Source organism: Rhinolophus sinicus, linkage group LG17 (assembly GCF_036562045.2).
Source record: "Rhinolophus sinicus isolate RSC01 linkage group LG17, ASM3656204v1, whole genome shotgun sequence".
Taxonomy (NCBI): domain Eukaryota; kingdom Metazoa; phylum Chordata; class Mammalia; order Chiroptera; family Rhinolophidae; genus Rhinolophus; species Rhinolophus sinicus.
This window is the reverse complement of record NC_133766.1, coordinates 7,356,841-7,645,198: the sequence shown is the minus strand read 5'-3', so window position 1 is coordinate 7,645,198 and position 288,358 is coordinate 7,356,841. Positions and strand designations below refer to the sequence as shown.

The following is a 288,358-nucleotide window of genomic DNA, read 5'->3' as shown; positions in this document are numbered from 1 at the left end:
GTGCAGACAAAGAGGCAGGGAGCTATTGTTGTTGCACTTTCCCCCCAGTGTGGCAAGTCCCTCCCCTTCAGCTGAAGTGACTTCCAGGGAACTTAAAGGGCTGGTGTTCTCTTTTTGCCCCTCTTCATTTTTCTCTTGTTCCCCCTTTCGGAAGACAGACACTAAAGACTAGGATATTAAAAGGCAGCTGCATATAGAGAGAAAATTAGAGAGTAACCATGCACATGGAAAGGTACAGGCTCAGAAAAGACCTGAGAAGACCTTAAGTTTACACTTCAGGATTACCCTTGGCACAGAGACAGTGAAAGGAAACAAACAAACAAAAAAAAAACTTAGGGAAGGAGCAGAATCTGATCTCCAGAGTTACCATATTATTAGATTCAAATGTCCAGTTTTCAATGACAACAACAACAAAAAATCACATGGCATACAAAGAAATAGGAAAGTATGGTCCATTCAAAGGAAAAAAAGAGAAATCAACAGACACTATCCCTGAAAAAGACCTAATGGCAAATCTACCAGACAAAGACTTTAAAACAACTGTCTTAAGAAGCTCAAAGAATTTAAGAATGATGTGGAGCAAGAAACAGTGTGTAAACAAAATAGAAATATCAATAAAGAGATAGAAAACCTAAAAAGAAACAAGAAGTAAATCTGGAGCTAAAAAGTACACTAACTAAAGTGAAAAATTCACTGAAAGGATTCAAAGGCAGATTTGAGCATGCGGAACAAGGAATCAGTGAACTTGACAGGACAATCAAAATTATTGAGTCTGAGAAACAGAAAAAAAAATTGAAGAAAAATGAGCAGAGGAACCTGTGGAACACCGTCAAGTGGATTAACACATGCATTGAGGGAGGCCCAGCAGGAGAAGAGAGAGAAAAAAGGGCAGAGAGGGTAGCTGAAGAAATAATGGCTGAAAACATACCAAACTGATGAAAGACATGACTATTAACGTGCAAGAAGCTCAACAACTTTCAAGGAAGATGAACTCAAAGAGGCCCTCATGAAGGCACTTCATGATACAATTTTCAAAAGAGAAAGATAAAGACAGAATCTTTATCTTTAGATTTAAGACAGAATCTTAAAATCGGTGATATTTCAATGCTCATTCAACAACTGTACCACTCTGGTAGGGGATGTTGATGGTGGGAAAGGCTGTGCACAAGGTTAGTAAGAAATCTCTGTACCTTCTGCTCAACTTTGCTGTGAACCTAAAACTGCTCTAGAAATCAAGTCTATTAAAAAAGAAATTCACACATTAAAAAAAAAAAAAGAGGCAAATGCAAAGAGCAAACAAAAAAATATAATTCTTAGTAATCACGTTGGTGGTAGTAGTACCAATATTTTTGTTCTGAGCCTGGTGGGTTTGTTAAAAACCTATAGCACCAAATTTAAATTGGAAGTATCAAAACGAACTCATGAGGTATTTTATCTTGAAATATATATGGATATTTCCTAGCTCTGTCCACTGAAAAGGCCAAGAAACAATGACTACTGTAGTAATGAACATACTTTGTGCCTAGATTGTGGTTTTGAAATATCACTTCCTGCTAAAAGAAACCAGGGAACACCTGAAACTAATATAAAATATTATTGAATGTCAACTATAATTTTAAAAAAAAACAGTCATGGGGATATAAAGAATACCACCAGGAATATAGTCAATAATATTGTAATAACTATGTACAGTGTCAGATGGGTAATAGATTTATTGGGGTTGTCACTCTGTGAGGTATATAAATGTCTAATCACTACGTTGTTTTGTACACTTGAAACTAATTAAAAAAGGAAAAAATAAATGCAAATTTAAAACATAAAAAAGAAAAAAACAACATTACCATAGGCTAATTTATATAAACAAGAGTTAAGTTCCTGAAGCATTCTGTCAACATTATAACGAGATTCCATTATGACTAAACGATGTTGAATGAAATGACATTATTTGAGAAGTAAAAAGAAAGAAGAAGGAAGTGATTTCTATAGATGTCGGTACAGTGGTTATTTTCAGGGGCAGTGACGCAGCTATGATAGTGACAGAACACGTGGCGGGCTTCCGACATGGCTGACAACGTTCTCTTTCTTAATCAGGGTGGTTAAATGGGTGTTTGCCTTATAATAATCCATTAAGCCCTGCATTGGTTTTGTCTGGTTTTCTGAATTTGTATTTTATTCTATAGTTTTACAAAGGCTTCACACACACACACACACACACACGAGCTGAGTATCTGGGAAAGGCTTTCCGAGATAGGATATTTTGAACTTGGTCTTAAAAGGCGGAGCAAACGAAAGTTGGGAATGAAAATCGAATTGGCTTAGAGGGAACCCTGTTTAAACTGCTTATCTACTTGAGAGCGGCACCTCAAATTCCTCAGGCCCGAATCAAGAAGCTCAGGACCACCCATAATCCTCCTGTCCTCAGCTTTGCTCATTTTGCATTGCCCCCCATGGGCTTTTATTGTGCCAAGGGAACACTTCCCTTCCCATGTTCTTCTTGGCATAGGCATGAAACCCACCTCAACAGGCACATTCGCCAGCTATCGCCAACTATCTGTAAAAGTTGGAGAAGACAAACCCCGGATCCTAGGGTCAATAGCTCCCTCACATTCTGAGAGTGAGTGTGCTATTTGACTCAAGAAGCCACTGGGGACTTAGAGCAAAATCATGGGGCCAGCCCAAAACTAAACAAACAAACAAAAAAAAACACTGACCCAAAGCAGTGGTCTCCAGATTAGAAATTAGATCCAGCCACGATTAGAAGAGACGCCACTTAAGGAAGACTGGCACAAAACTGATTATCGCAAAGTATTCTTGGAATTGTGTTGTTTTAAAAATGGCTGTGTTTTTATTTCACATTTTTGTTGCTTCTGGTCCCTTTTCATTGGGGGTTGAATATTGCTCCGGATTTTCTGTTTTGTTGCCTTTGGGGACATGAAGTCTTCCTTCAGGAAAGAAAGGGCTGCTCAGTGCAGCCCTATTTTCGTTCTCCCAGAGTGTGCCATGTAGCCTAGAGCCAGCCTGACTTCTCGGGACTGGTATCTCCGGGCCTGATCCTTCTCCTCTCCCCGGGATCTAGAACGTGTCCCTCCAGGTTGCTTTCCCAGCTTTTGGGTCTAGAAAGGGCAGGTGAAAAGTGTGAATGGATGTTGAGACATCGTCATTAGAAAACCACAGAAAGGAGACTGTGTTGTCCAGCTGTGCACTGAAGTTAGGGCAGAAGTGAGAATTCTTACCCCTTACTCACTGGAGCCTGGGGTAAGAGGAAATAGAAACAGACGCCCATGCGGGCAAGATGAGAAACCAATGAGCACACGTCAAATTCTCAGTGCCCCGGGTCTCCCCCTTCACACTGGGGTGGTGTGAGTGAACCCCACCCAAGCATCTTTCCTCACCTCCAATTTCAAAATCCAGGACCTCCCTTCTTGGTGCTGGAGTGGGGTGCTTCTCATTTCCCTGTTAGTGTGAATTCCAGTTAGCATTTGCATTGGGGAATTTCACAAAACTGACAGTTCTGCTTCCTGTTAGAGAAACTCCATCATGCTTTCTGGGCAGTGCTGGGAAAGTCAAGTCCCTTCCTCGAGCCCACAAAAGACTCCACCAGGGAGCTGGCGGCTTCCCCTGCAGAGGTATGTAAAGAGTATGCCTGCGACCAGGACTCACTTCAGAGAGCCGCGGGGGCCCTGGAGCCGAGCTCCTGTTTTCAGTGCTGGAATGTATACTGCGGGCTGTGGCGAAGCCTCTGACGCCACCTGGATGACAGGCGCTCCCTCCAGGCCATCTGGGGGATCCGTGAAGTGTCTCCAGGCTGCCACCCGCCCGTGCCTGCGAGGTGAGAGCAGATTTTCCCGGTAAAACAACCCAGGATCTTTGGCCCAGTGGATGTTCTCACAAGCAGTCAACACTCGGGCCAGTTCCCAAGAAATACTGTAGTCACCTTTTTTTCCTTTTGTAGCGGGAGTTCCCCCAGGCTGGGGGAAAGTGCGCAACTGCTCATGAGATCCTGACAGACAGCAGTTCCCAACGTGCACCTGTAGGAAGAGCCCGATCCAAGAGCTGCCATTCCCCCTCTCTCCCCAGGATGCAGTCAGTCCTCCACTGGTCATCACAAATGTGCTCATGAGAGTGTTTGAGGGATGTGTGAGTTCAAGTGTGTGACTGGATATCACTCAGAAGAGAAACGGAGAGGGAGGGAGATGAGCAAGGGGCGGGGGGGGGGGGGCTAGTGAATTTGATGGACACCAGAGAGGGATCGCAAAACACTTCTTCTCTGATAGAAAAGTACTTTTTCAACAGTGAGGCTTTTTAAAGGCCACAGGGAATTGAGGAAAAAGAAGTGTTTTCTGGGCAAAAAAAAAAAAAAAGACCTGGGCTTATCAAGGAAACCAAAGCACACACACTTGCCGTTCAGACCAATACTGTTCCATACTGTGCCACCCAGCAAGCGGCTAAGTGTACATAACGTTTGGAAGTACTTGGAGGTGGGACAGTACCGTGGTCAGAGACAGCGTGTGAAGTTAGAAACCTGAACTGGAACCCTGACTGTTCCACGCAGCAGCCTCGACAAAGTAACAACTGCTCTGGACTTCACTTTACTCATCCCTGATATGGGATGACTGCTCCCATCAGATAGGACTGGTGTGAGCGTTTAGGAAGATAACGTATTTAAATTGCCAAGCAAAGTCCCTAACAGATACGACGTGTTCCATAGCTATAGTACAGTTATTATTATTTATTAAGGTAACGCTTTGTAAAGGCTCTGTGTCCCCACGTACTCAGGAGGGAGAAGGAGAAGCACTAACGGGACCAGCAGGCTTCACATGCCCTCCCCCGGCACCAGGGAAACATTTCCTTTGGAGAAGTCGTACCTGCAAGCAGGAGAGGAGGAGGAAGCAGGCACTGAGCGAGTGGCCGCTCAACGCTAGTGATCAATGGACTAACAGATTTTAAAATCCGTTTGCCCCTTCCTGTGACAGATGGAGGACGGGAAGGAACACGAGAACACAGGAAGGGCTCCATGAGGCAAGTCTCCTCGGGCGCTCCTAATGCTCTCCCAGCCCATTTCACCCACAAGAGGGCTGGCGCTGGACCAGGGGAGTGAACGCCCCAGTGCTTAGCTAGGAGGATGGAAGAGGAAATGGGTCAATACACCTGGAAGGGTGTCCACAGCCAGTTGGCAAGGAGAATTTGCTCGGCTGGCTGAAGTGGTTCCCTTCCAAGCTGACACCCCTCCCAAACTGTGGGTCTACTTAAAAGCCACGGGGACTAAGTAGCAGACTTGCTCTTCCTGGGGCTGGTGAAACACCCAAATTTTCTCCCCAAATGAACAAAGCCCCTGAGTACAATGGAAACACTCAGTTCGAAGATCCCCATAAAGGGTATTTTGAGGGAGGAAGGTGATGGCCCAGAGACATCCAGGATGGGAGAATCTCAGAGGCTTGAAATAAACATTAGCACCTTCCTTCCTGCTGCTTCCTCAGATAGTCTAGAAGTGAACCCAGTAAAACTAATTTGGAAACGACCTGAATTCACAATCCTTGAAGGAAATGGAGCCTTTGGATAGTGCGACCTTTGTGATCGTCCCCATTTACTGCCTTTTGTCCACTTTACAATGGTCAGCCTTGATCTCATGTCCCTTGCTGCCACTTACCCTCCCCAGCCAGCCGGCCCCTCTTCGGTGTCTATGTATAACGCTGTCACTGGACAGAGAGCGCCTCAGTTCAATTTGCATTTGCAACACCTGGAGCAGTTCCTGGTACATTGTAGTGGCTCCACAGATACTCATGAAACGGATTCATACAGCACCAACCAGGTGTGTAGCAGCCCAGCGCGAGGCACGATGGAGAAAGTGGTTTGTGCTGAAGCACCTCTCCCCGCCAAAACCAGTGACTCTGTAAACTGACAGATCTGATTAGGGAGCGTAACTTAGGACCATCTGCGGAACGGAGGAAGAAGTTAACTGCATCACCTGAGAGCTGCACCCAGCACATTAGCCTTCCTACCACCTTGCTACACTAAGTAAAGAAGGTGCAGGCTGTCCGAGTTGCCAGACAGCCCCAGGGGGCCAAGGCTCCATCCCTGGCAACGGAAGCCCTCTTTTTGAAAAAGAAGGAGTTTCCCGACTGTGAATGCACCTTCTCAAAGTTCACAAGGAGAAGTTGAAGTTCATGGCCTGCAAGGCAACTGCAGCTCTCTGCAGCTAAGCAGACCTGCCAACACTTAGCAATGAGAATCAAAGCTCAGGACTGAACAACTGAGAAAGGAAAGGAAGACGTGACCCCTCAGTTCTTGTGCATTTAGTCAAGAATGACTGGGCCTCCAGCAAGGTCTCAGAGCTTGTGCTCAAACTTCTCAATTGTGCCTATAGCAAAACTATACTCAACGAGGTTGGACATGATGGGAGAGTATGAGGTCGTAGATGGAGAGCACATTCTTCCAGAACTTTCCCAGCCAGTCCATTTTGAACGACACTGCCCTGTTGTCGTCATAAACATACCTGTGGGATCATACAGTCCACAGTCACATTTTTTTTTAAATTTATTGGGGTGACAATTGTTAGTAAAATTACATAGATTTCAGGTGTACAATTCTGTATTACATCATCTATAAATCCCATTGTGTGTTCACCACCCAGAGTCAGTTCTCCTTCCATCACCATATATTTGATCCCCCTTACCCTCTGGTAACCACTAAACTATTGTCTGTGTCTATGAGTTTTTGTTTCCCATTTGTTTGTCTTGTTCTTTTGTTGTTTTTGGTTTATATACCACATATCAGTGAAATCATATGATTCTCTGCTTTTTCTGTCTGCACAGTCACAATTTTTGACCCAGACGACATGATCAGTCTGTAGAAGAAATAAATATCATCTCTTCTGTCTGTTCAAATAAGATATTTGGCTCTGGCTGTTGCATCCTCCCTCTGTGCTTTCCCCCTCAGCCCACTTTTCCTCTTATAACCCTTTAAACTTGGCAAGAGAACGCTCCCTACCCACCCTTTCCTTCCTTCACCCCCTACACACCCATCCTTGGCGCTCCCTCTGCCTTTAATGCCAGCCAAGCAGACACAGCATGAGAAGGTGTCTGCAGAGGATGTGAATAGCCCTCGCCCTAAGCTCCTCCGCGGTCCTCCTGTGCAGGCCTGGCCGAAGCCCAGGACCACTGGGGCTGCCAGCTCATGGGAGCGATTCAGCCTAAAAGGAGACAAGGCAGCCAGGGTTCGTCACTTATCAAGGAAAAATGAGATGTGTTACGATTTATTCGACGGGGGAAATGGAGCCTTTTAGTGGGAACCTGACCCTTGAAAGGGGAGAATGCTGAAGAAGGATGCTTGCCCTCAGCTGCCAGAACCATGTCCCAGCCCTCGGATGCTAAAGAAGTAGGAAGCGTCTAACAACCTCTTGCGCACATCGGAAACCAGGCCAAGTTAGGAAATGTCTCGCATCTTCCCCAGTTAGCAGGCATGCTGTAGTAATATTATAATAGCAAGGACGTCCCCTAACAGGGACTGAGTTTTTTGCTCCTTCTTAATCTCTGCCACGTGTTGTAGCCCGTTCTGATTCTCAAAAGGACTCATGGTATAAGGTAGAGCAGGTATTACCCTCCCATTGATAGCTTGGGAAACGGCCACACCGAGAGATGACATGAACCACCTAAGGTCAGAATGTCACCTCATGGTGGGCCCAGGACACAAATCCTGATTTCCTGAGTATATTCTCATGGCTCCTTCTACACGGCGATGGTTAAGGTTGGGTGGAAGTACTTTGTAATCAAGACCAGGGGAGGTGGACAGGAGGGACGAGTGTTGATGCAGCCGGATCTCGTGGGAATTTCTGGACATTTTCCATTAATAACTAAGATATAAATAATCTGCCCTTTATCTTGCAACTTAGCAGCTACTCAGCTTTTAATTAATCACTTAAAAGCAGGAAGCCTGACCAAAAGTGGAACAACCAATTTCTATTTCAGTTTGGAATAAGAGGTTTTATGTTTTGCTTCACATGCATATAGATCTCTGACGGCCTGTGGGTCTCTTTTCAAGCCAGATAATGAAGCCAGGCCATGAAGCGCTGGCTTAATTCAATCCAACAAGTGTTACTAAGCACAAGCTCTGCACGCTGCTGCCAGGGAGAGCTTTCAACTCGTCTGGGCCCAGCTCTGTCTCCTGCTTTTCTGGCTTCCTCAGGTCGGGGCACCACCATCCAAGGCCCCACTCTGCAAGCACAGGCTCCAGGATAGCAGTCACCAGATTCGAAGGTGTTTCTGTGGCTCTTTTCCCAGCCCACCATGAGCCTGGGAAGGCAAGGCCCATTCCCTTGTCATCCTCACATCTCAAAAGCTTCACATCTCATCCTGAGATGATCTGGAACCTAGTAGGCCCGCCATAAATCTAGACAACAGATAGATGTGCAAACGAATGCATAAACCAGTTCACTTGGAACAGGTCGCTTCCTCTCTTCCAAGGTGCAGGCCCCCCATTTGTGAAACGGGTCTAGGCACACCGATCCCACCTGAGGCCCAGAGTTGCAAAAAGCTTCAATGCTTGTGTATTGCCAGGCCCTCCTACACACGCATCCCACACACACGTCGAAACATAGAAAATGACCACAAAAGCCCCATCGCTCTTGTGTATGGTTGCGCCCCCACTATCCACACTGGTACCCGAATAAGTGCTCGATGAATGTTGGTGGGAGGGAGCGAGGGAGGACAGAAAGGCACAGAATACTTCATCAACATGCGGCCTCTATTTCACAAGTTTTCATTCCCTCCAGTCCCCAGAGTGTAAAGGTTTCTGATCCTCAGAAAGCATCTGGTGCTGTCGAGAGACTGTCTTGTTTCCGGGTCTCCCCCATCATCAGCCAGACTCCCCTGTCACCCACTACACACGGGCCACCCTCGCCCTCCTCTTTCTCAGAAGAGGACACTTCTCTTTTGCAGACTTTCTGTGATGTGGGAGTACGGTAAGGCCAGGACTGAGCCATATCAACAAAGCCAGTATCTAAGAAGAGTGTCTGCAATCTACCCCCAAACTCATCTAGAACCCACAACGCCATCGGAGGGTTCAGGAAGCCAGGCTCAGAGGGCCACCATGGTGCCGACAAAGAGCTCTCGTGGGAGCTGAGAGCCAGCCAGACGGGGCTCTGTCGCCACCTTGGAGCTGGAGTGGGCACGTGGGTGTCTCTGTGGCCTCCCAAGCCAAATAACCACCTCAGCACGGGCTCTTCCTGGGGATTAATGAGGCACAGAAAGGAATAACACCTCAGACCATTAACCCTGGCCAGCCATAAATCCTCAGGAATTGCACGGCAGAGTGCCTGCTTCTGCTATACTAAGGTTAAAATGCATTTCTAAAAAGCCTATGGATTTTTGTTAATGGACAACAATATTATTGCTACCCATTGGGCCTTTCCACAGATTGAATTCCTCAGCCTGGGGGCCTGGCTCTTTACTCACGTTCTAATGTTCCTGCTCGCTCTTCCTGCTACCTGCCTGCCTTTTGCCCTTTGCCCCTGGAATACTGAGAAAAAACAACAACAAAATAAAAACACTTAAACTGAAAACACTGGGATGAAAGAAATACAAGCCCAACCAGCCTCCAGGAGTCACAACCTGAGAGCAGGTACCAGGTCTGCAGGCAGACTCAGCAGGCAGCCACGTGGGAGGAAATCAAGAGTGTAGACTGCTAACCGTGCAAGAATCTTCACTGACTGCTCTGACACTGAGATCCCCCGATGAAAATGTAAGTGCCACCTGGTGGAAGATGCCATTTTCAGGCCATTAACAACTTCGCTAAAAAAAAAAAAAAAGAAAAGAAAAAAAAAGTTTAAAACAGCCAACCACCTATCAGAGCCCTGGGCAATGGAACTCAGCGCAGGGGGAAGAAAGGAAAGGCAGCAGTGATGGGGGCAGGGGGTGAAGATATGCAGAAGGATGGGAACACATGGCGGGGGGCATGTGGGAGGCACCAGGCCCTTGACCAATGGATGGCAAGGGTGGTGGGTGGAAAGACATCAATGACCTTACCAGATTAGTAATTTCTTCTCTAGAACAGGCACACCTAGGGGATGGCGAACGATAAACAGAAGCCAGGAGAGAGGGCAAAGCAGAGAGAGATGAAATGAAGGCTAAGGTGCTTAGCAAGAGAACAGAAGCATGACTTTTGGCAGTCATGAGGTGCTGAAGGGCCCGGGGGCCCCACCAAGGACCAGGTTACCCGTGGGTAACATGCCTACTCCATGACGCAGTTTCCCTGTAAAAAACATCTCTTTCAAGTAACTTCCGTCAGAAAGTCACTCTGGGGGATAAAGGGTTAATATTGGAACACCTCAAGGAGACTCCGGAGAACAAGGTTCTAGTCTAAGTGTGAGGGATTCCTACTCGAAGAAATTCTGTAGGTTGATCAAACTAAATGGCCTCTGCATCACATAACCATAATCCTCCTCGGTGCATAAAAGTCCAAAAATAAAGAACAGATGTCTTCCAGCTGCTGACGCTGGCGTTGCTGGTTCCACTTGCTCACAGGGATTGCTAAAGCAAGCCTTCCCTGGACACAAAGCTGAGGCTTCCCATTATTGCATGATTGGTTTTTCTGCCCCAATTTTCCCGTTCACATATATGCACGTCCTTTTGGCCTCCTTAGGCCTGGAATGGAGTTTTCCACTCCGTAGAGGATGCACATTGCAGAAGCTCGGTTGAAACCCATTAAGTACTGCTGCCTCTCTCGGCAGCCCCTTCTGCCATCAAAGGGTCAGCTTCTCATTAGCAGTTGGTTAGAACAGCGAGGGTTCCACCAGCAATTTGTTCAAATTCTGTTTCCCCAAGAAACCCAAAACCTTGTGAAGATTCTGCCCCAGGCTGGCTCGCCCAACAACCCCTCCACCCTCCAAAGCCCCAAACTGTGTTGGGAGGCCCATGCTTTGGGTAGGCCAGCTGGGGGGTAGTTTCCCGATTTCCTATTCAGCCTCTCGCTCTCTTTCTCTACGTTTCTGAACAGTATTAGGCAGTGCTAAAATGCTTCCTGGTTCTGATTTTCTTGCCTTTCGCCTATGTATTTCGCCTGTTAGATCATAAGCTTCTCAACCATGGAATTATATTTAATTCCTTTTTATTCTTCCCCTCAACTCTCACAGATGTCAGTACATCAACAGGTTTTAGTGAAGAGTTTGTTGACTGGATTTTTAAAAGGGAGAAACAAAAGAATAAATGAATTGTGACAACGGGTTGCCAATCAAAGATAAATAGCTGTGTACTTGTGTGTGTGTTATGTGAGTATATCCACTCACCCTATAAATACTCACTGAGCATCTACTATGTTCCAGGTATGATGACAGGCATAGACCTACAGCAAAGAATGAGAATAATGAAAGTCCTTTTGCTCCCAGAACACCACCTCCTTAGGATTTCGTGTTGAATAATTTGCTAGGTCCTTGAGCTTCGTGTTGCTTGTGTGTTTGAAGAGTTTATTTTTGGGCTGAAAAGGGATCGTGTGTTTGGATATGTCTCTTGCAAAGAAAAGGTATATGTGTCCCAGAAGAATGTTTAATTTAGGTTCAGAATACAAAACCTAGAAAGGAGTGTTAGATGCAATTTAGAACCAACTAGATTTCTTTGTGATACGTGACTCTTTACCTCAAACCTGGAGGAAAAGGCAGTACAATTTACGTAGACCACAAATAACCAGTAAGAGGGACCTGAGATCTGGATGGAATGCCATCCAAATTCACTATAAGTAATGTAAGAAACAAGCTTCTGGCTCCTTCAAATCCAGCCATGAGTCTAATTTAGGCCAAGATGGAACTGTCATCTAATCACATTTCATCCTTACCAAAAAACCTCTGAGGAAGTTACAATTATTATTCCTATCTTAACCAAAGCTTCAAGAAACGAAGGGACTTGCCCCAAATCACATAGCTATTAAGTGTCTGAGCCAGAATTTAAACTCTGGCTTATCCGTCTCAGAGTCTATGCTTCTGGTTGCTATGTTTTGATGCAAATGTATTTATTCTTCTAGGTTCACTAACATGATGGAGAAGATACATGGCTAAACAGGGATCCATTGACGGAAAGGGCTGTGCTTACCCCCTCAGTACCTCTAGCACTGTAGATACTCAGTAAACACCCATTTAATAAACGAAGAAGTAATTTTGAGATAGAGACCTGTTCCATACAGCAGTCCTCACATATTTATAGGTCGGGCACACACAAATCTAAATCCCATCCCAAGAGGTTGCAAAGGTAGGAATGACATGGACTTTATGTCCACTCTGAAGCGGTCCGATGTTTTCCATATTGGATGACCTTATTGTTCAGGATAGGTATGGATACACCCAAAACCATACAAGCTTTCTGTCTCTCTCCTTTCAGGAAAGCTCAATTTATAGTGGCAGTTCCAGGGAAAGCACTTTGGGTTTCAAGAGAGGCTGAGAATTTGGTTTTACCAGGGGCTGGTGACAGAGGTAATACATGGAGATCACCAAATTCAGCCAAAAAGTCTCTTGCAAAGAAAGCACAGACGTCCCCATTTGTTTCAAGGATGCACCTGTGCTGTCGTGTTGAGCAAATACCTGCCCTTTGCACATGGTCTTTCCTGTTGGGTCACTGGGTCACCAGGGCACAGTGGAACCCTCTGATTACACATACACAAAAGTTCTAGCAACCAGCTGGGGGGATCAGAAGGTGATGTCGAGCTATGAGGGTTTTAAAACCTTGAGTTGTAGTTTTTGGTTTCTTTGTTTGTTTGCGTTGTGCTGATAGGTCTGCAGTGAGCCAGCTGCCCAATTCCATTCTTTCTTGCAACCAACCGCAACACCTTTCCCAGGTGACTTTTAAGGCTTAAGTTTAACTGAGTGATCACATAACAGAATGAAACTAACCAGTGCCATGATTTCTGTTGCCTTTCAGCAAATTCTAATACATATACAGAAAAGTACACATATCAATGTACAGATCAACGGACGTCACAAATTGAACATGTTAAAACTGAACATGTTTCATCATCACTCTAAGAGCCCTTCTTCTGTTCTCGTCTGGTCACTGCACAACCCCCAAGAGTAAAAACTCTCCTGACTTCTAACACCATAGATTAGTTTAGCTTGTTTCTGTCCTTTATATAACTGAATTCACGGTGTTCTTGTGCTTGGTTTCTTTCCTTCAGCATTATCTGCTGACATTCATCCATGTTGTTGCATTTACTTGTAGATCATTGATCCTAATTGCTGAATTATTATTTTATCGGGTAAAAATGTGTCACAACTGACCGATCCTTTCTACTGTCCGTGGGTATTCGTGTAGTTTCCAGGATTTGGCTATCATAAACAATGATGCTATGAACATTCTTGCACAAGTCTCGGTGGGTGTCTGTTGCGTGCACCAACTGCTGGGTCATAGGTGTAGGCAGGTATTTAGCTTCAGATACCACCACACTTCCGCAAGATGACATTTCACCTGTGATTTCCTCCTGTGATTTTTCACCCTCATTAACTGGGAACTAGAACAGGACAACTGCAGTCCTCCTCCTCCAGAGGCGGCACATCCCTGAAGGGCATGAATTCCCCGCCATTGTCAAAAGTACCTTAATTCCTGGAGATGCTCTGAAAACACGATCTTACCCCAGTGAGGGGAAAATGGGAATTTGGGGGACAATTCCATGCTGTTGGCAACACAGATTCCCATGACAGCAGAGTTAAAGCACTTGAAACAGTTGTTTGCTTTTGGTGGCGGGAGAGTTTCATAAAGTCTATAGCAATTACAAAGAAGCCTTTGCAAAAGAGATGAGGGTGGATCAGAGCGCTTCCGCTTTCCACACACACACCACAGCAAAAGTCCCAGGAGGTCCATTGGAATAGAGACTGGTTGGAACCTTTTACAATCCCAGTGAGAAGCCATCTCAGCAGGCTCCAAAGTGGAACGTAAATCACAGCTGTGTGGAGTTTGAAAGTCTATCTTTTGTTGCTAATCTCTCTGTTCTGAAAGGGGTGGGGAGGGTACATGAAAGCATGAAACACTACAAATCGGCAAACAAGTTCCAGACCACGGTTCCTGCCCTTGCCAAAGTTGTGGCTGAGGTTTTTAATAAGCTCATTGGGATTTATTCTTGTTACTGTACTAGCTCCTTGAAGTTGGGTACCTCAGGGTGGAGGCCCCAAACCTCAGTATTTTTCTAAAGGGCTCGCAGGAGGGAGCAATGGGGGTGGAGATGGCACTTGCTCATGGCCTCAGCAAGGTGCCCCCCGCCTGGATCTCCTTCCCAGGGAGGAGACGGGAGCCATCCTTCACACACCGGACCTAACAAGGGAGACTTCCTCAGGAGTCTAGACAAGAGTGCTTCAACACGTGGCATTTTGGCGCTGCAGGAAGTCCTGGGCTTTCGCTCAATCCCCTCCCAAACATCCCCTGTTCTGGTTTTGGTTGGTTTTCCCATCGATGTGGATGCAAAAGCACTGGGAAAACACCCTTGGGCTGATCAAAGCTGCACAGTAACAAGGGTAGCACTATTTGCTTGGCTACTAACCTGGTAAAAAGCTCACCTACTACAAAACTTACAACCGAGTTCCACGTGCCCAGTTTTTCCAAGTTCCATCACGGTGGTATATTTGTGAGGCATGTTCTTCAAGAGAGAGGCATGTTTATTCAAAGAGAGAGGGAAGAAGGGGAATAATAAGTTCTTTATAAAACAATGACACCACATGGAAGCTTCATAATACGCTGCACTTCACACTGACTGCTCCCCACCCTTCACCATAAGGACATGCTCTTATGCTGATTATACTATTACTATATTCCACTCATTGAATTAGCCCCTTCCCGGACTCCTCAGCGCCTTCCAAAAACAAGTTAAACTACTTGCCCTCCCTGTCAGGTCTCTCTGACTCTCAGCTTCCAGCTGCCTTTCCTCTCTTGTCCCAACCTCCTCTCCTGTGTAATTCCTGCCCTTGAACGGAGTCTAGTTTTGTTCTGCCTCTTCTGCTTTATTCCTTGTATTCTACCCTCCTGGCCTGTAGGCACAACAAACTGCCGGTTCCCTAAATGCCACCTTCCTAGATCCATGTACTGTCCTGTCCATCCCTCCTTCCGCCTTCCGCCTTCCGGAATATCTATGCCATTTCCGTTTCTGATTGCCTAAAAGAAAAGGGACTAGGCTCATGGCCCCTCATCATGGAACGAGGACGGACAGGTTTCCTTCAAACTCTGCTGTTGCAGAAATACCTGGTATGTACGTCCGAAAGAATCTGGAAAAACTGGTCACAACTCCCTAGCAGCACTGCCCTTCTCAAAGCCGTTTCAAGAACACTGCCTGTCATTCTATCTACCCTCACTCTCTGTGCTCTGGCTTCACTGGAATTTTTAGTTCCCAAAAGCACCATTCTCATCCTTGCCTCAAATCATCTGTACCCACTAAACCTGCAGCCTAAAAACCTCTCTCAAGGACCACTCCCCTGTACTACCCCCCCACACACACACACACATGCATGCACTGTCCTCAAACCTTGGCCAAGCCTTACTCACCCTTCAGACTTCAGTTTAAATAAAAATTTCACAAAGAGGTCACCAACACTTTTTATACTAGAGTCACCTGTTCAGTATTTTCCTTCAGCTCTGTAAGGGCATAGAGTTCACCACGACCACCACCCCCAGCACCCAGCACAGTGCCCACAGGGTAGACAGTTACATATTTTTTGCATGATGAAATGAAACTCAACTACCCATTACATTAAGGTGAATTTTAAATATATGCCTGCTCGCTCTTCTGAGTTGATCTCAAGTTTTCTTCCTGATTCAGAGTTCATTCCTTCACACTATAATCTCCTGAGAGCACTGCTTTTTCTTTCTCCTAGTGTGATTTTACTGCCACGTATGTCCATGGCACCATATAAATATTAAAAGCACAATCAGATGCTCTGCAGTTGGAATATGGTGAGTGAATGACACAGTGCAACATGACCCTCTCTTGTGTGATTAAACAAGACACAGAATATTACACGTTGTCAGAACAGGACAAAGTCAACATAATCTAGATTAATGTGGATGCTACTAGCTTGTCTGTGTCCAAAATGGATGGGAATCTGGCATTGTCTGTGGCGGATGGAAAAAAAAAAAGAGACAAGTTGTGAAGCTAATGTTATTTTTTTAATCTTTGCGAGCAGTATTTCTTCACTACTGTGGACCGGGGAGAAGGTAGGCTTATTCCAAACACATGGAGGAAGCACTTAAGAAAGAAAACACAAAACACGAAAGACTCAACTCTGATCAACATAAAACTTGTGTCCTGCCAATGTCAAATGCAGTTTTTCCAAGATACAAATTGCACGGATAAGTTCAGGGAACCAAAGGGACATTTGGTCGGTTGGCCACGGAGCTAACGCTGATTCTGGATCCAAATTCGTTCCTCCAATCTGCACATCCAACCCCTCCCCCACCCACTACCACGTGGGTAGCGCATGGTGTCAAATTCAGTCCTCAGATTCTTTCACACAGGCTGTCTTCGCAGGCCTTACTAAGGAGGAAAAAAATAACAGAAACCAAAGCAACACGGGAGCTCTCCTTTCACCGCTCCGCCACCCGACTGGATCCAGTGTCCTTCCTTTTAATACAATTCTGCCCCGAGGTGGGGCTGCGCCATCCACGTGCAAAAGGGGGCGTGGGGGGAGGGGGCAGGGAAGGTGACGGTGGGTGGTTCAGATCGTGGAGACAGTGGCTTCTCTTGGAAAAAAAGAGTCAGAAACCCATTTTATAAAGCCAGCTCTGAGAGTCTATAAAATGACATTCAACTGTAGTGTCTTTTTTAAACTTAAACTTTGTATAATGTCCACCAACGCTCCAACAGTATAATGCCCAAGCGCCTCACGGCGCGATGTAGCTGGCTAGCCAGGGGGAAATCATGATTTACAAAACGGTATTGTCTAAGGAGCTACAGTTAAGATAACCAAACTCTTTCTTTCCTTCGACTCACACCCACTGAATGCCTGCTCTGTGCCCAGAGAGTGTGCTAAGCGCCAGGCTGCTCACAGAGGTAAGAGGCGTGGGCCCTGGAGGAGCTTATATTTTAGTGGAGGAAACAAGAACACAAAGAACTGTAATAACACTGTGAGCAAATACAGGAGGAAGAAAAGAAGAGACAGAAAGATAAGTGACGAGATGAGAGTGTGGAAAAGAAAGTACCTCGAGCTACCTGAGGAATTCTAGAAAGACTTGAGTGGATGACACTAATATGGAAAATTAATAGCAGCATTAGCCATAACCATTATTGTCATTTTTACGGATGGACCCCAGGGAAGCCGGGGTGACACATAATGGGATAACTGGTATGGGTTAGGTACATGAACATCATCTTTTTTTTTTAGGTTAGAAAGTTCTTTGCATTGTGTGAAACACCTAACACAGACAGTGAAGAATTGTGGAAGGTGCTTTTCAGTGGTGACCAGGAAGGTCACTGGACAACAGAATCCCTGACAAAAATTACAAGCAAGTCAAATTATGTTAATAATTGGTAATAATTAACTCTTCTAGGAAGTGTGTGGAATTTTATCAGCGATGTTTAAGATAAGTAAGCATTGGAATTAGAAGGGAGCTAGAGAGACATCTAGCTGAATACTAGCATTCCTTTAGTTCATGTCTTTGTCTATCCTTTGTCTGCTCTATTAATCTGTAAGCTCTCGGAGCACAGGGCCTGTGTCTGATTTATTTTGTATCACTGTACTAAGTAAGAAGCAGGAGTTCCATCATGGTTGCTGGAGGAAGAAAACCCAAGAGGCTATTTATTCAACCCTTTTATTTTAAAGTAATAGAAACTGAGCCCCCGAGGTCAGAAAAGACCAAACAAAGACCAAACAAAACTTGTTAATCGTAAAGACGGAGCGGGAACCAGGTCTCTGGATTCCAGACCAGGTTATTACCCATCATTCCACAACACCCACCTACAGTCAATCCCTGATCAATAGACCGTGTCGAGAAGGATGTTTTGACGACAGAGTTTCTAAAGATCTGTCCTCTTCATAGCTCCCCCCGTGTACCTTCACCTCCTCCATGTAATGTCAAAAAGACAGACAGTAGAAATTTGGATCCCCATTTTCAAAACGTTGCTGGTCACTGAAACCCTAAGTCTCACCTCTGCCATTGTCCCCAGATCCCATAGATCCCCAAGACGTGGAAAGCCCCTGCAGGTATATGAAACTAGCCCAGGGTTCCCTGTGTGTTTGTCTGTTTTCATTTTCACTTCCTACTGTTGGTCATTAGCAGGATTCTATTTTAGGACAGATGCTTCCCACTATCCCTCGAATCGCACCAAAGTGGTTTTCTACTGAATCGATTCTGCAAAGCAAAAAGCACCACTGGTGTATCTGTTCTTTCCAGCAGTAGATAGCCTTCCCTTGGCCTTCATGTTGTTTTGATCCCTGTATACTTTGTGCTATAACGTTGATGGTGGTGGTGGTGGTGATTTTCTTTTTCTATTTGTCTTTGGTTACCACTGATTACATTTAACTTAAGGATTGCACGTAAAAAGTTAAGACAGTAGCTAAGTCTCCAAGAGTTTGCATTTAGAAAGAAGTAAAACAAACATTAGGCAATGACAACAGTGCTTTCAAAACATCTTCACATACAGTCCTTCATCTAGTTCCCCCAGGGCACAGGTTTTTATTCTTCTTTTATAAGAAAAGTAAGCCTCCAATGGTTACCCACGCTCACATAGCTAATGAATCGTGGAACTGAGACTCCAATCCGAGACTTTGGGCTCCCAATCCATTTGGAACTTTTCCTAAACACAAGACAGGGCAAAGGGTAATCAGCAAAACCCTGCAGGTGAAAATTAAATTTCCTTTATGAGAAAACTAAAGAACTAAATCACGTAGATTAAATTAAGCCGTTTCTGTGTCAAACTCCCAGAGCTGAAACTGAATCCTTAACCCCAAACTCACTTTGTAGACAGGGCCACCATATTGACCCTAGAAAACTGTAGACTTAGATCATTTTCATTCCTTAGCCAGGAGAAAAAAAAAAATAACCAAAAATAACTAGGAAGGCAAAGCAAGCAGAAAGATATTTTGACTCCAGTTGGTGTAAAAATAGAATTAAAAACTCAGAAGATGTGTGCCACCCCTAGTGAGGCTCCAGTATTCATTTGTCAGGATTAAATTTGATATTGAATCATGAGTGCACATTACATAAGGTTCTGAAAACTCAGCATTTCCGATATGGCTGCATCTTTTAGAGTTTCCTTCTGGCTGCAGAGGTGCACAGTCCTGGAGAAGGATGCTTTATCGAAAAAGCAGAAATGGATTCATCATATTGAATGTCTGAGTTTTTAGAAAGTTTTCGACACTGTTATAATTGAATTCATTATATACCACTGAGCATCAGACATCTACGAAGCACTGCCCTAAGTGTAACAGAGTCTGAGGATAGAAAACCGTGGGCCCTGCTCTCGAGGAGTTCACTGCATAACGGGACACATTAGATATGCTTCTAAGAGACTAGAATACAAGTTCGAGTACCATAAGAAATGTTGTAGCCCTCCAGTAGTCCATTTCAGCTCCTATCTGCTACCCTCAGACTTCCTCCAGCCAAGTACAAATCCCGTCCCTCAGGTCTAGGCGGAACTAGCGTGGACGTCAGTATCTCCTGTAACAAGCAGCGCCAAGAATCTTCTGACTGGGTCAGATTCTACCTCAACATCCAGGTTCTCTTCTTGGAATCTGTTCTCCCTTCTGCTTTGGCCAGCCCTCTTCTCCCAGAGCCTTCCCTCGTGCCGCCTGTCTCTCCACCAGCTAAGCCTTTAGGCATCAGTCTTGCCTTGCCTTCCCCGGGGGGAATCTGTGCTCTCTTGATTTTTGATCCTCTGCCCAGGTTTATCCCACTGCCAGAGTGTGACATAGGACATACATGTCCATGACACTGTCAGACTGCTCATCTGACTCCTGACCCTGGACCCTGAGATCTGGTTTACTCTTGGAGCTAGCTCTGCCTAAGTCTTTTCAACGCACACCTAACCCCTGTTCCATAGTGAATACTTTGACACTCCACAGTGTCTATTGATAGGATCATAGAAATGCAGAATAAAATCACCGAGTAATAAATCGGATCCGGTTGTTTGAGCAGAGATAATGAAACTGAATCATTTCTGTCAGTAAAATGACTGGATTAGAAGAACCCTCTGCACATAGAATTCATGCTCTGAAGTGAACCATGAATAAGATCAAAATCACCAAATTTAATAACCAAATGAGAAAAAGGTGTGTTATTATGTAGGAGCAGCTACTTTCTGAGAATTTTATCTCAAGGTCCTAATATACCTAAAGTAGTGTATCTAAGAGCTAGGGAGGACTTTAGAGGTTGTCTAGTTAAACCCTGAACGGAGTAAGAAAGTTTCCTGCAGATCACCTTTGTTAGGTAGGGAGATCTTCGACCTCATTTACCCAACCCACACCCATCGATTGTCTTCTGTGGGCCGGTTTTAGTGCTAGAGCAGGAGCTATACAATGAAACAAAGATCTAGGCCTCAAGAAGCTTCCAGCCAGGTGGGAAGGCAGACATGAAACAGGTAACACGAATACAGTGTGGTGAATATTGTGATAGAAACAAGCTCAGGACTCTATGGGAACTCACGGGAGTGGAGAATGGAACCTCACTGAGTTTAGGATAATTAAGAGCAAGAAGGGGGATCAGAAATGGCTTTCCAGTACAGAAGGCTCTTAGGATGAGCTGGAACAAGCCAAGTCACATGAAGTGAACAGGTCTTTAAGGCTGAGGTGACAGCATGCAGCAGGGCAAGAAGGCATAATGCAAGAAGCACAGGCAAGGCTAGCAAGCATTGGACAATAAAAGACCAGTCTATTCCAACAAGATTGGATGGTAGGTACACGGAGGGCAGTGGGGAGCCATGGAAGGATACTGAGTGATGGAGTAAAGAACTGTGAGACTGAAGTAGTACAAAAATGAAGCTAATGCCTCTGGTGTGGAAGAGATGACAGGCCCGTGGGACTCAACCCGAGGGCCAAGGTCGAACTGAGAACTAGAATAAGAAAGCAGCATCATCTGGCTAGTGTAGGAGCAGGCGGATGGGCCACAGCCTCTGATCAGACCCCATTCACTTCACACCTTCCTTTCAAGTCTCTACAAGTTCCCCAAAATACCGAAACTATATTATTCATGGTACCAACGTATCTTTCTTCAAGTGTTTGGTACAGTCATATACAACACTGCATGAATTTTTCCCTCCCTCCCCACTTCTGGGCATGACTGCCAGACCGCTGCTAGTCCATCTTGCTTCCCATGCCTGCAAGAGAATGAGAAATTCTGTAGTGTTCTGGAGGACCTGGAGATACCAGATCTTGCCCTGGGTCCCAGTTTTCTACTTGCACCATTGCAATGAAGTTTACTGAAGGAAGAGACAACCAGAGGAAACCAGATTAGACATGACAAGGGCCTAAATCAAGGCAAGGTGTGACAAAGACAGGGAACAGCTTAGAGTGGCAGTCTAAAGAAAGAATTGACAAGGCCCATAGATACCATGTTTCCCTGAAAATAAGGCCTAGCGGACAATCAGCTCTAATGCGTCCTTTGGAGCAAAAATTAATATAAGACCCAGTATTATATTGTATTACATCATATTATATTATATTATATTATATTATATTATATTATATTATATTATATTATATTATATTATATTTTATAAGACCCAATCTTATTTTACAATAAGACCGGGTCTTATATTAATTTTTGCTCCAAAAGACACATTAGAGCTGATTGTTTGGCTAGGTCTTATTTTCGGGGAAACACGGTAATAGAGACGGAGAAAGAAAGCTGACTTTTATGTCTCTGTATTAGTGTCTCTCTATTAGTTCTCAGCCTACTACCTCCCCCAAATGAAGATAATGGTGACAGGAAGGGTTTCCAGACAGTGAATTAGTATAAGGAAGATTCCCGGTTGGTTTTTAAATAGGTAACACAGTGCATCTTCCATTTGAGGCGGCTTGAGGTAGACTCGTTTACCCATAAGAAAAGGAAACCTAGGTATCTTCACACAGTTCTTTGTAGCTTTGTGATTCTGTCTTTGAGCTTTCCATCCTGTGTTAAAACACTCATACTCACTGACAGCATTCAATCCTGTAGAACCAGTTTATGGGCGTTGTAACCACTGAATTTCTTGTTACATGAGTGTATAATCCACCCATTATTATTCTTTGTTCTTTGTTGCATGCTGAATTCAGGGGTTTACTATTAGGGTAGTGAATGCACTTAAAAAATACTTCCAAGCACCAGATTTCCTTCCAGGCTTCAATATTCTCTGGGCACAAGGTGAGCCTAATGATTTCTACCCAAGAATCTGTTCCACATGAGCTATCCTGGATGGGCCGCTCCTGGAGCACTTGATTAATCCCAGGCAGTCTGTGATGGAAAATTCTGTGTTGGGTTCCAGAGGTCACACAAAGAAATGCACATGTGTCAACCCTGGAAAAGTATCATCTGCATTCCAGCAGCAAACTGTTTTGGAAATGTCGTCCCTCTGAGGAGTTCATGCCAGACCCAATTAAAGTCATGGTAATAAAAAGTGGAAAGATGACACAAATGGCTAGAAAGAACCATAAAGTGTGAGGACTGAAAGAGATATTAGACACGATCTAGTCTAACTCCCTCATTTATGATTGAGGAAACTGAGGCTCTAAGAGCTGAAGCAATGGGTGAGTGGCATGAGCAGGGCTGTCTCCAGATCGCCGACGCCAGGTTCCGTTCTCGTCCCATCATGCATTATCACTCCGTGGAATCCCAAAGCTGTACAGGGTGATGCATTCTGGCTGAGATTCAGATATGCTAGCATGTGGAACTGGGCGTCCTCCTGTCCAGAGGTCATCTATGAGCACCCGGCTATTAAAGGCAAGTGTCATGGAATGTTTGTGAATACTTAGATAAGAATCTAGCTGCATCCTTTTACTGGTAATGGGGCCCAGGACCCCCATGGGAAAGATCTTGAACTGTGTCCATAATTGAGGTCTAGACAAACACAGACATTTCTGATAGACTGGGGAGGCCCCAAGGGAAGCCATGCTCCAAAGAGCGACAACCAGGCCACTGAAGGAAAAGTTACCATAAGTGGGGAGGAGTCTCGGGAGGGACAGACTTAGTAGTAGGGCCTGAGTGGAGGAAAGGGAGCAGCTATTCTGGGTACAATATGAGGTTGTCCTTAAAACACTCTCCATCTAGCCCCAACCAGCCTCCTGGGATGTCTATATGTCCAAGGCCGAAGAGAACGACATAAACACAAACATACAAAAGAAGTCACTCCAAGGCCTCTGCATTTCTGATGAGATAACGGCCGCCACAGAGGGCCGGATGGTGAAAATGAAAGATTCTCCCACTAGGGAGCCAAGAAACTGTGTCAGGGACCCCGATAAAGGAGCTAGACACAAGAAGGGGAACAGGTGTCCTCACCAGCAAGACTCGGAGGACAAAGGTGGGCAAAGATGGACAGAAGCTTCAGCCAGCCAGGAGCAGAAAGACCGCACGTCACAAGGGAAGTGAGGGTTGACAACAGGTCATCTGCTGGGCCGAGGCATCCAGAGTCTGACACAACCAGCATGGCAGAGCAGTGCCTGTGGCCTTGAGGTGACAAGTGGCACGGCCACAGGCAGTGAGGAGGCCCACTGTGTTCAGAGGAGAGCAGCAGCTCTCTGTGAACGTCAGCAGGAAGGCCGACCTGTGAAGGCAGCACCATGTTTGAACTGAGTCATTCCCTAGATAGGGCAGGACAGCAGCCGGAACAAACAAACGGCAGAACTACAGGCTCCTGTCTCACTGCTGTATTCCACACACTTTGCACTCGCGGATACCTAAAGTAAGACAGCAAAGATGTATGCTGCAGGTTGGGTTCCCTAGGAGGAAGATTTCTAAGACAGCCAGTCATAGGCAAGACCTTTGTGGTGGAGTCCTCTTGGGATCATACCTATGGAACAGACAAAAACAACACTGACCAGAGAAACACTGGCCGGAGAAAAACAGTCACAACCAAATCCCCAGTCGATCCATGGGGAGCTGTGGAACTAGGATGGCCCTACAGAATTGTCCCAAATTAGGGAAGGGGGTGAGCCTTTATACCCCAATATCAATCGTGTGGCTCGCCTCCAGGAAGGAAGTGTCACCTAGGGTAAGGTGACATTTAGCAGAGGACAATCTCCGGTCAGGGACTCCACTACAAGACATCGATTGTCAACTCCTGACAACTTGGGGAATGAGTTTTGGCCCTCAAGGAAGGATGTGGACAGCACACCACAATTTGTTACATGAATGAAAGGCACAGCCTAAATTATATGTGAGATCCCACCATCTTTTTGAGGATTCCTACAGCTATAGGAAATAAGGCATGATTGAGGTCCAACCATTTGTCAGATGGGTATTTCTGATCAGCAGAGTTAAGGACAAATTGTCCAAGTACTATCAGCCAGTCTATAAACAACTGGAGACTTGGAGCATCCAGGCTCCATTAAGACTCTAAAAAGTTAACAGAGTCATTTAGTCCGAGCTTCTACCCTAGAGACCAGCTGTCTGGGTGCCAGGAGAGCCCAACCACTAGTTTGCTCACATCACTCAATGAAGAAAAATGCCTTCTGGGTTTCTGGGCCTATGACTCACCTGTCCTCCCCCTCAGAACGCTGTCCAATAATGAAACTTCTAACCAAATACAGATCCTAAGATCAGTGTCTGAGTGGGGTGGAAAGCATTCAATGATCCTCAAAGCAGTGGTCCTCATGCCTATGCTGGAGAATACAACTTATACCTGATGCAAGCTGAGGTCCCTATTATCCATCTCCAATATATACTTTGGAGGCTACATACTCAGCTGTGTCATGGGGTCCTACAGAGCAGACCCTGGGGACCCACACCCACCTGGATGAAGAGTCTGTACGTCTATCTCACACCAGCCTGACAAAGGAAGAACTCTCTATGATGGCCTACCCGAGGAAAACATGGCCTGAAAAATGCCCAAGACAAACACAGCAGACTGGTCTCTCCCATAAGGAAGAGGAAGTAGGCAGATTGAGAGAAGGGGGGTAGAAGTATTGGTAGCAATGTCACTCTTTGTGCCAACATGGGTCACAGATGGCAGACGTGAACATTCGTCCCCAAACCACAAGACAGTTGCTCGTCGAGCCTTTTCTTATGGATCAACTCCAGGATGAGAGGTGCACGGTTCACCAGGAAACCTACTGCATTTTTGAAACTCCTCATTGTTAAAAAGTTCCTGGTGTATTCCGAGCTGAAAACGGGTGCCATTTAAGTTCCATTCACTGGTTCTAAATCTGCCCTCCAGGACCCCTGGGAATATCTGTGCTCCTATACCGTCTCAAACAGACCTTGACCCCCTTCCATAGGTGCTAAGCACCTGGGCAAACCTCCACGACACTATTTACCCAATTATGCTGCTAATATGTGAGGTCCTAAGCATGCAGCTTTCCAGACCGCCTCCCGTGGGCTGACTCAGTAGCCTGGCCGTGGAGACTAGGACTCGACACTGTTTAACAGATCCCCAGATTGTCCCAAACTCCTGCTTTTAGAAACACAGCATCGGAGCCTGAGGTTCCTCAGAGCAGAGGTCTTATCTACCTCTGCATCCCTGGCACTTAGAGGATTCTGAAAACAACTTTATTGAATGAATAAAAGATTCAACATGAAGGAATGAAGAGTTTGAACGATAGTTATCGTGGAGAAATTATTAGTCTGTTCAGAAAAGATACATCTAGTTTTCTGCACAACAGACCCTCTGGAATCCTGCCACGCTCCTCTAAAGCGCTACCAGTCAATACTCCTGGTAAAATGTGGTATCTAAAGTCCAATTCATCCTCCACATCCGGTCAGTGCAAGAGACAACTACCTCCTCAACTGAAACTCACGAACGCTTCTAAGCCAGGGTGAGACAGCAACAAATGCTTCTGGCGGCCAAACGACACGATTGGCCTACATCGCACTTACATTCAACTAAAACTTCCCCAACTACCCCATCTTGAATAGAAGCTGTTGATTTTTTTAAATTAATTGTAGTACTTTTCTCCTACCCCTATTAAATTTTATCTGAGTACTTGCAGCTCATTGTTCCATCCTGTCCAAAAAAGCCTTTTGCGTCTTGATTCTATCATCCAATGCATCAGCTATTCCTCCCAGCTTTGTGTCACTGAAAAATTTACTAAGAGGTTTTCTGTGGCTTCATCTCCAATTCAGTAATTAAAATATTAAAAATGCCAGTGAGAGGGCCAAAGACCTGAAGTATACCATTATAGATTTCTCTTCAAATGACACAAGCCTCTTAAATATTTTTGGAGTGTAGCTATTGCACCAATTATAAATCTACCTACCGTGTTTCCCCGAAAATAAGACCTAGCCGGACAATCAGCTCTAATGTGTCTTTTGGAGCAAAAATTAATATAAGACCCAGTATTATATTATATTAATTATATTATATTATATTATATTATACTATACCCAGTCTTATACTAAAATAAGACCGGGTCTTAGGTCTTATATTAATTTTTGCTCCAAAAGACACATTAGAGCTGATTGTCCGGCGAGGTCTTATTTTTGGGGAAACACGGTAACTGTGCTTCGTCCAGTCCTTCCGCTTGTCAACAGAGATATCATGAGAAGAACCTGATGGTCTAGGAAGAGCTCAGACGAGGAGACTTGAGTGTATTCCAAGCCCTACCTGCTATAACCTTACTGTGTGACACTAGGCACTGTAGTCGATCTTTCTCTTCTTCTTTCTTCACTTACACATGAGGAATTGGAACTAGGTGACCTCTAAGATCCCTAGCAGCTCTATACTTCCACAATTCCTGGTATCTTGGTGACATACGAGACTTGTGACACTAGTAAACCCCTGAGAGAGCGAGAGAAGTTCCTTTGGCATGACTCAGTACTGGTGAACGTCTACTGGTACCCAGTAAAAACAGCCTACTTTTCTAAGTCCCTGAAGCGAATTATTTCATAATCCATTCTAAAATGTTTCAGTCCTATCTCCCCTCACAGGCAAATGGAAGTCAAGAGACTCTGACACTGGACGAAGGTACAGAATTGGGAGTGTGCGTGGGGTTAGGGCACCATTTTCCTGCCAAACCTTGAACACGCGCACAGACAGATCCAGCCTGGACAAATGGTCACACCATTTCCCAGCTGTCATTTCTGAAATCTATTATTTTCCATTATAAAAGGGAAGATGTTTGCCTCCCTCAGGTTTTTAGCAACACTCTGCTTAGCCAATTTTTTTTGTTCCCTCAAAGATCGTTAGTAGCAGTTATATGCACACATCTCCAAGTTCTTGATATATTTTCTCTTGGTCTAAAGACTTGAATATATGTAACGTGGTTGGACGCCCCCTTGTTTTTACTCACTCATCTCAGTCTTTAGTTTTTCACTTTACTTTTCAGTTTTTTAATTCCTTTTTCTTTAACTGAGGAGAATGAGGAACATAGGAGTTAGCGAGGTCTATATTCAACAACTCTTATCAATGCCTCGTCTACCTTCAAATAATGAAATGCTCTTTTAATATTTTTCTTTCTCTGAAATTGCGTTTTTTTCAATCTTCATTTTATCCTTTTTTTAAGGCCTTTGTGATATGATACTCTTGTGTTTGGTGACTTTAAAATGTGTATAAGAAAAGAGATTAGACCTCTGCAGAAGTCAGGTTGAAAAGCAGAGGAGCTATTATGCAGAAAGGAGGAACTCGGGGTAGTGAATCAGAATCAAGCAACTGTATAAGGCCATTTCCAAGTCCTCAGAGAAGCAAGCACCCGGGAGATGAAATAACAGTCTGAGCCTCAGAGGGCAGACCAATAAAGAAATGTGGCTACATGAAATTAAATTCATTTAGTGCTCACAGAACAATAGCCATGTAAAAAGCAATGAAGGACTTTCTTCTGAAAAACAACCAGTTTAACGTTTTATTTTAGCTTTAAGATACTTTTATGTATGAAAACAAAAAATGAATCATATTATGTGTTGTTTTTTCCAATAGATATATTAATATAATAAAATTTTTAATTAAAAAAGATAATTTAATATACAATAAAAACCACAGGATGATACAATCTAGTGTTATATGCCTGACTCTCTATTACTTCTGCGTAAAGTAGGCCTACACAGAGTTTAGTCTATTTTCAACAAGCTCCACTAATGATCTATTATAACTGTGCAAAAACAGGCATCATTTCCAGAAGTTTATTTTCTAAGGAGTTAGTCCAGCCCCTTTTTGAGTTATTTTAGTAATGAACTGTCACAAAGAAGTTAAGTATGTATAATATTGGACTCAAATTTGATAACCAAAAGATTAGATAGTAATGAAACTAAAAGAAAACACCAAAACTTAGAAAAATTTTGGTTGTTTTTTCTTGCTTTCTTCTTCCACTTGAAGCACCGTGATTGCAGGCATCTACGGAAAAATTCTAGGTGATGTGTTTTCCCATTCCAATTCCCGATGCCAGAAATCAAAGAGGTACAGCCTAATACCAGATTTTTTTTAACTTTTAAAGTGACCCCAAATTATTTTCTGGTGCATGTAGCTTTGCGGAAAATGGAGAGCTATAATATTTTATTATAAACCCTCCAGAATTCAAATCTTTTCTTCCCCAACACAAGGCAACAGACAAGAGAAAGACACAGAGAAGGCCAGATGAAGACGGGGGCAGAGATTGGGGTGATGCAGCCATAGGCCAAGGAACACCTTGGAACCATGAGAAGCTGAAAGAGTGAAGGAAGGATTCTTCCCTGGAACCTTCAGAAGAGGCACAACCACTCAACCCCTGGATTCTTGACTTCTGGCCTCCAGAACTATAAGAAAATTAATTTATATTGTTTTAAACCACCAAGTTTGTGTTTTTTTTTTTTTTTCCCAATAGCCACATGACATTGATACACACCACTACAATAGAATAATATAGATTAGGCAAGTTTCAAAGACTCAAGTTTCCCTTTTCTTTCTACTCAATGCAATCCCGTTCCTCCATCCTCAGAGTCAACAGCTCCCAGTCAAGTCTTTCTTGCATTTCATCACTCTAACTCTGCTTCCATCATCACATTTTCTTCTCTGGGTCTTCTACCTTCCTCCTTCACTTGCAGGTACTCTTAGGATTACATTGGGCCCAACCAGACAATCCGCTATCCCCTCCCTATCTCAGGATCCTTAACTTCATTACATCTGCAAAGCAATGTCTTCACAGGTTCCAAGAATTAGGGTGGGGACATTTTGGGGGCGGGGGGGCAGGGGGCATTATTCTACCTACTGCACACAGCTAAAAATGCGCCCATGGATAAATCTACCACAAAACTAGATGACAAGAATTGCCACAAACCACAAAATAAAAAACAAGAGACGGGCTGCGGAGTGGGAGGGAGAGAGAACCAACAACTACAAACCCTGCATCACATTAGCATCTACACAGAGGAAGCAGAGGAAGATGGCAGGGTGTCTGATGCACCTGAAAACATGAGAACTCCAAAATCCCTAGTACTCACTGAAAAGAGCAATGGGCCACTTTGAGATCTGTAGCTGAGCTGAGAGAGCTTGAGGTTCAGGGTGACTACAAGGCATATGCAGTGAAGTATGAAGCGGCAGGGTCGGTCTAGGCTACATGAAATCTTGAAATTAACAAACTGAAATACTCATCCAGGATAAAGCCCAATAGGAAGGAGAAATCCCTAAGAGCCTATTCACGTAGAGCAGGACAGAGAACAGGAGCAAAAGGGGAGGGGGGTGTAGGGGAAGATAACTTCAGAAAGTAGGAGTCCATTTATCAATCACTTTGTGGAAATAATAGAAGAGAAAGCTCATTAGATTCGCAAAGCTATTGGGGCCCATCCCACCATGCTGAAAACACAGAAAACTCATTTCACTTAAAATGAGGCACAAATAAGGATCATGATCAAATCCCATAAAAAGTCATAATTTTTTAAAAAGGAAATAAAGAGCAGAATAACATGCTTTTAGACAACAAAAGCACTCTAAAAGGTCATGTCTATAAAACAGATGAAAACTATAACCTAATATTTCAAAGAGAGCTAAAAATCAATTTAGAAAATGATGGAAATGTTGAAAGAACAACATACATCATAATGAGAATCTTTAGAAAAGAAAATATATAACTCAAAAAGAATTATAAATGAAAGAATATATAATTTCAGTAATTACAACTAAATGAGAAGGAACAAATGAATGGATAAACAGATAATACATTAAGATACATAGGGGAAAAGAATAAAATTTTTTAAGTAAAAAATAAACAGGTTAGAAACTTCAATGCCACCCTAGGTGGAGTAACAGGGGCCAAATTTACCATCTCATGTGAACAAGTCAAAAAAAAAATGGAGTCCCACTATTGCCCCAGTGTATTGCCTAAGGACAGTTTCCAGGCCAGAATGCAGGTTGAGAAGACCCAGGAAGATCTCAGAGTTCTCATGGATCTGGGTAGATAGAGCTGGAAATCTCGGGAGGCCAAGTCAAGACAGCCAGGAGTTTACGGGACAGAGTGCTAGAGAGCACTAGTAGACAGAGAGATTGATTTGGAGATCTACAGAGGGTCCCTCCTTGAGTTTCCATCTGAATACTGATCAGACCATTCATGTAAGAAAACGACCCAAGCGAGAAAGAGCCATGGAAAAGGATTAGAGGAAACAGTTTCTGAGGCTCTTGGAGAATAGTTCCTATTCCTACCAGCCAGAATGCAAAAGTTAGCACAAGTATGACCCCCAGTGAGGAGAAAAATACAACAAATTGATCCAGCAATGTCACAGATAGGATTAATAAACAGATTAAAAATTATTGTCCAATGGTGTATTGGAATCAGATCATACTGCCTCAGGAGAGCAAATTTTTCAATTATTCTCAGTTGTTGGGAATTTTAAAAGATAGCTACTAAACATAGCCATCATTTAAAATTAAATTATATAGACTTACAATTAAATAATTTATGTTGAAAGCAAAGGTAACAAATACTAAAACAGTTGCTAATTACTTTACTATATGTTAGCATTATCTATGCTTCCAAGGTTATTTAAGGTTATTGTATTTGTATGGTGAAGATACTATAAAATAGTGTGCTACTGTTGTGCATCTCTTCCCAACTCTACATTCAGTGATGACATCTTGATAGCTTGAAGTCAGCCATAGTGGGATAATTTAAAGCACAGAAATTTGCAAATGTGACAAATCAGGGCTGTGCCATTTTTCTTTTCCCAAAGAGGCAATTGCTAAACATTTGCTAGCAAACCATACATTATAACTACATTCCCTGTGTTCAAGAAGCTAGAGAAAATATGGAACATGTTAAACAGAGACATAAAAGATGTTTTTTTAAACCCAAATATAACTTCTAGAGATGAAATATGTGAGATGAGCAGTATACTGGATGGAAAAAATACAAGACTAGACTTTGAAGAAGAAACAGTTAGTGATCTGGAAAACAAAGCAATAGAAACTATCCAAAATAAAATGCACAGAGATTTATATATATATATATATATATATATATATATATATATATCATCAAGCACAATTTCCAATGCCCTAATATATGTGTAATTCAAGTCTCAAAAAGACGTAAAGGGAAGAAACAAAAAAAAATTTTGAAGATACAATGGCTAAAATATTGTACACATGATAAAAAGTGAAACTCACAGGTCATAGAACCTCAAAGAACCCCAAGTATATGAAACATTAAGAAAACTACAGCAAAGGACATCATGATCAATTGCTTAAATCCAGTGATAAAGATAAAATCTTAAAAGTATTCAAAAGAAGTGGCACATTATATACAGAAGAACAGAGTCTCATCAGAAATAATGAAAGTCAGGTGACAATGGAGAAATATCCCTAAAGAACTGATAGGAAAAAAGAAAAAACCTTTCAACCTAGAATTTTATACTCAATAAAAATATCTTTCAAAAGAAGAGGTGAGAGACTTTGGGAATGACATCAGTAAAGTGGCAGCACAGGAATTTCTAGTGCCCCCAACCTCCTCCCCCAAAAAAACCCCAGCAATCTGAACAATTATCTGCATGTGAAAATAACTTTAAAAGAGCAAAGAATTTCAGGTGAGGAATTATAGCACCTAGGTGAAGCACAGAAGTAAGACACATTGAGAAGGGTACAAAAGATCGATTCACATTACCCCTATCAACCCTCTCCAAAGCCCAGACAGCCCAGGGCAGAGAAAGACACTCTCCCCAGGGGAGAAAGAGAATGAAGTGAGCACCAGACTCCACCACAGACACCAGAACCAGCCCGCCCCAGCACCAGGACCACTCCTGCAGCCCTAGGTGGCTCTCAGCAGATTCCCATGAACACAGGCCCCTGGCCTACTGCAGTGCCAGGCCAGTTCCCACACAGCTAGACTCCAGACAGGGTTTCACAGACCCTGGTTCCCAGCCCCCCTCAGCACCAAGCCAGCCCCCATAGACCCATGCTATGGACCTACCCTGTGCCAGAGCCAGCTCCACAGACCTATTCTCCAGGCTGATACTTCCCACCCCGATGCCCCAGGTTACAGGGTGACACTAACAGCCCCAGGCTTGCCCTAGCACCAGCCTGCCCCATGGCCCAGCTCCAGGCCAGCTCCAATAAAACCAGACTCCTAGCCAACTCCTGCAGACCAAGACACCAGGCCCACCCCAGTGGCCCCTACTGACTCAGGATCTAAATGTACCTATGCAGACCAAGGTCCTAGGTCCATCAACCCAGACTCAAGGTCCAGGCCCACTCCAGTGAATGGTACCAGGCGCGATGCTGGTACCCATTGACCCAAGTACCAGGCCTGCTTACCTGCTGACCCAAGCACCACACCTACCTGCCCAAGAACTTCAGCAGCCCACAGATACAACTAGACTGCCCACCCAGAATCTCTGGAGGGGCTGACTGATAAAGGACTTTGCCTGCTAAAGCCAGCATGTAAAGAATGGAAGCTGCACCTACTTCCTCAAAAGCAGAGACATCAACGCAAGGTCATAACAATCATTAAAAATCAAGGAAACATGACACCATCAAAGGAAACTAATAAAACTCCAGTAACTAACCCTAAAGAAATGGAGATCTATGAATTGTTGTAAGGTTCTTATAGTATACTTAAAATGTATAAAATCACTTGAAGGTAAACAGTTATCATTTAAAGATGTGTACTATAAACTCTAAATCAATCTCAACAATGAGAAAAAATAAAAAGAATTAAAGAAACCAATAAAGAAGAATAAATAGAATTATTAAAAATGATCAATCCAAAAGATGGCAGAAAAAGGAGCAAAAACCAAACTGGACAAATAGAAAACAGCTAGCTGATAGTTTAAATACAGTCACCTTAATTATCACAATAATTGTAAATGGTATAAACATCCCAATGTAAAGGCAGATTATTATCAAATTGGATAAAAAAGCAAAACCCAAATATTTGCTACCTACAAGAAATCCATTTTAAAAATAAAGACATCAACAAGTTAGAAAAAAATATGAGAGCAAAAAAAAATATATATATATATATGTGTGTATGTATATATATATATATATATATATATATATATATAATGTGAATACTAATCAAAAGAAAGCTGGGTTGGTTACTATATTAATATCAGACAATGCTAATTTCAGAACAATGACTATTATCAGGGATAAAGAAGATCAGTTCATAATGGTAAAGATATCAATTTATCAAGAGAACACAACAATACTAAAAGTTTATGTGCCTAGTATCAGAGTTGCAAAATAAATATAGTGAAACCAATAGAACTGTAAGAAGTCAAATCCATAATTATACTCAGAGATTTAAACACCCCTCTCTTAATAATTAGTTGAACAAATAGACAGAAAATCAAGTATATACCACTGTGTTTCCCCGAAAATAAGACCTAGCCAGACAATCAGCTCTAATGCGTCTCTTGGAGCAAAAATTAATATAAAACACGGTCTTATTTTACTAAAATATAAGACCCGGTCTTATATTATATTATAATTATTACATTAATGTTTACATTAATTTTCCTTATATTAATTTTTGTTCCAAAAGATGCATTAGAGCTGACTGTCCGGCTAGGTCTTATTTTTGAGGAAACACAGTAGGAAACTTAACTGACATTTAAATCAAGCTGACCTAACTGACATTTAGAAAATAACCCAACAGAATACATTCTGTTGTGCATAGGGAACATTTACCTATATAAATCATATTTTGAGCTTTTAAACTAGTGTCAATAAATTTAAAATGTTTCAAAGTATCTTTTCAAACAATGGAATTAAATTAGAAATAAAACACAGAAACTCTACAACAGAAACTATCTAAATAACCTATAGACAGAAGAAGAAATCAGAAGGGAAGTTAATAAGTATTTCAAACTGTACAACAATGAAAAAAATCTCAACATTTGTGAGTTGCAGCAAAACTGGGCTTATAGGGAAATAATAATAAATGCCTTTATTAGAAAGTAATAAAAGTTTCAAATCAATGACAGCTTCCATCTTAAGGAATTGAGAGAAGGAGAGTAAATTAAACCCATTGCATGCAAAAAGAAATAGATTGAAAACCAATGAAATAGAAAAACAATAAAGAAAATCAATTAAGTGAAAAGTAATTTCTTTGAGAAAGTAAATAAAATTTATAAACTTCTAGCCAGACTGATGAGAGATAGAATGTCAATATCAGAAATGAGAGAGGTGACATCACTACAAAATCTACAGATATTAAAAGGATAATAAGGAAATATTATGAACAACTTTATGCCAATAAATTTGACAAGTTAGATAAAATAGACTAATTTCTTGAAAGACACACTCAAACCTCACTCAAGAAGTATATAAAAATGAATAGCCCTATAACTATTTTAAAAATTGAATTTATGGTTTAAAACCTTTCCACAAGAAGAATGCCAGCCCACCTGGTTTCACTGGTGTATTCTATCAAACATTTTATTAATAGAAAGAAATAATACCAATTTTATACAAACTCTTCCAGAAAATTGAAAAGGAGAGAAGAGTTACTAACTTATTCTGTAAGGCCCAGATTACCGATTCTAAAGATAGACAGAGACAATACAAGAAAATTATAGACAAATATATATTATGAACATAGTTGCACAGATTCTAAACAAAATTTTAGGAAACTGAATTTTCCAATATACAAAAAGGATATCACAGCATGACCCAGAATGTAAAGTTGATTTAACATTTTAAAATCAATCAATATAACTTATTAACACTCCAAAATAGAAGAAACACATGTTATCTCAATAGAATCAAAGTATTTAACAAACACCAAAAGCCATTCCATTGATAAAAATTCTCAACAAACTTGGAATAAAAGATATTTTCCTCAACCAGATAAAGGGCATCTAAGAAAAACCTAAAGCTAACATAATACTTAATAGTGAAAAACTAAATGGATTCTCCTTAAGATTAGGAACAAGACAAGGATATACATTCTCACTTCTATTTAACATTGTACTGAAAGTTCTGGCCACTACAATTAGACAAGAAAAATAAAACATATCCATATCAGAAAGGAAAAAGTCAAATGCATTTATTCACAGACAATTAAAATGCAACCCCTTCTATATATATTACACAAATATTGCAAAACTGACTATATATATATATATATGAGATTTTTAAAAATAGACTATATAGTGAAAGGTTATTTATATAAAAGACTTATATAAAAACAATTACCTACAAGTGAAGAATATTGTGGAGAAATTCAGTTCTCTGAGTAGCTTGTTTTATAGATTTACTTTGGACTCATGTACATATTTTACATGGCTGTAAAAATTTAAATTTAAAAAATCATTCTCCAAAAAGTTAAAATAAAATGAAACTAAAGAACCTAAATGTGTATCCAGCTGGCCACATAACCACATAGAGAGGAACTTCAAAAATAGACTCCAAATCATATTGTTGGTGGAAAGGCTGGTATTATTCTCAAACTGTTGCGTGTGTGTTGTGGGATTAAAAAAAAAGAAAGAAAAGTGAATATGTAATGTTCTATCATTCCTGTTGCAAACCAAGACTCTCAGAATACTTAGAGAGAAAACTGGACTTCCTACAGCCACACAACAATGTCAAAGAAATTAAAAGATTAGAGAGTCCAGAAAATCTGGGAACGTTAAGTGACATTTGGCTTCAAGGTAAATGTGATTTTACCATCTTTGGAAGTTTTCTAGGAATATCAGTAAGAAACCTGATCAAGTTAAAAATAGCAGCATAAAAGGGAAAGAGTCAAGAACCCTGGATTCAAGCTCTGAATCAATTAAAGCTGACCCTAAACTGGGGCGTTGTGAACTGGGTGATATCTGTGATCTCTTGATGTTTTCGGACTCTGTCATGGTCCCCACAAGCATATGCCAGCAGCCTATTCTTTCAGTTCAGTAGTTTCATTAGTAAATAGGCTGACTCATCAGCAAATGTCCAATCTCACTTGAAAGTTGCACAGTTTGTGTGTGTGTGTGTGTGTGTGTGTGTGTGTGTGTGTGTGTGTGAAATTAATGATATCTCAAAACCTCCCACAACCGGAGCACAGTAGAACACCGGCACCAATGTGTTGATCTGCAAGGAAAAGTAACCGAGAATGTATCATTCGAGAGGTTAACGACAATAAGAATCCCAGGACTGGAAAGCCTGAACAATCCCAATTCACCACAAGGGTCCACAAATTGAAGGCCACACTTGCCAGGCATGGAATTCCTAAAAGGATTATCTCTGACAATGAGCCACAGTCGTCCTCAAAGGAATGTCCACATTTTGCCAAGACGTGGGATTTTGAACACTCCACGGTCCGTCCACATTACCACAGAGCCAAGCCCTGTGCAAGGGGTTAGTGGTGAAAAGCCTGAAAGAATGAAACTCTAAAACACATTGGACCATGCTGAGACTAATGATAAAGGGCCCTGCCTCAGACTGTTTGGAGCAAAGAATGCATTGTGGGCAACTTTCAATTCCCTTCCCTAGTTATTAAGGTCTCAACATCTCCCCTCAGCACTACTGTCTATGCATGGAATGTGAGGGCCTATGGCAGTGAGTCTGCTCTTCACATAAATATTGTAAAACTGAATAAAAACAGATACAATAAACAACTCACACCACCAGGCTCTGGTCTAACTCCTTAGTCTGTGAAATCCTATCCCTTGGACATAGGGTTGACACCGAGCACTGAAATGGGAGGTATTCTTGCTGGTGATGGTTTAAGATGACACCATAGTCACATAGGAACATTCTAGAAAGGAGCAATATTTTGTTTAATTAGCACAGCAAGTATGGCTTGAGAATCTAATATGGGCCTAGTCAAGGCTTTTTCAGTGACAAGCAACAGAAGTCACCCGAGCTATCTTTAAAAAAGGAGAATGTATTGTGTAGATTATAGGGGTGTATCATGGAAGCCAAGAGTAAGTAATACAGTTGGTCTTCACGAGGGCTATAATTGGGAACTGGAAAGATATTACATCAAGGCACAATGTGGACTTTACCTTTCTTGTATGTCTTGTTTCTTCTCTCTCCCTACCTATAGCATAAGATGGCTGCCTATGGTATGAGCCTCCAAAATGACTTCAATGATCCCTATATCTTTGTATTTATGCCCTTGTTTAATCCCCTACATCACAGTGTGGGCTGGACCCTCACTTCTAATACAGAATACAACAAAAATAATGGTATGTCATGTCCAAGAGTCCGTGAAAGAGAATGTGGTTTCCCTCTTGCACATTTTCATTCTTGTTCATTATGACTGACACCAGAAGCTTAGATGCACTGTAGCCTCGTCCATTTCATCAGAGGCTCAATGTGAAGAAAGGCTTTTCCCAAAGAGATTTATGAGTGTGGACTTTATCTAATAACGTGTACTCCAATGATATTCATAGAAAGCCCACAATGTTTTTGAGAAAAATATACCAGTAGAAACACTGCCAGCTTGGACTAAAAGAGACAGAGGCAGTACAAAATGAAAAAAAAAAAAAGAAGTTTGACCCCCAAAATTTAACTGGTATGAAACAGGCTGTGAAAACAACACAGAAGAAACACATTATCTTTCACACAAAAGGAAGGATGTCACCAGGAGCCCAGAAAGCAGAGCCAAAAGCCATGGAGACTTATCCTCAGTCCTTGAGACGTAGTCAGGAATGTCCAACATTTGCTTGTTCAGATTCCAGAACTGCTATAAACTAGGGACTCCTTTGTGGCATCCATTTCCCCATTCCCTTTTGAACAGGGATGTCTATACCAGTTAATCTATGCCTGTCCCGATATTGTGTATTGTGTGTACTGGGGACAGATAATTTGTCTCTTTAGTCTTACGTGTCTACAGATTGAGAGGAACTGTACACTCAAGACCTTACACCCCAGGAATTATTCCCAAGGTGCCACATCCAAACCTGGATCTGATTTAGATAAAGAGGTTCTAGACTTTGAACCAATGCTGTTATGTCATACTCCTGGGTAGGGGTGAGTGTATTTTGCATGTAAGAGGGACATAAACCATTGAAGTTCAGAGGGTAGACTGTGGCTGGCAGTCTTTAGATGGTCTGCAATATCTGTCCCCGGTAATTATACCCTTGTGTAATCATCTATTCTTGAGTGTAGAATGGACCTAGTCACGTCCATTGGATAGAATATGGCAAAAGTGATGAGCTATCACTTCTAAGATTTGGTTACAAGAAGGTTTCCATTTTGTGCCCTCTCTCTTGCGCTCCCCCCCCCCCCCATATTCTCTAAATATTCTCTAATGGAAACCAGCTTCCCTGTGATGAAGCTCATGAAGCAAAGAACTTAGGGAAGCCTCTGATCAACAACCAGGAAAGAATTGACACTCTCTGTTCAACAGCCCGTAACAAAATGAACCCTATCAATAACCACGTGAGTGAGTATGAAAGCAGATCCTAGGTCAGTCAAGCCGTCAGATGAGACCACAGCCCTGGCCAATCAAGGTGTGCAGCACTTTGCAGCCTTGTGAGAGCTCATGAGGTAGAGGTATACAGCTAAGCCATTCCTAGATTTCTGACCCACAGAAACTATGAGATAATCAATGTTTCTCATTTAAAACTATTCACTTCTAGGTGATTTGTTACACAGCCCTAAATAACTAATACACTGACCCAACTCTGCAGCCCTGTACCTATCTGGTGCCACCAACTGATAGGTTTCCTAGTATCTGATTTCCAAATTCCCAAGAAAATGATTCCAAGATTCTGATTGGCTCATATTGGCTTGGGTGTCCACCGTGGGTAAGGCCATGGAGGGAACAAAGTTGTTTAGTATAATTATAGCCACAGAGTGTAATTATGGTCCTGTGACTAGAGCTCAGTTCTAGAGAAGACGAAGTAAGTTAGAGAAAGTCTCTTTTCAAAGGACAGCCACATCTAGTTGGGAAGATGGAACATTTGGAATAAACGAAGACCACCCAGGGCAACAAAGAATTAGCTATGGGCTGCATGTCCCTATTACCTCAAACACAAAGTATAGGGCTGCGCCTAGTATGACTCGAATACAACCAGGGAGTTCTATTACTAAACTTACTGTTTGCTAGTTTAAAAAAGAATCCATTAAGCTAATGGTTGAGCAGAGTGCTGAGAAAACAATCCATTGAATCCTTTTGTTGACACAACAAGAAAAGGATACTCTCAAAGAAATGGAAGGAAAAGAAAATCTCCAACGTGTTAACCTTCTACAGGGCAAGACTGCTCCAATAAATCCTCTTTAAAACAGGTGTCTTGTTCTTATCGAACAAACAAAAGAATGTAGGAAGGAGAAGAGTTGTTCAGGGCTAAAGATGTCTCTGAAACCAGAAACATCTTGGTTGGATGGTGTTAGGAAAAGAGCTGCTCATTTCTCTCCGTGGTAGTAAAGTTTTCTGACTGCTAGAGAGTATATATTACCAGCATACTGGTCCCAGCGAGTAAAACAGGAGGGAAATAGCACAGGTGAGAACTGACAGTACAAAGAAGTGACAGAAGAAAACCTAGAAATGGATCAGAAATGGGCTTTTAAGTCGAGACGCAATAGAGAATATAACTTGATGATTTACAGCACTCATTTCTACCTAGGATTTTGAAAACGAAATTTAGAAATTAGACGTAGAAATTCAGAGAGTAGTGATTCGAATCTGTCAACAAGTTAAATTGGAAATCTACTGATTCTTCCTTGGCTTTGTAGCACCAGTACTTAACAAAGTTTGATAGAGAAAAGCTATAACCAGTAGCTACATAATCCCATCCCATCCCCCCTAGCAATACCAAAAGATTTTCACCTCCACCTCTTTGCTGCAACCCTATTCTGTCACATCACTGTGATACCACAGTGCTGATACCACCATTACTGGTAATATCAGCAACGGTTACTATTTATCGAGTCCTGGCCGAGTCTTAAGCGCTGAATAAGCATCTTTGGTACATGACGTCACTTAAGTCTCACAGCAATCCTATAATGTGGGCACTGTTCTCCATCCAGTAGATGAGGAAACTCATTGAAGGCGAGGAGAGATTTACAAACATTGCCCAAGGATGCACAGCTGGAAAATGAAAAAGCTGGAATTGTGAACTACCTTCCAAGTCCACAGCCACTATGGCAGATAGCTTCCCATGGCATTTCGTTTGCTGAGCACTTGCATGAGAAATGCCACGGGAGGCATTCCTGAGCAGAGAGCTCTGCTTACATCATCTCACTGGATTGTCACAACAGCCTAGAAGGTAGGCTTGATTAGTCCATTTTACAACACAGGAATCTAAGTAAATGCATTGATCGCGAGGCTACTGTCCACTGACCCTCCAGCTAAAGTCAACTGTTGTCACGCAGCTGCCTGCCCATCTGTCCCGTCGTACCTACCCCTAAAAAGAAAGAAGAGTCTGTGAGACTAATCCTTTCAGGGACTTTGCTTCATGTTTGTGCTCACACCTTATGTCTCCTTGTTTGGCCCCAAAAGATGGCTGGTTAATCAATGACGGGTAAGATTCCTCAAGAGAGGAACGACCTAAGACAGGCACAGTCTCGTGGGGACCACCAGACGAACCAACGGGGTTGATAAAGGTGAGTATAGACCCTCACCTTCCCCTGGCTAAGGAGAGCTTCTGTCTCTGTGGCTGTATTCCTTCCCACAACCTGCTTGGGAAGTGATTCAATGATGTGATAACATCAGTTCTCCATCTCAGTGAGTTTTCAACATAAAGGTTTTGTCCCCTGGGGAGGTACAAACAATAATTATTTATACATCATGGGACTTTCGACAGGCAAGGGTGATTGGTTTGAACCAGTTTTCTGGTATCATGTATGAGACTCACAGACCATAAAAAAAAAACCACAATGCTATTTCCTTGTATGTACATCAATAAAAGCCACAAGGTGGCCCGATTCAGGGTGCTCAGTCCTTCGAGGCTGAGACCCTTGGCCCCTGTTTCAAAACTTTCTTGATTTCTGTTTCTTCCTTAACCCTTCGCCACCCCTTCTCGTTCTCTCACTGCCCGTGTTGCGCTGGACGCCAACAGTCAACCACTCTTTACTCATAAGTTACGAGCATGCGCAAAGTGAATACCTAAGAAAAACAAGCATTGTAAACAATGTGTTTTGTGATGACCGTAACTGGTGCACAATGTACAAATATATAGAGAACCCCATGGAAGATGAAACTCCCGGCAAACCATTTCTCTTTTTCTCATTTGAGAGGTCACAGAGAGCTCCTTGCTGCTGTGTACCCACTTACACAGGCCGTGCACAGAAGTCAATGAGTGTTTCAGGCATGAGCAAGACAGATGTGGCTGCTGGGTGGGGTGGAAGACGACAGATAACCAGCATACAGTCAGTGGTGCTTATGTGGTTCTGTGTTGACATCTGACATGGCTATTCTTGTCTGTGTTTACATGTCCCAGGCATCTGCTTCAACCAGACAAGATTTTACTAATATTATTGATGGTCACCATAACAACAAGCATGTGAATATACTTTAGCTATGAAACTGTCACAAGTATTTGGTTGATCACAGTCCGTAAATTGCATTAGAGGGATGATCTCCAGGGGTGAAGGGAGATGGAATAGGACATCACCGGATGGTCACTTGCTTTGATCTCATTGGGGAAACTTACATAGTAATTTCTCCTGAAAAAGTTTCTTTCCAGGGGCTTCCTCTGGAAATTTGGAGCTGTTTGACCTTTGGAGAAAAGCCAGTAACTCAACAAAAGACTATTCCTAGACCATAAATAGCATTCTGAGTTCGCGTCCACTACTTCCACTACTCTCCCTCTCCTGACCTGCTCAGTCCCTTCAATATTCAGGATATTAATAGAACAAAGTCAAATACTAGAAATTGGGTGATTTTCCTCTGCTGCTTATAGCTCTGACTTCTTAGGAGACATTCCTTTGGACTGGAGATGATACTTGCTAAAATGTATCCCGGATATTGTGATGGGGGAGAAAAAGGGCCAAGATTGGGGACATGTGAAACAATCTCTGACACTGAAGAATCTGTGGTCTTGTTTAAGGGGTGGAGTGACTAAAGGGGTCCTTGAGGTGTGGTACTTCTAGTTTTCTAACCAGGAAAGTCCAGGGCAAACCAGGATATGTTGGCCCCTCTATGAAGACACTCTGAGAAATCCACATACATAGACCTCATTTCTCCAAATCTAAAAATGAATTAAAAATTTTAACTCCTTTGCCTTAATTCACAGAAACTCTTATTCAATAGAAGAAAAAAAATGCATAAACATCTTTAAAAAGTAGCACAGAGATGCCAGCCATGTCTGATCCTGAAGCAGTGGCTCTGGAGACACAGGGCACTGGGTCCCTTTCAGGAAACATCTCAATGTCCATGACCTCAAAAGCTTAGATTCTCCCCATGGAACACCTGGTGCCTTTGAGGCAATAGAGCACGATTCAACAGACTGGCTCCCGGAAGGTATCCAAGGGAGTCCCAGCATGTAGCCGGCACACTGTGAGAATCTGGTTCAACCAACATTGAACAGCCAATCTTCAAACTCCCAACACACAGCTGCGTGTTTAGGATGAATGAGACATGATCAGTAAAATATTTTGATTGCAAGGGTTACAACTTAAACATAGTAGGGAGGAGATACCAGACTGAGGCATTCCATTTAATGTATTTGTTGAGAAGGGGCTGAAAGAGGGTAAGGGGAACAGAGAGTAAAGCCATCTTATGGTGATTTCATACCACCGTCCCTCTTCCAGTGGGAAAAGAACACTCATTGGCCTTGGGATAACCCATTGTTCATTTTTCTAAAGTAATAGGAGTGCTATGAGAATTACAGGTTGGTGCACGGGAGAGGTGTACTCAAGCCTCCTCCCTCCCAATGTAGAACACAGCTGGGAGAAGAAGGAGCAGGCAGTCTTCTCCTTCTGGATAATAGCAAGGGCAACACTACCCACCCACTTTGGCTCAGCTCAGCCAATACAGAAAAAGACACTCCGCCCAAAGCACTGTCAGAGCTTATGGGCCTTGTGTGAACGAGGCCGAGGAGACAGCTGTAATACCATGAGGCCACACAGGTGATCCACCATTTTCCTTTCTGTGCCGAGGAAGGCCTGGGGCATGTTATGGGTTGAACTGTGTTCCCTCAAAAGACATGTTGAAGTCCAAAGCCCTCGTACCTGTGAATGTGACCTTATTTGGAAATAAGGTCTTTTCAGATGTAATCAAGTTAAGATGAGGTCATACTGAATTAGGGTGGGCCCTAATCTCATGACTGGTATCCTTATAAGAAGAGGAAATTTGGACACAGAGACACACAAGAACAACATGTGATGACAAACATAGAGATTAGAGGGAGGCATCTGCAAGCCAAGGAATGCCAAGAATTACTGGCAGCCACTAGAAGTTAACAGAAAGGCATGGAACAGACTCTCCCTCAAACAGAACCTCTCTGAAACCTTGATTGTGGAATTTTGGCCTCTGAAACTGTGAGAGAATAAATTTCTGTTGTATGAAGCCACCCAGTTTGTAGCAGTTTGTTATGGCAACCCTAGGACACCAATACAAAGGTCAAGGTCTGTCTTTGGCAAAAGAGTCAAGTAGGTACCGCTGGACACTGGAATTCTTGCTTGATTTATCCGAGCTGCTTTGAGCTAAGTTTTCTGTCACTTGCAACCAAAAGAATCTTGACAATAGACCATCCCTCCAAAGCCCAGCGGTGGCTTTCATGTCCACCATCACACTCTTTGTAATTGTCGGTTTGTTTGCCTAGCTCAGAAGAACAGTGACTGTGTATGTGCTATTTGTCTTTAATGTCTGCAATGTCAACCTCAATGCCTTAGAATAGTAGTGCCCAATCCTATTTTGTGAATGAATTTTGGGTAACAAAGCACTTCGTTTACAAGTTTTCGTTTCCTCCCTCCTGGCAGCCCTTTCTCCCTCTCACCTTCACCCCCCAGCATAGTCTCATTCACAAGGTAACGGGGAAAAGGCACCAGCCAGAAATCACAAGAATTGTTCTTTTTTCCAGATGTGTATGCATGATTCCCTGATCCCTCTCTAGCCTCAGTTTCCTCATTTGTGAAGTGAACAATATCTGAAGCTCTTCTAAGGGAAAACCTTCCATGAATCTAACATCGGCTAAATTATTCATTAGAAACTAAGCCAGTACCTTTTTAGGGCTAAGCTATGAGTTTTCCCTAGAATGGCTGCATTTTAATAGACTCCTTAAATGAAAACTGAAGACTGAAAAACCTTAAATGATTAAAGGCCTTCATAACTTTACAAACACGTTGTCCTAGTAAGGCAAACTCAAAATTCTGAAATGTGACCCTTTGAGGGTCTTTACAGCTCCTGGAAATAAATCCTGCATGAGGAGAGCAGGGAGGACTCCCGTCTTCAGACATCCCGGAATAACTGCATTTCTGAACTGTCTGAGCCTCCCTTCCACACAGGCATAAGATGGGAATATGTCAGAGAGTATTAAGCATCTCCCTAGAAATCTTGCCTCTCTGATACAAGCTTTGGAAAGCTACGGGTCATCGCTCCACACTTTTCAGTTCTTGAGCTACTTCCATCAGGTCTTTCATACTGCAGTTTCTAAAGAGAGAACCTCAGAAAAGAAACCCTAGCAGAGTCCTTACCACTGTGAGGACTGCCAAGTTTCTCTTGGGGAAGAGCGCCCTCTGGTGGTGAATGTCTGTTTCGTGGCCCAACAGTTCCATCTCTCGAGGTGCCCTGTCTCCTAATTGGGCTCAACCCTAAATCCTTCCGGATGGAAACGTCTTTCAGGATCTTTCTTGGTAGCACCACCGTCCATCAAAACCAAAGTTCTAAGATCTTGGTTCAGGGCCTTGCTCTGTTATGCCTAGTGTGTGCCTTAGGCCTAGTCACCTCTCTGTCTCACTTCCTCCGTGAAAAGTAGGAAAACAATGCCACCATAGGATCAAATGAAATGCCTGATACTCAGTAAAGTATTATCTACATTAGAATAAGAGATACTATTATGATTTACCAGACACATACAGCTCTCGGCATCAAACAGGAAGTTCTTCATACGATATCCTTATCCTGGTGGCCCCTTCAGACTTCGTGTCATTACCCTTACAAATCTCTTCCACCCATGTTTTCCTTCTGGATGCCTGCCTGGGACCTGCATCTAGCCCCTCGTTGTGCCATGCCCAGGTTGTTACTACAGCCTGGTACTCCTGCCTCCAGGGTCTCTCCCAAACCACCTGGCCAACTGCTGCCTCATGAATCCTGACAGCTACGTTCACTGAGTCCCTCCCCAGCTTTGGCACCAAGGAGACCTTTCCGCGGCCGTGAGCATGGCTCTGCAGGAAACGCAGACCTTGCACAGACTGCATGGCTACAGTCAGCCTGCGGTTCCTCCACGTTCCTTGACTGGGACATCCCTGCCGTGACTGGCTTTGTGTCCTCTCCTCCTGTTCTGGAGGCCGTCAGGTACTCCTCGGTAAGGGACACAGGACTTTCATCCTTCGGTCCAAGGCCACCTCTCCTACCTCCTTCTACTTCGCTCCCTCCTGTACACACTACGGTTCACCCGATCGACGTGTAGTTCTCCAAACACAGCACTCCATCACACCTCCCTACTTTGCATGTGGACTTCCTCTGCCTAAAGCAAATTCGCCACACTTCTGGTTAATCCCTGCTCAAACTTCAACAATCAACACCAGCAGGAACGCCTCCCAGAGACCTCCATTCCCTCCTGGCCTCCGAGGGAGGTCAGGTGTATCTCCCCCGCGGGTCCCACTGGCTGCCACTGTCATCGCACTCATCACACTGCATTCTTACTGTCTTTAACTTGCCTGTCTTCTCCTATTGCCTAACGGGATACTTGGCTTCACTAGGCACCCAGTTGAGTATGGTACATAGATGATGGCTTCCGTGTTACCAAATTCAAAGGCCGCATTTTTGTTCTCATCTTACTTGATCTCTCAACAGCATTGGCTGACTATTCTCTACTTTCTTCCCTTGGCATTCATGACACCAAACCCCCCTGGTTTTCTCCCAGCTCAGGCTCCTGTGCTGGAATTCCATGTGTTGGGTAGAAGGCCATAACAGAAATGGCATTAATTCTGATCACTTAATTAAGATGGTGCCTTCCAGGCTCCTCTATGACGAAGTTACTTCTTATCTTTGAAATGTAAAGAGCTAAATTGAGACTACCCTGTTTCCCCAAAAGTAAGACCTAGCCATCAGCTCTAATTCATCTTTTGGAGCAAAAATTAATATAAGACCGGGTCTTATATTATATTACATAAATTAATATAAGACCCGGTCTTATATTATAGTAAAATATGACCGGGTCTTATATTAATTTTTGTTCCAAACGACACATTAGAGCTGATGGTCCAGCTAGGGCTTATTTTTGGGGAAATACGGTATGTAAAAGCCCATTTCTCACCCCACTTTTACCTCCTGGCTTTAGCATTCATTAATGTATCTTATATAAGGAAGGGCTTTCTCTTCTCCCTATTTGTTTATTCATTCATGTATATCAATGTGGACGCATGAGTCCCTGTTTCACTCAACAGGTTATAATCTGCATCTATCATAGTTTATTTTGATGCCTAATTTGTTCTAGATTTGGGCTGTGGGAGCCTTTCAAACTGTTTTCGTATCCTTGCCGTGCCCCATCATTCTTGGAGCATGTTTTTCTTTCTAACACAATAATATTCTAAGCTCATCTTGTAGTTCTCCCCAGCGCTAGAATCCACCATGTCTTCAAGAAGAGAGTGGTATATAGATGCCACGATCTAGGCTCTGTGTGTCCTCAATACTACTGGGGTATCGCTGTTCCCAGTCCCTTTCAGTGGACAGAACTAGAAAAACACACACACACACACAGAAACACATACTTGTATGTGTGTATGTATACACATACATGTGTACGTGCACACACACATACCTATACGCATACAAGGTGTGATCAAACAATAAGTGAATGTTTAGAAATTTATTACAGTAAAAGACACATTGCCATTAATCCCCCTCAAAACATTCCCCCTCGCTTTGAATACACTTATCCCATCATTGTTGCCACGTTCTGAAGCAGTTCTGAAGTCCTCTTTTGTGAGTGTCTTTAGTTGTGCTGACGTGGCTGCCTCAATGTCCTGAATCATTTTGACTTTGTGAAGAGCCAGAAGTCACACAATGCCAGATCCAATGAATAAGGCACTGTAATGTTTTTATTTGACAGAAATTGCCACACCAGAAGCAATGTGTGACATGGAGCATTGTCATGATGGAGAATGATTTATAGCTCACTTGAAAACACATCTTTTCTCAACCAAAGCTCACACCCGACTGACTGCACTAAACAAGTTGAAGCTTGTCACACACTGTTACTAAGGTTTAACGTGCCACTTCCCACATTGAAGATCCCTGCCTTCCCATTGGATGGCACTCGGCAGCAGCATTCACCGTATTTTGTGATCACAATGGAAAAGCTCTATGTCACCCATCGTTTCTGGTACAGCAATTTCTGTCAAATAAAAACATCACAATGTGTCATCATCCACCTTATTCACCAGATCCGGCACCGTGCAACTTCTGGCTCTTCCCCAAAGTCTAAATGAAAATGAAAGGTAAACATTTTGAATTGATTCAGGACATCCAAGCAGCCATGACAGCACAACTAAAGACACTCATGAAACAGGACTTCCAGAACTGCTTCAGAAAGTGGCAAGAATGATGGGATAAGTGTGTTTGAAGCAAGGGGGAGTCTTTTGAGGGGGATTAACAGCAATGTGCCTTTTACTGTAATATATTTTTTTAATTTAAACATGTATATTCTTTTATCACACTTCATATATATGCATGTATATGCATATATACACACATATATGTGTATGTGTATATATATATATATACACACACACACATACATATACATATACATATATATATATATTTACACCAATACCTTCAACTCTAATCCAACACCACATGGTCCATTTCATTCTAGCTTTGCCCCATTATATATTTATTTCTTCCTTCTCTGACAATGAAAAACACATTTTATCCAGCTTTCATTTTGTAGCCCATTACCTGACACTGCCAGGCTGCTGCCCCACTCTGACCAAGGCTCTCTCCCTCACCGTGCCTGCCAGCCCTATTTTGTGCTACCAAAACACATCACTACATTTTAATTCTTTGAAAACCAGCTTATTTTCAGTCTTCCCTTACTGGAGTATACGGGTCTCCCCAGCACCTAATACAATGTTTGGTGTATGGTGTGTTTGCAACAAATTATTTGTTGAATAAGTGAATGAACTCATGCGTGCATGCTTCATACGCAGGACCCTAAAGTATTAATTGGGGAACCATGGGTGATGGGAGAAGGAGGAGGTGGCAAATCACTGATAAATAGCATTGAGTAGGTCCTGAAGTCTAAATTCCAAAAAAGTGATCACCCGCTATGCTTTCATGGGTCCTTCTTATGGAAAGATTATTACAGATGAAAACAAGTGAAAATCTTTATATGTGAGTAGTTGAAATAAAAAAGACAAATGTGTCCCAGAAAGCAGCGTTTTCAAAAACATGAACACCAATCTTCAGAGAGAGAATTTCTCAAGTCAATTAAGAATGATATGTAGAGGGGATGAAGAGGGGCTTCTCCATGAAAGAAGACATCTGGTCTGAAAAGAAGTTAGAAAAAAAGACTAACAATGCAAAAGAACAAACAGAAAGCCCCGGAAAACGGAGTTGGTAGCCAAACCAGTAAGACCTCTCAGCCACCTCAGGAGACAAGCACCCAAGCAGACCCCATCCCTGAAAGCAAAGAAACATTCATGAACAGAGGTGGAGCAAAAATTTCCTAAATAACCAAAACCATGACTTATTGATGACAGGAACTTGGTGACCAGACAAAGCTGCTTTTTCCCTCTGACCAAAAGGAATGTGGAGTCATTCTTGAGGATTATGTAAATTACTAGAGATCTCAATCCAATATAGACACTAAGGAGTATGTTGTTAGAGAAATGATGACACATGTAAATGCATACTCAATGGGACACTGGCCACTTAGCCAGTCCACAACTCCGAGACCACGATATTCTAGAATCCTTGCAGATCTCTCTGACACACCCATGTTCCCTGTTAGGGAACACCACATCTACTGAGATTAGTTGTATGCATCCAAGCAGTATCATCCTATGCAATTCTGGATGTAACCTCTGGATGAGGAGACCTTTGCTTGAATATTAACCTACCTGCACAATTTCTAAACGTACCTGGCAGAGATGGCGGCAACTTTGTATAGCGCCAGCAGTTATACGGTTCCATCAGAAAGCTGTGATCCATCGACACACACGTTTGGATCTCAATGGTGTGCTGGAAAATGTTTCACAACCCGCTCTTTTTGGCGGGAGGGGGGAGCGGGGGTGAGCAAGGAAAGAGCGCTGATGTGTTTGTAGCATTTGCCAATTTCTGAGGTGTAAATGCTCCCACCATGATCAATGTCAAGATGGAACCTCAATGTCACTGAAAGAGGAGTTGGGAGAAGATGCCTACAACCGGCTCTCATGAGTTGACGCAAGCCACCTGCAGTCACCTCCAGCCTCGCATTGTCTATAAGCAGAGTTTTGTTCTTGGTCTTTCTTTTGGACAAATAGCACACTTCAAAATTGTTAGTTTATAACAGGAGAGATGTTTAAGCTTATTTTCTGTTTGGTTTTAAACAGCAAGTAGAAAGGATACTGTTCTTTTCTCATCTCATAATTGCTGCCCAGGCATAAAATGACAAAGAGGGCTTTACTGTCTATTCAACAGAGCTGCTCTTGCAATGCTGGGGATTACATAGGATGCATTTATACAGGATGCATTTTATAACATGTGTTAATGCTACATGACCAAATATTCTGATTCCTAGGGCCTAAGGTTTGATTCAATGTATAAAGCTGAAAACACATTCATTTGTGCTCATGTTTAATGGTCCTTAAATAGCCCTTCCTTTGTAAGTCATGTAGGTTGCTAAGATTAGTGACTAATAATAGCTTGCTTTGTGGTTTTTGATGCAATGTAGTAATATGTAATTACAGTTCTCTGGAAAAGTTGCTTTTTAGCAACTTTTCTTCAGATAGTCGGTATTTTTCCATAAATTATACATATAGGTATAGGAGTACAGGTGTGTGTGTGTGTGTGTGTGTGTTGGGCTTTCTCATGCTTTTTTTATGGAATCAGGAAAGAAGCCAGACCTCAATGTACAATGAAACCATTTTCATGTTGGCACGCTGGAGTGCTATTGCCCAATTCCTGAGGAAAATAAGCTTTTGAACTAAAGTAAAAAACATCTCTTATGCAGCTTCCAGAATAATGAACCTTCTAATTATAACAGTAGCCCTCACTTTTACATGTTTTATAGTTTTCAAAGGGCTTTTAAAAGCATTATGTCTTCTGGTGGACTTTTGCCAAAATATGTTCTTGAGCCTAAGGTGTGACATCCTTTCCTTGCATGATCCAGAATCTTGGCAGAAAAGCTAAAATAAATGTCTAGAATTCAAGATTGGAGGAAAGGATGAAACAAGTAATTGTTCGCTTCAGTCTTGGCTTTAATGCAGTGGGTACTATTATATTTGGGGAGAAAAGCTCCAAATAATCATCATTTAAATTAATCTAAAGCACAATACCCTCCATGATATCACAAATGACTAAGAGAAATAAGTCAGAGAAAGACAAATTCTACATGATTTCACTTACCGTGTTTCCACGAAAATAAGACCTAGCTGGACAATCAGCTGTAATGCGTCTTTTGGAGCAAAATATAAGACCCAGTCTTATTTTACTATAATATAAGACCTGGTCTAATATAATACAATATAATATAATACCAGTCTTATATTAATTTTTGCTTCAAAAGATGCATTAGAGCTGATTGGCTAGATCTTATTTTAGCGGAAAAACGGTATATGTGGAATTTTTTAAAAAATCAAAACAAATGAACAAACAAAACAAAAACAGACTCACAGAAACAAAGATTGCCAGAGGGAAGAGGGTAGAAGAATGGGTGAAAAAGGTGAAGGGAAATATAGTCAATAACCGTGTGATAACTGCATGGTGACAGATGGTTATTAGACTTTGCGTGGTGTTCACATCATACGAAAGGTAAATAAATGTCAGATCACTACGTTGTACACCTAAAACTAATATAATATTGTATGCCAATTACATTTTAATATGTTTTTAAATAAATTAATCTCAAGCAGAAGGAATCGTAGCCTCATCGCACACAAGAAGGGTAACCTCACTGGATAAGGTATAGAGTTGATCTGCATAACAAAAAAGAGACAAGCCATGAACTCCTAGAATATGACCAGATTATGGTATAAATAATGAGATTTTGTGTTTATCTTAGATTTCCATGCCAATCTCCAAGGCAAAGTTGTGGCAAAAGTCGAAGATGAAATAATAGAAAAAGAGATTATGTGACCTTGACCTCAAATTGCGAAGGCAGTAAGAACTGGTACCCAGAATTCCCTGTGGTGGAGCTATGGCTTGTAAAGAATGCTATATATTTTTTTTTTTTTTTTTGCAGCTAGGTTCACTTCATGGCATGAAAACCAACCACTGGCAATTGTTCCCCTGCCCTTGAGAGAACGGCCAAATTTGAACGGTACTCTGAACCCATACTCATAGAGAATCTGTATGTGCAAGAGGACTCAGAGACTACCAAGATTGTCTTTGACTTCAATGAAAATATGGTCCTTGTGGAGGAGATAAAGCAACTGCACATTCAAAATACTACATTAAAGGTTCAGGGAAGGGGAGTCGGTACAGACAGTGTTCAAGAAAAGCTCCACGGAGAACATGGGACTTGATCTGGGTCTGGAAGGGCCGCTGGACTTAGATGGATAAAGAATAAGTGAGAAAGGGCCTTGACGCAAAGTGGAATGAAATTGTAGATGCAACTTGCAACAGTAGTGGGGGATATTAAGTAAACCAGAGTGGACCCTGAGGCTTATTTTTCAACTAAAGAACAGATATCTTTTAAGTAGGGCCTATTCCTCGGCCTGCGACAGCATGAAAATCTGAAGCCTGGGTGTCTACAAAGGCCCGATCGCTCAAAGCATCCGGGTTTCTTCACGGGACTGTGAGCAATGGCTAGCAAAATTGAAACAAAGACACCACAGAAAATGTCAAAAAAAGTTCTGAGTTCTTTCTAACAAACAATACAGAAGGGAAGCTATGTTGTAACTGTGTCCCATTCTGTAGTTGACTTCAGAGGCGACAGCCCTAAGAAGAAAAACACATGGTGGGGACAAAGAAATGATGTGAAGCTGATGATGACAGCTAGCATTTGAGTGTTTAAAACACCCCAAGAATTGTGCTTTAGTTCTACAGTATTTCATTTGATCCTCACAGAAACTGCACGGCGTTTATTATTAACAGGACTTTTGGTAACAAACCATGTAAAACTGACTCAAAATAGCTTCGCCTCCATTGAAGGGAATTAATTGTCTGGCATAACTCAAAAGTCCTAGATGCTCCCGGCGTCAGAAATGGGTGGATCCAGGGGACAAATGATGTTATCAGGATTCTGTCATTGTCCTCATTTCTCAGCTCTAATTTACTCTGACTGTTGGCTTCATTTGCAGCCAGTCACTCTTGGCATACCTGGGGAAACTGCTGGAAGCGCCAAGCCTACAGGCTCATAGTGGGAGGTCAAAAGGAAAAGAAACCTCTCTCTTGCTCACTCCCTCTTTCTTGCTTTCCCTGCACACACCCTCTCCTTCTCCCCATCCTCAGAGGCTTTGGATGGCCCTGCTGAGAGCGCCAACACTGACACCAACTGCTGCCAGGGCCAGGCTTGAGTCCTGTGGTCATGAGAGTGGCAGACCCCCTGAGACAGGAAGGCAGTTCCCAGTGGAACGGAAGCTGCCATGTAAATGTCCACTACACGTAAATACTAACATTACCCCTCTTTGGCGGTGAGAAAATTGAGGCCTTAGGTGGTTCAATTTGAAACCAGGCTTGGGAATAAGACTGCCCGCTGTTAAACTGATGGCTGTTAAGCTGAGGAGAAGTGTTGAAAAGGACTGGTCCTGAGTCCCATCCAGATAATTAACCCAGAATCTAGGAGGGAAGAACTTGGAAACACAGTTTTTTAAAGCTCCTCAGGTGATTCTAATATGCAGGCAGTCTTGAGAACCCTTGCCCTAAGCAGCAGGCCGCCCCCTGTTAATAATAAATTCCAGGCCGCAGACAGTGCTGGCTTCAGCCACTGCAATCGTCCAGCTCAAAGGATGGAAGTGGCCCCTCACTTGTCTTTGTATCAGCCCATCTTTACAGCTGCAGCCCCTGGTACCTCACTCGACACAGCAGACATCAATAAATGTTTGTTAAACTGAGTTGAGGTAGCTCCCTGGATTTTCACACCAACACGCCTGCTGGAATAAAAGGTTCAAAGGGGGGAAACAATAAAACTATCTTTGGGATGTAGTAGTGACGATAATGAGAGGAGGGAGGAAAAAGGGAAAGAGATAGTAATCCCTTGACCATATTTTCTGAGTCAAAAAGGAAACAGAAAAAAAAAATAAGGAGCTCAGTAGGTAAGCCTATTGAGTAATATAAATTATTATGTTTAAATTAACACTTCAAGTTAGCTCCTCAGCTCTCATTCTGCCTGGTTCCTTAATTATGACATCTTTATTCCCCAATTAAAGTCTAATTAAGCTTATCAGCACCTTTCTAGAATATTAACTATTTTATTCTTTAAAACGCTGAGGTTTATTACACCGAAATCCTTTGTGGGAAAGCAGTATATTCTAATGACGTCCTGATCTTTTGTTTCATGTGACTACACCATACTACACAATACCTTTAATCTAATTAAAAATTTAAGATTAATTTTACAGCAGCCAAGCAACTTCACTTAAAAAAAACAAAACAGAGAAAACAAACAAACAAAAATCTTACTACACCAACATAGTAGCTATGGTTCTGTGTTCCTTTTGGCAATTTCTGTTTCTTTCCCACAAAACAACCTGATGCCGTCAGACTGTCATTTCCCCCTGTAGTACTCCTAAACCCACATGTTTCATCTCTGTCTGGATGGGAAGATGGGTGGGGGGTAACTTTAATTTTCCCCTCCTGTCTCTTTCTAGGATCTCTCCATTTTCAGCAGCCCTGGGATTTCCCTTTCCGCTTCGCCTGCTCTCACTGGGCTCTACGCCAGTGTGGGCCTGTCTTTGTGGGGCTGTCTGCAGACCACTGGCACCAACTAAACACACCTGCCAGGTTCGGACTATCCTTCCATCCAGAGGGTTTCTGGGGTCTGCTTATCTACCTAATTCTCTAGTCATCAGTCCCCTGCTGTGGGGACAGAGCCCCAGAAAGCAGTTTCCAGGCTCTCGGCCTCACATAAAAAGGTGCTGGCTCAGGTAGTAAACGGCCATCAACTGGTATTGGATGACCATCAACTGTGGCTAGTTGGCAGTCAGCTGTAGCCAGTGAGCCATTGGCCACTAATATAACTGCTGTGGCTACGCCAGCAGCAAATGGGGGCGAGCAAGAAGATGGTGGCTGAGCCTGCAAGCGGCACAGTGAGGGTTGAGAATTGTGTGGCTCCTGCTTCCTGTGTCTCCAACCCAGCCTCCAGCGAGAGTATAGTGGTGTGACTCCCCTATCTATGACCCTGTGGGTGTTCCTTTTTGGCCTCACCTTGTCTGTGTTCTTGTGTGGGAAGTGGGAGCAGAGACCCCGCCTGCCGCCCTGCATGACAAATGGCGCAGCGAGCAGGGTCTCCTGCATGGCACCCTGCACGACACCTGGTGAGTTTATTTCTAGAAAAAAGATTGTACACTAAAGTGTGTTTCAGGCAACTGGGTTGGACCCTTAGGGTAAAATATTTGCCTACAAAGGCCCTTGCACAGTGCGCTGGGTTGGTCCCCCAGATCTGTCTCCTGCTTCAACAGTTTAGATGGAATAGACTCGAGAACCCCCTTCTTCCAACCTCTGACCACCCTCTAACCCCCTTTCCAGTCGCAACCTTCAGAACCATGTTCCCAGCCATGCTCGGCCTCCGGGCCCAACCAACACCTTTTTGAGCTTAACTCCTGGTTGTCGACCAACCATGCTCTCCCACGCTCGTCCGAATTATTCCACCCAGGTGGAGGCCAAAGTCAACCGCCTGGTCGCCCCGCATCCGCCCGCTTCCCACACCTACCTCTCTCTGGGCTTCTATTCCCGGCCCTGCAGGGCCTGGGCCCCGAGTGGAAGATGCAAAACCCGGGCAGCGGTGGCCTCTTCTTGCAGGAAGCGGACTAGCCGTCCCCGAATGAGCGGGGTAAACCCCTAGATGCTGTGGGAGCCGCCAGGACCCTGGAGAAGACCCTGAGCGAAGCCGTCCTGCGCCGGGGGCCCCCGGCTTCTGCCCGCGCAGACTCCGTGACTTCCGCGTCAGCCACGTCCTGGATGAGCAGGTGAAACTCATCAAGAAGAAAATGACCACGGACTGACCTCCTCGGGCCCGCTGGCCCCCAGGCTGGCTCAGGCTCACTAGGGGCCTCCTGTGCCCAGTCGCCTTGGAGGGGCCCCTCTGCACCCCCTGGTGTCAGGACTTCTGCCTGAACCTCAACCTACAGAAGCTGCTGGGCAGCTTTGAACCACCTGGTGCCCTCTCCCAAGCTGTGGCCAAAAGGAAAAAATATAGCATTTAGCAGGTTAAAAACAAACAAACAAAAAAAGGCCCTTTCTGTGAAAACCAAAGGCATGTTGGCAGTCTTACCGGTCATATTTTTTCCAACGTTCTTCTTCTTCCATTTTTATTGTCAGTAACCACTAAAGAAAAAGCAGGGCCTACTTGGAGTCCAGGGGAGGACACATGTTTCTTCAGAGGAAGAATGTAGAATTTCCTTTAGGAATTTGATGCCCATGGACTCACTGCTCCCATCCCCATAACTGCCACTGCCACCACCCTAGGGCTTTAGACTTGGCAATTTAGGAATCTCTTGATCTTTTCGCTTAATTCTTTCTGGACTCAAGTCTTTCTCATCAGATAGTTTTAAGTGTTAGTATCACTTGAGTTCAATAGGCTTCGAAGGGCCGGCAGGGGAACCTAATCCCTGTTTGCACTAATGCTCCTATAGGAAAATGTGTTACACATACATATACAGAAATAAATATGCAGTAGTAGCAACGTGTGTCCTTACCTCATCCCCACACCAGGCCCTGACCCCAACCCGACGAAGGCACTGGACACCTGGCTGCCGTGAGACAGGGTGGGATGAGGATTGGTTCTGTCACCAGGGTCTTTCTGTCTCTCCATTCTTCCCTCTTCGTTATGTCACCTTTGTTCTTTGGTTTTCTTCTTTCACATTTGCTTGATGTCTTCAAGTGCCTCATGTACCACAGCCTCACACCAGAATACCCAGAGGCAGGGAAAGTGCAAAGTGGCTTTTGAAGAACGAGGATAAGCTATCCAGAAACTGCAAGATTAATTTCGTCTTATGTCTCATTGGCCAAAGTTGTGTTTCATTCTCACCATGATTGAAATAGACCCACTGAAAATCACCCCTGGGGTTTGAAGAGGGACTCTGCCTCACATTGGTGAGAATTATTGGCGTTCTCTTTGTGAAATAAAAGGAGGAAATATCCGTTTAGTGGGTGACCAATAGTATCTTCCCATCTACCTTTTAGCTGTGTTATCTTGAAGAGGTCACCAAACATCTCTCAACCTCAGTTTCTTTATATATTAAATGCAAATAATAATAGTACCTACTATCTAGGGTTTTATGAAAATTAAATGGGATTGTTCACGATTAGCACTTAGCACGGTACCTGGAACATAATAAATACCCAATAAATGTTAGTTATTAATCTGGCATCTAATTATCAATGAAGCTTGTAATTAGATACTCTTTCTGATATCTTATCTGACCTCCCCTCTTCTAGCAGCTAATAACATCGTCTGTAATAGTGTATCACGTGATTAAAAGGTTTTCTTCTTTACGTTTTAATCACTGAGCTTCTTTTCTACAGTCCCTTTGCCACGTAACCAATTTACTTGAACAGAAGTAGAAAAGTAGACTCAATGCTAAATTAAAGGACTAACACACACTGACAATAATAGGAAAATTACTATAATTCTGGCTATAATCCAGCTTACTCGTTTTGAAATGTCCAGGTATAATATTTCCTTTTACACTGAACTACTGTCGTCTCATATCTGGCTAATAGCCCACCATTACCTTTAGGTCTTGCTATGTCTAAGCATCCCATTCCCCTTCCCACTGCTTTCTCCCCGCTGCGTATTTCCTTCAGGTTGATCTGGGCTAAGTATTTATATTCTGCCCCACAGAAAATAAAAGACTTCTTTCAGACAACTGCCTCAGATACCTATGAAACAGGACATCAAAAAGAGAAATCGTTCAAATATAAAGTTTTATCAGCTTGAAATGGCAATATTATCTTTGCAATTACATATAACTTTCAGAAATGATGCAGGAGATGCTACTGAATTATGTATGCATGTTATATGTTGGTTTATAAAAAGGTACTACTAAAATATCCACGTGTCTTATATGAGTGAAATGCATATAAATCATTTGAGTATTTCAGAGGTTTTGTGTTCCTTAGTATTTTGCGATTTCTTTGAGCAATTCCTCAGGATAATTTTAACAAAGTCAGCTTTGTAAAGAAGGTCTGCTTGGAGCAAGACAAACAGCCCTGGCCCGGGAATTAGGTGAGCTGGGTTCCAGCCCCAGTTACTGCTGCTCCTCTGTGCAGCCTCGGGCAATTCATGTGTACTTTCTGAACCTCCGTCTCCTAATTCTCCACACCAACCTCAGTAGCTCTGATATTCTCAGCAGGGCTGATACTGCTAACCTTGGTCATATCCTGGGACCTGAAAATCCCTTCACAACACTTTTCTCATGCATCGTCCACTCCAGTGAGGTGCTTGGGGGGTTCTCCAAACACGTCCGCAAGCCCCTCCCTTTGACAGATAACACGTGAGCTGTGTCCATGGGCCACCCTTTTGATCCGTGGTTGTGCCGTCTGTTTTTGCATGTCGAAAGAGCAGTTTCTGGTGTCTTTTGAAGCTGTGCTTCGTCTATGTGAAAATGCGACAGTAGCAACAGCTGTTAATAAATACATGAAGAAAATATCTCAGCATTTTTGATGATCCAGTGGCACAGGGTCCCAGGGATCATTTAGACACGCTCCCTCCTCACACATCCCTCATCTTTCATGTAAGCTGCAGCAGGCTAGAGGTGGAGTGACATTGGAACCCAGATCCGTGACCTGAAAAACACCGTAATATTCACTGAAGCGCACTACTTCTTTCAAATCTCTCCCAGTGTCAATATCAGGGGCTAGACAATAAGATAAATATAAAATATAAAAATTATGTCCACAAGGCTTTACAGTCTACAAGCAACTTACACCTCTTGTATTTCATTTGAGCCTCACCACAAAGAAAGCTGACACTGGGAAGGATGAAGTGACTTGCCCAATGTCACTTAGCCAGGTGGTAACAGAGCCAGCCCTGGAGGCCAACTCTTCTGATTCCTTGTCTTGTATGTTTCCTGGACTTAGCCCTGCCTTCCATCAAACAGGCTGATTACCAAGAAATGAAGTCGATCTTTCCACTGTGTCTGGCTGCTAAGTGATCAACCTGAAAAGGGTCGGTCCGTTTGGCAACGTACTCCAAGCTACTCGCATGTTCTAATCGACTAATACCAACACTGTAATTAAGTTTGCTTTTAGGAAACTCCTGAGCAGGAAACCACCAGAAGCCAGATGTTCCAGCTCTTTTTTTCTTTTTCTTTTTTTTTTTCCTCCTTTGGTGCTCTGAAATGGCTCATTACTACTTTTAATTATGCTAATATGCCATTACACGAATGTATAGTTCACACAGACAAAAAGCATTAGATAAGCTATTTTTTAATCTGAAGTTTTTTTCATTATATGTCATATTGAAAATTTCTTACATTTACAACAAAGAGCTGCCGCACAGTGGTCAAGCAGGGGGGCTCGAGCGGTCACATCAGTGTTTACATCCTGCCTCTTTTTTTAGCTACATAACGTGCTCCCGTCCTCGTTCCTATCCTGGAGATAAAATTGCAACACAGACATCATAAAGTTGTTCAGAGAATTAAATGTGGTAATGCCTATAAAGGGCTTAGAGTTGTACCAAGCGCACAGGAAGCACACATTATCCAAAGCAGGAAGGAAACAATGAGGGCAAAGGAACTAAATGTGAGGTATTATTGTCATTATTTATACAATGGGGTGTCACATTATCCTCATTTTACAAACAAGGAAACCGCGACTCAGAGAGGTGAGTGATTTTCCTAAAGCCACAAAGTCTTAAGTGTCCGTATGGGAATTTATTTGCTAAAATCTTATTAAAGGGGCAGCCAGATGGCTCAGTTGGTTAGAGAGTGAGCTCTGAACAACAGGGTTGCCGGTTCGATTCCCACATGGGCCAGTGAGCTGCTCCTTCCACAACTAGATTGAAGGACAACGACTGAGGGGTCCTGGAAAAACACACTGTTCCCCAATATTCCCCAGTAAAATAAATTAAATAAAAACAACAAACCTTATTAAAGATTAATTGCTATCAGAGGAAAAGCACACACAAGACTAGGAAGAGAGGAGAGGAGGAATAACAGAGAGGAAGAACACGAGCCTCACTGGGCGAGAGGGTTTGTGAAGGGCCACAGGAAGGAGCACGGAGCTGGACGCTGCTGACCTCGCACTTTTGCTGTATTTTAATAAGTGACTAGTTTGTGCCAGCCTGCTTACCTCAAGTGGTTTGGCTTTCTGTCAAAGTGTGACAGCCACAGGAGAAGCAGATCACACAGAAAGACACATTCTAGGTTGCTTATTCAGGCAGCCTCCAAGAGGAATGCCTGTTGTGTATAGGTCTCTACCATGTGACATAATAAATCTGTTTAGATTTGAAAGCGTGTCAGTCATGTGGGCACAACCTTTTCTTAAGAGGGTTGTAAGTTAGGAACACTCTTAGCTGAGTGTAAGGAAAAAAATTAACTATCAATTAAATTATCTATGGCATTGTTGTTGTTGTTTGAATTTCCCATCCATCTTGGACGGGTTGATACCTGTTCAATGAGACAAGTCTGCTGTCCCTGGTTTAACAACAGTAGAAGTTTCCGTTCTTGATTCTCAATTTCTGTGTTTATCTCTTCACAGAGCAGTAACAGTTCGTGGACTGGTATGTACTTCTCACCTTTTGAGTAGTATTGGCATTAACATAAGGATCTTTATTGTTAACTTTATGAGAAATTCAGAAGTGGTCCCAGAGTTAATACGGGGACTCCATGTCATTAAAAAAGATTCAAGCCTTTTATTATTATTATTATTATTATTATTATTATTATTATCCCATTTTATCATCCACAGGATATTGGTTTCTGTCCTCAAATTCGTAATCTCCTGGCCAAAAGCTTCCAGATATCACCTCCTCACTCAACATTGTCCAAAGCAGGAAGGAAATCATGAGGGCAAAGAGAGTGTTCCTCATGTGGTTCTAGCTTCACTCAGAGAGGAAGGTCTTATCTAGAAACTCCCCAAAGATCTCCCAACTCATCCAAAACTGCGCCTGTACCAAACACGCAAAGGAGGATGGGATCGCTATGGTTGAATGAGGCCGGTGAGGATCCTTTCTCCTGGCGCTTAACAGCCCATTGCCACCCGAACAAAATCAGGGGCATTGGCAGGAAGAACAAGGAATCGCTATTGGGTAAGACAGGCAGTGTCTGCCACAGCAGTCTTGGCTCTGCCTGAACCCCAGAAGGCTTAAAAAAGTCTGCCCTCGGGGGATATGTGGCATTCTGCAGGAAGGATGAAGCTTGTACTCAAATTTTCAAAAGTCTGAGATACAGACTTCTTATCCACTGGAAACTTCTGAAATTCAGAAACAAACAGAGGGCAGATCTCCTATCCTGAGCAGGTAAACAACACTTCCTAAGCCTCCTTTTCCTTGTCTGCAAAAGGGGCTTTTCACAGGCTTTTCTTCAGGGCTGTGTTAGGAGGATTTTAAAAGTGAACGGGAAGCACTTAGAATGGTTCTTGGTTTGTGGGAAGCCCTAGATAAATCCTAACCTTGCTATTATTACTAAGTGGCTTGGGGGACTAATTTTGAGTTGCTACATAACCCAGGGTCACTTCAGAATTTGGAGATACCTGGAGCAGTTTCTGGGACTCGATTCACATAAATGCACAAGAAGGATGAGCGTGTAGAGAGTAACTGTATGGGCTACACATGGGACTTCTGAGAGACGAATGTCAAGCCACTCACTCTGAACCAACGGAGATTCAGTGGACCCAAATCTGTCAAGTCCAGCAAAACCCAAAGAAGCCAGCAGTGTGAAGTTACGGGCCCTTTACAGAGTCTCACTTCCCCTGAGACACTTTGGGGGCCAATTTGAAGAAGTTCCAGGACGAGCTGTGGCGCACCAGCGCTGTGATCTGCCCGTAGAGGGGACGCGAAGGTTTTGATTCTGTGCTGTCTGCTTGCCAAGGAGCTACTCCAGGAAGCAGGAGACTCGGGGGTGACCCAGAGGACCTTTCAAGAGCTGTTGACAGGAGCAACTGGGATGACCAGAGCCAGCAGAAGATGTAGCTGACTCACAACACACAACACTCTAGGGAGGAATGGTCAGCAGGAGCTGGGGCCACTGGCACCCCCATCACCGAGGGCTATGATCCACAAAAGCTGCACCATCCAGAGCAATGTCTCAAAGGCGGTGCTAGAACCTGCCAGTGGAACCGACCCTCATTCTCCAAGATGGCAGCCCCCAGGTCAGAGCCGCGAGATCGTACTGCTCCGAAGTCTCTGGCCCTCCTGTCAGTTTATGAGATCAAAGTGCTCATCGCTGAATAGCAAACTTTAGAGGGAACAGCATGTGCTTGGAAGGAAAAGACCTGGACCTGAGTTCTGGATTTTCCATTCTGTGACCTTGGGTAAGTCCCTCAATCCTCTGAGCTTCAGAGGATTTAATGAGCTAATCTATATCAAAATGCTTTTTCTTCTTTTTAATACCATATAAAGTACCAGGAAAATTAAAAGTATTGTTATAATTATTTTCTCAGTCTATTCCTCAATAAGGAGCAAAATGAACAATTTTGCATGAAAGAACCTGAAGGGAATATCGCCCCAGAAAATCTGAGTGGGGACCCAAGCCAGTTTTAGAAACCTTTAATAGAAGCAGAGCTCAAAGGATGAGGTTTGGAGAATAAGAGTTTCACTAATGAATAGGATCAGATTCAAATTTGTGATCTCAAGTCCTTGGGCCTTTGCATAAATGTGGTACAAGTTTTCAGCTGCTTAATGTTCTTGAAATCCCATTTTGTTTCAAACGAAAAACCACCTGAACGTTTCCTGAAGAGGGTTGTTTTTTTTTGTTTTTTTTTTTAAGGAAAATTGAAGCTGAACATATCTGTGGTTGATCTTCTGTCAGTACAATCCCTTCCCAAGTTCCTTACAAAAACCAGAAGGCAGCAGTATTTCAGCAGCTGGGGCAGAGGGACACATTACAAGATGCAATCTCGGCTGCTGTGTGGAGTCAGGACATCCAGTGCTGTGAGGGGGGGCGTGCGCTCTGCCCTTCACCACCAGTCAGATGCATTCCTGCTCCCATCAGGGGTGGCACTACCTCCATGCCTCCCCGCCTGGGGCACCACTTTCTCTTTTGGCAACTAGTGGTGCCTCTGACAGACTCCATCTGCCTATCCACTTTGAGTTTCCACTGCCCTGACATCTGGGATTCAAAGTTATTGAATCTACTGTCCACAGAATCTTAAGGAGAAGGAGAAGAAAGAGAAAGAGAGAGAGAGAGAGAGAGAGAGAGAGAGAGAGAGAGAGAGAGAGAGAGAGAGAAACAGTTAAGAAGTGAAAGAACCCAAACACTATCTAAAATGAAAGAGACACCATTACGTTTGTCTTTTTTTTTAATACAACTTTCCAACCCCCACGTGTTTATTCTACAATTAGAAAGGGTGTCATGATCACCCTCTAAAAATCTTGTTTTTGTAATACTGAATTTACCATATGATATTAATTTGGGGAAAGAAAAAAACAGGAAAGTAGCTACAGCACAAAGAGTTCCGCAGTGCAGTACTATGGAGTTTCAGAGGCAAGAGGAATAACTGAAACAAATGGTGTATTAGTGTTTTCAGGCATGAAAGTGATGAAATTGTTTAACTTGAGTACACATTGACTCTTGCCTACACTATTGCAGTAGACTGCATTGATTATCCTACTTCCCAATTTTTCCCTCCTCTGATTGAATCTCCAGAAATTACTGCCCTGAATCCTGACTCCCATCATGCTCTTGATCTGGTCACAAGCATTTACCACCTACAGACACTAAGGACCAGCCCTCAAAAATTTGGTATCTAAGGCTCCCTCAGTCATATTCTACAGAGGTGACACTGCCTCCTCCCCTAAGGGGTGTTTGAAAAAGTTCTGGGCATTCTTCTCAGTGGTCAAACTAACATGGAGGACTCCTGGATTTTAGAAGGTGGGGACCAGGGATACACGTCCCCCGAGATGACAAAGAACCATCCACCCCAAAATACCAATAGCATATCCATGGAGAAACTCTGAGCCTAACTTTTCAACTTTCCCTAACTTTATTTTGTTTCTTTCTTTGTCATAGCCAACACTCCAGCCACCCTGACTAGTCCCATTTCTAATGTCAAACGCGGTGCTTACTAGTCTCTAGTCTGAGATGGCCTTCCCAACCCACTGGTCTTTGTCATCCTCAGTCCTTCAAAACCCAGAGTAAACTATTCCTAGCCTCCGATCAACGTTAATGTCTCCTAATTCTGTGGTCCCACATCACGTTGCTTAAACCTCTGCTCTAACACTTACTGTATTCTGCCTTCTTGCCATTTTCATCACTCTTACCTCCACTACCAAGGAATACATTCCTTGAGGATAGGAACTGCTTTACACAGCTATATATACCTCAAATACTGAGCATTCAGTTAGTGCCTGGCACTTAGATTTGTTGAATTCATTTGAATTAAACTCATTATTTTTAATTTTTCCCTATCAAATATACATGGGGACATTTCAAATTGTTTTAAAACCACTAGTTGATTTAATATGTAAAGTCTTATTTTATTTGTTCTTCATTGGAAAATATCTGTTTAAACTGGGGGGAAAAAAAAAAGGTTGGTTTCTTGCCCCTGTAACTCAGACTGGGTTAAGTCCTTTCAAAAGAAACAGCTAAAAGGAGTTAGTCTTCCAAAAGTCACAAGGAAAATGTAATTTTTTGGTGTTACCCAGTCAGATCTTTGTGTACACATAGCTCCCCAAATGACTAAACTTTACAAATTTCAGTTGACTTTAATTCAACTTTCCAAAAAAAAAAAAAAAATTTAAGTCACCTTTGGAGTGGGATGAAACGTGGAAATTTTCAACTCAAAGTAAGACTTTTCTTTTTTTCCTAGCAAGCTGTGAGCAAATGAAAACAAGATTTGGCGGGAGAATTCTACCACCTCTACCATAGGATGGGTCACTGCCAGCACCATGCTTGTTGATGAGACATTTGGCAAAAGGCCTGCTGTAGAAATATAGTCTGTGACTTTATTTTGCTGAAGATTTCATCCGTGAAGATTTTCTTTTCCAGTTAGAGTTCTCCCAAGAGAGACATAGCTGCTTTTTGGAAACCTGTGAAGTGTTGGCAAGTCCTGCCCTGTTTACCATGGAAACTTGTACTTGGATAGAATTACAGTGTATGACCTGGTACAAGCATAGATGGATGTCTGATGCCTGCTATTTTCTCTTCATGTTGATTTGGAAATTATAAATCACAGAACCAGATCAACTAGCTTTGATCTTTCCAGCTCGTTCGTTCATTGTGGCATACGGTCATACCTACACGGACTTTAAAATAGATTGGCAGATGACAGAACATGCTATGATTAAAAGTTACCGGTTAGGTTTCGATTCATCTGTATAGAGTTGCCTGAGAAAGGAGTAGACTATTTGTAAGCACGGGTGATTGAATGTCTGCTTATCTGTGTTTTCTTAGGGAGTTCTAAAATATATAGCTTCGCAATTGCATTGACGGATTATGATTTTTTTTTTTAATGAGAACGGAAGAAATTAACTAGCTCTGCCTGCAAGCAGATATTATCTGTCTTCCTCTAAGTAACTGTTTGAAGCATCTGGCCCAGGATTGTGTAAGAGATTTGTTTTTATGTCTTTGGGAAATAGTTAACTGTCTACTTCAGGACTTCATCACTTCTCGCCTAGATTACTGCATTAGTTTTTAACCTGATCCCAGACCATGATTCTCGCACCCCACCCTCAATTCATTTGCCACACTCCTTCCTACTGGCACTACCATTCAAAAAACAGATCTGATCACCCCAATCCAATGGTTCAAAGGTTTTAAGGGAGGTTTTAGGAGAAAGTGCCTAATTAGCATGGCGTGCAACGTTCTGTCTTAGCCTTCCCTCTTGCCTGACAGAACTTTTTACTCTCTATTCCACTGTGCCATGTGTCACTCTTTAAGATACCACTCAGTTGTGCCTCTCTGCCTTTGAACCGGTGGTTCTCATGGATACAGTGACACCTCTGTATCCATGACACCTCTGGAATGCCCTACCCTTTCTATGGCTCACTTCTATTCATCGATTTCGGCTCATTTGCCACTTGCTCCAGAAACTAACTCAAAATTTCTCATCTAAGGAAAGTAACTTCCAAAGTGTTCCAGTAACTAAGAAAGGTGTTTCCCAATTTGTTCTAGTAACCTCGTGCATATCTGGGGGATGGCAGCTGTCCCACAATACTGCATTTTAATAGAATGGAAGTTCCAAGAGACCACATTTCATCCAGAGCCTAACAAATACCCTGGTATGTAGAAGGTACAGCCTAAAAATTCACCAAATTATAAATGAACAAAAGGATGAATGAAAGAATCAACTTTTTGCATTTACATTATGCTTATTGTTCTGGTTACACTTTCAGACACTGATATTCCTGAGTTTGGAGAGGCTCTCAATGACGAGGAATTCTTTTTTTCCCTTTCTACCATTTTGAGAAAACAAAGTAGATTTAAGAACCAAGTTTAGACAAGCTAACAAGAAGTGAAGAATGTTCTTTGTGTGGCTAGCACGGCCATGGCTCGTGGTCCCAAGAAGAATCTGAAGTGTGTTGCAGCTCCAAAGCCCCGGATGCTGATAAACAGACCAGTGTGGTGGCTCCTCGTCCATCGGGTGGTCCCCACAAGCTGAGAGAATGTCCCCCCTTCATCGTTCTAAGGAACAGACTTAAGTACAGCAGGAGAGGAGGTAAAGAGCTGTATGCAGCAGCTCATTAAGGTTGACGGCAGGCTCCGATCTGATGTAACCCACTCTGATAGTTTATTTCATGGACGTCATCAGCATTGACAATTCTGAAGAAAACTGCTGTCTCATCTGTGACACCAAGGGTCGCTTCGCTATTTGTCATCTTATACCCAAGGAAGCCAAGGACAAGTGGTGCAAAGTGAGAAGGATCTTTCTGGGCACAAAAGGAGTCCCTCATCTGGCGATCCATGATGCTTGCGCCAACGGGTACCCTGGTCCCCCCATTAGGGTGAATGACATATTCAGATTGATTTGGAAACGGGCAAGATCACCAATTTCATCACGTGTGACACTGGTAAGCTGTATATGGTGACCAGAGGTGCTGACCTGGCAAGACTTGGTGTGATCACCATCTGAGAGAGATATCCTGGTTCTTTTGATGTGGTTCATGTGAAAGATGCCAAAGTCAACGGCTTTACCACCCAGCTGTCCAAAATCTTAGTTATTAGCAAAAGCAACAAACCATGGATTTCTCTTTCCCAGGGAAAATGGATCCACCTCACCATTGCTGGAGAGAGAGACAAGAGACTGGCTGCCAAACAGAGCAGTGAGTGAAATGATCTCTACGTGATATATTCGGTAGGGTCTTCATACTTAACTAAAGACAATATAGCATAATTTAAAAATATATAAAAAGTATTGAAGAGTGGCACAAATGATGTAAGAACTAAATATTAATTATTTATGCACGTGTCATTCAAAACGATTTTCTGACTGTTTGCACTGTATACATTATATTGTCCAACTCAGAGCAACTAGAATAAAAATACCAACCATAGTTTGTAACCAATAAGCCACCTCCAGTTATCCCATGTATATTACAAATTTTCAGGATAAAATTATTTTCAATTTACTTGAATACAAAAGAATTAACATAAGTGATCTTCTTTAGCACTTTCAGTAAAAACAAAACAACATAAACGTTATTAACTTGAACAATTACAAGGGTTTACAAATCCTCCTCAGATATGAAACAATCTGCTTGCAGGATTTGTGACTTTTCCTCTTTTTAAATAAAAATTCCTGCACATGCACTGACAGTTTAAAGAGCCCAATCTTTCATTCTAGGGGCAAAAAACCCAGTGTAAGTCCAGAATTTGTACTTACTGGCATCTTCCACCCAGATTCTAAGAGATAAAAGCAGGGTTTGAAATCACCTTTCCACGTAGAAAAAAAATACCTACAGAGTGTGATGTGAAGTACAACAGACTTTCTAGACCCCAAACTTTCTAGACCCCAAAATGCATCCCTCCCTGCTTTCTTGCCTTTACTGACCAATGTCTGAAAGTACTTTAATAAAACAGAAACACACATTAAGAGAAAATAAGCCTTTAGATGTCAAAGAGATTACCCACTGACTTAAATTATGTTTCCCTTTTTGCCTTCTCTGCCAGGAAGCTCAGAGCCCAATTGACTGTTCGGTTGTAGTAACACTTTCCTAATTCCTGCTTCAGTTAGAAACCTCATTCCCTTTTCTATATTTTATGGACTAATTATTTGTGCTCCCCACAATTCACATATTGAAGCCCTAACCCCCAGTGTGGCTATAGTTGGAGATGGGTAATTAAGGTTAAATGAGGTCATAAGGGTAGGTTCCTGATCCAACAGAATTAGTGTTCTTACCAGAAGAGACACCAGAGGGCTGGCACACTCTGTTTTTCTCTCCCTCCTTTCTTCCCTCCCTCTCTGCACATGCACCAAGGAAAGGCCACGTGAGGACATAACGAGGAGGCAGCCAGGAAGAGAGCTCTCACCAGAAATCAAATCAGCTTGAACCTTGATCTTGGACTTCAAGCATCCAGAACTATGAGAAAATAAATTTCTGTTGTTTAAACCATCCCGTCTGCAGTATTGAGCTCATGGCAGCCCATGCTCACTATTATGTACGTATGATTCCTGCCTTCCCTTTTTATCTCTTTACTGCTTACCTGGCAACAAGTCCCTAAGCTCTAGTCGCCATAAACTCTGCTTTGAAAAAATAGCCCACACACTGAAAGAAATGAAGAAGGATAATGCAGCACAATAATTTGGGGGCTGTACTTAACCTACACGTGCAACCTTAAAAATTAACCCTGTCTGTTGCTTTTTAAAGAGTGTCCTCTATAACGCTATAAAAAGCAATGATCACTTTTTTCCTTCTTATACTTTATGGTTCAGTTATATAAGTGATGTTTCTGTAAAACTGGCAAAATTAACACGCTGCTCCCGTGACTTGATTTCATGGGATGGTGTGTCCTTAGTGAATACTTGGCACAATCCCCCTCTCACCCTATTTCCATTTTTGTTCATGTTTTTCTCTTTTTTCTGACACTTAATATGATCCACAACCCAGCCCCACTCCTCCATTCTCGGGCGTGCCCTTCCTAACACACTGTTCACAAATGATCTCAATATTGTCTGCTTCTTTGCTGTCCTTCAGCTTAATTTGTGAAAACTGTGCTCTGCTCATAAAACATAGTCCAGCTAGCGGTCCTGTAAGCCTTATGAACTGTGAGGTATTCTTAGAGAAGTATAGGTGTTCGAGCTATAACAAGGCTAATAGTATTCAATTAATAACTTTGTTCCCCCACCAAAAAAATCATTGATTCAGATAACAAGCATTTCCACTACAGCTCACCTGCTTAAAACTTTCTTTATAGATTCTTCTGGTGAGCTGAAATAGTTGGCATTTGCATTGGATGAAAAATTATGTCACTGGAATATTTGAGATAAGTCTATTTTGACTTTTTCTTTCTTAGGTACAGAAGTAAAGAAATAACACATTTATTTATTTATTTAAAATTGCACTTGGTCATTTTTACAAAAACAACTAAAAAGTGGCTGGACCTTTGTAGAGTTCTGTGTGGATAGACTTCAGTGAGATGTAATTTTAGTAAGACCCAGGAAAAATAATAAAGGAAAATATGATCTGAAGACACGTCATGAGCGACTAAGAAAAATTCTTAAAAATTTCCTACCGTGTTTCCCTGAAAATAAGACCTAGCCGGACCATCAGCTCTAATGCGTCTTTTGGAGCAAAAACTAATATAAGATCCGGTCTTATTTTACTATAATATAAGACTGGGTATAATATAATATAATATAATATAATATAATATAATATAATATAACATAATACTGGGTCTTATATTAATTTTTGCTCCAAAAGATGCATTAGAGCTGATTGTCTGGCTAGGTCTTATTTTTGGGGAAACAGGGTAGATGAGCTTGTCAAGATTAGCCTCTTGAGCATTTAGAAACTGAGTAGAGTGAAATGACTCAAGATGTAACAGTGCCCACATATAGAATGACCACACCCACTTAACTGTCAAGCACCGATACGCATGTACCCCTATAAATGACCACTGGTCAGGAAAGTGAGCACCAGATCTCACTAATTTGAGAATTAAAGTACTTAGTGTTTCTAGAAATGCCCAAAAAGAGCTCACCAGGCCTAACATTCAAGATGTTTCAGGGACTCTCAGATACAGACCCTTCTAGTTTTCTCTTCCACAATCCTAACATAGACCCTATTCTCCAAACTAAACTCTTCACTGACCACTCGTGTTCTACGTTACTCTACTTTCTTTTCTTCACAGGACTTACCACTCTCTGACATTATCTAATTGATTTGTTTACTATCTGTCCCTTACCTCTCAGAATGTACGTCTCATGAAAGCAAAGAGGTTTCCTTGCTTTAATGCTGGATCTCCAGGCTCTAGGACCGTGTTTGTTGCAGAGTAGGTACATGTGGAATGAATGAATGAATGAATGAATGAATGAATGGCATATTTCCCATAAACATCTGAACTTTACTGCCTTGGCATATAAAGCATCTCCCATCTAGAATGCCTGCACTCTCCTCCCTGTATATGAGTACATCTTCAGTGTCCAATTGAAATTTTACAGTATCTGGGCCTGTGTTAGAATTACTAATGTACATAGTGGGAGATATTTAAGGGATCAGCTTTTGATGGTTTCTGTTCACAGACACACAGCGCATGCGTGCACACACACACACACACACAGTTTCACTCAGTAAGTATTTATTACATTAATGAATGAAGCTAATGTACCATTCAAGTTCTAAATGACTTCACCTTAGCTAGAAATTTAACAAGAAAAGTGGACTTATTGTTTAGTTAGTGTTGTGGAATGGCAGGAGAAATACATCAATTACATGTGTTCAACACACACAGAAACAACAGTGGCAAACTTCTGGTGTAAATTCAGATAATTAATTAATAAACCTGGACTTCATTTTTTCATATTAAGGTCAGCTGTTCCCTGCCTGGCTCCTGGGACATACCTAGGACTCCCTAGGGCATTCCAATGGGAGTTTGGAAAAAGAAAAGGAAAGAAGAGAAAAACAGAATCTTCCCAAACCTACATAAATCTGCAGAGGCCTCCCTCCTGTCCATGGGTTTATGTCAGGCTGACCTCTGCTCTGCTCTAGTTGGAGACTCTGGCTTGAACAGGTCAGTAGTGATTTATGAAAGCAGAAAGAGAAATGCTTTTCTTCATCCCTTGAACCGAAGGGTCTCAGTACCAGGTCAGCAGTTCTAGTCCCACTGATTTTTTCAACCATCAAATCTTCCCTCTCCCTCCACATACTCAGTCCCTAACAGCCTATGCAGTAATGAGTTCTTTCAACTACACTCTAAATAAGAATTCTCCTGACTTGTAATGACAGTGAGTCCTCTGACTATAAAATGTATCCATGTTCAATCTCATGTTTTTTCTCTGCGTTACTTCTATGCTCAGCCTTTGCCTTACAACACAGATGTATGTCCTTTTCATTTCAAATTGCTGTGTAATATCCGTGACTGGGTCTAGAGGTGAATGAAACCTGTGGATGACAGCGCAGTTGTTGAATTTATTTTGGTTTTGTGACAAGTGTGAATGGGGAGTTACAAACTGGCCAGTGAGTCCCAAAGTTCATTTTGTGATACCTAGGTTGTGATACTCCAAAAGGTATTATAAGTCTTTAAAACTAAATTAATTTGGACTTACCTTCAAATTTCTGAAATAAATATGGGGCAGAATTGCTTGACACAAAACATAACAAAAGTTGTTGCATCTCCAGATTAGGAACTATTGTTCCCAGAGGCAGACTTAGTCCATTGCATGAATATTATTCCATTACTTACCACAAAGTTTACATGTTTTGTGATGGTCATAAATGAATTTGTGTTTCCTGTATTTAAAGTTTTTGTATTTTAAGCTCTTCACCCTTGTTTAAACCCTTAGAATTAGAAACCTGAAGTATGTGGGAGGGTGACAGAGACAACTATTAGGTGTTGCACAAAGGAGCTACTTCAGGGCTTTAGCTTGGCTTGCTAACCTTAGAAGACAGGGCAAGAGTTACCCTGTGGTCAAGACAGGAGACGTGCATATTCACTGACCCTATTCCATGCCACTGATGCTGGTGAGAGTCAGACATGAGTATGGCTTACTCAGAAGACTGCCTTTACATGTAATTTTTAAAACTCTATACAAATTGGGATGTGAATTAGGAACAAGAGGAGGAGATAAGGCAAGGTTAACAGCACAGCCTCAATCCCCACTACAGGTCAGAGCTGGCAAGTGTTTTGCTTGGTATCCATCCATGCACTCAACACAAACATTGATACTTATTTACTTAATAGTATTTAGAACTTATTACTTAGGATTTACTTAGTGCATGCTTTGTGCCAGGAATTGTTCAGTCCTTTAACACATTAGTCATTTTAACCTCATGGCAGGTAGTAAGTGGTAGTCTACTATTAGTGCTTTAAACATTTTACCAATGAAGAAACAGACACAAAGAGACAGGCAACTTGCTCCAATTATACAGCCATTAAATGGCGGGACTACTACGTTTCAAAGCTGGGGATTTATGCCTCCACAATGCATACTATCAACCAGCATGCTTAAGGGGTACAAGCCATGTCTATAAAAGTCTAGTGAAAGACATCTTGAAGTTACAGAGTATTCAAGAAGCATTGCACAAAAACAAGAAAAATGATGCCAATCCAAGGGGTTGCATTGCTGCAAACAACCTCAAAGAGGCAGCAGACTAACCTAGATCAGTACAGGCCGCTGTTACTAAGACGGGTATGCTACCCGCGCCGTCACTAGAGGAAGACATTCCATAACGGCAAAATAGGTGATCATGAAAAACCATCCAAGAGAAAACCATGCATTTGTTGTGGACAACTTACTAAGAAATATGGCAAATATTATAATGAAGGATTTTCCTGTTTTATTTAAGGGGGAGTTAGCATGTCAGCTGCAAAGAGGTATGCAAGAAAAGAAATACCAAGTATGACAAGTATCACAATGAACTAATGTCACAATGATCATGGAGGCACTGGAGGTGACATCATTACTCCGTCAAAGTCATTTATCTCTTAAGAATAACAGACTATATCCATGGGCAGCACATCGTCCTTTAGACGCTGTGAGGAGCTGTGATCCGTGAAGCTCAAACTAGAGCTCCATTATTAGGTAATCGTTTTCTTTGTTTTTTACTCACATTACCATTTTCTATTTATTCATTCCTCCTTCTTTCTCTCCGTGGCATCGACATGTGATAGTGATACAGTTTTACAAGGCAGGCACCCCCTCTAAACCAGGTTTGCCCAAGGGGGCTCCTAGACGTGCCTGGGTTGGTGAATCCTCCCACATGTTATCAACCTGGTAGAAGCGACAAAGATGAAGGACATTAAGGAGCCAGCTCTAGGGAATCATGACTTAAAAACCAATGCTTTGAACCGAATAGAGACTCAAAATTGTGGGTATTATTGAATAAGTTAAATTCAACTATATCAGCAATAGGAACATCACAGCTCTCCTAACAATTCTCACTGAGAATAGTAATACCCAAATACCCATGTTAGCCACCCAGACAACAAATGAAAGGAACTGCTCATGTTATGAGATACAGATTTAATATTACAATCGATGAGAAGATCACATAATATGCACCATTTCTAACTTATTCAATTACTTACTAGATCGCTTGGACAATTATATAGCCTTAACTAAAAATCCTGTTTTGCACATAGTAACTGCAAGTATTTCATTAATATTAATTTATTTTTATGAAAGAAAAACTAAAAATTGAATTAAACCTGCAAATGGAAAATAAGTGATATAAATATATTTAATCATCTACACCCTGAGATAATCAGAACATTTAACCATATCTTCAAATAACAGCTTTGCCAATGGCAAATGAGTTGCTAATAAAAATTACACGTAAGCCTGCCTTATTTTTAATAAATTCATAGACTTATAGCTTCAGTAACATAGCATTTTAGTATTTACTCTCTTGCTCATGTCAGTAATTACATAAACTAATAAAATGATAAAAACAAATATTTTATTATCATTAAAGTCAACTAAGACAATACACTATCATTCTCACATAGATTCTTTATAAAAATAATTAAAAAGCAATAATACTTAATTATGTGCTATTATAATTAGGGCACCAGGGACATTGAATCCAGGTTACACTACCCGAACTTAAAACGTTATGGTAAAAAAATCTTCCTGAGGAAATAAATGTATTTCCTTGGTTCATTCATTCATTTGTTCAACAAATATTTATTGAGTACCTATAAAATGGCATAACATATGTTGTACTACCAACTTTTGATAAGTATTAACTTATTCATTTATTGTATTTTTTATTCATATAGTCTATTATAAGTTGTTCATCTTAGATATATTTAATAAATTCAATGATGAAACTCTTCAGAAAATCCCATAAAATTTTCTCAAAATGTTGTCCCTGGGGCCAATTTTTATTGTAGAAAAGGCACATTAAAAAACGGAGGGCAACGTACCACAGCAACAACTTACTTTCTCCCAAGTGTTTCAAAAGAACAAATTACTGTGCTGCATTTGAATCCTTTCTGTGTGAGATTTCTTTTTCAAAACAGATATTTTTAATATTGAAAAAGAATAAAAAGACAGGCTAGAAATTGCATCCTTTGAGACTTTTGAATAGTTCTATTGCAGAATTAAGCCTTAAGGCGCTAAGCCGTCTCGCTTTGCCTTCCACTCAATCAATCCGTTTCCACTTCAGGACCTTTGCACTTGGGTTCCCTCTGCCAGCAATGCCTTGCCCTCAACATGTCCATGGCTTCGACCCTCTCTGCATTCAGGTCTTTGCTCAAATATCATCTCCTCTGGTAGTCCACTCCTCTGTCACTCTCCATTCTCTTCCCTGCTGCAATAGACTATTATGTGAGTCGGCTTTGAACCATTGTGCTTGAAATAACAAAGAGAAATTCATGTGTAATAGACTCAGCATTAAGATGGCTCCATAATGTGAATCCTGAAGCACATTTTAACATTATTCGTCCTTATATCTCAATAAAGATTCTATTGCCAGACCTAATGACATCTGCTGGTTTGGAAACGATTTTCATCTCAATATTAAAAGATACTACTTTTTGGGCCGGCCCGGTGGCTCAGGTGGTTGGAGGCCATGCTCCTAACGCTGAGGTCGCTGGTTCAATTCCCACATGGGCCAGTGAGTTGCACCCTGTACAGCTAAGACTGAACAACAGCTCTCCCTGGAGCTGGGCTGCTGGAGGTTGGCATGGGCTGCCATGGCTGCTGTCTGTGAGGGGCTGACTGACAACCAACTGCCTCAGCCGGGGGGAGCACAAGGCTCATAATACCAGCACGGGCCAGGGAGCTGTGTCCTACACAACTAGACTGAGAAACAACGGCTTGAACTGGGGGGTGGAGGGGGAGGCAGAAGAAGGGGGGAAAAATACTACTTTTATTAAACATCTCTTGGAGGTCCAATGACATTTGCTGATTGAAATTGAAAGGAGATGTTCTCTCTCAGGCACTAAAAATGTGGCTTTTAAAGTTAGACAGACCTGGCCTCAAATTTCAGGTCAGCAGCTAATAGCTAAGGGAGCCTACCCCTGAAACTACTCTCATTAAAAGCACTAAAAACCTTCTTTTGGTTTAATCTAATAGACACTTTCTAGTTCTTACGCTAGTGGACCATTCTGAATCATTTGATGCAGATGACCACTTTTTTCTTTTTCCAGAAATTTGGTTTTATTTCTACATTTTTGGCTGCTGCTTATCAGTCACCTCCGCAGACTTTTCCTTTCTTTGTCTTTCAAATATTGATGGCTCTCAGAATTCTGAACGAGGCACTCTTTTCTCCTCACGCTGCGTTCTTTCTTGATGCTGTCATCCTCTCTCATGCAGACTTCCAATGCGGCTTACAGCTACCTCTTCAGGTCCAGATTCCCGTGAACAACTCTCTAGTCAATATCACCAAATAAATTTCCCAGAGACACTTCAAATGCATCATGTCTCAACAGGAACTTGGCACTTCCTTCATACCCAGCCTACATTCCCTTGATCCCTGGGCCAATAAAGACATCGTGATCCATTTCGTCACCCGTTTCATAAACCAGTATCATCCTTTCCTCTGCTCTGCCTTCCCTTCTTTGATCAATCACCACATCTGCCGTCGCTACCTCCGACGCATCTCTTAAATCTGTCCATGTCACTTCATCCCCACTGTCCTTACCGTAGTTCAAGGAAAAAAGTCATCTCTGTTCTGGATCACTTCTAGAGAAAAGAGGCTTAAACCTGCTGTACTGATGGGAAATAGCTAATGAGCAATTTCAAGTGTTTAGAATAAATTAACATTTTACTCTAGTGGTTTCTGACTATCAGGGAAGGTGAAACTCAAACCCCCTAAGGCCTTTCTTAGGAGTCAGAAACTACAGGCCTTGATAAGGTTGCTTAATTAATTAATGCTAAAGCAGAAAACAAAGGCATTTAACATTTGAGGGCACTGGCTGTGATAACCAAGTGACCCTATACAAGCCCGGAAGAAAATCTAGTCAATCTGATTCGATTTGGTCCAAAGCTGGTTAAACCAAGAATGTTAGTAGTTGCTATTTAGTAAGAGATTTAGGATTACATATATTTATAATAAAATGTTAATACTAGTTAATTATTGTACCTTCATATTAATAAAAATATAATGCCTGTGCCTCTTGTGACTGACCCGAAAGCATCAAAATGACAATTGTATAAATATCCTCCTTTGTTTAAAGTATATTATGTTTTTAGAAATCGTTGCTGATGAAGTAGCTACTCTTACAATTCAATAATAATAATAAAAAGACAATCTAATTAAAAAATAGGCAAAAGATCTGAATAGACATTTTTCTCCAAATAAGATATACGAATGGCCAATAAGTCAATGTAAATATGCTCAATGTCATTAGTTATTCGAGAAATGCAGATCAAAATCACAATGAGATAACACTTCACATCCACTAGGATGGCTATCATCCATAAAACTGGACAATAACAAGCGTTGGTGAGGATGTGGGGAAATTGGAGCCTTCATACATTGCTGGTGGGAATGTTAAATGGTACAGCTGCTTTGGAAAACAGTTTGGCAGTTACTCTAAAATATTACCATTGACCCAACAACTCTACTTCTTGGCATGTACATGGGAGAAATAAAAACATATGTCTACACGAAAAACTTGTACACAAACGTTCATAGCAGCATTTTTCATAATAGCCAGAAATTGGAAACAAGCCAAATGTCCAAACAACCCAAATGATGACTGGAGAAATAAAATATGGTAAATCCATACAACAGAATATTATTCAGGCATAAAACAGAATAGATTATTAATACATGCTACAACATGCATGAACCCTGAAAACATTATGCATTATGCAAGAAGCCGCACACAAAAGGCCACGTATTGCATGATTCCATTCATGTGAAATGTACAGAATGTGCAAATCAATACAAACAGAAAGTAGCTCATTGGTTGCCTAGGGCTCAAGAGTGCTTGGAAGAGGAAGTAGATAGGGAATGATTGTGGATGGATAAGGGTTTTTTTGGGGGGGAGGAAACAAAAAGGGCCTAAATTTAGATTGTGGTGTATCCACCATACTCCTGCTAGGCAAAAAGAAAAAATTTAAAATGAAATTGTGGGGATGATTGCACGACCCTGTAAATATAATTTAAAAACACATTGAATTGTACACTTTGAATGGATGAATTGCATGGTATGTTAATTACATCTCAATAAATCTCAAATTTCTTTCAGCAAACAAACAAAAAGAAATAGTCACTACCCAAACCTGTTTGTCAATAGTGTTGGTTAGAAATGCATTTGACTGACTGCAAGTGTCAAAACGCAGCTGATTGCAATTTAAGCCAAAGGAGTGTACTTTTCTCACAAAACAAGAGGTCCAGAGGTAGGTGATTACTCTGGCTCTGCTGCCCCATACCTTCACAGAGCCACGCAATCTTCTCATTTGACACCTGATGATTGCAAGATGGACACTGCAGCTCCAAGCATCGTGATCAAAGCTGGAACAACAGGAAAAGGATACCAGTCACTTCTGTCCCGTTACCAAGAAAGCAAAGCTTTCGAAGACACAACCAGCTGACTCCCACTTTCATCTCATTGGTCAGAGAAATGTCACGTGACCACCCTAACTGTATGGGAGGCTTAAAAAGTCAGTAATTTCACGTGTCATCCCCCAAAGTAAGAGTTCTGTAGGCAATGGACAGGGAGGGAAGGGATGTTGGGGAGAGAAATGGTATCTCCCACAGCGTCTCTCTCTATGCACATACCTTGAAAACCCTACTAACACAGAATTGTATTAACAATCTTAATTTTTAAAAAACACAAAATTTTGGTTGGAACGTGATGTAAGCAAATCAACCCCTCCTTTCACCTTTACTCATCCCTTTCCTGGCCATTGGGATGACTTTCTTGCCACGGAGACCACCTTCTGGATGCTTCATTTTCTAACCAGCCAGTTTGAGTGTATGTTGACTAAAGAAAAAACACAAACAAAAAAATATCCTGACCACACACAAAATGTTCTCTGATTTTATAAGGAGGGAAGAAACTTCTCTTTCCATAATCTGCTTGCCTCACACCCTTCAACACCCCGACTCAACACACAGACACAAACATACAGAAATCCCTTTTGTTTTTCTCTCCAAAGAGTCAACTTCAGTCTCTCTTAGGGCTGCTCTCTACAACCGCTCCCCTGGTGGTTTTCTCACAGGTACATTCCGATATTTTAGCCATGTGAAAATAGCTCTCACCTTACAAAAAAAGCAAGATGTGATGAGATTGTGGGCTATTATCAGTTACACCGGTAGCAAGGTCTTTCAGAAACTCTTCTGTTTCAGATCTTCCTGTGGACCTGATGGTTTCCACCATCCTGTTTGGTAGTTTACCTTTTATTCAGGAAATACCATGTGTCAAACCCCGTGATAAATGCTTAGGATAACTTGCTGCTATTGCTCACATTACCCTTGGAGGTTAGGCTGCTACACCCAAAGTAGTTGAGTAACATTCCCAAACTCACACAACTAGTTAGTTGCAGACCTGGATTTGAAGCCAGGTTTACCTAACTTTAAAAGCCACAATTATAGTGCCTGAAACACCTCATTATACTTTACTTTCAAATTCAATCAGACCTTCACAGACTTTTAATAGAAGTAATATTCTTTAATGTTAAGATGAACATAGTTTTGAAACCAGTAGGTGTCACTATGTCTGGAAACAGAATCTTTATTGATATATAAGGAGGAGTAATGTTATTATCATTTGTTTCAGGGTCCATGTTATGGGGGCATCTTAATGTCTATTGCACATGAATTTTATTTAAACACCAGGGTCCAAAGAAGATTCACATAAAGCCTTTCATAAAATAAAGAGGAGGAAAAACTTACCAGTTTGTTTTATGAGGACAGCAAAACTCAGATACCAAAACCTGAAAGCACATTTTTAGAAAGAAAAGAAAATGACAGACCAATGTTTTTCATGAACACAGATTCAAAAATCTCCACAAAGTATTAGCCAATGGAATCCAACAACACAGAGTAAGGATAATTATACCATGACCAAGTAGAGTTTGTCTTAGGAACACAAAGTTGGGTCGACACGAGAAAACCAATCAAGGGAATTTACATTCAATAAGAGATGACAAAAACATGATCATGTCAATAGAATGCAGAAAAAGCATTTGACGAAATTCAACACTCATTCCTGTTAAAAATCACAAAAACTAGAAATAAAAAATAATTGTCTCAATCATTTAGCATAATGGCTAACGTCCAATAGGAATATATTAAATGCTTTCCTCATAAGATCAGGAATATGACAACGCTATCTGCTCTTATCACTTCTACTGAACATTGCATTGGCATTCTAGAGAGGGCAATCAAAATATCATTACATTTTTTTTAAAGGAGTTGTAACTTTTGCGTTGATGTGCTATTTGCCTTATTATTTTGATGTTATGGAGTATTGAATCTGTCAGCTTACCCATCAGATCCACAAAGTTATGGATTAAAGAAGCTTTTTCTGTCTGACTTGTTTCGCTCAGCATTACTCTCTCAAGATCCATCCATGTTGTCACAAATGTTCCTATATCATCTTTTCTCACTGCCGAATAGTATTCCATTGTGTTGATATGTGGTATATAAACCAAAAACAACAAAAGAACAAGACAAACAAATGAGAAACAGAAACTCATAGACACGGACAATAGTTTAGTGGTTGCCAGAGGGTAAGGGGGGTGGGGGTGGAGGTGAGGGTAAGGGGGATCGAATATATGGTGATGGAAGAAGTGACTCTGGGTGATGAACACACAATGGGATTTATAGATGATGTAATACAGAATTGTACACCTGAAATCTATGTAATTTTACTAACAATTGTCACCCCAATAAATTTAATTAAAAAAAAAAAAAAGAAGCTGCTCCACTAAAACAATTTTCAATGAGATCAGATGGGATTTTTTTTTATAATTAAAGTTGATTGGGGTGACAACAGTTAGTAAAGTTATATAGGTTTCAGGTGTACAATTCTGCAATCCATCATCTATGTATCACGTTGTGTGTTCATCACCCAGAGTCAGTTCTCCTTCCATCATATATTTGAGATGGGATTATTTTGAAAGCACATATGTTCTTGTATGTTTGTGCAGCAGGAGGTGTGAAAAAAAAATAATGCCTCCAACAATAGACTGACTTTACTGCATCAGTGTAATTTGTTTCAAAACACCATTACAAACATTTTTTGATAACACTGACAAGTGTCTACTCGAACTATTCAACTGCTGCTCACCGTAGCTTCTTCAGCTGTAGATGCGTCCTTTTTCGGGCACGTGGTTCTTCTCCTCCTTTATCCTTATTGTACTTCAGTGCAAGCCCCACGCTGGTTCATTTCTAAGCCATTCCTTCTAGGCTTGTTATTTGCTGAAGAAAAAGCCAGGGAAGCGAGTTGGTACAACAGGTAAATTCAATGAGCACATGTTTCTCTCAGATACCGCCCCACCATGCTGGGTACTTCACCGTACAGCTCCACGCTCTCAATGCATCTCGTTCCACGCACATGGGATGGTTGTTATATGATAACATCATTTACTAATTCAGCTCAGTGATCAGCAGGCACAGAGTTGGCTGTCACTGACCCTCATTCATAGCAACACGCTTCTCCATGAAAACGATGGCTTTGCTTTCGAGTTCCTTAACTCTGCCTGCCCAGCCCTCTATGGGAGGAGAATGAAGTTCAGCGTTTCTTCCTAAGCACTGTCTACACCCATGACGTGGCCATGGCAATGAAAAGGTTGTTGTCTGCACTCTTCAAGACTGAGCTGTCTATTTGGAGGAACCCTGAACACTGCTCAAAAATATAACGCTATATATCCTTGCCCCATTTTCCCTCTCGTCTGATGTTACTAATTTGTCAGTTATTCTTTAACATTAGGATTGGGAGTGATTCCTATTTCCATTACAGATGATTTCTACTCTTCATTTTTAACCTTTGCACTGCTATTCATTATTTCGAAGATGGGAATGGGATACAATTACGTTTCCTCTATCACCTTTTAACCACAATTCCTTCACGATGGGCAACCTGAACTCGCACTGACACTACAGATGTTCTAGCCACAGTTGATTGAGCCACAGTTGACGGTTCTAGCCACCGTCACCACCCCCCCGCCCCCACCTCCTTGGTACAGGTGCCATATGATGCCTCTGGCCACACAGCACTGGGACTGATTTACTCTCAAAACCCTTCTCAGCCCAGTTTTCCAGGTACCACTACTGATTGATGAAAGTGGCCACATGACAAGAAAATCATTTTTCATCCTGTGACTACAGTGGTGAATCTTGCATAAATAAATCATTGCCTTGTGAAATCCCTCCTTCGCAACTTCAAACGGCACCATTTGTCCAGTTAATCTTAGGGATATTTTTCCGATGACATCACGGGTGGATTATCTTTGCTGATGTTTGGACTCCCAGAATTCCAACTTGATTCATAGTCTTGACTTCCAACATGATCCACAGTTAGAGCAAGTTTTAAAACTTCTGCTTAAAGGCACAGACATATTATTAGAGAAATTTGAGAGAGGAGCATTACCAGACGCTAACCCTAAGTGTCTCTTCGTCTATGAGCCAGAGTCTAGTAAGTTCCACTTTCGCCCTCTTCACAGACTCTCAAGATTTTCACTAGAATTTACAATCTGCAAATGGATGGAACAAATTACTAAAATAAACCGAATTTCCTATTTATTCTGGACTGCCTAAGATTAGTTAAACTTTTAGCTTTGGATTTATAGCTTATGCTCTCTGAAAAACACATGTAATTTTGGACATCATCGTTGAATGACAGTCCAAAAATTTTGCATGTACTCTCTTTGTAAAGATAATTTTAAAATAAGGTAAGTTTAACAGGATATTAAATTTGACACTTCTTGTTTTTGAGTTTCTCTTTTTTTATATACAACAGACGCCATATAAATACGTCACAAACAAGGTGCTTGACTACTTTTTTATTTATCATTTCTTCATTTTGTTCAACACGGATCTACTGAGTGCCTACTATGTATCAGGTACTCTTCTAAAATCTAATAATACACCAATAAATAAAACAGACAAAAATGCCTATTTTATTGCTGCTTACATTCAAGGGTCATCAAATCACCTCTGTGAGCCAGCTCTTCAATCATCTCTTGATTGTCTAAGAGATGGCTCAGGGGCCACTGGGAGAGCGAAGAGGCTGGTGATGATGATGTGGTGTGTTTGTTTTTTTTTAAGACAAGTGAGAATGTTGTAAGTTTCCTCCCTCCTCATGGGAGGAAAAGGAAGCTTCCTCCTCACCTTAAGCCAATTGAAGGGTCAACTGAACCATCTGAAAAGCATATACATTCTCTGGAATTTGAGAGACATGGAGGCAAGTTACCCGATCCATTACTGAACAAATAAGCAAAGGTCAGTGTAGCTAGAGCTGCATGTAGAAGAGAAAGTTTGTATTGAGACTAAGCTACACATCCCAGAGCGGCCTGTCTCCCAGGGATCAGATACAGACCCGGTATGGAGCTGACTGATAGTCAGACCTATCAGCTGGCTACGACTTCCACCAAAATCTCCTGACAAGCGTGCGCAGCATCAATGACAGGAGGATGGAGGTGTCCCGTGGATGCAGGGGATGAAATCGGCCCCTTGGAAGCAGTGTCTCTCATGCCAGGAACTGCAGGCGAAGATGTCCAGGAGAAGAAGCAACCCGGGAAAAAAGGTAACCCTTCATCCCGTCATGCTCGGTTGGTATGAGCACCACATTGTAACTGTACCCGTCCAGGAGGACTTTTTCTGTCCCTTACTCCCTCCTCCTCTATTCTAATATTAAAGGGCACTGAAGCCGCAGCTAGTAAGTGGAGAATGCAGTGAAACGAGAAGAGGAAACAGTCAGATCAGGACTCCTCCCGAACCATCCCTTCAGTCCTCTAAGCCTGAGGCAGACCTAAGCTGGGGAATAAGAGATTTTACAGTGGGTGAGATTTTTGGACTTTTGATATTCCTCTATACTATGCTTTTAATTATTTAGTGAGGCACAAAAGCCTTGGGACCTGAGATTTTGAACCAAGGGCTGGAGATAACTAATCCAAGGAACAAGAGAACAAGAATAAAGGTGCTTTCTGCTTCACTCTACTGAGTGCAGCTCATTCAATAACCAATTAAATAAGTTCAGTCATCACGAGTAGGAAGAAATCCACAGTAAGGAAAATTTCCTTACTGTGAGTTAGGCATCCTGGGAAAACAGGGTGGTGACATAGCTGTGGACTCTTTTGATATGAAAAGTGAAGGTAAAAAAGCCTCCTTGATCAATTTCTAAATACCCTACGCCAATAGATTAGAGATTCACAGACAAATAATAATATACACTCTACTGTTGGGCATCTTTATTGCATTTTTCCGAATACCTCTAATAACTTCTATCACCTAGTCTCAGGATAGGGAGATGGTGACCTATGCACTGCAGAGCTCCCAGGGGACTGTTTTTCTTTTTTTCTAAAGCTGAATTTGAGTATGAAGCTTGTAAAAAGGTTCAACTGTGGTCAAATAAACAAAGTGTCTACCACCTTTGCAATAGGCTACAAAGTCCAACCAGAATAGGAGATAAAATGAGTCAGAGACGAAATACAGTGGCTGTTTTTACATCAGCATACCGTGGTATCATAGATCCAGTACTATTTCAGTCATGTCCTACACTTATTATAGATACAATCTTTTTGAACACATAGCGGACAGCTATGAAGCCTACAGAGAAATGACACAGATAGGGCCTACCTTTAAAAAAGAAAATAAAGGAACAACCCTAAAAATTATAGCCTGGTCACCTTAGCTTTAATACCTGAACAGATCAAACTCATCAATTATTTCACTTAGAAACTACTAAGCGATCACAGGGTGCCAGTGAACAGTAAATGGGATTTCAAGAAGGATAAATCAGTCAGACCTATGTAATATCATTCCACGACAGACTGCCAGGCATTGTTGATGGAAAGGGAAGAAAAAAGACTTTAATCCCAGTCTTAAAGGACACACTCATAAATAAAACTGGGGAAATATTTTCAAAGTGCATCACCATACGAATTCTCAACTTACTAGACGGCAAAGCAGACGGAGTTTTCTTCTCCCCTTTTCTTTCCTGGAAAGAGAACAAGAGGGATAGTTAAACTTTAATTAAATATATGGGGGGTGAGGAGGGGAACTTCCACCAAATTTTTGTGAATTGGGATGGTATCATTCATTTTGCAACTAGAGAAAACGTACTTTCTGCAATATCCATCTATAAATGGCTTGGCAGATGGATTTATTTTATGCTACATTAATCCGAAAAGAAGCAAAGGCTAGGGGATGTTGCTCCCAAGAAAAAAATGAGATTCAAGGGATTCAGAACTAGTGAGCTAGCTGGGGAAAACCAGGACAGGTAGAATAAAAACAGAGGAATTAATGGGATCTGAGTGAGTTTTTTCATACTGAGGAATGGAAAGAAATTTGATCCGTGTAGGTAGAATCACAACCAGACAGGAATTGGGTATGGTATTCCATTGACTTTACAAAAGTTTTGACCTGAAGCTAAAAGGGAACGCTCCCCGAGGGACCAAAGAGGCCTCACAGGATTACTCAGATTGTGAGATATTCTATAAAGTCTCAGGATTTTCTACAAATGTTCCCTTGATTGAAACATGGCTGTGCTGTGATAATACAGCTGTCTCACCAATGGGAGTCGTTCTTTTCCCCAGTCTCTTTCATTAATTGGGCAAGAGGGGGTACAGTTCTGAATGGTCCTTGCTCCAAACTGCTCCATCAGCAACTCGTAACAGCTTTTGACCACTCTTATTACCATGACTTACAGGTCACACCACCATTGCCGATGACTTGAATCAATGAACTAGTCTTTCCCTTCATCTGATCCCCTACCCAATCCTATTCCCACTCTGCTTGACTTAACACCTAGAACCCTGGCAACAGAATTCCTCAGTTCTAATGACATCTACTGACACCTCACTTCAGTTACAAGATGGCACAGCCACACTTTGGATTTTATTATATAACATTGCTTCAACCTCCGAATTCATAAAATCTGGGTTTCCTCTAGGCAACACTTTCATTCCCTCACTTGTATTAAACTCATTCTTAAACTTCATTGAGATCCCTGAACCTTGGACACTAAACAAAACTAAATACAGATTTAAATACAAACTTTCATGTTTACAGGCCATATGACTTTATAAAAGTTACTCCACAAATCTCAGGCTATTTCTTGGTACAGCAACAGACCAGCATTGCCTGATACGACCCAACTCATCATTAAAAACCCATAATAATACACAAAATGACGAACACTGGCTACAACATGGTAAGCTGGAAATGAGAAGACTGCATGACATGTCTGAGTGGAACTTCCACGAGTGGCATTGTCAATCGAAACGGATTAAGAAACATTCTTGGACTATAAATCACATTTTCTACAGCCTAAATAAAGTATCATAGAAAACACTGAAAAAGGCAAGAAAAAGGCTTTGCCTCTCTCTCACTATGTGTCTCTAGCTGTGAGATGCACGGAATATAATAACCAGCAAAACAAATGACTGTTCCTCAACTCCATCAACCCAAGCCAGAAAAGCCCATGTTCTTTGATCCTTCTATGTTATTATATTCATGGGTTTATACTGGTATAAAAAAATGATTGATTGAACAAATAAGTAACTGGCGAAGAGACAAATCTCCAAAATGAAAGATTACAAATAATTTATGTAGATACTTGGTCCTCAGGGAGGTAGAACATAACTCCCATACGTATGAATTGTGTCCAGTGACTTCTTTCCAGAGACTACAGTAGAGAAAGAGAGGGACGCAGGGAAGAAACCTTGCAACAGAGAAACCTGACAAAAACAGTAGGTGATTATGTGGTGAGCAGTGACAAGTCATGCTGCTAGAAAATATTTTTGACATAACATAATGAAAATGGTAATTTACTTCTGTGGTCTTGCTCCCCAAAACCCATAAGCTCAGTCTAATCACGAGAAAAACATCAGACAAATCCCAGTGGAAGAACACTGTTTTCTACAACACAACTAGCTTAAAAGTCCTCACTTCGTCTTAGCAGCAAAAATAAAGACATGTTTTCAAGGGAAGCAATCACGCTGGGAAAAAGCGTAATTACTTCTCAATGAACCCAGTTTCTTTGAGAATAAGTATTTAAGTTTTCTTTCCCCTCTTCCTTTTGAGCCCTTATTCCTTGATAATGGAGAATGAAATTTCTGGGTGTCTGTTAATTATACAGACACATATGGCCCAGGGACCTTCCTTGGTACTTTGGCCTCTTGTTCCTGTGTAATTCTCTTGTCACATCACATCCTAGCACCTATTGAAGCATAATTGTTCTGGTCCGGACTTAGATATTAGAGAATGGCAGAGGAAATATTGCATGGTGATGAAAACACGTGAATGCTGGAGCCAGATTTCCTAGATTAAAACTCCAGTTCTGCCATTTACTAATTTAATCTCTCTGTGCTGAAGTTTCCTCTTTTGTAACATGCGGATGTCAATAACACCTCCCCTACAGGGTTGTTTTTCTGGTGAGGAAGAAGTGAGTTAATATACATGAAGAACTTAAAACCTGAGTTAGCACATAGTGAGTGCTATGTAAATGTTAGCCACTATTGTTAAGGGACATAGCATCCAACTTTACATTTGTAATCAACAATTTATTTATAAATAATTTTAGATATGCAAAAATAATAGAGTTCCCATGTACCCTTTACCTTCACCCAGTTAAGAGCATACATAACCATACCACATTTACCAAAACTAAAAGTTTAACAGTGGTACATTACTTTTAACTACAAACTTTGTTTGAATTTTGCCGGTTTTTAAACTAATGCCTTTTTTCTGTTCCAGGAGCCAGTCCCAGATAGCACATTGCATTTAGTCAATCACATTTCTAGACGATCGCACAGAAGCTTCTGCTTCTAGTCACGGCAGAGGAATCAATATCAGATTGTCAAATACAACTACGGACAAAATAATGTATTCGGACAACAGTCAGCGTGTGAATGAGCATTGAAAACATAGATACACTCAAAGGGAGCCCCACGGTGACCGCAGATGTTTGTCAGGAGAGACTATTATTACACAGTAGAAGCAGGAGGTAGAGGCCTGGTGGGACCGCCTCTGGTTGAGCTGAGGAGGCAGAGACAAGAGTCAGAGACCTCTGAAGCCGCTGGAATGGGGGGAGCACGGTCCCTGAGAAGAGGGAGCTGCACAGCATCAGAAGCCCCGATGTCTGTGTGCAACTCACCATGGGGTCAGGGCCATGGGCTGGGCAACCACAGGGCACGATTGCTCAAGACCTAGCAGGAATGAATGACCTGCCACAGAGGCGAAAGCTAAATCATGGTCATATACTAAAGTCCCCGCTGAGCCATCTCACAAACATCCTTGGAATTTCAAAAAGTTCATGTCTTAAGAAAGAACCATGCTCCAGAGGAAAGGGCACATCCCAGGCCTAGACTCAAAACTGAAGTCTGAAAAGACTGAAAGGATCTATCAGTCATTCAACAAAATTCAATATTCTTTACAGAGGAAAAAGTCACAATCCAGGCTCCCAAAAACGTATCATCCATAATCCATGTATTATAATAGACATGTGTATGTTTATAAACAGAACACAAAGGACAGGAGTGGTAAATGGAATCATGCTGTTACAAGGGTCATACATTTCATTATATATAAAGTATTACACAATATTAACTCTAAGTAGGCTGTGATTAGTATACTATTGTAATACTGAAAGCGACCCTAAAATATAATATGAAGAAGTATAGCTGAAAAGGCAACATAGTGAATACTCGCGAATACTAAAATAATATTCTATTAACCCAAAAGAAATGTGGAAAGGAGAAAGAAGAAAAACAATATTGACTTGGCAAATCAAAAGCAAGTAACAGAAAGGATAGACTAAACCCAACTATATCAATCATTTCACTAAATGTTAAAAAAACGATAGATCTAAAACAAAGGATAGAAAAGATACGCCATGTAAATGCTATGCTAAAGAAAGTTGAAAGAGTTTTATTAATATTAGATTTAATGGACCTCAAGACAAGAAGAATTATCAGAGACAGAGAGACGTTTATAATGATAAATGGGCCAATTCATGAAGAAGACATAACAAATCTAAAATGTAGGTGGCTAATAACTGAGCTTAAAAATAGATGAAGTCAAAGCTGACTGAACTAAAGAGACAAATAGACAAATCTACAATCAGAAGTAGGAATATCAATTTCCTCTTTAATAACTAGATAAAAATCTAGAAGGACATGGAAGCTCTAAAAATTATTATTAACCACAGTAACCTAACTGACCTTTATAGAACAATTTATCTAATAACTACAGAATTCACATTTTTTCCATGTGCACTTAGAGCATTAACCAAGATAGACCTTATTCTAGGACATAAAACAAGTCTCAAGATGTTATAAGTTTGAAATTTTACAGAACATTTTCTTTCTGTACACAACAAAATTAAATCAGAAACCAATAACAACAAGATATGAAAAAACGCCTCAAATATTTGGAAGTGAAACAAACTTCTAAATAACCAAAGAAGAAATCATAAAAAAAAAAAAAAATATTTGAAACTAATAATAAAAATACATCAAAATGGTTTGGATGGAGCTAAAAAGTACTTTCAGGAAGTTTATCAATTTATCTTCAGGTTCCTCGCCCCAACGGGAAAGACGTGAGGGGTACTTAGAACAGTTTCTAGCCCTACTAACTACAGTGCAGGATGTTTTATTTCAATCTATTCTGCGGGGAACAAGAGCAGTCATGGAACATTGATGTAAATGACAAGAGCCCCAAAGAACTTCTACCAGCTTGAAGGCTGTAAGATTCCCCCAGGTCTGCCCCTTGAGCCTCAGGGGCTAGGACAGAGGGCCTTTGCTCCAGGGCCACTTCAGCCTCGATCTGTACTACAATAGTTAACAGGACCTTTTGGGTCAGAATACAGGCCATCTCCCACAGCTGGCTTCTGACACTATCCGGCATTATTTGTTGAGTGTACCTGACCCATTTCGCATGGGTCACTGTTCCTCCAGGCCGACTCCCATCCTTGCCTTCCTCCTGGGACAGAACTCCCTCTAATCTGCCTATTCTAGTTAATAAATCTTTTTCCTCTGAATGCTGCTCCTCATTAAAAGCAAACTCTGCTTGTCCCAGGATACCGCGACTGACATCTATGTCCCCTAAGACCCTCTTCTGGCTTGCGGGTCATGGTTGTTTAATCCACCATGCATGTCGCTGCCATTCTGTACTAATGGTCTGGGTGCAGTTAGGATACATCTTTTGTGCCCCAAAAATGTTGGGCACCCCAACTAGGATTAAATGAGTAGTAGTCAAAGCCAGATGTAATTTAGTCCCATAGCCTTCCTCGTCTCAGGGTGGGGCTGTTCCCCAGAAGATCTCAGGTCCATCACATAACGGCCATTGCTTCAGTTTCATCAGGAACCCATCGTTTTCTCTCATTCTGCTTAATAGCTTTCCATTCATAAAAACAAGGGTGATGGTGCTTGTGCATTATACACTGGGGCACGTTGGGCACGCTGCCATGACATTGTGTCCATTATAACCAGGGACCTCCGAAGTATCTGATCCTGAGGGTTTATAGTGATGCAGCAAGCGGTGTGTTAGGAGCCACACACAAAGTCCCAGTAGGAGGCAATTCTTGGAAATTCCATCCCAAATGATATCCTTTGTAGGAGATGTCACTTGAAAATGGTAGCCAAAGATACTGGCACATCAGTAGAGTTCAATTTAGTCATTAACAGTTCATCCAGTTCTTCAGCATCTCACGTGACCAGAACATCTCCCAGACTCAGGTTTGCAGACTGCCATCCAGCCTCATCAGGTTCTGAAATAGTGCTTGTCTCAGTGTGCACAACATTACCTAGGAGACAACATTCCTCTCTTGCTCTGAGCCTCTCTTGACATCCTATGTTTCCCCGAAAATAAGACCTAGCCAGACCATCAGCTCTAATGCACCTTTTGGAGCAAAAATTAATATAAGATCTGGTCTTATATTACGTTATGTTAGATAAGACCCGGTCTTATATTATAGTAAAATAAGACTGGGTCTTATATTAATTTTTGCTCCAAAAGATGGATTAGAGCTGATGGGCCAGCGAGGTCTTATTTTGGGGAAAACATGGTATTAAACAATGTTGGATTGCTCTCATTGCATAACCCACTTATACATTCCTTTACACTCAGTAAATTATTTCTCCTTTCCATGTGTCCTTTATTTTCACCTAAACTTTTCACATCAAGTTCAGCCACTCTGCTGGTCCAGATTGCTAGAGGCAAGGGCCTCTTTCTCAATCTGTGTAGTGATTGGCTGGATGACTTTAATGAAGTCTAGTCTGCCCTCACCCCTGCAACACAGTGGTAAACCTCTCAGGTGGCTCCTTAAGGAGGTACCGCTTTGGGCAGGCTCACAGCCACCCTGGGATGGCCTTGCTTTCTTCCTCTTTGCCTGACCACATCCAGCTGTTAAACTCCACTAATTGCTGGCTAATTGCTCTGTTTTTTCCATCAATGTCCTGGGCATAAATTGCTCTACAAACGAATCCAATCCATTTGTGGCTCCTTTAAAGGAATTGTTTCTGAAAATAGGTGCGATATTCTGACTCCAATAGGACTCCTCCCAGCTGTCCTATTCCTTAGTCCTCTCTGACCACTAGCCCGCCTACAGTCTAGTCCGGGCCTTCATTAAATCCACCCATTTCTTTCCACTTGTTTTCACCCCAACTTGCACCGTGAACTTCTCCAGGATCTGTCACAAGCGAAGTCAGTCCCTTTGGGAAGAGAGTGGGAACGATCTGCCTTATGGTCCTCTTCTCTCCTAGGCAAAATGTCTGAGCCAGAGCTCTGCAGGTGGGATTGGGAACAATGACAAGCTTCTCTCTGAGTGACGCGCCTACTATAGGAGCTGAGTGTTCAGTGAAGTGGGGGGAGGCAGCAGCCTGAAAGCCCCTCAACTTGCCTCTCCTGGCATGGAACCATTACTCCCAAGCTGCACCAAGGACTGTGGGCGCCAGACTGCTCAACGTGCTGTGACCAAGGGCCTGGATTGCTCCTCACTTGCACACTAGTCCCCAGTTCCCATCATTTAAGTCATTAATACATCACCGGCGTGGAAGTACCACCGACGCCCACACATGTTCCTTGGATATTAATAGAACATCTCAGTTTATTCCCTTTCTGCCTCCTGCCATCAGGATGTACACATTTATAAATGATTCTCTCCTAACAACCAAAGATTATTCGATTCATTTACTGTAAGTTGGGGGAAGTTGGTCTTCCTGTCTCTTTCCTTTGAAAGTGTAAAATAATCGTATCTTCACTGTCACGCAAGGCATTTTCTTACCACAATGAGGGATCCCCTTCCTGCCAGGCTTTATTATACTAATTCATTCCTGATAGATGGAACTGAGACTTATTACCATAAAAACAATTTAATATGTTGAAGGATAGCAGAATATGCTACCCCAAAATATGCCTTTTTGGCATAAGTATTCTTACGAAACTATAGACACAGAGAAGCTCTGAAAACAGCATAAATTACTCTTTTGAAAGAGAAATCTGTATTTGTAAAGAGAATTTACTTAAGAAAAGGGGCCCTTACCATGAAGAGAGCTATTACTAGAGAGAACTTTTTCACCTGAAAGAATTATCTTCATAGCTGGACATTTGTTTACCAAACATTTCCTCTTCTCAACTTCCCCTGAATTGCCTTCTCCTCTTTGAAGCCCTTCACCCCGAAACCTTCCAAGTCTCATATCTTTGAGGGGCTCCTGTAAGTATTGTTAAAGAACAAAAATTCAACTGAGTAAATTTAAGGATCTAATTGACTTTACTGATAATTCATGAATTGGGCAGCATCCCATCTCGTAAATGGAGGGGTGCTCTGAGAAGTGTACCAAATGGAAGATTTTTATAGGCAGAAACTGGGCAGAACAAGGAAGGGTGACAGAGGGTTTTATCAGTAGGACCTCACTGGTGCTAATCATGAAATTCCAGACTGATTGGTTTAAAGATTACTCCTAGAAGAGACAGAAACTGCAATTAAGGTAGATAGTAAGCCTTGGTGAGGCTTAGCACAAGTGCCTCCATTTTGGGCCTGTTTCTTTTCTTTTTAACAGTACATAATTAAAATAGTTTTGTTTTGTTGTTTTTTTCTCCTGCTAATCTGTGTCCTTACTCCAGGCCCCTAAACTTTGGTCTACCCTCAGCCTGAGCCAGTATACATCCCTTCCTGAGAATAAACTGGCTTCCGAGTAAAATAAACTATCCTCTAGTCTACTATCTGAAAGTGCCACCCATTCACCTGACTGCCCCGCACCTAGTTCTTTCTCGCTTTGTTTACTCTTCTCTTTTTCCCTAACTCTTGAGTCACTGGCAGACCTTGTGGTCAAAGCATTCGCCTTATTGCAATAATTTCGCTACCCCATTTCCCCATTTGCCATAGCCTCTTTCCGTCTTGCAATACTACTTTTGAATACAATCCCTCCTTCACTGAATCCAGATTTGACTTTCATTCCAGTATCATCAGTAATTTTTCTTGGCATTGCCTACCCTGTGACATCCCGAATGGAAGGGTTTTATGTGTTATGGTTAACTTAGACGTAATGCTCAGGATAAAATAATGTCACGACACAGGGAGCAGATTGGTGCTGTCTCAGCTGAGGTCGTCATAGGCCAGCCAGCCTCCAGCCAATCCAGGAGTCCCAAAAGAGAGTCCCAGTAAGAGCTGCAGAACTTCCCAGTGCAGCTCAGTACAAACTGCCAGCCTGGAGAGTCATGAACTCAGCAACGGGTGTTTTAAGCCTCTAAGTTTATGGGTATTTGTTATGTAGCAAATAGATTAATAACACATTGCCTGAACACACGAATGAGAGAATGAACAAACAAATGAACAAATAAATGACGTCAACCTGCAGATTTTTTTCCTTCCTAAGTAGGAAGAAGGCAAACAAAGACGTCCAAAGCAGATGGCTCCTGGGGCTTCTGATCTGAGATGATACGTAGTATATGAGCTGACAAGAATGAAAATACGACTTTCGAGTATATTTTTGAAACTTCAGTTGCTATGGGGGTGTTTGGAAGTGGACCAAGTGTATCACCCACCAAAAATATGGAGTCATGATACTAAAAGGGTATTAGTGCATGCTCTGTGGGTCATGCATTTACCATAGACCAGAAAATGTCTTTATGATATTGTGAAAGTCAAAATCACATAGGAAGTACGATGCGTCCTTAAGGGCATCTTTAAAACACGAGAGCTTCTTAACTCAACGTTCATTTTGTAAAAATATATGACCCTTGCCCTCTAATACCAGGCACTTTGCCAAACACTGAGAATGGACCGGAAAAGAAATAGTCATTGCAGTCAAGAATCTGACAGTCTAGTTGAAAGAACTGACAATTAGAATGCTAACTGAAATGACAGCAGTAGGGAATTTAATTGCCTATGAAACTAAATACTGTTATGTTAGCGCTGATATCAGGTACGTCTGGATTCAGGGCTAAAATGACGTGGTCAGAATTTCATTGCTCTCGATTTATTAATTCTTCTTTCCTCTATGTTGGTCTCATTTTTTGGTTCTACATGGTAGCAAGCTGGTACCAACATGGTGGCAACAGTTTCGGTCCCTATGACCTCTTTGGCTTCAGGTCCAAGGAGAAAAGAAACAAGCTCTCCTTCCTACATGTCCCAGCAAAACCGCCTTTTCTTGAGTGATGTCCATTTCTGAATCTATCAATCTGGTTGGAGGGGTAGGGGAGGCACTAAGAATGTGACACACTGATTGGTTAAGTCTGGATTATATGTTAAACTTGCTGGAGTTCTGGGGTTTGGTCTCTGTCCAGAACCACATGGACTGAAAATGTGAAAGGCCATAGATCTTCACATGTCACCAGAAGGAGAGAAAATGGATGGTAGCACTCAAACGCAATTACTATGGATTATAGAGGACCTAGGATTTGTTATTCTTATTTACTGCAAAAATTTATGCATAGTTTATGGTTTGCCTTTTGATGTTGGCCTTTGTCTTTTGACATGTGGGAGTTAAATTTTTTTTATTACTTTTGTCGTAAATATGTCCATCTTTTTCTCCGTGATTATTTCAGGAAAGTTAGCAAAATTCTCCATAATTCTCACCACACCATTGATTATGCTTTCTTTTCTCATGGGGAAAAAAAATGGAAATAAGCTGTGAGTCTTAATATTATTCTCAAGACAGTCCCACCAAATAGACCATTAAAACAAATGGAACGTGTAATTTTGCAGTTTCTATGAATAATATCTGCGTTCAAATTCTAACAGTGTACTGTTGAAGGCTCCTGGTCACCTGTATCGTTTACTGGGGCTGCTAGAACAAAATACCATGGACTGGGCAGCTTAAACAACAGAAATTTATTTCCTCCAGTTCTGGAGGCTGGAAGTCTGAGGTCCAGGTGTCGGCAGGGTTGGTTTCTCCTGAGGCCTCTGTCCTTGGCTTGTATATAGTCTTTACTCTGTACATGACCCTCGTGTCTACATGTCCTCCAAATGTCTTCTTCCTATAAAGGACACCAGTCACATTGGATTAGGAACCACTCTAAAGGCCCCACTTTAACTTAATCACCTCTTTAAAGACCCTGTCTCCAAATATAGTCACATTCTGAGGGATGAGGGGTTAGGGCTTCTACATGTGAAGTTGTGGGGATACAATTTAGCCTATAAGACTGCCTTTCCGACCCCATTTCCTCTCTTCCCCACATCCCCCGTCATGCTGCTCCACTGGATTTGAGCTTCAACTACTAAGCATGCCCCTGCTCAGGGCCTTTGCACATGCTGCGATAATCTCTGCCTAGAATGATCCTCACATGCTGTTTCCTTGGCACACTTCATCCAGGTCTTTGCTCAAACACTGGTCTCAGAGATGGTTGTTATTAACCAACTCAATCAAAATAGCATTCCCATCAGAGAACTTTGTTTCATAGAACTTAGCTACTGATTTAAATGTTAACTAATTTTTAGCACATAAAGCCCATAAGGAGGGAAGCTGGTGTAACTACTGTTATCTCCAGAATTTGATACAGTGGTTGATACATGGCAAGTGTCCAATAAATGGTTGTTAAATGAATGTTATTCCTAAAGAACAGAGACTGACCCACTGAACCTTCTACAAATGAGTAATTAATTTATGATTGGATATTATCTACTCATCATAACTGGATCAGAAACCAAAAGTTACCAAAAAAAGGAACCAAGTGGAAATATTTGGTAGGAAAAGTATAATTGATAGGATAATAGCAGATGGATGCAGCCATAAAACAAATTAGTGAGATAAGATAGAAGAATACTTTAGAAAGTAAAACATGAAGAATATAAATATAAAAATTTTATATATTTGTGTGTATATATATATATAATAAAAGCTAAGAGGTAGAGTGAATAGAAATAAAAGTGCCAAATGTTACTAATTAAAATCTCAGGGGAAAGAAAAAGGAGAAAACATATGATGAAATAACATGATGAAATATGTGATGATTAATTTCCCAGAATTAAAGAAAGATAACTCAGATTGAAAAGATAACTCAGATTGAATAGAGTGGCAAACAAAAGAGGTAAGAAAAAAGGATCTGATCTCAGAATTAAAGACTCAAAGGGTGAGGGATGGAGATGGGAACGACATAAATACAGGCAGACTTACTCCAAAACCTTCAACCCTCTGTGCTATGACATAAATGTTACAGTATCCTTATTTTACAAGGATATGAAAAAGATTATATTAAGATCAATTTGAAAGCTCAGAAATATTATTTGGTAATTATTTTATATTTAGAACTATAATTTATCTAGAATACGTTTTTTTGCATAGTGCAAAGTAGTGATTCAATTTGTAATCTTTCTAAATGTACGCTTTTTCTGGCACCATTTATTGAACAATAATAGTACAGTCCCTTTGTCTAATATGCATATGTCTTTTTTTTTCAGTGCTTGCTATGAATTTGAGGAGCATGTTGAAGTTCTCATGAATTCGCCAATTTGCACTAGTTGGTGCAACAAACCAACCCTTAAATTTCAGTGGCTCTTCCCAGCCTGCGGACTGCTTTCCCTGCTCCTTTGGGTGTTTCTTTACCCACGCGTGCACTAACAGTACTCCACTGAAGACTTGAGGAAGACGCTATGCTCTTCAGATCTCTGGAGCTGTTTCTTCTCTGCAGTTCTGCCTTGAACACTCTGGCCACTGGATTCTCAGTCCCTTCTTAGACTTGCTCTTCTGTTTCCTCAACTGAGAGAGACCATCTGGCTCTGCCTAGCGTCGCCTTCCTGTAGTGTGGCTTGGAGACATTCTTCAGGCAATTGTAGGGTTCACCTCATTTCTTTCCCCTTTCTCAGAGATCACTGTTCTGGGATACCTGATATCCAATATCTAAAAGCACTGTTTCATACAGTGTGTGTTTTCTTAGTCATTTCACGTGGGGGGTAATTTTGGTCCATGCTATTCCATGTTGGCCAGAAGTAGAAGTCCCTGGGTTCCTTTTATTTTGTAAGTTGCAGTGCATTCTTAAGCAACCTTTTCCTTTTAGAATGTGTGGAGTGCTAGATTGTGTTCCCTAGAAGCAGAGCCTGAGATGGGAATTCTTATGAAAGTGATTTTACTGAGGGTTTGCTCTTGAAAGGGGAATGAAGAAAGCAGGATAGGACAGGGAAAGAAAACTAGACATGGATGAGGAGATTAATCAACTGGAGATTAATTTCCGGCTAGTCCTGCAGGGAGCCCAGAAGCACCAACTAACCTGCAAAGCTGGCCCCAAGGAGGCTGTATGTTTACTTACCCTTGTGTTGGTCATTAGCCGTTGGCTGCCAGGGTGAGGGCAGCGTGGTGGGAGGGTAGGGAAGGTGGCTCCCAGCTCCAGTATACACAGCAGCAATCCTCCAGAGAAGGTAGCTGTGTCATTAGCAACCAACACTCTGAAGCTGGGGGGCCCTGGCCAGGTAAAATGAATCCAGGTTGGGTACCATCAGAATCTACTATAGGTGGTAAACATTTCAAGTACTTTTATGTATGAAAATATCTTTATTTTGCCCTCACCTTTGACTGGTTTTAAAATTTTAGGCTCAAAATAGTTTTCCCTCAGAAAGTTGAAAGCATTTTTTTCTATTAGCATTTAGTTGCTTATAATACATCTGTTTTAGTCAGCTCAGGGAGCCATAACAGATTTCCATAGACCGGGTGGTGTAAATAACAAACATTTATTTATCCCATTCTAGAGGCTGGGAAGTCCAAGATCAAGGTGCTGGCAGATTTGGTGTCTGCTGGGAGCTATTTCCTGTTTGCAGATGGCCATCTTCTCCTTGTATCTTCACGTGGCACAGAGCGGTAGGGGAAGGGAGGACAACAAGCTGTCATGTCTCTTCTTATAAGGGCACTAATCCCGTTTAGGAGGGCTCCACCCTCACAACCTAATCTCCTCCCAAAGGCCCACTTCCTAATACCATCACATTGGGGGCTAAGATTTCAACATATCAATTTGTGGGGGACATAAGCAGTCAGTCCAAAACAACATGCAATGACAATCTGATTATTGTTTTTAAGTAATAGTTATATTCTTCTATGTTGGGGATAATTTAGTATTTTCTCTTTATCCCTGGTGATCTGAAATTTCACTGGCAAAATATTTTTTTTACGTTTCTGCTTGGCACTTGTTGGGTAATCTGATTTTACTGTCAAGTTTTTATTCTGGTCTGGGAATTTTTCTTCTAACATTTCTTTGTGTGCATATATATTTTTTCCTTCAATTTTACTGAATCTATTCCTCAAACCTCTGAAAATGTATTTTATTTTTTTTGTTTCCATATATATTTTTTTAAATTAACAGACATCATTATTTAGAAGTTTTAAGTTTGCAGAAGTATTGAGCAGAGTACATAGGATTTCCATATTCCCCTCCCAGCCAACAGCTTCCCGTTTTTCACATACTGCATTCATTTGGTATGTTGGTTATAATTAATGTATGGAATATTGATACATTATTATTATTATTATTATCTAAAGCCTATAGTTTACACTAGGGCTTAATCTTAGTATTAACAGTTTTATGGTTTTGATATAGGTATAATGTCATGTATCTATTACAATATCACATAGAATAGTTTCATTGCCCTAAAACTCACCTGTACTCCACCCATTTATCCCTCTTTCCCTCCTTCCTAAATCCCTGGCAATCCCTGGTATGTTTACTGTCTCCATATTTTGCCTCCTCCAAAATGTCACAGAGTTGGAATTATACAGTGTGTAGCCTTTTCAGAGTGGCTTGTTTCACTTAGCAATATGCTATCACTTTAGGGTACATAGATGTGGGAGCAAGCATATAAGCTGGGCATCCCATAAGGCAAGCCAAGGGAAGGAGGGGTTCATTGGAGTAATATTCTTTACAGAGTATTTCAGTACAAGGTGAAAGTTGAATTTCTATCTTCCCTCCCTCTCTCCACTACTCCAATGTCCATTATGTGAGTTCATTGCTATTTCAGGGTTCATTTGGCCTCTCGCTCTCCATATCTTCTACCCATTCTTATCAAAATGGTTCACTTTCCTTAGAGAGCTCTTTCACCTAGAGGCAAATACTGTTACTGCTAGCCTTCATAGCTGTAGCTGACTGGGGAAGGGCTTAATCAGAGACGCTCTGGTTTTGATCTGATAAATGCACCCTTCTCCTGCTGGAGGTGGGTCAGTGCCCCTTCCTGGCATGCATGACCTCTAGAATTACCACAATTATTCCAGGAGAGGAGTGAACGACCAAAGGAACCATAACTGATCTAGTGAGCAGATTCAGTTTTACTGTACCAGCCATGCATACATAGACCAACTGTTCCACAGATAATCTTTTAATTAGTTAGCATAATTAATGCTTGAAAGCTTCATCATGCTTTGGGCCCTATTGGGAAGAAAGGCCTGTTGTTCTTCAGCAACTTTCTCCTTAATATATTTTGGGCTACAGCCTCATCGGCTCTAAACTCTTCATTAATCTATCACAATCTGCAATATATACTATTATGAGTATACTTACATACTAACATAGTAATATATTATATGTAACTATGTATTATATATACTGTCTAGTATATATTCTACGTATACGTGAAAAATTTCCCCACTTTTCTTGTTCACTATTGGTCTTCATTGTTTTATGGTGTTTTATGGATACATTTATTTTTAATGGATGTGTTCTTTTAAGGATATTATTCCTTTTCAGAAAGAGAAGAGATTAATGTGTGATGACAGTCTGCCGTCTTGAACCAGAAATCACAAGTTTTTCATCTCTGTGATGAGTTCTAGTTCTGGATTAGTTTACAGAGTAGAATAGGTGAAATAAATGACCTGCTCACTAAACAAACCAGAGTTCCAGGGTTTCCCAGATTTTTTTGTTTCATTACTCAAGTGAAAGAAATCTCTTGCAATATAAAAACACATTAAGTGTAAAAAGAAATAATGGGAAGAAAATTTCTACCAAGGAAATAGAAACACTGTTCTCCCATGATATACACAGAAATATTTAGTAATAATGTCTACATATGGATCCCTAAACTTAGCTGTCAATATAAATCTCTACTGACATGTTTTTATATTACTCAGTATTTAATAAGTATACTGAATGGAAGGCGACTGGTTCACCTTAATGTGAAAAGGGTGAGGTGATTCCTACAAGAAAAGAAACTTTTTCTCAATATACTGGTTCTCTAAAGAGACTATCCAAAGCCATCGGTATCTTATTAAGTGGTTCTTTGGAAGAAGTGAACTCTTGTCCCTGTGGATCGGCCCGGAAGTACTTCACAACACCTAGTCAACTAACCAGTATTCCTTGAGCAATGTGTTTAATACTGCATATGGTAGGCAGGTTAAAGCCCCACCAAGGAACCTGGAACCTGTCAGTGTGTTAATGTTACAAGGCAAAAGAGATTTTGCAGATGGAATTTGCTGACCTTAAAATAGGGAGATTATCCTGGATTATTTAGGTGGGTCCAATATAATCACATAGGCTCTTAAAAGGTGAAGGAGGAAGGCGGAAGAGTCGGTCAGAGATGCAGTGTGAGAAGGATTTGACCCACTGTTGCTGGCGATGGGGGAAGGGGGCCATGAGCCAAGGAATGCAGTGGCCTCCAGAAGCAGAGGATAGCACTGAGGTGACAGCCAGTAAGGAAACAGGAGCATCAGTCCTAGGGCCACATGAATTCAACTGTGCCAACAACCTGAACGAAACTGGAGGCAGATTATCTATCCCCCAGAGCCTCCAGAAAGCAGCCTCATTGACAACTTAATTTGTCCGGTGAGACTCAGAAAAAACAGCAAGTCTAAATTCTGTTGTTTCAAGCCACTAAATTTGTGCTGATTTGCAATGGCAGCAACAGAAAAGTAATACACGGCTATTGGCCCTGCAGTGGATAATACCCATACTGAATTAGATTTTCAGTATGAAATTTAGCTTGTAATTTCTTCAGAGGTATTATCAACATTGGTTAGCATCTTGGTACAATCCAAGCATTGGAGAGTGATGTAGTCTCATGCAGCAAAGGAAGGAAAAATGAAGGATGGGATATGATACTCGATTTTTATTTGTTACTTTGGTTTAATGGACTCAAAACCAAAAATATGCTCTTATATCAGTTGAACCGCTGTCAGATGGCCCAGATTCAGCACCCCTCAGTTGATGAACATAGGTGGGGTATCAGGATCTAGCCAGCAACTTTACTGCATTGACCTAATTGTTCCAAACTGAAGATGAGATAATACCAGTTTCTATTATCTCACAATAAATTGATAAGTGCAAATGCAGTGGATGAACTGGTTTAATGGAAGATGCCCAAGGCTCTGTGTGGGAGGACTCAATGGGTGAGAAGATAAACCCCTGCTGTATCTGAATAAAGCAAATTTAGAATATAAGACTTACCACACAGGCGCAGATAATAAGAGGAAACACTGTCAGAACAAATACTTCTGTTACTTGATATCACCTTCAAAGGTTAAGAACAGGCTCCCAAACTAACTTCTCTTTCAACCTGATATAAATCTAATTATAATTATCAGATCCAAATACTATTCACCCTTCACTCTAGGTTGTTGACACAAGTTCACTATTTAGTACTTCCTCAGCATTCCCAGTTCTTACAGAATTCAATGGGTGATAGGAGTGGGTATTGGTGATATCATAATATGATCTGCCAGCAATTACATCTGAACAGCCAGAGTACTAGGCAGAAAGAAATATCACTCACAATCTACGAAGGTGCCTTGACGCAAATATAACGGACAATGTACTATTTTAAATATGTCTTGATTCTAGCTATACTCACTTCCCCACATTACTTAGTTATGCCACATTACATGCACGGGTGGTCAAACCCATGGAACAAAACACTTGCAATGTCATTTGTTTCAGTTTCAATATGAGGTTATTTTTGTTTGTTTGTTTCTGCCTTTAATATTACCTCACATCAACCTCATGATGACACCAACTGTTCTGTTTTTGCAGAATTCATTAGACTTCATTTTGTTTTGGCTTATGATCTTCAAGTTGATCTAGACCTACCCACATTTTCATAAATATGTACACATTCAACGTATAATACAAGTAAATGTTTTTCTAGTCAGTATTGATTTTTCCCAATCTTTTTTTTTCTCAAAGCTGACTAACCACATTTAGTAACTTGCATTCACACACACACAACTCCACCTACAATCCTTCAATGTTACAATACTTCTTATTGGCCTAGGCCATATTTTACAACTACCTTGACTAAAATTGCTAGCATTAGCTTGCAAAAGAAGTCTTTTAATAAAAGGAAATTAACTTCTTTTAATATGATGACCAACTTACCAAGGTATTAGTGCTATTGCTATTAATTTGCCTTCTCTAAAAAATGCTTATAAATTTATACAGGAAGACTGGGAGAGCAATAAAAGCTAATGATGCAATTCTAGCAATGAAAACAGTGCGACAGACATTTTTGGAGAACAGACTGTTCTCAAATAATAACTCTAAGAAATTATAGTTCTCCATAGATGTCTACCTTACGTTTTAAACTGCAAGTTGGAGCTTTTCACTTTAATTTTCTGCTAGATGCATTATTATGCTATCGGGTTAAGAAACTTCTCCATTTCTTTCTTGTCCATTCACACTGACAGAAAACTGTTTTCTTCTCCTTTTTCTTCTCAGTTTAGCTTTTCAATACCGTGGCTATTTCATACCCCCCCCCCTTTTTTTTTAAATAGGGCAAACACATTAAATTAAAAACAAAAACTGAACAGGAAGCTACTATTCATTCAGAGATTTGGTTAGACAGCAAACTGGGCTAACAGGTAGCAAACCCTTCAGGTGAGTCAGGTAAATACAGCTTTTTAGGGAGGATCTTTTTGGAAGATTGGTTACCAAAGGGCAGGGCTAGCTGGGGATGAAACCAGCAGCCTTATTTCCCTAAATTATTCTATTTGGATAAGATACCTTAGCAATATATTTACCTTAACTATTAGATTTTATTTGCGTAGCCGTTTTTGTGGAAGACTGGATTTTGTCTTGTCATTTTAATCATTCACTGGATTAATGTATTTAACAACACGATGGCATTCTTTTAATTATTACGGCTAAGCTGTTATTTTACATTTACTTTCATTTCTCATTAATGCTTTCTTCCCTTCTCCTGTTTGCTTCTTCTGAGTTCTGACTTTTGTCTGTTTGCATGTGTATATTTTGTCATGCTTCCTCTTTTCTCTTCTGCTTTCCCAGAAGACTGCCAGTAAAAACTAATAAGGGTGGTATACTTTCAGAAGTCTTTATACATTTATCTGGTATAAGAGGGAAATTCCACTGCATCATATCCCCTCAGCTTCCTTTCGTAAATTTAGATTTTATTAAAGATAGGTTCTGAAGTGGTAATACTAAGCTCATGATGATTTTTTTCTCAGAGACTTCTCAACGAGTCATATCATTTTCTGTCTCCTGAATAAGCTCCCTGGAAGGAAGAGACTACTTTACGTATTTCTCTTACATTACCTGCAATATCAACCACATATTTCTCAAAGGGTTAGTCACCTGCACCAGATTCACCTGGGTGCTGGTAAGAATGCATATTCATAGGTCCTACCTCAGACCTATAGAGTCAGGATCTCTGGAGGTAGAGCTCAGAAATCTGCAGCTTTATTTCTCTCATGGGCTGAAGGTCCCCCTTTGCCTTAGCCTGGATTTTCAATCACTACCTGGATATGCTCACTTGAAAGTACGTAAGCACTCACACAACACATCCAAAACTAAATCATCCACTGGCCGTCTCCAATTCTGTCATCCTGCTATTATCCCTGGAGTTATCTTTGGAGCCACTCCTCTTTGTGTTCCATCACTTTTCCTTAATCAATTTGTCAGCATTTATGCCAACAAAGTACTAGGAAAGACAGTGATGAACAAGACAGACCTGGGTTAGGCCCTCCAGAATCGTAAAGATTCTTTTAGAGAGTAACTTACTTCTATAGACTCTTTTGTGTTTTTATCTCAGACTATCCCCTTACTTTCCTTGTCAGCTCTCTAATTTAGAATCTCATCACTTATGCTTGGGCTGCTATAATTTTTTCCGAATTAGTCTCTTTGCTCCTAATATCCCACTTCTTCTGAAAGATTAATCTGCTGAAAACTTAAACTTCAAAATGACACTGAATATATTTTACCCCCAATAAATGCCTTCATTGTTTGGCTTATAGGCTACTTTTCAAAGTGAATTCAAGACTCTTTACAATTTGCCCCCCCAAATGAATTTTTTCTTAATAAAGTCTTTACCCCTATCAAATAGATTATCTGAACTTGATGAAAATACTTTTACTTTTTTATTTTCTGGGTTCATGACTTTAATTATACTTTCTGATTGACCAAGCCATACTTTTCTTTCTTAAGGTCTAACATTTACCCACACCAACATGGCTGGTCCTCAGCACTTGCTCTTGCTTTAGCTCCTATGGCGATGCTCTACTTTACTCATTAAGCATTTCACATGTGCTCCTTGGAAACATTACTTACTTTTTTACGTATTTTTCTAATTCGTCAACTACTCCATAAATTTCTTGAATGTAGAAACAATGTTGTATATGCTTCTTCAACTCTTCTTTTCCTATTCCAGGCCTATGGGTAGCAAATGTTCAACAGATATTCATCAAATTCTTTGCATTACTTTACGCATTCTTTCATCAAAAAAATTATTGAATACTCACTGAGCACCAATACGGTTCTGTCTTTCATGGAACTTATAATTTAGTTGGAAAACCGTACTTTAAGCAAATAATTAAAATAAAAATGAGATCAATTGCTTTATTCATTTGTTAGTTGAGAAATATTTGATGAGCACCTAACATAGGCCAGGCATTGTGTTACCTGCTGGGAATACAAAGCTGAAGCTGATAGGCTGGTGGAGGAGAATCATATAAACCACTAAAATACAATGTTATAAGTGCAAACAAAATATCTTTGGAGCACAAATGAGAGTTCAACCATCTCTGACAAGGAGTCAGGAAGGCTTCACATTTCAGTTGGGTCTTGGAAATGAATTTAAACAAGGGATTGGATAATGCAACGTTCACACAAGGAGGGTGGTTCGTGGAAATCTGATAAACCCATTCCTGTATTATTCTTCTGAGCAGAAACCTGAGCTGGAAATACGAGGGTGAGCAACTAAGGCAGAGTTGAGCAGTGTGGTAGCCTTACGATGGTTCACTGCCCAGGTGAATGGCTGTCTTGTTGCTGGCCCTTCCCTGGCCCTACCTGGACAGATGTTCCTGGGGAAAGGCCCTGGTTGCTCCTAGTCTTCAAAACTCGAGAAAATTAATTCTGGGCTCTTTTCTTCCAAGAAACATAAAATGATAGAGGTGGAAACAGATACTGAAAAACCACCCAGTTCAGTTGTTTCTCCTTTACATCCCCAAGAATCTTAGGGAATTCTCCAAATGGCAAATGACAATCTGCAATCAATTTTTAATATTCCAAAAAGCCTCCCAGAAATTGCACATTTTCTGGTGGTATTAAGTACCAGGTTTCTTTGTTTTGTGCTAGGAATACATCAGATCCACATAAACCGAGGTTCTGGCTGAGCTGTGTTCTGATTAAGTATCGTTTGTTTTCCCATTGTTGTTAGGCTTAATTTGGTCCATAACTCTTCAAACTACAAGAATAAGATCACGGTCGAACCCATAAAATTGGTAACATTTGCTACAACGTTTTCAACTTACAAAGCACTGTTGACTGACTTCATCTTAATGTATTCCTCAGAATACTGTGGAATGGTCCCGAGTCCCTGACTCTCAGTCCAGTGCTCTTTCCAACTGCTCGGAGCTTCTAGGTTATTTGCATGGGTCCCCGCCTGCAGAGCCTTCAATCCCCGACTCCGAAGCACCTGTCATGCCCTCGCCACTGGTCTGCACAGCCTGCCTCTCAGGCAGCAGCAACCGCTCCCTCTTCACGTTGAGGAATGCGGTTCACCCGCACGCATGCGTGGTGCGGCGGCTCCGCGCCGGCGCCGCTCAACTCCGCCAGGAGCGGGGCCCCTGGGTAACTCAGGGCGCGCGTGCGCAGTCGCTTGTCAAGCCCTCCCCCTCTCAATCACTCGGCCACCGCGACCATTCATTCCGCTCGCTGCAGTCTTGTCACCCATTAAGACGGGCTGCCCACCGGTACGTCACGAACGAAAACAGCTCTCGGCGAGGGCTACTGTCGTTATAGGCCGCCGCCGCCGTCGACGGCGCGCCGTGCGTGCCTGAGAACCGCCCGGGCCGCGTTTAAAGTCGTATCCCCCGCCGTTCCCGCCCCTTCCGCCGCTCGCGCACGCGCAGCGCCGGGCCTCGGCGCACCAGGGTTGGCTGCGGCAGGGTACCGCGGCGGCGGCGGCCTCCAGAGCGGCGGTAGTGTCTACTCTGCTTGATTAGTTCCCTCCGCCCCCTCCCGTCGGACGCTGCTGTGTGGTCGCCTTACAAAAAGCAACTTTATTGTTCCTCAGCCCCACCTCCGGCGCGGCGCGCGTCCTCAGGATGCACTGAGGCGGAGGCAGGGGAGGCGGCGGCGGGTCGCGGTCCCTCTCCTCCGAGCGCCCCGCCGGAGGGGAGGGAGTCACGATGTCTGGTAGCCGCCAGGCCGGGTCGGGCTCCGCCGGGACCAGCCCTGGCTCCTCGGCGGCCTCCTCGGTGACTTCCGCCTCCTCATCCTTATCCTCTTCCCCGTCGCCCCCTTCCGTGGCGGCGTCGGCGTCGGCGCTGGTGTCCGGCGGGGCGGCCCAGGCCGCGGGCTCCGGCGGCCTCGGGGGCCCGGTGCGGCCTGTGTTGGTGGCGCCCGCTGTGTCCGGCAGCGGCCGAGGGAGCGGCGCTGGGGTGGTGTCCGCGGGCCTGTCCCGGCTCAGCTGCGCGCCCAGGCCCAGCGCCGGCGGCGGAGGGAGCAGTTCCAGCCTCGGCGGCGGCAGCAGGAAGCGACCTCTGCTCGTCCCTCTCTGCAACGGGCTCATCAACTCGTACGAGGACAAAAGCAACGACTTCGTATGGTGGGTGTGAAGAGCAGCCCCCTCCCCGCCGCTAAACGCTGAGTTTCTGCTGTGCGGGCTGGTGGGTCGCGTGTGAGGTGGACAGTTTGGTGCCGGGGCGGTGTCTGCAGAGCGATCCGGGCTGCTGGTTGGTGGGGTGACAGGGGGCAATGTTGGGGACCCCAGGCAGGGTGGGGACCGGGGAGGTAAGGACTGGCGAGGAGGAAGTGAAGAGACTTCAGGGAATAAGAAATGGGGGGGCGAGACGGAAAGTCAGATACATGCTTATGCATAAAAGGAAAAAGTTGGGCAAGGAAGTTAGGCCTTGAATTTTCTGGCTGGCTGGTGAATTCGGTGTCGTGTTAGTCCGATTGCTTGTTAAAGCGAATTAGATTTGTAAAGGGAGCGGGGTGCGCTCCCCGGGATGCCGAGGGACGGAGTTGTTGGCCAGAATGTGCTGATTGGAAGTGTGGCTGATGCTGTGCTAAACCTGGTTGTGGATGTTTCAAGAAGTAGTGTTTCATGTCAGTGTCCACGGTGTGTGTGGATAAATATCTTAACTATTTCAAAGGGTAGGCCGCTTGTAAATCTGTCAAGGAAGTCTGTTCACAGAAAATGTCACTTCTCAACCGAATATCTTGCGATAGGGAACCACATTTACTAAATGTCATCCGTGTGTCAGATGCAGCCACTACACTTCTGTGTCACAGTAGAGTATACTGGAGCGACTCATTCGAGGAACGCGAAATATTTGACATTTTGGCAGCCATACTTGAATGACATCTTGAATGACACACCGTAGTAGTGTTGTTACGTATCTGTCATAGAGGGGTCAGCCCTGTTAAGTGAAAGATGGAATTGGTTGTCTTGTTGAGAGTGTTTCTGTAACCAAAGCCCAGGCAAATAGTAGAATTGTGAGAAAGGAATTGCTTTTAGCAGAGTGAAATTCATTTACCAGCTAACTGGTAGGATTTTGTGCGTTTCCCTGGAGGAAATTGTATGTGGATTTAGAATATTAATGGTGTAGGAAGTTGGCTTGCAAGTGTCATTATAGGGGAAGTTGATTCACTTCAGGGTCGAAGATGATCGGAGTTTGTTGTCATTACACTTGACCCTTGAACAACACAGGTTTGAACTGTGTGGGTCCAGTTATATATACATCGGTATTTTTCAGTAAATACAATTGGCCCTTATATCCTTGGTTTCGTATCTGTAGATTCAACCAATCACTAACGAAAGACAGTATTTTCACATTCCTAACCTCAGGTAGAAAACACTATTTTCCGTCCGCAATGGGTTGAATTCACTATGCAAAGGGCCATCCATAGAGTCGAAAGTTAAAAGTGGATTTTTGATGGTGTGGGGGTCGGTGCCCCTAGCACTCCTGTTCAACGATCAACTGGTAAATAGAATGGGAAGTTATTGATTAGACTTACAGTTTCTAGTTCTTGCAGTAATAATGTCTATTCATATGTTTGCTTTTGTCTTAAATTATTCTAGATTCAGAATTAATTCCTTTTTCTTTGAAACTGGTCTATAATTGTTATTTATAAACAAGCAGCTCATGGTTGGATCTAAGGTGTTTGTGCTCATACTCAGTAGAGAGAGCCATATGATAAAGTAGAAGGTAATGAAACAACATGAGAGTTTGCAGGATTCAGTTTTTTTAGCCACCATTTTCATTTCTGATTTCGGTAGGCTAAAAGAAAACATGGCAGCATCCATATAGGTACGCCAAAATAGTGTAAAAGATGTGAGAAATAAGGGAATCAGTGGTTCATTTAACAGGTATTTATTTGGCACTCTCTGTCTGCCAGGCACCACATGAGTTTTATTGTACTTACGATAGGCCATTTTATCCGGAATTGAAGAAGGATGGGGGAATGTAAGCAGCTGGCACTGATTTTTTGGGAGGAAGAGTAGGTTATTTACATTTTTATTAGTCTGCCACCTAATGTTTTAAAATTTCAATCTAGTCCCGGGTCCTAACCATGTTGATTAAATTATTCTGTTTTCTTTAATATTCTAATACGGAAGTATCCAGTAAGAGTCTTTAGTTTAAAATTCTGAATATTTCACTTTAATAATCTCATTAATCCATTTCTCTTTCTGGTGAAGTTGAATATTCAGAAGAATTCATTAATGAGAATCCATTTTCCAAATTCTCAAGCTAGATTTGATTTGGCGAAGCTTTTGGAGTAGGGAGATATGGATTAGGCAAGGCTCAAGGAATTCTTTTTATTTCTAATTGGCTCTGGGTGATTGGTCTTGTCTTGTATGCTTCAAGGTCAAACTGAACCAATCCAAATTATGCTTTTACAAATCTAAATGAGGCTGATTTGAATAATGATGATAACTCCTTGTTCATTACATTTTAAAGATATGTTTATACATCACATTTTGTTTTATTCTTAGAGCAATTCTGTGAAGTTATATAGAACTTCCAATTTTAATGTAATACTAATATAATTATATTTCTGTTGAGGTACAAAGAAGTTAAATAACTTTGTTTCAATTGGACATCTAAGGGACAAAAGGAGAACTCCCAATGCTCAACTTAGTGCTTTCTTTGTATGGAATTGGAAAACTCCAGATCCATAAGTTTGAGTGTATGTATTTAGCCCAGTAGTTTTTAAATGTGGAAGATTGGAGGGAAACAGCTGTTTCATAATCACTTGAGATAAACATTTTCGTTCCTAGCCACTCCCTCCCCCTGCCTGTCTGCCTGCTCACATCCTGAGAGGACATATCAGAATTGGAGGCCCGAGTGGGTACTGTAGTTTGCAAAAGCTCCCCTGGTGATAATGGCATGTCTTCTTTTCCTTCTTGAGAACAGTTGATTTAAAGTCAAATACCAATTTTCAGTGACACATACTGGCCTCTCTTGACTTATATCATATTTGAAAATAAGTTTATATTGCAGAATTGATGAGCATTTTAGAGATTTGTAGTTTTCGCTTAATATTTCTTTCATACAAAGGATTGAAAGTACGTATGTCAAACTATAGATAATTCTAACAGTGATTTATAGATGGAGAACCTATAGTACAGGAGAGAGTAGTCCTTAACTTGAAGAAAGTCTTTTTTACTTTGATTTTTCAATTTTTTCTTGCATCATCCATTTAACTAAACTATAAATCTAGCCTGTATTTGGAAGGTGACTTCTTTTATTCTGTCACATTACTCCTGCATCTGCATTAGCTTTTCCAACTGAAATGATCTTCAAGTCCCAGTTGTTCTCTAAGTTGCAGCAGAAATAAATATTTTCATGTAGATGTAAGCCCCTTGTGGGAAGGTTGACTAATCATCTGCCTGATAAAAAGTAGGTAGGCTCCACATTAAGTTGATCTACCATTTATTAAATATGTGACTGCCTCTCTCTTGTATCAAATTATTGATAATAGACTATCCTGAAGGAGCTCACGATTTAATGCAAAGAAAGGCTTTTTAATCACATAATTGTAGTATCATATACTGGCATCATTTCTTCGCTTATATGCTAAATATTCTTCTGAATTCAGATGTCGTCTCACTACATAGCACTGTAGGCAGATATTACCTATTAATTACATTTAGCACTAAAGGTGAAACCTTTTGACCATTCTTGCTACTATAAGTATGTTTTTCAGACTATTAAAAAGTGAAATAAAATAGGAGCTATAGAACGCGTCATGATACAGAAAAGTTTATTTGATGAAACTTTTGGTTACATACTTATGTGCAGTGTAGTCTTACTGGGTATCAAGGTGAAATTTTTTGAAAGTCAGTGAATTATCGGATATAATTTCCCCTGTGATAAGAAAGTGAGTGGAAAATTTAAGTGGCCTTTTTTGACCATTGTGCGCTTACAAATAGAACTAAATGTAATTTAAAGACCTGTTAAAACATATTCATCTGCTGAAATAAACTAGAATTCATTATATTGTTACAGTAACAATCAAGAACTTCCTTAAATCTGCAAAATGAAACTTGATTCTGTCGCTTGATAATATATAGGCTATTTGGACGACAATGGTGGTGAAAGGTACTCTGCAGAAGACAACATCAAATCATAGCAGTTCATTGTCCTATCAGACTGTGGGTCATCAGTATCAATGTTGGCAGAAGACTTAGGTGAATCAAATGGTAGAGAAAATGAAACGGATGATTATGAAGCAGGATATGAAAGACTATTAACTTGAATTCTGGTCGATACATTGAAAGGGAGATACTTTTACAATAGTACAGTTCATTACCAAAGAAGGTGCTCCTTAGTAGCTAGCTTTTCCTTTTGTAAACCTTTGTTGATAATGAACCAACATTACTTAGTTGACCATATTCCATCTAAGAATTGTTATTGATTAAAGTAACTGTAACCTTAAACCTTGTCGCTCATGTATGTTTGTTCTTGATGGTGATTTCTTTCTGTTTTAAATAATTATTTTAGTCTGTAAACCTTTTTCCTCAAAGCTTCTGTATGTAGCTTGGAAGAAAAGGCTTTGACAGTCTTCTCTTTCCTGTCAAAATTTGTATTACACACACAAAAAAATGATTCCTGAATTCTTGATGTCGCCCGTCTTTGCCCCTTACCTTACCTTGCTTGTTCTTCACCCTCTGTCTTGCTTCATATATGTATGTAGCAGGTTCTATTTGTATAGGTCCCTAGCATCTCAATATTTTCATTGGGTATCATGTTTTCTCTTCATATCATATATAAGTTAATTGTCCTTTCATTTTTCATAATTAAGTTTCACGAATTGATTTTGTCTCTATTAATGTATATAGAGAAAGATGGATTATAATAGATAGTCTGGTTTCTGTTCATTGTATTTCTGGTATTACCTTTGGGAATCCATCCTCTCTTCCTAGTCTGTGTGGTTTGGGGGTGGGTGCTCTTCCCTAAATTGAGAGTTGGAACACAGGCCCAAGTAATCTAGTACCTTGGAATCCTCTGGTCTTAGTATTAGTTTAAGGATGGGCATTTGTCTCCAACAGAGGTGATGAGGCAAAGTGGGCTTCGTAAAATATAGATAACTGTTTTATAAATACTTGAAACTCAAAGATCGTAAATGCCAACGTCCACTCCAAAGTGAAGACTGAATGTGCTGTGCTGACAATTGTTCTGGTGCACGACTCATAATAATAATGTGTGCTCCAAGGTAAACTGCCGTTATTTGCCAGGCACCATTCTAAGGGTTTAATGTTACTTATTCAATCATTGCAGTGACCATTTGGTGCAGATACTTTTATTAATTCCCATTTCATAAGTGAGAAAATGATGGTCAGAGAGGTTATGTAACTTGTCTCAGTTCGTACAGTTAATGATGGTGTCAGTATTTATATCCAGACATTATCACTCAGAGCTCAAGTTTAACCATTATGTTACCTTGCCTTTATGCAGAAGCTGGAGATTTTGTTTAAAGTCAGCGTTTATTACGATATAATTTACATACAATAGAAGTCACCAGTTTTAAGTGAATAGTAAAGTGAGTTTTGACAAATTAGTACATCTGGAACCACCACCCTAATCAAGATACAGAACATTTCCATCACCCTAGAAATTTCACTTGCACTTTATCTTCTGCTCTTTCCTCTGAGGCCTGCCAACCAGTGATCTATTTTTTATGACTATGGTTTTGCCTTTTCTAGGATAGTTATTAATGGAGTCATTCAATATGTAGTCTTTTGTGTCTGACTTCTTTCATTTGGCATAAGGTTTTGAGATTCAGTAATGCTGCGTGTTAAATGTATTACTAATTTTTTTCTTTTAATTGCTGAGTAGTAATCCATTATTTAAATATAACATGATTTGTGATATATTCATCAGATAAAAGATATTTGAGTTTCTTTGTGTCTAGTTTTTGGTGTTTGTGAAGAAAGCTGTCACGTTCATGTTTCTGTGTGAACACGTCTTTACATCTCTTGGGTAAATATCTACGAGTACATTGCTGGCTTGTGTGGTAAAATGTATGTTTATAAGAAACTGCAAAACTGTTTGCTAAAGTGGCTGCATCATTTTGCACTTCTACCATCAAGACGGCATAAAAGTTCCAGTTCCACATTCTTGCCAACACTTGGTGCTTTCAGTCTTTCAAATTTTACTCATTCTAGTGGGTGTGTAGTAGTATCTGATTATTATAACTTGCATTACCTTAACGACTAATGATGTTGAACATATTTCCATGAGCTTATTTGCTATTTCTAGATCTTTTATAAAGGATCTGTTCTAATCTTTTGCCCATTTTTCTCTTAAGTTGTTTGTCTTGAGTTGTAAAGATTCTTTATAAATTCTGGATACAAATCTTTTGTCAGTCCTGTGTATTGTGATATTTTCTCCCACGATGTTGCTTCCCTTTTAATTTTCTTAACTGTCTTTTGAAGTGCGGAAGCTTTAAATTTTAAGTCCAATTTATTGGTTATTTCTTTAATGATTTGTGACTTTTGTGTCCTATCTCAGAAATTGTTGTCTAACATGGTGATTTCCTATTTGAACCATTGGTTGTTTAGAAATATGTTGGTTAATTTCTAAATGAGAATTTTCTGGATATCATTCTGTTATTGATTTCTAATATAATTCGGCTTTGTTCCCAGAATATGATTTGTATGAATTTAATTCTTTAAGTTTTTTTATTGAGAGTTGTTTCGTGGTCCACTGAAAGCTTTATCTTGGTGAATGTTTCGTATACACTTGAAAAAATTGAGTATTCTGCTGTGTGTAGGCTGGTATATTCTATACATGTCAAATAGTCAGGTTGGTTGATGTGTTATTTATATTCTGTTGATGTGTTGTTTATATTCTGTATACTCTAATTGATTTTCTGTATACTTATTCTGTCAATTACTAATAGAGGAGTGTTAAAAATCCTTAACTGTTCCAATGGTAATTGTGACTTTGGCTATATTTTTTAATTCGGTCAGCTTTTGCTTTGTGTATTTTGAAGCTTTGTTAGTAGGGTACACACATTTAGATTGGTGAATTGATCCCCTTATCGTTTTGAAATGTCCCTCTTTCTTCCTGGTAGTATTTGTTGTTCTGAAATCTATTTAGTCTGGTATTGACACAGTAGTCCCCCCTTATCCGTGGGGGTTATGCTCCAAGACTCCCAGTGGGTGCCTGAAACTGTGGATAGTACAGAACCCTGTATATACTATGTTTTTTCCCTATACATTCATACCTGTGATAAAGTTTAATTTGTAACTTAGGAACAGTAGAGATTAACAATAATAAAATAGATTAGTTAGAACAATATACTGTAATAAAAGTTATGTGAATATGTTCTCAATATGATAACCAATTTGATATCCGAGATGACTACTAAATATATACAGCGTGAATACACTGGACAGTGGAATGACTCATGTCTTGCGTAGAATTCACGAACATTTAAAGGATTTATAGTTTTCTCTTTAATATTTCTTCCATACAAAAGATTGAAAGTATGTATTATTACTTGGATAATGTTCTGTTGACCTATCTTCAAATTAACTGCTTCTTAACTTGTGTTTCTTGCATTGATGAGCCCATGGAAAGAAGTTTTAAAAAGTGGTGTGTTTTTTAAACTTCTAGCAATTGCATTTTACTTTCTCTTATAGTTTCCATGTCTTTTGCTGTTTTCAGATACTATATTTTTCAGCTCTAAGGGTCCAGTTGGTTCTTTTTATATTTTCCATTTCCACTTAATTATATTCATGTGTTCCTTTAAGTCGTTAAACATATATGTAATATATATTTTGAAGTTCTTTTCTGCTAATTCCATTATTTCTTTGTTTCTATTGACTGTTTTTCTCATTTAAGGGTCACATTTGCTGCTATTTCACATGTCTAGTTATTTATTGGATAGTGGACATTTTCAACTTTCTATTATTGAGTGATAGATTTTGTTTTCTTTATAAAGTGTTGGACTTTGTCCTGGCAGGAAGTTAAGTTTCTTGCATATCAGTTTGATCCTTTTGAGGATGAAAAAAATATTTAAATTAAAAACATTTTTAGGGTAGATTATGAGGAGCCATTTTTCTGAGCTTGTCTACCAATGACTCTTCTGGGGTCGCTGTTGAATACCCTGTGTTTTATATCTCCCTGGTTATTTTTTTAACTGATCTTGTAGAGTTTTACCCTGGACTTGTATGGCTGCTAGTAGTCAACAATGGACTTGACGAGAACCCTGTATAGATTTGTCGAATTCTTTCTTTTTATAGCTCCTTCCTCTGTGGTGTCCTGCCTTGTAAGTTTTTCACCCTTTAACCTTCCTGGACTCAGTGAGATTATTGTGATATGCTTGTGTTCTTCATCCTTGGGCTTGTGAAGCTTTCTGTGAAAGCAGAAAGCTGGGTCTATGGTAGTGTTTTTACTTCATTTGTTCATCTTCCCTTAAAGATTTCAGTACTTTGCTGCCTATTGTCTAATACCTGAAAGTAATTGTTTCATTTATCACCCCCTCCCAGCTTTCTAAGAGTATATAATAAAAGGGTAAGTCTGCTTGCAGTTAAATTTTGACCTCAAGTGTAGAGTGAGCTCATTGTGTTTCACTTTGTCCATTGGACCATGCAAGACTCCTCTTTGGCTTTGTTTTACTTTGTCATATTTCTTTGATTCTAAATTGAATTTTTTTTTCTTTATACTTTGACATATCTGAAAATTGGGTTATATGTTATAGATGATGGAATTTTTGAAAATTCCTATTGGCTAGATTGCCGTTGGACGTAGCTGTCATTTCATGTAGATGTGTTAACATAGAAGATGCCTGCCTCAAAACTTGAATATAGGCATCAGCAAATTGGAAGAAAGTCTCGGAGACAATTGTGAATTACTGTTTTATTTCCTATGAATTAAATGTTTATATGTGGGAGGGAGGAATGGAGGAGATTCTGGGATGTGGTGAATTAGACATGTTTAGCAACATTCCTAAAGTTGGAGTCAGATGTAGTTTAGCTGGCTAAATGTAAACCTGGCTTTAGATCCCAATACCAATGGCTTTTGATTCTGTTATACCGTGTTTCCCCAAAAACAAGACTGGGTCTTATGTTAATTTTTGCTCCAGAAGATGCATTAGGGCCTATGTTCAGGGGATGTCATCCTGAAATATCATGCTAGGGCTTATTTTCAGGGAAACAGGGTATATAGTCTCTTAATATATGCTACCTCACCAAAGTAATGGACAGCATTGTGTGAAAATATCTGGATATCAGTAAGTTATTCAAAAGGTGATTTAGAAAAGTCCTATTGAATAAAGGATTGGATTCCTCCCCCCACTTCATTTCTTATCCGCCTGACCTCTTCTCTTGGTTTTCTATTCTGTTGTGATTTATGTATGTCTTTGAACGTATGCATCACTGTGAAATATGTTTTTGGCATGTTTTAAATGTATATAAACTGGATTATGCCACAGATCTCATTTTCATTTCTGTTTTCACTTGACAAAACATCTAGCTATGTTGCTCTATATGCCTTTGGTTCATTTCTTATGACTATTGCATAATGTTTTATAGCATATACCCAAGCACATATTACTTCTCCATTCTAGTAATTATGAGCATTAGGCTGCCTCTAATTTCCTGTCACAATTAATATCTGGCTGGTTGCAAGTATCCTCATACATATTCCATTGACACATATGCATGTTTTTCTTGGCTGTAAACATACACATAAGTACATATGCATGTATGTATACATTTACATCTATATACAGGTACTACACATGTACATATAGTCAGGGATGTATAGATGTATATATCTGTACTTATTTAAATACAATCTCAAGAGTGGGATTATGTGGTCATGAGTGTATGAAGTCAGTGCATGTTGGTTGCTAGAATGTGTCTGCATGAATATTCTTGTTTCTCCATAACCAGCCTGACATACTTGATGTTCCAATTTTCTAATAATTTAATGGGAATAAAGTGTTATTTTATTGTTTTAATTTCCTTTTTTTGATTACTAGTGAGTTGGAACATTTCTCCTTATACTTGAAAAGCAGCGTGTTTTTCCTTTTTATGAATTAAGAATTCACATTCTTCCCCATATTTTCCTATTGGAGTTCCTATTTTGCATGTTGATTTACAAGAATTGCTTGTGTTAAGGTGGTGCAGGAGACATGAACGGTCCCAGCAGGGGGTTTAAGCCATGTGTGATTTCTTCCCCCTCTTTGATGATGCTACTGTGTCAGGGGTCCATAAAAAGTTTTTGGCAGCACATAAAAATGTTGGGTGTCTGTATAAAGTTTTGGAGGTTGTATAAAATTCATGTATCTGTATAATGTTTGGCCTGGCTGCCAATTCCTATACTTGCTGTGCCTGTATTTGTGATTAGGTCTTCTAGCTCATCTTCCTTGAATGCTATTGATTGGCAGAATGGAATGGGTTTTAAATGGATTATTTACAGTTTTTCCCAGAACCTACTCTGGGGTATATTCTTGTCCTTCAAAATTGGGAAGAGTTAGTGCTGTTTTGTTAGGAACGCCTCTGTATTTCCATATTTCCTTTGTTGTTTCATCCCTTTCTTGGGAAGGGGTTGGTAGGTCAGTCTTTATCTTCCTTTATTCAGTTCCACCTATTTATAATAGGAATTTCTTGAAGTTTTTAGCTTGGATGGATACCACTCTTCCCAAGTTTCTATCACTGATACAGATTTTTCCGTATTCTCTTTTTGTGTATTCTCCTATTTATTGAATATTGTATACTAGGAATTGTACTGAGTGCTTACAGATGTTTTGCTAAGCAGTACAAGGATTCTATGATGTAAACATCATCCCAGTTTTACAAATGAAGAAAACAGGATTAGAAAGATTAAATGACTTGCCCAGAATCAGAAAGCTGTAAGTGGCATACCTAGGATTAATTTCAGGTGAATTCCATTTTGCTGGAAGTCTTGATTTTTAATGTGGTTAAAGAGCTAGTTTTCTGTGAAAAGAATGGAGACTTCTCTTCAATTCACATGTTACTCAGAAGCCATTCCTTAAAAACTGCTGTTTTAAACTGTGATAGTACTTTTTTCAGGTACTGCATGCAACTTTTAGTATTAGTGCTACACATTATATGACATGTAGTTTTCTTTGTTTTCCACTCAATTTTGTTGTAAACAAAAAACTGCTCTAAAATTCTTGCAAAAGGTGTATGGGGGTGGGAAGCTAAATGTCTCCTCCACTCTGGGTTTTGAGCCCTTATATATCCGTGTTGAGCACCCAGTGGCCAACTGTGCCTGGGAAATAAAACCTCCAGCCCAGATCTGCTCTTCAGCGTCTTTCAACCAGACACTGGGATCACAGGGCAGCCTGCACTGCTCATCCACACGCTCCCAGGGCCCCCCAGCCCTGCTCCCTTAACTCCATCAAGCAGGAGTAAGATGGACTTTGCCTCCAAAGAAAAATTACCAAATCCCCACACTTAGAAGACTTCTCTTTCTTCTTAGTCTAGCAAAGAGAAGCTGACAAAACCAACACAGTCTAAGCCAACACATTGTATGTGGTCAAACTCTGATCTTTTGTAACATTGAGATTTTATAACTTTTTATAGCCTCACATTCTAAGGTAGTATTTATACCAAGGACATTTTTCTTGGAGTGTATGAATTTACAGTTTAAGTCTCATGTATAATCAATAAGGATTGAATTTGTATTCCAGTAACAGAAAACTTGGTAAATATTGGCTTAAGCAAGTAAGGATTTGCTTTTCTCATGGAATGTGAAGTCCAGAGGTAGGCAATCCATGGTTGATGCTTCTGCTGAAGCATGTTACCAAGGAGCCAGTATCCTGTTTTCTTAGTTTATGGTTGTTGTTTTCATGGTCACAAGATGGCTGTAGTATCTCTGGACACTTCACCAGGGTTTGTGGAAGGAACAAGAGGGAAGGATAAAGGAAAATATTTTTTTATAAGGCTTTGCATTTTTCTGGTAGACAGTACCCTGTCAGATTGATAACTACCATTTGTTGGCCAGAATGATGTCATAGTTGGTATGATTTGGTATTTAACCCGTAATGTCTGGAAGCAGTATAGAATAGTGGTTAATAACGTGAACCTGAGTTTAAACATCTCTGTACTTCAATTTCCTCATCTATTGAATGGGTTTAGTACTAGTACTCACTGTGTTGTAGAAAGGATTAAATGTGTTCATGTATGTCATTGTTTTAATGGCTATAGTTTGCGCTATTTTAAGTATTATCACTGCTGTCTAAAAGAGTTATATGAAATTGGAATTGTAAATTTATGATTCAGGGAATTAGTTTTCTTTCCGTAGTAAATAAAAGAGAGCATTTAGGTTAGTAGGTCTAGGTAAGTGTTTTCGAGTTTAGGGGTGATCAAAGAAGATGACAGAACTTTCTTAAGGACTCTCGTGATTGAATTTCACTGTTAAAAATTATGAGTGAGTTAAAGTATTGGGGCAATTTTAATTTACTCATTAAATTTTCAAGTTTGATGGCCCTTAGGGCCCTATTGAACAAATTGTTATTTTACCCACAATCCCCTAAAATTCATTCAGCTCAATGGACATTTCATCTCTCATTGGTAAGATGTTTGAAGACATAGCTATATATGGAAATAGGATTTTGTTGGTATTGTTGCTGGTCTTTTCCAGTTTGTAATCACTCTACTTTAAAAAATGTATCAATTATTTTTCTATTTTCTTTTTAGCCCTATCTGCTTTGATATGATTGAGGAAGCATACATGACAAAATGTGGCCACAGCTTTTGGTAAGATGATTTTATTTAGTAAAATTATTTTGACAGTCTTAAACTTGTGTATATGTAGTCAGTGAGAAGTTATGTTTTTTAAGCTAATGTTGGTTATTTTGTAATCATATTATTTCTTTGACTGATAAATCTTTACAGGTTTGACGGCTCAAGGCAGTAAGCATATGGTTGGTGCGTAATTTCTGTAAAGTACTTAGATTTACCATAGGTTTTACAGATGGATTTAAAAACTTTTGGGTTTGTTAATTGTTAAAGAGCTTTGCTGTTTTAGAAAATTGTGTTGGGGGCTCGACGGGGCGGGGCAGGGTGGTGAGTAATCAGGTAAAGTACCTTTAACTCACCTGTGGGGAGAGATGTGAGTGAGGCCCAGGAAAGCAGGCGAGAAGGATGTTGGAAAAGCATGTAGAGGCTGAAGAAAAATTCTGTGTTCCTTCCTTAACACTTAGCTCAGTGTTACCTTTAGATTATATGTCACATTAATCTGTGTATTTAAAATAATTTTTGGCTGTGGTAAGATACACATAATAAAATTTACCATCTTAACCATTTTTAAGTTAAATGATGTTAAGGTGTGCACATTACTATGCAGTCAATCTCCAGAACTTTTTCATTTTGAAAAACTGAAACTCTGTACCCATTAAACAACAACTCCCCGTTTCCCCTTCCCCCAGCCTCTGTCATTATTTTACTTCCTGTCTCTGTCAATTTGACTATTCTTGATACTTTACATAAGTGGGATCTAACAGTGTTTGTCTTTTTTGTGACTGGCTTATTTCACTTAGCATAATGTCCTCAAATTTCATTCATTTTATAGCATGTGTCAGGATTTCCTCCTTTTTAGGGCTGAGTAATTTTCGATTGCATGTATATTTTATATTTTGTTTGTCCATCCATTTGTTGATGGACACTTGGGTTACTTTCACCTCTTAACTATTAATAATACTGCTTTAAACATTGGTATATAAATATCTCCTTCATACCCTGCTTTCAGTTCTTTGGGGCACATACCCAGGAGTGGATTTGCTGGATCATATGGTAATACCATGATTAATTTTTTGAGGAACAGCCATATAGCTGCAGTGCCATTTTACATTTCCACCAACAGTGCACAAGGGTTCCAGTTTTTCCACATCCTTGCCAGTACTTGTTTTCTGTTTGTTTGTTTGTTTGTTTTTAAATAGTGGCCATCCTAAAGAGTGTATAATCTGTGTATGTTTAATTCTTCTTGTTTGTTTATTTTTTGTTTAGGGGTGGTATATTCTACTTGCAATCAATTGTCTCCATAAATTATTTACATTGATGTTGTATTATTTTAGCCTTGCTATTTCTGACTAATAATATAATAGTCACTGTATTCTAATTCATGTTGAAGTTAGACCCGTAACTCTCCTGAAGTTAAATATGATATCTGGTAGGTTATTATCAATTGGTCAAGAAAAGTATGGGGTGTTATCACTATTCTGTAAGACCTTTAGTTTTATCTGGAGTACGATGCTTCATTGATAGGTATATTCAACCTGGCAGTCATTTAAAAAGAAGTTTCGAATAAAAATAGCTTTCTTAACTGTCATTATTGGGGTTCATGAGTCACTTTCTGTTCTATATTGCTATTGAAATTCTGGTCATGCAGATCTTGTTTTTAGGCTGATACATGTGTGGTCTTGGTCTTTTCAGGCTAATTGCTGTTGTGCTCTTTGGTGGATGAATTGATCAGCACCTTAGCATTCCATGGGAAACCATGTATTCTCTTGGAGACTTTAGACTTGGATCATTCTGGAAAAGTGGGTGATTTAGATAGAGTAGGCTTTCTCAACCTTGGTAGTTGTGACACGCCAGACCAGAGGATTCTTTGTCATGAGTGACTGGGTATTATAGATTGTTTAGCACTATCACCTCTCCCTCCAGTTATGGCAGCCAAAACTATCTCCAGACATTGCCAGATATCCCTTAGGGGACAAAATAGCCTTCAGTTGAGAACTACTGATACAAAGCTAAAGGAGCAACCTGTTGAAGTTAGTAGACCAGGGTTCTAGTTCTGGCTTTAAAACACCCTACTTTGTTAAGTCACTCAGCCTATCTCTTCTGCTGCTGCTCTCTACCTCCCTCCCCTATCTTCTTCCTATTCCGTCACCTCTTCTTTCACAGATTTGAAGGTGTTAACGTGTTAGATTGTGAAGTGAGCTTTTAATTTTTCCTAACTGCCATCCTCTAATTTATGTATTCACTGTATCGTTTTAAAAAGGTGAAGAGTCTGCTGAATCAGTTCAATAATCTTGCTTGACTGTGTTGTGAAGTGTAATCAATTACTGATTGACTTAATAACTAGACTGGCCTGGCCTTTTCAATGAGTCCTATAATCTTCATGGTGTGTCTATGTCATCATAATTGGAAAGCTCTGTTGATTCCTTAAATTCCTTTTTTCCCCCACTTCAAATACATATAGTTCAAGCTTAATAATCCTTGTTACAATTAGAGTTATTATGTTACACTCTGATGTGAATGTGTTTTACAGTGTCTACCAGAGAGCTGATTTTGGTGGGATAGAGACCATAACTTGACAGGAGCTAATCTGTAGGCTGGCACTCCCATTGTCAGGCTTGCTAAATGGTGAAACATGTTTGTACTTTTGCTTAAAGCAAAAGCTCATAATTGTTTACCCTATCCTGACAAGTGAGGCCTGTGGAACTTCAGTCATTAACAGTAGTTCTTTGCTAATTTGAACCTTCTCTGGTAATCTGGAGCCAAACCATATACCACTTCAAGGCTCTATCCAATTATTAACACTAAATTAAATTGGACTGCATCAGCTGTTTATCCCTTGTCCCACTTATAAATGGTTAAGTCTTTTCTAATAGATTGGAGATAATATAACAGGAACTTCTTTCATTTTATTCATTCCCACTTGACAGTGAATCAGGGATTAGCTATAGCCTAGCTGAAACTCAATGATATAATAAAAAATGGGGCTTCTATATAATACAGAGATGAGGTTCGGTCTTTCTCTTTGCCCCTTTGCTGCCTTCAGCTTATCCCCTGCACCTGGCTTCTCGGACCTCATGTCTACCACATCTTCATTTACTATTTGCTTCAGTACAAATAATTTGTAATTCACAGGTTCTCTGAGTATTGTCATCTGCCAGCATATCTGCAATCAAGCCTGGGTGCCAGCTTGCCTTTTGGGACTTTTGACTAATTCATCATCTTGCACCTTTCTGTTCATCTTTCTTTATACTTGGTTATTATGTATGACCACGTACTAGAGGACACAGTACCCCTTTATGTCAGCGCACTGTGGTACTGAATAATATTTTTTAAGAGTTTCAGTGTGAATAGCTATTGAAAACTTCTCAGGTGGATCCAAGATCCCCTTTACCTCTTTATGCCCACCTGTTTTAATCACTAGTCTAGACATTTATCCTTCTTTTGGAATGTGAAACATTGCATTTGGACTGGTGATGATCAAGTATGAGTAAATTAAATGAATGAGAATGAATTAGAGTTACTGTGGTAAGAAATACTGAGCATTTCTCGTCGAGCTTTGTATGACTCAGAGGCAGTGTTTCTTTTTTGGTTATACCTATTTTTTCATTTATTCAACATGTACTGAGTTCCAACTCTTTAACAGGATATTGTGCTAGGCATTGAGGGTACATAGGTAAGTAAAACAGATCTCTGCTTTTAATGAGCACATTGAAGAGGGGCTCACAGACACGTACACAAATTAGTACAAACTAAGGTAGTTACTATTTCTCAAACTAGGGCTGGTCTACCTTGGGGTGGTAGTGAGGTAATAGATGCTATAAGATAAACTGATGCATCTTGTCACTTCAGTTTTATACAGTGGTATGTAATTTGCTGTGTTTTAATTTTATAGTATAGATGAATATTTTTAAGTACAATGCAGAAAAGTCACTTGAACGTTTGTTCCTGAGGATAGTTCAGTTCTTTCTGGTTGTGTCCCAGACTGTTTTTCTTCTAGGACAGGGTGATGTGGTAGTAAGCCTACTGACAGGGAATATGATTAGGGTACTGGAAACAGGAAAGGAAGGTGTTCTGTGGCATTCCAGGATATCGTCTTGTATACTGACAAACTCTTTCTCTGCTTTCACAACTTACCTTGTTCTTCTTGTCATATTATTTGCCCATTTTCTAACTATCATTTCTTTATAAAAGTCATTTGCTAAAACCCAAAATGTCCATCTCCTTATCTGTCAACCTCTATCTCCCATCTTTAATAACCTTCCCACTTTCTCTTGTTCATGACTTGCTTTATTTGGACTTACAGATTTTTTTAAGGGTTAAGTCTTGTCGTGTGGGAATATTTTTTGGTAATATTAACTCATTTCCTTTTTCCCTAAGCAGATTATACATTTTTTCATGTTCGGTCTCTTTATTATATTTCGATATATGCATTATCATTCTCTCTTGCAATAAAAATAAAAACAAAAACATTTAGTATGTTATTTCCTTCATTGAAATTTCCATGTAGGAAATTTCCTGTCCTTTGTGTAGCTTATTTTGTGGTAATACGGTAATCATAGCCTTGTCGTAGTTGCAAGAGGTTATGATACTGTTTCTGGAACATTGTGCAAGTCATTCGTTCAGTATATACTTGAATACCTGTTACGTGCCAGGCGTTTACCGTAATCTTTAGGCCCCTGTGCAGGGCCGAAGACAACTGCTCCACTGCTACATAACTTAAGTCCTTCTTTTACTTACCATGAATGTAACAAATGTGAGATGAGAAAGTAGTTGGTAACTAAAACAAAGAAACCTGATTGATGTAGGTTTTTGTTTTTGTTTTGATAAAGTGGAAGGTTGTAGGTACATAAAAAAATCAACTTCAGTTTATAAAGCTGAAATCACTTATGGTAATTCAGGTATAGAATAAGAGAAGTGCTTTCTTTTTTAGGAATTATCTTTATAAATCAACTTGTAATTTCTTAGAAATAACTTTTTTTTTCCTAATTGTTAGGAGCAATGCATGTTTACTATGGAAACTTGAATTAAAGACATCTACAAAGAAAAAATTTCCCACAATTACGTAACCCAGAGACGTATACTGTTTAACATTATAATGAATATCTTTTTTGGTTTATTTTAAATGTACACATGAACAATTGTTTTTAATAGAAATGGGATTATATAGTATCCACTGTATTAGAGATTGTCATTTTTATTCTGTAATATAGCAATGTAGTGACTTTTTTCCTAATGTCAATTTTATATTTCTCTGGGATTTGGTTAAACAATATTTTAAAAGTTTTTTAAAAATTATAAGATAATGCACAACTGTAAAAAGCCAAACATTTCATAAATAATATAAGGTACGAAAGGAAAAATTTTTCGTAATCACATTTCTTCAGCTATAACTATTAATAGTTGTTAGATTATTTTTATTGGCTGTATCCATTGCATTGGATTGATCGTTACAAATTTAGTTAGTTAGTTTCCTAGTGTTTTGGTTGCTTCTAATTTATTTTGTTATTTACGGATAACCTTGAGTTGAACTTCTTTCTACATACTATATAGTTCTGCTTATTTCCTTAGGGTAAAATTTCTAGCAGTAAAATCACTACGTCAAAGGGGATGCACATCCTTCAAGTTTTCCATGTAACTTGCCTTCTAAAAACATTGTGCCAGTTACAGTTCCTGCAACAGGACATGAGTTTGTTCATATCTACACATAACATAACTCCTTAAGTCTGACAGTATTTTCTTTATGTTTCCACTCTGATTGGTTAAAAACTAGTATATAATTTTAAATCAATTTTTTGTCTTAGTGAAGGTGATGATTTTCTTATGCTTATTGAGTAATTTTTGTCTTGTTGATTTTCCTGTTTTTCTCTTATTTTCTTTTTTACCTGAATGCACTCTTTTTGTATTAAGGATATCGGCACTCCAAGAACATGGATAGTCTGCTTGCTTAACTAAAATCACAGTCATTTGCTTTTCTTGGTGTTGTTATATACTATTTAAATTGCATAAACTTAAAAGTTATTACAGCTTTTAAATTTCATATTCAGTAGATTTGTTATTTGAGTTTATTTTTCAAAAACTTTTATATACTATTATCTAATAAATGCCCTATGTATCTTCTTTATGATGAAAAAATATAAGCTGAAATAAATTGGTAACTGTTTTATTACTTATGTTGAAAATGAGGAATAGAAGACTAATAGGCATTTTTTTGTGTGACCAGTTTATTAATCTGTCACTGATTTAATCAAACCTATTTTATTTTTTCTCTGTTAATAGCTACAAGTGTATTCATCAGAGTTTGGAGGACAATAATAGATGTCCCAAGTGTAACTATGTTGTGGATAATATTGACCATCTGTATCCTAATTTCTTGGGTGAGTCTTTGGAATGATATTTTATTTTTTTAAATATTCTTTCTGCCAGCGTTTGTGCTAACATTAATTTATTCAGAAAACAAAGAGGTAAGCAAGTCTCTCTTTCCTACTCACCAGGTGCTTTCCCCAATCTTACTTGGGTTGTGACAGATTCCGTACCATATGTTGTTAGTACCATATCATATTATTTTTAAGTTTCATTAAAAAAAAAAAAAATCGACACAACTCTTAGAATTTTCATAGATGTCTGGACAGAATGTGAGCCAAAGGAGAATGTCAGATGTTCAGAAAATCTCTTTATACAGTTTGTGCATTCCTACTGTTTCTGCTTCTGGGGCAGAAGTGAGAAGCAACAGAAGAATGGGTTTATGGCGAGGGAGAAGGACAGAAACCAAAACAAACAAACAAACAACAAACCTTGGATATGAGGATTCCTGAATGAGGGCAGAGAGTCTGTGTCATGGGAGACAATTAGAAAGTAAGATCTGGGGAAGGTAGACATGGATATAGAACTTTTGAGAGAGGAATGATAGCTGGAGAAGAGAGACACAAATAGAGAACCCTTAAGGTAAATGGTAAATGGTTGGGAATAATATCTACTTAGAAATCAATTGTGAATATCTGAAAGTTCTACATGTTGAAAAGCCTAAGATACTGTGGGAAATCTTTAAATTGAGTTTTTGGAAATGAAAGTTAATTTTCCAGAGATTACTCTTCAGATATGGGTAGGCATGAAGTAAGGCACTATTGGGTATGTTTACTATTGGGTATGTTTAATTCTTCATTCTAAAGAGTAACACACTCAGAATTCGGGTGTGATGTCTACTTGTATATTAGATTCTGACCTGCCAGTGCTTCCGTTGCAGTTTGATTTTGTTCAGCTCAAGTGGTGGTTTATAATAAATCATACATTTGAACCTTTTCAGCTATGGCTTTCCTTTTTACTTCTGCTCTAAAATTACATTGGCTCCAGTCCTCTTTTCTCTTTCACTTTTCACGACAATTCAGTATCTTTTCATCACTGGATGATTGCACAGCAGAAAGGAACCCTGAAGGAAATATTTTAAAGATTTTCTGTTGGAATACTAAGTTCTTCTAGATAGATAAAGTCTTATGACAAACTTCGAGAAGGAACTTAAAAAAGGGGGCAATACTAAGTAACATGATATTCTGCAGGACTGGACTTCATGGGTCCCTAGGTTAGATAACGGAAAAGAAAGTCCTGCAAAGCTGAGTCTGTCTGAACTTGGGTTGATGCTGCCATGTGGGCTCTCGAATCACTTTTCTATCAGTTGTTGTAACTTTGGAAGACTACCTCTTGTTTTGAATGGTTAAATACAGAAAGGGGTCTAATGTTCTGAAGATTTGGTGTTTACTAAATGTTTTAAGCAACATTCCTTAATGAGTCCACAAGTTAGAAATTCGCTTCTGTGAATTCCTAAATGGTGAGAGTGAGCACTATACACTAGAATAGAAGGAATATAAAAATGTACTGTTTACGATGGAAAGTGATTTAATACATTTTGTGTATGTATTCTCAAATACATGTGTCCAGTGAATAGTGAATTCACAGTTACTGATCTTCTAAGCTAGAAATTATCTTGGTGATGATCTAGTTTTTAACTTTCTCTTTTTATGGATAAAACATTTTGGTTTTGGATAACTGGAGCATAAATATTTTTGAAGTGTTTTAATTATTGTACAGCTTCCAATGTGATTATATATGTCAGCCATGCAAATAACATTTCATCCTGATGTATCTATTTCAGTTTTTCTGTCCATCACCAGTCTTTGCCTTTGTACAGTCATGGTTAAATCCTTAGGTTCCCACAGTAGGTAGATAGGGAATGTGTTTCCCGTGCACACAGCATGCCACTGAGATCTGTTTCTGAAAGGGAATACCACTGTTGGAAAAACTCTTCTAAGTTACTTCTTTCCATTGTTATCGTTTGAGATTACATGATTTGTATGGTGCCTGCACTTCTTGCTTAGGTTAAGAAGACCTGAGCCTTTTAAAGACCTGAGCATGGTAAACTAAATATATGTTACATGATTCTGAAGTATTTTAGGTCCCCTTGCACTTTTTTTATTGATGAGTTTAGGACCCTTCACTTTTAACGCTATTTACTTGAATCATAGGTAGAGGGCTGGGCTACACATTATCTGTACCAGTGGGTTTTAAACTTTTTTGCTTGGGTGGGTGACCCAAGTAAAAATTCTGAAAAATAATGTGTTTTCACACATATTTTAAATTAGAATCCAGAATTTTTCTTCATAAGTTTTAAGTGGATGTAATTTTAGGAATATTGTAAATACGGTTATCTAAAAATAAAACTGTGATCTCTTTGAAATGTATCCAGTGGAATCTAAATATCAGTGATTTATACTTATCATTGATTTGAAAATAGACACTTTGTTATCAATGAGACATTTCATTCCTTTTCTGTTTGAACTACTACTAAAATTGCATATCTCCCACATAGTTTTATCCTGTTCTAAGTGCTTTCTGTACAATAACTCATTTAATTCTCAGTCCTATAAGATAGGCACTGTTGTTATCCTCATTCCTCAGGTGAGAAAACTAAAGCCCAAAGAGGCTGAGTAACTCGCGTAGTTATACAGCGAGTAAATGATGGAATTGGGATTTGGTCCTACGTAAGCAGTATGGTTCAGTGGCCTGTGCTTTTACTATACTATCCTGGCTCTAAAAAGACAGTTGCTAGAATGGACGATTTAGCAGTAGAAATGCATTGTTTGTTCTTAGTACTATGGTTGTTATAAAGATCCATAGAATTTTATAATTATGGATTTAGACTACCCTTCAGGTTCAGTGGTATATTAAATTTCTTGGTAAAATGTAAATTACAATTATTTAAGTCACAGTTTTGATTCACATGGTAATTGAAACATTAAACTCTTATTTGTGTGCTCCTCTGTATTCCCAGTACTACATTATTTCAAGCTGCCTCCTTTATCGTCCCTGGATTATAATAACTTTGCTTGTGAGATGCCTACCAGGTTCTTCAGAATCAGGCTCCAATCTGTCTACATTTCCAATCTTAGTTCTTAGCCGCTCTTAATCATTAACAAAATCACTGTGACCCTGTGTTCCAGCCATATTGATTTTAAATCATTTTATCTCCTACTGTTTTATGACTTTGCCCCTCGCTCCCCCCCCACCATCTGAATTCTTTCCCACTTCTCTTTCTGTTTAATGAATCTCTGTGTGTCTGTTTTGGCCCAATTCTAAAGTCACCTTTTTTGTGAAGCCTGCTCATTAATTTTTGATTGATCTTTGTCTTGTGTTCTTCGTAAATCTGTTCAATGATAGCAATGATTATCACATTATATTACAACTGCTGTGTCATATATATCTGTCTTCCTACTCTGAGTTCCTTGAGTCTTGGATTGAGTCTTACTCATCTTTGAAGAGTGGATCCTTAGTGTGGGCTTGGTCCCTCTCTTGTTTGAAAATATTTATATTTGGATGGTAGTTTAGTGGAAACTATTAGATGGATTTGTATCCCAACTTTGTCTTGTACTATATGTCACCATGTAAAGGTTCCTATGCTCTTGCTCTAATATTCCCTCATCTCTAATATGGGGATAATAACCCATGGGATCATGTCTATAAATTAAAGTCCCCACCTAGTCTAGTGCTAGTTTCCCTTTATCATTTTTAAAGATCAGTTGGCTGTTAAAGACAGAACAGTTGGATTAAATGTGGCTTAAACATTAAGGAAAATGTAAACACACAAAAAGAATTTCTAGAACTAGTTAATTCTGTGGCTAAGTGATAGTATCATGTTCTTTACATCTTTCTGTTCCTCATCCCCCTCATATTGTTGGTCCTCTGGGTAGCTCCCCTCAAGATTGTGTGATGGCTCTAAGGAGTTCTAGATATCATCCCTTAATGAAGGCAGGGAAAGAACTTGTTTTTCTCCTATTTCCAAAAGACAGCATACCCCCATTAGTCAAAACTACCATACGTCACATACTTAACCCCATGTCAATCATTGGCAAGAGTGTAAAATAATTAGATTGGCTTAGCTTAGTCAAGAATCATCCTGGGGGTCTCAGGAGGGGTGTAGCCTCTGAAAGTATGTGATACTCTGACACTTGGAAAAAAATCATGTTGTGATTTAAATAAAAGGGTAAGATAGATTTTGGGTAGTGTCTGCCATGATGTGTGTAGAAAAATCACAAACAAAAGAACAACTAGAAATCTTTAGTGCCTACCTCATAGAATCAACCAGTTACCACGTAGAGCGTGGGACAGCCTCATACATGAAGAATTGTCTCTCTCCTAGTGTCAATAGTGTCATCATTTAAACATGTAAGAGCAGGTACATAGTCTGAAGAACTCTCCTGCCGTAGTAATAGCAGTAGTAATCATAGTAATAGTTCAAGCTGTAATAGCCTCTGGCAAAACTTTCTAATTTGAAATAAAATAAAAACCTAGCATTTTCTGCTTAGCATCTTTTTAATTTGGGGCTTTTTAAGATTAAAATGGAATTCATCTAAACAGAACAATTAGATGATATCTTTAACAAAATACAAATTATGTGTGCTTTTTGTTTTTTTTTGTTTTCAGTGAATGAGCTCATTCTCAAACAGAAGCAAAGGTTTGAGGAAAAGAGGTTCAAATTGGACCACTCAGTGAGTAGCACCGTATGTTTCAACTCTTATTACTATTTTTTATAAATTTCAATTCATTGTTTTTATTGGTTTACTATTAGATAGTAAGGCTTAGTATGTTATTGCTTTTTCTTTTTTTTAAACAAACTCAAGAACATATATATGTATATGTGTGTATATATATATATATATATATATATATATATATATATATATTTATTTATTTTTTAATTTTATTGGGGGACAGTGTGTTTCTCCAGGGCCCATCAGCTCCAAGTCGTTGTCCTTCAATCTAGTTGTGGAGGGCGCAGCTCAGCTCCAAGTCCAGTAGCTGTTTTCAATCTTTAGTTTAGGGGGTGGGGGTGGGGGCGCAGCCTACCATCCTGTGCGGGAATTGAACCGGCAACCTTGTTGAGAGCTCACGCTCTAACCAACTGAGCCATCCGGCCGCCCCTCCATAAGCTCAGTGGCAGCTCATCTTCAATCTAGTTGTGGAGGGCGCAGCTCACTGGCCCAAGTGGGAATCGAACCGGCAACCCTGTTGTTCAGAGCTCATGCTCTAACTGACTGAACCATCCAGCCACGCCTTATTGATATTTCTTAAAGGAGATTTGTATAAGAGTGTTTTTTTATTTAATAAAGAACTTGCTTAACTGCATTGTTTAAAATTTACTCATCTTTTGAAAGGTCTGGTGTGATCACATCAAGACAGAGTTGGCTTGTAATACATGATGTTTGAAGAATTATTTGTCAGGATGAAACTATGTGTAGTAATTTGGAAAAGCTGTTGAAAGGTTCATAATTTAAGAGAATTAGCCCCAAATTATTGAGGCAAGTGAGCTTAAATTAACACCATACAATCAAATACAAAGTTGAACATATGGCTAGACAATTAAAATCAAGGCACTTATTTTGAAGGGAATTACACCTTTAGATATGCTGACTTAACATATGTCTTGATTATGCCTTTCACATCTGTTATTTAAATTCATTTACGGGAGAAATAGTGTTTAAATTGTAATTACAAGGCAGTGGGAAGCCACTAGCTGGGAAGGAGCAGGTTGATATCTATGTATTAAACATATTAGGAAATAGCAGTTAAACATTTGTTTTAGACTCTAAAACACTCTTTTTAGGAAATTATTGTGTTTCTTCTTTTTTTCATTTTTAGAATGGCCACAGGTGGCAAATATTTCAGGATTTACTGGGAACTGACCAAGATAACCTTGATTTGGCCAATGTCAACCTCATGTTGGAGTTACTAGTACAGAAGAAGAAACAACTGGAAGCAGTAAGTGGCAGCTGAACTTAAAAAAAAAAAAAAAAAATTGTTTTAAATGATGCTCTTTATTATGTGGAAAAAGATCTAGAAATATTTAAAAATAATAAGGTAATGTCGCTTAACCCATCCAATTTTATTCAGCAAGAAACATCTGCAAAGTGTCATTTCTAACAGATTCCCCTTTTTCTAATAAAATAGAGAACAAATCCCTTATAATGTAACTTACTTACAGTGGCCAGTTTGTACTAACAGAAGCTGAGTGTTAAGAAAGATCATGAGAAAGTACAGTTTCATTTTAATAGGGAACAATTATATTGGTCATTTTTCTTCTGATGAATATCTTCCTTGCTGAATCGTTTCCTCTTCTCATATGAGATTTGAAGGAGAAAATAGAGATTATTTTTATCTACATAAAATCCTTCCAGCAGGTGTCCTTTGCACAGCAGCAGTAGCCTATGGCTTAACTAAGGGCATTAGAAAGATGGGAACTGGAACTAAATATATACTGTTTCATGTAATGAAATGTACATAAATGTAAAATTTTATTTCATGTGAAATGTGAAGTTGCATATATTAGGAATTGAATATGATCCAGTATAAGCAGTGCATCCCTTAGCATGAGCAAATACCCGTCCTGACCCAGCTTAAACCAGAAGGGGGATTTATTGATAGGATAGGGGAGTGAGGAGGTCCCATACATAAAAAGGAAGAGCTAACAACCAAATGTGGGAAAGATTGGAACCATGGCTTCTTTGGGGACTATTACGAAATGAGATCAGTTCCTTGAATGTTTGTTGTGAGTCTGTCTTTTGTGCTTCTCATGTGTGTGTTTCTTTGGGACAGGAAATTATTTTCTTTTCTCAGATGTTTATCACTTGGTGGATAATGGGTTCACTTGTACTTTCTCATTTATATTTGTTTTTTGATAGAAGAAGGAAAGGGGCTTTCCTTTCCACTACAGTTAAAAAAATTCTGTGGATAGATTCTGATAACATAGCTTGGATCTGGAACCCACCGTATAGAATGGAAATCTTTTAGACGGAGAAAGGAGTAGGTGAGGTTGCGGTGACCAAAATGAGTCTCCGATGCTGTATCTTTTAGGGAGGCAGGGTTGGTGAAAATTTGTCCTTTGTTTTTTGTTGTTGTTGTTGTTTTGGGGGGAGTGGCAGGAAGGCTTTATCTTTTATTTACTTATTTTAGCTTTATTGAGCTATAATTGATATGCAACATTTTATAAGTTTAAGGTGTACAGGATAATGACATATTTGAAATGATCACCATAATAAGTTTAATTAACATCCATCATCTCATTTGGATACAAGAGAAAAATCAGGGAATAAAAAGTGTTTGCCTTGTGATGAGAATTTTTAGGATTTACTCTCTTAGCAACTTTCAGATACCATACAATAGTGTTAACTATAGTCATCGTGTTGTACATTGTTATATCCTCAGACTTATTTATCTTGTATCTGGAAGTTTCTATGTTTTGGCCACCATCCGATTCCCTCACCCCCCTGCTTTTGGCAGCCACAAATCTGATCTCTTTTTCTATGAGTTTTTTTTTTTTTTTTTGAAGGTCCTACAAATAAATGGAATTATACAGCATTTGTCTTTCTCTGCCTGACTTATTTCATTTAACATAATGTCCTCAGGGTCCATCCATGTTGTTGCAAATGACAGGATTATCTTCTTTTTTATGGCTGAATAGTATTCCATAGTGTGTGTGTATACACATACGCAAGTATATACATACAATACCTTTATTCATACATTGATGGACTATAGATTATTTCCATATCTTGGTTATTATAGATAATGCTATAATGAACATGGGAGTGTAAATATCTTTTCAGCATAGTGATTTAGTTTCTTTTGGACATATACCCAGAAGTAGGAGTGCTGGATATATGGTAGCTCAATTTTTAATTTTTTGAGGAAACTCCATATTATTTTCCATAGTGGCTGCACCAATTTACATTCCCTTTTCTTCACATTCTCAGTTATTTGTTATCTTGTCTTTTTGATGATAGTCATTTTAATAGGTGTGAAGTGACATATTGTGGTTTTAATTTGCATTTCCCTAATGATTTATGATGTTGAGCACCATTTCATATACCTGTTGGTCAGCCATTTGACTATCTTCTTGGGAAAAATGTCTATTCAGGTTCTTTGCCCATTTTTTAAACTTATTATTATTAGTAGTAGTAGTATTGCGTTACATGAGTTCTTTATATATGTTGGATATTAACCCCTTATCAGATATATGATCTGCAAATATTTTCTCCCATTCAGTAGGCTGCTTTTCATTTTGTTGATTGTTACATTTGCTGTGCATAAGCTTTTTAGTTTCATGTAGTTCCACTTGTTTATTTTTTATTTTGTTCCTTGTGCTTTTAGGTGTCATATCCCAAAAATTGTTGCCAAGATTCTCCTATAGTTTTAAGCATAGTTTTCTGTTAGCATCTAAGATGTGCTAGGAGTTGTGTTAAGGTCTGTGGAAAAAAGATAGGATTCTACCGTGGAGGGAGATGTGGGGTGAGAACATAAACTAAATTAATTAAGTAAATATTGAGACTTCTCTATGATAGACTGAACATATGCAGTTACCATGCTCTCTTAATGGTATGAAAATGAGATGTAAAGGGATTTGAAAAGACAAAGATTGGGAGAACAGAAAATGGCAGCAGTATTTTGTAAGCTCTAAAGCAGATGGACAAAAAGTAATAGATTAGAAGAACTGAGAAAGCAGACTACTAGGCCAACAATGGGAGAAGCGCTTAAGAACTAACTTATATTGGGGAACAAAGGCCTTGGAACTGGAAGCATTAGATGCCTCATATAGTAAAGACTAAAAACAGGATCATTCGTTGAGAGTGTGATTAAGAAGCAGTTGGAATCTCTGGTCCCTATGTATACAACTCACAGCAAATGATTCTCCCCTTTCTACCATAGCAGAACACTAGATTTTTTTTTTTTTTTTTTACCCAGGTGGTGGGAAAAGAGAGGCTCTCTGGACTACTGCACAACAGGCACACTTAAAAGTGGGCGGGGCTCTCACGCTGAATGTGAGAACTGTTAACCTGCGCACTTTTTGATGTGCCGACATTAATCTTTGCTTGCTTTAGGCTTTTCGTCTTAGAATTGAAGAAATATAGGTGTCTTAGTTTTAGACCACAGATCTTTCCTATTATTTTTTTGAAGAGGGAGCCAGCTCAGAAGCAAAGTTCCTAGTATAGGTTTTATAGATTTTTTTACATTATTGTTTTCCTATTTTGCTTTGTATTATTATTTAACTTAAAATGAATATTTTCAACATACAGAAAGTAATGAGTTTTACTAAATATTAACACTTTGCCATAATGTGTCTTAAATCTGTCTTTTGAGAACTGAATTTTTTTTTATGCTTAAGCCCTTTCATCGCTCATCTCATTCCGTTCCCCTAGTATAACCACCATATGAAACTGGCAAGAATCTTCCTCAAGCATGTATATGCTTATCTTACTCATATTTGTATTTACAACCATATAATGTAATTGAGAAGTTTATATAAAGAGTTTCATGCTGTAGTGATCTTTTTGACATATGGCTCTTTGTTTACTTTTGAGGTTCATGTTGATAAACAAGTCTAGTTTACTTATTTTAACTTCTCGATAGTAAGCCATTGCATGGACATATCTGTTCCTATGGAGGGACATTAAGTTCTTCCCAGTTCTTAGCAATGAGTGACAGTATAACGTATTGTTATACACGTCTCCTTGTGCTCATATATATACATTTAGTGACTTAAGAAGTGGAATTGCTGTTCATAGTGTTGCATGCACATTTTAACTTATTAAATACTGCCAAATTGCTCTTTAGGTTTGTAGGTTTGTACCATATCAACACTTGTTTTTCTCCTTTTTAGTTTCTGTCTGTCTGATAGTTGTCAGATGTGTGTGTGTGTGTGTGTATTTTGGATATTGCTACTTGGCCGAATATATATTTAGGTATTGAATTCTAGTTGAATTGCATTGTGGTCAGACAGCATGATTTTAAAAGTCCTATCTATATTTACCCATCCGTGTATTTTCCATTTCTGGTGCACTTTCTGCTTTTATTTCCCATTCATTCTTTTGAATTCCATCTGTAATTTTCCTTCTGCCTGAATTGTTATTTAATGTAGATATGCTGGTGATGAATTCTTTCAGCTTCTGTGTTTGAGCAAGTCTTTATTTTGCCTTTGTGTTTGAAAGTTACTTCCAAATAATTATAGAAGTCTACATATACTTTTTTAAATTCAGTATTTTTAAAGATGTTTCTCCATTGTTCTGTCTTGCATTGTTTCAGATGAGAAGTCTGCTGCCATTCATATCTGTAGTCCTCGGGATGAAATATGTATATTTCTCCGAGTTTAAGATGTTCTTTTTATGGTTTTAAGCATTTTGATTTTGATGTGCCTTCCCCCCTCCCATGAGCCTTGTTCTTAAAGTTCTTTGAGATTCTTCTATCAGATTTGGAAATTTTTCAGTCATTTCTTCAAATACTTTTCTGTCCCCTTGTCCACTTTGGGAACTTCAATTACACAAATATTAGGATGTTTGAAGTTATTCCACGACTCACCGATAAACTGCTCTGTTCATTTCTATTTTGTCTTTTTTCTTTAGATCATTTTGGGTAGTTTCTATTTCTGTAGTCAAGTTCACTAATCATTTCTATCTTCCATGTCTCTCCTAACATTCTTATGCTTTCCTCTGATTTCTAGAACATACATGTAGTTATAATCATTCTTTGAATATCTTTGTTCACTAATTCTATTATTTGTGTCATTTCTATATTTTTTTAATTGATGACTTCCGCCTTATTATAGATATATTTTTCTTATTATTTTCATGCTTATTAATTTTGTGATTGGACACAAGAAATTGTAAGTTTTACCTTGTGCTGGATATTTTTGTATTCTTTTACATATCCCTGAGCTTTGTTCTGGCATGCAGTTAAATTACTAGGAAATGTTTGAGCAGATTTTTGTCTAGGCTAATTTTGCCTACTACTGAGTCAACCTTTTTGAGTATTCTTCCTGATGCCTGTGTATTTCAAGGTTTTTCCATCTGGCTCCTGGGACAATACAGTATTTCTGGTTCTTTGTCTGAAAGCCATTGTTTCATAACTGGCCTGCTAGTCAGATGTGGAAGTTCAATTTGTATGCTTTCGGTCTGTTGAAATTTATTGTGCTTTTCATTATATGGTATGTGGTCTATTTGGTTAAACGTTCACTTGTATTTGAAAATAGTATGCTCTTTGTTACCCTGCTTTTATGGAAATTGATTATGTAGAGTTTGTTAATATTATTCACATCTTTTTCCCCTCCTAGCTCCATCTGATGGCATAATGTTAAAAATATAATTTTGACTATTTTTCATTGTTTTCTGTGATTTTGCTTCATGTATTTTGAAGCTCGTTATTGGGTGCATTCATATCTAGGATTAATAGGTCTTCTGGATGAATCATCCCCTTTACCATTATGAATTGTATATATTTATTACTTGAAGTATTCCTTGTTCTGAAGGCTGTTGTACTCAGTCATACCGTGTTTCCCCCAAAATAAGACCTAGCCGGACAACCAGCTCTAATGCGTCTTTTGGAGCAAAAATTAATATAAGACCCGATCTTATTTTACTATAATATAAGACCAGGTCTTAAATATTAACTTTTTGCTCCAAAAGATGCATTAGAGCTCGTTGTCCGGCTAGGTCTTATTTTTGGGGAAACACGGTACTGCCAGAAGTGCATATCCTTTAGACTTTTCTTTGACATAGATTTAAAGAAAAGCGTATTGATGTAGAGAAAAATGATCACCTAAGTAATAGTAACGATTATGTGAGATATGGCAAAATGACTCACATTTGTGAAATGTTACCTGCGTATTTTATAGATAGGGACACTGAAACCAACTAGGGGGAAACATACAACGTTTTACAGGGTTTTTAGGTTAGAGCCCTAAAACTTACTGTTACACCTGGAAAATCAAGTCTTGTTCTGTTTTCTCTTCTGTCTTCTCCATCTCCTCCCCCTTTTGTTTTTCTTCTTTCCTTCCCTTAAAATCCAAGTAATAAACAGTACTCCTAATTTACAAAGTCAAACTATATTACAAGGCCAAAGGAAAACTGATATCTCTTTGATCATGCGGCTTTAGGGGCCTTTCCCCACTTTCAACAAATCAGTTGCATTCCTACCCTATTTACGTGTCCTAGTTGATAGACTGAAATGAAGTATTCAGACTTACTATTTTGAAGATAGTTTTGTACACGTCCTTTACAAGTAAACTGTTATTTATTAGCAGTCTTGGCTGTGTATGCCCCTTTTTGTATAAAGATGTGGTCTTTGCTCTCTAGCCAAATAATCTGTAGGCAGTTATAGATGATCAGTGTAAAGAGTCCCCAGAAAGATGCAGAGGATTCTGGGATACTTTGTGACATTGTAGGGACACAGAGCCCCTGTGAATTTTGTTCTTTGTGATAGTTTAACCTACTTCTCAGAAGTCTGTCTAAGGTCCAATAAATACCTTTTGCAAGAAAAAATTTTACTTTTAGATCTTCATGACACTATGTTTTCAAATTTATTTAGTTGTGAAACATTAATTCAGTTGTGTTTCTTAATTGGAATATCCTAATGTGATTGTCAGTTCATATTTGTCCTCTTTTCTCCTTATTTGTCTTAACTTAAACATTTCAACTGCTTTGCCTCTTATTCTTTAAAATGTAAAGATTTCTTCACGTTCCCCTAAGGGCATAGATTCTGGGAGTGGGGATGAGGTGGCCTTGTTCTTTTGCAGTATGTGTAGTATCTTAGTGATTCTTCAGATTTTAACTGGCTTACTCTTATCATCTGAGGATTTGTTAAACATATGAATGTTTTCTAGAGTAACACAATCTGATAAAAATCTTTCCCAGTATTTATTTTAACAAATGTCAGATAATTCTGTTGCATAGCCAAGTAAATGGCAGTTTTATTAAGTTTTCTTATTTGTTTAGTTTAGAAGTGCTTCATTGTCCTTTTTTATTCTTTCCAAATATGTATATAAAAATTAGAATTGTATCTGTTCATAAACGATTTCTTATTGTTACTCCATTTTCAGTTTTTGGTTTTCTTTTTACATATATTTATCGATTCACCTGGAATTCCTTGGTTCTTTGTGTGAATTTTAACAGTAAAATATATTTTTTTTGATGCCCAGAAAATGTCAAGCTTATAATTATCATTTATCTATTACATTTTTGTTTGTTACCAATTTGGGTTATTTACCCCTCCTTTCACTTGATTATGTTAACATTTTTATTTTTAAGTATTTGATTTTGACTGAAATTTTCTACAGGAGAAATATATTAATTCTCACATCTGTGAGTAGGTAATAACCAGAAATAGTAAATTTGACTTCCAAAACGTATGGATTTCTTCCCATTTATTATAATTCTTACTCCCCTGCAAATGAAATTCATATGGGGAAAGTGATTTTAGTATCTAGAAACTGTTGGTTCCCCCATGATTTTTGTCCTGTTGTTGTATTAGTTTGGGGAATAGGAAGCTCTGACAGACAACAGAATTGCCACTTCCTATAAGTAGTTTTTCCACAAGGTAAATGAGGAATATAATTTAAAACACCTGTTTCTTAAAATGTGTTAGTTTTACAGAAGATGGCTTGCTTTTAAGAATGCAAATTAAATTAGCAAGTGGGAAAACTGATTAAATAGTAATAGACTGACTTAAATGGATGAATAAAGTTGCTTCATACTGGTTATATTGTGGTGTTAAAGAAAACTTTGAACTCACAGTTAAATTTTTAAAAGAACAATTATAATTTTCTATTATAGGAATCACATGCAGCCCAACTACAGATCCTTATGGAATTCCTCAAGGTTGCAAGAAGAAATAAGAGAGAGGTATATTATTTTGTGTATTTTACATAATGTTTCATTTACTGTTATTGACTATTCCCTCCCTTTCTCCTTCCCCATTTTTGTAAAGGCATAACAAGCTGAAAAATTGTTTTAAGCATATAAAAAGCATTTGAGTTTTCAGGAGTTTTTCTTAAGCTTTGTTATTTTAACTTCTTTTACCTTTACAACTTGAAACTTGAAAAATCCGTTTTTGGAGATGTGCTGACATGTCTCCTATAGGATTGAATGCAATGACTTACCTCAGAGCTATAAAGAATAGAAAATAGAATTATCAAATGACAGCCTACCCTTCACCCTGAAAAGAAAATTTAGGAAAATTTAGGTAATAGAGTCTTAATTAGAAAGGGTTACAATTTTTGTTATAGTAAAAATGCATGCCGGGATAAAAACAAGTAAAAACATAGCTACCTGTTTAGGACTTGGAAAATGTAAGTCATGCAGGATAGCTAGAAGATAGTTTTTTTATTAACAATTTTATAACTAAGATGTTCTAATTTAACATAAAATTCCTTAGTCATTTCACCCGTGTGTAAAATATGGGAAAATCAAAAGCAAAATCCTGTGTTCTGGGTAGCATCTAAAATAATTTTCAAAGTTTCTTTTAGTATTTAAGTTCCTAACTATCTCAAATTTCATATATTAATATTTTTAGTTTGAGTTGTCTAATCAGGACACTTTTTGCTCATTAAAAAAATGACCATCTATTTGCTAGTTGTATTATTTTTGAAAATAGAAAGATGAAAAATGTCTTTATTTTGTTGAAGTACTTTAAGTGTGCATTGCAAGAACCTTATCTTAGTGTGGTGTTTCTCCTTTTTCTGATTATTCATGATGTGTAGTTTTAACTTTGTTTAGGTAAGATTTTTCTGTATTCCAGCTGTTTATAACTAAATATCTTTTAGGTGGCTTTATGACTGTATTTTTCTTATCCTTAACTTTTGTTAACAATTGTTATTTTAATATGTCTTGTTAACAAAAATATTATCTTCATTATAAATTTAAGATTTATTTGTTCTTTTGTTTTGTTTTATTTTGGTGGATACTTCTTAAACTTTAACATGCGTGAGAATCACCTGAGGATCTTGTTAGGAAACAAGTTCTGATTAAGGGTGTGTGTGTTAGAGTCTGATAATCCACATTTCTGGCTCCTGATGATGCTCTTGGACTTCAGAACACACTTTGAGGTGCCAAAGTTGAAAATTTTGTAATAGATGGACATAAAATTATGAATTCAATATGTACACTCAGCATGCTTTGCTATAGAAGATTCTTTGGAAGAGTGATAATTTTTCATATTGCATACATACCCTCCTCCTTTTAAAAATAGAATGTGAAATTGTTTTGCAGTAGTCATACCTGTTTCTTTCTGCCTTAGACTTTGAACTCATTAAGAGTGAGGTTCAGTACATAGGGAATTACCTGATAATGAATTAGTAAATGAATCAGTTAAGTGAACAGTACAAATATGAGGCTATCTGGGGGTTAAATGAAGCAGCTGGTCATTGTCTGTGTCTTGAATTATTTAAGGTTTTCATTAGCCCCTGAAGTTTTTTAGTGTTTCTCTAGGGGTCTAGTAAATGCTTGCAACAAATTGTTCGACTTGACATTGTCTCAGGTTATAAGGTATAACATATAACTGCTGAAAAGGCTCTGAAGGTTCTGAGATTTTCACCCTGCTAGCAAGCTAACAAGTTAGCCTGCCACAGTTTTATAGATGCTGCAGAGGACATGGGGAGACTCCTGGGTTAAAGGACTTTATTACGTCCCATCTGACAGTATCAGTTCCCCCTGACCACCATGTTCCAAGGGGCGATGTAGAGATAGACCCAGGTTGATGCTGCACGTGCAATGGACTTGTTACAACTAAGGAACCCTGAGCTGAGGAAACCCCAGTCTTTAAAAGGGTCTGCTAGCAAACCTGTCCTGTCTTTGCCATGCAGGGACACACTATTTTTATTATATTGATCAGAAAACAAACCTGCCCTGTGTCCTGGAGGAAGTCACTGTTTCTATCTTGCCAGTGTATTCTCTATACATCCTTGAAAAGGCAGTTTGGAACAAAAGCTATCACAAGATGAGCAGAAATGGGAGAGATCAATGGAGAATTGTTTCCCAATAGTAACTCTTCCTTGTTATCCTAATTTGTTCCTTCTCTTATTTGGTGGCAGGTGGCCTCCAATAACACTTTCTATGATATTGCCTTTGATCACATAGCTATATCGGTGTTCCTATATTTTTGTTATTACATGTCTGGGTTAATTGTGCTGTAGAATTTTTCAGCGTAACTGTAGTTCGAACTAATATGATCCTATGAGTAATTAATTTGGTTTCCCTTGGTCCATATTTTATCACGATAGGCAGTTTAACCAAGAAACATACTACTGTAGTTCCAAGCTCTTCTGAATATGGTGCCTCTTCTATGCGTTGGCTATACTATCATTAATACATTTTGTTTTTCTCATTTTCAGTGTACCATCAAGTGATTTTTAGTATTTGAGGTTTAATTATACAAGGGACTTTACAAGAGGAACTAGGTTAACAAAGTTTTAAACATTTGAAAATTTGGATCTAGGTTAACAGACTTTTAAAAATTTACCTATTAACTTTGATTACATTTCATAAATTTCTCTATGATTGCAGTCAGGTACAGTAGTGATTTATAATCATAATAAAAATATAGTTGATTAATGCTCATGATTTAGTGCAGACAGAATGAAGTGAGTGGTTATATTTTCTTCTTGCATACGGTATAAAGTACATTTGCATGTTTAACCTCAAAATGAATACAGTTGTTAAATATCTTATCCTCTGTAGTGTAATTTATACTTGAACTTACTCAAGCAAAATACATACTGACCAGGAGGCAGAGTTCTCCTTTTGGGTTTGTTTTCCTGAGATTAACAGTCAGACTTTGAAAATTAACTTTGTGATTTCATACTTAACTTTTAATTGGGGTTATGATGAGTCTTGGTTTAAACATTGATATATACTAATCTAGAAGTTAAATCTGCTTTTTGGATTTAACGTACTTATTTATTTCAGTGTTACATCTTGCTGGCATTTTAGGGCTGTATTTACCCTTATATTTAATTTTCATTTTTATTTATAAATTCCTACTGACTCTTTTTCAAATATCAGGAGACAGGAGTGTACAAGGCACATAGTAGCCATCAGAATTAGTTATGTACTGCTGTGTAACAAGTTACCCTCAAACTTGATGGCTTAAAACGTCAAACATTTAATATCTTGGGTCAGGAATATTGGTGCAGTGTGACTGAGCGCCTTGGCTCAGGGTTTCTCACCAAGCTACAATCCAGGTGTTGGCCAGGGCAGTAGTTATCTCAAGGTTCCCTTGGAATGGGAACCATTCCCAGCTCACTCACTGGCTGTTGGAAAGAAATGTCAGTTCCTTGTCACGTGGGTTTCTCCATAGGATAGTTTACTACCTGAAAGCAAGAAATGGCTTTGAAGATAGCAATCACATAATTTATGTAACTAATCTTGAAGTGACATCCCAACACATGCGCTGTTTTCTGTTCTTAGAAGCAAATCATTAGGTCCAGTCCACATAAAGAGAGGGAATTACAAAGGGGTGTGAATACTAAGATGTGGGGATCTTTGGAGGCTGTCTTACTTAGATCCTGCCTACCACAGCATTTAATAAATATATGTATAAATGAAGATGTTATTCTTATGGTCAGATTGAATGAAAAGGCTTTGGGTTTCATGTAAAAACTAGTCTCGTGCAAATTTGTACTATCATTTGGACGATTGCTTTATATTTCATTTGATTTCATTTTAAAATATACTTCAGGACAATTGATTAATTTTTACAATTAATTTTATACTTCAGGACAACTGTTTAATTTACAATAGGACAGTTTTGGTGAGTCCTGGTTTCCTTGTAGTTTTGTTTGGAATTTTAATGAGTTGAATTTTACAATGTTTTTATATGAACTAAAACTCAGAAAAGTCCACTAAGCAAATTTGCAGTTGGAAGAATGATAGTAGAGTGATCATCCTTGTAAACCACCATTTGATTAAACAATAGATTATTGCTAGGAACCCCGAAGCTTCCTCCTCTTTCCAGATTACAGCTCTTTCTTGCCTGTTAGGTAGTTAATATTCTGACATTTATAGTAATCACCTCCCTGTTTTTCTTCATTGTTTTAATGTATAAGTATTTATGTCTCTTTTTGAACTTACATAATGCACTTCTGTAGTAATGTTGTGTTGTCTTCTTTGGCTCAATGTTAAGATTCATCTATATTGTTATATAGGGCTGTAGTTGATTCATTTTTGTTGTATTCTGTTAAATAAATATGCCTTATTTTTGTTGTTTGATGGACTTGTGAGTTGTTTTTGGTTTTGGACTATTCACAGAATGCTACTATCTTGTGTATGTAGCCAGGTGTATATTAGCATATATATCTGTATGGCATGTGTATAGAAGTGGAATTGATGAGTGATAGTATATGTATATCTTCAAATTTAATAGATAATACCAATCTGTTTTTCTAAGCACTTGTATTAGTTACTTTTCCTACAGACATTATATGAGTGTTCCTATTACACTGTATTCTTGCCAATACTTAGAATCAATGGACTTCCTAATTTAGCTAATCTTGGGGTATACGTTGCTATCTTTTCGTGGTTTTAATTTGCATTTTCCTGATCACTAATTAATTAGATTGAGCACCTGGTACTATGTTTATTGGCGATTTAAATTTTTTGTGTATGTGTGAAATGCTTGCTTAAGGCTTTTGGCATCTTTTTTGTTTTAGTTGTTTCTTAATGGTTTGTTGTTTATATATTCTAGATAAAAATTCTTTGTCCTCTCTGTCTGTCTATTATCTATCCATTTATCTATAGAAAATATTTTCTTCCTCTAATTGGGCTGCTTTTTTCATTGTCTTAATGTCATTTGATGAGCAGAAGTTTCTGTCTTTAATAGAGTCGGATTTTTTCGTCTTTCCTGTATGATTAGTGCTTTTTGTGTCAGGTAAAGAGTTTTTTTCCCACTGGAGGTCATGAAGATGTTTTATGATATTATCTATTTGAAGCTTTAATCCTCTTTTTCACATTCAGATCTACAATATACTTTGGAATTTATTGTGTATATTGTGAGGGATAGGGAACTTTTCTTATGGATATCCAGTTGTTCAAGCATCCTTAATTAAAAAGTTCATTCTTTCCCCATTGCTCTGAAGTATCGTCTTTGTCGCACATCATATGTCCATATATGTGTGCGTTTGTTTCTTCACTCTGTCTTCTGCTCCACAGGTCTTTTTGTCTTATCTTTTTGGCAATACCACATTGTATTAACTACTAGAACTTTAAGTTATTGTTTTTCTTTAGGACTATCTCAGCTATTCATGGCTCTTGGTATCGCTATATAAATTTTAGAACCAGCTGGTACATTTCCATGATAAACCTGTGATTATTATTGGGATTACTCTGTAGATCAATTTAGAAGAATATATCTTTACTATATTGAGTCTTGTAACCCATGAATATGGTATTTTCTCTATGTATTTAGGTCCTTAAGAATTTCCTTCAAAATTTTGATATGTTCCAGGGTATTATTCTTACACACCTTTATTTTAGATTTGTTCTTAGGTCTTCAATCATTTTTTTATGCTATTGTAAATGATGTCTGTGTCTTTAATTTCAGTTTCTTACTGTTTGTTGCTAGTGTATAGAAATACAGTTGATTTTGACATGTACATGTTTGTGTATCCAGCAACCTCACTAAACTCTCATTAATTCTAACAATTTATAAATTCTTTTGTTTTCTGTGTGCACATCATCATCTGCAAATAACAGTTTAGTTTCTTTCTTATGATTCTTACATCTTTTATTTATTTTTCTTGTCTTACTCTGCTGGCTAGGACACCCGGTACAATGATGAATAGAAGTGGTGATAGCGGGGAATCCTAGTCTTGGTGCTGATCTCAAAGTGAAAGCTTTCGGCGTGTCACCATTAGGTATGATGTTTTCTGTAGGTTTTTTGTAGGGACTTTGTATCATTCAAGGAAGTAAATTTCCATTCTTACTTTCCTAAGAGGACCTCTTTTTTTTAAATCATTAGTGGGGGTTGAATATTCTCCAAAATTTTTGTGCCTCTGAGATGATGTGAATTATTTTTTGTTCTGTTAATGTGAATAATAACATTCATTTAACATTAAAAAAGTCAGTCAACTTTACCTTTAGGGTGACTAGGACACTCCTGGGCATACCATCCAGACTTGCCCAGGAGTATCCTAGTTTTATCACTCAATGTTCTGCAGCCTAGGAAACCCCCCCAGGATGGTGTTCACTTTGCCTGTATCCCTTACATAAACCACTCTTGGTCATGATGTACATTCTCTTCTGTATTGTTTGGTTTGCTGATGTTTTAGTTAGCATTTTTATATCCGATGTTCATTAGTGAGATTGATGACCTTTTTTTTTTTTTTTTTTTTACACTGGTCTTGTCCAGCTTTGCTATAAAGATTTTTTTGTGTTATCACATGAGTTGGGAACTATACCTTCTTTTTCTTTTTTCTGGAAGAATTTGTGTAGTCAAGGAAGGATGTCTTTGCTGAATGTTTAAAGATCTTGCTGGAAAAGTTATCTGGACCTGTTTGTTTGCTGAAAGTTTTAAACTGTTGACTCAGTTCCGTCAACCGTTGTATGCTTATTCAGGTTTTGGTTTTAGATAATCCCTTTTGATATGTCATATTCTTTCTAAGAGTTGTCTATTTTATCTAAATTTGCAAATATGTTGATATAAGATTTATCTTAATATTAAGTTTTTAATGCCCCCAGGGTTTTCAGTGATGTCTTTCACGCTGCTCATTAATGCTGTGACTTTTCTTCTTTATTTCTCCATCGATTATATCCAGGGATATATCAGTCTTATGAGTCTTATCTCAAAACCAACTTTTGGCTTTATGTTCTATTTTATTTTTATTTTCCGTTTTATTAATTTATGCTCTTTGTAATTTCCATTCTACTTTCTTTGGTTTTATTTTGTTGTTCCTTTTCTACTTTGTTAACTTGGATTTACATATTATGCAGACTTTTTTCTAATACAGGCATGTAAGGCCATAGTTTTGGGGAGGGGGGGTTGGTGTGTTTTTTTAAGCTGCATCTAACGATTTTGGTACGGTATTTTGTTTGTTATTCCTTAGTTTAAAATAGTTTCTAATTTTCATTATAGTTTTTCTTAAGCCTGTGAGTTTTTTAGAAATAAACTACTTATTACTCAGACATGGGAATTTTCCTGTTGTCTTTTTGTTACTGATTTCTGTTATAATTGGATTGTTATCAGAAAATACCTTGTGTTTTATTCATTTGAATATATTTGCAACGTCACCTGATAGTTGGTTAAATTTGAGAATATTTGTGCTTGAAAAGAATGTGTTTTCTGCACTTGCATGGTGCAGTGTTAAGTTTGTTAAATGCATGGTGATAATTTTCTGGATTCTTACTGTTTCACTAGTTACTTTAATCATATTCGAGGTGAGTTAGTTATAGACAGCAGAAGTTTTCCTCCATTCTGCCAGACTCAGTCCTTTAATTGTGTATTTAGACCATTTACAATTAAATGTGTTATGGCTTAACCCTACTGTTTTATTATCTGTGTTATGTTTCTTTTTTGTATTGTTTTTGTTGTTTGTTTTTCTCCTTACTTGGGTTATTTGGATGTTTTTAGAATTCCATTTTTATTTATTCATAATGGTTTGAGTATGTCTCTTTGTATAGTATTTTAGGAGTTGCTCTGGGTATTACAGTCATAACTTAAATCACAATCTACTGGTGTTGACATCTTGATATTTGATTTCAAGTAAGCCATCTTAATATGCCCCTTGTAGTCCAGGTGTTTGGGGGAGCGTCTTGTTCTTTGTTCTTGTCAACTTAAAAAAAAATAGTTGCTGTGGAAGGGCTGAATGAAGCCTGCCATTATAGGAAGTAGATATTAAGTATGTGTTTGTTTGGGGGGTGTATGGATGCTAATAGTTTAGATTGCATTTGGTATGGCTAAATTTGCTTTACTTTTGGTAGTAACTCAGAGAGAGAGAGAAAGAGAGAGAGTTTAAAGAGTGGGTATTTCTTTTTCAGAGCAGTTTTTGGTTCACAAAAAAATTGAAAGAAAGGTACAGAGATTTCCCATATACCCCCTGCCTTCATATATGTGTAGTCTCTCTTGTAATCAACGTCCCGACCAGAGGGTTCATTTGTTAGTTCACGAACCTTCACTGACACATCATAATCACCAAAGTCCATAGTTTACTTTAGGGTTCTTTCTTGGTTTTATATGTTTTATGGGTTTGGAGAAACGTAAAATGACATGTATCTATAATTATAATATCGTACAGAGTATTTTCACTGCCCTAAAATTCCTCTGTGCTCCACCTGTCTGTCCCGTCCTCTGCCCCCAAACCCTCACAACCACTGATTTTTACTGTCTCGATAATTTTGCCTCTTCCAAAAGATCGTAGAGTTGGGTTCATATGGTATGTAGCCTTTCAGATTGGCTTTTTTTCACTTAGCAACATGCATTTCAGTTTCCTCCGTGTCTTTTCATGGCTTGAAAGCTCATTTCTTCTTAGCACTGAATAATATACCACTACTTATTTGTACGTTCACCTACCGAAGGGCATTTTGGTTGCTTCCAAGTGTTTGCAATTATGAAGAAAGCTGTTACAAACATGTTTTTGTGTGGACATAAGTTTTCAGTTCCTTTGGGTAAATGCCTCCATCGCAATTACTGGATCTTATGGTAAGAGTATGTTTGAGTTTTTAAGAAACTGTTAAACTGCTTTTCAGTGTGGCGGTAACATTCTGCATTCCCACCACCAAGGAATGAGACTTCCTGTTGCTCCACATCTTCGTCAGCATTTGGTGTTGTCAGTGTTCTGGATTTTGGATGCTCTGATGGGTGCAGTGCCGTCTCATTGTTTTTATGTGTATTAAGTTTTGCTTCACTTTTTTTTAAACCAGCTTTTTTCTGAAAGTGTGCCAGTATTCTTTTGTTCAGTTTGGAATAAGTCAGGTGATTGAAGTCTTGGCAGCTGTAATTTTATTCTAATTATATTAGCTTTTAAAAAACCAAAGTTCAAATACTGAGTTTAATACTTTAGCCTATTTTATCAAATTATGACTGAAGGTTAAATGAATCCATGTCAATGCACCTACACCAAATCTAATGTCAGTAAAGGGGACTCTAGGTTGAATTATTTTATTTAGTCTTAAGGGATTCTCAAATTTTACTGCACTTTTTAAATTTAAATGTTTCTTTAAACTTTATTTGGGTTTTGGCTCAGCGTGCTGTGTGAAGAGAGCGCTTGCTATTGATGGCTTAGGACTGTGCTCTCAAGTAGCGTTTCTCCATCTTATGTATTTATTATTATTATTATTATTATTGCTTTCAGTGGTTCCCCAAACTCATAATGATGATAAGACCAGGGGTTTATCTGTTCTTCCATATTTGAGATTGATTGTCATTCAGATAATGGCAGTTCATCTTTATGGACTTTTTTCATATATCTCCAAAACACTCTTGGACTCTGAGTCACGCTTTTTTCCTATATTCTCTCTCTCTCTCTCTCTCTCTCTCTCTCTTTCTCTCCCCCTCCCTCCCTCTGTCTCTGGTTGTGAACAATGGTTGCAGGGTAAACTTCGCCTAAATCTTTTTTCCATTTCTTTTAAATGGTTGTCCTTTGTCTTCTGTTTCCTGTGCTATAATGTCTCGCATTAATACCAGAGAGGAAAACACTTGTTTTCTTTGTTCATCACTCTACTCTCCATACTTCTGGCCACCAAATGTATGGCTGAGCTTCCCACACCAAGCAATTCTCATTTCTCCGCAGACACCAACCGGGTGCCCTATATTCCAACCGGGTGCCCTATATTCCAACAATTTTGACACTATCTACCTGGAGTTACCCCCAGATCCCACAGGTTAAAGGCTCAGTCTCACAAGACTGAAATGTCACTTCAGATGTTAATCACAAGTCCAGTTTGTCACCTGTGCTTCTGACAGATTGGCTATAAATCCCAAGAGCCTCTCATCAAGTTTGATTATTTGAATTCAGGAAAACAGTTCACTACTAGATTACCAGTGTATTAGAAAAGGATGCAATGCAGGAGCAGCCAGATGGAAGAGATGTGTAGGGCAAAGTATGTGGTGGGGAAGGGGCGCAGAGTTTCCAGGCCCTCCCAGGCGAAGTACTCTCCCATCATCACTTGTTCACCAACCCCCATGTTCAACAACCCAGAAGCCCTTTGAATCCCGTAAGTCAGGTTTGTTTTTTCTTTTTAGTGGGAGCTTCATTACATAGACATGATTGATTGGCCATTGGTGATTGAACTCTGTCTCCAGCCCCTCACCATTCCCTGAATGCTGGAGTGCGGGGTTGAAAATTCCAACCTTCTAATCACATAGTTACTTCCCCTGGCAACCGTCCCTCTTCTGGAGCCTCTGCAGGAGACGCCAGCCACCAGTCATGTCATTAGAGTACAGAAAGACGCCATCCAGGGTTTTGGGAGCTGTGGCCAGGAGTCCCAGCAAAGACACATTACAATATCCGAATCATTTAGAACTCCAAACCCTGGAGACTAGGTGAGAAGAGATTCAGAATCTCCTTGTGAAGTGCAAATGCCTCCAATTTAATATGTGCTGTCTAAATAGTTTCTGTTTCTCCAAACATATATTTATTTATTTATTTTAATTTTTGTCTTGACACCTTTTCAGACTTTTTCACATAGGCAGGTTACATCATTTTGTTTTACATTTTCACCTGTATGTTTATTAGGACAGTGCTTAAATTTTAGTTGTTTTATTTTAAATTGAACCATGTGAAATTGCTGTCTTTGGAAGTAAAAATTGTTTGAACATTGGCAGTTTTATATAGTTCACCATATATGTATTAGAAGGATGGGGCATACTCTTCAGAGAGTGAGGCATTACAGTTTAATATTTTGGAATTTCAGGTGATATTAGAATTCTTTTTCTGGTATTTCAAGTTCAAAAATTAATTTGATCTTAATTATGTATTATGCATCACACGAGTAATATTAGCTATCTCTGGGTGTTGATACTAGAGATGTTTACTTTTATCCTTCTTTTTAAGTCTATTTTTACTAAAGGTCTTCGTACTAAAGACCCCCAGCATTTGTTTAAATAAGGATTTTAAGGATGAAGCATTTCAGGGTAATTAAAAGAAAAAGGTTAAGGGATGACCATGGGATGCTTTGCTGAATAAGAGGTTAGGATTACTGGAGTTGAAAATATCTGTGAACTAAAAGACAAAAGGCTTCAGTGATGTTGGAAATAATTTATAGATGGCTAAGATGAGAAGAGAGTGATTTGGCTGTTTGGATCGAGCCAGACCAGAGTGGTTTTTATATTAGAGTGGAAGACTAATTATTGGAAATGGCCATGGAATGCAGTAGAAATGGTGAGCCCCCACCTAGTTCTGTGAAACCTGGAGCATGAGAGAATTTATCATTTGACCAGCTTTTATTTGAAACTGTTACAAGACAGACTGTGTCTTTGAGGGAGAGCAAGATTTCAGTTAAGGTAGGAGTATTGTGAAAATTGTTAGGTTGGAGGAAAGTTTATTAAAGTAGATTAAGAGTCTAAAGCATTTGACAGTGCTTATCACTGTTTACAGCTCTCCCCTCTCCCCTCCCCCAGGTTTCTAGTAAGCTGTCTTTTCCCCTAGTTTTGTGGCTACTGCTTTGCCCTTCTTGATAGTTAATGCAGGCTTGCTCCTTCTTCCTTTACCCATCTCTTAAACATTGGTGTTCCCTACATCCAGTTCTTGTTCTCATGTCTCCTGACTATGCTGGTTGATAGTGGGTGATTCCATTCATTGTCCTAGCTTCCTCAGATTTATTATTTACCTTTCTCATAGCTTTTATGCTTTTGTATATATTATTATATTCCCTGCTTATTTCCCCACTATGTTCCACCTGGCAAAATTCTTAGTCCTTCAGGGCTCGCTCAGCTTTTCATTTAATTTCAGATCTAATTTCAGTTATCCAGTTGTTTCTCTCCTCCTGAGTTTTTTATCTAGGTTAGGAACAATCTGTGTTCCTTAATTCTGTGTGCATACCACCATCATAATGCTTACTATGATATTTCAACTATTGGTTTACTTGTTTGCCGTCTCCCCTAGACTGGGTTCCATGAAGGCAAGGGCTATAGTTTTCTAAACCCTGTTCTTCCCAGTGCTTAGCAAAATGCGTAGGATTGGTAAATATTTGAGTTAATCAGTTATCGATTATATTAACTATGTATGCATTGCCACAGAAGAGAGGGTGCTAATGTTAATAAACCTTAAGATTCTGTTTACCTTTCCAGTCATTAAAGAAATGAAAGTTCAATAATATAAGGTACTCCTTTCAAGAAGTAGTGTAGCATAGTGGTCAACAGCATGACTTCTGGATTTGAACTCCAGGTCTGCCACTCACTAACTTGCTGAATGATCTCGAGTCATAAAAGGATCATTTCACCTTTCTGTGCTTCATTTTCCTAATGCATAATAACATCTGGCAATAAGTGTTACATAAGTATTCATTACTGTTATTTTACATTTAAAAATTGATTCAATATATACTGGTGATAGAAATCTAAATTTGTATAGTGCTTCTGGAAAACGATTTTGTTTTATTTCTTTTGTTCTAATAATTTCATTTTTTAATCTCTTAATAAAATTTGAAATTCAGACATATGTTTCAGAGTTACTTATGATAGTTTGCCAACAACTTAAAGCTCTGGTGAGCGGGGAATGGTTACATATTGTTGAATGTGATTCAACAATGAAAATGTTTACGTTTTAATGGCATGGGAAAAGTTAAGATGTAATAGGTAAGGTATCAAAAGTAAAACATTATCTTAAATATGCTTTAAAAAATGCTTAAACAGGAAATGTTTAGGTGCTAACTTGCGATTGTTTTTGGATGGTGGAATTTAACCTCCATGAGACTAATTTTTGTCTTTTAAACGGGGTTAACTGACATGCTGACATTAATTTCTACAATTAAATGAGGTAATTTGAAAGTTCTTTGGATGTCTTGTATTTTTAAGTCACATTGTTCATCTTTCATGTTTTTATTATAAAGTCAATCCTGAGTTTTCTTAAATATTGTCTCTACATTTACATTTTAACATAGGGACTTCCAGCTCTTTTTGTGTGCTGGTTTTCATCCCTGCAGTTTACCATTAGTGCCCAGTTTCCTAGGAAACTGGGAGTCATTTTCCAAATATACAGTTATTGGTTTTGCCAGTATGGTTTGGTTCAGGCTTTTTTTCTCTTTTATCTACAGCAACTGGAACAGATCCAGAAGGAGCTCAGTGTTTTAGAAGAGGATATTAAAAGAGTGGAAGTAAGATATCAAGAATTTCTCACATCTCGAGCAATTTTTCAATTTCATGAAATTGTCATTTTCCTTTAAATTGCTAAATTAAATTTATGGGATTGGTTATTATGTAGAAAGTACCAGATGTTACTGTAATTGACTGCATTTTTATAGAAAAAGCATCATTTTCTTGATGATAAAATATGTTCTAAATTTGTTTTCACTGTGTTTTAATTGCCATGATTATCAGGTAGATTGAAAAAAATCAGTTTTCTTGGTGTGCAATTGTATTAACTAAATCAACTCCCATAAAACCTTTAGTTATTACTGTTAAAATGATGTCATGATTGCATTGTTTTATAAGTAAATAATTTTTACATTTTTTTTTACAGTAGCCCCTACTGTATTATTAGGTGCTAAGCTTATTTTTAAAAAGATATGAGACTACATTACCAGTAATGTAGGGATTTATAGTGTGATATAGTTTACTTACAGAAATCCATGGGAGGATCTATGAGAGGCTCATAGGCTTTACGATGTGAGGTTATTGTCTTCAGCTGTATTTAAATTTACTGTATGTAAATTTAAATTCTTTTGCTGATACATATTAATTGATGTTGAGTTACTATTTAGTGAAAGTTCAGTATCCCATTTGGCATTTCTAACTTGTTACTAACTTGACTATATGATTGAACTGAGCTTGGATTAGTCAGAAATAATTCTGCTTGATTATGTATCTTTAGTGGCATTTTAAATTTTTTTCAAAATGTAGAACATGAAAAAGGAAGCCATGTTGTTGGTATGATTTAGAGGCATAATTTATGCAACAATAGTTGATTAGGAGGCCTTTTCCTCTGGGTTACTGACCAAAACTTAGAGTTTAAGCCTTTATTAAACAAAGCTAATATCTAAATCAAAAGGAGTGTTACTTTTCTTAATTTTTGCAGAGGATATATTTAAAGCAAAGACAGATACTTCCTGTTCTTTGGTACTTTAGAGAATTGAACCTAGTGATCCAGTTACCATAGTGTCATAGTTATCTTAATATTTTTCAGCAGGTCCTCACCCAGATCACCTAGTTCATTGTTCAGTAGTGTATTGCACATCTCATGTAAAATACAGTTGACCCTTGAACAACACAGGTTTGAACTGCACGGATACATTTTTTTTCAATAGGTACTATAAATGTATTTTCCCTTCCTTATGACTTTCTTAACATATTTCTTTTTCTAGATTACTTTATTGTAAGAATACAGTATATAATACATATAACATACTAAATACATGTTAATCTAAGGCTTATGTTGTCGGTAAGGCTTCTGGTCAATAGTAGGCTATTAACAGTGAAAATCTTGGGGGGGGTCAAAAGTTATACATGGATTTTTGACTGTGGGGTGGGGTGGGGCTGCTGCACATAACACTCATATTCAAGGGTCGACTGTATTTACGTTTGTCTTTTTTTTGCATTGGTGGCTTCATTAATGATGAACAATATTAAATAATTTCTAGTTCTTTAAGAATGTGTACCATAGAAAAGGCTTACCTATTAACTTTTTAGATATCCTTGCTTTTAAACTCTGTGAGAGGAAGCCTTGAGAAAGTTGGATGTTGAGATAAAAAGGGACTGATAAAAACCTGGGGTTGGAAGGGAATATAACGTATCTCATTTTGATGTACACATCTTTTGTTTGGCGTATCAACTGTAACTCAAATAATTGTGCTTTCAGGAAATGAGTGGCTTATACTCCCCTGTCAGTGAAGACAGCACAGTGCCTCAGTGTGAAGCTCCTTCCCCGTCACACAGGTACGAAGCCTCCAACTCACAATTGCTGAGGAATTATGCTGCAAAGTGCACATACAGTACTAGCCCTTGGGAGCCTTTTTCATGTAATGTACAAAACCCCTGAGAAATTACTTTTGGTCATGATCTAGAAATGAGATTCACATGGCTCATCTATTTTCTTAATACTTTGAATTTTCACATCAGGAACAGTTACTGAGTAGAATGTTTTAATATTACGATTTCACTGTTGGATTGAAAGTTTGGTGGATTTGTTCAAATAATGATAGCTTTAAATATTTTGTGAAATAAAATCAGATGACATGAAATATCTATAATTTGAAAACATGAAATGGTAATATTGGGGGATAATTTGATAAAGTAAAACCTTGGGCTTTTCCCATAACTTGTTGAATTTTCTTGGGCAGATCACTTCCCCCAGATTTAAAATGAGAGCACTAGGTAGAACTGTTAGTTTAGATCTCCCTGGTATCTTCTCGTAACTCCCTGTTATTAATTTAATTAAGCCTTCCCTTCTGTATTCTCTATTAGAGCGAGGATTATATTTGTCTTGCTCGCAACCATTTCTCTAGGTTTTTAGAGCAGTACTAGTGACTGTCCTCCTTCACTAAGTATTTGTGAAATGTAGTGAATGTCTGGTCCCTTCCAAAGTTCTATTTGATGAAATATGTACTACCTAAAATTTGAATTTGAACCTTTTTGCTTGAAATGTTCAAAGTAAGAGCAATTTTACATGTTTTTCACCTGCTAATCTGTTTAGGATAATGGTGCAATGCAAGCTTTTCAGGCAAATAGTTTTAGGACAACACGTGGATCAAGCAGTCTATTGCCAGCACAAGAGATCACACTAGCTTTTGAATCTGAGTCAGTTCAGGGAAGTGATTGTGGGTCTGGTTTGGTATGGTATGTGGGGAAAGGGGCCAGGGGACCTTCTAGTTAAAGAGCATTCCTGGGATAGTTGCTATTTTTCCCATTAACCATTTTATGGAGAGCCTTGTCAGTTCTACTTGATTCTTGGGTTACTTTGCTGTGTAATTTTACAGCTTATTTTTCTCCGTACTTGATTTTCTTTAAAACACTTGGGAATAACTATGTCTGTGGGATATTGTTATTTTTAAGCTTAACATTCACTTTCTGATATACATGAGATCTTTGTCAATGAAATGTTTATTACGTGAGTGCATGCAGGCAAGGAAAACTTGTCATATCACAAAATATTCACTAATAAACTGACAATTCCCATTATCCTATCTCTCTCTGTATAATAGTAGCATGTCTTTATATCTGTTGTATCTATGTCTTTGTTACTCATCTCTCGCTGATGGCTTTTATTAACATGTGACAATATAGGAGTATATTCACGTAATTGGCTCTACTTATTGACACTGTTCTCCATGTTGAATTGAATCTAGCTGGCAAAGCACCTGCCCTTATGGAACTTACCTTCTGGGGGTGTATGTGTGGAGGTTGGGGGAGGTACTAAGTAAGCACATTTATAGTGTAGTAGTACATGGCAAGTAAGCAGTACCTGAAGAAAAAATGTAAGGGATACTGTACTAGGCGTTTGGAGAGGATTCCATTTTAGTTTGGATAGTCAGGCTTCTCCAAGGAAGCGACATTGAAGCTGTCACGTGAATGAAGTGTAAATATGATTGAAAGTCATGGCAGAGTTTTGAGCAGGATCTAATTTAGATTTTAAAATGTTTCCTGGGGTTTCCATGCGGGGGACAGAGGAGAGTCTATCTGTGTCCTTTTCAACCTCCTGCCATCAGAAGCCTGGAGGAAAGTTAGAAAGGATTGAAACAGTGCGGAGGAGAGGAGATGCTGGCTTGGACTAGGGTTGTATTGGTGGAAGAGACGAGAAGTGGTTGTATTGTAAAATAAAGTAGCACATCTCGTAAAAGATACAGGATTTCATGAAGTCTATGAAAATGTTGCAGGAGAATTGCTAAAATAGTATGCAGAGCTATTGTTAAATGAGATTCTGGCAGACTTTGGACTTCTTAACAGCTGAAGAAGGGAAAATAGGGAAACGTGATATTTTCTTCAAAAGAGTGTTTTGCTGTTTTTTAAAACAAGGAATTTGAATATCCTTCAAGGTTTAAGAGAGACACTTGGTAAAAATCATGTAGCCCTTAAGTATATTGGTAAATGACCCTTAAAATTAAGGTGTGAAATTGAACATGCTGGGAAGAATGTCATATTATACTATCAATTTGATTTTTCTTTATTTTTAAGAAATAACATACAGTTGTAATTATAATAACTTTCTCCATAATTATTAGCTTTATGATCTAAACGCCAGATAGTTTTTGTTTTTATTCCTGACTCTGATGTTTGGTATCTCTTTTAAGCAGGTTTGCTTTTTGAAAAGCCTTTTTGTAGATTTGTGTATTTTTTTTGCTATAAGGAGGACCTTCATTTTATGTCAGGTCATTGAATCCCTTACGGAGATTCTGGGTTTATGATTAGATTATGTGTTTAAATGGAAAGAAAAACAAAAGACAAATAATGGTATCTGCTCCCATGGGATTTTGTCTTCTATATACCATAATTAGCTATAATTGTCATATCCTGTCTATTCTTTTCTTGCTACCTTGTTTAGACTCAGTATCATATGGAGTCTAGCAATGGTCTTTTTACTATCGTCCTACAGTCAGTGTATTGCCAGAAATTTGATCGTGTTTCTTTCCTGCTTAAAATCCTTCAGTGGCTTTCCATTGTATGTAAATTGGTTTAGATCTAACCCTTTTGCATGGTCTTCCATAATCACCTGTATCCTGTCTATTATTTTTGTGTTTTAGAATTGAATTTAGCTCCCAAAACAAGATGTTAGGGTACCTTTATGTATACTGCTCCTTTTGCCTAGAAACTTTTTCTGGATTCATCTCTTTTAAGTAGCTTCTCCCCAAGGTTGGGTGATTACAGACATATCTTAAGAAATATCTGCTACACCTTGATGGAGGACTTCTGAAAATAAATGATGTTTTGTTATATTTTAATGAAGCTTATTGTGTGCGAGAAGTAATAAAACCAGTTGATTATTTTATTGTTGGGAGTACAAGGGTTACTTGCCGTAACTCTGACCCTATACCTTGCGAAGGAGTTGAATTTGATGTAATAGGCTATGGAGGACATTGAAGAATCTTACAGAATTTTTAACTTGAACTAAAACAAAAAGAAACACAAAACAGAAATCAAACTTTCGTAGCAATACTATAGAGGGTAGTCTTCATACATCTGTAATTTTTCATTTAATTGATAGGTAATAGAAATGTAACAAGCTATGAAAACCTTTTTTGAAACAGTGTAATTTCTTTTATTTAGAATATTTGAAGAATTTATTCTTCAATCACTCAGCCAGTTTTTAGGGGTGTATCAGGCATGTATAAAACACTATTTTAGGTACTGGGGAAACAGTTGTGAATATGACAGGTCCTAGAATCCTGCTATCATAGTTACACAGCCTTAGGATGGAAGATAAATTATTCTGGCAAATTAATTGTTCTGCTTAAAATACAGTGTAAATAGTCTTTCAATTCCATTCAAAATGCATTTAACTCTAAAACTTTAGTAATTATTTTGATAAGTAGGCATTCCAGCAATTTTAAAAACCACCTTTGGGTTCTTGTTATAAACTGTAGCTGTCACTCCATGATTAAGCTATTGATAATCCATACCAATTCTGAAATCTGAAGTGTGAGTAGGCCAAATTTCAGTGTGCATGAGGTTCAATCAAGACTTATTTGAAATGCAAATTTTTGAACCCTTTCCCCAAATCTGATCCTTACGTCTGAGGTGGATCCCAGAGATTTAAATGCAGCCTTGGACGATCATACTTTAAAAACATGTCAGCAGTAGTATTGTACATAGTACGTCTGTATTACTGACGGGTTTTTAAATAAATGTCTGAATAACATATGCTTACTTTCTTTTTTTCATAAAAGAAAGCCCAGATATTCAACACTAAAGTTTTATAACTATCTTTAGCTTATTTCATCTTTGGAGAGGACGGGGGTAAAGATTTCTATTTATTTTACTCACTTCTTTGTAAAGTTACCTGTCATTTTGTAATGTCTTAAAAATGCCTCAAATCAAGTTCTTGGATACGAGAGAGCCAGAAAAGTTAAAATTAAGTCTAGAGGAGAACTGTATTTATTTGCAAAAGTTGTAACTGTCAGAGTAAAGTAGCATCTGTGTATTAGGTGCTGTTTTGTAATTTACACATATTATTTCATATAATCCGCAGAACAAATGCTGTGTAATAGGTTTGGTTTTGTTTTTTTGTGTTTTTTTTTAATGCTTTTTATTTTAGAGATGAGGAATTGAGTTATAGCGATGAAGTAATTTGCCTGGCAGTATACAGTTAGCACATAACCAGTATTCTAACACAGGCATCCTTACTCTACAGCCTTGGGAGGTGAAAGAGTTTTGGAAATTATCAGAGTTGAAAATAAAACATTGAAAAGAAGATAAATAGGAACTTGCGGTTCAAAAATGGAAGGACAGTGGCAGTGATTCTTCAAGAAGAGAAAACATGTCACTTTGGCAGTCTTCCATAAGGATTCTGGAGTTGTATTGCCACAACTTAGTAGTTTGATCTTAGGCGAGTTTATTAGCTTCTGTACACCTCAGTTTTCTCATTTGTAAAATAAGGATAATAATACCTGTCTTGACTGATAAAATGCGATAGTGCATTTAAAGAAATGAGAATAATGCCTGGCACATAGTACACACTGAATAGATTAGCTGCTGCTGTAGTTAGTAGATAGATTAGTCACATTGATTTTGGATGATTTGTTTAAATAGTTGTGTCAAATGTTAGAGGGTATGTGGAATTAGGAAGGAAAAATTGAACATGAAAACTGATTTCTAGCATCTCTTAAGGTGTCTGCAAAATTAGGACCACAAGAATTTTGATTAATGTAAGTAAATGGGATTTACCATTAATTTGAAATTCGTTACTTCAGGTTGTTAATGTAAAGAGAGTAATATGATACACTGTTGTAGCAGAGAAAAAGTTCTATATTAAGAAACTGACAGAAAAGCATTAGTTTGAGAAAACAAGTTAATTTAGCTCTGATCTGTTTATACTAACTAAGGATTTGGTAGGAAAGGAATAAAATAGTGACAAAATTCACTGCTTTAAAAAATTAAAACCATATTTGGTTTTAATTAATTATTAAAATTTGTAAGTCAAATTATTGTCAGGTTACATGTTGCTTAGGTATGTTTTGTTTTGGGGAACTGGTTCAATAATTTTATGTAGAATACTGGAAAGGAACGGGCTTTGGCTATAGCCCTATATAATTTATTAAATGTAGCTTTATTTTTCTCTGTCTTACATTCATACTAATGAAAAAAAACAAATCATGACAGCAGTTAGTCTAATTTTATGTGTACACAGAACTTTCGGTCCATTCAATTTTCTTTTTTATTTAAAAACCTTATATTTTCTTTATGTTCAGTCTTAAATGGTCTCAGTATGCTTGCTTTATTTTGTTCACAACTTTAAAAATTCTCTATAATTAACTGTGTCTGTCAATAATTTAAATGTGAATCATCCTTTTTCAAATAAAAATCCAAGATAAAATTAGTCACCTATTATCTTTATCAAGAATGAACTACTGCTTTTTCTCAGGTACCTACCATTATAGATAGAGCTTATATGCGAAATTGACTTAAGTATGTCTTTTAATTATGAAGTATGTACCTTTGCTTCTGGAAACAAATAATTTTAGTAAGGGTAGTGAGTGACATCTAGTTGCCTTTTGTGACGTGGGTTACAGCTGCATAGTTTTCATTTCTGTCTTTAGTTAAGCTTCTCATTGTCAACAGCAAGAACATTAGAATTTTTTATCTTATTTTCTCCATTTTGATTGAAGTATAATATTCCTAACTCAGTTATAGTTACTACCTTGAACTTTTCTTCTTGCCCTTGTCATTTTTTGATGTCTTTATTAAATTTTTGTAACTTGATTGACTTTTGTTTGAAATAGTTAATGATTCTTTTATATTTATAGGTTGCCCTTTTTTCACTTTTTTCCTTAAATTATGTCTAGCATGGTGGTTCAGTGTAGACTCTGGAACTTGACCACATGGATTTGAAGCCTACCTGCACTATTTGCTAACTGTGTTACCTTGGGCCAAATACGAGTAAATTAGCACTTAGCGTCTGAGTTTCCCCATCTGAGAAATGGGAATGAAAATAGTATCTACCTTAGAGTTATGAGGTTTAAATTATTTAGGTCAGTGTCTAGTGCATAATAAATGCTCAATAAATGGTACCTATTGCTACTGTAGTTATTACTACCTGGTGATTATGGCTAACTCATAGTTAAGTAGTATAACACCCAGCTATAGAATCAAGAGGACCTAGCCCAGTCAGTGCTTTCTAATATTCTCTTCCAATCATGTTACTTTATACACACACACACACACACACACACACACACACACACACACAGCAGAATTAGAGTGCTTTATTTTTCAGATTTCTTCTGTTACAGTCCTGTCTATATTATCAAATTTTTCTCAGTAAATAAGATTAATATTTGATATAAAATAAGTTTCAGACTCTGCAGATAATATTAGTAAAACACCACTTAAAACCTGTTATTTCAATATCTTCAGCAAATTACTGAGTATTTCTTGCCATGTATTTGAAATGTTACCTCACTATTCACATTAATATATAAATATCATTGTTCAGGCTTGTCAAAGAAATCTGAATTATAACACCATAAAAATCATACCTAGAATTGCTCTGTTCTATTGACCTCTAGATATGCAGCTACATAATTTTATTAATGTTTATACAAATGCCAGGGGATTGAGTTTTATTAGTAAAAGTAACAGATTTTTGAATGCATGGCATGTCCTCATTTGTAGCCCTATTAGTCCCTGGATGGAGTGTACTGAGAATAGCAGGTGACCTTGTCGTACCAGTGCATGGCTCTGTGCAAGGAAGGTGAGCAGTGGTTGTATTTCATCAGAGAAACCCATTACAAGCTTGTGTTGATTCTTTAATTTGCAGGGTAAGTGCTTAGAAGGCTCTTTCTTATATAACTGAGTCTTCCTATTGAAGCAGTCAAGAACACAGTGAATTAAGATCTGTTAATATGTGTTGCTTTCTTAAGACTATTTGAGGACAGTTCCATCTGATTTATTATATTTTTGAAAACCTGAGGTTGAATGAGATTAATTTTATTAATAGAGGGTAAAATTTATTGAATTTTTACCATTTTTTGGCATTGTACTGAGAACTTCACACACACTGGAGGCCAAAAAGTATTAGTAACTTGCCCAGAGTCATTTAGCTGCTAAGAGGTGAAATTTCAAACCCACTCTGCTTTTAAGAATGCCTTTCATGTTTTAACCTCTGAGGTTATTTGGGTACTAACGTAAAATAATGATTATCTGTATTTTTGTTGAGAGAACCATTTTAATCAGTACCCTCAATTGCTTAACTTTTCTTAGAGTAGACAAGAATATGTACATTTTTATAGTAGAAATAAGGAAAAAGTTTTACAAAGTGTAAATAGCTGTTGGTTTATCAGGGGTGACATATATGTTATGCCATTTTCAGGTGTTAATAGTCTTCATAGGCCAATTTCTTTTATTTAAAAATGGGAAGGAGATAGGCATGATGAAGTGATAAGATAGAAATTGTAAGATAGAACTAATAGGAAGAAAAAGATAGTCTGGACTTTTAGAGGTTTTTCTAGGGTTAGGAAGGAGAATGTACAGAGGATATAACCAAATAAAAAGAACCAATACAAAAAGCAAATTATGTTTGACCAGGACAGAGGAAACTGCTATATAGGTTTTGGATTATGAAAGAAAGATTATTGGTATTTTATCATTTATTCCATTCCACTGGTAGTTTAATTTCACATGAGATGATTATCATAACATTTTGGAGCTGGAAGGGACTCTAGATGATCTAGACATAAGCTAGGCCCCACTCATCTCACTTTGCAGGTAGGAAACGGAGTGGTTATAAGGTACTTGGCCAAGGGCTCATAGCTCTTTCTTTAGTGCATAGTGGATCTGTTAACCATTGCTTTTAATTGCATGCTTACACTCTTTTCCCAAAATAAGGTTCCGGGCAACTTATTAACCTATCTGAAAATGAAGCTGAAGCAAATATATCTGTGAATACACCTGACTTGTGATTATTTTTGTATTAACATTTTTTCATGGTGTACATGTTTAAGGTGGTGGGTTGAAATGAGTAAGTTGTTTAGATATTTGATGACTTTTTTTCTTCATGGGTTATGCATATATTTGATGTCTAATTATTGGCAATAAATATGTTTTTGCTTAGAAATTAGAAATATTGGATTTATCTGTGGTATATTTTAGGTTTGCTTTTCCTGTTGCTAAAATAATGTAAACACTGAAGTCACATTTTTCTCTCTTCATTTTTCAGTAGTATTATTGATTCCACAGAATACAGCCAACCTCCAGGTTTCGGTGGCAGTTCTCAGGTAAATGACATAGTTAACAGTATGTTTTAGTGGTACCATAAATATAAGCATCTGAGTTGTAAAATCATGACTGCTTTACTGGAATGACCTGTCATAATGACAGCTGTTTTGAATGCTGCAGCTTTGATTAGGACTCGAATAGCTCTGATGCATCATCAGGTATTCACTCATCAGTGATGAGTTAAAAAATGTTTTTAACATACTGGTAATGGTAACATCATATCTTGAAAGGAAAGAAATACTGTAAGAGGAAATCATGAATAATCAGTGCATTGTTTCTCTCAGGGATAAGAAAGTTATAATCTGTTGATGACTTACTCATCATTATGTTGAAACATTAAGCTTTTCTGCTGAAAGTAAACTACAGGTTTGAGTAAAATAGACTCTAGCTTCACCTCTCTTCTAATTAATTGTATGATTATTTTGACTTTTACTCTCTTCAACTGTGATTTGGGCATGCTGATATTTGTCAAATGTAATTTTGCGGCTGGACTTCTGTGGGTTTGTTTTTTTTAACTTTTTATATTGAAATAATTTCAGACTTAGAGAAAAGTTACAAGAATGGTAAAAAGAATTATTTTATATCCTTTATCCAGATTGTCCAGATGTTAACCTTTGATCACATTTGCTTTATCATTCTAATTCTGTCTCTCTTTTATGTTATATATATACATGTAAGTTTTTGTCTGGATTATTAATAAGGTACAGACATAATGTTCCTTTACCTCTAATTCAGTGTGTATTTCTTTCAAAACAAGGATAATATTATCTTACATAATCATAAGCTAATTTTAAAATTCAAGTAGTTAACATTGTTATGGTGCAGGGGTGTCCAAACATTTTTCAGCGTTTTTCACCAAGGGCCATATGCGGTAAAATACACAAACACCCGGGCCACTCACTCAAGGTGAAGTACATATTGCCTCACCTGGTTTATTTAAGTAAACTAAATATATTTTTGGAATTTGCTGCGGGCCAATAAAAAATGGATCGCGGGCCGCAGTTTGGATACCCCTGTTATAGTGGTATTATCTAATTCCTACATCTTATTCATATTTTACAAATTGGCCCTAATATTGTCCTTTATAGTAACAGGAAAAAAAATGAGGCATTTTTTAATGCATGTTCATTTGTCTATTCACTTAATGTGATAGTACAGTTATTTTTATCAAAGTGAAAAGACAATTCTTTTGGATCACACAGCTTTTGTTTGTACTTTTCTTTTCCTACTACTTAGATGACTACTTCTCTTACCTTCATAGTTAGTTTGTGTAACTACTCTGCACTTCTTGTGTTATCTTTGTAGGTATGCGTGTATTTGGCCTATTCCTTTTTAATAGTAAGTTCATAGATGGGTTTGTATCTATTTCTGAACAGCCATGAAAAGACTAGATTTGAGTGTAAGCATTGGAATTTATATAAAATAAAACTGTTAGAAATATTAAAAAATACTGATTAAAACTTAAACATCGTGGGAGATTTTAAAATATAGGTCAAGAAGTAATTAAAGTAGTAATAACAGTAGTTAGGTAACATTTATTTTGTACTTGGTTTTTTTGAGTACCCACTATTTATTTATCAGGCACTATTTAGACTTTGGGGGTACATTACTGAAAACAAAAACAAAAACCCCTGCTATAACCAAGCTTCCAGTCTAATTGGAGAGATACTAACAGTAATAAAAATGGATTGCCTTTAAATAAAGAAGTCAGGGAGCAAGCCACATGATTACCTCTGGGAAGAAGTTCTAGGCAGAGGGACAACCAACAAATAAGCCCTGAGGTAAGAGCATGCCTCACATAGTCCAGAAGTCCATTGTGGCAGGAGAGGCGTGAGCAAGGGATAGAAAAGTAGAAAGGAGGTAAACTCTAACAGGCCACTCGGTGCATGACTTCCTGAGGCCATTAGAAAGATTTAAGGTTTTTCATTGAATGAAATCAGTTAAACTTGGTTTGATAGGTACCTGCTTTACTTTATACTTTGCATCAAAGGATATACATTATTGATACTAGCCCTGGAGCATTTAGAAAAATGGATTGAGTACATTCTCTATATCAGAACCCCAGATAAATAAATACTCAGACACAGACACATAAGCTGGAAGAGAGCAAACTGAAAATTCTTCTGAATATCTTTGTGTCAAAGAGTAGTTCTAGATGCTGCTACAAATAAAAACTAATGCCAGTGAAAATACTGCATTTCAAAGTTTATGAAATGTGATCAGAATTGTTCTCAAGAATTTATATCATTAAATGTATTGTAAGAGTGAAAGTAAATGAACTAAGCATTCAACTCAAGAAGCTGGGAAAGATTTATGATGGTAAATATAGAGAAACATACAAAAAGAGCCCATCTACACTAAAACATTTTAATATACAATTGAAATTGGCTGTTGTGTGGAGCAGATTATAATAATTTAGTGCTATGCATACTACTAAAAATGACAGTCTTAATGAGATTTATAATTTTCAAGAAAAATAAAATATTTAATAGATTAAAACAATTGTAGAACAATTTAAATAGACCAAGTATCATAACTATTAATTTAATACAATTCCAGTAAAAAAAAACCTCACAAATATTTTTTAATGGTGTGCAGAGAGTGTTACCAACTATATAATTCATTGGGAGAATGAATGATTCAGAGGTATAATAACTAAAATGACATTTACCCAATAAGTTATTAAAATGTATTCTAAGAGTGCTGTAACAAAAGGACCACAGTAAAAATTTAAAAGCCAACTGGAAACTAAGAGTTTAGCCTGTGACAAAGGTAGTCTATACAGATCAGTGGTGAAAGGGTAGATTAGTAAATGGTGTTGTCATACCAGGAAACCATTTGCAGGAAATTTAGCTTTCTATTTTATCACTTATAGTAAGAGTCCAGATCAGCTATATAATGGTTTAAATAATAATAGACTATAGAAATTAAGAAAGAAGCTTATATATAAGAAAGCACCATAGGGATGGCTGGTTAGCTCAGTTGGTTAGAGTGTGGGCTCTTAACAAAAAGGTTGCCGATTCGATCCCCACATGAGCCACTGTGAGCTGCGCCCTCCTGAAAAAGAAAGCACCATAAACAAAAATTTAAACCCAAACTGGGAAAAGTATCATAAGCCTGGTAGGTAGTTGATTTAATGCTTCAAAATTAAATACAAAAAAGCTTTTTATATCAGTTTAATATTTTTAATGAACGTTCCAAGTGGAGTAAAATAAAATAGCCAAAGCAATCTTGACAAAGAATAACAAAGATGGAGGCATCACGCTTCCTGATTTCAAACGACATTACAAAGCTAGAGTAATCAGAGCAATGTAATAGTGGTATAAAAACAGACACGTAGATCAGTAGAACAGAATAGGGTCCAGAATTGAACCTACGCGTATATGGTTAATTAATTTATGACAGAGGAGCCAAGAATATGCAATGGGGGAAGGATAGTCTCTTCAGTAAATGGTGTTGGGAAAATTGACCACATGCATAAGAATGAAACTGTACCACTGTCTTACACCATACACAAAAATTAATTCAAAATGGATTAAAGACTTGAACTGAAGACCTGAAACCATAAAACTCCTAGAACAAAACATAGGTAGTAAGCTCCTTGCCACTGGTGTTGGTGATGATATTTTTGTATTTGACACTAAAAGCACACAGATACAGAAGATGTAGTACACACACTCACAAACTCACACAGTCATATTAATAATTCAGCCATAAAATAAATCTTGGCATTTGCAACATGGATGGACCTTGAGGTCATTATGCTAAGTGAAACAAGTTGGACAAAGAAATACTGGAAAATCTCACTTATGTGTAGAATCCTAAAAATAACAAAAAACAACTTATAGATACACATAATAGATTGGTGGTTGCCAGAGGCGTGAGTTGCCTGGTGGGCAAAATGGGTGAAGGAGATCAAAAGGTACAAACTTCCAGTTCTAAAATAAATAAGTCCTGGGGATGTAATGTACAGCATGGTAACTATAGTTAATAATGTTGCATTGCATATTTGAAAGTTACTGAGAGTAGACCTTAAGACTCACAAGAAAAAAAGAATTTATAACTGTGTGTGGTGACAGATGTTAACTAGAGTTATCGTGGTCCTTATTTCATAATACATACGAATATTGAATCACACACCTAAAACAAATATAATTTTATATGTCAATTATACCTCAATTTTTTTTAAAGTACCAATAAAAGAGTATTCTTGAGGGAACCTAACTTTTATAAAATGTATGTAGGTACATGGATTATTATTATTATTATTATTATTATTATTACAAGTAATGGTGAAGAATATAATATTTACCAGTTCTTTTACCAGTGCCATTTCCTTGATTTGTGCTCAGAGTCCAGCAGTTTTATACTGACTTTGCTTTTGTATCACATGTACATATATAAGGACAATGAAAACTGCATATATAACCTCTTACTATTTATATTAAAAGTATAAACATACTTTTGATCTCACAGATATGCTGAAAGGGTCTGAGAGACAAGGGCTTAAGGACCACACTTTGGGGACCACGCTTTGAGAATCACTGTTCTAAATTATTCAGCTTTTTCCTTTAATGCCATTCATTAATCTGTTTTTATAAAAATGTGTGTTTATCAATTAATTTGTTTTATTATTTTGTACTTGGTCCTTGATCTTATAAAGATTACTTACTGTGTAAATAATTAAGTTTTCATTCTGCATTGTTTCATTTATGAAATTAGTTTGGAAGGAAGGGGGTATTTATGTATTAAAAAATTTGTACATTTCAGTTAACCATACAGAACACTTCCAGCTTCATTTAGAGTAGGGCTCTCTTCTTAGTGGAATTGATGGGGAACTGTGCTATGGTAACAGTTATCTCTTTCATTGTATAAACATGGATTTTATTTATTGTTTGAAGATGTCATTACTTTTGTATTCTTGGTCATTTAAGTATGTGAAATGGAATATTCGTTCTGAGTGCTGCTTTCTGTATTTTCAATTTAATTCCATTGATTGAGAATCAATTTTTCATTAGTTTTGTAAAGATTTTTCATAATTTGCAGGCTAGCACCACATGATCATTTTGTATAACTATCAAGCTCTCTTTATATAGTATGCTATACACTTTTTATAATTATATGAATTTTTTACTTCCTCAGTTACTAAATAAGATAGTTGCATACTTCTGTTTTTGCTGTGGTGAAATTTAATTATTTTTGAGTTTGGTAAGTATGGCCATTTTTCTTTAGAACTAATCTAGATAAACAAATGATGAACATTTTCTTTTGATTTCTAGCCATATTTATATCCTACCTATAAGTTATAGAGCTTACCCTGAGTTTATGTTCTGTCCGATTGGCCTTGTGGATTATCTGCAACCAATTTATATTCTCAAAACACTTTATCGCCTCACAGTTAGCATATTTCTGTTCATTTATATTAACGTTACTTGTGAATTTAATCATGAAGATGTCTGGCAATGAGCGAAGTGATACATATTTACCAACAGTTATGAGGCAACCTAGTTCTAAATGGATTAAAAAGGAATTACACTGAATAAATAAATACAAGAAAAGCTTAGAATAAAAGCAAAATAATTGTTAAAGGGAAATTTGCTATAAAATCTGAAAGCCAGACCAAACGGTGTTTTTGACTACTTCTTGTTTTATATGTCATATTCCTGATTTTTGTTATTGTAATCATTCTCATGTTTCAGATTATGAAGTCATTTCTGTTTGTCCATGGAGCTAAACCCTTTTTAAAAAAATCTAGAGTCTTCCCCTTAGAAATGACAAAAAATATGTTGGTACCTAAAAGGAAATTTATGTTATGAATATGTAAATCAGAATCATAATTATAACAAAAGAAACTTATGAACTCAGCTCCTGTGTTAGCTACTGCAACATGAGGTACCATTCAGGTTACCCATGTGCTCCTAACAAATTCCATTACCCTGCTTCATGCATGTCCACAGGTAATCACTTTTCTGATTATTTGTTTATCAGTTTGCTCATTTTTAAAATAGTTTTACCACATGTATATGTACCCTATATTATTTGGTTTGGCTATATTTATATTTGGACTTTATAAAAACAGTAGCGCAGTATGTAGTTTTCTGGGACTTGTGTTTTCAAAGATTCATTCCGGATGCCTGTGGCTGCAGTTGATTCATCTTCACTAATGTGTAATGTTCCATTTTGTATATTGCAATTTATCAATTGTCCAGTTTATACACAGTTGATATATTTCTAAGGTTTTTGTTTTTGCTATTAAGGTCGTCTTTGTATGTGTCTCGTGATGCACAGGTGCAAATGTTTCTCTAGATTTTGTACCTAGGAGAGGAAGTGAGGGTCATTGGGTATACACATCAACGCTTTTGTATTTTGAGATAATATCAATTGTTTTCCAAAGTCTTTTTTATTAATTTCAAACTCCCACCACAGGAGTATGCAAGTTCCAGTTTCTCCACATTTTTGTCAGTAGTTAATACTGTTTAATTTCTAAATGGTTGCCACTTTAGTGGGTAATAAATAGAATTTAATTGTGGCTTTAATTTGCATTTTCCTGTCACTATAAGGGCAGCATCTTTTCTTATGACCATTCATGTTTTATCTTTTGTGAAATGGCATTTCATGTATTTTCCTATTTTTTTCTATCAGCCTTGTTTACTTGTAGGAGCCTTTTTAAAACAATGTATTCAGGATATGAATAATTTGTACCTTATGTGTTGTTCATGGATTATGATCTTCAGCAGAATGTCTGTGTCCTGTATTCAGTTCTGGAAAATTGTCAATATCAATTCTTTAATTATTCTTCAGTCTTTTTTACTCTCTGGGTCTCTGAGTATTTAAATCTTATTTTGTCTTTTATGTCTCTTATCCTCCTCTTTATAATTTTTTGTCTTCTTGACTTTTAATTTTCATTCTCAGTAATTCTTTCTGATTTATCTTCCAGCTTGCAAATTCTCTTTTCAGTCTGCAAATCTCAGTTCTAGTACTTGTTCTTTTGTAGGTGTTTATCTGGAAGTAGGTATTGTCCTCTTCCTCTTTCCTCTTGTCTGCACCCTTATATTTTGTTTACCATCACCTCTCTGAGTTCACCTTCCTGTTTAGTTTTTTATCTGTTGTCTTTGGAAATTGTATTACTTTCTTGTGATCCAAGCACTTCTTTAAAATATGATTGTTACCTGCCGTCAAGTTTTAGCAGGGCTTTCATTTAGGGTTTCGTTCATGGTAGTGCCTTAACATTTTTGACTTAATGCATTTGTGGTACAGTTATTGGTGAACTTGTGTCATCTCAAGTTCTTATTATGTGTTCTATCTTTTTCTATGCATCAAGCATAATAGATAACCATTTGTGGAAGAATTGTTTTATCCTTTCAGTTAACATGGTATATAGGTAACATTATGTACAGTTAACCCTTGAACAACGTGGGGGCACACATATTTTATATGTTGTGTGTATAATATACTGTATTCTTACAATAAAGTAAGCTGAAAATGTTACTAAGAAAATCATAAGGAAAATCCATTTACAGTATTTATTGAAAAAATTCTGCGTATAAGTATACTTGTGCAGTTCAAACCTGTTTTTCAAGAGTCAACTGTATTTTGTGGATTTTGTTTTGGGGGGAGGGTTTTTTTTTTTTTAATATTTTGGGTTTTTTTAATGATTTATATGCCAGTATAGTTCAGCTTCATTGTCTTTGTATGTATATCTGATTTAGTAATTCTTATGTTCTAAAGTATAAGTGAGACTATTTAGTGCATACATATTACTGCCCCTTAATCTAATAATCAATTTTAACTTAAATACATATTTTGTACAGTCAAAAACCGTTTTTGTTACTCAAAGGGTACAAGGCAACAATATAGGGATGATGAACAGTCATTTTTTTTTTATTTTTTTTATTTCGGGAAAGGAGGGGAAGGGAAAGGGTCAGCATGTATGTTACAAAATGATAGCAAGTGGAAGTACCCGGCGTAGCAAAAATCAACCATCAAATAAAAAGTCCCCAGTGATGGGGTCACCAGAACCCAAGGGGGCTCAGTACCCTGCAGTTCAGAAATGAGGGGAAGGGGTTAGGGAAAGAAAAGGTATATGCTTTCCTTCCCTCCCTCCCTGTAAATTCAAGATTTCACACAGCGCTTTGATTTCTAGCAGTAAACATGGAGTTACGTTTGTCCGTCTCCTATTAAACAATCTTGTGGCTGCTTTGATGTGTTTTTTGCACCTGCATAAAAGTTCCCAAGTGACTTTAATATACATTCATCTTCCCTTTCTTGGTCTCCCGTCCCCACTTTCAAAATGGAAGGAAAAAGTAGTTTTCTTTTGATAATTGTTTTCTAACAATTTCTGCATATTAAAATTCTGAATTTTGGAATGGCAGTTATGATGGATTCTATCTTCATTTCAGTTGGAGAGTTGAAAGATGCTTTTCATTTTGTTCTTGTAAAATTGGCCTTTAGAGCCTATTTTCACTTTAAAACAAAAATTCGAAAGTATGGTATAAGAACTATGGGTTTTTACCATTTGTAATTATGTTAATATGATGAACTTTTGCAGTTAGACATGAAAGCATTTGGATAGTCTGAGTATAGTTTGTTCTGAGTTACAAGTGTCTTTTCTCGTTATCACCTTAGACAAAGAAACAGCCTTGGTATAACAGCACATTAGCATCAAGACGGAAACGACTCACTGCTCATTTTGAAGACTTAGAGCAATGTTACTTTTCTACAAGGATGTCTCGTATCTCAGGTACATATTGAGGGCTTCTTAAAACATCTCACATTTGTATTTCAGATGCATTTCTAGCTTCTTCTGCTGGATTTATGGAAAGTCCTACCGTGTTTCCCCGAAAATAAGACCTAGCCAGACCATCAGCTCTAATATGTGTTTTGGAGCAAAAATTAATATAAGACGCGGTATTATGTTATATTATATTACATTACATTATATTATATTACATTACATTATATTATACCCGGTATTATATTATATTACATTATATTATATTATACCCAGTATTACAATTATACCCCGTCTTATATAAGACCAGGTCTCATACTATAGTAAAATAAGACCAAGTCTTATATTAATTTTTGCTCCAAAAGATGCATTAAAGCTGATGGTCCAGCTAGGTCTTATTTTCGGGGAAACATGATATTCGTAAAGGAAAAGTCTGTGTTTCGGCGTAGTCCACCAGGCACTGGGGGTGTTCTTAATGGTCTCAGAGAACATCGCTTCCCCATAGCTGTTTTTGTTCTTTTTGTGTTGGGGACTTTTTACTCTTTGTATAGTGAACTATATAAAGTAAAAAAAATCAGCCATGAATATGTAGCTAGAGCAAAAATAAGCTCCATTCAGTTGCCTTCTGTTCAACATTTACTAAGTTTTAAGCAGTGTCTTCTGTACTAAGAATAAAAAGATATAAGAACTGGTTCTTATTGTCAGTGAGTATTATAAATTTAGTGGGAGACAGCAACAGGTAAATGATTCTATGTGATATTGTATGTTATATAAATATGTAAAGGGTATTATGAGAATAAAGGAGAGCATCCACTAATAGCTGGGAGTGAAAAGGTCAGACCAGGTTGAAACTGGGACGTGTAAGGGAATAATCACTGGGGGAATTCAGAAGAGTTGTATTTAATCAAGGGTAGTATTAACTAAAAAAGGTAAGTTTAAGCGAAGCATAGTTAGAGGAAATAACTTATGTACAGACATGGATGTGATAGCATAGGACACTTTTTTTGCTTTTTGTTTAGCTTTTCTCAGCATCTTTGCTCACCAATGAGGTTGGGACACTAATACCAACCATATAGGTTTCTTTTTTAGTTTTTTTAGGTGATACATGAAAATACAATGCTTAGTATAAGTTGGGTGCTCAATCAGTTGATGTCATTAGTAGTACACGTGCTTAAAATGAGAGCCACCAAGGGAAAAAAAATGTCTGATTTTATTAGTTGTTAAAATTTTGGCCTTGGTTTCCTCTTTAATAGGTATGTTTGTATTATAATCTACACATTGCCAGATCCTTTGCACAAATTTGCCTCGGGATTGGTGGTAGAGAAAAATATATATATATATTAGATTTACATAGCATTTTTCCTATTAAGACTAGGAGAAAGCCAAGCTTTGTTGATAAGTGTATTTGAAATTAATCAACAGGTTATTACACAAATGAAAGCTTTCATTTTATTGCCTGGGAGTTCCATCCTCCTCATGAGCCTCTGTAATAGGCTGTAAACTGCATTAGGAAGCTGTTAAATTGAAAGTGGTCTTGAGACCTACATTCTGATTGACAGACAGTGTGTGTTAGCCCTTTCAGATGTTATATGTTGGTACGATGTCAAAATACAAACACAGGCAAGTAGTAGACATTAAAAAGAAAAAAAAAAGTTAGAGAGATTGTGGTAGGCTACTGTTATTAATAAGTTTTAAGCAACCAGCAACATAGGCATGCTATGGGATAGTAAAGGTAATCACAAACCAATTTAATTTATTTTGGGGATGTAGCTTTCCACGAAAGTAGAATAATAAGACCAGGAAGAAGATTAGATTTTTATTTTTGAGGGCATGGCTATATTGTGGTTACTACATGTTTTCCTTAGTTTTTAGGGATCTCAAGCTTATCAGATGTGCACATTGACTCCACTAATTATATTGCTGAATATGAAGTTCCCCCTAGATTCCTTGATTATGGACATTTTAATCTCTGTGTAGTGGGGTACCTAAGAGTTTGATTGTCCTTTTGTATATTTTCAAATGAGATTCCACCCCACCCCATCCTGCCCCAACTTTTATTTTCAACTATGAAACCGAAAGATGAAGATTTAAGAAATGAATGCCTTGGACTCTTAATTGTAATTGAAAGAGGAGGTAAATTATAAAGCATTAGGAGGGAGAAAAGAGAGATTGAATATACTTTTACAAACTAATCTGTAATTAGAACAGGAAACGTGCTATGCCAGAAAATACATATGAATGTACATCATCAACCAACCAAGCAAACAAAATCCTACCTTTTCATTACCAGATAAGTGAAATCTAATTCCTGTACTTTCAGATAGTGAAATAACTATTTTTAGTGCTTTCTTCATAACTTCTATTGAAAATAGGTGTTAATGAGTGGTGGTATGATGTCCAGAAGTTCAGCTACCCTAGAAAAGAATTATGATCTTCAACAGAATACACATTCCTGAATGCTTGTGAAATTTATGTACTTAGGAATGGATGTCAAAATGTGAAAGAGTAGATTAGCATTCAAACAATTTTTATAGAATATCTAAAGTAACTGCCTTTCCAGTAAGTATTTACGCATATTACATTACACGGTTTACAGTAGTAGGATTATATATAAAAATAGCCAATTAACTGTTACATCCAAGCCACTTTGTAATACAGTTGATTTTTTTTGAGAATCGATTAACTGTTACTACACTTTGTAGTATCGTTAATTTTTTCCCAATAACCTATGTTTTATTTATAATTTATAGAATTTTCTGAGAATATTTATATGCAGCAGGAGCTTTATCTCAGTAACATTATGCTATCGCATGCTAATTAGGTTTGTTACTTTTTGTTACTTTTGCTGGTTTTAGAATGGAAATATTACCAAACTGGACCCTTTTAAAATAGGTTGTTAGATGAATTTGCTTAGTGTTAAAATATTTAAAATGTAAAATATCAGGGACAAAGCTTACTTAGTTTCCTCCAGCAATTGTGTTTCTTTATAATAATTGTTAGATAAATTTCTTGTCAACAGTTATCTTCAAAATAACCTAATTTTCTCCAGAAAAAATAATTTTTATTTATTTTATTATTTTATATATATATATATATATATATATATATATATATATATATTCTTTTTTTTTGTGTGTGGGGGGGAATATTGGGGAACAGTGTGTTTCTCCGGGGCCCATCAGCTCCATGTCATTGTCCTTCAATCTAGTTGTGGAGGGCGCAACTCAGCTCCATGTCCAGTCACTGTTTTCAATCTTAGTTGCAAGGGGGCGCAGCCCGCCATCCCATGCGTGAATTGAACTGGCAACCTTGTCGTTAAGAGCTTGCACTCTAAGCACCTGAGCCATCCTTCCACCCCTCTGGAGGCTCAGGGGCAGCTCTTTGTCTTCAATCTAGTTGTGGAGGGCGCAACTCACTGGTCCATCCATGTGGGAATCGAACCGGCAACCCTGTTGTTCAGAGCTTGTGCTCTAACCACCTGAGCCATGGTGTGTATCATGTACTACATGATACTTAGAATAAGGAAGAAGGTACGAAAACAGTGTTGTAGCAGGCTTATTTCACATTTCATTCTAGGAAGCTAACTAAACTAATTATGTTGTACTTTTCAGTTTTTGGAAAGGAAAATACAAGTCCAAACTTTAAGCAGTTTTGAAAAAATGATTTTTTTATTCATGCTTTTACTGTAGACCTTTTTCTAGATTGGAGAATAGATTAGCTGTATTCTCAGGTCCTTCATAACTTCATTTTGAGATTTAAATTCCACATGATTTAGTTACTAATACTTTCTTGAAACGGACGTTACTCAAAGTGTACAGTGTCCTCCTAGATGGAATTATTATTTTCCACATTCTACCCAGACATTTGAGTGAAACTACATTGTTTGTTTTTGAGAATTAGTAATTCATACATTGCAGTTTCTACTCCCTTTCAGTAATTGGATTTGAAATACTTCAAAGTATGTGAATAAGTATTTTGTTGCCTTTTTACTAAAAAACCAATTATTTTTTGTCTTAATTATGTTATTATAAATTGTATTTTGACAGTAAATAAACATGGGCGTGCAGATGTGTCCTTGTAAACATGTCCCTTCAAACTAACAAATTCTATATCCGGTATATATGCTCCTCTCTCCACCCTCACTTTCTTCATTGTTGGATTTTTGTTTTAATAGATAATATAATTTCTCATGATTTACAGGTACTATTATTGTTTTTCCAAGAAATCACTACTTTAAAAGACAGAGACTATCTAGTATATTTTCATAGGTGTTGAAAGAGACAGTGTCTCAAAGAACCACTAAGAAATTTTTATTGAAATTAAATGTCAGCTAATTAATTTGAGCATATAAGTCTTTTTAAAATACTTTTAAAGAATTGTTTATATTTAGAAAATAATTTTTAATCTGTGGCTATTTCCCTTTGACTTATGTTGCAATTCAATTCATTTATTTATTTTTTTGTTTTCGTTGTATAGATGACAGTCGAACAGCAAGCCAGTTGGATGAATTTCAGGAATGCTTGTCCAAGTTTACTCGATATAATTCAGTACGACCTTTGGCTACACTGTCATATGCTAGTGATCTCTATAATGGTTCCAGCATAGTCTCTAGGTAAGTATTGGGCTGCACGCTTGACTTTTCTTTTGCAGGAGTATTTAGAATTTAATTGGATTTGAGAAGCAGTTACAGTGTTATGGTTAAGAGTCTGTGTTCTGAAGTCAAGTTGCCCGCCAAATTTTAGTTCTGTGGTCTTAGGCCAGTTTCGAATCTCTTTAGCCCTCAATATTTTCATTTTTAAATGGACTGATTCATAGTATCCACCTGATAGGGTCGCAGTTTGTGTTCTTATAATGTCTTTGTCTGGTTTGGTGACAAGGTATGCTCTCCTCATAAGTGCTCCTTCCTCTTCAGTTTTCTGGATGTGTTTGTAAAGAATTGGTGTTATTTCTTCCTTACATATTTTGTAGAATTCCCCAGTGAAGCAGGCTTGGCCTTCAGTTTTCTCTGAGGGAAGATTTTTAAGTACAAATTCAATATTTAAGATATGTAGGGCTAACGAGGTAACCGTTTCTTCTTAAGCATTATTTTTGGTTTTTATGTTTCAAGGAATTTGTCCATTTCATCTAGGTTGTTGAAGTTATTTGCATACAAGTGTTCATTCCTTTATTTTCTTTTTAATATTGTTAAATTCTGTAATGATATTCCCTCTCTCATCCCTGATGTTGGAAATTTATTTCCCTTTATTTTTTTCCCCTAATAGTCTGTCTTAGAAGATTATCGATTTTATTTATCTTCTCAAAGAGCTAGCTCTTGATTTATTGACATTCTGTATTTTTCTGTTCTCTGTTTCATTGATTTCTACTCTTTATTTCCTTTTTTCTGCTTTCTTTAGATTTAATTTGCCTTTACCTTTTTAGTTTCTTAAGACAGAAACTGAAGTAATTCATTGAAACCTTTCTTCTCTAATATAGATAGATATTTGTTTTATAAAATTTCCTCCATTTACTGCATTATCTGCATCCCACAAATTTCTTTTTTCCAAAATTTTTTTTATTGTGGTAAAATACGCATAATATTTACCATCTTAACAAGTTACTGTTCAGTGGTGTTAAATACATTCCTAATATTGTGCTACTTTCACCACCATCCATTTCCTTAATAATTGACATCTTGTAAAATGGTTCTTGGTGTCCATTAAAAAAATAACTCATCTCCCCCAGTTTTGGCAACCACCATTCTATTTTCTGTCTCTGATTTTGACTACTCTGACTATCTCATGTAAGTGAAATCAGACAGTATTTTTAATAACATTTCTGAAAGAAAAATTTCCAAAATTCAAGGTTTATTAGGCAGGACAGATGAAGACTAGTAAGTAGCAACAAAAGAAAATAATATCCAAAGAATTGAAGGGACTTCAAAACTTTCACAGATTTTTTTGCTTTACCTAGTGTCTCACATTCAAACACATCATTGGTAGTAAACTTATTTTAAAGGCGTTTACGTTCTCTCAAAGCAGGACATTTAATGAGGAATTTCTTTGGGGTAGAGGGATGTTAGAGATGACAAATAATGTTGAATTTGGTGCATTATTTTATTACATTGCAGAAGAAATTATTCTTACTGTAAAATTGCAAGAAATATGTCTAGTGTTGGTCATTTATTGCAGTAAGAATCTCACTGAGAGAAAAGGCTGATCTAGAAACTTTGCTTTTAAAATTTTTTCTTCGCTTACGTATAATTTGGGGTTAATACCATACTCATAAGTCCACAAGGTGGCAGCATTTGTTTGCTTTGACAGTAGCTCAGCTAATTAGACAATAGACATGTATGGATATATGGATATAGTGAATTTCATAGAGAACTCATCTTTCATACAGGGATGATGTCACTTTCACATTTTCTTAAATTAGGTATTCAGTGGCCTCTAGAGAGGAATGGTTTTAAAGTATAGTTTAAATTTTGAATACTTAGTAGCAATGGCTATTTCTTGAATTCTTGGTTTGAATTTTACATGCCTAGATTGTTACAGTTAAAATTGTTATACACTCCATTTGTACTTTAGAGATTATTTGAACATTTTTGCTTCTATTTTCTCAAATTTTTGAAATAGAATCACATCAGACATTACTAATTTCCTAAGAAGAAAATGGGTATATATTGTGGCATCCATTGCTGCTAGATCAGTCACCACTTGTGATGTAGTGTTTGATTACTTTTGTTCAGATACCATTGTAAGTATTTTTTTACAAGACATTGTCAATATTTCACTAACTCATTTAATCTTTATATAAACCTTATGGAATAGGCATTGCTATTAATCCCATTCTACAGATAAGAAATTAAAGTAGCGAAAAATCTTCTAACTTGTCTAAGATCAATGCAATGCTGGTAAATGACAGCTAAAGTTTGAACTAAGGCGTTCTGGCTCCTGAGTTCTACTGTTCTATGAGTCCCATCAAGATCTGTTGAAACTTTGGATAAGTTTCAGAAGACACTTTACTTTTGAGACACCCAAAGGAATTAATTCTTTTGTGTTTCTGATATCCCCGTTGCCGTCTTATCTAACGTGGCTGTAATAATGAACATTTTTTTGAGTTTTAATTTATTGTAGATATTATGTTCAGATGCCATTTTTTGGCCGTAGTTTGAAACTATTCAAATTAAACTTTTTTGTAGTAACCAGTTATAAAGATTGTTTTTACTAAACTTCAGTTTATAATGACAGACAGTGCTGATCCAGATTTAGGGTAACTGTTAATACATTCTTTATTGTAGAATGCTCTGAATTTTTAAGTTGTACTTAAAAACTGATCTCCAGGTACTTATTGACTTGTTTTCTAAGGAGTAAGTACGATTTTTAGAACTGCTAATGTACTTTCTCTTTTTGTCAGAAGATATTTCTGTTACTATCTTAAGAGTTACTGGGCCTTCTGGGGTTGGTGAGAAATGTGAGGAATGAGAGTGCAGAGGAAAGGATTCCCATTCAGAATTTTGCCCAAGACCAGCCTTTTAAGCAGTAATTTAAAAACTGTGTTCTAGGCTTGAAGCTTCATCAGAGAAGGGGTCTAATATGTCTCATTTCCTGTTGCATCCCCGTGTCTGGCACATGCGAGGGGTTCAGTAGTCAATAATCGTTGAATGAATGCACAATGAATGGAAGACTCTTGCCTGCTCTGGGAGGGTCTGGAGCAAGTAGAGCTCTAGCAACTGTCCACCTTAACCTGCTTTTACACATCTTCTTGCTGATAAGTATTCCTTTTAAGAAAATATCCCTATGCTAAAAGAGAAGTCAGCAATGACACATAACAGAAACATAGATTAATGTTAACAACTTAGCATAGAGAAGCCCAAGATTGTCAGCAAGTGTTGATGAGCTTCCTGCTTCTGTTACATTCCAGATACAGGTTAAAGATGAAACACATCTAAGCTGAAGCTTTAGAAGGTGCTACATCCTCTTCCTTCCACATAACTTGTACCATAAAATTTTTCTGTTCTCATCTCGATTCCTTTTGTTTTTCTCTTTATTTTCCTTTGCCTTCGCTTAGTCTGAGGCTTGTCAGTAGTACAGAGTGAAAACACACTCAGATCATTTTACACTTATTACCACAAAGAGCTTTCATTAGTTAGCGTTTGAGATTTTAGTAGACCAGTAAAGGTTTGTCACTAATCAGAACATAACACAGATGCCTGCCACAAAGGTTTAGAATGAGAATGTTGCCTTTTATTCATGATAAAATTACTTGCCTGGAAAAGAGTAGAGTTTCTTACTGTAATGACACTCTCCAAATAATGTAGAAGAGGAATTAGAATGGGTCTGTTTGGTATCCAAGAGATAAAAGTAGGACTCGTGGCTGGAAGCCACACGTTAAAGGCCATATAAGGAAGATCCTTCCAGTCAGCACTTCACAGAAGTGGAATAGGCTTCATCAGGGGGCACTGGCCACAGGCTCTAAGGGCTTTTTATAACTAAGCTTTAGATGTTTTTACCTAGAAGTGTTTCTGCAATCCTGAGGTCACTTACATATTCACCTGTATTTGTCTAGAATATTTATTTTTATTTTTATTTTTTTAATTGTATCTGTTCAGACCAAATACTGTAAGCGCTGAGAGTACAAGTAAGAGTCATATACAGATTAGCGGAGAGAAAAACCCACAAGCCACTGCATAGAATAAAGTGTTCTAAGTGCTATAAAAGCACAGCAGATCCTCGAATAACGTCATGCCATTCAACATCATTTCATTATAATGATGAGAGGAAAAAAACTTGATTCCTGGCCGGGGTCACTTGTTTGTGTGGAATTTGCACGTTCTCTCCATATCTGTACGGTTTGCCTCGGGTACTGTGGTTTCCTCCCACATCCCAAGATGTGCGCATTAGGTGAATTGGTGTGTCTAACGTGTTCAGTCTGAGTGAGTGTGGGTGTGTGTGTGAGTGTGCCCTGTGGTGTGGAAGGGCATCCTGTCCGGGGTGGGTGCCTGCCTTGTGCCCTGAGCTGCTGGGATGGGCTCCGGCCACATGACCCCGAGCTGGAAGAAGCAAATTGGCAAGTAATTCTCTTGTTTTTGTTAGTCTTTTGTACATGTATATAGCTCATATTTATTTCAGTTTTTAATATTAGAAGTGTCTTGGGTCTTTATTTAGAAGTGTGGTGATATTTTTGTGGTCAGAAATATGCCGTGGGAACCTGACTCTTGTTTATTATCAGTTAGCCTATGGTAAAATTGGTTTAGTTACGCATTGTTTCAGTTTTCAAGAACCTATGGGCGTTCAGTGAGGACTTCCTGTATCTACTGGATAACGCTATGGAGAATGGGTTTGAGAAAAGCAGGAGTGGAAGTAGGGAAATCTGATATATAGGTGGTTATTGAAATAGTCCCGTTGGTGTATGATGATGGCCAGATGACGGATTGGGGTGAGGTTTGTGGGGCTCCAGTGAGGAGGTCCTTAAGAAATGTTTAGGGACTAGGGAGACAAAACTTGATGGTTCATGGATATTGTCCTTGAAGGAGAGGAAGATAAATAACTTTCAGGGTTTTGACCTGATTTGCGTAGCTGGGCAGAAAAATATAGGTGTCATTTATAGACAGGGCTGCTGAGGGAAGAGCAGGTTTAAAGGCGGTGAGGCACATGGGAGGTAAGTGGCTGGAGATTTAGCTTAGGCTCTCTGGATGCAGAGAAGGGGTCTGTGAATCCGGGGACTCATGCAGCTGGTAATTGATACCATGGTTGTAGATTCACAGAGCTCTGACATTTAAAGGTCAGGTAGATGAGGTGGAACCAGTAAGGCAGACTGAGAAGGTTCTTAGATGAGAATGAAAACTGGGTGAGTGTGTTGTCATGCAAACCAGTGACAAAAGGGACATAATCTGCAGGGTTAGATTTGGGGCAGGACTAGATCCACAGCAAAGTGAGGCTTCCTTTGTGCCTTGATTAGAAGGGAGGACACTTCCTCCTGGGTAACAGGAGAGAAGAATGGGTGCAAAGGCAGCCACGTTTGTAGATTTAGTGCCAGGAAGATAAAGGAGTTTTTCTCTTAAGATTTTTTTCCATATATATCTTAGAGTGATGGGAAGGAAGGGTTGTTGGCATTTATATTTAACTATAAAAGAAAAAGATATTAGGTGATGAAAATGATTAAATTTATGGACCATGGCATTTCAGCTGAATACCAAAGGAAGTAAAGATCATTGAGGGCTGAGAAAGGTAAAAGTGGTGGAATCTGCTGATGGAGGTTAAGAATGAAGAGTGGTGGAAACAGTGAGCAAACCAGGGGTATGCTGTGGAGATTACGGGCAGAGACGTGTTTGTAACATTGGCAGAGAATACTTTTCATCTTTGTACTTGTAGCACTGGCTAGTCTCCCTCATATCTAATGGACACTTCTGTTTGTTGACTCAACTGGAGAATAAACTAAAATGCAAGGTAGAAAATAGATAGTAAATGCTTGTGGAGATCTGATGAAACGCTGAGCAAGTTCACTAAACAAGGAGTTCACTTTAGACCATGACTTGCCTGGAGGTATTTGAAATGGTTCTTTTAAGCTTTTTCTTCTGGTTTTATATATATTATTCTTTCTCTACTTGATTTTTAAGATAGGAAGTGGAATTAATATGCTTCTGTTTCTTCGTTATGTCTCAAGCCACGTTTTGTAATTATGTTTTGTAATTTCTTGTAGAAGTTTGTGGTGTAAGTGTAACTATTATTATAGGCTGGACCATCCTTTTACTTGCTTAAGTGTAAGGGGAAGATAAAACTTACTTTGTTTTATACCTTCTCTGGGTAAAATATGTGGAGGAAATAAAAGAATGTAATTATCCACACATCTCAATTTATATAGACTACCTCTATAAGAGAAGGCCTTTGTAAATCTTTACAGTAAAACTAATTTGGAACAGAAGCAAAGAAGACCAATTTGAATGAATAAAGTCTCATGTAGTTTTAAAACATCACTTTTATTTCTTTCAGCTACCTAGCATAATTAGTAATAGTTTCAATTAATCCTACTTAAATGAGGTGAAATGAGAATTTATTTGAAATTATTCCAGCATTATGTGGCACATTGTAACTATTAAGTAAAAATTAGGTAATATAGCAGTTTAGTTGAGGTTGTTGTACAAGTAAATCTATTGCATTTATACAGTCATATTTTGTTGGAGGGAACGTTTGCTGAATAGTGCTATAGTCAATGACATTTAATGAAATTCCTTTCAAGTTTTTATAAAATTAAGGAAAGATTTAAAACTGGAATGAAAAGTGAGCATCTCGGTGTGTGTTTTTATGAGTAGTATTTTTAATGTGTACTTAACTTTACTTGTGTATCAGTTCAGCAGACTTCTTACTAAATTATTAACTAATCATTAACTGTTCTGTCAAAGGATATCATAGGCAATCCATAAAGAAAGGTAGTTCAGGTAGGTATTTGTATGCATTTAATGAATGCTTGATGTATGTAGAGTACTACTAGCATATCATCTTAGCCACTTAAAAGCTGCCTAACTTTGGGAAAATTACTTCACCACTAATCCTCAGTTTTCTCATGTGTGAAATACAGATAAAAATAATACCTCTCTTATAAGGTTATTTTGAAAATTAAATGATTTGATGCTTGCAGTGGTTATAATGAGTGGTCAGTAAATGTTAGCTATTATTATGTAATTTATTGTAGATCAATGAGAATTCTTATGTATTCTCTAGCCTTATGGCTAAGCTTCTAGAAGGAATGCTTAACTAACTCATTGATAAATAATGTATATGATGATTCATTTCACTCTCAGTTCCTTTAGGTCACTAAGGTTTCTTGCTGGTTATGTAACAATTTTGTTGAAGCTACAAGTTAAGTTCTATGAAGGTGAATAAGGCCGGTGCTTTGGTTTGAAGTAGCTTGTTTTGGAATTTGTATAAAAAGTCAGTAAGAGAGGGGTGAATTCCTAAATACCTCTAAAAGAAGGGAGATTTTTAGTTTCTCCCTTATTTGTTTGTGGTTGAAGTACTCTGTATTGGGGGTTCATAAGTCAGAGATATTTGGGAAATTAGAAATGGAGTTTGGGAAACGTAGTGATAACTTAATGATTCTATTTTTATCCGTTTGTCACCACTCTCTCCCTTAATTGCTTTAGTAATTCCTCATGTATACTAATTTATTTATTAAAATGACATTAAATGCTGTGAAATTCTGTCATCCCCACAAAATGTTAGGAAGGGGAATAGTTAGAATTTATGAAAAGATTAATTAGTAATTCTCTTTTGACATATTTTTAATACTGCAAACCATTAAATCTTTCATCACTACTTTTGCAGTATAACTTGTTAACCTTGACTGTTGGGTAAGTTGTGCTATGGTTACTAAAGCTGAATTGAAAAACATATCAGGTTTCTAGGAACAAAAGAACTATGAGCAGAACTGTACAGCTGCCACTTGTAATTTGTTATGTCTTGATAATGACTTAATCTGAACACAGGGCTTGGTACAATTTGAGGGCATTTGAAATAGATCTCTTATCCTCACATACAGAAACACTTTAGAAATAGAAGAAAACAAATTATGAAATGTTGTCCTTGTAAACGCCACGAGGATAGGTGGAATGTCCTACTAACCAAGTATGTACTTTTTTCCTTAGTATTGAATTTGACCGGGATTGTGACTATTTTGCGATTGCTGGGGTTACAAAGAAAATTAAAGTCTATGAATATGGAACAGTCATTCAGGATGCGGTGGATATTCATTACCCTGAAAATGAAATGACCTGCAATTCCAAAATCAGGTGCTTATATTATTTTTTTTTTTTTTGCATGCACAGTGTGTATATAATAATTAGTATCGAGAATTAACGTAGGTATGTTATTTTACCTTTCTCGGAGATGCCTTCCTCATTCATGGTCAACACTATAATTGCCTACACAGCAGAGTATCTTTCTTATAGATATTAGTTGCTTTTCCCTTGTGGGGGTTAGTAGTTGTTATTTTCCAGTTTGCCAAATGATAGTTATTTCTCTTTCACGGAATCAAGTAAAGGTCTTTGCTGTAGATTGCCTTTCATGAGGATTGAATAAAGGATTACTGTGGCCTTTGAATAGTGTCTGAAAGTGAGGAATTTTTCCTATGGTATGCACATGTCTCTAAATATTATACTTGTTTATAATTTTAAGAATTCTTTTCACAAAAACATTCTGTTTTTTTTCATTGAGGGCATAATAGTGTTTCGTGTACTAGGGGTTAGAGTTCATAATGAGTGCAATAAAATACTGCATTTTTTAGAGTATTCAGTCCTGGATTACTGTTAAACATGCAGGAACTAGGCCCTATTTCTAATCTGTACCCCCAAAATCTCTTAGAGGAATTCTAAATCTGCATTTTTAAAAATAAGTTTCCCAAGCTGATTTCTTGAGCATTGGCTTCAAGGGGAATGATATAAGGAAATCACGTAATAATAAATTTATTTAGAACTTTGAACAGTTCCCAGTCATTCTTGTATCTTTTTTATCTGAATGAATGACATATATAGTATGTGTGTATATGCTCATTTTAGTGATGTTAATAATATAGCAATTATTACAGTCTTTATATAATTTATTATGATAGCTTTCCTTTTTGTTTGTTAATTCATTCATAAAAATGGTAGACTGATAATTTGTGAGCCTGCTTATTCATGGATGACACTCATCATTGAGAATTTGTTATAGTTTTTGTCTTAAGTGGAAAAAATACTACATGGGTAAGACAACTTTATATTGAATTCTTATGTTTTAGGCATTGTACTAAATGCTTTGTCTTAAGGAGACCTATGCGGTAGTTACCTTTATTCCCCTGTTTTATACACAATGAAGCTGAAGCACAGAACAGTTAACTTGCTTAAGATTACACAGCTAGTCTCTGGAAGGGCCAGGATTCAAACAGAGGTAGTTTGGTTCACTGGTCTGTGCTCTTAACCATTTCATGCTGCTCATTTATAAAATGGAGGCCATAAGAGTAATACCTGTTTCATAAAATGATAATGCACTCAGCAAAATACTTGGCCCCTATCAAGAATTCATAGTAAATGTTACTGTAATGAAAATGTGGGTTAGAGAGTTTATTCTTTCTGTCTTGACACATGTCAAAATGTGGCAGTGCTTTTTGGCACTTTGGAGTAAACGGAGGAAGCTGTTCAAGGCTGGAGGTCACGTGCTTGGGACTGAAAGGATCAATATGTAAGCATGCCTGAAACCAATTTGGGCACACCAGTAGTGAACGGAAAGGGAATTAACCAGAGCCACAGCCAGTCAGAAGCAGATCTGGAATTTGAGCTCAGGTCCATCTAAACCCAAAATTTAGCTCTTAACTGTTCATGTAATTTTTCCCCAGAAATTCTAATAAGTACATTTAAACATGCAAATGAATTCTTCCAATCACAGAATTTAGCATGAATGCAACTAGTAGGGAGCAAAAGAATTTATGTTCATATGCTTGGAAGTCATCTAGGTTAATTGTTTTGAAAGTGGCTTCTTAATACACATTAGCTTTACTGTATGCATGGTCCACATACATGTCTCACCAAAAGCATACATTTTTAGATGTTGCATTCTCAATTTTGGAGCACGTGGAAACCATAAATGTTAAAAGTTTAATTTTCATTGTTATATGCTTTTAATTAGAATTTTAGTTATAAGCTTATATTAAGATTTTTTGGATGTAAACTGAAACCCAGTTTAAATTAGTTTATTGGCTTATATGCTTTGGCACAACTGGAACCAGGGGCCTGCCCAGTCTGCTTAGTTAGGTCTCTGTCATTCTGGCGTGGCATGCTTTGTGCTCGTTGGCCTCCGCTATCTCCACCTTCAGGCATATTCTCTTCATGTATCAAAGATTCCAGTGTTGGCTTTGGGCTCACATCCGTCTCTCAGCTAGTGATCAGAGCAAAAAGTGGTAAGCGTCTTACTTGGTAGTTTCAATAGAAAAATCTGGGGATTATTTGATACGTTTCTTTCAAGATGTGTTGTGAGTGGAATAATAATTGTAAACTTATGTAGAACATTTTAAAAGGGTTCTATTCTTTCTGAACACATTAAAATTTTTTCTGTCCATCGTTATTTATTTTTACATAAAGTAAGGTTTAACTGTCTTTCTTTCAGCTGTATCAGTTGGAGTAGTTATCATAAGAACCTGTTAGCCAGCAGTGACTATGAAGGCACTGTCATCCTATGGGATGGGTTCACAGGACAGAGGTCAAAGGTCTATCAGGTGAGAAAGGATACTAGTTATTTGTTTTAAGAATCACATTTTTACGTTCTTAATAATTGTAAGCTTCATATGCTTTATAATTACAAATTCAAAGTCACTACTTAGCATTTTGTATACCTATGTAATACCAAATAATGCTTTCTGAAGCATCTCCTCGAACTTTTGCTTTGTAGACTATGTCAAATGATTTTCCAAAAGCTGTAATTTTAGTAAATGTATATATGAAAGTTTGTGAATTACTTTGCATCTCTTGTTTGCATAGCCTGTTCTCCCTCTCACCATAGTAATAAAATGGTATCAAGATTTTTCTGGGGTTTTTTTTTGTCTGTTTGTTTGTTTTTGCTTTATTTATTTTAAGATCTGTGTTCTGTCTGAGGATACTTTGTCTTCCTTCTATATCCAGGAGCATGAGAAGAGGTGTTGGAGTGTCGACTTTAACTTGATGGATCCTAAACTCTTGGCTTCGGGTTCTGATGATGCAAAAGGTACTATATGCATTGCTTCCCTTTCCCCCTTCATTCCTCTTAGGGTCAGAGATGCAGATATTTGCTGAAACACACAGCAATCCTTTGTGATTACCTGATTGTTCCAAAAAATAACCTAAGCACAAAAATCTCTCTCTCTTTTGGGATGAAAGAAAAATGAGTATACTGCATGTTCATTGTAATGTTTTCTGGATTCATGCCACATGGTGACATTTTTATAACTGACTCCTTTGTATGTACCATTGAATGAACTTTTTATCTCTTTCTGCCAATTTAATTGACCTCTCCTATTTTTTTCTTGTGAATTTATCTTCACTATTCATTATTTTCTGTTGTCCTTACTGTCCTGTTTGGTCTGGTTCTTCTCACCGTTACATCTATAAAGTCATAGTAACAGATTTCCTTTATCTTAGAGTTAGTAGCCTTAATTTCTTTGTCCTTTCTTTCCTGTGTTTAACTTCCAGAAGTGGTAGTTGTTGGAACCATTTTTATTCTTTTTCGTTCCTAGTTACAGATTATTGTACTAGTATTCCTAAAAAGATTCTAAAGTTTTACTATGCCTTCATCCCTAATACTGGTTTTCAACCCCAAATGCACCCAGAGAACTTTTTAAAAACACCAATACCTGGACCTACCTCATCTGGGTATTGTCCTAAATGGGACATTGGGACTAATCGAAAGATGGATAGGAAGATTTTTATTGTTGTTTTTGTAAACGTTTGTTATAAATTCTATTATGTAACCAGTAGTGTGACCTATATCCTAAAAATGTATTTTATATGTGTATTCTAGTGTCTACTAAGACATTTTTGTTTAAAAATGACCTGATAGTCACTCTGGTACCTTACAAGACAACCGCTCTCTTCTACTTCTGCTTTCAGATCTGACCTGCTCTGCTCTGTCAGCTTTCTGTTCCCCGATCATTACAAACCTCAGTACATATCGCTGGAATGGACTTAGTTATGGGCCTCAGTTACGGAATCATGTTGCCTCTCATTACACACTGAATATCTGTGTTGTTTTCTGACTTTGAAACTAAGCTCTTTTGGTTTCAATACATTGTTCTGTTATTCAGTTGGTCAGTTTAAACATTTTGATCTTAGTAAATCAAAATGCTTTAGCACAAAAACAGAGCCGTATCAATAAGCAAACTTTCCAGGTTACAGAAGCATTTGCTAATGTATTGTTTATTTCTTTTTATTTTTATTGTCCTTTACTTTTAGTGAAGCTGTGGTCTACCAACCTAGACAACTCAGTAGCAAGCATTGAGGCGAAGGCTAATGTATGTTGTGTTAAATTCAGCCCCTCTTCTAGATACCATTTGGCTTTCGGCTGTGCAGGTAAGAAATGAAAGCAGATCTGTCTTCTTTTGATGTTGGTTGAGTATCATGTCTAGGATAGAAGAGTATTTTAAAACAAATGACTTTAAATTTTGTTTTCATTTGTTTAAATTTCATAGACTAAATTAGAATTTTGCAATATGCCATCATTACTGTTTGTTGCTGTGCCTTCATTTCAGTGTTTTATCACCGATGTTTAATACATAGAGATGGGTTTGTTGATTATTTTTGTCCTTCTTCTAAGTCTTTGCATACACAAACTAATGCTTACTTATTCACATACTTAGGTCATAATGATGTTTAAACAATTAAGCTATATTGTGCAGCCACAGGAATCTTTTTGTTTTTTATTAAAGGAAACCAATTAATTCCTTCAACAATTATTGAGTACCTACTATGCACAAATTACCCATCTAGGAGCAGTGAATAATACACTTAAAGGTCTTGTATCGTGGAGTGCATACTACCATTGTATGTACTCAGAAAAAAATGTTAGCTATTGTTATAGCAAATAATTTTTTGCTAAAGTGTTTTTATTTAAATAGGGTGACTGAATGCCTGGGTTTGCCTGGGCCAGTCCAAATTTATACTTGTACTGTCATAATTACTATTAGTGCCTTCTTTGATTCTCAGAAATGTTATGGGGTTGGGAGATAAATCACAGGTGCCACACTACTCTTAATTAATTCAGTTTCTTTACTTTCTGTAAGTCTATGTAGATTTTCTGTTTCTTCTTGAAGTCAGTTTGGGTAGTTATTGTCTTTCCAGGAATTTATAAATTTAATTATTCTAATTTGTTGGCATAAAGTTGTTCATAACATTCTCTTGTAATCCTTGTAATTTCCATAATATCAGTTAATAATGTCCCTTCTTTTATTCCTGACTGGTAATTTATGTCTCCTCTCTTTTTTCTTCTTGGTCAGTCTAGCTAAATAGCTGTCAGTTTCTTCAAGATGTATTTGTGTGTGTGTGTGTGTGCGCATGTGTGTGTGTGAGTGTGTAGGGGTGTGTGTGGGGGGGGTAGGCAGGTATAGGGTGTGTGTGGATGTGAGGGGCTTCGGGCCAGAACACCACATACACATTCCCACTGTTCTTAATGTTCTTCTCCCAACTTCCTTACTGAGCAGTAGGCCGAGCCCCCTGGAGTGACTCTTAGCTTACCAGGAGTATAGATAGGCCAAGAGAGCTGTTATTCCTCTCTCAGCCATTAGAACTACTGAGAGCAAGGTCTGTTGAGGTCAAGGGTCATGACGCCCTTGCTATAATCTAGGGCTCAGAAATCTTGCACTGTAACTGCCACAAAGCTAGAGACTGGCCCCTGGAACACGACGCCAGAGAACTTCGACATCTTTACAGTGATACTTGCAGCAGAAGTATCTGAAGCAGAAGAACTACAGAAATCCTACCTTTCAAATCTTACATAAGTGCATCTCATTAGCAGAATCTAATTCACATCTAGAAACATAACTGCAAGGGGATCTGGATAATACAGCTTTAACTTTTCATCTTCATAGGCTATAAATTCTATAAGGTGGTGGGAATGGATGCGACTGTCATCGGCCCTATTCAGCACAATGAGATTTGATATGAGTTAAGGACTTCTTTTTTGGCTTTGAAAAAGGGATTAGCATCAGAGCAAGACGCTAATAAAGCCAGCAGTCCTCACTTTGTTGTTCACTGCCTGTAATTGTTCCTTTTACTGACTGAAACATGCCTTTAATCATAAGAAAAACCTTTACTTCTGGAAACAATTACTGATGGTGAATCATCTTCATTTAGAATTGAAACATTTCTTAGAATGTAGACTATTATCTAAATGTTCCTCTTAAAACTGTGAAACATCACTCTTTAGCCGTGCCATTTATTTTACCACTGAGAGCAGTACAGTCATGTTCATGGGGTTGCTTATTAAATATCATTTGTAATGGTGAATTTGTCATTAGGAATGGGCTGCACATTTTTAAACATCGCTTTTGGAGTTATGAGAAATAGATAAGCAGTATGTGAGCTACGTACCAATTACAGTTTGACTTCCTGTTGCAGGCGCACCAGTGGATCCTGCTTGGGTGTGATGCATAATGCTAATTCTAAGTTTCCCTGCCTACCTTCATTTAGATCTTACGTTTCCTTTTCGTGCAGTAAATTCATTTCTCTCTTTGTGCTTTTACTTCATTATTTTCCTCTTTCACCTTTTACCATAATATAAAATGATGTCTGACGGGGTGTTTTTTTATTTTTTTACTGGAATTTACAGCATGAAAAGTTTTTTGAGGTGGACTAAAAATTCACAGGCATTTCTATTAAAATATCAAATCCTAAATCTTCGTTCCCTTGAAAACTAAGACTAAGAATTTTAAACTACCTTTTTCTGGTTAACACTGAGGAAAAAGGCTTTAAGTTTTATTTTAACCATTTAAAATCTATTCTTAAACCCGAGGTTATCTGAAGCATGCTTTTAACAGAAGATAATATTTATAAAATAAAGGTAAAGGTGTTTATTAATTGTCTGTTACTTGCTTAACCAGGATGTGTTCGTATTGCATACCAAAAGGTAGAAAACCAATTTTTCTCCGATTTATCCTCTCTATAGCCAGTTTGGGAGAGCGTTGTAAGACTAAAGTAAATAGAACTCCTAGCAATCTGTGGTTTTAATAAAATATTAGCATTACTTGCATGCTAACTTCAAGCATCTTGCAATTTTTAAAATAGTAATCAGTGTAACAGATAGGAAGGATGGGTATGCTGAAGGTGATCCCTTTAAAATCATAATAGATACCTCCCACCAGAAATTAGTGTTATAAATCAAAAATAAAAGTAGTATTATTCTGATTCAGGAATGACATTTAGGCTAATAACATATTCACTGGGAAGGAATAATGTTCCTAGAACAAACAGTAATTCTGAACTATTCTATTTATTTGTATTATCAATAAACATTTTTAGTTGTGGTTACTGTAAGCCCTGTTACTCTTAGTAAACTAATCAGTGCACACACACAAACACCACCATTTGCTTTCTCATTTTCAATACTTTGTAGTTTTTGTGATTTGGCATGTGATAACTCTTAGTCTTCAAAGAGAAGAAAATAACCTTTAGGAGGGGGTTTATTGATTAATTTATATTTAAATATCAGTATTACTTCCCTTACCCTACAACTTTCAGTGGCTTCTCATTGCTTAAAGAGTATAGGTTCATTCTAGGCCCTCCATGATCAGCTTTCATATACCTTGTATGTGACTTATGTTGTTTATTCTTTGAAAATTTTCTTCCATAAAGATTTCTCGATTCTCAGTAAAGCTATCTGAGGCTATTTTACATATGCGTCTTTCATTTTTAAAACTTTATGTGCATTTAAAATTGTTTATACTTAATTATACAAATAGTACATGTTTATATCCTCATTCTCAACTTTCATATTGTCATATGTAACTAAAGCTTAAGGTCCCCTTGATCAAACATCATTAAACTACCTCCCCAGAGGTACTGCAGTTAATAGTTTTACAGGTATCTTTCCATAGATAGCATTTCTTGAGGAAGAGACCAGTTTTTCTTTATTTATTTAGTGCAATATGTATTTTTTAAATCAGGGTGGGGTCTAAGAGATGAACATCTACAGTATATAAAACACACAAATGTATGTCTTTAGATCTCTGAAGTCAGTTTATAGATTACCTTCTTGTGACCCCTCCACCCCCCTTATCATTGTCACCAAAATATAATTAATTCCTTTCAACTTAACCTGGTAGTTTAAGGAGCTATAAAACCTAATTTAATTCATGTTATAAACTTAATATAGAGTAACTTGAGTAAGGTAGAGATGTAAGTGCTTGGGGTGTCTTTTACAATTTTTTCCCATCTTATTTAAGTAATGGGAAACATTTTAGGTTTGTTAGGTTTATAAATCTGTTCTATCTTTTATATAGCAGTTGCCAGTGGGGATGATGTCTTTTCCTTCACATTTAAATAAATTGAATATCTGAATATGTATTTAATAAATCTTGATTAATGCCGTAGCATTCATGAGTATGTGTTTCAGTTATCTATACTACATGGATAATAGGGGGGGAATGACTATCAAGGACATTTTATTTTCAAGTTTCCAAGTAATTTGAATGAACTAAAATGGAAGTGGCATGCATAAAGCCAATATTCAAGAAACAAATTATTCTATAGTACTTTGTCATAAATAAAATCTACTTTTGAGAGTGCTAGAATCTAAAAACAACTTGGAAGCACCTAGTAAATCTTTTCATGTATTTTTGTCTGTCTTACTTTCCAACCTGTAAGTAGCACTATAGCTAGATCTTTTTAAAAAATGGGCTTCACAAGAAATTTTATATTTATATTAAATGCAGAGATATTTTAAAGTTAGGCATCTTTTATTCAGCTGTTACTAATATAACAGACATGATAATCATCCATTTTTTTGAAACTAATATTGAGTAATCACTATAAACTTTTGGGAAGTATGAAATACATGATATGATTTCAAGGGAAACCATTAAAATAACAGAACCAAAGTACAGAATCCAAACTATTATTGGGATAAGGAGGGAAGAATAAAAAACTTGACTAATCCAAAGGTGTGTGTGTGGGGGGGAAGCATAGAAAACTTGGAATAATTAAAAAACAAAATAAGCTCATAGATAGAAATTCAAATATATCTAATTATAGTAAATGGAAATGACCTAATTGGTACAAATAAAAGGCAAGGATTAACAGACTAGTTAAAACAAGGATAGGGAAAGGTAAATGAAAACAGTTTTATTTTGGCACAGGAGTAGATAGACTGGTGGAACAGAAAGAGAAACAGACTCACAAATGTGTGGATATTTGACACCTGGCCAATATTACATTGCATAAGAGTTTTGAAAATACGGAATTTTCATACTTGGGCAGTTGGTATGGGAAAATGACATTGTAATTGTACCTTATTCAGTACACAAAATCAATTCCAGGTGATCAAATGTGATCAAAACTACAAAGTATTTAGAAGATAATATAAAGAAGAATATCTTCATGGTCTTGTGGCAAGGAAGGCTTTAAGATATAAAAACTATAAACCATAAACAAAAGGTATCAAATTGGACTATAATAAAATTTAAGACTTTTGTTCATCAAATAATTTTTAAAAAGTCATTAATTGGAGGGAAATATTTATAACACATAAATGACTAAGTATTAGCATACAGAATATATAGAGAACTTGTTTAAATAAGAAAATGATAAATATACTCTATAGCCTTGCTACTCAAAGTGTAATCTGCCCAGTGGAACACATTGAGAACCCAGAAATAAACCCAGAACCATTATGTATTGCTGGTAGAAATGTAAAATGGTGCCGTCAATAGTTTGTCAGTTTCTTAAAAAGTTAAACACAAAATTACCATATGATACAGTAATTACACTTCTATAGGTATCTACCCAAGACCTGACTACATGTCCACACAAAGACTTGAATATGATTGTTCATAGCAGCATTACTCATGGTACCAAAATAAATAAATATTCATCAACTGGTACGAGGATAGAAAAAATGTGGTCTATCCATACAATGGATACTATTCAGCAATAACAAGGAATGAACTGCTGACACATGTTAAAACATGGATGAACTTCAAAAACACCATGTGAAGTGTAAGAAGCCATATACAGAAGCCACATATTGTATGATTCCATTTATATAAATTGTGCAGAAAAGGGAAATTGATTGATAGATAGATAAGGCAGTGGGTGATATAAGGGCAGTAGGAATCTTATTAGGATGAGCAAAATGTTCTGTAATTTATGGTGATTGTTGCGCCGGGTAAATTTAATAAAAATCATTGAATTTTATACTTAGAGTTTTTATTATATGTCTCTCAAGCAAGTGTTTTTTAAAAAGCAAATGTGGGAAGTAAAATTATGTAGCAGTATATTTAACCAGAAGTCCAAAATATTTATATTACCTTTTTTATAAAGCCATCAAAATGTAAGGATTCATTTTTAAATTTCCAGTTACTCTGAACCCTAATACTATGTTTCTAGAGCCAGTATCACAAGAAATGTCAGTGGAACTCCCTTTCAGACTGACATTGGTATGTGTATGTATACACTTTTTAAGACAACTATATTTTCCTAGATTCAAAAAAGAAAACCCACCATATCTTCCTTATGTTTGAAAATGAGTCATAGCCCTTAGTTTTCTGGCTGTTACAGGTTTGACATTGTGAAACATTTGATGAAAAATAACAAAATCATTTAAAATTATTTTTGCTTTCCATTTCTTCATTTACTCATTTTTCTCTTTTTGTTATATTTTAGATCACTGTGTCCACTACTATGATCTTCGTAACACTAAACAGCCCATCATGGTGTTCAAAGGACACCGAAAAGCAGTTTCTTACGCAAAGTTTGTGAGTGGTGAGGAAATTGTCTCTGCGTGAGTATTGCTCTCTTCAGAGGTTGAACTTAACACAGAGCTCTGTCATCATTTACCAGTTTGTAATGTCACTGTGGGTGTATATAAAGTAACCCTGTGGTGTATAGTAGATTTTTATAACTTGTCAAATTGAAATACATGTATATTCTGGTCTGTATTGCTCACTTTTACATGTTATTTGTGAATAAAATCCTGATGATACTAGTTTTTAATGTCACCCCCTTAAATATTTGAACTGGAGATTAGATTTCAGCCACTGTGTCTCCTTGAGAAGAGAGAGAAACAACATAGTTGATGGAACAGGAGAAGTATTTAATGTCAACTAATGTTGCTCTATATGTACATTGCAGTACAATAGTATCATAGTATTATTTTTGGTTTTGAGTAATATTTGATTGACTTTTATGATTCTGTGTTACTTGATCTCCCTATGATTTCATGGTGAGTTTTAAATATGTTTTGAGAAGAACTTTCTAAGTATGAATGCTTATATCTGACAAATATCCTTTGAGAAGCTTTCTGAAGTAGATAATCAATGCAAGCTTTAAATAATCTTCTATTTTGTTTGAAGGTAACAAGATGTGAACCAAATAAATAAATCTCAGTTGCCAAAATATTGTTGACAAAACTCTTCTGCTAACAGAGGCAGTCCCTTTTTATGAGATCCATTTCATAGCTCTCTTTATTCAATATTACCCTAGTAAATACCCATTCTTAATTTCTTTTTTTCATATCTGTTATTTCTTCTCAAGCTTAATGATGTATTGTTTTCTTCTTTTCACTTAGATTCTAATTTCTCTGAAGAGATTATTAATGCCAGTGCCTTATACTTGATATCTCCCACCACATCTAACTCCATACTGGTTGCCCTAGATAAGAACTTGGTTTTGAATTTATTTAGCAAGATAATTTGAATTGAGTTACAAAAAGGGAAACAAAAGAAAGTGGGAACTGAACTTTACAAGGGGAGGTAGTATAGGTAGGTAATTGGTTCACAAATCTATATTAAGTGGTAACCAGTCAAAAAGTATCCTATCATTAGATGTATTAATGGGCAGTAAATAATTAAAATTTTATTCAGATTCAAATATGGATGATAGATTATATGGCAAAAATATTTTTCTTTAATTTCAGATTAATAAATGTTGAATCAATTAGTTTGATTTCAACTAGTTGAAGTATGTGTAGTATACTTAATATATATATTGGAAATATTAGTTGACCTTATTAATGTGGACATGTTATTTGTATTTTATCAATTTTTTTCTTCTTTGTTTTTATAAATTATGGTAATTTTTTCTCTTGGCCAAGTATTTAGAACAAATTCATCCACAAGTATATTTGGAAATATTAAAAAGTAATATTAATATATACACATATTGCTGCAACCCCTGAATTTTTGGCCAATTAAAAACTGTTATATACACACACAGACACACACAAAGGGATATTCAGTGCAACACTGTTGAGCAGAAAGCAAATTTAAAACAGCATAAATGTCTAAGAATAGATTTTATGTTGAAAAAATGATGAGAGGCAATAGAGAAGGATTTAAACACTTTGGAGTTTGGCCTCTGAAATAAGACAGTTTCAATCTTGACTCTATTTAATGGCTGTGATACCTTGAAAATGTCCATAACCTTCTAAATATCAGTTTCATCATCTCTGAATGCATCTACTAATAATACTAATTTTATAAAACGAATCTTTAAATAAAATAATGTATGTAAAACGTTTATCATGGTGCCCTATTCTGTGAATGTTAGAGTCAGAAAAACCATGATTTATTGTGTAGTCATTAATAAAGATATAGAAATGAGTTATTTTACAGAAAAAAATGTGAAACAAATTATAGAATGAGAGAGAAATGATTTACAAAATAAAATGTATGATATTATCCAGTTTTTTATAACAAAAAGAGAAAAACAAAACATGCTGTTTTATTCAAGTCCTAAGACTGTCTCTATATGATAGGATGATTGGTGACTTCTATATTCAGATATTTTTTGGTAAATAACTGTATTTCGTATTATTCAATAAGATAAATTTTATATATATATTTCCCTGAAAATAAGACCTAACTGAAAAATAAACCCTAGCATGATTTTTTCAGGATGACATCCCCTGAACATAATCCCTAATTCGTCTTTTGGAGCAAAATTTAATATAAGATCCATTCTTATTTTCAGGGAAACACGGTAGACCATTCAACTATTCATAGTATTCCACCCCTGTAGCTATAACTAAGCTGTGAAAATAGTTTATATTCAGTATACCAATCCAGTTCAACAGTTGAATGGTAAATCAAACCAAGTGGAACAATTGTATCCTGAAATTAAGCACATCGCCCAAGAGCTCTCTCATTGTTTGATGGTGGTGGTATAGTGGTACCAATGAATAAGGTTCATTGAACATTTCCTATATGCCCAAGGACTAATGAAAGCATTTTAAATGAATTAATTTAATTTTCACAATATTTTGTAGGATTCATCTAATCTACAATGTAGGAACCATTATGTTTCACATTTAACTGATGAAAAAAAAAAAATTGAGGCCAGAGAGGTTGTATAATTTTTCTGAGGTCAGAAGCAAATTAATGGCACATTGAGCATTCTAACCCAGTCTGGCTCCAGATTCTGCATTTTTAACCACCAAACTGGATTGCCTCTAATTAGTAGTGATGAATTTCATGCCATAAAATCTTAAATGTGTTCTAACTTTTGTGTTTAGCTCAACGGACAGCCAGCTAAAGCTGTGGAATGTAGGGAAACCGTACTGTCTACGTTCCTTCAAGGGTCATATCAATGAAAAAAACTTCGTAGGCCTCGCTTCCAACGGAGATTACATAGCTTGTGGTAAGTGAATTCATCTTTTCCTAGAACTTTTTAACAGGTATCTGTCATTAAAATTGCATTCAATAGAAGTAGACTGCATACCAAGTCAGAAAATGTCCTGTACACACAGAAGATAGCCTATTGAATTTTCCTTGGATTGGACTGCATCAGTCTTTCCCCTCTTTACCTAACAGAAGTCCTTGACCACATGGACTAGCATAAGATTGTTAAATATGTTTTGTTGTTTCTCTCCATTATAACATAACTTCTATAGATATTATGTAAAAAGCAGAAAATATTCATTTCTGCTAACATCCTAATTTTAGAGACATTATTTGTCTTCTTGAGCTGATGTTCGTTTTCTTCTATAATGATTTCTCTTTATTAAGCAATCTGTTTGGGTAGTCTTGGTCTATTCTAAGGCTTTTATTGTTGATAATTTATACAAATTTAAATTAGAAGTAGAAAAATCAAATTTAGTATTATTCAAATGCTCTAATATATCTATTGCCTGAATATATGAACTTTCATCAGTACCTTCAAATAACTTGGTCTTAATTCAGTAAAGTTGACTCTCTCTCTCTCTCTCTCTCTCTCTCTCTCTCTCTCTCTCTCTCCACACACACACACACACACGAACCTAAACCTTGCCAAAGCAAATCTCTTACATAATTACCCAACTTTGATAGACTGCTTTAAAAAATCGGGTTTCTAGACCACTCATCTTTAAAATTTGCCCTTGTAAGTGCAATAACTTTTCTTTTTCCTCCCCAGATGAACTCCTTCTAAATTAAGATTCATGCTGTAACAACAAATTTATCGTTCTTCTCTAGACCTTAGCATTGCTCTAAGTGATTTTTGTATGGTAATTTCAGCCTTAGAATTACCAATATTATATCATTTAACTATGATTATTTCTTTAGTAAAGTATTGCTTTTTTTCTATGAATCCTTTTCTAACATGAGTCCCAAGAAATCCTGTGCTCTGGTCTTTCAAACTTAACCATAAAAGACTTGGTCTTTGATCTTAAACACTGAGAAATAATTACCTTATGAATGTGCTGCCCTAATTCTGAGTAATCCTATTCTAAAAAATTATTTTTTTATTGCTTTCAGGAAGCGAGAACAACTCTCTTTACCTGTACTATAAAGGACTTTCTAAGACTTTGCTAACTTTTAAGTTTGATACAGTCAAAAGTGTTCTGGACAAAGACCGAAAAGAAGATGATACAAATGAATTTGTTAGCGCTGTGTGCTGGAGGGCACTGCCAGATGGGGTAAGTTTTCATATCAGTTTTTTTCACCTTGGTGTCTTATATAATGCTTTATGTTTGTATATACACAGGTGAGTTTTTTAAATTTTAAATTATAAATCGATATGTGATGTGCCTTTTCTGTTTTGTTTAGCATTGACTCACCAAAGGAAACAGGGATTTTAGGTAGTGATTGAAATATGAAATAGTGTCATGCTGACATGATGTCTCTTTTGTGTACCCATGGCATTTTGTACATATCTCTGTTGTAGCCATTATCACATTGTCTCTTTATCTCTCTCTATAAGACTGGAAATTTCTCCAGAGTACACACTGTATCTCATTTTCCTTATTAATCACATCTAGTATATACTCAATAAACATTTATCTGAATCTGGTAGTAGGATACAAAAGGTTTAATGTAGGTAAAGGGGAGTGGCCGATATATACAACTAATTAAAAACTATTTCAGGGCAGAATTGCTTTCTACAAAATACATTTATACAAGAACACTTAAGCCCATTTAATTTCTTAACATGAAAGTTAACACTTCTAGGTTGCAAAAAAAAAAAAGTTTCCTCAAATTTATCACTTATTTATACAGTTTGAAGTACAAGCTTTTTAATAAGATATATGAAGAAATAATTTTTTATCTTGATTTTTGTAAACAGTCATTCTTTCATGTCATCTTTTTTAAAATAGCTTTTTTAGGTACTTCCTCGGTTGGTTTTATTTTTGACACAAAAAATTTTTACTTAATGGGTTCTTTAAGATGTATGAGTTCCAGTTACAGTTTAATTAAATATATTCCAGTGCTATCTTGTTTAAAGTTGTTACTCAACTTCCAGTTTTGGTAATGGCAGACTAGGTGACTTGGACCAACCCACCCTCTAAGGAGAACTAGAAAAGCTGGGCCCAGTATATGTATTTTAAAAACAAAACCTGTTGGAAGGCATTGGAAGGTAAACAAGATAGAAAAGAATTACTGGCCTAGGACTGTGAGCCTGTCTTTTAAGTATACTTTTTGCCTAGAAGTATTTGCCAATTTTGGTGGAGTGGCTAAGAGCATTTATGGTAGCTTCTAAGGGGCACAGGGATTGGAGTCTAGCGCTCATCACTGTATTGGTGAACTCATTTGGTTTAGGACTGCAGATGGTTGGAGTCTACGGAAAACCAGTAGTAGATAAGCCCTCACAGTGACTGCAACGCAACTTCAAATCATATCAATCCTGAAATTAAAGTGAGGTGATCCTGGTTTGCTAGTGTCCACAGGATGCAAAATTAAATCCTCTCTGAAAGATCCTCTAAAGAAGGTCATCTGAAGACTTCATTTATTTTTTATTTTCAAAATTGCAGATACAATAACTAGGGCACAGTGAAAAATAAACAGAAAAGGCAAGACAACATGAATAAATCTAGCATAAACAATGGACAGTAGGAACAAAATCACAACATCTCTGTATATTGGAGTTATCAGACATAACTTGAAAATATTTATGCTGACAAGATGAAAGACCATATTAAAAATGTCAACTGGGAACTAAAAACTATTTTAAAAATGAAAATCTTAGAACTGAAAAAATATAGTTACCAAAATTAAGAACTCTGAATGAGTTGAGTGGAAGATACTACACAGTTGAAAAGAGAATTAGTCAACTTGTAGGTAACTTAGAAGAAAATATACAGAAGGAAGCATGGAGAGATGAAGTGATGGAAAAAAATACAGAAAAGAGATAGAGGATGAAGTAAGAAAATTTAACATATTCAATAGGAGTCCTAAAAGTAAAGATGAGAAATAATGCTTCTGAAAAAAAATATTTGAAAGGATTGCTGAAACTTTACAAAATTGATGAAAGACATCAAGCCAGAGATTCAGTAAGCCTTTTTACCCCAGAGAATAAATGACTTGAAATCTACACTGTGAATAAAGGTTTAATATCCAACCTGGACTCTGAACAGACTTAGGCCTGCCTGAAAATCTGAGTTTGGGTCTGCCTTCTCATAGCAATACTTTGTGAAAATATACTGAGTTAGACAAAATGGAATGTTATGCAGTAGGAGCTAATTATCTTAAATTTAATATAAAACCTCCTCTATGATGTTGCATCTGGACTGAGAGAACTGTGAGTCGGCATATTGGCCTTATATCTGTGCAGAGTGAATGGTATAAGACTGGCCCAAGGCAAATCTGTGTCTGGAGATGAACCACATGCACCTTAACTGACCTCTGCAACTATGTGTAATCTTGTGTGGGTTGAGGAGAGAACCAAGAAACTGGATGTAAACCATTGTTTGGCCTTCTGATGAGTTTGAAGATGCATGCATGCTGAATTTTCTATCCTATATCCCTCTGTAAAGCTCACTAACTTAGTGCTAGATTAGAGCTAATTGTGTCTGATCCTGTTACCCCTCCTGGTGGAGGGACAGCCATACCTTGCCATGGTAAAACTGCTGAAAATGAAACACAAAGGGGAATTGTTAAATGAAGGCAGAGAAAAAGTACTGTCTTCAAAGGATTAGCAATTAGACTGACAGCCAACTTCTCAATGAAGCAATGGAAACCAGAAGATAGTGGAAAGAGATTATCAGTGTTTGAAGGAAAATACCTGCCAATCTGAAATTCTATATCCATTGAAAATCTCTCAAGACAAAAGTACAATAAAGACATTGTTAGGTAAATAAATATGACTTTGCCACCAAGACGCTTACACTAAAGAAACCCGTAAAGGATGTTCTTAAGGCTGAAGGAAAAGATGCAAAAGATGAAGATCAGAGAGCTACGTAAAGAAATGGAAAGCAATAAAAGTAGTAAATATGCAGTAAACCTAGATGCATGTTGACTATATAAAGGAATGATGCTTTGTTGGATTTAATAAACATAAAGAATTAAGTACTTGACAATAACATAAGTCAGTAGGATAAATGTAATTAAAATGTTCTCAATGCCTGGCCAAGGAAGGAGGTAAAAGAATTAATTCATATTAGACTGAAAGGATGCATATTGTACTTTATAGGATAACCTCTAAAATAGGTTGTTAAATTTCTTAAAGTGTGCTACCTAGACCAGCAACAAGTCATGATAAAAAGATTGAAAGTTCTGCAACTCACTTAATTACTCTTACAGATTTATTTTAAATCTGATTCATGTATAACTGTCATCTTGATTAGCCACAAAAAATAACTTCATTTTCTTAGATGAGACTCTTGTTCATTTATTCAACAAATATTATGTGCATTCACAATTCTAGATACTGGAGATAAACTGTGAACAGAGATGTAAAAAATATTCTGGTCTTCTTGGAGTTAAAATTTTATGTGCTGGAGGAGACAGAAAACAAATTAAGTTATTATATTAGAAGGTGATGAGTGCTTTGGACAAAAACAAAGCAAGAAAGGGAGAGCAGGAGTACTAGAGTAGGGATTTGTAGTTTTCAGCTGGTGGTGACAGAACGCCTACCTGAGTAGCTGAATTAGAGCAAAGATTAGGAAATGAAGATGTAATCCGTGTTTAAATGGAGGAGAGAGTATTCCAGGTGAAGCAAGCGGTTCAGAGGCCTTGAAGTAAGAATGTGATTCTTGTTCAAGAAACAGAAAGAAGGGCAGTGTTGCTGTACTGCAGTGGGTCAGGTGGAGAGGAGGAGATGATTTCAGGGTGGAGAAGAACCACCCAGTAGAGCATTGTTTGTCATTATAAGGACTTTGGCTTTTACTGGGAGTGAGTTGGGAGTCATTGTAAGATTTTGAGCAAAGTAGTGATATAATCTGACTTAAATTTTTAAAAATTGAGTTTGGTTGTTTTGTAGAGAACAGACTATAAGGTGTCGAGTGGAAACAGGAAGGCTGTTGCAATAATCCAGGTAAGATAAAATAGTGACATACCAGTGAAAAGTAGTCAGATCCCATTCATATTTTGAAAGTAGAATCAATAGAATTGCCAATAGATTGCTTGTGGAGAGTGAAAGAGAAAAGTCTGACACCGAGGTTTTTTTCCCAAGCAATTGAAAGAGTGGAGTTGCCATTTATTAAGATGAAGAAGACTACCAGAGGAACAGCTTAGGGGAGAAAACCAGGAGTTGACTGGCTAAGTTTGAGAGTTACTGAAAAGACTAAGCGGAGATGTCAAGTTCGAAATTCACAGGAGACTTGTGAACTGGTTAAGCTGGTGATACTACTTGCCATTTCAGTGGACATGCCATGTTTGGAGTTCAAAGCAGATCGTGGAGCCAGAGATATAAGTATGGTAGCTGTTGGCATATGATGGTAGCCAAGATTTCTCCAAAGTAGTGGATAAGATTTCTCCAAAGTAGTGCGGTTAGAGATCGGAAGTAGTGTGAGTACCTTACTTGAGGGCACTTCAGGTTTCAGTGATTGAGTGAAGGAGGAGGAATCAACAAAAATACGAGGAGTGGTTATCAATTGTAGGACAACTAGTGTCTGGGAAACCAAGTGAAAGATTTTCAAGGAGGAGGGATTGATCAGCTTTGGCTAAGACAAGCAAGATGAGCAAAACAATGAAAGAAGTGGTAAGACAAAAGCTTGATTGGAGTGCTTTTAACAAAGGGAAGGGGGAAATTAGAGATAGTGAAGTACAGAGAACTTTTGGGGGAATCATAAAACAATGCCTTGTTTAATTTCACCTGCATTACTTTTTTAAGATACGAAATCAATCGCTGTGTCTAGAAAGGCCAGATATTTCATTGTCTTTCTATACTTTATTTGTGTCCTACCTAACGTAAATTAAGAATGAGGGGTAGATATATTCCCTTAGGACAGTATCTCAATATTATAAAAATTTAGGATACTTTTCAGCAGATTAGATTTTTGTCTAGCCTTGCTTTTTCCTATAACCTTCATACATATATTTCTTTCTGGCCACTTCTGACTAAAAATGAACCAGTAATCTCAAGTCCTGTTTTGAACAATCAGCCAAGATCACATATAATTTCTGTTCTTTTTGTTTCTACCATCCTGCATGTAAACTGGAAAGAACTGCTCTTTTTTAAGATGTTGGCCACTTAATGGCATCTGTCCTCCTTTTATTTCACTGTGTTGTGGGAGGTAACAGCACACTTCTCTCCCACCTTCACATTTGCCATGTGCTTTGCCTATTTTTGCTTTAAGACTTAACAATTCTTACTTTCAATTACTCCCTTTTAAACAGACTATTTCTAATGTTTCTTTTAATCTGAAAGACAGTACCTTATCCTTTGTCTCTCTTTTTTTCCCTTTCTTAATATTTTCCCTGTGTCTAAAAGATCTTTTATTCTGTCATTTTAGGGTATGTCGACAGATTCTTCTGTCCTTTGTTCTTAGCTTGTTCTTGCAAAGGTAGTGGCTCTAGCATTTCTATCACTAAAATGCCACTACCTCTTGTACATATTTAATTTTCAAAAAGAGTTTTAAGATAAATTTTATTTGAACTCTAGTGAAATGCTTTTTTTTAAAGAAGAATTTTTATTGCAACTTAGATTCTTTCTAGAATATTTAAAAATGGTAATGGTTATTCTAATGAAGAATGCAGAATTCTTCGTTTTATATTTTGTTTTTAGTTCATTATTTTAGTTTGTTTGAAGACATTTTAATTGAAGATACATTAGTAGTTTGGAGTTATTGACATAAAGATGTTCTATCATTGCCAGATTCTTAGGATTTCCCCTCAAGACTAAATCTTATTATTTGCATTGCCTATTTCAGTATTAACTTTTACGATTTTTTTAAAAACATGAATTTGTGAAAAATACTTGGAATACCATATATCACTTTACCTTTATTTAGGCTTTGGAATATAATTTCCTCATTGGTTATTTTTTAAATATAAATGAAGAGAATTTAAACATGTGTTTAACTTGCTGCAATCAAAAAAATTTATTATTTTTTATTTGAAGAAGTAGTGGTAAATTCTAAAACTGGACCTGAATGTATTATATCCACATAGCACTGCGTGTCTAAATATACTCCACTTGAATGATTATACAGTCTTTGAAATAAATGTGGTTTGCTTATTTTCATATACAGCAGTCAACTCTATACTTTTGAATATAGAGAGTGGAGGGCAAGTAAGTTGCAATTTCAATTCATTTTCTGACTCTACTTGAAAAATTTTCCCATAATTTATTTGGCTTCTTGTGTCCAAATGCGTCAACTTTGATAAACTGCCTTCCAGAAAAATTTATTTCTGTTTGCTCTTGCACCAAGAAAATCCAGAGGTTTCCATTTCACCATGCCCATAAAACATGGAGTATAATGCCAATATCTTTGCCAGTTTGAAAATATCTTGTTAGTAAAATAAGTGATGATATTTTATCAGTTGTTTCCATAAGCAATTTTTTTAAACGTTAAGTTCTGATTTTTTACCAATTATATATTTACATACTGAGAATTGTCTTTTTTAAAAGAAATTCCTGTTTGAAAGGGAAATACCATACAACTGAGATACTGTTTTATAATCATAGTTTTTTGGCAATTTGGTATTAGTAATTCATATCTATTCTACTATCTCCACACCCCACATTCACTTTGAAAATAATGCCACAAAACTAAGGTAAATTTGGGACAATACTCTTTATTCTTTCTTTCTATCGTGTCTTTATCATCACTTATTTATTCAGAGACTGGAGCTAGGTAAAGGAGATTATACATGTTTTGTACCTGGATCCCTCTGTGGCATGACTCTTAATCTGAAACTGTTGGAATGAAATATAATAAATTGATTCAAGAATGTGAATGACTATTTCTGTTCTTAAGTGATCAGATATGTATAAAGGGAGCCTATAGTTTTGTTGGAGGCAGGACCTGAGTCCATGGTACTGTGTTTCCCCGAAATAAGACCGGGCCTTATATAATACAATACAATATAAGACCGGGTGTTATAGTAATTTTTGCTCCAAAAGACGCATTAGAGCTGATGGTCCGGCTAGGTCTTATTTTCGGGGAAATGGTAACTCCTGCTGAGGCTGCAGATACCCTAATCTTTGTTTTATCAGCTCTGAACCACATCATACATAGTTATCTAATCTTTGGTCACCGATTCTAAATGGATATCTAATGGTAAAAACCAATACTTGTAAAGGACCCTTAAGATTCCCTTAGCTATTCAAAAGTGACCAAAAAAAACCCCACAAAAAACGTATACTCTATCCTCAGGAGAAGCATTGGTTATTAAGGGTGGACATTTTCTCTTGTGGCTTGAAACACCAGGAATCATACTACAAGTTTCTGTAATGAGAGTGAAGGATGTCAGAATAATGATTTCCCTAATTTCCCTCCCTGAAACCAAGTCCAGCAAAATTTGCCTTGGATATCCATCAGCTATGTTATCACACATACTATACAAAGTTGCAACTGTATTAAGTAAAAGCATCTTATTACTCTTTATGTCTTATTTCTAACAAGTCAAATTTTATATAATGAAACACTTAGTGTTTTTAACTAAAACTCTGTTCTTAAGCAGGTTTTTTCTTTGCCTAAATCTCTCATGATTTCTACCCGTTAAAAATATTTGCTGACTGAATTAATATATTGCCTTGTACTGTTATTAGTGTTCATAGCCCTTGCTAACCTGCAGACTCCTTGGGAAAAGGCATCATAATCTACTGAGTAAGAAGAGCACAGACTATGGAGCTAGACTGCCTAGGTTCAAAGCAGATTGACCACTCACTAGCTGTTGCCTTGTTCAAGTTGCTTAACTGCACTGGGCTTCAGTCTCCTCATCTATAAAGTGCTGATGAGAATAGTAACCTAATCTCTTAGGGTTTTTGTAAAGTTAAAATAAGTTAATGTGCATAAAGGGTTTAGAATAATTGTGGCATATAGTAAGATCAATATAAGTGTTTGCTATTAACATCATTCATTCTTAATTACTTCTAGCACCAAGCAAATTGTTTGCACATAATGTGTAACTAATATATAATTTTTGTAATGAATGATACAGTCCTTCAGGCTGGGTCTTTATCATGTTTGTTCCATAATTAATTAAATGGTAGTATTTGAAACCAGAGAAATGATGGAGTAGAGATGGTAGATACTTCTAATTCTAAGACTCTCTGAAAACTCATTGGTAATATCAGCACTACATCAACTTAAGAAACCAGTTTTCCTGATTGAACATTCATGAGTATCTATATAATTTTTTTCATAATTACCCTTTTGCTCCTTGGGATATAATCTCCAGGCTTTTGCCTATTTTCAAAATCAATGAAGAAGTTAAAGTATGTGCAGCTATTGGAGAATTGGTATTTATTTTTGGCTTAATATTTTTATTCGATGTATAGCCTGTTTGTTCTTCCCTTTCCCCATTGCATTAGCACTATTTCACAATTCTGTTTTCTCTCAAAGACACTTAACACATCTTTTTCCGATTTATATGTTTTTACCTACAAGATAAGCATTCCCCTCTGACTCAATAAATGCTGTGTATAAAGCATCAGATTGCACTAAATACTGGGGATGTTAAAGCACATGTGAAAAGCCAGTCTGCTTCCATTAAAGTGCAGAAGACATCTATAATAAAATTTATTTATACCAATGATTTTCAAACCTGAGTGGTCATTAGAATCACTTGGGATCTTTCCAAAACAATGAATAAATAACAAAATAGTTCTACTTTTAGACCCATGAATCCTTGTTTTCGGGGAGGAAGGGAGGAGGGTAGAGAACTGTGTTTTGAAAAGTTCCCCAGGTCTTCTTGGAAAATATATAAGCAATCAAGTTTGGGAACAGCTGATTCATATTACCACGTAGTGACCACGAGGCATAAAGGGTTCTGTAGCATCTGCTAAAGAGGGAATATTATAATTATGACTACCTCATGTCTGCTAGATTGTGCTGCTCCCTTACCCCTCTCAGGAAGAAACACAAACAAAAAAATAAGATGTGGTCTTTTTTCTTTAGTTAAAAACAAAAAACTGCTTTTAATGTATATTGACTTCCCCTGCTTACAAGCTATTTCTCATCCTAAATTCTTCATTGAGAACTGAGAAGACGACATAGGAGCTTCTTTTCTTTCTTCCCTCCTTTCTTCATTTCTTTTTCTCTTTTTCCTTTTATCTTTCCTTTCCTTTCTTCTTTCCTCTAGCCGGATGGTTTATAGCCCTTTAGAAAATTTTCCTGACTGGAAGCGGGCCAATCTGAATGAACTCTTGTCTGTCTTGGGCGTGGAAGTAAAGAAGATTCTGAACATTGGACCCTGACTCCCAGGAAGACTGTGGCTCCCATCTCCACCTGAGCGCCCCACTCTTCCCTTAGTGTCCATGCTAGAAGGAGGTGGGGAAGTAGGAAAGAGAGGAGACAGAAGGTGGTGGAAACCTGTCATTTATTTCTTCGTTAAGTGAATTACGTTAACTATTCCTTCACCTCAATGTCCAGTACCATATGGACAACCTCTGTGAGAACAGTTAGTTGTTACAGTAGATATTTTATGGTGAACATTGTAATGAAATCAACAAAATATGATTTAATGGGTCTGCTAGTTGATATTTTAAATATTTCATTGTCATGTTTATATGTACTGGAATGGAACTTGACCTCTATTAGAATGGTTCTTATAATTTTTTCTCATTAAATACCTTTTTAAACATAGTGTTTGTCCTTCTGAAGTATGCCAGTTTTGAAGCCTAGAACTGACTTAAATCTTTAAGCTACTTGGTTTTTATCTTTTGCTTTGGCTTTTATTAAAAGGAAAAAAACAAACATATTAATTTGAGAATACATTCTGAATTATGCCTTTGACCTAAAATAATTTTATTACCCCACCGTGCTTAAAAGTGTCTAAAAATATTTTGAGATGGGAAGGGATTTAACTTTGATTTCTAAATATTTATCTTTTGATAGTTCTTACACATTTCCATATTAGCAGTAGAAGAAAGAGTGAATATTGAATAATATCATTTCATTGACTTAAAAGGTTTTAATAAATACTACTTGAATTGGTTTTATATGGTGAAGTATATGTATGGGAAAACATGATTATTGTTTACAGAATAAAACCTAAGCTTCTTTATGTGACATCTAGCACCCTCTTTCATCAGGCCTCCACCTACCTGTCTAGTATGGTCACCTACCACTTGCATAGGCACATTTAAAACCTTAGTAACAATTGAATTGCTTGTAGATCCTCAAACACCCCATGACGGGTTCTGTTTTGTTTTGTTTTGTTTTTGCCTTTGACCTTGCTGCTCACTGTGCCCAGACCCTTTCCTGCACTTCTGTTTGTTACGTATTGTCATGCCATTAGGCTGGAAGGTCTTTAAGTCATGTTGAGCTTTGTAGCTACAAAAGTAGAGTGTTCATTGGGTAGATGACTATCATTAGATTGATCTAGTCTTATCTTTTTCCCATTGTAGAAATGATTGGTACCATATTTCTAGTGGGGTATCCTTCAGACTTTCTGAGTATTTCTGGTGAGAGATCTCCTGCTACAAGGAAACCCATTCTATTTTTCTAACTCTAAATCTTCAGTTGTCTCAAAAGAACAGCTCATACCTCTTTTTCCCCATCACTTCATGAACAGCAAATATTTAAAATTTTGTGTAATGTTCAAGAACTTATGGCTCCACGTACAGTAAAAGTCAACATTTTCTGAATTAATTTTAATTATATTAACCCACTCTTTACCTCACTTTTACTTGACTCCTTTGAGGATAGAGTGGCACTTGATAATGTAGGCAAAGAGTTAAACTGCTTTCTATGAAAGTTATACTGATTTCTTGTATTTTACTTTGTCATTGGACGAGTTTAAAATATGGGAATCAGAGGATGAAAGAAAAGAGAAAAATAGAACATTTACTAGTATATGTAAACCATACTCATATAAGTAAGAACCCAGTTCTCAGCTTTCCATTCTGTTTTATTTATTTTAAATTCTCATGGATGTCCATTTGTGAAGTTAAACTTTATTAAATTTCTGTGAGTCACTCATGTTAAATTCAAGTACTGAATATACTTTAACAAAATAAATTTGTTATAGATTTGTAAAAATATTACAAATATGTTTTTGCATGTATAGTCATTCTCACTAAACTCAAAAGATTCCTTAGGTTAAAAACTCCTATCCTATTTATCTTGGTATTCTTGTCCTTGTGTGGGATCTTAGAAATAAGTATTCATAAAATTAAAATAAGTAACAATAAACAACTACATCTTTACTCTTCACTTTCCTCTCACCAGCCCCGTGACCAAAACACAGAAAAATGCAGGTTTTTTCTTTCTGAGTTCAGCATTTATAAACAGTTTTTAATATCTTCTGCTAGTGTTTTCACATTATGGGCTACTGATCATCTGCTTCAGAATTAATTATTGATTACCTGGGACATGTATTAAGAAAGCAAATTTCTAAACACCAAACTTACTAAATCAGAGTTTCTGAGGATGAGATTCAGGAACCTCTGCTTTTGTTGTTGTTTTGTTGTTGTTGTTTTATGGGATACATAATTCTCTTCTTTTGTTTTATTAAATAGCCTAAAATTCCATGGAGAAGCAAAGATCCCATCCCTGACAGATCTAGTCTAATTAAGTTTTTTTTTAATTTTCAAAGATCCTAAATGGCCACACACAAAAAAGTGAGGTCAATTTAAATCAGGCAGTGAGCTCTTTGGGAATTTATTTTGCACAACCAAAAAAAATGTATTATGAAATGCCATTCCTTTGATTTTTCCTGTCAGCCTCTGACCAATTAAAATCGTTTTCTTTCGGCTTTATCATTCTTTTAAGTCATTTAAGCCTAAAACTTCCAGATCATTACTGTTACATCTCTTTTTTATCTTGTAATTATTCATCAAACAGCAATAATACTTGCTTGAACTATCTCCTATATTTATCTCTTATTTTCATTCATTTGTGCTTTTCATCTCCTCATTCCTGTTCCTCCCCTCCCCTCACAGATTACTTCTAACACTTTTGTATCCCATTTAACCTGCCTTTGTACACCGCTACCAAATGTCCTTAATCATTATACAGAGGAATTCACATAGAGTCAAATATTGCTTATTACCTTTAATTGGCCCTAGGTCATTCAGAAAAGTATTTCAAAATCAATATTTTATGTATCTCCAACTTGTATATTTGGCCATCATTAAAGATTAAGGGGAAATTTAATAAATATATTTCCTAAACTTGATTATTTTATCTGTTCACTTAAGGTTCCTTTATCTAATTTAAAAAATGTATTTTTCCCTCACAATTAAATATGAGCCTTAAGAAAATCCAGTTTCAATTATAGAAAAAAACTACAGAAGAACTGATACAAATGTGGCTCAGATTTCAAATTTAAGTAATTAAATAGGAAGTTGGCCTTCAAAATAAGAATAGAGTAATCATGGATGTGATTTTAAATGTCATTCCTCTCTCATTTAATTATTTCTCTTTCCTCATGGGCTTGATCTTAGGCATTATATCTAAATGGCTACCTGTCTTCAAGATTTGCAAGAATCTGGAATACAACCTTATTTCTATTTTCTAGCACAAAGCATCGATAAAGTTTTTTCATTGTCCCATATTCCTGTTCTCACTTCTGAACTTGTATTTGTGTTGTTCCCCACATATCTGTATCACCTTTCCTCCTTTCCCAGTTATCTAAATTCTCTCATCTTTTCCCAGCCCAATCTTTCCTTTTCTATCCATCCCTCTCTTAACCCCTTCCCTTGGTTTCTGGTTTCTCACAACTACTGCTATACCTATAGAATGCACTCTACCATCTGCCATTCAAGTATTTCTTTCTGTAATTGTTGTGCTTAAGTCGTGTGGCCCCAGTTATATTCCTTGCCTCTACTTTGAAAGCAAAAGATAACACCAGCAACTGCCTTAATAAGAGCTACTTAGTTTTATAGAAAAGAGTTAGAATTACGATGAAATTTAAGTCCACTTCACCTGGAGAGCCTATTTTATGTTTTTAATCAATTTTATAAGATCATAAATATGGTGACAAGAATAACAGTGGTACAGTCATACTTGGGACAACTGCCCTTTAATGGTGAAGAAATTATATTATAGTATTTTAATAAGAACAACTGCCACTTTTGTTTGGGGCCTATAATACGCACCTGTGCCTTTTTGGTTACTTTACTGTGTTTTCTTTGAGTTTTCATAAAAATGTTTTGAAGTACCTAAGATGGTTTATAGTTGAAGAAATTGAGTCTCTAAGCGCATTAAGAAATACTGTGGCAGAACCAAAAGATGAGTCCAGGTCTCCCTGTCTTAAATTCATTGCCATTTCTACCGTGTTACACGGTACCCCTAAAATAGTACAGAACTCTTGAAACAGTTTTGCCAGAGTATTCCGGAGGAATTTTTCAAACAGAGCCCTTAGAAATGCACATTTCCATGCTTGGAGAGCCTCCTAACATCCATCAGCAATGCAGTCAGTTTTCCCTGTTAGGTGTGCCATTGCAGGCACATGGTTCTCAAGCTTTATTCAGGACAGCATCCAGAGGTCTAGAGGTATCGGCATGTGAGGGAAATTGTAGGTGTCTGGAGGTAATGTTTGAGTGCTGGGTGGCAAGGAAAATTAAATGGATTAGGGCCGCTTGGCGAGACGGGAGAAGACTTGGGAAAGCATTGGGAGTGAAGGCGTGGTGGTGAATGTGTGATATTTTTGTGTAACTCGGGCCTCTTTCCTTTGTGCATGTCCTTTGCAACCTTTTCTCCCTGCGTAAAGATCACTTGGAGTTTGTATGTGGAGTGTGCCTTTTTAGTGGTTCTCTTTCTATTATTCAAATCCTTTTTATTTCCCATAGCTTATTTGAATGTGTTAAAGATGTTTAAAAGAGAATTTGATGCAGTCAGGAAGTTGGTATAGAAAAGACTGGATAAGAAAAGCGTTCTTAGTAATGAAGCACACCAAAAATGGAACCTGCAGGAACCAACCATGTGGACAAATGAAGTGTCTTTTGTCTGCACATTGCAGGGATCCTACATAAACATGGAGGTCTCTGTCTGGCTTAGGACAGCTGACTAAGTCTGATCGTTCCCCTCCATACAAGCCTTAAAACCAGCACTCCAGCGACTGCTTTCCTTGCCATTTTATTTACTATCTCTGCTGATTAAATGTAGTGGGTTATTAATAGACATCCAAGTGAGGTTACTTCTTTATCTATCTTAACTAGTTTTTGAGGATTCTTACGGTTTTTGAAAATAGGTATATGTTTAAAGAACCTACAGCCAAGAAGTGAAATGAATATTGAAATATTATTTTTCTGAGGGACCACATTGGCTTAACTAATCCAGGGTTATCAGTAAAGGTCAACTGATAAATTTCAGACATGAAGAAAATAATCAGAAGTGGCTTTCATGAAGTTTTTCTCACTAAGAATCGGTCATTCAGAAAGTGCTATTTCCAAAATATGGTTTATGTAATCTTTTACTGTAACAAAATTTCAGAGATGACCATTACCAGGGGAAAACTGGTTATTAAGTATTAACTTCTTACTACGAAATTTGAAATCTTAGTTTTGCATGGCGTGTGTTCTAGAGGTTGGGGGTGGTGCAATATGAGGGGGAAGGGAAGGAGCTGCAGTGACATTTCAGATGCACTGAGGTGTGACGTAGTGCCAGGGTGTGCTGATAAACAAGCGACAGCTGGATTTATTTAAAACTATTGTGAGGATCCTTGTTTGTGGTTCTGAAATTCCCATATTTTTGCTCTAAACAGTTATGGCATAAGATAATTGAATAACTAGTCTTATTTTTCTAGGCTCTTCAGAAGTCCTTAGTCTACTCTAGTCTTCATTTTAATGAACCATCTTAAAATTTGCTACTCACTTGTATTATTTTTGCATGATAAATTCAAATCTAGATTCAAGGCCCTTCACTGAAATGACCTCTGGCTAAAAATCATGAACACAAATATTATTTAGGTCTTGAACAAAAGAGAATAGAATACCTTATGACTGAACCCATTTCAACATATGTGTACAAATATATTTGAGAGGTGTGCCCACCACTCTTTAACACTTTCTAGGATGTCTCAACCAAGGCCAAGAAATGTAATACTTTCCTTGTGTTCTTAAATTTTTGCACTACCCCTATCTTTGTTGAGTCTACTTGCTACCATATTCTTCCATGTAACTGCAGGTGTGTGTTCACCCTTTTCTGCAAACTATCTCTCTACTAACTTCAGTAAATCTTATAGATGACAGCAGGCTTCCAGTCAAACCAGATATGTGACTGTAGGAACCAAGTGATCCTCATATATGACAAGCAAAGCTGATGATGTTAATTAAAGCTGGATTTATTTGAATGGAAAGGCAAAGGAGTATTTTGTACGCTGCACCAATACCATCGGTTGCACATCTTTTTTCGCTATTTGCGGTTTGGTGAAAGCTTGGGCTTCGATCCTCACAATATAAAATTTCCGTCCCATTATAAGATGGATATTTACTGTTTTTATGCTGTAATACCTGATGATTGGATGAAACTATACCTTCTTTTATGGCCAAGGATATGCTAACGTCACAGACAATCAGATAGGTAATGGTTTAGCTGCACTAGTTTTTTATGCCAGGTGCTCATGCCTGCTGTTAAATATTTTTTAATATCCACCCTGAAAGCAGCTTGTAGTATGTGTGCCCTAACTGTGAACACAGGTTCATTCGGATACCAAGTTAAAAGATTAGGTCTTACCAGAAAAAATGGAAGTTGGGAGGCAATATGACAACCTGTGGTACTTTGCCCTACAAATTCCAACTGACCTACAGATACCCTGAACTTCTATCTCTGTCTCCTCCACTTAATGAGTCTTCTGTGGTCTACTTAGATTCCTCTGGGCTCTATTTAGGATTCCCCCTTCCTTGCTACATGGTCCAGAAACTGCCCCCAAGCAGAAAGCTAGGGAAATTATAAGACTCACCTCATTTGTTTTCCTTCTCACAGAGATCCCAACCCCGTACCGCCTGTCGTGTCCAGTGTCATCATATATTTTGTTTAGTTTTCTAGTTGGTTATAGTAGGAGAGGAAGTCCATTCCATTTGCTCTGTCATGGCCAAAAATGGAAGTTGTTTGGTTTTCTTTTTTTTACATATTTAAATCTACGGTAAAATTAATTGACATTTAAAATCAGTTATGTCTGTCTGTAGGAATAAATCCTCCCATTGCAAACTAAGCGAATGATTGGTTATCTTTCAACTTAGGATTTGAATGTGTTAGCTGTGAGGGCACTTTTGTAGGCAAGCTAGCAAAGAGGGAACTCTTCCAGTGGATGCAGTTTTGTTTCATTGTAAGTTATATATTAACATTATCACTTGCTTTATCAGCAAGTTGGTGTGTGTTTGTGTGTGTCTCCTATTTTTATAAAAGACTTGCTAATTTTTTCCATTATCTTTTCTTAATTTCTTTATATTAAGAAGAAAATATTAAGTGCAGTATTAGCTTGAGGAGAGCTTTATAGCAAAACTGCCAGTTTCCAAGGAAGAGGGAGAAAATAATGAGAATGACTGGCTGGCATTTTTATGTCACTTAGCAAGTTAGAAAACAGCCCATTGAGCCAGAACTTACTCACGTACGGGCTGCAGCTGAAATTACCAGTCCTTCCCAATGCACACAAGAACCACTCAAACCCTGCAGCAGTTACCGTGTACTTACCGTTTCCGCACCACGATGCTGACGTAATATACCTGGCTTTATTTTTCTGTTGCATGCAAAATTAATTTATCTTCAGTCAGTACATGGCTATCTGGAAGATAGGTTAATCCTAAATCCCTTTCGTATTAGTTCATGGTCTTTGCAGGGAGGGGGCATACTGAGGTGTGTGAAACATTTTTCTTTCATTGTTTGGGAATTTGAATAGTTTCGAGTGTTTCTAAGAATTCTTAGGACACTCTGTCGCCTATGTGTTAGTCCCAAAAGACAAACTCCAACTAGGCAATCGTCTCCGGTGTTTGCTTATTTGTGAATGAAATATCTGTCCACAGGAAGCGGTGTGTAGAGATAACCCTCTGTGTGGCATCTAATTTGACGTCATCTGTTAACGCCATAATAGTTCTGAGGTTACAAAAAGACATTGTTTATTCATGTTGAATAGTTATCAGATGTCTTCGTTCTTGGGTTTAGTATAGTAATTGCACAGGCTTCAAACTACTCATACGTGGTGATCTAACTAGATTCTCTAATTGAGCGTAATCTTTCATACTGTATGATAATATACTAGACTTTTCCAAACTTCCCTTCCTCTAGGAATTAGAAGTTTGATTTATGTAATTCATAATCCCTGTAACTGGCACAAGTAGATCCTCCCCACCCCCAGGGCGAGTCCTCATCTCTACTGGTCTCTCTGCCTTCCTCCTTTGTATTAAAAGGTGACTAGAACTGAAGTGGCAGAAAGAGAGAGAGCTTTGGGCTATAAATTTTTCATCATCCTGACACTATGTTCCCATAGCAGAGGGAGCAATTTTGGGTGACTGCAGCATCTAATGACGGTGGTGTTGCTTTCCTGGAAATTGGAGTCTTTCCTCATACAGAAGCTAGATTGATCGATGCTATTTCTAGAAGGTGTTCACAGAAGAATCGTGTCTAGGTCCTCTGGTGGCAGCTGTGATATGACACAGTGTGTTGAAAGTTCTTGCTAGAGAGAAACCCATATTACACTACATAGTGCCTGTTTTTGTTGTTTTCTGAGGCAAGCATAGAATTTCTGCCTTTTGACCAACTCAGAATGAGTTATATATATTCCCTAAGGATACCCAAAACTCACTCTATAAATTGTATATGACATGAGAACCTTCATAAGGAAATGAAGACCCAAAGAAACAGGCCTGCGTATTTTATGCTTGTTTGAGAAAGAGCGGGTAGTGGAAATGTGACGGGTTAAGGAGCATGAGGTAATCGGTGTAATCTGGGGGACACTTAGAAAGGCCTGTTTGTTCAGATTCTTCTTGGGATCCCTTTGTCTTTGGAGATAAAGGGTGCTCCTTTCCTCTGCCTATAATTGGGCACCTCTCACATGAGGGTTTAACGACGGGTTATGGAGGAAGGGGGTGGTCAGAGTGACCTTCCTGCTTCTGTTGTTTTCTCAAACTCGGTAAGCTTAAAATATTCAATGTGCCAAGGTGCCATATTTTGGGGTTGTGTGACTTGAACCTCATCATCAGTTCCTAGGTCCACTCCAGAAAAAACATGTCTTTATTCATTCTTGATACAACTGGGACCATTGTTATCACCTCCGACTACATCCAAGGAATATTCTAATACCAGAAATTTCAGGGCACAGTGGCAGAAATTATTTATTTCCTTTTACACCAGTAGCAACAACATGAGCATTTTTCAAGTTACTAGGAATCAAAGAGAATGCTAAAAAGTAGAAATGCGTAAGTTTGTAGAGCACAGATTCCTTATGGCAAGGTAACTAAAGTTTAACTCAGATTAGCTTAAGTAACTTCCCCAGTATATAGATCAAAAGTTTTCTTTCTTCTCTTCATCACTTTGTCAGATACTATCCTTCATTGAGTTTTCTCATAGCTGTTACTTGGACTTGGTCTCTCCCTCAGCCATGTGGCCTCTGGCAGTTTGGAGTCTGTTTACCTCCTTTTAGCTGGCTACGCTGAAAAGCAAAAAGACTTCTGTACTCTTCGAAGCTCCAGAGCCCTGTTAGACTCTTCACTTTCAACAGAAGGCAGGTCCCAGCTCTTCCTATGTAATGAAATTCCTTCTGGTCAACTCAGTCTTGTCTGTTCCTTTTCCTACCTTTCCCACTTTCCAGAGAAATGTTTCTCCCCTCTAAAGCTTAGTGTATAAAACTGTGTTACCACATACATTCTATTTCAAGTAATCACCAAGGTTATTAAAAATGCATATACTGAATGATAGAATAATTAAAAAGAAAGATATCCTTCCTTCCAGATGAATATTTATTTTTTTGTTTTCCTAATACCAGATAGCTATCCATAGAGATTTATGGCAGAGATGTTCTGTGTTTACATCAATTACTGGTGTTTTATGAGAGAAAATGAATGAACGGGGAGTTTTCAGTGGAAAGGATTGTGTACTTGTTTTTCTCAAGTCATTTTGATTTATGTTTTATTTCAGTCTTTGTTTCTCTTGCCTTTCCTTCTAGTAATAATCTATTTCTCTTTTATTTTTCTTTACATTTGAAAGTTTCCTACCCTGCTTCCAACTTTATTATTTTTTATTAAAACTTAGCCCTCAGTATATTGGATTTTGTGTTTAAAATTCATAGTTAAAAACATATTAAACTTGGTTCTCCACTTTAGATTCTGTTGGTGTCCTAGGTTGAAGTAAAGAAAGATGAAGAGGAAATTATTCTCTTGGACTGTCCTCCAGAAAAATCCTGCTCTGTGCTTTAAAAGTTCTTGTTCTTTTCTAGGAGTCCAATGTGCTGATTGCTGCCAACAGTCAGGGTACAATTAAGGTAAGCGTTTCATACGTCTCCATTTTAATTCAGTTCCATTTTTAGGCTGTAACATGGAAATAGAGTTGTACTAAGCCTTAGAAATCTTTCCAAATCATGGGTCTCTTTCTGCCTGGAAATGGTTGTGATTGAAGGCGAAAGAAGAAGTTGCCTGCACCTGTGGAGAAGATGGCAGTACCTGTTAGAGGTCATGTGAATGCTGAATGGATTGATAGGTGCTCAAGATGGACAGCAAGTGAAGCCTCTTCAGCATTCCCTGTGGGCCACACACTGTTTAGCTTCTGTTCTGCCAGGGCACTGTGGACAAGGTCCAGGATGTAGCAGGGCATGCTTAGACATTCACCAGACTTGACAGTCTCTCTCTCTTATTTTACTCTTCCTCGTGTTTCTCCTCCGTGAGGGAAGAAAAGGTATTTTAGTGTTCATTGAAAATTGATCATGTGGTCATGCCATTAGTGTAACCCGACAACGTAAATGTGTCTTGGCAGACCGTCTCAGTCACAAATTCATACATAGTTTTCCACGTGTTTTTCTTTGTAGTTAGGATAAGCTCAAGGAAGTGGACATTGTATTTCTTTATGTATACCACTTATTTATGTATACCACTGGATATTTAGCACGTGGGCATGATACGTTGGATAAATAGATCCTGAGCTAAGAAGTGAACTTTTTAAACAAAGAGCCATTTTGGAGGAGGTTTTTAGTACATAGGTTTGAGCAGCACTTACTCTGTGGATACCAGTTACAGAGATATGAGTAAGGTTGTTGTTGGTATTTTTTGTTTGTTTTTATAATATGTTCTATTACCCCCACCACTTAGCATTAATTTTGCCATGTCTTCTTTCCATTCATCCTGAGTAGATAATGACCCAGCAACCAAGGGAGCTACCCAAGCCTAACACACTGTCTTACATAGATGAAATGAGCAAACTCAAAGCAGAAGAACTGCACTGTTACCTGATCAGACTAATTTATATGGTATATTCCTTTCAATGCAGCTCGTTTCTCTGGTTTTGAAAGGCTCATTATAGAGCCATGGACAACTTAAATGAAAGCCAGGCTTTTGAACTGATCAGTGTTAGGTTCTGGAAGCTTAAGCAAGATGGTAGAAGGTCTTGGAATCTGTTTTCAGTGGCTCTCTGTAGTCTCAGTGTCTATCTTATTGTTAAGGCAGGCCATTTATGCACCTTACTCTTCTGTAAGTTTGGCCTTTGAGGCCACTGGGGTTGCTAACGTATCTGTAGAAGCTCAATGCTACACATACACTTACAGAATCTCAGTGACAAATCTAAGAGTTTGTTAAACAGCATTGACCTCTTGTGTTAAGTGGCCTGCTTGCTAACTGTAAAGATAACCATACGGAAGCATAGGTGTGAGTCAGACCTTAGCACAGCAGGAGGGGAGAAGTTGCTTCTTCAATTTTCTGCCACCTAGAATTGCCAGCTCCATCTAACCTAATCCTTTTTGACAGTGGATCGTAATTTTCTTCATGTTCTATGTCCTTTTTTAGCCACTTATTTTATTACTCTTTTCATAATTAATCATTACTTGTTCTTATTCTTATTTTTGGTTTTAGCAATACCACAACTTTCTTGTATGAAAAGATACTGCTTTAATAACCAACAAAATATCTTGATACCGCATGATTAGGAAATGAATAAAGTAATAGGAAAAGGAAAGGCAAGATCTTAGGCCTTTGATCACTATAAACTGTTTATCGGTAGAAGAAATAAATAGATTAAAATCCTGAACAGCAACTTAAAATGTTCTTAAGAATGTGGAGATACCAACATATATGCCAAAAATGTTCCATCTGTGCAATGCCAGTTTATCCATTTGTTTTACATAGTTTACCTTGAAAGCTTTCTACTTAACTGTGGAGATAACTAAGGAGTTCATGCAACTATTGAATTGAATGAAAGTAAGAAAGGATTATGTCTAAAATTCTTTGACATTTCAGCAGTTAGGAAAAGTTTTCTTGGTTTGGTTCTCCGTTTACAATATAGTAAAGCTTCATTAAACTCTTTCTAGATATTAAAACTGTTTTATTAAACTGAGACTTTTCTTTTCCAATTAGGTGCTGGAGTTGGTATGAAGGGTTTACGCAGTTAAATTGTACTTGACCCTCCTGATGTACATCTGCAGCTGCCAATGAGAGAAGACAGAAACTGTCATGTCATGTCTCTGCCCAAAGTCATCATGGGTTTCGGATTGCTTTTGAGTATTTTTTCTTCTACTTTTTTTCCTCCTTTATGACCTTCGGGACATTGGGAATACCCAGTGGAGTCTCCACCATCGATGTACCTTTATGGACCTTGCTGCTGTTGGTGGTGTGGTGATCTAATTTTTGTGATAGGGAAACAAATTCTTTTGAAATAAAAATAAATAACAAAAAATAATAAAAGTTTATTGAGCCACAGTTGAGCTGGGAAAGTTTTTGTCAAATGTGGCAAGAGATGATAATCTTTTCAAGAAGTAGCACCCGTGAACTATAGACTAATGTACCAATGAATCCTTTTTAAGGTCCATGTTTCCTGACCTCTTTGGAATTATGCATGCCGATGTCAATATGAAAGTATACAGCTTCCTTTCAGTGAATTTCATGTTTACAGTAGGTGGTGGGAAGATTAATAACTTTACTTTATGAATTATTTTCTTCATTCTCTGACCAGATTTATATCGTCAGCAAGTACTATACTCCTCAGTCCCCCTGGATCTGACTAGGGATCTAAAATTTTGGCTCACGTTCGAACAGAAAGGGAATGTCAGTCTGTGACAGGTAGCTCTGTCTTTGCCTTGAAATGTCACCTCTACATACCATAAGCACTAAGTGCAGACAAACCAACTTATTTTATAAAATCTTAGCTATCAGATATCATAGCTACTAGTACTATCTGGGCTGAACATAGACTTAGAGTGCGGGTCAGCAAACTTTTTCTATAAAGGGCCAGATAGTAAATATTTTAGGCTTTGCAGGTCATGTGGTTTCTGATGCAGGTACACACCTCTGGTAGCAGAAAAGCAGCCACAGACCGCATGGAAACATGGGTATAGCTGTGAAACAGGTAGAGGAAAGTAATTTGAAGCCCAGTCCCCCAAATTTCCAGGCCATCTAATCTCTTAGACTGTCTGATTTTCAATTTGTAAAAGGAAGGAAGTTACTAGTTAAAGTAGTAGGTCAAGCAAAGGTCATGAGATGCTTTCTGTTTGAACTACTTGAAAAGTCTGAACACTTTTTAGAAAGAGATATAAACGGAATTATACTCCACACATATTATATAAAAAATACACTTGCAGAAGCTTGGTTTGAATAAGTATAGGAATGATATAGGTTATGTAAAACCCTCCCAACAGTCTGGAACAATACTCTTATTATCAAACACATCAATATTTTTTTCAATAAAATGTATGAATGTTCATATTATATGGGATTAATGAAGGCTAAAATTAGTCTTGTGTCAGTTTAGGTCAGTTTTTACCATCAAATGAGTTTGCCTCAAACTTAGGTGGAATTCTTTAGTTTTCGGCTTTAGGACATTTATATCATACTTCTGGAAGTTAAGAACCGGATAAACTTTTGGATTCGGTTCTGAGAGAAAAGATCACAGTCATTCAAAAGTTACACCTGTCATCAACCAGAACAATGTCAGTTGGCCTTTGTTTCCAAGAATAATGAATGACCTTTTGCAAAGGTGTATAAAGGAATATTCAGATGTAGATTCTTCACTTAAAGAACTTCACTTAGGCAGATATGTCTAGAAAATCATCAAAGTAGGAAGCAGAGAATTGATGCCTCTTTGTCTTTAAATAGAAGCAGATTATTATGGTTTTTGATTTGGTCTAATTTTTTTATATATTTTATTTCAAGCTGTCACTGTTATAGGGTCATGTTAATTTTCATATGTTTGCAAGGATGTAATAAGTTACCTTTAGTTATCAAAGGGACTCAATTTTTAATGAATTGTTATATTTAAAAGGCAGTGCTTTATTTATATTTGTGTTTTAAGTATTTTTCTTGTAAATAGTAAGAAACTATTTTTAAATTTGGGTTAGTCTATGCAGTATGTCAACATCAAACTAATATTACTATTCCTTGGAAAAATAACAATAGTTAAATGAAACAAAGATAATGTACATTTTAATACTGAAAAAACTTAAGAAGAATAGGGGTTTTCATGTTTCAGTCTAATCTTTATTTCAGTGGATTTGTAGAGGTTTCTTAGACAAAGTAGCCTTTGTTCTCAGGCACACAACTCATGCATAAGAAACATTGAAGATTGGAGAGCTTTGTAAAGTTCTTGTAAGATTGAATTACTAGAATCGAAAAGTGTATGGGACCAAGCCTCAGCTTCAGAAAGAGGAGCTTGGCTGGACCATCAGGAGGCAAGGAAGAGACGAGTATGGGGTGAGTTTGAAGAGGTAGAGGAGCCCAGTAGATAAGTGGAGCCTTTTAGGGCATGGTTGAGAATTTGAATTGTGTTTCAAAAGCAGTTAAAATAGGGGTGAAGTGGAATGATATGATGTCGTTGATTGTGAGTGGATAGAGGGGTCAAGAGTACAATTAGGAAGGATCAGTCAGGGGTTAATGGTGGCTTGGCCTAGGGTGGCAGCGCGATCCAACCTAAAACCTGTGTCAGATTAACAGAGTTTACCGCAGTCTGGATTCCTGTACCTTGAAAGTTTCTTGATTAATTTTTAAAATCATTTTCTCCTAAGTTGTAACAACAAAGAATACAACTCAGCCAATCTATTTCTTCAGTAAGGTTATACAATCTTCAGCCAGTGGTAAGTCACTTGGGAACCTCATGACCAAAACGTGTATGTGCTGTTTTGGGGACACCACTTCTCTAAGCTCAGAAGTACTAAAAGCTACTTAGCCTTTGGTTCTAAATATAAAGGCAGTGAGTCTTTGCCCTTAATGTAATTATGCAAATATGACTGGGATTAATAGTCAGGAAACGGGCTTACTTAGAAATGAGCCTGTTGTGTTGCATGACTCACACAATAGTAGCTCCGTGTAGCTCCTCCCAGAGCAGTTAGTTACCCGCTTCTGTGTGGCTTCTGGGTAATATGTTAGGTACTCCTGGGTTTGGGGACTAAAGAGAAAAATCATAATGATCATTCTAGAAATACTTGTTGAGCTCCTGCTTTGTGCAAGCGAGATACTATGTACTACATAATAACTACATATGTTCTAAAATAAATAAGGTATAATTCCTACCCTCAAGCTTTTTGTCCAGTGGGAGAGACAGATAAGTATACAGTGTACAAATACCATAGTAGACGTAAATTACAGCTATACTAGAGATTAAGGACTGGGAGTAGGGGCGGTTACCAGGAATTTTTTCCCTGGTAACATCTCAGCTGAATCCTGAAGAGCAGGTAAGAGTTAAGCTGTAGAAGGCAAAGGGAAACAAGAAGGTACGAGTAGCTCCTACTGACCAAACTTGGAACAATTTGAGCAACATAATAAATAAGCATTGGATTATACATTACAACCCAAAATATAAAATCAATACCCATGAGTCCATACTGATATAAATGATTGAAGAAATAAATAAATGGAAAGAAGAGATAAATTTCCCATGCAAAATACCAAATTATGTAAGTCCTTCACCCTCAGGGAGATGGAACATAATTCCCCACTACTTAAGTATGCACTGTGCGTAGTGACTTCCTTCCAAAGCATATGGACAGAGAGCAAAAAAAGAGTAATTTAACAGTGGAGAAATCTGACATTACCCATAGCCAGGTGATCAAGGTCAATAGCAAACGGTGTAAGTCATGTTGTTAATGGTATTTACCCTTGATATGTAATGAAAATGGCACTTTAACTGTATGGTCTTCCTCCCCAAAATTCTTAACTCCAGTCTAAATGAGCAAAATATCAGATAAATCCCTACTGAGGGACATCCTACTAAATAGCTGACCAGACTCCTCAAAACTGTCAAGGTCTTCAAAACAGAGAAAGTTGCAGCCATGAAGAGCCTTAAAAGACATGACCAAATATAATTTGATATCCTGTGTGGGATCCTGAAGCAGAAAAGGACACTACATGAAATCTAAGGAAATCTGAATAAAGTATGAGCTTCAGTGAATATTAATGTATCAGTATTGATTCATTAATTGTAACAAATGTACCATACTAATAGAAAATGTTAATAATAAGGGAAATTGGGTGTAGGATATATGGGAACTCTTGATTTCTTTGCAGTTCTTCTGTAAGCCTAAAAAAAAAAATCTGAAAATTTTATCAAAAGTAAATAAAAGGTATGAGGCTAGATCCAGTATATACTAAACAAGGTGCAAGCTGAAGTTAGAGAAGTACACAGAATAAATCACAATCATCTGTTCCACTTATCACTTAAAAAGAGGCAACATATGGAGTTTAGAGGAGTTTTAAGTTATAATTCAACTTTGTCACCAAGAAATTGTATCCCTTTGCAAGAGATAGCAAGCCTCTGTACTCCATATTTATCTAAATTCTACTTACTGAGAATGATACTCTCATCTCTGTTAATAAATAAGATTATACTATACAAAGTCCGTAGTCATTCTTGTGATTTAGTCACTCAGATACCTGAGTGCCAGCAATTATTTGTTTCTTCTTTTTACCTGAGATCTTTACAGCTTCTCACTATGAGAATCAAGAAATCTTTTCATTTGTACATGGTTTTAATTTGTTCTTGTTTCTCTGTGACTCATTTGTCCTTGATGAGTTGTAGAAGTGCCCAAGTTCTGAGGGAGCTCTTGGGTTGGAAGTGAGTAGGGACTGTCACGAATTCTAAGTTAAAGTTCCCCAAAATGGTAAGAATCTGGGTTAACCAAGTGTGGTGTAATATTTGCAGTCTCTCTGAGGTTGGTTTTACGGATTTTCCTAGATGCACTGCTTTTGCCCAGCTGTCAGTCTGTGACCAGAGAGGTTTAAGTCTTTTGGAAGAACCACATAAAAAAACAATAGTCTTCAGGATTTTCAAGAGAAAGAATCAAGGCAAACATAAGTAATTACATACTTCTATACCCAAAATATAAAGGTTCATCTTTAGTTTTACATACCTGAAAACATGTTTTATCCCAGAAACTTTTTTGTAAGAGCGCTTCAGTGGAGTAGCAGCCTGATAATAACTCAGTTCACTTCCCTGGTTGGGCTCCTCAGCGAGGGATCTGTGATGGGTGGACATGGGCTGTTGCAAAAGGGAGGAACGAATTAAATATGTATGATCAGTGGCATATGGTGGCTCAACAAAGAAGTGCCTATTAATGAGATAGTTCTTCTAGGCTAGGTAGGGGTCAGGAGACTTTTTCTGTGAGGGGCCAGATAGAGTAAACAGTTTAGACTGTGGTCCATACGGTCTGTCACAACTACTTAACTGCCGTCGTAGCCGGTGGAAGCTACGTAAACAAATGAGTGTGGCTGAGTCCCAATGAAACTTTACAAGTGGACACTGAAATCTCAATTTCATTTAATTGTCATGTTTCACAGTATTTTTTTTTAAATTACTTTTCAAGCTTTTAAAAATGTAAAACCATTCATTGCTAATGAGCCATACAAAAAAAAATGTTCCCGGGCTGGATTTGGCTGGCAGGCCATAGTTTGCTGACCTCTAGTCTATGTGTTCACCATACAGCAGTGGCAGGAAAAAGAGAAAAACCATGAAAAGCCCAATCTTTCCTGAGCATGCAGTGGCTAAAGTATTTTTGCGACAATGGCGTTCTCTTTCTATAACGGGGTGTGTCTACCACAGGAACCTGAGAGGCCATTTTGGAGGGTACACCACAGGACGCAAAGCTTTTTGTTGTGGCATTGTAAAGATGTTTCCACACGGGCGCACACAAGCAGGGTTGATGTATGTTGGTATGTGCATTTTCAGAGAACCAAGGAACACTCGTTCTGTTAAAGCTCAGTAAACAGCCATTTAGACGTTTTATTCAGTGGAATATGAAGATCTCTGCAATGCTCTGAAAAGTTTGTGCTTAAGGGAGCCTGTTGAGTGTGGAAAAGCAGGTTGGCTTTTTTACAGGGGTGGCTTTTTTCCTTTTCTGGTTCTTTCATCCTGAGCTATTGAAATTTCCTTTTGGAATATAAAAGAAGCTTCTCAGGCCCACAGCACTTACATGAAGACTTGGAACCCGACTGATGTTTTCTTGGAATGACTGAGTTTCTTATAAGTGTGCATACATATTTTATGGCTAATGTTTAAACTCTGGTTTTGAGGGGTTAAATTTTGAAAGATTCAATAAAATTACTTTTTTCTTAATCACTATTTAAAAGCTAACCTAGTTAATAAGCACTTTATGTTTTTTTCAATATTTTTCATGTTTAAAGACCAAACTCTGGTCAATGTTTATACTATAAGATAGACTCCTTACTCACACTTCCCATATTGTGTGGCCAATCCTAAGAGAGACTTCTCATTGGGGTGTGGGGTTCCTGTGCTATTGAATTGCAAAGCTTTGTGGTACACTTTCAGTAATACATCTTCTCTGGAAAGGCCTCTGGCACTCTTGGGAATTAAAAACACTCCATGAATACAGGGCAGCATTAGCATATGCATATTAAAATTTCAGTCACTCTTCAATTTCTTTCCATTATGAAGACTAATGAAGTATAAAATAAAAAATGCAAACAGCAAACGATGGAAAGTCAAAAGTTTAGATTAGCTGTTCTGGAAGTTTCTCTGGGTCTATAAAATGGTATTATTGCTTGTACTCTCTGAACATGGCATCTGCCTGTGAGCTGACCTGCCAATAGCCACCATCACAACTGCCATGAAAAGCAAATTAAGGAAAATGCCCAAAGTGAAATTTCTGAAATCTTTTTCTACCATATGTCCAGTGCATTTTCTCCCTAGAGAAGATTTTTAGTATGACTTAGGTGGCTATGGGCTGAAAAGGGGCATTCCCTCTGCTGGGGTCTTTTCAGTCTTAATCCTCTTCCCAGGCAACAAAGTGGAGAAGAGAGGGAATTGGGACTGCAGGCAAGAGGAAAGATTGGTTATCAGGGAAAACGGTCACATACATAGAGCCACAAGTGGAGGCCAAAGCTGTTTCATTTCCCACTGTTTCGTTCTGATCTTCCAACATCTACCGACTCAGGAAGTGTTCTGATCTTCCAACATCTACCGACTCTCCGGTTGTCTAATTGCGTTGTAACAAATCTGTTGCTAGAAACTGGTCACTTGACTTATTTGTATGTCCCATATGCTGGGATAGTAATCTTACAAAAACATAAAACCCAGCATTTGTCAGTGTGCCATCAAACTATGAGCAAGCATTATTATCCGGTTCTAATATTGGGCTTGGAAGAGGTGCAGTCTCCTAAACCCAGCTACCCTCCTCCAAGATCCTGATCAAACCAATGATTACAATTATACAAGAGTGATGGAAGATACGAGGCCCTGAGCTGATTTAGCAGACATCAAAGTTCAAAGTGCAGATTTGGTCACATTTGCTGATGGGTCATGTACCTGGAACAATGGTCTACTTAAGGCTTCTTATGCTGTAGTGACTTCTCATGAAACATTGGATGCTTATGTTCTATCCGGAATGAAATTAGCACATGCAGCTGAGTTAATAGCAGTTCCTAGAGCTGTAATTCTTGGACTTCAAGTGAATATATATATATATATATATATATATATATATATATATATATATAGTGATAGTGAATATGGATTTGTTGTCTGCGGTGCAGTAGATCAAAATTTTTATAAAATAAGGGACTTTTGACATCAAAGAACAAATACCAAAAAATCTCATGTCATGTTGATAGCTGATTTCTTAGGGGCTTTACGACTGCCTGCTAAGTCATCAGTAGTTCATGTGGCTGACAGAGCTGCAAAAGCTGCAGTTAAAACATGGCAGAACCCAAACTTAAACGCTCCACTCTTTCAGCAACACGGAAATGGTGGTTCACTCTGAAAAGCATGCTTTGCAAATGAAAAGGATAAAAGGGGCTAAAAGAAATTTGGATTGTGGAAATTACCCAACAAACTTCTGTATCACCATTCTTCTTTGCTTGGTCAGTGTTGTTGGGTCACCAACAAAATCACGTGACTACAAGAGGGATTTTAACCACACTAAACTCATTACAGCTACCAACAAAGGTAAAATTATTCAAAACATTTAAAAGGAGATGTGTATTTGTCAACAGAGTTCTTTACAGGCAACTCCCAAGGTAAGCACAGAAAGTCCTCCCTGACCGGCTTTACCAGGAACCTGTGGCAGTTGTATTTCATAGAATGAGTGCCCATGGAAGGTAAGAGATTTTGTCTACTTACAATGTGCGTGGTGTCTGGATGACCTCAAGTCTTTCCCTTTTCATAAGCTGGCCTCCAGGCAGCGGTAATCTTACCATATTGACTCAAAAGAAATCACTATATTTCTACTGTTGGAGAGCAAATGAATCAGACTCTAAAAATAAAACTTGCTTGAATAAGACTCAGCCATCTAGTGGGTTAAAATTGCCCATTAGCCTTATGTTAAATTAGAATGACCCCCGCAAGCAAAGGGATGTCTCCTTTAGAACTTAAGTTTGCCAGGCATATGAATTTGGGTCTGAGATTATGTCCTGTGTCCGATTTAACTGAATTCTCTCACAATCATGTTCAGTTGTTAAAAGGATTTCTGTCTTTCCCCAGAAACCCTGAGACTTAAAAGTCATAAAGATCTGGAAGGACCTGCCAGAGGAAGTCTGCCACCGCTATCACCTGGGAGACTATCTGCATTAAGGTGTTCTGAAAGAAAGACAGGTTGTCACTGAGTTGGGAGGGACCCATTCAGCTGCTGCTGTTCACCCATAAGGCTACTGAAGTGAAGTGACAGACACGCAGCTCGGTCCATGCTTCCCGTGTGAAGCCAGTACCTCAGGACAAGTGGACGGGGGTTTCCTCAAAGGACCTAAAACTTCACCACAGTAAGTGATTGGCATTGACCTCAACTGAGAAGAAATATTCTAGAAAATGTATTATTATTCTCATAGGTCGCCTGGTGGTCCTACCCACAGCCATGGTTATTCTAATTACTTTGAAAATCACATTTTCTAGAAAACAATACTGATTGTTACACTACTCTTTCTTTCTGAACTGCAGTAATGTTTCCCACAACCACGTGTTTCTGGTCAGCTCTAAATGGGGCTCTCAGTTTGGACATGGTCCGGACTTAAGTCCAATAGTCTGATTATTAGCCAAGTACAAGGGGGACCACCTTCACTAGTGACTTTTTATAATAACAAAGTAAAAGTAATTAATATGCACCCAGGTACCCAAGTTCTAAACTAGACACACACAAAAGAAATATTAACTGGTTTTATTGGAAGTATGATACAGAAAAGAAAAAAACATCTAATTAATAGACAAACAGAAACTGCAAAAGCCTCATCTGATGTCATCAGGTTAACATTGGGATTTAAGTTTTCTCCAGTCCCAGTAAGGATGAATAAACAAAATCAAATGGCTACTATATTTATTCCCCCAAGCCAAATACTACATTGAATTTTTAAAATTCATCCTTAATATTAAATTGTAATTCTGCTAATTGATTTGTTTGCATTTTAGTGTGTACTTGCTGGGTATTTAGCCAACTGCAAGTTGGCCCAGAGAAAGATAGAAACCACAGTGGAAATAATTAGAAAAATTGTAATGTTATTATTTTATAGTAGCACAGGGAGGAAAATGTAGCACAAATATAAATTTAAAATAGCGTCCCCCTTATTCACCGTTTTCCATGGTTTGAATTACGTGCAGTTAAGTGCAGTCTGAAAATATTAGATGGAAAATTCCATAAATAAACAATTCATAAGCTTTAAATTGCTCTTCCTCTTAGTGAAAAAGTTGAAAGTTCTCAACTTAATAAGGCAAGAAAAAAAATCGTATGCTGAGGTTGCTAAGATTGATGGTAAGAATGAATCTTCTATCTGTGAAATTATTATAATTAAGAAGGTAAAAGAAATTCCTGCTAGTTTTGCTGTCGCATCTCAAACCACAAAAGTTACGGCCAAGGTGTGTGCTAAGTGCTTGGTTAAGATGGAAAAGGCATTACATTTATGAATGGAAGACATGAACAGAAAGTGTGTTTGGTTGACAGCAATATGTTGTGCCAGAAAGCACTGGGGCTGCATGAAGACTTCAGCAAGGGGTCCCCTGAAACAAGTGACACCAAGCCATTTACTGCCAAATAAGGAATGGTTGCAAGATTCAGGAATATTAGGCTTGGCATCTCACCTCATCACAAGAAGAAGGGTGAGTACCGTATAATAAGATATTTTGAGAGAAAGAGAGAGACCATATTCCCCGAACTTTTATTAAAGTATTAATTGTTCTATTTTGTTAGTTTTTATTGGTAATATTCTACTGTGCCTAATTTATAAATTAAACTTTATCATACATATGTATATATAGGATAAAACATAGTATAAATAGGGTACAGTACTATCCACGGTTTCAGGCATCCATGGGGGATCTTGGAATGGATCCCAGCAGGTAAGGGGGAATGACTGTCAGAGGCTTAACTCTTCGTGTTGAGAATAAAGGAAAAAATACCCCCCTTTTTGTTTTAATTTTTTTTTTCTCCATTCTTTTCAAATGTATAAAATCTTTATAATGGCTAAATAAGCCTCTTATCTGTCCTTCAACTCAGAAATGTTACCTCCAGGACCTGGGAGCCACTTTTTTTTTTTTTTTTTTTTTGAGAGGGTAGAAGCCTGACTTCTATGGACGCCTTGCTCCAATTTGCAAAGATATGAGAAGTTTGTTCTCTTCCGTATAAAACCAACACAGTGGCTTCCCCCGTTACTAAGATAAAGTTAGGACGAACTCTGTGTGGCTCGAGTGTTGTCAAGTCCTCTGCCTTGAGGATGGTGATTGATGACCTCGGGAGCATGTATGTAATGGGCTGCGTCTGCTCGGCTAGATATGGGGAGATTCCCTTCCGTCTTTGCAGTCTCTTAATGGTCTGCCTGGGATCCCATCACAGTCTGCTTTAGTGCTTATTTAGTAATAAAAGTGCTCTGTTTCTCCGCTACTTTACTGGAGAGGATTTCTGGAGTGGGAGAAGATCTTGTTTGTAATTATATTATATTACTATATTATAATTGTATTACACAACACTCTTCAAAAGCATCAGCAAATACGCCTTCTGTGGTATCACTATATCCTTACGTGTTCTTGTGGAAAAGCTGTGAAATCCAGTCCAAACAGCTGTATGGTAGGTAGTACGGCCAAAGGTGATTCGTCCGCATCTCTGTATTTTAATAGCCACCACTGCCGCCACCACCCAGCCCACAGCTGACTTGAAAGCAGGATCCTCAGCCAGCGTTGAGACAGGGCCCAGGTGGTGGGTTCTGTTTTCTTTATCTCTTTTTGTATATTCAGATTCTGTTAGGGCTAAACCAGCAGCGACGTGTCCAGCTCCTGCCACCCTGAGATGTGAGGTACTTTCTGGTGGCAGGACCAGGTCCGCCAAAGTTCCTGGAGTCCAGAGGTTTGATTGATAGCAGGCTCCCCACCCCTCTTCTGCAGCCCCATTTTCCTTTGCCTTTTGCCGGGTTGGCTTTCTACTGAACTACAGCAGCTCCTTCTGAAAGGAAACTGTGCGTTCATGTCCCCTTCCATCCCTCACTTAGAGGCTTTTCTTCAAAGCATCACACTAAGGTCCTTCGGAAGAAGGATTGTGACCTCCCAGTCACACCCTCCCTGGTGGCTCTTGGTCCCATCTCTCCCAGTTTGTTCAAAGATACTTGCTTTCTTGATGTTCAAAGTCCTCATAGAATGGGGGCCTTTCTGCCTGATTCCACTACTGCCCTTCACCCTGACATTTGAGCTTCTAGCAACCAGCACAGGCATAAAACAGACACCCCGATATCTGTTGTATAAATGTACAGATTCCCACCCTAGAATATCCCTGGATCTCCCATTGTTAAGGCAGCTCGCAAGCTAAACCCTCTGCCAGGAATGGCCTTTCCCCATGGAAACCTTCCATGATTTCTTAGCACGTCCTCCCTGCCGCTGCTCCCACTCCCACCGCCACCCCCACCGCCACCCCCACCGCCACCACCAGCACCTCCACTATGGCAGTCAGCCCCTGCCACACACATCTCCTGCACTCTGCGATGTGCCTTAATGAGGGCACCCCTAGTCTGCTTGGCGCGGTGACGTATGTATGCCCACGACCCCATCACACGGAGCACAAGCGCCACGGCGTCTGCATCTGCAGATGACTCATCTTTGAATCTCTCTATGCCTGTGTTTCGCAGGTGATAGGTAAATGTTTGAATTGAAGTCCTGCATGCTTCCCTTTCAGCAAGAGAGGAACACACCGAGCCCCCTCCCGCCCTGCCCTCCCCATCTCCCCACATGCACCTCTCTCTCTTCTGACCCTGCGGCTGCCCTTCAGAGGGGGGAAATAAGAGATTATGACAGAGTCACAACACCAAGGCACATAAATATTTACAGGCCTGGTTATTTACAGTCCAGGGGAGCGTGACAGTTCTGCTCCAGTCCCTTCGTGGTACCCGCTTGCTGGAAGGCAAGCAAGGCCGCCCTCCCCCCTTCAGGCTGCCACGAGGACGAGTCCCCAGGGGTGCTAGCTAACCCTTCTGGACCCCAGTCTTGACACCTAGGCTGCCTGTGAGGCTGCCTGGTGTCTGCAGAGCCTGAGGGCCTCTCGAAGGAGGCAGGTGCACGTTACCTCAGGACCCAGCCAATCACCGGGTCCTAGCCATGACCACGTGTTCAGTCCACACAGTGAGAATGAACTCTTCTGCCCAGGAGCTCCCCAGCATGACGTTTAAGACCAACCCCCAATAGGACTGTGCCCAAGAATCCCAAGCCAATTGATTCCATTGTCTGAAAGAGTGAAGTCTAGCCCCAGAAAGGCAAACACTGGCAAAAACTTGAGTGGTTCTTGATGACCCATGTCTGCCATCATGGGTGCAGTGTGGGTGGATAGAATGCCATGGCCACTAATGACTTCATCAACGTGTCTCTAAGAATTTCCCCGAAACACGACTGTCAGGAAGCGCTGTCAGCATCCTCCAAATCACCCCTTACTTAAGTCCTGTTTAATAAGCTCAAGCCTGTTGGTCCTGGCAGGTCCCTTGTCTCCCTGTCTCATTGGCAGACAGACCTTTCAGCGTTCCTCACTAGCAAATACAGCAGGAGCCACCAGGTTAGACGTTCAAGAGTCCACAGTCAAAAACGCCCAACGCTCACTAGGGATGGCCAGGGGTTCTGACTCACTTTATGAATTGTATCTTTAAAAAGAAACAAAACAAAGGAATTTATTCTATGGCTTCTTTGAACTGTAAGCTTTCTTAGGAATATCCTGAAGCTTCACACCTAACTAGTCACCTATCACAGAAAGTGAAGCGATGGAGGTGAGAGAAGATGAGCTTGACCTTTCCATAGAAGTCACTGGCACTTGAAAACTAAACAAAAAAAGGCAAAGCCTCTCTGGAATTTCAGTGCAGTTCAATAGGGAAAGAATCATTTCACAATAATTCAGGGTGCAAAACCACCTTTAAAGGGCCTGTTGTGCAAAATGAGGGAGCAGGCAGAATACATGCAGAGGCATTTCATCAACATAGTTGGGGGGTTGGCTCCTTATTGTCACTTATTTTCTTCTCTTGAACTTCTTCAAGGAGGATAGGTAGACCACAGCAGAAATTCTTAAAACTCTTTTTCTCTCCTAACAGCTTCCCTCACACACTGGAGTTCATTTCCCGGTACCCAAATCTCTTGCAGGGGCAGTGGAAGCAGGGCGGAGAACCCACATTTCCCCTAAATGTGACTGTTATCCCTGTCTCTGTAGGTCCTTCTCTGCCCCCTGTTCCCAGGCACAACCAGCTTTTCTCAGGGGGCAGGGAGAGGAATACGCCACCTGGCAAAACCAGAGTTCTCTCTCTGCAATGGCAGAAGGTGGGACAGGCTGGAACACACTTCCACGAATGATGAATGACGAAAAAGAGAGAAGGGGAGGGCGGAGTGGGCTCTGCTCTCCCACTGACACATCAGGTGCCCTGGACCAGGTCACCTCAGTCTGCTTTTCCTTCAAACCCGGCATTTGGCCTGGCTCATACCTGAGGGCGCTTTCCGATTTTTCAGTGTCTGGATTTATCTCATGGCGCTGCGCTTCCTACTATATCTCTGGTCTTTGCGACTTCTCCAAGGAATCCCACAGTCACATGAGGAATGAATCTTACAGAAGCACAGGGTGTTGCTCTTGGAAACAGAGTGTTTAGAAGGCAGTGCTGGGACTTGACCCGGGTTGTCAGGTGCCAATAGCTAGACTGGCTCCAGTGTGCTCTGCCAGTAGCCGGTGCCTGGTTACCAAGGGCCTGATTGCCCAGGGGCCAGCTTCTCTCCCACCTGCTTCTGGGAACTTCTCTTTTTATCTGTATGTGAGAGGGGAAGGACGGGAGGAGGGAGAAGGCCCTGCCATCACTTTTGCATCCTATCCACGGCTCTCAGGACCAGCTGGGAAGAGTGAAAGGCTTGGTGTTGGACTGTGTGCAGCCAGGTCCTGGACTGTTCACTTACTGGGCGACTCAGGGCAAATTCCTTAACTTCTCTGTGCTTCCGTCCTCATGAAAAAGCCCGTAGATCAGTGTTGGGCCCACGGAAAGCCTCTGTCAGTGTGAGGGGCACATTGCTGTGTTGTCAGCGGGTTTCAGTTCTCCATGTCGCCCTGAGGCCCAGGCTTCACTTTCCCAGCACCTTCTGGAGAGAAGGAGGAGAAGGCTATGAGGCAGGCTCAGGTCCCAGGAGCCCTGGAGGCCACAGTAAGCTGTGGGATCAGGCAGTGGAACCTGTGGGTGGGGGTGTGGGGGCAGCCCTGAGTCAGTCCAGTCAAGTTCAGCAAACATTTTGGGCATGTTCGGGCTAATGCAAGGACCACGAACCGGTCAGTTCTCTGCAGTCCACACAGAGGCTGTTGGAAACCCCCCACTTTGTCTGAGTCACACCCACCCTTCCCCACCCCCTCCTCACCCGCTGGTCGTCTCCTCCCTCACCCAGGCCTGGAGGCTGCCCTTCACCCCTCAGGGACCACTCCCCCGCCTCCCTCTTGCATCCTCACCCTCTCCCTCTGGACAGGACCCTTTCCCGCTTAGTGGTTAATTGTCCTCAAGTGTCCCTCACCCAGAAAGGCAACAGTGATCACCACATCACCCCTCTTGAGCCTCTGCTCTCTTTTCCCTTCCTCTTCTTGAAAATGTTACCCACTCCCTATGTCTCTGCTTCGTCTTTCCCCCCACCCCTGCCCCTGACATGCTGGGAAGCCAGCCTGGCCACAGGCACCAGTGGACAGCGTGACTGTATCCAGCAGGTCCCTTGCAGGCTTGCCTCCCCAGCCTCTCAGCTTCTGAAAAGCTCTCCCTGACCCTGGCACCCCCGCCTGCCCCCTCCTGCCTGTCCGTAACTAGCGCTCCCGTCAGACCACATCGCAGTGTGTGATGCCAGTTTCTTCCATTGCCTCTGCCACCCATCTCAGCCACCGCTCGCTTGTCAGTCCCTATACAGGGACACTAAATCCCTAGCGTTGCTCCTGGACCATAGTGAGCACTCTGAAAACATTTGCTAACTCAGTTATGGAAGGCATGCTCTCTGCTTTAGGGGGTACCTTCAACTGGAAGAGGCAAGCTGCAAACACACGTTATAAATATAGTGTGTAGAGTGTCAGAAGTGGTGTGGATTTCATACAGGAGCCGGGGAGTACGGAGGAGGAATCCCAGTGTGCGAGGGTGACTTGTTCCGGGAGTGACATCCCCACGTCTGTGCGAAGCTGCCTGCCAGTGGCCCTGCACCAAACGGTCCCTTGGACAGACAGCGCCGGCAGCTGGTTAATGCTCTGGCAGGACTTGGAATGGAAACGTGTCTGCTTGTATGAATAAATATACAATCCAACAGTTATAGCTGACACCGGCGAGGGAAAACGGCCTGGTGGCACAGCCCATCTGGCAGCTCCAGCAGCAACAAACGCACTCGTGCATCTTCTTTTCAGCACAGGTCCAGGGCCCATTTTCACCAAAGATAAAGCCCACGTCAGAGGCCGGGAGCTGCTTTCCTGTCCCAGAGCTGCCTGGCTTTGTCCCTGTTAGCTGTGGGCTCTTCATTTTCTATGCCTCGGGCCCCTCATCTGTAGAGCGAGGGTAGTAATAGCATGTACCTTACAGGGTGTTGTGAGTGTTAAATGGATTCCTATGGGTGATATAGGCCAGCACTTAGTGTGTGGCCCATAGAAAGACCTAGAAGGCACCAAGTATGAGTTGTGAGTGTGTCTTCACCATCTCTGTGGCCTGGTGCATGTGTTTTCCTCTCTGAGCAGCACCCACCTCTGTACATAGGGAGCCGCTTTCACAGGGTGTAGAAAATGCAAACCTTCTGGGGGCCATGGATGAGGGAGGAGCAGGGGTGCCCCCGAGAGGTGAGGTGGCCAGAAGTAGCAAAGGAAAATACAGGGTATTCAGTTAAATTTTCATTGCAGATAAACGGCAACTGTTTTTTAGTTATGCATCTGTCCCATGCAACATTTGGGACATATTTGCGCTAAAAAGTAGATTACACTGAAAAAGCAGCCCTGCTGGCAGGGTTTTCTCGGTCATCGCCGTCTGACTTGGTCTGTGGAGGCCTTCGTGTAGGAGCCAACAGGAGCCAGGATGTGACACCCAGGGCCCGTCCAGAGTCTATGTCTGACCTCCCGTGGCCTCAGGCCGTGGCCAGGACTCTGCTGTGTCTCCCCAGTGCCCGGCATCACCTGACAGCAGGCGTGTCGGGGGCTGCGCGACTCCCTGACGGACTGACTAGGTGAATGAGGTGCACCTAGCCCTGGGGGGGGGGGGGGATGTGGGTGAGAGGTGGCAGTGGGAGGCCCACCTTTAGCTCAGTGTCAGAAAGAGCCAAGGAAGTGGGCCTGAGGCCTGTGGGCGCGATTTGAGGGGCCTTGGGGGACTCCATCCTCAACATCTCTAGTTCACGTTTTCCTTCCAGAGAACTAGGCCTCCTCCTTCACAGTGCAGTGGCCGGGGCAGTGGCCCTGGACAGACACAGCTGCCAGGAGCTGTCACATGGTGGCAGGCTCTGTGAGGGTGTGGTGAGGTAGGGTGCAGGGGGCTCCAGCATCCTGGGTGGGACTCTCAGCTCCACTCAATGAAGTTGGCGTGTTTCTCCCTGTGTGTTTCCCATCTCCCATTTCAACCTGGCAGCCTCAGAAGTTGCTCAAAGCAACTGTTCTGCATGCCTTGGTGCAAGGCTAAGCCCATGACAAGCTCTGCCACTGAGGGGACCGAGGAGGGAGTGGGAGGGCTTCCCCCAGAATGTTCTGCAGCGGAGTGAAGAGCTGGGACCTGTTTGGTGAGAGCAGATTGGGAAGATAGCAAGACACTGGAGGAGCTTTCTGCTTCTTCCTGAAGGTTCCTGAGCCCGCAGTGTTGTGGGCCTGGATGGACCACGGGTGTCTCGGTAGTAAACAGTACAGACAGATCCACAACAAGGACGGCAAGTTTACTGAGTGCTCCGCGCCTGGCACTGTTCTTAGAGGTATTCACTGCGTCCTCACAAGAAAGCTGAGGGGCAGACGGTTTAACTCAGGAATCGCCAGAAGGTTCTTTTTGAAGCCTCAGCTTTTGTAAGATCCTGAGTGAGAGGAGAGGCTTTTAAAGTGACTGAGGGTAAATTTATTCAAGCCGGAGGTGATGGAGACTTGAACTTGAATTTGAGTCAATTTAAAGAAACAAAGAAATGGGATATTGAGTTTGTCAGCTGAATTTCACACCCCGCACACATTCTTTACGGATGCTCATTCTTTTGACTCCCACGTGGCTTCGGCTTTACCTGGGTCAGGCAAGTGCCAGAAGGGAGAGTTCTCCGCCATCAGAACTGCTGCTTCCACCCTCCCAAGGAGTGGCTGGCGGATTCTACTGGACTTAGCCCTTGTCACCCATCAGAGGGCCCCTAGAGATCGGCCTGGGCTTGGCCTCGGGCATACACGTCCTAGGCAATTCTCAAGGGAAGCCATGGGACAGGCATACACAGCTCCGCACTGCAGATGGGAAAGGCGAGGCTCAGAACGTTCCAAGTTAGCCAAGGTCACACAGCCATCGTAAGACAGAGCAGGCGCTGCACGTCAGTCTGGAGCTCCTAAGCCTGTGCCTGCATTTCAGCAAGGTGATCTGGCTCACTGGGCATTTGCACCCTTGTAAAAATGAGCCTCCACATAGTACAGGGGCAGCAAACCGTGGTGATTGGTCCTTTTCCACTCCAGGCTCAGAGGCAGGCATTTTCTCTTATGGGAGAAAGACACTCCTTGTCAGCCCACTGTTGCAGATTGAGCAGTGGAGGCACAGACGCAGGAGGTCACAGGGCCAGAGAAGGGAGCAAGACTAGAACTCAGATTCCACAGTGGCAGAGTGCAAGGCCCGGGTGAGAATGGGGCATCGGGGCGGTGCCCGTGCAGGACAGGTCCGCCGCGGTGCAGACCAGAGTGCAGTCATCCCACCTCCGCATGGCTCCGGCAGTGCCCGCCCAGGCTGTGCCCCGCCCGCTCCGCCCTCCTCCCCGGTCTCTCCTGACTGCCCACCAAGGCAATCACGCGCTCCTCTGAACTCCTCTGCAATTATAATTTCAATAATTCATCTGGCAATTAATCATACCCTGCCTTGTGACATCTCTTCTATTCCATGTCGTGCTGTTATTTAGAAGTGCAATTGTTTAACTTCCCAAGGGTAGCATATGCTGCCTTGCTAATCTAGTCGGGTTTTTTGTTGTTTATTTCCTGGCAGTCAATCAAACCAGGAGGAGAAGTTTGAGGCCCACTCTGGGGGTGGGGGTGGGATGGGGGTGAGCAAGGATCCTCACTGCAGAGGCAGGGGGGCAGAGTTAGGAACCCTTCTGACAGCAGCGTCTTGGAGAATTAGACAGCCCGTGACACTCCTCAGCCTTCTTTCCTCCTGATTCCCCAGTAATGAAACAGTTCTGGATAGAAACAGTCTCAGGAAATTTCCATGCATTTCCTTGACTGCACTGCATTTCCTGTGGGCATGGACCATTCATTCTGTTTTCACTGAGGCTTCTTAACATGATGTGGCCCACTCTGAAATTAGAGAAGTCCCAGATTGGAGTCTTGGCTCTCCCACTTCCTAGCTGTAAGCCTGGGTAAGTCATTTCCTCTCCAAACCTGCTTTACCTTCTACTTGCTAAAGCCACATCCGTAGACATATCATTGGCTCATTTTATTTGCACCCCCATATCTGAGCCACCAGCAAACCCTCCTGACTCCTACCTTCAAAATACATCCAGAATCCACCTGCCATCCGCTCTTCCCCAGGTTTCTGATGTAGCCCCCACTAGTCTCTTTGCTCCCACCCTACCCTCCTGGTGTCAGTCCTCCACTCAGCATATGTGTGTTTAAAACACACTTCAGATCATAAACCTCCTTGGCCATTCCAGGGGCCCCACTGCACTCAGCGTAGCAGCCAGGCAATAGAGCGCCCCACGGCCTACAGGGTCTGGCCAGTCTTCACCTTTCCCACCTCACTTCCTGCTACTTGCACTCTCTCTCGCTCAGCCTCAGGCACTCGGGCCTCCCTGCTCTTCCTCAAATATGGCAGGCACCCCCACCCCCAGGCCTTTGCACTTGCCCCTCAGGCCACGCTTTCTGGATTGCTCTGCCCCTGATACCTGCATGGCTTGAGTTTTCACCTTCTTCAAGTCGTATTTAAACTTTTAGCATCATCCCCCACCCCGGCCTCCCTGTCTTTTTCACCTATATTATTTCTCTTCAGTACATTTAACACTTTTATTATGTAACTTATTTATTCCCCCTTCTCCAACTCCTCTCACCCCATAGTGGTTAAGAATTTTGTCTGGTTTATTCCCTGCCGTGTCCCTGAATTTTAGAACAGTGGCATGTAGTAAGCTTTTGGAAAGTGCTTGATGAATGAATGAATGTGGAATGATTGACTAAGCTACCTACCCCCCAGCCACCCAGACATGCAGGGGGTAAGTGAAGGCACTGCATTCCTGGGGAGGGAGAGCGGTCAGCTTCAAGGAGGACCCTGAGGCCTTTCCATCTCATTCTGAATCATGAGGACACATCTCTCCCCTTCCAGCTGTCAGCTCAAAAGCAGTCACAGTCTCTTTCTTGAGCTCATGGCTTTGGGTGAATGCTGTAAGGCCAGCTCTCCAGTGAGGCTGGAAGGGTCTGCACCCTGGGTTGAGGCTGGAGATTTAAGGGACCAGGGAGGTTTTCCTATTTCAGTCGGAGCACAGAGCAGTGGTGTCTGGCCGTCTGACGGGGGCAACCTGAGCTGCTAGGTCTGACGGATGGCTCCAGAGAGGGCGACTGGGGAAGGAGGCAGAGGCCAGCTGCAGAAGGGGTCTCCCAAGGTGGCTCAGGGAGACAGGTGTGGGGAGGTGGGACGCAGGGACATGGTGCCGTCTCGCCCAGACAAGTAAGGTGGCAATAATTTGGGACCAGCTGTACCATTGTTAGACATTCTAAGTAGAGCCAAATTCCCAGAACAAAGAAAATAGCCCTTCAAAGGGAGGAGAGAGAGAGAGGAGAAAATAAACACAGCAGCCAGCAACCTGTATGCGCACATACACACACACACACACACACACACACACACACACACACACAGGCGCACACACACACACCTCCTCTAATCATAAAAACATATTCCACACAGGTTCCAGAGCTGTCCTTGGGAGGGACGTGAGAAATACGCGTATATCCCTGAAATGTTAACTGTCAGATCTCTCAGGAAATGGCTCTGCTTGAACAGACTTTTGTGGACCTTCATTTCATGAATATTGAAAACAGAATTTTTATAAGACAAAGCCAAACAGAGCTGGTGACAATTGCTCTTGAAGGACCTTTCCTATTTTCCTGGTATCCTCCCCACACCCTCATCCCCACACTAGCTGCATTTCTCTCATTCCCTAGAGACCACCATGGCCCTTCTGGAAACTTGGAGAGCATTCTTTTTGTTACCTGGGGTGAGGAGTATAAGATGGGGAAGGCGATTATGGGGGCAGGCCGGACCTCGCGTAGTAGGAGAACACAGAAGTGTGGCACTAAAGAGTCGTAATTGGAAGTCCTGGTTGCTGCAGGGCTGGTGAGCTCATCCCTAACCACTCTGGGCCTCAGTCTTCTCATCTGTGTAATGGAAATAATGGTGATCACTGCACAGAGCTATGGTGAGGCTTCGTAGAGATGATGGATGTACATGGGTGGGAGGCGTTAGATCCTAAAGAAAGGCTTTGCTTTGAGGACCCTTTTCTTCCTAAGCGTGGAAGCAACCCCAGAAGGCTTCCCAGCCAGCCTTTTGCAGCAGGGCCACATTCCCCTAGGACAACTGCTCTTCTCTTCTTTAAAATTGCCGTTTCTCTTGTCTATGACCAAAAAAATAGGAAGAAGAAGAAGCAGGCTCGGAGGGAGGTAATGAAAAAGAGCGCGTGGGGAACAAGGTGGAGTCCAGGGCAGCTGACGGGGAGGGAGGGAGGGCCTGAGACAAATGTGTGCTGCGAGTTTCCTCTGTGTCAGACACTCAGCGTAATACTTGACGAAATCTCCCCCGTCCCGCCCAACCTCCCTGCCAGGAGCTCAGTTCCTCTGCTTCATATTCCACAAAGGGAAGTCGAAGCTCAGAGTTGAAATCCTTTGCCCAGAATCACAAAGCTGGGATTCAGGTCAGATTTGTCTCTTCTTGGCCCTGCTCCCACATCGGAACCGGAAAGGTTATCTACACACTTGGACTCCAGCCCCTCCTTGTCCACTGATTGCTGAGTCACTGCAGGCACAGCGCTTCCTGTCTGGGCTTTCTTCCCCACACCTGGAAAATGAGAGGGGTAGACGAGAGGACCCCAGTTGTAAGGTAACTGTGGGGTAGGTTGTGTTATCATCAAGACACCCACTGTCCATCCTGAGGGAAGGACATGACCCCTGCCCCGCTGAGACACGCTCGACGTGGGACTTGCTTTAGCCACGGAAGTGTGAGTGGAAGTGCTGTGTGCTTGGTCCAAGCAGAAGCTGAAGAGCCATCGCATGGTCCCACCATCGCCTCTTCCTCAGCCCGGTGGTGCTGCGCCCCGTCAGCCTTGGTCCTGGGGCGAAGAGGACGTGGAGCTGACCTCTGTAGACCCCCCATGAAGAGGACTGTGAACAGGAAGGGACTCTACTAAGATGCGAAGTCTTTTGTTACCACTGCTGGACTTGGCTTAAGGAGATGGAGACAGTGATCGTGTGAGGAGGAGGAGGAGGAGGAAAGGGAGGGCAGCGCCCTAGGGACTGACTGACTCTGACCGTCCCTGAGTGAACTTGGGAGCCATGGATTGAAGGGAGGTGCCTGGGAGGGAGTTCCCCTGAGATGCGCACGGCTCTTGTCGTTACCTGAACTCCTGTTGCTCTTCCAGAACAGGGCATCCAAAGAATGTGGGGCAGGCAAAGAGCAGTGGGGGTGGCCAGGGCGCTCACATCCCAGGAATAACGGAACCACATGGTGAGAGGCTCTGAAGTCGGCCAGTCACAGAAGAGTGAGGAAATAGATGAGGATGTCGCAAGATGCTCCTTTTATTTCTAACAGGAAACCATATTTTTAGGGTCGGACAGACTCTTCACGCTTGTTTAGCACCATCCTCTTATTTGACAGGAAATGGAGGATCTGAGAGGTTAAGTGACTTGTCCAGGGTCACACTGCAAGTGAGTGTCAGAATTGGGGGTCTTGGGTTGCGCCTTTCGGTTGCCCTTTATTGATGAGCAATAAACCTTTTCCAAAGATACGTAATCCTTAATACGTAAGTGGTAAGGGTGGTTGAACTTCACAATTCTTACACTTTGTACCAGGGAACGCAGCCACAGACAACACTTAGGTTTGTAGACTCCTGTGAAGCAGACCCACGGGTCTCCTGCCTCCACCTGCTGCCCTTCCATGCGCTTCTTTGCTGTGACCTGTCCCCACTTGAAACCTGGCCCCCATCTCCTTGTCTTGTCCACGTTGCACAAGGAGTATGCCCTACTCCAGAGCGGTGTTCTGACTAGACGTCCCCCTACCAACCTTTGATCCCAACCTGAGATCTTGTAAATGGTTCAAGAAACTGACCGAGTCCGGTCAGGGCTTCGTAGGCCTTCCTGATGTCCAGTTCCCGCCCCAGGCTCTTGCCATGACTCCTGGACTCCACCAGGATTTTCCTTCTGGCAGGTGACTGGATCTGATGTACGCCTGGCCCTCCTGGCAGGGGAGCTGTAGACAGCCATGGCTGCCCCAGGCACCAAGGTAAATGCCAACAATGTAAGCTTTGGGGTCCAAAGCACAAGTAAAAGAATAATTCGCACATTTCTTTTTTTAATTGTTAGATCTTTTTATGTAAATTAAAAAAGGAAATTTAATTGAGGCAACATTGGTTAATGACATTATATAAGTTTCTGATGTACACCATTGTAATGCGATATCTGTATAAGTTACAGCGTGCTCACCACCAAAGTCTGGTTTCCATCCGTCACCGCAGTTTGCATGTTTCTTATTGCTTTTTCGTACTGTGAACAACAGGCACACACACACAGGGCCCGCCTCACAGGCCACACTCTGCACTGGAAAGAGGAAACACGAGTAAGCAGAACATCCAGGCCTTTCTAGGTCGAGGTGGGAAACTGGGAAAGAGCTGTGCCCAGCTCTGAGCCACTTAACATTTCCAGGCATGTCTCTCTCTGCAGTTATTGTCTGATCAAAGATTTATATCTGTCTCGTAAGTGTCTCTAAATCTTTGGTCTCCTGTGAGGCCTAAAGCCAGAAATTGACATTTCTTCAATGTAAATAGGAAATACTACAGAATGAATTGAGGTTGGATTTTTAAAAAATTGCTTTCTTGACTTTTAACCCTGCAGACTTGCTGACTATTTAATTCTGCTTGCAGTTGCTCAGGAACCAGCCTGTGATTTCTTCAATATGACACCAGGGTTTTAAAGTAAACCAAACAGTGGCTCAGGTCAGCTGGTACCAAGTCACAAAATGAACCCCAACTTACTAGAGGGAAGCCAGGTCTCAAGAGAGAGTCCCGTGGTTGTGGGCATGTGCAGCAGCCCCCAGCCTGTAGCTGAATCCCATTTGTACCTCTCTTCATTGGTTCGCATCTAGGCACTTAAGGCCTTTCCCAAGGAAACTAAGTTAGTGATGGCGCTAGGTCAGCAGGCCAGATCCCATAATGTCTTCAGGATAGTTCTCCGCAACTGGTCCTCACCCTTTATTGAGCAGTATCCCTTTGGATGCTTACAGCTGTGTGGGGCTGGTCCCATGAGCCCCAGTGACCAGGGACACACTGAGGCATAGGGAGGTTGAGGGGCTTGCTGAGGCCACACAGTGCTACAGCCACTGACTAGGGTCCCAGGAGTTGGACCTGGAGAACAGGCCCCACGCATGGCCCCCCGGAGCCTGGCCCATGTGCTGGGTTTTGCATCTGTTTTTCGGAGCTGGGATTCCAGGAGGTGGGGATTGAGTGTGAGGGTGTGCGTGTGACATAGAGTAGACACGGGCTCTGGGGTAAGGTGCAGGGTAAGAGGAGAGGGAAGCGAGGAAATGGGGTGGAGAGGAGGAGAAGTGAGGGCCTTTGACCTCCCTCTTCTTCCTCCCTGGAGTCCCAATTTCCCCCAAATCATGAAGGTGTTCAGGTTTCTCACTGAAAGAGAAGACTTTGCTGTCTCATCTCTGTCAGCTGAGCAGACTCTGAGCTCGTGGGCAGGTCTGTGTGTCGTCACCATCGCTCAGAAAATAGTCCATGGCTGTGCCCTCTGCCCTCCCTGCCCTGTGTCCCCAATTTCTCCCCCAAGCTCAGGGACAGTGGTTTTATTTTCTCTTTGCCTCTTCCCCGCTCCTGCCTGCTCACAGGAAACTCCTGGCCTTGGGGGACACACTGGGAGGGGGACACCCTTGTAGGCCTGTGTATTGATTGTCCAGCGCTACTCAGGGCTCTGAGCCGCTGTGCTGCCAGGGCTGCCGAGTGGACGGGCTGTTTCTGGATGGAGGGCAGAGCTGCTGAGGCCGCTGGCAGGGTATTTATAGAGCCAGCCTTGGAGAGCAGGCATGCTCATAGCCCTGGAATCTTCCTTCGTTTCAGCGTCTCTAAAGATAGACTATTATGGCATCTGGTAGGAGACAAGGTACGCTAAGTCCTTCTAAATGCACCAAGAATTTTCTCTTAATAAATGCTGACCAGTTTACTCAGCGCTGCTTCTTCCTCTCCCCTCACCACCCCACTCTCCATCCTGCCGCTGCTCTGTTATGGGTGAGTAATAGTCCGCTGGCAGGGAAACAGGGAGCAAGCAGGTGAGTGATTTGCAGTGACACGACATCCCTGTGACAGTGGCCAGTCCAGGGCTAGAATCAGCAGCAGGGGGAAGAAGGGGGCAGCTCACATTTCTTGTCATCTGCGAGCACTATGACATCGAGGCCTTGCAGCATCTCTGAGCAGCCGCAGTTATGCCCATTGTACAGAAGAAGAAACTGAGGCTCGGGGACTTGCCTAAAATCACTCTAAATTGGTAGAGTTCAGATGCTACTCACCCAACCCAGCCTGGGACACTGGGGAGGAAGGCGAGAGAACAGTGGGCCTTGTCTCCTGATTTCGGATGTTCATTTACAGTCTTTCCTTCCAAAGCCAGTGGGCTTTAAGGTTGTGTTGGTAGTGGCTCCATTCTTTCACCTTTGGCCCTGAAATGAGAACAATTTCTACAAACCAGGCCTAGTCAGACACAGCTTCTAGGGGGTGACAGACCCTCCTCTTACCCCAACCCCACTACCTGTCCATCACCCTGGATGAAATGAGGACGTAGAGGAATGGCTGTATACTTGTTGAGTGCCTACTATGTGCTAGACGCCGTCTGTGTCTCATGAGAAGACCCATCGATTGCTCTGTCTGCTCCTACCCTTCTGGTAACCCCGCCATGAGTGTTTTCTCTCCTGTTTGGACATGAGGAAATTAGGGCTTGGAGAGGCTGAGTAACTTGCTTAGTGAGGGACAGTAGGAGGCCCAGCTGAGACCCCCACCTCTGGAATGTCTGCCCGGAGTTAACTTCCTGGTTCTGGCAGCATCTGGGTGCAGTGATCAAATCCAGCATCGCCCGTTTGGTCTGGTTTGGGCCACTTCTTGGTTGACCACTCCACACCCGACAGGGTGGCCTGTGCAGCGGGTAGTGGGATTGATGGTTGAGGTGACCCTGGCTTGGAGAAGCCATGGCCCGTTCGTCCTCCCCAGCACACGATGCCTTCCAACTCAGGCTCGGGGGACATCACACTCCCCAGTGTTTCAACACGGAGCTGCGTGGCCAGGGCTGCTGGGTGGGTGCTGGAGGCCTGCCCCTTTCCAGCCTGGGGAGCTCCTTGAGGGCTTGGTCACCCGACCTCCACACGCCGTCTTGGCACTTCTCCTGGGAAGGCGGGACAGGAGGCCAGGGTGGCAGGACCAACCCATGAGACGGAGCGTGTAGTCTGCAGCCTCTCGCTGAGAAGGCTCCAGTCTGTCCTTTCTGATGACTCCAACTGCACTCATCCTCAAGGGCCTGTCTGAGGCCCCCTCCTTCTAGAAAACGCATCTCTCGCTTTCTCTGTCTACCAGAGCATGTGTGGTATGCTCTACACATTCTGGAACCCCAAAGTTAATGAACTTCAGAGAACACCGTCCCAGCTCCCAGGCAACTCTGAACTCCTCCCCCATCATCCCTTTGGTTTCCATCCTCTGCCTGGCTCCCGCCTCCCCAGGCAGCCTACTCCTTGCTGAGCCAGCGCTAAGTATCTGAACATTCTTCCTCTTGGAGCAGAAACGTGCTTCTCACTGAGACCCGCCTTCTGCACTTGGAGCGGGGCAGCCTCCACATCCTTGAAGAGCACTCTCAGGCCCCTCCCAGGTCTTTTAGTTCCCAAACAAGACAAGGAGAACCTCAGCAAAACCCAAGGAATGTGTTTCCTAGAGGCTGTGCCTTCAGACGACAGTGCCACATGGGGCTATTGGCAGTTGCATTGGGGCATAGCTCCCATTGTATTCATTTGTTCACTGTTGGTGGAAGGCCAGTCCTTGGATTCACAGTCTGCTTTTGCAGAGGGTTCTAGCTAGTGGGACTCACTGGCCTCCTCCTCGGAGAGAAACCACCCTCCTCGGCTCGGGGGTGTCCTGGCTTAGAGGGGGCTTCCATCCTCTGGGCTTTGGTTCCCTCTCTATAAAATCCCGCTGTTAAAAAGTCGATTCTCTGAGGGCCTTCCAGTGATGACAGTCTCCAGCCTAGGGTCCAGGGGTGGGCCTTGCTGACCCAGCTCTCTGGGACACCCAGGTGTCCTGTCCCTGTGGCCCTGCTTCTAGCAGGTGACTCCTGGCACAGCTGGGAGAGTGAGCTGCTGCTTCTACCCAGACAGCAGGCCTTGGAAATTATTCAGGAATAACAAACAGGCCAGAAACATTTGCATAAGGAATCACATAGAACAATACGTGTTATTTAAACCATCTCTGGTTGGCAACAGAAGCAAAAAGCAGCTGAGATAAATCTGCAATGCAGATCAGCCTGATTTGGGGGTGGGGGTTGCTTCAAGAGACAGGGAGAAAACAAGGCGTCATTGTCTCCACCCCCCTCCCCCAACTGTGCCTTCTCCACCTGACTCTCTGGCTCACGTAGGTACATTTTCTCATTTCTGTCCTTCCCTCCCTTCTTCAGCGATTAATGGAAACAATTTGTCATCTACTGTGACTGTAGCTTATGAATTCTTTGTCTCACTCTAATCCTTTAAATTATCCACATAATAAAATATGTATCCAGTGATTTCAAGTCATAATTTGATCTTCTAGGGAAAGTGGGGGTGGGGTAGGTGAGCAGAAGGGAACCCTTCTCATAGTTTGTTCCTCTTCATTTGTCTTTGCTATCCGTCCGTCCATCCGTCCGTCCATCCATCCATCCATCCATCCATCCATCCATCTATCCATCCATCCACCCATCCATCGATTGCTTAATGAGCTTCCTCTTGCTTCCTTTCCACTCTGTTCACTGCACTTCCTTAGTGTTCCTGGGGTCCCGGACACAGAGAAGGGACATTATAGAACAGCAGAGGCCGGAGGCAGCTCCCTGGGGCTGGGAGATGGGCCAGCACTCCCTGCCTGGCTTCCTGACCTCTGGCAGAAGGGGGCCTCCCTCCTGACAGCAGCGAGAAGGTTCCTGACCTCCCAGGACAGCCAGTTCTAGAGAACGAGGCTTTGATTACCTAAGGTCTAAGGGGCTTTAAACCCAAGGTCTCCCCGTTGTCCGTTCGTTGGGTCTGAAGGAGGTGACAGTTCAGTTCACGGGTCTTGGTGGTGTCCCTCATCTGTGTGACATCAAATGACAACTCCCTGCAAAACACCCTGAGTCCTTCTGAGGAGGGTCTGGCCGACTGTTTACCATCATTCCCCCAGGACCTCCAGTGTTGGCTGCCCTCAAAGCCATTTAAGGGGGTCCTGCCCCACCGTCCATTCTGAGAAAGGTGCCCCTGGACTGCAAACCCCAGTGGGCTGTGCACTCAGCCCACCTGCCCCAAAGCCCCAGGGTTCCCCATGGAAGTCGGGAAGATGCCTCCTTAGGGCCACAGTGTATCATTGTGCATCTTGTGGCCTGCACACTGGCACTGAGCCTTCACATGGTGCTGAACATGCACGTGGCACTGAATCTGTGCATGGCACTGATTCTGCATACCGCCCTGAGCCTGCACACAGCACTGAGCCTGCACACGGCACTGAATGTGCACATGGCCCTGAGCCTGCACATGGCCCTGAGCCTGCACATGGCACTGAATGTGCACACAGCCCAGAGACTGCACACGGCCCTGAGCCTGCACATGGCACTGAATCTGTGCAAGACCCAGAGACTGAATGGGCACTGAGACCTTTTTTGTGCTTTTTATAGTTTGCACAAAAGCATCCTAAGGTTAGACTTGGCCCTGCCCTCATCACCATTCTAGTTTGCACATTGTGTCCTAGTCCCAAAAGGAGCCTTGCCTGTGCCCACCCTCACCCACCATGAGGGCAGTGCCAGGGGTGAACACCGCCTGCCGTGCCAAGTGTCTTCCTCAGTCTCCTTCCCTCTCAGCCTGTCTACACCCGACCCACTATTAATGTGTCAACTAAGAGCATCCAAACCTGCAGAGAATGTTCACAAAAATCAGAGTCAAACAGAGGGTACACTTGGAAGTAAGTTCTCCACAGACTGAGAAAATGCTTTTGAGAATAACGGTTCTGCAGTTTCTTTTATGCGTTCGGGATTTAGGAGGGAACCTAAGGCAGCGTGCCTGAAGGTGGTTAAGAAAGCAAGGCAGGGTTTGGATGACAGGGTAGTGAAGATTCTGCTCTCTTGAGGGTGGTCCCACTTTAGGAGGAGAGGTCTGACGGGGACATTGCAAAGAGGCAACAAACTGAATGCACAGAAACACCAGACAGGGCTGGCTTAAAGCCAAGATCACCTTTTCCTAAAGAAGTTACAGCCTGGGGCGTGACTACCCACCATGACCTGCCCAGTTAGGAATTTACGACCAGGTCAATATGAGGCTACTTGCCACAGAATCCCTTTTTCGCCCACAAATGTAAACCCCTCCTGTCACAAGAAGAATCTTCCAGCTTCCCACTCAGTGGAGCCTGTGAAATGAGAAGCCCTCTGCCGGGTCAGAGAGCGCCAGTGAGCCTGGCACTTGCCTGGGGAAGAGCAGCTGAGGAAGTGAGGGAGCGGGACTTGGAGTTGTCTGGGGGTCTTTGAGCAGATGAGCGGAGGGATGAGAGAAGCGGGAGGCAGGAGAACACGGGTGGCAGCCGGGAGTCTGGCCAGAGGGGGAGGTCGGGTCAGGCCTTCTTATCCACAGAAACCAGCAAACAGAGGGTCTTTATGTACCTCATTTGGAGGCAAAACCTGTCCTGAGCTGAGGCTTTTATTTCTAGTCTTTTCTTTATTTATCCCACTTGGTGTGAATTTTCATGGCGCTCCCTGAAGAAGTATGAATGTTTGCAGGGAGTTGGCCCACACCTTACTGGGATGTTACACACCAGAGGGGCCACGTGTCAGGTCACCTCCCTGAAATCTGAAACCTGCGTTCTGAAGCACATCAGGCCCCTCGGGTTCAGGAGAAGGGCCTGTGATGTACGTGAAAGCACGTTGTGTGTGTGAGGGGGTGGCACTGGGCACAGGAGGGCACGGACAGATGGCCAGATGTTTTGAAGGAGGTCCGATTAGATCCAGGGACAGATTGTCGTGTCACTCAGCTTTTTGCTTAGCCCAGCAATCCAGCAATGTGTATTTAAAGCCCTTTTTTGGGGTCTGATGCAGCCTTCCCAGTCCCTCTCCCTCCCTCCCGTCCTATGGTCACCCCGCTGGTCTCATCTCTCCCCCTCCAGGACACTGGGGGGCTGGGGGCATCGGCCTCTGGAGATGTGTGTGTGGGGGGGATTATCTGAGCGCTGGGCACAGGGAAGAGCCTCTCGCCCCCTGTGAGCAGGACTGGCGCCCACTCCCTCCACCCCCTCAGTCTGGACTGGGCAGCCTAGGGGGTCCTGGAGGCCCTTCGCGTAGTGAGAAAGTTGGAAGAGTGCGGCCGCGGGCTCCAGCCCACAGGCAACGGAGCCCAGCTCTGTGTGATCCTGATCTAGTTACTCCTCAGCCTCAGTTTCCTCATCTACGAAGTGACCTAACAATCGCCACCTTAACGGGAGGCCAGAACTAGGACCTCCATGGTTACCTGACCTTGTTTACTGATGGCGTCTTCCAACCCCCAAAGCAAGACAGACCTGACCAGGCAACTTACGGGGACAATGGGGAGATTATCTGAAGTTAGATTTTCCATGAAAAATCCAGAATGCATATTTGGGCTCTTTTCAGTAGCGAAAATAGGTGTCTAATTATAATTATTTAATAATACATGTATTTACCACTTATTTGGCATGCTTTAGTTTACATACTATATTTTCATTTAATTCCCACAAGTCTTAAGGCAAGTGTCAGTATTATTGAGATTCCCATTTTCAGAGGAGAAAGCTGAGCTCAGGTTAAGTGACGTTACCAAGGTAATCTGCGTAGTAGACAGAACCAAGACTAAATCAGCCAGTCTTGTTTCCTAGACTTGGGAAGGCTTGTGCCGTATTACCCCTTTCTAAAGCCAGGAAGATAAATCGCTTCCTTACCTACCAAAGTCATTCCCTGATAAAGACTTGATGCCTCCAGAGCTGGGATGAGAAGGCATCAGTACGTCGTGGTATACATTCATGCAATGGAATACTATGTCAGGACCAATCAATAAGCTAGAGCTCCGTAGCTCAACATGGGTCACATTGAGGGAACACACATTGAGAGGGAAGTGAGTTGTAGAATAATATACATCCAGTGTGATACCATTGTAGGTTTAAGAGAAGTGGATCAATACCATGTTTTAAAATAATAGTATGTACTGACCATATAGTCCGGCTATTCACAGCAGAAGAACAAAAACTTATGTTTACACGAATGTTCATAGCTGCTTTATTTGTAAGAGCCCCAAACTGGAAACAACCCATATGTCCTTCAGTGGGTGAATGGTGAAACACACCCTGGTGCATTAAGGTTTGGTTTGGAAATTGCAAGGATTTGGTGTCTGTCAGGTGTCATTAGTGCGTTGGGAACTGGGCCAGCATTAAGAGCCAGGCTCTGTCCCTGCCTTGTAGGCTCACCCCGTAAGTGACTTGGGGACTGAGACTCAACGACACTTAAATTGAAATAGCAGCAGCCGCCGCCTCCAAGATTCCTTGTGCCAGCTTTGCTGAGAATAAAGTAGCCCGTATACCCCAACACCCTTTTGCTACCTAGGGACCAATGTAGCCCAACCAGGCCCCCGAGCACCCAGGCCAGAGAGCCCAGCCCAGGGCGGGGGCAGGCAGCACACTTCCTATCAGCACTCAGCGACTGGCCCTAAAAAATGATCAGAAACTAAAGATTTAGGTAAACCTTGCAGGAGGGAGGAAAGGAAGCAGACTGCCCCTAGTTTTGTCCACACTGCCTTCCTGGCTGGCTCTACTTCCTAGAGTCTCCACCAATGGGGTGATTTAAGGCTGGGGGAGAGCAAGTGGAAGGTTAGGAAGGTCGGCTGAGTGTCAGAGTCCTGGAGTGGGTTGTGTCTGCTCTGAGTAAGGGGCAGGCCCTCAGCAGCCTACCGTGTATGGTGGTGCGGGCAGTGCACTGCCCAAATCCAGGAAGGGCCATGCCCGTGGAGTCTATGGGACTGGGGTCCCCTGGAGCTGGGCAGGGCACAACCTGCATGGTTGTATGTGAGTGGACCTGGGAGGGGTCCACTAACATCTATTCAGCAGCTGTTCTGCATCAGGCACCATGCAAACAGTATTATGGATGTGATTTAATTCTCAGCAGTTCTACAGGTAGGGATTTTGCCCACTCTATAGATGCAGCAGGAAGATGCCAAGTGTTTGCTTCCCACATGAAGAGTCCCTCCTGACTCGCTGACTCAGCATATCTGACCCCTCATAAGATGGTGGGAGACAGAGAGGGCATGCTTCGACCACCTGTCACCTGCCACCTGTCACAGCTTCTTACAAATCTACCACCACAGGAAGCCCTACCTCTGCTGTCCTGCAATGTCCTAAAAGCCTGTGAGAAACAGTCCAGGCTGCCCTCACACCCTGCACAGGGAGAGGGGGAGGGGGAGGTCGAGCGGAGACAGCGGATGGGAGTGGAGATGGGGGTGTGGGGCCAAGAAGCAAAGAGGGGTTTCCTCCTGCAGCATAGGTCCCTGGGCTGCCACTAGCTCTCACCTCCTCTTCTGGACGGAGGCACCCCACGTGTTCCCTGTCTTGGGGCACAGGCCGGAGACTCCTAGCAAAGGCCAGGTCCGTACGGTTGATGGCTCCCAGTTGGCCCAATTGAAGTTCCTCCGTGGGCCTCCAGGATTGATTCTCCAGCCCAGCAAGGCTGCCTCTGGGTTCTGAAGGAAGCCCAGGTCCTTTCTGTCTGCACCACAGACAGCTCCTGTATTGCAGAATGCTCACTTCCTCTTTCTTGGACGCCCCCAGACTTCTCAAGTTCCTGCAGCAGCACTTCCTCAGCACTTTTGTCCCCACAAACTAACAGCCCTCTTCTCACTTCTCATCCCCCCCGTTCGCTGCGTCCACACTTGAGGCTGGTTGTCTCCTCTTGGTCTCACCCGCAGCTTAGCTTGTGTTCCAGACATCCCAGGGTGTCTGTTCCCATCATTCTGTTTCCATTGGGTTAACTTCTGCCTCGGAACTCCCCCCTCACCGACCAGTGGCCCCTCCGTCACGTGTGGTTCTTCCAACGAGTTCAAAACACATTTAGATGTCTGCTCCCTTCTCCTCTCCCTGTGATCTGGGGAGAGACAGGAGGAAAGGAATAGCAAAGATTTCTGTTTCACAGCATTGCCTGCCAAAGCATTTGTCAGTTATTTGACTCCAGATACCGTGGTAATTAATAATGTAATAGGATGCAATTTATAGGCACTCATGCCTGAAGGCCTCCCGTCCCCAGGCCCTTGGTAAAGAGCAAAATGAAAAGCATGTATAATCTCAAAGCGGATGGCATGATCAGCCCTCCCCGCGGCTGAAGATAACGGGGCCACCGGTGCTCCGTACTCAGTGGACAGCAGTCCAGGCTCTCAGCTCCCAAGGGAATCCCACCCCCAGTATCTAGACTCAGCCAGGTGGGAAGCTGGTCCGGTGCACTTGACTGCCAGCCTCCCTTCAGCAGGCTCACAACAGCCCTCCTCAGGAGAGCCTCCCGTTCTTTATGGCTCCTATTGGGAAGTGAGGTACAGGAAAGCCACAGGCGGACATCGGATGGCATCCCCTCTATCATGTCATGGCTGTTGACCTCGAATGCCTCTGCACCTCAGTTTCCACTTTATAGGATTGTTGGGTGGGTGACTGAGAACAGCTGCAAAGCCCGTTTGAGTTTACAAAGTGCTTTTTGCGGGCATTATTTCCGGTAAATCTTTAACATCTGTCTGAGTTTTTACAGCAGGGACGACCGGCCCAGTATCTAGTCTCATCTCCTTCCTTCCTAACAGATTACAGTAACTGCTGCAATGATGACTCATGCGAATATATCAGTGCACACGTTCGATGGTGTTTGTAGAATCGATTTCTAGAAGTGTAACTATGGGTCTAGTAATACAGATATTTAAAATGTTTAAGAACTGCCCACTTGTAATCCAGACAACTTTTGCCAGATATCGTGTCCACCAATAGAGTCCAAGGCTAGTCGTTCTCTCCTGACGACGCTGGGTAGTCTCAACGTTCTAAATTTTTATTTCTCCAGTGGGTGAAGAATAACACCTTGTTTTAAATTGAATTTCACTTGATTACAAGGTTGAGCACATTTTTAATATATTTAGTAGCCATTTGTATTTCTCCTTCTACAAAATGTCATTCATATCCTTTCCCTCTTTTTCCATTGGGTTCTCTTTTTCCATTGGGTTTGGGGTTTTCTCTTTCGATACATCGTAACTCTCTCTATTCCAGATACTGATGTTATTCCTGTTACATTACATGGATGGCAGGCATTTCCCTCTGGTCTTTCTTGTCTTTTAACTTTGTAGTGTCTTTTGATGTATAGATGTTTTTCATTTCTATGTAAGTATTGCCCCTCTTTAATTTTTCGAATGACCAAATGTTCCAAACTTATAGACAAATACAAAGAATAATCTATAATCTATAGATGCACCACCAGCCTTATAAAACCTTAACATTTCGCCACCTTTAAATATTCCCATCATCTTGTCATTTTTATGTGGAGTTTTAGTTTTATTCTTTTATAAAACGAAAAAATGCTATTGATCTTTTGCAGTAAACTGGCATCACTGACGTGTTTCCTATCCCTCTGTGCTCGCCCTCACTCCTTGTGGTCAGGGTCTTCCCTCTGAGTTGATTTCTAAATGAAGTGCAGCCTTGATCCTGCTGCTAGTGAGAGGCAGTGGCTGTTAAATTCTTTTAGTACTTTTGACGGCTAAGAATGCCTTCATTTTGCTCGCACCCTTAAATAATAGCTGCAGCAGTGCCAGCTAGCTAACAGCTAGTTCAGCCTACATCCTCGTCCTCCTGCTTCCTTAGAAACAGAACTGGAACGCTGATTTTATTTAGGGCAGTTGTGTGCTCAGCAGAAAGACCACATTTTTTAGATTCTTGTAGCCATGAGTGGCCAGTGAGATGTATGCAGGAAACACCCCGGGGTCCGGGGTCCGGGAGGGAGGTGGGCTGGGGGGGAGTCTTTCTAAAGAGGGCTGACTAAGCTAAGAGGGGTATACTTCTATCCTTGCTCCTTCTTTCATGGGGCAGGGAGGCTTCATGAGACAATGAGAGGGAAGCCACAGCTAAGGACGCAGAGCAGAAGAAAGGAGAGTGGGTCACTCGGGCTTGGTGGCATCTCATCCCACTCCTGGGCTGTCATATCCTCTCCCCTGTGATGTGACACAACGAACCCTGTATTTAATTCGTTTAAGCCTCTGTTCTTAGGTCTTTGATGCTGACAGCAAAATCCAATTTCAGGTTGACATTTATTTTCCTTCACCCTTTGAGGGGGGTGTTCTATTGTCCCTGGCACCTGTTATCACAGCGAGAGGTCTGCTGTTGGTCAAATTGTTCTGTCCTCTTGCCTGGTAATTTGAAAGATTTCTCTGTGATCCTTCTTGTTCCGTAATGTGTCTGTGAGTGGATTTATTTTTATTTACTTTGCTAGATGCGTAGAATCATTTTCCATTAATGACTCCTGTCTTTATTCAAGTTTGGAAAGATTTCAACAATTATCTCTTCAAATATTGACTTTCTGCCATTCCTCACCATTCTCTCTTTCTCTGGAATTAGATGAATGTTAAACCCTCTCTCTCAATTGTTCTTTCTTGTCTCTTAACTGCATTACATATATTATGTGTATGTGTGTTTCGGGGTTTGGTTTTGAGTGAATTTCTTGGTTCCATCTTCCAGATTATTTTTTAAAAAATAAATTAACTATCCTATCTTAGTTTTTACCAACTACTAAATTTGTAAACTTCAAAGACATTTTCCTTTAATTTCTAGGATTTCTAATGGGTTCTCTTTCTTATCTTACTAACCTTACTTTACTGCTGCCTAGTTTTATTCAATAATTTCTTTTTTCAGTGCAAAAGTTATGGCTTCCCTTTTCTCTAAGAACTTACTGAAGATTCTGTCCTTCCTTAGCTCTCCTGCAGCATCAGGGCAGCACTTTCTCTCCAATGTCACCACGTTCATCATTTGTGAGCCACCCAGTCAAGAGAGCGTCTGTTGTGAAGTCATGATTTGCAAAAGAAACAGAAGAGGCTGTGCTTGTCCCCACAGAGCTAATAATCTATTTTGAAGTCAGAAAAAAAGAAAAACACATGGAAGGAAATTTTCCAAACAGAAGCAAGAGTCAGTGCCAACCAATGACACTGAGGCTGGCAGTGAGGAAAGCAGTGACTTGAGATGGTGTTCCAGAAAAGGGAGCCACGTATTTACTGAGCATCTATTGGAAGCCCCCGAGGTGATCTCACTTAATTCTCGTTACCGTTTTATGCAGCAGGCTTTGCCATCCAGGTGTCATAGAGGAGGAAACTGAGGCTCAGAATGATTAAATGCCTTTGCCCTAGGTCACATGACCAATGAATAGGTCTTCTAACCCCACACTGTTCTCACAAATCCATGGGTCAGTGCTAGTTAGTTGGCACTGCGAAATGTTGGCAAGACAGGTCATATCATAGTGGTCACATTTTAAGACGAAACGCAAAGTTGGTAAAACACACAGTCTGAATCTAAAAGGACTACCCTGCCTGCCATATTTGTCATCAGTTTTTCCTGTGCTTTCCTAGAGACAGGCAGACCGTGGGTGGATCAAAAGATACTGAGAAGGGAAGGAATTCAGAACTGTGGCTATGGATGCTTCTGGTAGTCTATTTCTACGTCTAGGCCCTGACTTCTCTGAGCCTTAGACTAATTCTGGAGGGCTTAAATCGCCACACTGAATGATGTTATGAAATACACTGTGGCTGGGTGTTGATGGATTCCCTCACGGTGAGTTATTATGCTCTGAGAACTTGGTGCTCTGAAGTTTTATATCCCCGAGTTGGGCATGATGATTTCCTCAGAGTGGCAGAGATGGGCATGATGATTTCCTCAGAGTGGCAGAGACGCCAGTAACTTATTTCTGTCTTCTCAAATATGTGGCAGTGAAGTTTATGACATCGCACACCCCAACCTGTATGCGGTCACCGCTATTTTTCTGGTGCCGTCTCAGCCTCTTCCACAAATTTTGGGATGCAAGATGGGGCATATTGGCTACAGGTTGAGCTTGCAAGCTGCCTGCAAGTAAGATGGAAATGCACTTGTGCTTCCGCTATAGAAAATGACAATATTTACGTGATGCTACTCGGAGCACTGAATTGGGGGAAGTGGTTAATTGTGCTGGAAACAAGTTGGGAAACCTAACAACTGAGTTTGTGGGCCTGAACTAAAAGTATAGGCGAAATCAGAGAGGCGGAAGAATGTGTTCCCTTGAGCACCTCCCTCCCTCCAGAAAGCCTTGAGGAAAGCGACAGAGAGAATTGAGCCAGGAGAGTGCAGGCTTTAAATTATCCGCACCACTGCTTCCCAGTGTTAGCAAGTATGATCAGGAGATACGACGGACTCTAATCTCGCTTCATAATAGAACCGTATGCTTGAGTTTCCTTTAGAAGTTTCCATTTGCATGCATTCATTCCCTTATTCGTGCATTTATTCAGTCAGTGTTGATGGAGTGCCTGCTATGTATCGGCAGGTTACCGAGGCCTGGGATGCAATGATGAGTAAGCGGTAGTACAGTCCCCACTCTAATGGAGCTCATAGTTCAGTGCAACAGGCAGCTGCTTATCAGTCAGAAACCACTGTGATGATATTACCAGCAAGAGTTCCTGGTATTCCGAAGATCGGTATGTCAGGTGCTGTCCTGGGGACGAAGACATAGCAGTGACCGGGCAGAACTGGGTGCTCAGCGCAGGAGACGAAACCCAAATAAACATACATATTCAATATAGATGTATCATGTAATTTCAGGTATGAACAAGGCTACATTAAAAATAAAGCAGGGTAAGTGGTTAGAGGAAGCGTCCCGCTGAAGGGATGACTCTTACGCAGAGAACTGGAGGAACTGAGAGAGGATCCCGCATAGATCTGAGGGAAGATTGTTCCAGGCTGACAGAACAGCATGTACAAAGGTCCTGAGGCTGGAGGGACTTTGGCTGTGTGTTGAAATAGACTGTAGGTGCACAAAAGCGGCAGGAATGAGGCCCACAGGAGGCTGTGGCTGGAGCCTGGAGGGGAAATGACAGGGCTTGGACCAGGTTGCTAGTGGTGGAAGTGGTGAGGTGGTGTGGGCTATCGAATTCCCTATATCGTAAGAGGATTTGGCCTGGGAAGGCAGATCAGAGCAGACTATCCTGGGGAAGTAACGGCTTCAGTGTAAGTAACTAGGCAAAGATGGAAGGACTAAATATTCCAGCACATGAATGAGCAGGTTTGGGGGCAGTGGGGAGGGGGGTGGGGCAGCAAGTCAAGTTGGAGGCACTGAAAGAAGATCTGTGTGCCTAGCAAAAAAGAGGAGTGAGGGAGAGAAGGAAAGATGGGTGGCACAGACCAGGTGGGGCCTCGTCAGCTGTGTGGAGGACCTGGGCTCTTTTCCACGTGCTGTGGGAGTCATGAAAGGGTTTCCAGCAGGAGCGACCTAGTCAGATGTATGTCTTGGAAAAGCTTCTAAATGCAGAGTGGAGGAAGCTCCTACTGACAGTCACCCTCTGAGGAAGGTCCTCCTATCCCCATTCTACAGACAAGGAAACTGAGGCTCAGAGAGTTGATGGCACTTGGCCAGGCACACAGCAATGGCTGACTCTGGAGTCTAGAGCCATCACTCTTTGCACCTGGTCACCTTGGCTGCACTTGTCCCTTCTCTCCCCAGCAGCCCCGCCCCGCCCCCCTTGACTAAAACACTCGGTAGTGACCAATGCAATTATGGTGGTTTCGACCTCTTCCTTGTCGGACAGGGAGCCACTGTCATCCCCTTTCCATCTTTCCAGAGCTTCGACTTCTCTCTCTGGGTTGGACAGTTCCAAGGATGCAGTTCCTTACCCTAATTAGCATTTTTGAATTCAGCTTTTTGTCTCTTTAATGGAGCCCTGAAGGGGTAACATTCATTTCTTCCCGCCAACATCATCCCTCCCTCCTTTCCGCCCTCTCTCCCTCCAGCTTTGACTGGACTCTATCTATACATCAGGCACCAGGTTTCCAGCAACGATCCTTGGCCAGTCTAGGGAACAAGATATGAAAACCAGCTGTCACTGATTCAATTGATAATGGTGTGTGAAGAAGTTGGCCAGATGTTTCCCTTTGCTGGAGACCCAGGAGGGTGAGCGGTGTGGAGAGAGGCAGGGATTGGGCCTTGAAAGAGGGAAAAGGATTCAGAAACCGCTTCCCAAAGAAACTTGCAACTTTGCCTCAGTCCAATCCAAGAAGAGACACTGAGTTTTAGAAAAAGCCTCACTGAAAAAATGTTCTTGGTCTTTCCAGTCCTTACAGGTTGCAGTTATAAGGAAGATGTAAACGGAGGGAGTATGCGATTTCCAGCAGCTATGGAATAAGGGGCCCAGCAATGGGGGCGAGTACTCCTTGGGGGCTTGGGCTTGGCCTTGCTGGCCTCTGCTCCCCTGCTCTGCCCTGTAGGCACAAAGGCCAGTTGGTCCTATGGGGGCATGCGTGGCTGTTATTGTTTCGGGTGGCTGTGGGTTGTGTTTACTTATTTACTGATTTATTTTGCCAGCCAAACCCAACTTTATTGACAGGGCTCGGCCTGCCCCTGGGCCCTTCCACCTGCCGACCCACAGTGCACAGAGAAATAATTAGTTGCTGAGGTGTCAGGAGCAGATGTCGAGCTGACATCTTCCCTTTCCTGGTGTCAAATTCAGCAGTTTTCCTGCCTCCCAATAAATTACCAGCCGCTTGCTGCCTTCCTCTCGCTGCCACCTACCTGGTGGGGCCTTCCTCTCCCCTTAGGAGCAGAGCCAAAGCCTGGGTGCTGACCTCAGCCTATAATGGGCCCCCCTTTTTCCCTATCAACCCTTTCATCTTATTTATTCCTTTTTGATGGGCGTGGAGGAGAGTGTGGCTCCGGTAGGCTCTGGTTCCCCTCCCCCCCCACAAGCTCTGGCTCCCACTGTTTCTCACAGGCCTGAGCCCCAGGAGCCTCTGGCAGGGGCGCAATTAATTGCTTCATATCAGGGCTGTGACCTTTGTCTCCTTGGGGCACCCTGAGACTTTTCTGCAGATGCCTTCAAAGTCAGGCACCCTTTCAAAGGCCATGCTCGGTTCTGAAAAGACTACAACTTCTGTTCTGAAACCACTAGAAAAGGCAGGGTGGGGTGGTGGGGGGGAATGTAGAGAAATGACACGAGGTAGGGCTAGACAGGCTGAGAACACGTCAGAATACAGAGGCGCGTCAGGCATTGTGCTTTAGAGATGCTGTCATTTGGGGCTGACATGGGGATATTGTTATATCAGGGCTGGCAGGAAATCCGTTAGTCATTCACTGAGCTAATGTCCACAGAGCTGTTTCCTGGGATGGGTGCGGTGCTTAGTCCTGGGGATGCTGGAATGAGCCGCAAGTGGTCCCTGCTCTCAGGGGCCTACAGCCTGCAGGCTGGGGAGTCCGATGGCCGTACTCAGGAGGCTTTCCCTTGCACGATGGCGCTGGGGAGCCTCTGAGCAATGGTAAGCAGGGGAGTGACGTCAGGCACTCTGCGTTTTAGAAAGGACACTCTGGAGGCTGGATTAGGGGTTAGACTCTGGAGGACACCAGGGGTCTCCTTAGGAAACGCGTGTAATAGTCTGGCTGAGAAATGACCAGGGTCCGGCAGACGCTGAGGGAATAGGTATGAAGAGAATAGACGTTTTGGAAGTATAGTCAGCAGGATTTACGGGTTGCGGTTAAAATACGTTTAAACCATTCTCTTACAGCCGAAAGAAAGTTCAAGGGTCTGTTTCAGGTCACGTAGCCTGTAAGAGTTGACAGGCCACGACATGACTTCAGCGCCCTGATTTCCTCCCGAGGATTCCGTTCACCACTTACACGCAGCTGCCTCTCCCTCCATATGAAGACCTGGAAGTTGCCTTCTGTTCCCTCATCGCACAGAACCTCAGGTTAGCCGGTGGTCTCGTCTAGCTGTTTACATGATAACCACCCTCGTCTCCAGTCTTCCCACCAAAGATGGATCCAATAACTGGATGCAGAGAACTCACCGCCTCCTGGGGCTGCCCGCTCTATCCCTGCAGGACTTCTTCCCAAAACTATGCCCAAATCAGTCTCCGATAGATGCTGCCCCTGTTGTTACTTCTACGCGGGGAGGTCATAAAACAAAGCACAGCACACAGCAGATTGGAAAGCTCTTGATGGATAGTGAGCTCTCGCCCCAGAAACAAAACCTGCTTGAGACAGAGCCGTGAGCTCAGAGCTTGTCAAGCCTCAAACGTGGGGGATGGCGAGGCAGGTAAGCCACCTCCTCACACCTGGCAGCTGGCCGAGCCACTCCTCACTAGGGAACACATTGGGTCATCTGGTCAATGCTGGGAACACACGGGTGATATTTCATTGTCCAGACCCTGGCTTTTCTAGATTCCACGCCCATGCCCCCCGCACCCCACCCCCCCACTCCTGCTCTCTGTGAGGGACCTGGCGATTCACCAGGATTGTTTGTACCTGTAACAACCTCGGGTGAGGAGTGAGCCCTGTGAGAGCTGAGATCTGCAACCTTGTCCTGTTCACCAAAACTACACACCCAACCTCATCTGCGTTATCGGCTCAGGTAGGAGCAGCCATTAGGCTCCATTTCTAACTTCCCATTGGCTGTAAAGTGTATGGTCATGATCTCTTACTAAACTCTTCCCATTAAGCTTTCATGTTTACAAAGCACCATAAATTTGGCTCATCCGTCTTCCAGAAACTTCTCCGATTTCTGCCTCTTTGTGAGGCCAGTTATCTTCCTGTTCGTCTTGCAGGTCTATCTGAAACCTGAGACTGTGACTTACAAGACAAAGAGAGTGTGAATCTGTGCTTCCTCCTGCCCCCACCCCACCTGGAGATGCGCCAGGTCTCCTCTTTTTCCCATCAACGTACTGTTGGAACCAGCCTCCCGTTTCCTCTCTTTCAAGCATCTCTAGGTCAATTAACTCTTCTCTTCCTTGGGTCACCTATGACTTTTATCATTTGGACCTGTTCGCAGCCAGGCACTGGCACTTTTCAACATTGTTCAAAGGACCCTAAGCCCAGCTCCTGCCGAAAGTAACCCAAATGTATTAATACAAGTTCTGAAGCAGGAAAAAAAAAAAAAAGCAATCTGTAAAAGCCCAGGAAAAATGTGAATAGTGACAGAAATGAAACAAATATACATCCAAGGCAGGGTTCAGGAAATAGAGAAAATATGCCTGGAAACAAATGAAAGAAAATTTAAGTCTGAATAATTAATAATAATAATCACAAATAGGTTGAGACTATAGTTACATAATAGATACCACGTTAAAAAAATCGAATGTGGTTAGAAATAAAAATTCTAGAATTGACTCTCAAACAATAAATGAGATATAAGGTGAGTTGCAAAATTAAACAAAAACATAGATTAAATAAATAGAGCATTGTAATCATGAAAAACATCACAGACTAACAAACTACGAAGATTCCCTCTATGGAAAATAGCAGACAAGCTTAACAAATATAGAAATAGTAAATAAAGACAGAACAGTAGACAGTTTCCCTGAGCTTCTTTATGAAGACTTTAATCACACAGCATCCCTTTCAAGATTAATTACTGAAAAAAGACGATCAGAAAATGCCATTGTGAAGCTTTAAAGACAGAGGATCTATGAAGGAAATAAGAAGCGAAATATAAAGTAGCTGGGATCTTACAACCTAAATATCAGAAGCAAGGGGGATTAAAGTACAGCGTATAAAATTCTTAAATACAGTGTGACAAACCTACAGTTCTACACTCCCATCAAAAAGGAGGAAAACTTACTCCTGAGTGACAAAGCAAGTACAGTAGATGACAGTGTTCTCTTGCAGCTTTGATCCTATAAAAAGTAACAGTGAAAATACCCCAAAGAATTGAGGTTATTGTAAATCATGATACGTAAGAATAAAAATATCTGGAAAGCTTTGCATGTTCATTCCCTCCGTGAACATTGAATGAGCCTCTGTTGTATGCCAGGTACTGTGCTGGTTATTAGAAATTTGCTCTCGCAGGTTTTTTTTGTTTTTTTTTTGTTGTTTTTTTAAATATAGTGACAATTATTAAGATGCTATAGTACTGGCTTAAAAACAGAATATAGGTCATTGGGAGATAATCGATACTCCAGAAATAGAGGCTAAAGAAAAAATATTTTTAAAATATTTGACAAGTGAAGTGTAAGGAACCACAGGGAATCACATAATTATATGTTTTGTTGGGCTCAGGAGTAGCAGGTGGAGAAAAACCCAGATCTGTAACTTACGCCTTACAGCATCATACGTCCCAGTGGAGTAGGGACACGATATTAATAAGATGAAAATGGAATATTATCCTTAAACAACTGTGAAGGAGCGTTCATTTCTTCCTTGCTTGAATCATTAACATTTTCAGTAATAAGGATGACAGGTTAAGACCCACGTTGATTTAAAACTGAATGAAAAACAACAAGACTCAGAGACAGAGGAAATGAATGGGACACGTGTACCGTGGACATGGCGGAGAAAAGTCTGAATTCAAAATATACAAAGAGCCAACACCCGTACATCTCTAAAGGATGAAACCACTGTCCATTGACTCAGTGGCTGGAGAATGTAGACAAATACCAAATGCAATAGTAAGTCAGTGAGGAAGGTAATCCATCTCGTATATAACTAATTAAAAAAAAAAAGAAAGAAAACGGTAAAGCAAGTGTGAGGTCCCACTTCATATCTATTAGCAAAACAAGCTAAAATAGTAAAACCCGGTGCCAGTGCACTTCCCTGCACACTGGACTTCTCCCCCCATCACCAGTGTCAATCTTTATATTGAGAGGACACACCCATACCCGAGTCCATACTTTGAGCCAGTGTTTCCCCTTCTGGGAGAGCCAAGGAAATGACTGCCTGTAGCGTAAAACCTATTTTCTACAGGTGCTTAGGAGCATTGCTTTTAATAGTAAAGACCGAAATACAAACAGGGGAGAAGTTAAGAAACCAGAATCTTATTAATTCAAAGGAATATTATAAAACCATTGGCCACAAATGGAAACCTATTCAGATACAGGTAACATGGGGAAAGTATTAATATATACAAAAATTTTAAGAGGACACCATGTAAAAGCCATTGAGCAGAACCATTAGGAATTCTATGTATTTTATGGAAAATTACAAGAGATTCTAAGACGTGATGGTTGTGATGATAGTAACAGCCAGCTGTCATTGACCTTTTATTTTCACCATGCTCTGTGCTATGTCCTTTATGGACATTATCTCATTTAATTTCCTCAGCACCCTATGCAGTAGGTATGAGCTGCAGAGAAAACCGGTAAGTGCCTGGTGAAGCACCTTGCCCAAGGCTGCGCAGAGAATAAACCACAAAGCTGGGATTTGGACTCTAGAGTCCGAGCTAACGTACGGCCTAATACCACCTCAGTTATTTCTTGAGACCTACAGTCTACGGGTATGTGGTGTTTATTTTCCTGTCACCTCCTTTTCCATTTCAGGCCCATGGAATGAGTCCCTGCAGAGGAAAAACAGTGTGACCATACTGACCCGTGGCCCAGAGAGGGACTGAGAGCTAGAGGCAGAATGATTCCAGCATGTTCCCAACACTAGAGAGATGAATTCCGTCCCTTGGGAGCCAAATCGTAACCATCAGGACACAGCAAACCCACTTTCTTCACCCGGAATATTTCCTGGTTCACCACTGGTCTCACGACACTAGAGGTACATTTTGCTTTTTTGTTTTCGTTTTTTTAAATCTATCTCCCAACCGTCTCCTTAGAACTCTCAAGAAGGGATTTTCACTTAAAAAGAAAAAAAACTTAGGCCCAGCTCTGAGCCCAGAGAGTTTATCTTACAAAGTTGTCTCAGCAAGAGAGACGTGCTATGACTCATTGTAATAAGGTAGATATTGTGACAAGAAAGATGTTAACATCTTAATAAAAGCCCTGAGGGCAAATTTGCATAAAACACTCTCTTTGTTGCTTAAAAAGAGCCACTGATGCCTTATTAAAGAAAAATCAAAACCCAATTTTGTTAAATATTCAGTCCGGGAATGATTTTGGAGCATTTTCCTTACCTCCCGGGGTTTTTTTTCTTTTGTTTTGCTTTTTTTCTTAACAGAATCACAGATGCTTGGCATTGCGGAGGCCCCATCTTTCCTCAGCCCACCCTCCCTGAGGGCGCTGTGCTGAGTGCACTATCTCACTCGTAAGTTCTGGAGCTTCCTGAAGTCCGGGAAGAACCAGAGGACAGAGATTTGAACTCCAAAAAGAGAATAGGAAATCCCTTTGCTCCGTCCCCCGCTATGCCCACACTCGTCCATTCCTTCCACTGAATTTTAAAAAGATTGAGCTCAACTGCAATTTGAGTCTCCTGAAGTCTATTTTTTGTTTTGAAATGTGTCTGACATTTTTGACAGATTATTTTTTGAATACTCCCAGTGACAGGGAGCTTACCACCTCTTGAGGCTGGATATGGTACATCAGGCGGGAATTGGCCTCCCACTAACCTCCAGCACTGGCCTAGCCCTTCCTTTGGGATTAATAAATGATCAAATCCAATCCCTCTTCTTTGTGGCAGCTTTTCACAGGGCTGGAGACATCGATTGTATATCTTCTTAGGGTCCCACAATAGCAGGATTTTTTTCCCCCAGTCACCGTAACATTAAAATGTTCTGTAGAGCCCGACCCCTTTGGCCGCTTTCTGGGGGCTTCACAAAATCAGTAGATCTTCTACAAGGAAATATCTCCCCCACTGGAAGCCGGGTGGTTCTCTCGTCTTACACAGATCCTCCTCGAAAAACAAAGGCAGGGGAAGCAGGGGCCAGACCTGGGTCACCCCTAGGGTTTGAGGGAAGTCAGAGGGATTCAGCTGCAGTGGCCATGGTCACTTTTTACCAGAAGTACTGAATTTACAGTCTGCACTCTATTGGGAGATATGGCAAGTTGGGGGGTGGGCTGGATTCCACAGCTCCAGCTGGTGTCATACATGGTGGGAAGTTTGGGGGAGATGCGTGTATCCTCCTGGGGTACCCAGAAAAGGGATAAGGAAGGCAGAGCATCCTTGCTGGGGGACAGGGACATTTGATCAGTGGGGTCTCACTGGATAGGAAGAGAAGGAGAGTCCTAAATGAACCAAGTCAAGGTTACTGGCCTAGCACAAGGTCAGGAAGTGGCTCAGAAGGGGGTGGTAACATGAGGTTTCCTCCCTCGTTCATTCCCCTGGCCACACACCCCTCCCTAGTCCGAGGAAGTCCATATGCCAGTTGCACAGGCAGAATGTTTGTTTAGCTGAGCTCCAGCAGCACCAGTGGCAGCCTGACTTCCTGTGGGCACCTGTCTTCCCTGCCTCCCCACGCTGCAGCACTGGCCCTGTGTCACTGTCCTTTGCAGAGCTTCTAGAGACAGAAACAAATAGCCAGCCCTTCTGTGGCCCAGATCCCAAGGTAGAGCGTCTATGCCTTCCAGGGCAGCTCGGCTCCAGGTGAGGGCCCTGCTCCTGGGGCAGTCTGGGACAGAGAGCTGAACTCCCCAGAAGAATGTTCTGGGCTCTTTATTTTAGATCCACAGCCGGTCTCACTGTGACTTTGTGAATAACGGAAAGTATCCTGCAAAAACGATCCCCATGTTTTCCTACTTCCCGGCCTGCCTTCCCTCACTACCCCACAAAGAGAGTGTCCGTGTATTGGTCAGAAGTGGCCTGTACACTTCCCTTCCCTCCTTCCTCCTTTTTGCCGAAGGAGCATTCAGGGGCCCACAGAGCGCTGACAAACACACTTTGACAACTGGGGCTCTCATGCCCTATGGGGTGGCCAAACCCAGAGGGACCTCCGCGGTCATTTACTCAACCCTCGTGTTTTTTCAAGTGAGAAGAACAAGATTCTGAGGGGTCTAGAGCAGAGCCTCTCAGATATGGCGAGACCCCTGGGCCACCTCAGTATTTTCTGAGGCTCCTTGTGTATTACAATGAAAGAAGCAATTAAAAATGTGACCTGAAAATCAGAAATCTTTCCAGAAAAAAATGCCGCTCAATGTATTGTGGTCGTCACAGGTCTAGAACAACATGAATTCACTGTCGTCCTGCACTACAGGCAGGCGGTGTTGTGTAATCACGAACGCAGTGTAGGTTGAATGAGTTGTCGCCTTGCAGTCCTGTCAGTGTATTTTCAGGGCTGTATGAGGAACTTCATTTGCAGAGAAGATCAAAAGTCTAATGTGGGGCCCTGGTGAGTACAGAAGCCCGCAGGCTGTCCTGCCCTCTGTCTCTTCTGAGCGCTTCCAGAAACCCGCTGTACGTTCTTGACCACTCACATCTTAATCAGGAAGAGGATCTAACTGTGTTTTTGGCTGTCTTTGATTTACTGTCTCACTGTTTGTTTAAAACACATAACCTGGGTCACCCAGCTCACTGCCTATGGTTATCCACCACCTTCTCCTTGCCTGGCCTGGCGTCTGAAATTCTTGCAGCTGAGGGGCTTACTCTTTCGGACGTCATTTTCAGGAGTGTCATCGTAAAAGGCAAAGACCTCTGTATGTGTTTTTATCTTCACCCTTAAACTACAGTGAGCTAACCCCTGAATGGATGGTAGTTCATAGCCAGCTGAGAGGACGGTACTTCTGGAAGAAAGGACTTGTGGGTAAGAGATGAGAATAAATTTTATTGTTAATTAGAAAACAACTGAGCATAGATGCAGAGTTCAGGGAACCCAGCTTGAGTTCTTGCTTCATCTATAAGTTGTGTGATTACAGGCAAGTCATGCAACCTCCTGAGCCTTAGTTTTCTCATCTGTACAACGGGAACAATACTAGTATGTAATTCACAGGTTTCCCCTTCCCAACTCCCATGAGGATAAGCAATGGTAAGACATATGAAAGTATTTATATGTCAGAAAGATTTACACAAAAGTTAGCTTACTTAAGTATAATCTGTAAACAACAAAGTCAGCTTCCCGAGATTGGAATAGGTGGGCTCTTCCCCCATTTCTCAAGTGCCTTTTCTGTGCTATGAATTATTAGAAATGGGGACATACCAATGAAGACAATAAGTTTCCTGTCCTCCAGGAGTTCACAGTACTTAGAGTGATAAATGAGAAAACAGGCAATTACTACAGAGCATAAAAAGTGCTAAGCGCAGGGTAACTGACTCATTTCTCCATCACACATGTATTGAGTGCCTTTCTACACAAATCCACGTGCAGGGTGCCGTGGATTCATGAATGATGATTAGGACGCCCGTAGAGAAGCTGCCAGGAGGAGCTATCGTGAGCTCAGTCATCCAGTTGGAGGAGAACGTCCAGCGAAGTTCAAGAATAAGGGTCCTGCCGGCGGGATGCGTGAAGGCTTGGAGGTGAGCACCAGTGTGGTGACTTGAGGCCACTTCCCGCGTCTCAGCACTGGTAAGGTCAGCGCCATTAAGAGAAACCATCACTGAAGGGTGGCTGGAGAGTCTGGGGGGCCTGTTGACCCAGAACCCTGTGTAACCAGTTTATACCCAGTCAACGGTGTGCCTGATGACCTGAAGGGCAGTGCCTGTCAACTCCCAATTACCCGTCAGTGTGACAGCCCCAGTCCTGCTTCTGCATGGAGATGGGCCCCGTGTACTGGGAGGGACTTAGTACCAACTAACTTCACTATTAGTCCAACCGATACTGGGGTTGATGAAACTAATAGTTAGGAGGATGCATTTGTTGTGCAAGGAGTCATCTAGGGTAGGCCAAGGCCGATTAAAACTAACATTAAAATTAACTGCCATTTGGGGCTCCCTGTACCCCTGACCTCTCTGTTGGCTCAGACCACCCCTCCCGGACTGGACACTAAGGAAGGCCCTTTTCTTTCCTTCGTGTTCACGTCTGCTGCTCAGAGCGTATAGCTGCCGGGATGAAGTAGGGAGAGCAAGTGTCCTTTGGGGTCACACACCCATTCTCTGATGTGGAGAAATGTCTCATTGCTTTCAAAGGAGCAAAATAGAAGATCAGCTGATTTCATTTCCTCATCAAGATGGATGATTTCCAAGTGTCGAAACTGAACTAGATGCTTAAACCCGTTTCCTCCCAAGTCCCAGCCCTGGCAGCAGCTTGTCCCTCACCTGCTGTGCCCAGCCCTCGGTGACAAGCGAGATGAGCTCAATATGAATGGGCATTTAATTTGATTTCCAGGGTAATGTATCCCCTACAGGTGCAGAATCCCCTAAGGAGGTAAGATGGGCTTATTATTCACTGGGAAGAGTTACCCAGACACCCTGAGTACAAGATGGAGCTGAAACAAGTCACACAAATGGGTCCTCGGAGCCTGATGTCTCTCCCCAAATAAGACTCGCTGTTTTGAGGGATTGCCCTTCTGGGCAAGGAGCCTGCGGATGTTGTGTCGCTCCTGCTTGTCTTACATCCGGGCCTCTGCCATCCCTCACGTCCTGGCCAGCATGCTGTGCTCTAAGTCATTTCTACTTAGGATAATAAAAGGGACATGAATCTTCTTGCTGACGGGGCAGTAAGGATGTTAGCTTGTCTCTTTGCCTTGGTTCTGGGTGTGAGCTGCACATGGGCCTTCGGGAGCTCCGCCCAGCGCTGGGCTTCCATCTCGGGCTCAGGTCAGCCTGTTCTGCAATCCTCTCTTTGTCAGAGTTCCCAGGAGCTAAGCTTCCCACCGGCAGCCACTCTGCCCTTGGGGTTCTTTCCTCTCTGAGGTCCCTTGTGATGCGCAGTGCTGCCATGTCAGTTTCCTCCCTCCTTTTTATTCCCAGAATGACAAGTACCCATTTGCCATTAAGTCATCTGCTACAAATCCTGTGCTTTGGCTCTCAGGTTTCATTTCTGAGTGTGGGACTCAACAAGTCCCCGGATGTTTGGCTCGCTCACTGCTAAATGATTTCACTCACGATCAGAAGCCTCGTAGCATATGTGGTTGAAATCTGTGCCTCTGTAAAGTTATACGTCTCCACATGTCAGAGATCTTTGGGGCTCCTGGTAAACAGTGAAGGTGATAATGTTAGCTTCTCGGAGGCCCAGGGTCTACTGAATCACAGTGTCACTGGGCCACAAAGTATAAACAGAAAATAAGCAGTTAATTGGGAATGGCTGCCATTATTGTTTATCTATGCCAAGCATAACTACTATGAACACTGCCCTTGCTGGACACTTTCCCGAGTGTATCTTCTGCCCAATACTAACGCTTCAACCCCCGGAAGCTTCTTAGAAGTTCCGTTGTTGAGTTCAGAGGATCAGTTAGGCGTACCCTTGACATTTTTAAAGGATCTTTTTTTTTTTTTTTTTTGTAATGGAATCGGATACGGAGGTATATCTGATATACTTTGATATTTCTGAGGTTTTAACGAATATTACAGCTGTATCCTCAGCTCATCTGTAGAAGATGCTTTCCTGGCAGTGCCCCGGATTGATCTTGGCTCAGTAAACCATGTCTTAATTTTAGTGTCCTTTGCTGTGCAGAGTGGCTGAGGATTTTCAAAGCCATAAATTCCCATTTCCTTCATGTTTAATAGTCCTTCCTTTGGTATATCTTTCTCCTCTTATATTTCCTATAACCACTTCAAGCATTTTGCCTGTAGATAACTCCAGCTAGATCACCCAGTTCATTGGGAATATTTTTTATTTTCCACATTACTGCAAGTGGCAGTATTGCTAAACTTTCTGTCACTACATAACAAGGATCCTCTTTCCTCCAATTTCCGATACTCAACAAACCATATGAAGTTGTCATGTTGGTAGGTAAAAAATAGTTGACTGTTGGACAATTGCATATAACTCAACCTCACAAATACCCCATTTCTGTTAGTTTTGGGAGTGGGAGGGATTAATGACTGGCTTTGATTTCGCACCTTCATGGCCTTGCCTGCACGCCAGCATCACCTCCGGGAGATTTGAAACTCGTGATATTCAGGCTGCACCTCAGAGCAATGAGATCCGACCCTCAGGAGGCTTGGCTCAGGCCGCACTGGTTTCAAAAGCTCCACAGGTGATTCCAGGGCGTGGCCAACCCCCAGAACGGTGGATTCAGGTATGTATGCAGCTTATTTCCTGGGGTAAGTCTGTCCACATGTCACCGTGGCCTTAAGTTACCTGGAACAGTATTCTGATTCTCCAGCCCTAACACTGACTTGAAAGTTAAAACTGTGATGTCAGAACTCTCATTTTAGAGAGCAGTATTTAAAATTTGAGGTAAACACTGAAATAAGTTGTTCTGAAAGTAGGAAATTAGAATGGCGGTTCCGTCACCCTGTGATTAATTCTTTTCCCTTATTCTCCGGTGCTCATGATTTTAAGGGTTCTCCGGAGGACCGATTAGAAATTGACTTTTTTTAAAGCCTAGTTCTATGTGTACTTTGAGGAAGGCTGGGGTACAGTAGGGAACTTGGGGGCATGTCGCATGTTTGTAATAACTGCTGTAAGTAAGGAGAAAGAGAAGTTTCATTAGGGAAAAGACTGCCACCCACACTGAGAGCACAGGTGAGGCTGGAGGGCTTGGGATTCAGGAGCAAAGCAGAGTTCTCAGGGCTGGCCACATTTCTAGAATCGGGTGGGACACAGTTTCCCTCGCTGCTCTCTTCTTTGTGGTCCCATAAAATAGACCTATAGACCTTTTGCTTTAAGGGTTCTAGCATCTTTAAAGTGTTCTATACTTTGAAAGGGCAAGGAGAAAGGGGGAAAAAAAGACTTGTGGGAATTAAAAACGTTGTGGAACCTTACAGGTTTCTTATAAGAAATTCTCCTGTTTATGTTTCTTTTCCTATATTAGTAACTGGAAGCCCTGATAGTTCCCTGATCTCTTTTTCAATATATGATGATGGAACTTATCTAACCCTCTCTTTCCCTCTGTCCACGGGATTCTTTAGACCGGCAATTAAAAAATATCAGGAACATAATTTTTTCCCGATATAATCTTACTCAGTCTCCCAAGACATGAAACACACAAAGGTAGCATTGTGTAAGTATAAATTTATTTCATGAAGTCATAGTAATACTTTTTCCTAATTCTTACAAAGTCAGTCAAAGAGAATGCTGAGTCTATTTTGATGAACACGAACATTGGAAATCATGATTGTGGCTGACGTTTGCAGTCTTACACAAGTCTCAATATCCGATTTATTTCTATAATCTGTTTTGGACAAACAGTATCAAGAAAATCCTGATCCAAACAGATAAGCAGCTTACTTTGCAATTTCAAGATTCTCTTCAATCCAATGGATCAAAAGTGTTCAAGAGGATGTGTAGAACTTTCTGGTTTCAAAGTTGAATCACAACAATATCTAACAACTAGCTCACTTCTTTATTGTAGATACAAAAATCCATCAATAAATACCCCACACTTATAAATAATGCTAAACCTATCAATTTTATGACAGTGACACAATGAAAAGTGTTCTGATTTTACTTGCTGTTGCAAAGTACTGTAGCTCAGTACAGACTGAATAAATGTGCGTGAACTTTATTCATGGTGATACAAAAGTGCCTAGAGAAGATCTCACCACCTCGTTGGCATAAAATAAATGTTTTATGAAAGAGTGAATGAACAAACCAACCTTGCCTGATCTCCTCTTAAGGATTAGATTCTATATACAATTTTATTTTTACTTTTTGATTTGTCTTTGCACATGCTTGAATTTAAAACAGCTCAGTCAGTACAGAGCTGCAGACTTCATGATCAATGACTCCACCATTTACAAGACTTTCAAATATATCCCCAGCTAGGACAGTGGACGTTTTTCTCCAAGATCTGCATGAAAATGAATTAATGAAGCTGCATGAAGTTAATCCATTGGTTAGTTGTCTCAGTACTAAAGTTAGCGTAAAGCACATTTGAGATTGTGTTGAGTCTTATTACAGTTTAAAGAATTATAAGTGGGAGTCAAAACATTTGTAGAACCAAAACATGTCGCGGAACTCAGGGTCCCCTTGGGTCCCAAGGAACACAGTTGGAAACCACTCCTGAAGTGTATGCAGACCACGTCCTCCATGAAGGCCCCTCTCTCCAGCACACAGCTCTGAAGGCAGCGCCACGTGGAAGTGTTTGCATTGAACAGGAGAAAAAGCTTCATACCACAAGGTCTTCAGTTTGGGGCCATTCAGTGAGACTAATGGAATACTTGGTATTTGCTAACTGCCCTTTCTCTACAATGGTTTTAAACACTGAGCCGAAGGTGAGAGTCAGGAGGCCAGTTGAGGGGAGTTTCCAAACAGCTGTGTCTGAGGCATGGATTCCTTGAGGCTCTGGGGTCACTAGAGCCCTTTGGCCTCTATGACTTAGAAGAACCTCTAATGGTGCTCTGAGTGCACCCCAGTAAGCCCAGTATGCTATGTCAGTATTGCCATTTTAACTCTGTACCTTGTCTTTAAAAGGTTTGCATTCACTGAGGAGAAAGTGTCCTTGAAAAGGGGTTGTTGGTGCCCTGAGAAGTTGTTGCTTTGATTTTCCTGGACTACAAGCTGGAGTGTCAGACATAGGAGGCAGTGACGTCATTCTCTTCTTCTTGACTCATCCAGGGCTGGTGTCCTTGTGTATGAAGAGGGAGGCTTTTAGAGTATGTGCCAATTTTTGCTCAGAAAGTTGAAGACGCAAATTGAAAGGTTTTACTGGCAGGATGTTGCCAGTATACAGGGAGGTATTTGTTAGAATCCACATGGGTCTAAAGCAGTAATAGTGGGAGTTATTTTCTAGCTTTTCAGTTGAGTGATAGGTAGGGTCAGTGTATTTGGCGAGAGTTGTACTAACCTCCCGGAACTCAGTAAGTACCGGCCCAACTGCTCTTCTTCCTCTGTCTTATTTACCCACGGTGCCAAGAAACTGTTCTTCAGACTCATCATAAGGAATTTTGGAAGAGTCACAGGAGCAATCCAGAATCACAATGCTGAGAGGCACAATTGTGGGCTGGCAGGAAAGGGTAGGTAGATGGCAGAAAGTGCTGCAGGCTTTGGAAGCGCAAGAGTTTGATCTATGAGAAGCTGTTCTAAAGGGCACAGATGTTTAAAAGAACTATGTGGAGAGAAACTCCATAACCTCCCCGAATTTAGCCCCTATAATAGGAACAAAGCCTGTAGATATTTTACCATGGCTTTCCTGGTCTATCATCTATCTGTGTGTCATCTATCTTTCCAGATGTGCATGTGATTGATGCCTTTTGCAATCTTACCAGAAGGAATGTAAGTTATAGACAGTGACTATCGAAAGGACTTGTTTTTTTTGCAAAACAGCTCGGGACTAAGGTTATTCTGCAAAGGAGTCCTGTCTTTTCTTTTGAATGAAAATTAAGAATTTATCTTAAGCAAGTTATGGAAAGGCTGGTTTATTTATTTGCATAATGATAAAATGTGCCAGCAGTTCTCTTTGCTACAAGCAAAGAATAGAGAGACTCAAAACCTCAGTAAAAGGAGATGACACGCACGAACTAGTGAGCTTCACCAAATGAAACTGGCACTTCTAGAAAAATGTATTTTTATGAAAATCTTTTGTAACCAATAAATGCCTGTTTAAGTGCATGCTAGACAATGTGCTACTTCCTTCCTCACGTGTGGCGTCTGCTTATTATGTTACCTTAACACACAGCAATGCACGTGTTCCAATCACTGCATTTAACTACTCTGTAAACAAATTAACACTGACCCAGGAAATGGAAGCAGTTTCTGATAACTTACTGGGCATGGGGACTGAGGAAAGAGAGAAGTCCAGGGTAATTCCCTGCGTGTGGCCTTCATGTCCGGAAAGGCCGTCGACTGAGATAGGAGAAGCCGCAAAGCTCAATTGCCTTTGAACGTTACACCCCTTCAGAACAGAGCCAAATCTCCGTGATTCGTTTTAAGATCTGCTATCAGACTGAGCTAAAGGAATTTGTTAAATGTTTTCTGAAGCATCATAAAAAGAACTGACCTCTAACAAAAACACTGGACGCTAATGCCCGGTGAGCTTTCTGAGGGGCAGCACGTGTTGTCACACATCGTTGCTGGGAGAGCTGCATGTGCCCCCATGAGACTCCCCTGGGAGGGGACATCTGGTTTACGCCTGGTTTCTCTTGGACTTTGCCCCGTGTACCTTTCCCCTTTGCTGATATTAATCTGTGTCCCTTTGCTGTAATAAACTACAAACATGAATGTAACTGCTTTTCTGAGTCTTATGAGTCCTTCTAGTAACTTTTGAGCTGGTGGGTGGCTTTGGGGATCCCTGACACAGAACATCAGATGCGAAAATGAGGCTGGAAAATGGAGATTGGAATAAACTTGAGTGTGTCCTGAAAGACCCTGAATTGCATAGAAGCAAAGCGGTTCACAACATCTCCAGGTATTGAACAAGGTATTTTGGGGGGTACCCTCAGAGTTTGTCTTCAGAAAATAGATGGCATTCCAATTTCATGCCACAGGCAAAGAAAGGATGAGTGTGTTGAGGACTTCAGGGAGAAACCCTTCAAAACCTTTAGGTAGCAGTCAGGAGTCGATGCTCGATACAGAGGTAACCTTGGCTCATACCTCATGTCTCTGAGTGACCTTGAGCCAGAAATAGGACATTTGATATGTAAGCAAAGCCTGGGAAGGGAACTAGCTCCATTACCAGATCTCCAACACATTGCTGAACATTTCCAACGAGCTTTAGGACCAAAGCAGAATAAGGCTAATGCCTTACAGATGAAACAACTAGGTAGTCCCACTCTAATCAATAAAATCAGGTAAAGGGCCCTCTTATTTTACATACCTGTAGATTCTATAAACAAAAAGGACATGGGACAAATGATTGTTCTCTGGTAGCTAAGAAACTGCAAGAAAAATAATAGGGTGAGACACGAACAAGGGCCCCAAGTGTCAGGCCACCTTTGAACATCTCCAAAAAGATTTCATATCACCCTCCCCAAAGGTCTGAGTATGACCATTGCTTGCTTTATTCTCAGAGTAGGATTTTCTTTTCCTTGCCAGAGAGGTGTGGCTCCAAAGGTAGTGAAACATGTCTTGAGTGTTGTGTTCCGAGTCTTGGGAATTCCAATCTAGCTTTCTGGGAACAGGAACATCCGTTTTGCTGGGACTGTCATTAAAGGGTTTTGCAAAGCCTTCCCACCTACCCAGGAACTTTACTATCCCCATAACCCCCTATCTTGAGAAAATGGAAAATTACAAATAGAATTCCAAACTCAAATGAGCTAGACTCTCAGACCTCTGGAACTTCTGTGGCCTAAGGTCTTGCTACTGGTTCTAATGACAATGAGATCAAGTCCCGGGGTTCCTCAACTCCCCTTTATGAGAAAGCAAAAAGCTGACGCCTGTTTCTAGCTATATCACTTCTGACCCTAGACTCTGCTCTGTTTCATGCAGATTTGTTCAAGTATGCAAGAAACTCGTGTAACGCACCTAATGTTAGCACCAGTAGGTGTGGGCTGCCTTTTTCCAACATCCTTCTAAACAACAATTGCATGACCTAATCCCTGAAAATACAGTTTTCTGGAAGAGACATCAGAGACAGACGTCAAACTCCAATAAAAAGAACCTTATGAGGTACTGTGAAGAAACAACTAGCATGGCAGGAAAACGCCAAGGGGTTGACCCTTGGATTTCTATCTCTCAAATAAAGAAGATACAAGAAATCTTTGGATCACTGGAAGACTCTTCTAGCAGGAGACTTTCATAAGCTGAGGATTCTGACATTCTTCAGAAAGGAGAAGACAGCTTCTCCCCAGTACCTGGGTCGAGTGGACAGTGCAGTCATTTGTTTCTGCAAACTTCTACTCAAGACCCACAAAACAAAATCCAGATTCCCAGAGCCTGATTATCGTGCTTTCAATTGCATTTCTTGTTCTTTGTTTTCCTAACCAGTTATTCTTTCCTCTCTGCTGGTTAAAAAAATCTGTTAACAGGCGCTTGTTAACCTAAAGTATGATACCCACAGGCCCCTGTCTTACTACCGCGCTTTGATCCCTAGGCGCTCCTTGATAAGCGTATACTGTCTGGCTATGATTTACTCATGATTTGGCTAAACTATACAATAATACCCACTGTCGCTGTTTTGCTTGTTTTTCTTTCGTCACCACCCATCTTTCTTCAGTACCAGGCCTTTATAAAGAAGCAACTGGTTTCCTCAATCACTTGGTGACGTTTTAGATGGCAAACACCAAAAAAGGCCAGAGAGCCAAAAATCTGAGACTCGCTGTCACATGACACCTAGGAGGGATGTTTCCTATTTCCACTGAAACAACACCTGGGAACCTCTACAGGAACCGGCCTATGTAACTGAGCATTCCCAGAAACAGATCTTGGAAAGGAACTATGAAAACATGTGGGCCAGGGGACTCTGAACATTTGAGAGCTGCCTTACTTTTGCAGACCCTTCCAGAAAGGCTCACTGCGAAAGCCCAACTTCATGCTCTTTTCGTTTCAGCTCTACCTAATGCTCTCTCTTCTATAAATCTCGCTGGCTAGTGCCAAACCCCTCTTGTCAAGTGATGCCCAAACCAGATAATACTACTCAATATACGTGTAAGGATATTTTGGCTGATTACTGATCTTTGGGAGGTTCCCAATAACTAGGATTGGATTTGGGGCCCAAAAGCCTACAGCTCATAAGCCAGATGGGGATGTAACTTTCACATGAGGGTTTTATGACCTGTTTCAGGAGAGAAGGATGAGGGTAGGAGGGCAGTGTGACCCTCATGTTTTCCACTGTTTTCTCGAAATCCTTCAGCTTAAGAGAGCCGAGGTGCCATATTTTGGTAGCATGACCTGAACCCCATCCGCACTTCCTACATTTTCATGGAGACGAAATCAGGTGAATTTAATAGTAATATATGTTTCTTTATTTTAAAAAATTGAAGGAGTATTTTTTTTTTTTTAATGTTAGTGGATATACACCCTTTTCCATTGTTTGCTCCTTGAGTCTCAGCTGCAGCTTTCCTACCGTCCTGAGAGAATTGAGCAAGTCAGCCTAGGAAAGGCAGCACCGAGACTGCCCCCACCTCCTGCCAGAGCCTTTCCACTCGTGTCAGGATCCCCGCAATGCTGCAGTGCCCCCCCCCGTCCCCATCCTCAGATGCTGGTGGATCCAGGGGCCTGGGAGAAGCGTCATGCCATTCTTTCTTCATCTACTACAAAGTATTTTTTGGAACCTCTGCTGCACACATAGTTTTTCCAAGATGCCTCCTCTTTAAAATGCGGGGAAATAATTCCTACCACACAGAGGTTCAAGGATAAAACAAGGTACAATACATGTGGCAGTGTTTTGTAAGCTCCAAAGAACCGGTGTCTGACATTTTATCCAGCATAACGTATGCACAAAGCCACTAGAAGGCAGGGTGTGAGGAAGAGACTGGGGAATGGGAAGAACAACAAGGTGGGGTTCAGAGGAAGGAAATGTTCCTCAAACAGGTGTGAGGAAATGTACATTTCCCTCTCTCACTTTAGGGACTGGGCAGAAAAGGAGTGAGACTGGGACCCGAGCCAGGCTTGGAAGGCGTGGAAGAAGAAAGGAGACAACCCTGAGCATGGGACAGCATGAGCGCATCCCAGAGGCCACAACACAGAGAGTGTGTTTAAGGAAGAGCGAGGAGCAGAGATGCACGTGAGAACCAGGGATCCTCGGGAAAGACAGGGCGGGGCCTGACAGCTGACGGCTCTTTGTACTAGACTAAAGGGTTTGGTCCTCACGTGATCTCTAACAGAGCTCTTCCAGTCTGGGGGTAGAGAAGTGACACTACCAAAGGGATATTTTAGCAACATGGCCATTGAGCTTACCATTGAATTGTAGGAGCGAGAAGTTGTGTCAGGATCCCAGTTGCACAGTCCAAAAATGAGGTGACAAGAGCCAGATGACCTTAGGCGATCACGCTGGAATGGAAAAGGGAAGCAGAAAGAAACAAGACAGAGACAGAATAGGAGGACGAAGGAATTGTCTCTATTTGGCAGCCCGAAAGAGAGAGGGAAAGGGAGGTAAAGCCAGCGTGCTTTCAAATCTGAGTGACTGGGAGAATGGTGGGTCAGCCATAGAAAGAAGGAAGTCACCAGGTGGCCCTGATTTGGAGGGCAAGTGACAAAATCCAAAATTAGGCCTTTTGTGGTTTCATTTAATATTGGAACATCCAAATACAAGGGTCTCAAAGACAGAAGGAGGTGAAATACTCAAGAAAAAGATCAACCCTGGAAATAGAGAGTCGGGCAGTATTCACAGAGAAGGTGACATATTTGTGAAAATAACAAGCTTTCCACGTGTGAAAGTCTGAATACCACCACCTTTAGATATTTACACATGTTTCCAAGGGGAAGGTTTTAAAAATTATTTTGTACACCCGGTGATTTATAGACGAGGTCAAAGCCAAGGCCAAACAACACTCCAGGTCCTTTTGAAAGTTACCACTCTCACTTCACTACATCTTCTAGCCTGAAATGTGTGCCCCTGTGTGGGGTCCTGAAGGATTCAGAGCAGGAACTGTCAGAGAAGGGCACAGGGACTCAGGCGGAAGCCAGACGGGGATGGAGGTGGGGGGAGGGGAGTTTCACAAAGGAGGGTGTGGTTAAATATTGATGCTGGGAGGACGGGGAGAGTGATGCTATGTCGTGATGTAAAAAAAAAGCCACTGTATTGGCTGCTCCACTGTGGTTATGCAACCACCTAAAAACTCACTCTTCTGAGAATGAGATGCATTACAAATAACTTATTTTAGGAATTGGTGATGCAGGAGTCAGTCCGAAAGAGTGTTAAAGCATGTCACTGAAAAGTGGTTAGCTTAATGACAATGTGTAGCTGTGTCCTCAATGAGCAGAAGAATAAATCAATGGGACAAAAATGAACTATTTTCCATTCATTGATTTTGTTGCCCTTCAGAGTCACGTCGACTCACTCAGTTACTTTTTGCACTTTCTGGGCTCTCCATGGGGAGTCCTGTCAACATGGAGGGTGCCTCAGAGACGGAAAGGGCCAGACTTCTCCCCAGAGAAGGCTCCGGCTGGTCCCCAGGCAAACAGGTGTGTTGCCCGCAGGCTGCCTCTCTGCTTTTCCAGGATAAAGAGGTGCTCCCTGGGGGCTGCGCGCTCCTGCACCCTCCCTGGCTTTGCTGCCCTGACACACTGTCTCCTGATCTCCCTAAGTCCCAGCTGCCCATCTTTCTGCTCTCTCTCCAGGCGCTGGGTGGCCCTGGGTCACTGCACGTCCCTGCTTGACTCTGGTCCTCGCTCTGCTACCTGGCAACCCTCTTGCATGTTGGCTCCCTCCGCAAGGCTTACAATGGCCATTCCAACTTTTCTTTTTTTTTCATTTTCCTTAAGCTCTAAATCTAGTCTGTTTCTTGGGGGGGGACTTGAGAAAATCAAGACCCTGTTGTGATCTTCACCATCCTCCATCATTACCTGTGCGTCTCCTGTCCATGTTTCAGAGGGCACTGATTGCAAAGCTGACCTCAAGTCTTTGCTTTCCTGTATTTGTGCCCCTGGCAATGTGACTTCGTGCTTCCTCCAATGAAGAGGAGGGAGCTTCTCTGCTCCCCTTGAATTGGGGGTGGCCTTGTGACTTGCTGAGACCAAGAGCATACAATAGAAGTGATGGTGTGCCAGCTGGAGACTCTGGGCTTTTGCTGTCTCTCTCAGAACCCCTCCACTGCCATGAGAATAAGCCAGGGTGGCCTGCTGGGAGATGGGGGGCCCCAGAGAGGACAGCTGAGGCGCTCCAGCAGAGCCATGTCAGGCCACCTTAGCTCCTCGCCAACTCAACAGCTGACCGCAGATGCCTGAGCCAGCCTCCCTGACAGCAGCCAAGCCTGGGTCAGAAAACTACTGACCAGCCTACGTGGAAACCTGTGATACAAATTAAGTGTAATGGTTTGCATTGCTGAGTTTTGAGGTGATTTGTTATGCAGCAATAACTAACCAGTACAGAAAATATTTTCCTTTCTGGGGCGAATCTATCCCAGTCACCTTCTCCATTCTCCCTCTGGAGGGTCCTGGCTCCCTCACTTGGTTTTCTAAAGCCGTTCCCTGACTGCCGGCCTCCTCTGCAAACTGTAGGGGGCAGTACACCACCACTTCTAGATCCGATTTCCTGCCTTTGTCTTTCTGGTACTGAAGTCGGTGAGGCAGTGGTGATTTTTTCTGTCAGGTTGTCCCTCTCCTCTCCAGCAGGTTGGCCTCCATCCTCAGTGCTCTCTGAGAATGTCTCTCAAAACGGGCCCCCCAAGGGCCATTGACCAGGCCACTTTCTCTCTAGGGGATCTGTCAAGGTCACTTACAATGAGGGTCTGAAGGCCTCTCTGGCCATTGACCGTCTGTCACACTCCCGTGGACCTCTGCGGCACTGTCCGCTCCTCTCCCGTCCTTCTTCCCTCGCCACGCCTCCTCCTCTGGCCACTGTTCCTTCCACTTCTGGAACTATAGGCATCTCCAATTTTCTGTCACATGCTTCCCTCTTGCCATTTAATTTACTTTAGGCAAGTGACTCGCAAACACAATTTCAAGCCCTGGCCTTAAATCCCATCCTATCATTTTAAAGGTCTAATTGGACACACTTTCACTTGGCCGTCTGGCTGTCACCTCAGACTCAGCATTTCTGAAGATGATCTTGCCTTCTCCTCTAAAATTGCATCCCCTTCATTCTTTCCACCTATTTCACCATCATCTTCTCTATCAGGCAAGTTGGGGAATCTTTGATTTCTCCCCTACATGAGGCCCAGATGTAAACCTTTGTGGAGACACACACAGTTTTGTTTTCCACCATCAGCATGGCCACCCCCCTCATCCAGGTGGTTATGATTTCTTGTCTAACTGTCACAGAAGCCATCCAATGCCTCTCCCTACATCTGATCTTTTCACCAGCGTCTTACCCTGACATCCCAGCCAGAGTATCCTCCTAGAACCTCTCTTTTATCGTGTCAGCCCTCTGCTCCAGAACCTTCTATGGCTCCTATTTTGTTTCTGCCACTGGATTTGCCAGGACACTTCCTTGGAGAGCCATTTGGGACTAGGCTGTTGGAGTCCCCACACTTGGGGAGGGTGCAGGACGATGGGAGCTGCCCCAGCTCCTCCTTGATATGGGGTCGGGTTCTGAAGTTTTCTTCCTGTTAGATTACGCTGGAAGCCAAACCCCACAACGAGGGCCTCAGTGGTGACGTCTGAGCTGTCATGTGCCTCTCTGATAACAAGGCTCCTACCCCCAGGGTCCCCTGTGTGCCCCATTTTGTCTGGACTCTTGTCTAACTTCCGCCTTTCCCTGTAATCTGTCTTGACAATAGGTGGATCTTCCCAACCCTTAAAATCTAGGTCTGATTTCCTCCGGCTGCCACTACACACCCCGTGGAATCGCAATGCCTGTATCAAGGTCGCCCTCCTTGGGACGTGTGAGTTCTCTTCGCTGCCTCAGCCCCGAATGTCTGCCTCTGTGGAATGAGCTCATTTGATGGAGCGTCACATCATCCCAGGGCATCAGCTGCTTTGCTCTGCCCCACATTGACCCAGCTGGGAAACACGTCTGTTTTCTTTGATTCATAATCTTTGAGTGTAAAACAGATTGTAATGTCAATTTGGAAGCGGGGTGGGCGAAGGTGGTTTATTTGCATTGCAGCCATCCACATCTTCAAATTCAACACTAGGCATTTCTGTTCGGAAATACTGGTTGGTCATCTGCCCCTCAGGGTTTTTTGAAGGCTTCTCTACCCCTGTATAGCACCCATCCTCACCCCTCACTCCAGACTGAACCCCTGGACCTTGGACTCTTCTTGCTCCACTTACAAAGAGCCAGACAGAAGGTGCTAGAGAGGGAAGGCCCAGCCTTGGTGTATCCATATCCATCAGATGCTCAGCAAGACAGAGCTTTCATGGAACCAGATGTGCCGTCCTCCGGAAGCTGTTGGGGTTTAAATACCAGCAGCAGTTCTTGGGGTGTATTCTGCACCTTCCAGCCCCTTCCCTGCTGACCCCACTCCTGATCACCCCAGTCTGGCTGCCACTGTGGCTCTGAGAATCGTCTGATGCCTGGGTTTCCCAGCTGTTGCCAATTGTGAGAATGTTCTAGAAGTTCAAACCTTCTGGGTATACCTGGGAATTTGGCCTCTTGAACCTGCCCGTGCTCTTGGGTCCTGTGTCTTTCTGAGGCTCGCTTGCTGGTAGAAGGGAGCATGCCCTGCCCCCACCCCCATCTGCAGGCACAGTCCACCCAGATTAATTCACTGCAGCTCGATAGCAACTGGCTCCCTGCCCCTGGCACCCAACATGCTCGTGTCCCTGGCGATAGGCTGGGGAACTCTAACCTCTGTGTCCCTGGCAGTCATTTTCCCTGTAAGACACAGTGGCTTAGGCTCTTTGGGGTCCTGGGAATTTAGTGGACTGGCTCCTATGACATGAGTCTACCCATTTGTTTTGGATTAAAAACAGTCATTTACTTGGATGAGCTCGTTTAAAAACTGGCCACCAGCTTCTGAAGACAAGTGGCAGGTCTGCCGTTCACGGAGGATGCTGCAATCGTGACAGAGTGTGAGCCTGTGGGGTCGGTGGCGTTTTCCCTGCTTAAAATGCCTCCAGCTCTTTGGCCTTCAAATGAGCCTCTCTGGCTGCTTACATTTAGAAACTGGAGGTGTCTTTGCCAAGTGAGGGCTCACACATTGCACAGTGGGGCACGAGCTAGGAGTCTAACCTACAAGCTGTAGGTAGTTTCCGGCTGCCCACATCCCCGGGACCCAGTGATGGGGGCTCCGAGCCCCTCCTTCCTCTCCCTCGGCTCATGACGGTGGCTGGGAGGCCTGGCAGAGAAGGTCACGTGCACGGCCAGCCTGTTTTCCCCCCATGCTCCCCACACTATGACATGGACGGAGGCCCTCTGTGGGGACAGAGCCCCAGAAAGCAGTTGCCAGGCTCTCGGCCTCACGTGGAAAGGTGCTCACTCGGGTAGTAAATGGCCATCAACTGTGATTGGATGGCCATCAGCTATGGCTAGTTGGCCATCTGCTGTAACCAGTGAGCCATTGGCCACTAATATAACTGCTGTGGCTACACTAGCAGAAAATGGGGGCTAGCAAGAAGATGGTGGCTGAGCCTGCAAGCGCTGATTGCAGTTAGCATGGCAGATTGTAGCTAGCGAGGGGAGTCGGTCGGTTGGCAGAAAAGTGGACAGCAGGTCTCACGTTGTGTGAATCCAGCCACCAGTGAGACTATAGTGGTGTGACTCCCCTACCTATGGCTCCGTGGGTGTTCCTGTTTGGCCCCACCATGTCCTGCGTTCTTATGTGGGGAGCGGGAGCAGAGACCCCGCAGGCCGCCCTACACAACACCCTCCTCCCTGTCCCTCATGGGTGAGTGACTCCATAGTTGGTGAGGGGTTTGCCTGATAGAGACCTTGGTGCTCATTCCTGGATCTAAGAAAGGATGGTCGGTGGGGTGAGGAGGAGGCAGGCACGGGGATTTTCTCTGTCTCTGCAAAGACAGCCAGTTACACAACGAAGTGGCGAGCAGTGGTCTCCGCGAGCAGAGACCTCACAGTCCAGCTGAGGTGACAGGACTCCCGCAGCTGAAACACTCCTGTGTGTGAATCATTCACCCATAAAGCACTGCGCCTGGCACTTGGGCACACAAGGCTCGAGGAGTCCGTGTGTGATGGGGCCCAGGTGTGCAAGGGGACCAGTCCCATACAATGTGGCCGGCGTGACAAACACCCCACCGTGCCTCGGTTGGGCCTCTCAGGAGAGTTCATAGGAGCAGTGAGTTTTCAGTTTAATTTTTAAGGATGAAATGAGTTTTTCTCATAGAGAAGTTGGTTCTAGCAACAAAAACAGCAGGTGAAACAGCAACAAAAACAACTGTGAACGCATGTTGACTGCAGTAGCTCCTGAAGCAAAGCCTGGGACAGAATGAGACCAGAAAGGACTGACACCTAGTATGGGCAGAGAGAAAGGACTGGGACATTTAGGCTGAAAAGAGACCAAGTCAGATTTGCGTTTTAGAAAGAAAGTTGAGGAAAGGGTGGAGAGAAGGGGCTGATGGGGGAAGCCTGGGACTGAGGTTAGAGACCCGGATGGAGGCAATGAAAATCGTCTGGGTGAGAGGTGATGAAGGAAAACAGGGGCAGATGGGAAAGACGTGCATCACATCAGTCAGGGGGACGTGCCCACTCCCTGCGTGTTGTGGTGAGAGAGAGGACCGGGATGGCCGTGTGGCCTGAGGAAAGGCACGGAGAGGAACGCAGAGACGGCTTCCACTCAGCTGGAGCGCGTCATAGGCTGAGAACGTGGCTGGAGGTAAGGCTGGAGAGAACTGGGCAGTGGACCGTGGAGGGTTGTACGTCCTCGACTAAGACGTGTGACATTCATTCTGTGTGCTCTCAAGTGCCTGGAAAGGTTAGGAGGAGGAGATAAAATGTGAATAGATTTGTGTTTGAATTATCACTAAGTTTATAGGTGATGGTGGATAGGGGACCACCCTGGAAGGGGGATAGTTTGAATAAGAGGGTCAAAGACTGAACCTTGAGAAATGCTCTCTTATAAGATGTAATGTTGGGGGTGAGGGAGAAAGATACAGTGAGAAAACTATTGAAATTTTAAAGTGGGTGGTTCTGAAAAGGAGAGAAGAACATGGGCTGGGGCAGGCAGCCAAGACCTTATGAATAGATGGGACTTGATGCATGGAGAGATACAAATATGACAGATATATTAGAGATGGAGGAGGGCTGGGGTAAGGTATGTAACTCAGTGATTCGGGCTCTTTCTCTGTGAAAGAGGATATAGGAAACCTCAGAACCAGCCATCCAGGTGGGTTGCCTTACCCATGAGATGATGGGAAGTGCTTACACACTGACGCCTCATGGGCCACTCGTTAGAGTAGAGCTTCAAATCTTTCCCAGGGAACTTCTGTGTCTGACATAAGGGGCCCCTCTCAGCCCCCAGGACCAACCCAGACAGACTTGCTATACTGACTTTTCTTCCTGGGAAGACTGAAATACAGCAAAGAAAGACCAAGGATGAGACCAAGACAATTCTAGCTGCCCATAAACAGAGATCACTGAGACCTGGGGCAGCCTTGGAGATGTGGGAAGGGCTGGGACCTTGTCACCTGGGTCTGGGTTTCTCCGGGCTGGTGCTGCTCCTGGGCTGTGTGTGCCCTGGCCACATTTGCTCCTGCTCTCTTTGTGACCTAACCCCCAGATGGCCAGTGGGCCACCACGGCTCCCCCATCTTCACTGCACAGCAGAAAATGATGTCATGCTTATTTTTAATGGCTCCTTAAAATTCTGGTCCCATCCCAGCACTCACACAGCTATTTCTGCTGAGTGCTTCATCAGTAAGTCGAAGATGTGAGCTGGGGCCGTGCACAGAGGAGCAGTCCTGCTTACTGGCTTTGCACTTGGGATGTGGGCCTCTGTGTGCCCCCGCCAGATCATCCTGGTTCCTGCCGCCCTTTCCCTCAGGAGCAGTTCAATGCACCAACTATTTCCCAAGAACCCACAATGTGCCATGGGCTGATGCTAAAAATGCGCACCCCATTCTTTGCCTTAAGAAATTAGAGTCACGGTTGGGAATGATGGAACGCAGCTGTTCCAGAGATGGAGTACTGACTGTCACCCTGCCAATCTCTGCCTCTCATTGTCACAGCCTGAAATGCTCACAGAGTGTGGTCTTGAGGTGCCTGGACAGGACGTTTAGCTGAAGAAAATGTATGCACATACATGCATGTACACAACACATGTATACTATTTTTTTTCCCAACTGAGGTGAATAGAGCAGGAAAGAAAATCCTGTCATTCAATGAATGATGGAGGAAGTCGCCACCGGTTTTGATGTCAGAATAGCTTTTATCAC

General features: G+C 40.2%; 1 protein-coding gene, 3 long non-coding RNA genes, 1 other non-coding gene and 1 pseudogene across 14 annotated transcripts; 4 read left to right on the top strand and 2 right to left on the bottom strand.

Annotated features, from left to right (window-relative positions):
• The first annotated feature begins 66,155 nt into the window (after positions 1-66,155).
• Positions 66,156-67,309, top strand: LOC109433682 (small ribosomal subunit protein eS4, X isoform; annotated as a pseudogene).
• Positions 67,310-73,614: 6,305 nt separating this feature from the next.
• LOC109445514 (uncharacterized) lies at positions 73,615-106,406 on the bottom strand. 4 transcript variants are annotated; one of them, XR_012492916.1, is made up of 10 exons: positions 105,932-106,406; positions 104,730-104,831; positions 97,509-97,660; positions 84,720-84,762; positions 80,893-83,304; positions 80,089-80,208; positions 79,494-79,534; positions 78,861-78,995; positions 78,482-78,582; positions 73,617-78,110 (listed from the first exon to the last, which is right to left on the bottom strand). It is a non-coding gene; the product is annotated as an uncharacterized LOC109445514 (long non-coding RNA). The 4 variants fall into 4 exon arrangements; XR_012492915.1 differs by having other exon boundaries at positions 73,620-78,110; positions 78,482-78,995; positions 80,893-81,023; XR_012492918.1 differs by lacking the exon at positions 97,509-97,660 and having other exon boundaries at positions 73,615-78,110; positions 78,482-78,995.
• A 134-nt stretch (positions 106,407-106,540) lies between these two features.
• Positions 106,541-221,780, top strand: COP1 (COP1 E3 ubiquitin ligase). 5 transcript variants are annotated; one of them, XM_019727875.2, is made up of 20 exons: positions 106,541-107,229; positions 119,812-119,871; positions 126,130-126,227; positions 130,822-130,886; positions 132,037-132,156; positions 139,995-140,063; positions 153,402-153,461; positions 155,162-155,238; positions 163,670-163,727; positions 172,354-172,468; positions 176,936-177,071; positions 185,079-185,222; positions 187,570-187,678; positions 188,082-188,163; positions 189,387-189,503; positions 195,807-195,924; positions 198,655-198,779; positions 199,874-200,034; positions 219,317-219,361; positions 221,439-221,780. In XM_019727875.2, the coding sequence occupies exons 1-20, from the start codon at positions 106,811-106,813 to the stop codon at positions 221,454-221,456; spliced, it is 2,196 nt and encodes a 731-aa protein (XP_019583434.1). In that variant the 5' UTR covers positions 106,541-106,810; the 3' UTR covers positions 221,457-221,780. The 5 variants fall into 5 exon arrangements, with proteins under 5 accessions (XP_019583434.1, XP_074178396.1, XP_019583361.1 ...); XM_019727802.2 differs by having other exon boundaries at positions 106,556-107,229; positions 130,822-130,898; XM_074322295.1 differs by lacking the exons at positions 219,317-219,361; positions 221,439-221,780 and adding an exon at positions 209,084-209,579 and having other exon boundaries at positions 130,822-130,898.
• LOC141569423 (small Cajal body-specific RNA 3) lies at positions 213,846-213,983 on the top strand. The gene has a single exon (XR_012493031.1).
• On the bottom strand, positions 219,008-235,590 carry LOC141569367 (uncharacterized). Its single transcript, XR_012492923.1, has 3 exons — positions 235,437-235,590; positions 226,418-226,545; positions 219,008-219,518 (listed from the first exon to the last, which is right to left on the bottom strand). It is a non-coding gene; the product is annotated as an uncharacterized LOC141569367 (long non-coding RNA).
• LOC109445328 (uncharacterized) lies at positions 229,174-276,717 on the top strand. 3 transcript variants are annotated; one of them, XR_012492922.1, is made up of 6 exons: positions 229,174-230,276; positions 231,446-231,600; positions 262,372-262,901; positions 266,116-266,338; positions 266,738-273,552; positions 273,741-276,717. It is a non-coding gene; the product is annotated as an uncharacterized LOC109445328 (long non-coding RNA). The 3 variants fall into 3 exon arrangements; XR_012492920.1 differs by having other exon boundaries at positions 262,372-262,554; positions 266,738-276,717; XR_012492919.1 differs by having other exon boundaries at positions 266,738-276,717.
• Positions 276,718-288,358: the final 11,641 nt, after the last annotated feature.

Excerpts from the sequence above, each read along its gene's own strand:
- COP1 (XM_019727802.2), top strand. The coding sequence starts at position 106,811 with ATGTCTGGTAGCCGCCAGGCCGGGTCGGGCTCCGCCGGGACCAGCCCT. Across the intron at positions 140,064-153,401 it reads CAAGAAGAAATAAGAGAGAG|CAACTGGAACAGATCCAGAA; the intron begins GTATATTATTTT and ends TTTTATCTACAG. Across the intron at positions 200,035-219,316 it reads GGAGGGCACTGCCAGATGGG|GAGTCCAATGTGCTGATTGC; the intron begins GTAAGTTTTCAT and ends GTTCTTTTCTAG.